The sequence below is a fragment of the Euleptes europaea genome, chromosome 6 (assembly GCF_029931775.1).
Source record: "Euleptes europaea isolate rEulEur1 chromosome 6, rEulEur1.hap1, whole genome shotgun sequence".
In the NCBI taxonomy this organism is placed as follows: Eukaryota; Metazoa; Chordata; class Lepidosauria; order Squamata; family Sphaerodactylidae; genus Euleptes; species Euleptes europaea.
Genome location: NC_079317.1, coordinates 99,842,617 through 100,120,055, shown reverse-complemented (window position 1 = coordinate 100,120,055; position 277,439 = coordinate 99,842,617). Strand labels below are relative to the sequence as shown.

The window sequence follows — 277,439 nt, the reverse complement described above, 5'->3', positions numbered from 1 at the left end:
TCCCAGCCACTGCAGAGGTAAAAAGGTATTCAAAAAGCAAAAAGGAAAAGACCAACGAGGCTATGACACCCAAAAAGATGTCGTAGCAATGCCGCTGTGCGAGGGGCATTCCCAGGGTGAGATGGGTTAGAAGGCTAACTAACATCAGCTCCACCCCTGGGAATGCCCCAGAAATGCCTCTCCCACACCAGCACGGGCATTCTCTTCTGGGATTTAGTTCCCGGAGTGGCTGCGCTGGCAGTGGGGGCCGGCGAAGCTCCACAGCTCCTGGATCTGGCGTGTTTGCCCCCACACTGGGGTAGGTGCCACTTTATTCCATGATAAAGTGGCACCTATGCTGGCGAGGGGTCAAGCCAGCTCCTAAAGAGCTCCACCCCTCCTTCAGGAATGGGCTCTTAGTTGCATTCATGTAAATTATTCTGCAAGATGCAGGGGATTAGTGAATTGGCACCTATAAATTTAAAATGCTGGTGTTTAATGCAAACAGCATAAGGGTAAATTCCTTCTTTCTACCTGGAAATTATCATGCACTGGAAATACAGAAGTTTTCATTTATAAAATAATACTGTTAATTTTTAAAATTATTTTTATTATTTGGGATTGATCTGTCTTAAGAGCTAAGGTCTTAAATGAGCCTTTTTCAGAATGGAAGAATAATTTCCAGCTTTTAAACCTCTTGTAAAAATGTATCTGTATTTTGCTGGAAAAGTAGTGCTTTTAAAATATATAGTCACAACAAGAATAGTTGTTTCTGGTTCCCTTTGGCACCCTGAGGCAGCTGTTAACCAGAGCTAAAGCTGACAAATTCTCCTCTTTTAATGAAAACAGTGGAGAAAGTGACCGTTTTAAGGCAAATGCAGAAAGATTTTATTTTGGGGGAAGCATGTACAAACTGTGAGGTTAATGGCAAAACTTGGGGAAGATAGGAAGGAGTCTTGCATAAGGTGCAAGTATTTGTAAGAAGGTTAGGCTCACCAAACTGAGCAGGCTGCACAACCCTTGCAGTCTGTACTCTTGCAAAGACTACCTTGAGAGTTGAGGTAGGACCCAGTGCTAATACTTAGCATTTACAGAGCGTTTTAAACCTTCAAAGCACTTTACAAATGAATGAATCTTCCCAGCTCTTGTGGGTCATGGGAATGTGTGTATGTTGAAGGGCATGTATTTATGTGTGTTCAGTGCAGCTACTGTGTTATGAGTCAGAGGGCCAAACTAGATGCTAGTCTAGTCCTTGTGACTGCCACAAAGATGCCACTGCCATTTTAAAGTCATTTAAAAATGCTACTAGGCTGTAGCAAAGAGTTCTTCCCCACCCCTGTCCCTTTTCAAGTGCCAAAACAGCTATGGGAGTGGGGGGGGGGGAATGCGGCCATTTCAGCACTTTCTAGGGTGCGGGGTGGGGGAGCTGCTCCGCCCACCATGCTACCCTTGTGGCATCCTTGTAGCATCCACAGTGACCCCATCACACCTAGTTTGGCCAAGAGGCAGTATTATCTCAGAGAATCTGCTGAGGCTATGCAAAGCTAATTCCTTAGGAGGTTACTTTGGCTCAGAGAGCCAGAGTCAGAGATCCTAGGCAGTTGATGTGGCTTTGCTTAGAGACGGTTTGCATTTATGATCCAGCGGTGATCAGATTGTGAATGATGGATCAAGCTATTGCACTACAATGATGTGCCTGACCCGAGCAAGATTTCATTGTCGTTTCATGGGATTTCCTTCGTAATTTTTTTTGTTAAAATTCTTCAATTGCATCCTATGAGTATATGTTGCTCTCCTCCTTGCCAGATTATTTCTGAGTCCTGTGACTTTCCAGGAAGAAGAAAAGAATACACAAATTCTGGCAACCCGTATACTTGCACTGACAAAGACTAAAGTAAAATGAGAGAAATGTTGTGGAATGTTTATTTGCTCAATCATAGGATCCTACGGCTCCTTATTCACAATTTGAAAAAATTGGTCCCCTAGCACTGAAGTACACCAGCACTTCTTAAAACTTCCCTCTTATGCATCCATTGCAATGTCTTAGTGTAGGGAATAACATTACTGATATAGGCAAGCTTGGCCAGTTGAGTTTCATGTGTAAACATTTTGCTATGTGGTGCTCTTCACTCTGTGTATTCTCACTGCTCTCTAACAAACTGGTTTTCATACCCTGCTGCCTAGCTTTTAAAGTTCCTTCACTGCTTTGCTTCTGTGTTCCATCCTCAAGGTGCTGTGTGCCTCCCCATGCTCACCCGGTGCCTTTTATGTTGGGACTGTCCATTGGAATATGTCTAGAGCTTCATTATGTGGTTGAGACAGTGCTAGGAGTGCATCCGAAACGACTAGGAGCCAAACATTTCATAGTTCTAGTAAATTCATTGCCACCCTTGTACTCTTCCAGCTTCACTGGAACAGTAAGTATTGAGTGGAATGGCACCAGTTTAATGAAGGTTTGGAGCCATTTAACGTGCTGAAAGGCTGGATTATGTGCACTTTAAAATAGAAACGTATAATCTCAAGTCCCATATGAATACTGATGCAACTGTGCCAAAGATGCCCCCACAAAGACACTTTATGGTTTAGTGTGCAATTCTATGCAGATGTACTCCAGGCAAAGCCCATTGACTTCAGTGCTTAGAAGGGTACCACTCTGCTTAGATGGCACATTTAATATCTTTGCACCTCTGTGGCACATATTTATTTAACAATAAATGTTCCAGCGACTATAATACAATGTGACCTAGGAACTTGCACAGAAAACACATGAGCTGTGCTTTAGCCATTCTTTCCACAGCTCAAACAGCTCCTGGTCCTCACTGTGATATCAGGGCACTGCCATTCTTCTCTGAAAAGAATAGTTTCGGAATTTCCCGAGTACACACAAAATGCCGTGCCAGTTCTGTGTGCTCTGGACTCAGGTTTAAAAGATACTGAAATCTGTAAAATGATATATGTTGATTTGGGGGAGGGTGGGGGGTGTAAAGTCAGAACCTCAGATAATGCTTTGTATGTGGCTTTAAATGTTCCCACTGGCCCTTTTCATACTTTTCTCTCTTCTTTAACTGCTTTCAGTTTAGTCTCTGATTCTGCCAGGGTGGTCACCCCTCTTGAAACAGCTGCATTCCAGTCATGGCTTTTTTCCACTTGGTTCTCCTGATCATAAAATACTCCAGCTTGTACATTTCAGCAATGATGGCAGGCCGTTGCCTCGGTTTTTTTGCCCTTTCCCCCACAGTTTAAAAGTAAAGACTTTGCGGACATTCTGGCTGTCTTTTTGCCCACTTGCAAAGAACAGTCTAAAGCTCTCATCCAGCCTTATTTACTAAAAAAACAAACAAGTAACAACAGATTGAGTATCCATTCATCTATTATGTAGGGGTGCTACTGGTATTGTGCTACTGGTATAGGAACACAGCTAGCATGCATATAGCACTAGATAAAATATATTATTACTAGTCATGTTTTAATCTTTGTTTCAGTACAAGTCAAATTGAGCCCTTTAAGCCTCTGGTAGTGCCATCCTAAGCAGTGTTATACTCTTCTGTTGAAGGCAGTTACTTAGAAGGGTTTAAGTCGGCTTAGAGAGCCAGCGTGGTGTAGTGGTTAAGAGCGGTGGAGTCTAATCTGGAGAACTGGTTTTATTCCCCGCTTATCCGCATGAGCAGCAGACTCTAATCTGGTGAACCAGGTTGATTTTTCCATTCCTCCACATGAAGCCTGCTGGATGACCTTGGGCTAGTCACAGTTCTCTCCAAACTCTCTCAGCCCCACCTACCTCACAAGTTGTCTGTTGTGGGGAGAGGAAGGGAAGGCAATTGTAAGCCGGTTTGAGTCTCCTTGAAAGGTAGAGAAAATCGGGATATAAAAACCAACTCTTCTTCTAGGCTGCTTACTGTTTTTCAGGGTGTAAATAATTTGTTTGCTTAATTTTCTTCTTCATTTGACCCAGTTTCTCACCATTTTTTCCTCAAAATACAGAGATTTTAGTCTTTATCCAGCTGTCACATGGACAAAAAGCCATGCAAATCAGGGGATGTAGTGAAAAGGCAGAATTTGTCAAAGCCTTAGTGAGAGTCTGTGTGAGAAGCTATAAATAAAATAAATGAAATTGCCCCTCTTTTTGCCCACAGAGTCTTAGAAGTTCTGTGTGTGAGAGAGAAGGGATAAAAGTTTTGCCTGATTCCCCTCATTATTGCAGCTCCTTGGCCCACTTGGCTCCTGCAACCTCCAGCATCAGCTTCTCAGGGGTTAAAGGTGTGCTTGGGAAAGGAAAATGCAGGGAAGATAAGCCAGTGTGTTGCAGTGGCAGTTGGTAGCATGTATGTAATTCTGACTAAATTTCATTGTATATTTTGGGGGCACTGTTAGATTTATTTGGTGCAGAATTTAGATTCAGTGTTACAGAGTATATCCAGCCCTTATCATACTGTGAGTATAAATACCTAGATGACTGATGTTATTACTTGATTTTATCAAATGTTGTTGAAATAAGCCCACTTCAGTAAGCAATCCCACTTGCTCTGTGCAAAGGCCCTGACCACCTCATACCACACCATCACTTCATCAGACCATCTCTGTCTCATCCAACATTTCTTGCAGAAATAATTGGATATTATTTTTCCCATCATGCAGCCAAGAAGGACCATACTGGGAACAATTCAACATAGTGCTTTAATTACAGGGGGTGTCTACCCCCTATTAGCTACTGTTTGTAAAAAGGCTATATGAATGGGTGGTCATGTTTTGCCCATTGTTAAGAAGCCTCCAAATTTAAACTTCTCCAGTGGATGACATATCATTTAGCCTTTCAACAAATGCCTTGTTTTGAAATAGAATATTTAACCAGTGTTCTTCATTTCTGGACTCCCAGTCTGCCATTACCTCTTTCTAGTGATTCACTTCCTTAAGGTACTGTTTGCTCTTTTTGGCTTCTATAGACACTTGTTGAAGGAATGGTGCAATAACTTAGAAAATCATCCCTGGGTAGCTGGGATCATTTTTAATTACTCTACAGATAATGGATAAATTAACAGTTCCCGTAAGTGTTCTGCTATATAGGTTTAATGAACAGTCATACAGTTTTTAGAGTCTTTCCAAAGTGGTGTCCTTAAATGCTTGCATACCTGTCACAGCAGTGGGCACCATTTTGTTTGATATTATGGCTCTATGAATGGATGCTATTAGCTTTACAGCATTGCCTAAATTTTCCACCAGGAATGCAAAATTAAATCCATATATTTGGTCACTACATAAGAAAAATAGTGGATTTTAAGCAGTTGAGAATTATGAATACCCTGGAAATTATTAACTTTATTCAATATTGGTTTATATTTTAAAGCACAATGGTTTCCTTTAGAGATTTTTTGTCTAAGTTCATCTATATTGTCATCCTAAAATTCTTGGCTTTGACAATATCTTAGATAAGAATTTATTTTTTGAAAATGCTTGTATAAAGTGGGAAATGTTTTGTATGAACATTTTTAATCTGCCTTCTCTGTGCAGTTTTCAGATCTGGGGTATACATCTGAAAATATTCTGGTCCTCTTACCATCACAATCTGAATCCCTTAAACAGGATAATTTTGAAGGTATGATTAGAACTGGGCCCAGTATGCTTGATCAGGATGCATCATTTTCTTAAGCTCATTTCACAACAGGCTTGGATCTACCAGAATATTTCCACAGATGGAATCAGCGGGGTGATATTCCGTGATTCCCCCCTCGCATTGCAGATCTTAGACATCTCCCTCTTGTTGTTCTGGGGAAGGGGACTCTGTCCCCCAAGAGCAGCATTGGGGAGTTATTTGGTGCTGCAGTATGAGAGGGAAGGCAAGAAAGTTCTCATCTGCTGATGGAAACCCCTCCATCTGTGGAAAGAACCAGCATATCCAAGCATTAAAAGATAAAACTGAGGCCATTTATGCTTGGTTACTTAGCCTTGTGATCCCTGCAGCTTTGTTTGGATTATTCATGATTTTTCCAGCCATCAGAAGTCACTTCCCAGCCCCTGCGCACTTGTCCCATGTTTTCAGGAACCTGCTTTATCACAAATTTAAATTTTGTCTCGATCCTAAAGCAAAGCTAATTGAGGCAATTTCTGTGAATAGTCTTAACTTTGTGTTTCTCTTCCCTGTCCATTCTTGCTTGTCCCTTCTTCTCCCAACCCCTCTCAGAGAAGCCATTTTGATTAGACCTCTGCCTGAGACCTTGGACAGCTGCTGCCTGTCTGAGTAGACAATACTGACTTTGATGGGCCAAGGGTCTGGTTCAGTATAAGGTGTGTTCATGAGCTTCAGGAGCATGTTCTAAGATCTCTGGGAACAGAGTCAGCTGGTTCCCTCCTCACCCCCCTTACCTGTTTTTTTTTTTGGGAGGGGAGTGCTATTTTAGTGATAAAACGCTCAAAATATAAATATAAAGAAAGAGAAGAGGAGCCGAGGGAAAGAATATCTGCAGTTCTCTCTGTAATATGGAGATACTGAATTTTCCTGACCCAATGATTGTGAAAAGGAAAAAAAAATAAAACAATGGAGGCTATAGTGTCATATCAAGCATATATTGAAACAAACAACAGGTGCCATCTCGATCACGTCTACAAATTTCAATTGAATTACTGTCAATTCAGTCTAAACCACTTGGTTTGGGGCATCCATTTTTGTTTGAGTGGATCGGCTTGTGTTTCAGAGCAGAAGTTCCAGGTTGTTTGTATGAACTATAGGCAAGGTTTCCAGTTGGAGCTCGCCCATGCCCTTTTAAGTCCTGTTTAGGCTTTGTCTATGCTTCTTCTTTGCTAGGCAGTTGCTAGAGTAGCAATATTGTAAAGAGAGGGAGCCATGATTACAAATCACCCAGCCAACCGTGACCCCCCCCCAACAGTTGTTATGATCAGTGGTTATTGTATTGCGACTGCTATTGTTATTACAGAGCTGTGGTAGCTGCTCTGCATTTGTTGGGTGGCCCGTTTTTTTAGCGTCATACTATGCTAAAGTACAAAAAGCTTCAATGACAGCCCTAAATAATATCTGTCTCTCATGTATGAAACTGAATCTCCTTGGACTTGAATGAGGAGCAAAGCAGGGAGGAATTACTAAGATCTTGCTTGTGCAGGCGAGAGAGGGCAAAAAGAGGGAAATGTAAACAAGTAGAACATCTCTTCCACCAGCTCTGTGTGAACTTCTAGGTCTGGAGGGAGAAGGAAGGAGTAGATCTTAAGAGCTGAGATCCCTTTCTAGTCTTTCCTATTCGAATTATTTTTTTGCAATTTATTTTGAGGGAGTGTTTTTATTTTAAAAAACTGGTATGTGTGTTTTAAAGTTTCTGGGGATTTTTTTCTCCTCTTCCCCCCCTCCCACGTCGTATACCCCTCTAAGGAGAACCCTGTCTTTATGCTAAGCTGCCCGGAGACATATATATACCGAATGTCTAGTGTGCATACAACTGCAAACAGCCAATTACAAATCAGTAGTTTCAGGGGGAAGGGATTCGTGGCTGCACCAACGTAAGGGGGGTGGCCAGTAAGCACTCCCCCACTAGTTCAGGAGCTTTGCATTTTCGTGGGGGATATATGCATCACACAGATAACCCACAGAATTTCCTTGAGGCAATAGCCCCCCCCCCCCAATTCATAGAGTTTTGAGAATCTGGATCAGAAAAGTGTGCTCCTGCAGAGCAGCAAACCCAACACAAACTTCCCCTGCATAAATGGCCTGAGTGTTTGCACATGAATCTGCAGCCAAACCTGTAAACTTGGTGCTTGTACCCCTTCTGTTCGCATCCATTATGTTTTAAGTATTCCTCTTGTGAACACACCTTTTGAAACACCCTTCTGTACTCGCATCATCTTGTAAATCCATTCCTGTCTCATTCATTGTCTCTTCAATTTCCTTTTTGCATGCATGTGCATGTTTATGTATATGCATGAAGTATTTCTATATGTATAGGTGCCTGCCTTTTACTATCCAGCTGCCTTTCTGCTGCTGTGACTCCTCTTAAATCATATCTTTAACTCCTCTTGAGGCTGGCACTGTAGGACATCTCTATCCCTTCGCAAGCTTGAGAGACATTTGTCTTCCTTTCTTCTAGGAAAGTATGAGGTAGGTGGATTATAAGTCAAAAAATGTAAAAAAAAAGATAGGCATTGCTTCATAGCCAATACGCCTCCAATATTTCCCCTCCAAGACGAGCTCCTCTAAGTTCGACTTTTCTCTTTTTCAGCTTTCTGTCAATAGTACTTAACATGCAACTGCAAGGGTGTGGACTGGGGGGGGGGTTATATGAGTAGATGCCCTGGCCTCTAAATCTTCAGCTGCAAAGCCCACAGTCCCTGCCACCAAGCCATGCTGAGCTCATCCAGTTCTTTTGCTCCTGGCAAATACATAGATATTTCTAGATTTCCATTTGTTCCTTGTGGCTGGTTACACTTCCATACAGTTCTTGGGTCTGTTGAAATAAGTAGAAATATGAATTGTCATACTGCCACTTTGGGAGGGCTCACCTAAGAAATCTAGGTGGCAGCCCCCGCCCGCTATATTTCCAACTGTCCTGCCTGATAGTCCCAGAAAAGTGCGCAACAAGCACAAATGATACATTATTCCATGGTCAATTTATTTTAGTTTGCAGTACTTTAACATTACGTGTGAAACAAGACCAACAATAAAAGGACCAAGAAAACAATACAGTGGATAACAAGTATGTGTATTACAGAAGCTATCACTATACAAAGCTTTTCAATATATAATAACATTGATTCACCTATTCAAGCCACATTAGTCAATAATAAAGTACCTTACATGTTCCCCAGGTTCAAAAACTGGTGTCATTACCTTCATCAGATTTGTTGGTATAATCATTGGATGTCCATCTTACTTGTTGACACGTTAATAAGCCTTTGTGCAATACTCTATACTCTAGAGTGAAAATACAGAAACAGCTTCAACTTTTTCATTCACCTCATAAATTCTGAAAGGGGTGAAAAACCATCCTGGCCACACCTTCATTCCCATTGTCTAACTCGTGATTCCAGCCTTTTTTGAAATATTTATTGACAGTTATGGTTTGTATATGTTATTATGTATCAAACCTTGTAAATGGTAGATTCTCCAGTACACATAGTTGTTATCCACTGCATTGGCTGATGGTCCATTTGTAGTTCATCTTGTTACACAGGCTCCCTTAAGGACCTGTTCCTTTTCTTTCTTGTTATCTTATGATCTTATTCATAGTTTCTTGGAATCAGGAATAGTCATAATCAGTGGCACTCTAAACAAAACTAAAAAATAAATACCCCTCCCCCAAAATAGTGTGCCTCTTGTTCTCTTCTGGATTCAGTTTCTTTACAGATGTTGGAAATACCCAGAACCATTCGATATCAGGCTACCTACCTGCTCTGAGTCCCAAGTTCTGCTCTTGAGTGACCACTCATACCTCATGTAAATCTTACTTACTACAGATAAGTAATCTAAGTGACTCTTATGAATATTTCCCCATAGCTATCTCAGTGATTTCTCAGTGCCAAAATCCACATAATCTTGGAGGTTTCACAAAACACCTGTGTGTCAAGGAGTTGCACTGTTGTGAATCTAAGTAAAACAGTGGCTGCCTGACTGTAGAGATTCTCTGTTTTTGCAGCAAAAAAGCTTTTAAATGGCTTGGCCATGGCTTGGCCAAAGAACCATCACATATTATAAAACTCTCATTAGCTGAACCCTAGGTTTCCTAGGGTTAATTCTAACATGTCATATATAGCATGGGGGAAAAGATAAATGTAGATACATAGGTTTTGGAAGTAGTGCAGTGAGCATATCCAACATACTTTTTCTGTATTTACGTGAGGGCAACATCTCCATCTCACACTGAACTGCCCATCCAGTTGCCTTGAATTAACCTACCATAGGAAATGCTATACAGCACTACTTGTGTACAGCTATGTGTGTGCTAGGGCTGGAAATAGCACTCACACATGCAGGGGAAAAATGGTTAGAATGTGTGCTTGCTCTTTCATATTCACCCTCACTTCGGATTTATATAATTCATTCCTCGGTGTGATGCAAAGATTTCAAAATTGAATTATTATTTTCCTACAGATCCAAGGAAATTAAAAGAGGCCCTAGCCATTTTGTATTTTACAACAACAAGGGTTTCTAGGAACTGTAATGAAGATCACTGTATATCTCCAATTCTGTAAACAATCAGTCTGTGGGATATATGCGGTAGGCATCTTGACATAGGTGCCTATAGTTCAATGGTAGAGCACATGGTCGTGAGTAATGTTGTTTAATGCTCATATCGTTGGGCTAGGATCTGAATTCAAGGCCCAGTTCAATTACTGTGCAGCCACTGTCTTAGGCTCAAAGTAGATATTGTGCCTTTTAATGTTTGGTCTGGGTTTCCCAGACCCAACTCACATTCCCCACAGTCACACACGTGCCCACCCCATGCCAATTTCCTGAGCAAAAATAGCTCTGGGAAGGGGGTGTTACTTGTCCCATTTTGCAGCTGCACGTGCACTGAACATCTAGTTTGAGCCTCAGCCTCAGAGATGCATCTTTAAAATTGGAAAGAGTTGTGGCAACTTCCTAGAATTATTATAAATGAATCAAGTATGTGTGTGTGTGTGTGGGGGGGGGGTGATAGGAAAGGATAGAAGTGTATTTAGGTGGCTGTTTCTGGCACCAGTATTTTCTTGCAGGGTGGATATCCTTGGAGTGTCTTCACTGTTGGTTCCTCTCTTTATTTTCTTCTCCGTATATTTAACATTGATACATTTTTCTTACATACTGTTTCTTGTGCAGGAGGCAAGAGAAGGAACATGCGATCACATTAATTGCAGCTATAAAATGTTATGGTCAGGGAAGTATCATCTTGTGGGGGAGCGATACAAATTTAAAAATACATAGATAACAACACAACAGCCCTAAATTAAACTTTCCTTGAGCACACTTCTGCCTCCTTTTAAATTGTTTTGTTGTTGGTTTGAGATGCAAGGAAAGGACACAACATCAAGCAAGTTCTTTTTCCTCCATGTGCTGTCACGTTGTTTCTCTTGAGATACCTTGAGAGAGATGGCTCTTGCAACTAGTCTTCATCCTTCATGCCATTAGTATTGGCCAAATTTCCTAAGTGTCTTCTCCTCCCTCAGGTCATTTTAAAAAGTGCCAATAGCAATGCCTCGTTTATCAAAAACAGGCTGTTCCCAATACCCACCGCATATGTAAAATGGAACCTCTTGGATATTATTGTTGATCCCCCTAGATTGGTGGGGTGACTAAAAGCAGCATGTGGAATTGACACAATCAGATACATTTACCTGTCCATTGCAAACTCTGTCTACAGTTTACTATTCAATCCCTGTAACTGATAGCTATTTTGTTTGGGGAAAATGATGCTAATTCTGTTCTATAAAACGTTGAGATAAAATAAACTGCCATCACACATGTGCCACAATGGTTTTGGATCAATTCTGTTCCAAAATCAGATTCTAGGTCTCCTCCTCCTTTCTCCCCCCCCCCCATTTCAGTTTTCCACAAAGCATAATCAGAGCCTTTGTACTAGAACTTTTTCCTTGCCACGAATTGGGAGGGGGGCATTTTTTATGCTTTGGAGTAAAACAAACAATTAGTGGCCAAAATAAGTGTGACAAAGTAAACACAGTGTAGTAGAGACAAAAAAAATTGTTAATATTGGTTAGGTCTCGGTCTAACTGATGTTTTTCACAGCTTTGTTGAGGCCCAGATGTTCAGTCTTATGGGTTCCTGATACATGGGAGCCTACTGGAGGGACACATCCCATTTCTGGGCACCACGATTACATTCAGACTGATTCACTGGAACTTGACTGCATAGTCTGTCATGTGTTTGACCATGTAGTGTGTACAGTGCTGTCACATAGGAGATGGAATTGGTAAGAGTACTACTGTACACATATCATGTCATAATGCTCATATCAGCATGCAGAGGCGCCTGCTGGCAGACATTACCTTGCAGAGAAGTGTCCTGAGATCACAACACGGTAGTCTGCGCTCACCCCCTCCCAAGCTGCTGCAATTATAGATAAGGTCCATTTAAGCGAGAAACTTGTATTCCAGTTCTGACCATTATCGAGTGATGTTCACAAGTTGCTTACTGGTGATGAGGTGCTCTTCAGCATCTCTGCCTTTAAAGTTATGGGCATGATAAGAGGAATATCCTTCACAATCCTTTCAGTTAGCTTTACCTTATGTTGGTACATCAGTAATGTTAACCACTTGCCAGGCACAGTGGGAGGAAAGCCCAGGTGGTGTTCTGTTTATATCATAATATGCTCACTTTTCTTATCTTGTGGGTGGAATATACTTATATCGAATCATTGTTGTAGAGCACTTAATTTTGTTTATGAAACTTTGAGTTCTTGCCTGTACAAGGGGCATTACCAAATATTTTTTTGCTATTCTGTAAGGTTCTCATACAGAAAACTTCTTCCCTTTCTCTCAACAGCAATCAAAAGGCTCTCTATATATGAAAGCCCCATGCTTGTAAATTTTATATTTATTTATCCTTATGCTGGGGCACATTGGAGCCAGGCATTAACCAGTGGACTCTTGCTCTTGATTGTTCAAAGTGAGTCAGACACTTTTTCCTTTTGGGAGAGAAAAGTGACAAGTCTTCACCTTATGCCTTTGATCCAGAAGTCCCCTCTCAAGGATTCTAGAAAGTCATTGTATGCAGTCACTGGAGAGTCAGCAAAGAGCTCATGCATTTGCTGCCTCTTGCAAAGTCATTCATTACTCTTTCCAGGAATGCCGTCTGTCAGATCTCTGCTCTGATTTGCTCCAGCATGAAGGCTGTGGAGAACTCTGAGCACACTACTACTTGTGCCACTCTCATGTGACTTTTTTACTGATGTATGAAAGATCTGAACTAATATTGCTGTAAAGAAAGATAGAAATTATTATAGCATATTATATAAATATATATGTATATAACAGTTTCTGCACATTGTATAACTCGGTGTATAAGAATGGTGTTTGAAGCACAATTGGTATGTGTAATGCTACCCCAAGTCCCTGCATTTCTCAGAGGTGAACATTGTTGAGCCCAGAAACATTTACCTATGGTTAGGGTGATCCAACAGGAGAAACATAAAAGCAGAAGCAATTGCCTATACTCTTATCAAACCAAGGATATGTCTAGCTAAGCACTGAGTCTCCAGCAACAGTGAATTTGGTTCTTTTGGATGAGGGTAGGAGTAGTATCCAGTAGTATCCAGGATTACCATTATAGAGGTCGAGGGGAAAAAGAACACTGTCTGTTTCACTGAGGCTTTAAAGGTATTAAAGGCCAGGAGTATGTCAAGCAAAACATGGTGCTGTGTGGCAGTGGAGACCACACCATGCCCCCCTCCTTCTCAGCTCACCATTGGGTCAAGCCCAGCATCCACCAGGCCCAGTGATTGATGCACCTTAAAAAGAGCCGCATACCAGCTAACTGATCAATGGCCTCCGGCCCTTTAAGAGTCAGGCACCCATTGACAGCTGGACCTTTTACAACCCGCTGCCTGACAATCAGCTGTTGGGAAGCTTCACCCAGGGGGTGGGGAAGGGGGGTACCAAGGCAGAAACAGCTGGGGAAGCACTATAGGCACTATAGGTCCCCCACAGGCTGGACCACACCCCCATAAAGTTTCTGGGTAGAGGGAGGTCACCAGGCATGTCCCAGACCTGGCTAAGGCCTTCAAAAGGCTTGAGGGAAGAGGCCAAACAGGACAGACCAGCTCTGGCTCCCACCTCAGAAGGGAATAGAGCCAGAGTAGGACCCTACCCCCCACTCTTCTCTCCGAGGCCAAGAGAAGCCACTTCAGCTGAATTAGGCCCTGGTGCGTGACAGCTGTGGCTGGGATTCCTACAGTGGAAAAACTGTACTGCATGCATTTATAAGAGGAAGTCTTATGTGATTTAGATGGAAACATTAAACAGGCCTCTTATACCACAAATGACTTCTCAAAACAGCTAATAGGTTAAGTAATTGATCAATTGCCTCTTTCCTGCTAGAAATACATCCAGGCAGTGGTGAAGCAAAATTGTGTCCTCATTCCTACTGGATATTTTAGACCCTTCTTATCCTCATGTGCAAACTGTCAAAAAAACTTGTTAATGGATTTGGCTGTGATCCTACACATGTGCATACATAGAAACGATGATACAGGAAGTCAGAGGTGTCTTCAAAATTTCTGATACAGCAACTCATGGCTGAACAAACAAACATTGTAAGAAGACAGTTGGGTTGACTATTCATGTAAGTGGCTGTGTAAGAAAAGTTAAAAACATCTGGTTTGTTCTTTAAAATGCTTACGGGATTGCAGCTTTTGTAAATGTCTAAAACCTCTGTGTCCCTGAGGAGTTAACAGCCTGACCCTGCGCAGAATTAGAAGCTCCAAAACGTACTGATTTTAGTGAGCTAGGTACATCTAACTCTGAATAGGAGTAGGCTATAAATAAGAATTGCAAAGTAGATTTTCAGTACAGGTAAAATAGCAATTCAGATAAATACCAATAAAATACAGGCCAAAAAACAAATCACCAGGCAGGTTAGTAATGGTGACTGACCACTAAACTAAAAGAGCAGTGGGTATAACAACATCAGAAAACAATTCACTGCAAAAAACTGGCTGCAGGTTGTTTCAGAGAAACCATAAAAATTCATCAGTGCTCAGTAGACCTAGAGAAGTCATTGCAGACCTCTTGCAGAGGATCTGTAAATAAGATCCAGTTGTCTAACCTGTCTTCACAGTACAAGTAGAATCAATCTATGAAAGCACCGTGATGCGTTAAATGGCGTAATACTTAAAATAACAGAGGCAGGACTCTTTCTTTAATGAGGAAATGAATTAGCTGGAAATGGAAAAGTACATAGGGACCATTAAATGTGAGCTTTGAAGGAGCCTCAAGGAGAAAACTACATGATCTCACACTTTAAGTCCAATAATTTTTTTGTGATTCTTCAGGTGGGAAAAAAAAATACAGAAACACTCTGGTGAGATGCAGTGCAACTCACCGGTGAAGATAACTATTGAAAAGGCTGCACAACTTAATAAGCGTGGTGTAGTAGTTGAGAGCAGCAGTCTCTAATCTGTAGAACAGGGTCGGTTTCCTCACTCCACATGAAGCCTGCTGGGTGACCTTGGGCCAGTCACAGTTCTCTCCGAACTCTGTCAGCCACAGCGTGATGCAGTGGTTAAGAGCAGTGATTTGGAGCAGTGGACTCTGATCTGCAGAACTGGGTTTGATTCCCCACTCCTATGCATGAAGCCAGCTGGGTGACCTTGGGCTAGTCACATTCCCTCAGCCCCACCTACCTCACATGGTGTCTGTTGTGGGGAGGGGAAGGGAAGGTGATTGTAAGCCAGTTTGATTCTTCCTTCAGTGGTAGCGAAAGTTGGCATATAAAAAACTCTTCTAAAAAGTGTCATTAAAAATAATACAGCTGGTTGTAGTTCTGAAAAATATGTCAAACAGGTCCCAGTACCATCCTGGGTAGCAGGCACTCCCTGACCTTACATCTTGTGTGAGCCAGACAATAGCATGTACAGTGTTGGGGGGGTGTCATACATATCAGGCAAATTCCACATACATTTGTTCACATATGGACAGGTTTCCTCAGCTCACATGAGATATCATTGGTGCTGCTTGGGCATGTAAGCTCCTGCAGCTCAAACCAGGCTCTCGACACACAAAGGTGGCTACCATAGGCCTGAATGTTAGAATGACCCATAGCTAAAGAAAATAGCTTTCAATAATTACAAGACAGTGAAAAGGACTATAATGAATCTCGAAATGCAACTGTCTAATCTTTCCTTTCAGATTAAAAACCTAAGCAACTGCTATTGATTTACAAATTTTAAAAACTGCAATAGTCTGGAGATAGAAATAGTTGTTACTGATCTAGCTTGTTGGGGAGCAACTGTAGCATTTTTAGATAGATAGTTTATTTGCTGCCCTTGGCCAGATAAAACAAAATACATGGATTAAAATGGTTTTACCGACAAAGGTTTACAGTCCGAGTCTTAAGTCGCTTAAAAATATATAAATAAATAACATCCAAGTTACATCTGCCATTCGGACTAAGAGACTACTCTGTGGCAACGAATTTTCATTGCAGCCGTACAAAAGTTTGCTAACTGAGAAGTGATTGAGGGATTATCTCCTTGTAGGAGCTTTTCTATCTTTTCTCTTTCCCTGTCGGGTCCCATTCTCAGTATGAGGGGCTCAATAAACTTAGTACGGGGTATAGTGTAAAACTTAGAGTTCAGGAGAACATGTTGAGTGGTTTCTAAATCCCTGGATTTGCAGTGGCATAGTCTCTCTATTCAGAAGAAATCTGTTTTATTTTTAAAACGTATAAACACATTCCTACAAGCGTATCTAAAGCAGTGTACATGATAAAACCATTAAACCTAAAGCAAGAACCACTTAGACTACAAACTACAGGACAGCAATGAAGAGAAGCACTGTAACTACTATCCACATTCCAAGATATTTCAGTGACTTGCACCAGGTCTATTATTTTGTTGTTGTTGTTATTTACAGCCCACCTTTCCATCCAAGCAGATCCCCAAGAAGGGTTGCAACATAATAAAAACAATGTAAAATGGAACAAACCAGTCAAAATGACCCCCGTTGTACAATCTTATAACAGAAGCACTACAGAATTGTTACGGCTAAGAGCATAATAATGTTACGGCTAAGAGATATCCATAACACAATGAATAAGGTCTTTTAGGAGTTCATCTGTACATAACAGACTAGAATATATTGAGTAAATGGATGATGCTAATGAAAAGTTCTTTTTAGTAATTTTCAATGTGCAAATCATTTAACAGTAACTATGATATTATGGCTCCCCCTTTACAAATGGGAAATGGAGGTATGGAGACTGTGAGAATGGACCCTTAAGGGACTACGGCTAAGCGGGATTTGAATGCTGGTCTCCTGGGTCCATATCACAAACAACCTAATTAGACTGGGTATCAAGAATATCCTAAAGGAATACTGGTAAATGTGGCTGTTATCTCTGAAAACGTTTCCTATAGATGTTGAATTCTTTAGGTCTCTACTTTGTTCTGCTGTAGTCAATTTGCCCAGAGATGAGAGTTTGCCACTAGGATAGCCATCTTGCTGTCTTTTGTCTTAGGAGTTTTTGCATTGGTATTGTTCCTGGCCGATACCCACACATCTCATGAGCTATGATTGGCCAGCATCTTAACAACTGTCCTTGATTAACTACTGCCACATGGCTCCTTATTTGAAAAGCATGCACACATTTCAGTAGCTCTTGATTCACAGTAGTACAGGGGTGGGGAACCTTTTTTCCGCCAAGGGCCATTTGGATATTTATAACATCATTCAGGGGCCATACAAAATTATCAACTTAAAAATTAGCCAACCAAGCCCTAAGCAGGCAGCTGCCCCAGATGACCCCCCCAGCGCAGGCAGGCAGGCATCCAACTGGCGGTGCACTCGCCCACCTGGTGGCACAGGATGGTCTGTTGCATCAGGCGGGGGTAGCTGTCCAGCCACATGCCAGAGTTGCTCCTGCTCCGCATGGTCGGGGTCAGATTCTACAGCCGGCTCCTGCTACCTCTGCCTGCAGGGATGAAATTAGGACATACTGGCTAAGAACTCACACACACCCCCACGCATTCTGGCCCTGCCCCCTTTAACCTCTCCATTGTTGCCACTTCCACCCCCAGCCCTCTTGTAGTACAGAGGGAATACGTTCCTCCACGTCCCAGGTGGAGTTTCTTGGGTGGTCCTAGCAGCTCCATAGCTAACGACTCTTCTGCAAGGGGAAAAATGGTTCCTTTTCTCGGTAAAAAAACCTCACATCCACCTTGAATAGAGGCTATTCTTGTCTGCAGGAGGGGGCCGATTGCCAGTCTTAGATCCTTCTGAGCTAGAGATCTGCCAGGAACCACGAAGGGCCAGACCAAATGATTTCGTGGGCCTTAAACGGCCCCCGGGCCTGACGTTCCCCACCCCTGCAGTAGTAGCTCCTTTGAACTGTGTTTGTAGGCAGCAGATACAAGACACAGAGACAAAATAAATCTTCTAGCTCCACCTCAGATCATCAGAAGAATCTGTATGCAAAGTAAAAAAGTTGTGTTCTCCTCACATCATCCCTGGGTCCACTACAAGGACTTTCGAGCAGAAATGCTTTTAAGTTCCATGCTCAGTACTCAATTTGCAGGTGCCTGGGACCCAATGCAGGTCAGAACTATGGTGCATGTGGAGAAAGGGCTTCAGCCTGACTGGAATGGCCTTGGAGAACTTCTGTTCACACTGCTGGGGAAACCAATGTGTGGCCCATTGGTTGCAGCCTAGGACATACAGCCACATTCTCACACTGCCACCTGCTGTTATACTCGTTCAGGGTGTGTTTGCACTAGTGTGCCTTGCCATGGTTCAGTTTCCCTTTGTCCAAGTATGCTCCTGTGTTGCTGTTTGCAGGTACAGTCCACATGTATAAATTGTAGCACAGGATTGACCTTCAAGGAGGTATCCCAGCCCACCATCTGAAACAGCAGACAGAAAACCTTCTCACAAATAGAGCCACTCATGGGTATTAGCCCAATTAACTTGTCCCTTGACACTGTAGAATAGGTGCAAGTAAATTAAATTTTTAGCAAACCTCTCCAGGGGCTCTCCATTCTTGTGTTTGGCTAGCCATATCCTGTAAGTACAAATGAGTAAGGGTTTGCACCATGCAAGTTAATTGCTAAACTAAAGGTAGAGGAAAGTATAAAAGTTGTGTTCAAAATGCATGTAGGACTTGGTACAATAGTTGGCTGGTGAAATGACACAGAGTGGTTCCATGTGAAAACTGATGATTGATCTTTGGAGCGTATTGAGTAGATTCCTCCAAAATATTCCACAAGAAGTCAAAGCTGCAACAGGAATCATATGGAACTAATTCAAAAAGGATGCTTTTAAGCCATCTTCCATTATGCAGCCTAAAAAGTGTATACATTATATTCATTATACTTTTTAACATGTAACAACCAAGAGGCAATTTACACTAAGCAGAAACCACACTAACCCTTTCCAAACTTCTCATAATTAATGCAATTACATTTGTCTTAAATGTGGACAGATTTTAGCCCTCATCTGGTTAGATTCTTCATACCAAGTGTCATTCTCCTGGGACAAACCTTGAGTTTATGATTAATAGAATTTTCAGGCTGTATAATGGCAGCAGACTGAAAAATATACTTCGTATGATTCCCTGCAACTCCAATTTCTTGTGGAGTTTTTTTAAAAGCCTTGTCAGTGAGCTCAATTTACTTGACAGAGACCACCTATTAATAGACATTTTCCACATGGTACCACCATCATTTGGTTGAGTATTGTGCTAATAACACAAGGAGCACTTCAGTTGCTTTTTTGGTATTTCCTGCACATTTAAAGGATAACTTACTTGGGTTAGAAGGTACATTCTATTTTTAATTACCTCTCTTCCATTCTCTATTCCACATCAATAGTTTTTAAAAGTAGCACAACCTAAACTCACATTTGTCCTCAACATCACAAGTGAAAACACACTGCTTTTCTCTTGAGCAAGCCCATAGGTCTGGAACCTCATCATAAGCAGAGAACGGAGCTCACAGTGGAGTTGCAAAGGCCCATGCAATAAAAAGACCAGAGTTACCCTCAAGCTTGTAGTTGCCTGCCCTTAAGTAAGATCCAGTTACCTCAATCTAGTGAGCCTTATGGCATAACTACACAATATGCCTGCCATATTTGGTCACAGGTGCCCAACTGGACTTGCAGGCAGATGTACATGGGGAGAAAGTCACCTTGAAAAGCACTTGTTCACTCAGTGCTGCAAAGGAGCTCTGTGAAGGGGAAGAAAGAGCTTCTGGTTTCCCTCCCACCCTGCTTTCGCCAGTGGAAAGGGTAGCGAGGGGGCTTTTTTTGCCCCTTTCCTCTGGATCCATGTGTCCTTCCTAGCAACATTCCTCAAGAACATTCAGTGATTAATGAGGAATCAAAATTGGATCACATATGATTACTTTTGTCCACAAAGTTCTTAAGAAGGAAGTATACTACCACAATATTAGCTACTGTATTTACTCAAATGCAAGGCAAGAGTATTTTCTAGATATGCCATTTTAAAAACAGTTTGTCCTAAATTTGCATAGTTACAGCTATGTCCAATAATAGAATGGGTACAATATTTTTAGGAGAGTTGTGTTAAATTCAGGGGTGCCTTCCTTTCAGGTAAATGTGGTATTTCCTCCTGGAGGACAAGACTTCTTGCCATAGAACTGCTTCACTGGATGGCACTGCACAGATGCAATGGTGGTGGGAAAGTAATGACTTTCTTCGCTTGTTGCTACAATGTAGGTGCAAAAGTGAACTCCTACCTGTTTGGCATGAGGCTTTCTCCGCTGTAGCACTAATGGTCATCCCCACTTCTTCACATTCTCTAGTTCCTTTGAGAAGCAGCAGACTAGATGTCCTCTAGCATGTGGAAGTGGGAAGATTAAGAGCACCTGCATCTATTGCATATGTGGACTACCAATTCCAGAGGCCTGTCAGTGTATCAGTGTGACTTCCAGGTATATCAACCTTTAGGAAACTATTTGGATCCATCTCTTGACAGGTTGTTTGTGTGATTCTGATTAATCTTATAAGACAAGCAACAATCAGCTTTCACAGAAGCACCCACACATTAAAATGTGCAGTACTATAAGCATCTTAAAAGTAAGTAAAGGTCCCCTGTGCAAGCACCGGGTCATTCCTGACCCATGGGGTGTCGTCACATCCCGACGTTTAAAAAAAAATCAAAACAGCAGGATCAAAAATTTAGACTCCTGTAACTCTCTTTGCATCCTGGCAATAGGTGAAATTAGGTTTTTCAAAAGCCTCATTATTTTTAGCAGCCATATGCACACAGGGTCAGATACGTTTTGAGCATTATACATACAAAGCCCCACTCCCGGCTCCAAATTAATCAGACACTATTAAATCTGACCAACGATTAGAAATAACCACCTGCCAAAGAGCTGAATATAAAGAGTAAAATAGCAGTGTCAGAATGATAAAACTCAGTGGCGTATGCCATCCTCAAGTTGTACAAATTCCTTTGCACTTTGCTACTTTATTAACAACAGAAATCAACAGCATATTAAGGACACAATAAGACCTCTGCTGAATCAGACCAAAATCCCAGTTTCCAGCATCCTTTTCCCAGCAGCAGCCAACCATACTCCGCCAGGAAACCCCGGGCAAGACATGAAGCAACAGTCTCCATCGATTGCTTGCCCCCAACATATGTGCTTCCTGGGACCAAGGCAGGCACAATCCAGGGCATGAAATTGAAACACTTTGTTGCACCCTTACGCCTACTTTGCCCATGGCAGTTTTCCCATTTGACGATCAACAATATCCATGTAGGGAAATGGCAATGTTGTGATGTGGCTTTCATTGTGCACTGGTCAATAGAACAGTGAATGACATATAGGCTGATCCTATCCTTTCTTGCAAGCAGGGGGTGCTCTTTCCTTCTATTGCTTTTCCTCCATGCATGGTGAGGCTTGAGCCACGAGACTGCCTGGCTCAGATCCCCAATGTACTTCTCTTAGCCACAAACATTGCTAATAGAAGTGAATGTTGAGGCAACATAGAGTGCAAGAGAAAGGTTTCTTTAAATCTACATTCTGATCAATATAACTCTCTTGATTTAAAGCACAGAAAATTTAAACACTGCTCTAAACATCACTTGTGAAAATATTATGCAGTCGCCATGAGCCAGATGCATGAGAAATCTTTATTGAATGTTTACATTAATTCCTAACTATTTTTTGGGATGAATCTCCAACACTGTCAGGGCATTTTTTTTCTTAGCATATTTAAATAGGCATAGATGTAATCTCAAGCATAAATTGTAGATCTCTATTGTGAGCCTGATTTCCATTTTGTTCTCATCCAAAAGCAACAGTATTTTAACACTTTTATTAAGATCTACTAAAACATCTCAAGATAGTGAAGAGCTTTTGAGTTCACTAGAACTCTTCTTCGGGTTGGATTTTGAAGCACAAAGTTGGGGTGGGTAAAAAGAGACAGAAAAGCATGACAGAAAGCCCAAGCCTGTGGACTGCAATAATCTTAAAATAAAATAGAGGAAGTGTTATGCAGGTTTAATTAGATTAGATAATTCTGAATAAAAAAAACAAAACCTCAGTTCATACCAAAAACTTTTGAACAAAATGCAGTGATGTCTGATGGACCAACATGGCTACCTAATTTTTTTCTTCAGTTTTGTTAGACACCAAAGAGCCTTTCTGCAAAGCATATTTGCACTGGTGGGACTGTGACCCAGAAGTGAACAGTAAGTATGTTTCTCCGCTTAAGAAAGGAAAAGAACCCTGGGGATAAACTGGTTTCCTGGGTGCCGACTGTCAGAAAGTGACCTGTCAATCAACACCAGTTTGTGGACTGATGTGTGAACAAGCAATCTTAGACAGAACATACCTACTCCTGGCACTGCCTTTGAGCCTCTTTCACATGTACAGGACAACCTTGCTAGAACATCACACCAGGCAATTTTGCATTCTGTCTAAAGTTTATTTAGCATGCTGGGAGAGCTTCTTTCAGTTAATGAATAGCTAATAACAGCCAGTGTAGTGTAGTGGTTAGAATGCTGGACTAGGATCTGTGAGACCTAGGTTCAAATCCTACACTGCAGTGGAAGCTTGCTGGGTGACCTTGGGCCAGTCACACCCTCTTCAGCCTAACCTACCTCTCAGGGTTGTTATGAGTTCTGTATAGGAAATTCTATTAGACTCAGAAACATGCAGTCACATGTGATGACTACATATATTTTACACAAGACATAGGAACACAGCATAGGAATAGATGCCTGCAATTGATACCACCATGTTCTCTCTTTTTGTATCCATCTGAATACTTAAATATAATGTGGGGTGGGAATCACGTGTAGATAGCTTTGATGGCAATTACCCCCTATGAAGCAGTCAAGCAAAAGGCCTGAACCTAAGTCCCAATTTATTTGGTCATTTAAAACTGATTAGTTATGCAGGCCCTCCCAGTATTCATAGCACTAAATAGTGAGAAGTGGGAGCCAGCGAGGTGTTGTGGTTAAAGTGTCGGACTAGGATCTGGGAAACTGATTGAAGATGACCACTGTTTGAAGATAACCACTGATTGAAAATGACCACTGATTGAAGATGACCACTGTTTGACCACTTTGCTTATCTGCATGCAATCCCTGGAACCCTTTCCATAGTCACTGTTCTGCTGAGACCCCCTTTGTCCATCATTGTGTCCTCCGTGCAGAAACTGAGTCATGCTGTGGTTGGTCTCTCTCTTTAAAACTGTGACCCCACTTTCCTTCTCCCTACCAACACTGCCTGCAGCTTTATTCCACTAGAGTGTGCTCATAAACAAAACTTTGAAAAGTCTATATTACATCTTTCATTTCCATAGAACAGAGAACAAAAGATTCTCAAATATGGATTTTCTGTTTGCACTGACTCTATCACAAGCCACCTGAATGTCTAGCAGCTGGGATGCTGCACATCTGGCTGGGGAGCTCCAATGATAACCATTTATTGAATAAAAGAAATGCAGCAATGGTTCTGTTGGAGAGGAGGTTCTGTAGAATACAGGGATAAAAAACCTGGAGGGCTAACCAGGGAGAGGAAGGAGTCAGGCAATGAACTCTGTTTAACACACCTACATACTATGTTGTGCATAAAGGTTTGGACTCATTTTAAGCAACCTGGTTTGAAACCTTGCTCGGCCAAGAAGCCCACTGAGTGATCTTGGACCCATGACTCAGATTGATAACTCTTAATAACTCTTAATAAACTCAAAGAGTTATTAAGAGAAATCCCCTCTCTTAGATTAAATTAATTGAGTCATATATAGGAGGGAATCACCCTGATGGGATTGTATAAATTGGGTGCCATTGTAAATTGGTTGGTTTTAAGCTGTCAGATTTATATTGATATTTATATATGTTTTATGTTTTAATATATTGATACATTGCAAATTTTATATTGTTGTTAGCTGCCGTAAGCCCCGGGAAAGGGTGGGATAAAAATCTAAATAAATAAATAATAATATACACCACCCATATATACCATTCTCAGCTCTTTGGAATGCATGAGATAAGAAAATGATTAAATAGATAATGAGGGTGACAGGTAACTTCATACCAAGATACCAAATAATTACATAAGTAAAGTTTGGAGACTTTAATAAAAACCATATTCTGCTTAATCAATTGACTCCTAAGCCCTGGTTTCTGAAGCATTCAAACTAATTGAAATTTGGCATGACGTGGAAAGATAGGAATTTGTCCTCCTCCCCTCCTCCCCTCCCCCACCCCAAACTGGTTTTCTAAAGCATCGCACTAACTTGCCAGGAAGAAACTCTAATTTTGTTCATCCACCTACAGGGGGATATCTCACTCCAATTTATGAGACTGAAAATTTCCAAAACTGGGAAGTCTTCAAATGTATTCCCTGCAGCAAGGGAGGGGAGGAGGATGGGACCACAAGAGCATGGCCATTAACCAGATTTCTGCTTGTTAAACAGAGGTTGTTTGTGACATCTAAATGAAGTTCCCTAAGACTGAGAATAACTAGATGTATTGGGTCATGGTACCTAGTTTCATATAATCAGAGTTGATAGTGAAAGCTGACTGGTAACATTTAGGATTCTCCTAAGCATTCTCCCCACCCCAACCCCGAAAAGACCTGCAGAGGCCTCCGTTTAACCCTTGGCAACAGTTCTATAAACAGAAGTGTTACATTTGGCACCAGCAGAGAATACAGTATGATAAGTGTGGGTCAATGAGTCCAGGAGAACAGTAAACCACCAATAGGGTTCAGTCATACCAGGTGAGCCTTGAGGAAGGGTGTATTTATTTACTCTCTCTGTTTTCAATCTCTCTCTTTCTCTCTCATCCACCCACCCACCTGAAAAACGGTTGGCACAGTCATTCAGGAAGAAGGCAATCTCGATTGTATCTTACATGATCCATGGTGCAATCACAACTATTCAAAGTCAATGACCTGGGAGTGAATGACATGAACATTCGAAGTACCAAGCTACCTGTTGCCTATGTCAAATTATCAGACGATGCATCTTCCTTCATACACATTATTTAAAGAACAGTTTTGTGAAGATAAAGAAGTTGGCATGGCCACATTACTTCATACAAAGACATCTTGAGTAGTTTACTGAATTGACAAACAAAGATTTTTTTGACATTTCTCACAACTAGGGGCTCTGTAAACCCCAACCCTCATATTCCTGGCTCAACAATCCAGTTCTTCTTCTACCATACTTCAGACAAATTGAAAACAATGTGGCTTGTTCAAATTCTACGAGATTGAGGAGAGAGTCTTTATTTTTCTTTCTTTCTAATTAGAGTATTAGATAAGAAGAGACTCATCCTTTATAAAAGGTAATCTATAAAAGATATTATTAACCAAGTGAAGGAAAGCTCTTAGTTTAATCTTTTACACACTCTTTGGTCTAGTCTGTAATATAATAAAATAATTGGGGGTCTGCAAAGACATGCAGGGACTTCTCCTTTTCCCCTTGCCCCTGTATTTCCTCTTTCCCTTACCTGAAAGCCCCTATAGCTTCTCCCCTTTTCCCGCTCCTTCTCTCCTTCCCAGCCACCAGCCAACTTAACTCTATCTGCCCCCATCTTCAGTCTTCCTTCTTTCCCTCCCCCTGAAACCCTCTCCCTGGGAAATCTGTGGCTGAGACGGCCAGTGCCAGTGGCTGGGCTGGGCTGGGCATGGCTATGCAGTGCCAGCCAAGTCAAGCTCAAACCTGTAAGGATCTGTGGGGGGGAGGGACTTCACTTCCCCCTGTATCCTCATCTACAATATTTCCTTCATCCTGGCAGCCCTCATATCCTCAATTTTCCATGCTTCCTTTTCTCCATCCCATGAACCTACTTTTTATCTGCCCCCTGTTTATTATTGATTTCACTTATACCTCACCTCTATCCACAATGGATACCCAAAGCAGCTTACATCGAATGAATAAATTTATTTACGGCAACAGCCAGAATAAAACGACCAAAAGCAGCTTACATCAATTCCCTCTCCTTGTTTTATACTCACAACAACCCTGTGAAATTGGTTAGGCTGAGTATATACCACTGGCCCAAAATCACCCATGTGAACCTGGGTCTCCCAGATCCTGCCCTGACACTCCAATCACTGCACCCCACTGGCTTCTGAGGGGTGGCTGCTGTTGAACAGCAGCAAGCAGCTAGCCTTGGGTATGTCGTGCCAGCCAGACTGTAACAAGTCACCCTTAGTTGCAGCTGCCCCTGTCCATGATGAGTCCTACCTTAAAGGCCAAAACATTCCTGGAAAGGGCCCTGGCCTTTCTCCCTGCCTTTCACGGACAGAAACCAAGGCATTAATGCTGCCAATACTATTGTTGCCTAGCAACAGCTACTGAAGGCATTCATTTTTTAAAGCTACAAGTGCTGCTTCTATTATTTTGACAGGTTTTAACCTTCAAATGTGTGTTGCTTTTTTAAAGATTTCAGATTTTGCTGCAAACCTGGGGCTGTCCTTGGGTTTGTAGATAGATTTGTCTTTTCTATTCATGGCTCCAGTCTGTGGATTTAAGTATCCACAGATTTGTCCATGTTGAGAATTAGATAGGCTGATGTTCAGAAGTTGCCAAGTAGCTACAATCTTCCCTCTAATCCTTTTCCAGCTTAAAATCAACAAGTTATTTTCCAGCTGTGTTGCGGAAAAAATACCCCTGTTGGTGAAAAGGAACTTTGGAGAGAGTGATTTTGAATGGAAAGGCAGCAAGAAGTAGCCTCAATCCACACACATTATTCTCCTACTTAGATATAACCTGCCCCAGGCTGCTTGGGTTAAAAAAATGCATGGGTAATATTATTATTTCCACTTAATATGTAGTAAGAACCTCCATTTACAATAAAGCACGTATGTTCTTTACACCGTTGTGGAGAAAAGCACTAAAAATTCTTGCATCCCTAAGCAGTACGTTTTCATTGCACTGACACAAAGGATAGGGAGAACTGGAAGAGACAACATCTCCCATCAGTTGGACCTCTTTGTTCTTAAGGCACACAGGATAGATGTCTTGTATGCAACAGATCGACCCCCCCTTCCCTACACAGATGCTTTGTACGAACGTTTCATACTCAGATTACAAATTAAAAACAACTTAAGAGGGCTGAATGGCAGATAGCTAAACGTCATTAAAATGGTGGAAATAATTAAGGTAAAAAAACTTATGAAAGAACAAATCTTATGGAGGAGGAATAAGCATTGTTTTTGGGAAAAGAAGTCATGCCGCATCAACCTTTTGGAATTCTTTGAGCAGAACTGGGAGAATAATCTAGCCTGACCTATTTGTTCTGGAGAAGAAGGGATACCCTACACATGAAACACTCTTGACAGAATTCCTCTCACCCCTCTAATATAAAGATGATCCAGTGAACCTTGTATGCATGGACTTCTAAAAACTTTTGACACAGCTCTACTAAATGGCTCCAAGAAAAAGATAACAGGTTTCCTTCTTATGAGATCTGTATGGTCCTGAACAGAAACGTATATGCTGCTCTTTCCGTATTCAGGGGTATTTTAGAATGAAAGACTTTGGTTCATGGCCCCATAAAGAGGCTCAAAACCAGCTGCTATATCCCCAAATACTCATTTAGGGAAATGTTTGGATATGGTGGTATTGAATTCATGTCTGTAGCTAGCATAAATGAACAAAAATGTTTTTGCTTCCTCCTGGACTGCCTGAAATGTGTCTTTATAAAGGATGAGGGGTGGGGAGAGGGAAGGAAAGGGTAAAAGATAACAATTGTATTAATAGAAGGGGGAGGAAGAGGTTGAAAAGGGCTGTTGAGCGTTTGCTTTCTAACCCTGAAAGAATAGTCCTATTACTCTCCCTAAACCTCAGCCCCCTCCCTTTCTCTCACCCCCTCCCTGGAGAAGAATTGGTCACTGCACAGCTGTGCGAGAGAGAAAAATATATTTATATATATAAGAGAATCTGCCCTTCTGAATTGGTTTGTGCAACTGGACAAAACCTCATTGTGTGCTTTATCTGCCCAGAAGAGAATGGGCCCACAGTCTTTGCCTGGCAGGGGCTCTGCCTTTGGTTAACTGTGGTCAGATAACTGTAACTTCATTTAGATACTGTACTATGTGTGTGTTTGTGGCATTATTATTGATTTTGAGCACATCTGGAGAAAAAAAACACACATTAATCCTCTCCTGACCCTGTGCAGAAGAAGAAGGGGTGAAAGTTGACAGATTTTAAGAATGCAAGTTCAATCTTAAGTCTCCAGTAATTCCGTATAGGCTTTTTGAAATATATATTTAAATATATCTTACTGATAAAGATGCTCAGTTAGGCAAATGGCTCTCCCATAAAGATGAGTCCAGAAAGATTTTTAACAGCCTGATTTTAAACCCTTTACTTGTAATCAACTTTGAATGAGTTCAATGGGACTTGCTTTCTGTTCAGCGTGATTACGTTTGCAGCCGTGCAACCCAAACGTAGCAGTGTTCACTTGGAAGTACGTCCCTCTGAGTTGAATGGAACATTCTGGAACTAAAAAAAGAAAACATTCATCAATAAACATAATTGTGCAGTCCTAAGCAAAATCACACTCTCTCAACGCCATTGAGTTCAACAGACCTAGAAGGATGTACCTCTGCTTAGGACTGCACTATTAGACACTTTGAAATCTCATCCATGTAATCCGTGTTTCCTGTTTTAAAAAGGTAAAGGTCCCCTGTGCAAGCACCGGGTCATTCCTGACCCATGGGGTGACGTCACATCCCGACGTTTACTAGGCAGACTTTGTTTACGGGGTGGTTTGCCAGTGCCTTCCCCAGTCATCTTCCCTTTACCCCCAGCAAGCTGGGTACTCATTTTACCGACCTCAGAAGGATGGAAGGCTGAGTCAACCTTGAGCCGGCTACCTGAAACCAACTTCCGTCAGGATTGAACTCAGGTCGTGAGCAGAGCTTGGACTGCAGTACCGCAGTTTACTACTCAGCGCCACGAGGCTGTTGTTTCCTCTTTTACCTGTACAATAATCTCTATGGCACACATGGAAATGTATGTGGGGGGGCCTGGGGGGGTGATGTATTTATTTAAAATATGTATATCCTGCTTTATTCCTGTTGAATGGGACTGAAACTATGGATAATTATATTTTACCTTTTGACAATCCCAAAATATATGATTTTCTTTTCCAGCTCTAGACAATTTTTTCCAACAACATGTTCTTGCTTTTGGATAACTCTTGGATAATCAATGATGCTTTCCAATATGTTCTCTATATAGTTTTTGTTGTTAATTAATTAAATCTGGGAAGATGCAGGTCCCTCCATCCCAGAATAATTAGTATTAGTATAAATTCAATGTATTTCCTATTCCTGCATCATATGCTTGCAAAATGACCAGGCCTATGGAAAGAAATTGAGTTCAACAGGTCTTTACCATATACTTTAGATACAATCATTTATTGCAGCGTATCATAACCTGTCCACTCTGTGCCACTGGCATCAGCAAAGAAGATACTCTCGTCTCCTTGGTGAATAGTTTGACTTACCACCATGAGCTTTTAGTTTCAGCACAACGTACAGAGTGTTTTTAAGTGACTAGTTTACATCTTTCACTTATAATTGGGGGGAAAGCAAGAAAAAGAAAAGGTGATGAAAACAGAAGAAGCAAAAAAAAAGCAAGTACAATCCTTTGCAAAGTTGCCACACATCCTTAGATTCAAAGAACCACCAGGGCAGAAAGGATGCCAGACAATAAATGTGGTCTACAGACTGTTTATTTTTTTTAAGTAATCCAGAAAAGGGAAAGGACAGGCTTGGAAAAGCAAAACTGGCACCATTCCTCACAGTGCCTACAGCAATAGCCTTACGATGGACAGAGATGGATGGAAGCAACCCCCTTGGTCTCCTTGCTGAGCCATTAAGCGCTGTTGCTTGTACAATGAGCCTGGCAAGAGAGGGAGCGAGGCAAGCCCATCTGCTTCAGGAACGGGTGCAGTGCATAAGTATGTTGTGGTGGTGAACGGGGTTGGGAAGAGGCTGGCATTATCCATCCCGCTCTCCATCCCCATCAAATGTAGCAGACAGGAAAAGTCCGTTCCTGGGTTCGGATTCTTTGCAACTCTGCAGCTTGACTAAGAAACAGAACTCAGGAGGGTGCTTGGTGAACAAGAACGATTTCATTTCCAAACTGTCATTGATGTTTGCAGAACAAAATGCAGGGGGAAAGAGGGGAGCTGTGTCTGCAGGATCAGTATGGATGGAATTAGCCCCCCATGCTTGCATTATGTGAAAGGCTGTCATTCACTCCCGTGGAAAAAAAGTACTGCCCTTGGGAACACCCCTATGGGGTGAGCAAAATCTACCCTTTCTCCTGACACCGGGTGGCCTGGCCTTCACTGAAAGGGACCCCATGGGAGGCACAACGTGTCTCTGTGCACAGAGATGCTCTGCACACTCCAAGGCTCTCTGCAATAAATGAGCCCTCTCTCTACTCTTCTGTCCGTCATACTGACAGGCATTTTACTGGTGGGGAACCCCGAACTTCAGGCTGTTCATGCTCAAACAGAACTTCCTGCCTTTCCTCCAAAGCTGCTCCCTTTTCCTTCATTAGGATCAGCAGCATCCCCGTCCGTCACCACGTTCCTTCCACAGTCCAGTTTTTCTTTGATTCCTCCTTTTCTTTTGCCCTTCAGTGTTACTCACTGGCCACATTACATACCAGTCTTTCCTATGCCTTCCCTCCTCCAGACTCTCTTTTATTCTGTGTAGTAATCTTTACAGACAGTCTTGTACTCTTGGACCCTCCTGTAGTATTTTTGTGTATTAATCATATTTGTATCCCAGCACCCCCAGGAAGACAAAAATGAGGTGAGCTCATTTTATCCTCACAACAGTCCAAGGAGGAGGCAAGGGTAAACAATTTCCCTTTTACTGAGCTTCATGGCTAAGAAGGAGTTTGGACCTAGGTTGCTCTGGTTTGAGTTGAACACTTATCATATTTTGGATCCCCTTAATTCTGTTCAAAGTTGCTAAGATTATTCCCCGCTACAACCACTTTGCTCAAATGATTCTCTTCAACCCTCTTCCATTGGTTTCCTTCTTCCCTGTATTGAATGGAAGGTCATTCTTTTACTTTTCAGGATTCTCAGGTTGCAATCCTGAAAGTACCTTCCTAGGAGTAAGACCCATCAAATACCATGAAACTTACTTCAGAGTAGATGTGCTTACAATTGCTTCCTAAGTTTTTTCTTTAAAACTGCATGTCTGTCAAATGCATTTCCAGCTCTGCATTTTTAATCTTCCAAGTTCAACTCTTCTCTGTTCTCTTCTTGGTGCATTTTCTCTTTGCAAGCTTCAAATTGAACAGCTTGTGCTTTACCTAATGAAGGACAAAGGAATAAGCATTACAAACTATTTAAGTGGACAATAGAGGGATTTTAAATATTTTAAATATTTCTAAATACTCTGCATTTAAGTATTGGGAAGTCTAAGGATGTTAAATAGATCATTACAAGCCAATATATGATGTATCTAAAGACTTTTAGATTATGTGACCCATTCTCCTAATCTGATCTGGCAGAGTCTTAGAAGAGGGTAGCTCATTGTAAGTGTGCACAGAACTGCACCCGCAGGTTTCAAATACACATAATTGGACAAATACTGTGATATAGTACATCAGATGTGGTGTTCTTCCTCATTGGACCTCATCTCTGGAGTCCCATAGTACCTAGTGGCATTATTTTTTAAAATCATACTTTCAGGAATCTTTTTGTAATTTCTGACAGCCACTTCACATGTTGCATTTTATGGTGTACCCATACATAAGTACCCATACATAACCAGCGCATGAATTCAACCTCATTTTAATTATTAATTTTTAATCAACAGTTCGCTGCCCCATTAACAAATTTATGTTTGCCAAATCATAAACTACAGGGAGCTGAAATGTGTTGTAGCTTCCTGCTCAGTAAGGCAAACACAGGCATGTTGTGTTCAAAGTGGTTCTAAACTGTCATTATTCTTCTACACTGCAGAGAACTGCATAGCTGGAATTAAAAGATGCAGAGATTATAAATATGTTTTTTTCTTAAATGCAGGGGTGGGTTCACTTCATTCCTGTGGTCTACTTTAAAAACCCAACACCACCTGATAGGATAAATAGATTAAATATATATCCCACTTCATATAACCTAAAATACAGAGACATACTTTATGTACATAATAAAGAAATTATCTTAAAAACTAGAGAAGATATAATCTGTTGCAGCAAAGATTGGTATTTATACAGACAATTTCAAGAATTATTCAAATCAGATTCAAAAAGGGGCATTAATCCTCAAAAATCATGGTTAGAAAAAGAAATAATTGAAAAAGAAGATAAATTTCTATTGGAATTCTATAAATTTCTTCTTATGTTAGCCACAGAGCAAGAAGTAGCAAAAGAAACCATGGTGAAATGGGCCCAAGCTATAGGGCAGAATATAAATATGTCTCAATGGGAAAAAAGCTGGAATCAAACACAAAAATTCACTCCTTGTATTAGTCTAAAAGAAAATTACTACAAAATGTTTTATAGGTGGCATTATTCGCCAAGAAGACTACACAGGTTTAATAACAGAACTCCACCACACTGCTGGAAATGTAGAAAGAAAGAAGCAAACTATACACATGTGGTGGGAGTGTAAAAAAGCTAAAAGGTTTTGGTCAATGATTAATCAAGAATTAAGTAAGATGCTAAACATTAATATTAAAAAAGTATTCCTTTATATCTTTTGAATATTATTGATAAAGAAGTATATGCTGACAATACGGTCTTTCTTATGTATGCTACAACAGCAGCAAGAATAACTTTTGCTCAGAAATGGAAGAACAGCAAGGTTCCTAAGAAGGAAGATTGGATCTTTAAACTTTTGGATTACAAAGAGTCCGCTAGATTGACTGCTCTTTACGAGGATAAAAACTTGGATAAATATGACTCAACATGGATGCCATTTCAAAATTATATCAACTTAAAATATGGTTTGAAAATATGATTGGACTACACAAATTTATGAGTCTTAAGACAAATTTTATTTAGGTATTGGTTTATTATGACAGTTTTTTCTATTCACAATTGTTTCAATATAGAGTAATTCATAAAATGCGTAATATAATCGAGACAGATGAATATCAACCAGAATAAGCTTGGGAAGTCAAAGTAAAATTGAGAAGATACGACTAATCTTTGTATAGTTTGAAAGTCTCAGTGAAGAAATTTTGACATTGTTTGATTTTAGATCTCAATTGTAACTTAAATTTTTTCTTTTGTGTTTCCGCTATTGTTGTTTCTTAATAAAGTTAAATCAATAATAAAAAAACCACCACCAGAATCCTTTGTGATCATGTCAGCAGCCAGACCCTCTCCTGCTAAAGGGTGCCATGTTGGCACAGGGACTAAGGACTGAAACCAAAACAAGACACTGATGTCCACAAAATGGAAGCCTCTCAGAAAGTTTTGGGAGCCATTTTGTGGGTATAACATGGGCAGAAAGGAGTTTGACAGCTGTGAATTTTCCCATGTCCCAAAGGTGTGCCAGCCTAAACAGCACCGCCCATCTCAGCCTGGCGCCTCTGGAACCCGGCTAGAAGGCCGGCCAATGAGGCCAGGCCAAGAAGTGGCAGCACCCCCCCCCCCGGAGGAGGGGCCTCGGAGGCGGAAACCTCCCTCATAATCACAAATACTGTTGAGCCGCACACATGCCGCCCAGGGGTCAGCTGCCCATCTCCCCTCAGACCCGTCTTTCTCATTGCAGGTCTCTCCGATGGCCGCCCTGCTGCCTTCACCCACCCACCCACCCACTGTCACAAGGAGAGAAGCAGTTCCGTGAGGGAGCATGACCATCGCCTCCAAGCGCAGTGGCGGATCTCCAACACCCTGGCCCCCACCAACACCCAATCTGACACCCAATCTGGAACTCCAGCCATGCCCTACCTTCCTACTCCAGCCATGCCCTACCTTCCTGCTCCACCCCTGCCCTTTCACCTGCTACTCTCCAACTCACACACACCAGGCTATCGTTTATGACTTCATGCACACCTCTCCACCCCTGTCGTCCCCTCACCCGGGGCCACCCTATGTTGGGCAGCCCTCCAGTGCTCGCCACCTGGACACCTCCTCCCAATATAAGGCAGTCGGCTGTGGCTCTTTTGCCACGGCCGCTCACATGATGTTTGCAGCCACCCTCCTCGGGCCTTACCCAGCCGCAGAAACACACATCTGTTCAGGTTGGGTTTGCCCTTGGCAGGGGGTCCCAGCCCATGGCCACTAATTTCCAAATGGAGGCATAGAGCCAACCCTGGAACCTGAACATTTGCTGTCGCAAACCCACCATTATTCCCAAGATGTCCACCACCCAAAATTCCACCCCCACTCACACCCCCACCCCCAGTGCTCCAATCAGCCCTCCTAATGGGGAGGGTGCCCCCTGCATGGTTAACAGACAAGCAGCTGTCCTCTGTCAAGGGGGGTGGGGCCATGCGTCCGCAACCTCCACAGCCTTTTTCCTGTCTCCATCAGGGCCACTTCCACTGAGGCTCTCCACCCGCGGCCTGCGCATACTCACCTGTGCATGCTCAGGAAAGGCTCTCAACCCAAGGCATTACTGTCTGCCAGTGTGTGAGTTGCTTGTCAATCACGCCCCCTCCCTCATGCTCCGTACCTGGCCTTTGCAGAACAAGAGCGCCAAGCGTCAAGGGGCCGGCTGCATGGTGGGGGATGGAGGGAGAGGCAGAGGGGGCCCCCTGAGGCATCACTAATGGCAGGGTGGTTGCTCCCTGCACAGGCACCCACCCGCCTGGGGGCCACAGCAGGCTGCTGCCCCTGTCCACATAGTGGCTGCCAGTTCTGGCCAGACCCTTGTCAGGCCATGTGGATGATTCCCCACCTTCCACATCCCCTCCCTGTATGGCCTCCAATCTCCCAAGGGGCCGCTCCCTCCCCATACAGGGGCTGCCCTGACAGACAGCGTGTCCCGAGTCATGCCTTCATGGCGGGGAAGCTGCTGCAGGGTGGGGGCCGCCCCACCACTGTCCAAGTGCTACTGTCCCCGCCTGCTGGCCCTGGTCGCGCAATGCCCTATTTTGCTGCCGTGCCAATACTGGCCAGTGCCTGGGGATGTTTCTCCTGGAAAAGGGCTCTTCAGCGGCTGGCCAGCTCCGAAGGTGGCCACATAGCACAAGGAAAGGTGGAGAGGGCATGGCCTGGCATCATGGTGCTGGCAGCTCCTGGTCATTCCTGCGGCAATTTGCATTGAGCCTCTGCCATCCTTTGGTGGGGCGTGGCTGGCATGCGCTGCCTCCTGGTGCAAGCAGCATCCTTGTGCAGGTGGCCTGCACCCCCCCCCACTCCCACATTCCTCGGCAGTGGGGCCTCCATTACCTGTTGGGCTGCCGTGTCCACACAGGCGCCTGCCTTGCTGATAAATCAGCCTCCTAGGGTCTGGCTGTCAAGTTAAGTTTATTAATACTGTCGACTGACCAATCATGTGCTTGGATGTCCCTCACCAAACCAGCTTGTGCTGCACAGGGCCTGCACAGCCATGGAAACAGCCATCTGTACAGATGCGTCGTTCCCGTGTCTCGCTCTGTTGGCGGAAGACTTTTACATGCCGACCCATGTACACAATGGGGCCGATGGAACCGTCTGTTGGCCCCTGCTCCACCCAGCAGAGGTGTGCTCGCTCTTGCGTGGCACCTCCAAGCTTGGACATCAGCAGACCCACCCCCTCTTCAGGGGGTCCACCTTTCCCTTGTGCAAAGACAGAGCTTTCAGCCACCCTCTCCCTGGATGTATCCCCCTTCCCCCCTCCATCCTGCGGCTCACAGACCCCGGCCACCCCCTGGCATCCCCCATCCCATCCCGGCCTTCTGACGGCCCTGCCTGGTGTCAGCTGAGAGGACAGCATGGAGGGGCTGTGCCAATCGGCACTGTACCACCCCACCCAGTACCATGGGCGGGTTCCCTTGGTTCTCCTCTGTCTTCACCATCCCCCTCCTGTGTGTTCTCAACCTCCCCAGGGCCAGGTGTCTCCCACAAAAGATGATGTCGCAGAAGCTGGCGCCTCCGGACTCATGATTTGGTGGCGGAGGAGGGGCCCCCAGATAGGGGCCCCCAAGGCATACATGGCACTCCCAGAACACAGGAAAGGATTTGGCAGCCCGTGGAAGGGGCCCTTCTTGTCCCATCTCCACGGCGAACAGCACTTGGTGGCTGTACTCTTGTGAGGCTGAGATTCAGTGGCTGGCCAGCTCCCACGGTGGCTGCAGAGCCAGAAGGGAGGCAGAGAGGGCATGGGTCAGCATCACTGCACTGTCAGCTCCCAGACATCTCCGCGGACATTTGCATGGAGGCGCTGCTGTCCTTTGCTGCTCGCTCATGGCCAGCTGTTCCCTCCCGGTGCTACTGCCGCCATTGGAGAGAGTCCTTGTTGCTTCCCCGCTGGGCCAAGGACCCCAAGTCCCCGAGGACTCAGTCCACCATGGCATGTCGGTGTGCCGTTCCCACGCAGGTGGCACCACCGCGCTCATCCAAGCCACTCTTTGGGTTTGGTTCTCTTCCGAGCCAGGTCGTCCCACACACTTGCTGCTGGGATCCCTGGGGCCCTCAGGGGCAAGGGAGTAGCTGTCTGTGAAGATGAGCCGCTCCAGGGACTCGCCCCAGTGGCTAGAAGGATTCAGCTAGTACAGCCAAGTTTCAGCCGCTCTTGCGTTTAGTCCCGACAGAGGGCCGCTGGCTGTGTTTTTTCCCTCCCACTCTTTCCCCCTCCCCCCTCTTCAGGGGGACAACCTTTTCCATGGTGTAAAGACAGAGCAGGCAGATGCCCATCAGGAGAGGGCCGACCCATTCCTGGTGAGCCCGCCGGACCCCGCCCTCTCACTGCCGTAGATGGGGGCAAGCCCCCGGATGGCACTCCCGACATTAGGCTTCCCAGCCCTTATTGGGATTGGGGTTTCTTCTCACTGCCAGCCCCCGCCCCACCCTGACTTTTGTCAAGGAAAAGAGTGGTGCTTGGGTGCAACTTGGAGGGTTGTGGCGACCCACGAAGGTGGCGATTCCGAAACAGGGCATCCTGTCTCTGAGCCCTCGGAGCCATCCTTTTGCCATTCTCCCAGGCCCTCTGGGAGATCTCCTGCCCTTCTTCTCCCGCCCTGCTCTCCCTGCCTCTCTCGCAGCCCCCGCCCTTCCCCCTGCACTCTTCTCCCTGTGGGAGCCCTCCCATCTCACGGCCTGCCCCTCCCATCCTCATTCTGTGGCCCGCCTCCCCCCCTGAAATCCCTCCCCTGGAAGTTGCCCTGCTGACTCTGCTGGCCCTGGCTGGCCTGAGGCTGCGCGGCGGCGGTCCTGCGCCGCCGCCCCCCTCCTTGGCCTCTCCCTTCTTTTTTAACGTTTCCTTTTTCTTGGTGCCGCATGCCACCACGAAGCCCCTTAGGAGGCCTCCTGGCTGCACCATTGCTGCGCCTTGCCGACGTGACCCGCCTGTGGCCTTAGGAATGTGCTGTGAATCACTCTCCGAGCCAACCATTAATAATGTTAGCTGCACCCATCCTGGGCAATTAATTAGTATTCAAGACAATAGCCCAGGCATTCTCCAGCATCCTGATGACTCATCACGCCTCTCCCGTCTTTTTGCTCAGACCCCTGTAAAGCAATCAATTCTTTGTCTCTGGCTTTCCTGCCAACTTACCTCATACTGCCTCAGGACTCATTTTGGGGTATAAATATTAGTCCTTTTGCCATTCATAGTGTGCGTGTATGTGTCTTGGATCCATGCATACACCCCCACTTGCATGTGGGTGCCTTCTCTTTTGCTCCCGGAAATGCTGACCGTTTCCCCTCTCAGTGCTGCCTTCACTGGACGTCTCTTCAGGAACAGTAAATATCACCTATCCTTGAACTATTCAAATTTTCCACCCTTCTCTTCCTTAGCTCTTGTATGATTCATGTGTGTTTGCTGACTACTTGAAAGTGAGTTCTTTATTTGTTATTTTCAACAAAAACCCTTTCTGATCCATACAACTGTCTGCTTATTTCAGACTTTCCCCCAGGATTAATCCTGGTATATATAGGTTACAGATCCCAGTTACCCGCCTCTGGCTCTGTAGCTAATTCCCCCAATTTAAAGTGGAGACTGCCTAATTTGGGTAACAGTCATTGCTGTGTTTCAAAGCAACAGTCCATACTCAGGATCTTTGACAAGCTAGTCATACGTAACCAATCTGTATGAATTGATCCAGAGTATGTGCTCATGCTTTAGATGAACATAAGAAAGGCACCCCTGGACAAAGGTCCATCTTGTCTACGCGCATCCCTGCATTCTTTGCCAGCATGTCAGCAATCTGTCAGCTAAGGACTGCAGTCTGACACAATCACTAGAATATTAGAATCTGTAGGTCTACTGGAAATCCACAGAGGATCTGCCCTCTTCCCACTTTGGGGAGCAATGCTAGTTGTCTGCATATTTGTTCAGAAGCAAGCATCAGAACCACTCATAGGCTTTTCAGCAAGGTATAGTTTGGAACCATGCTGCAGATTGCGCAGATTGCTTTTATGTACTTTGCATCTCTCTCGTTTGATGTCTTTTCATGCTCATGATGGTCAGTTTGACACAATTACTGTAATGAAGAAACATGCAGCACTGTGCAAGTAATCCAATCTACACAATGAAAATTTATACAAGATCCCTTAAGATTAGAACAAAAACAAAACTTTGGGCAGTTCCCCACCCACCCCGTGCCTTTAGCAGCTGCTGAACAGGCACAAAGTATTCCCTAGCTCGAAACTAGGGAAATCATCACCTGTTGAACTTCTGCTTACTGTAGGCACAGGAGCTTTGCCAGGGGAAAAGAAAGCATCAACATGAACCCTAAGGTTATGCCTTGGGGTGCTCTGCGATCATAAGTAACCTCCTCAATAGAGGGAGAAGAACACGAATCAGTATCCTTCAAAGTTACGCAATATGCAGAAACTCAACAGAGGCCGCTTTCACCAGCACAGGGATTCACCACCTGTTGAACATCTGTCTGCCCCTTGACACCCACAGAGCCTTGCTCATGGTGGGGGCGGGGCAGGGGGGGAAGAGCTGTGATCTTGGGCCATTTAGGCATGGGAGGCTTTGCCTTGGCTTTGCCTCTCTCTAGATGCACATTTACCCCATCCGAATTCTCCAAACTCTGCATGGGGGCTTATTCTTGAGTTGTGAGAATCTCCCATGCATACTTGGCCTGCCTCACTAACCATTTAGGCATGGGAGGTTTGGCCTTGGCTTTGCCTCTCTCTAGATCAGTGGTTCCCAACCTTTTTTTGACCAGGGACCACTAGGACTTTTTTGTTCAGTGCAGGGACTCCAAGGTTCAAAATAAAAATTCAGAGAATTTGAAAATAAACTTTAATCATAACTGTTAGTTAAACATTAAACTTAGAATAATATTTGAATATATATTTTTATAATAGAGAACTTTTAATTGAAAATGTTAATTTATTATGGGTTTATAACTTTGTTTCGCTGACCTTAATTTAGTCCTCGCGGACCCCTGGGCGTCCGTTGACCCCTGGTTGGGAACCAGTGCTCTAGATGCACATTTCCCCCATCCGAATTCTCCAAACTCTGCATGGGGGCTTATTCTCGAGTTGGGAGACTCTCCCATGCCTACTTGGCCTGTCTCACTGGCGATTTAGGCACGGGAGGTTTGGACTTGGCTTTGCCTATCTCTAGATGCACATTTACCACATCCGAATACTCCAAACTCTGCATGGGGGCTGATTCTCGAGTTGGGAGACTCTCCCATGCCTACTTGGCCTGTCTCACTGGCGATTTAGGCACGGGAGGTTTGGACTTGGCTTTGCCTATCTCTAGATGCACATTTACCACATCCGAATACTCCAAACTCTGCATGGGGGCTGATTCTCGAGTTGGGAGACTCTCCCATGCCTACTTGGCCTGACTCACTGGCCATTTAGGCACGGGAGGTTTGGCCTTGGCTTTGCCTCTCTCTAGATGCACATTTCCGCCATCCGAATTCTCCAAACTCTGCATGGGGGCTGATTCTCGAGTTGGGAGACTCTCCCATGCCTACTTGGCCTGACTCACTGGCCATTTAGGCACGGGAGGTTTGGCCTTGGCTTTGCCTCTCTCTAGATGCACATTTCCCCCATCCGAATTCTCCAAACTCTGCATGGGGGCTGATTCTCGAGTTGGGAGACTCTCCCATGCCTACTTGGCCTGACTCACTGGCCATTTAGGCACGGGAGGTTTGGCCTTGGCTTTGCCTCTCTCTAGATGCACATTTCCCCCATCCGAATTCTCCAAACTCTGCATGGGGGCTGATTCTCGAGTTGGGAGACTCTCCCATGCCTACTTGGCCTGACTCACTGGCCATTTAGGCACGGGAGGTTTGGCCTTGGCTTTGCCTCTCTCTAGATGCACATTTCCCCCATCCGAATTCTCCAAACTCTGCATGGGGGCTGATTCTCGAGTTGGGAGACTCTGCCATGCCTACTTGGCCTGACTCACTGGCCATTTAGGCACGGGAGGTTTGGCCTTGGCTTTGCCTCTCTCTAGATGCACATTTCCCCCATCCGAATTCTCCAAACTCTGCATGGGGGCTGATTCTCGAGTTGGGAGACTCTGCCATGCCTACTTGGCCTGTCTCACTGGCCATTTAGGCACGGGAGGTTTGGCCTTGGCTTTGCCTCTCTCTAGATGCACATTTCCCCCATCCGAATTCTCCAAACTCTGCATGGGGGCTGATTCTCGAGTTGGGAGAATCTGCCATGCCTACTTGGCCTGTCTCACTGGCCATTTAGGCACGGGAGGTTTGGCCTTGGCTTTGCCTCTCTCTAGATGCACATTTCCCCCATCCGAATTCTCCAAACTCTGCATGGGGGCTGATTCTCGAGTTGGGAGACTCTCCCATGCCTACTTGGCCTGTCTCACTGGCCATTTAGGCACGGGAGGTTTGGCCTTGGCTTTGCCTCTCTCTAGATGCACATTTACCCCATCCGAATTCTCCAAACTCTGCATGGGGGCTGATTCTCGAGTTGGGAGACTCTCCCATGCCTACTTGGCCTGACTCACTGGCCATTTAGGCACGGGAGGTTTGGCCTTGGCTTTGCCTCTCTCTAGATGCACATTTCCCCCATCCGAATTCTCCAAACTCTGCATGGGGGCTGATTCTCGAGTTGGGAGACTCTCCCATGCCTACTTGGCCTGTCTCACTGGCCATTTAGGCACGGGAGGTTTGGCCTTGGCTTTGCCTCTCTCTAGATGCACATTTACCCCATCCGAATTCTCCAAACTCTGCATGGGGGCTGATTCTCGAGTTGGGAGACTCTCCCATGCCTACTTGGCCTGACTCACTGGCCATTTAGGCACGGGAGGTTTGGCCTTGGCTTTGCCTCTCTCTAGATGCACATTTACCCCATCTGAATTCTCCAAACTCTGCATGGGGGCTGATTCTCGAGTTGGGACACTCTCCCATGCCTACTTGGCCTGACTCACTGGCCATTTAGGCAGGGGGTGTTGGCCTTGGCTTTGCCTCTCTCTAGATGCACATTTCCCCCATCCGAATTCTCCAAACTCTGCATGGGGGCTGATTCTCGAGTTGGGAGACTCTCCCATGCCTACTTGGCCTGACTCACTGGCCATTTAGGCACGGGAGGTTTGGCCTTGGCTTTGCCTCTCTCTAGATGCACATTTCCCCCATCCGAATTCTCCAAACTCTGCATGGGGGCTGATTCTCGAGTTGGGAGAATCTGCCATGCCTACTTGGCCTGTCTCACTGGCCATTTAGGCACGGGAGGTTTGGCCTTGGCTTTGCCTCTCTCTAGATGCACATTTCCCCCATCCGAATTCTCCAAACTCTGCATGGGGGCTGATTCTCGAGTTGGGAGACTCTCCCATGCCTACTTGGCCTGTCTCACTGGCCATTTAGGCACTGGAGGTTTGGCCTTGGCTTTGCCTCTCTCTAGATGCACATTTCCCCCATCCGAATTCTCCAAACTCTGCATGGGGGCTGATTCTCGAGTGGGGAGACTCTCCCATGCCTACTTGGCCTGACTCACTGGCCATTTAGGCACGGGAGGTTTTGCCTTGGCTTTGCCTCTCTCTAGATGCACATTTCCCCCATCCGAACTCTCCAAACTCTGCATGGGGGCTGATTCTCGAGTTGGGAGACTCTCCCATGCCTACTTGGCCTGACTCACTGGCCATTTAGGCACGGGAGGTTTGGCCTTGGCTTTGCCTCTCTCTAGATGCACATTTCCCCCATCCGAATTCTCCAAACTCTGCATGGGGGCTGATTCTCGAGTTGGGAGACTCTCCCATGTCTACTTGGCCTGACTCACTGGCCATTTAGGCACGGGAGGTTTGGCCTTGGCTTTGCCTCTCTCTAGATGCACATTTCCCCCATCCGAACTCTCCAAACTCTGCATGGGGGCTGATTCTCGAGTTGGGAGACTCTCCCATGCCTACTTGGCCTGTCTCACTGGCCATTTAGGCACGGGAGGTTTTGCCTTGGCTTTGCCTCTCTCTAGATGCACATTTACCCCATCCGAATTCTCCAAACTCTGCATGGGGGCTGATTCTCGAGTTGGGAGACTCTCCCATGCCTACTTGGCCTGACTCACTGGCCATTTAGGCACGGGAGGTTTGGCCTTGGCTTTGCCTCTCTCTAGATGCACATTTACCCCATCTGAATTCTCCAAACTCTGCATGGGGGCTGATTCTCGAGTTGGGACACTCTCCCATGCCTACTTGGCCTGACTCACTGGCCATTTAGGCAGGGGGTGTTGGCCTTGGCTTTGCCTCTCTCTAGATGCACATTTCCCCCATCCGAATTCTCCAAACTCTGCATGGGGGCTGATTCTCGAGTTGGGAGACTCTCCCATGCCTACTTGGCCTGACTCACTGGCCATTTAGGCACGGGAGGTTTGGCCTTGGCTTTGCCTCTCTCTAGATGCACATTTCCCCCATCCGAATTCTCCAAACTCTGCATGGGGGCTGATTCTCGAGTTGGGAGACTCTCCCATGCCTACTTGGCCTGTCTCACTGGCCATTTAGGCACGGGAGGTTTGGCCTTGGCTTTGCCTCTCTCTAGATGCACATTTCCCCCATCCGAATTCTCCAAACTCTGCATGGGGGCTGATTCTCGAGTTGGGAGACTCTCCCATGCCTACTTGGCCTGTCTCACTGGCCATTTAGGCACGGGAGGTTTGGCCTTGGCTTTGCCTCTCTCTAGATGCACATTTCCCCCATCCGAATTCTCCAAACTCTGCATGGGGGCTGATTCTCGAGTGGGGAGACTCTCCCATGCCTACTTGGCCTGACTCACTGGCCATTTAGGCACGGGAGGTTTTGCCTTGGCTTTGCCTCTCTCTAGATGCACATTTCCCCCATCCGAACTCTCCAAACTCTGCATGGGGGCTGATTCTCGAGTTGGGAGACTCTCCCATGCCTACTTGGCCTGACTCACTGGCCATTTAGGCACGGGAGGTTTGGCCTTGGCTTTGCCTCTCTCTAGATGCACATTTCCCCCATCCGAATTCTCCAAACTCTGCATGGGGGCTGATTCTCGAGTTGGGAGACTCTCCCATGTCTACTTGGCCTGACTCACTGGCCATTTAGGCACGGGAGGTTTGGCCTTGGCTTTGCCTCTCTCTAGATGCACATTTCCCCCATCCGAACTCTCCAAACTCTGCATGGGGGCTGATTCTCGAGTTGGGAGACTCTCCCATGTCTACTTGGCCTGACTCACTGGCCATTTAGGCACGGGAGGTTTGGCCTTGGCTTTGCCTCTCTCTAGATGCACATTTCCCCCATCCGAACTCTCCAAACTCTGCATGGGGGCTGATTCTCGAGTGGGGAGACTCTCTCATACCTACTTGGCCTGTCTCACTGGCCATTTAGGCACGGGAGGTTTTGCCTTGGCTTTGCCTCTCTCTAGATGCACATTTCCCCCATCCGAACTCTCCAAACTCTGCATGGGGGCTGATTCTCGAGTTGGGAGAATCTGCCATGCCTACTTGGCCTGACTCACTGGCCATTCAGGCACGGGAGGTTTGGCCTTGGCTTTGCCTCTCTCTAGATGCACATTTCCCCCATCCGAATTCTCCAAACTCTGCATGGGGGCTGATTCTCGAGTTGGGAGACTCTCCCATGCCTACTTGGCCTGACTCACTGGCCATTTAGGCACGGGAGGTTTGGCCTTGGCTTTGCCTCTCTCTAGATGCACATTTCCCCCATCCGAACTCTCCAAACTCTGCATGGGGGCTGATTCTCGAGTTGGGAGAATCTCCCATGCCTTCTTGGCCTGACTCACTGGCCATTTAGGCACAGGAGGTTTGGCCTTGGCTTTGCCTCTCTCTAGATGCACATTTCCCCCATCCGAACTCTCCAAACTCTGCATGGGGGCTGATTCTCGAGTTGGGAGAATCTGCCATGCCTACTTGGCCTGACTCACTGGCCATTTAGGCACGGGAGGTTTGGCCTTGGCTTTGCCTCTCTCTAGATGCACATTTACCCCATCCGAATTCTCCAAACTCTGCATGGGGGCTGATTCTCGAGTTGGGAGACTCTCCCATGCCTACTTCGCCTGACTCACTGGCCACTTAGGCACGGGAGGTTTGGCCTTGGAACCTCCGCGCTCTCGACACACATTCCCCCCACCTGAGTTCTCAAAACGAAGCCCTTTCACACATGCCCCACGATGCACTTTCAATCCCCTCGATCGATCGTTTGCGAGCGGGCCGTGCCGTTGCCCCCCTGGAAACCTAGAGTGCCTCGAAAGTGGGTTGCAAGGGCGTGGCTGGGCACGGGGCAAAGTGGCCAGTCCGGAGTGGGGTGGGCAGGGGCGCGTGTGCCACGCGGGCTGCGGCCAGCAGAGGGCAGGGGCCGCGGAGGCGGCCGCCAGAGGAGGAGCGCAGCCCCGGAGGGGAGGGCGGACAGCCAGCCAGCCGGACCCGCCGGAGCCGCGTCCCCAGCGGCGGGGAAGAAGCCGAGGCGCAGCGCCCGGCGGCGCGGTGCATGGCGCGGCCATGGAGGTGGTGGACGAGACGGAGGCGCTGCAGCGCTTCTTCGAAGGTAGGGCCGGCGCCGAGCTCCGCGGGGGTCGCTGGAGCCTCCTTTCTCCCCTGTTCCAGCCGGGAGGCAGCCAGGGTCCGACCCTGGCTGCCTCCTGGCTGGAACAGGGGAGAAAGGAGGCTCAAGCCACCGTGCAGTTTACGCCCCGGGTCCCCAACGCCGACGGGGACGCTGCAAACGTGCCAACAGGAGTTTGGACCTTCCCAAGCCATTTATTCACGGCAGGCTTTGCCTTGGATTTGCCCCTCTCTAGGTGCGCCTTTTCCCCATCTGAATTCTCCAAACTCTGCCTGGCGGCTTATTGTTGAGTTTTGAGAATATGGATGGGGGAAAAGTGCATCTAAAGAGGGGCAAATCCAATGCAAAACCTTATTCATGGAAGGTTTTGCATTGGATTTGTCTCTCTCTAGGTGCACCTTTTCCCCATCTGAATTCTCCAAACTCTTGCCTGGCGGCTTATTGTTGAGTTTTGAGAATATGGATGGGGGGGAAGTGCATCTAAAGAGGGGCAAATCCAATGCAAAACCTTATTCATGGAAGGTTTTGCCTTGGATTTGTCTCTCTCTAGATTCGCCTTTCCCCATCTGAATTCTCCAAACTCTGCCTGGCGGCTTATTGTTGAGTTTTGAGAATATGGATGGGGGGGAAAAGTGCATCTAAAGAGTGGCGAACCCAATGCAAAACCTTCCATGAATCAATGGAATTTATGTGAATTCTCAAAGCTCTGCCTGGCGGCTTATTGTTGAGTTTTGAGAATATGGATGGGGGGGGGGGGCGGAAGTGCATCTAAAGAGGGGCAAAACCAATGCAAAACCTTATTCATGGAAGGTTTTGCCTTGGATTTGTCTCTCTCTAGGTGCACCTTTTCCCCATCTGAATTCTCCAAACTCTTGCCTGGCGGCTTATTGTTGAGTTTTGAGAATATGGATGGGGGGGAAGTGCATCTAAAGAGGGGCAAATCCAGCGCAAAACCTTATTCATGGAAGGTTTTGCATTGGATTTGCCCCTCTCTAGGTGTGCCTTTTCCCCATCTGTATTCTCCAAACTCTTGCCTGGGGGCTTATTGTTGAGTTTTGAGAATATGGATGGGGGGGAAAAGTGCATCTAAAGAGCGGCGAACCCAATGCAAAACCTTCCATGAATCAATGGAATTTATGTGAATTCTCAAAGCTCTGCCTGGCGGCTTATTGTTGAGTTTTGAGAATATGGATGGGGGGGGGGCGGAAGTGCATCTAAAGAGGGGCAAAACCAATGCAAAACCTTATTCATGGAAGGTTTTGCCTTGGATTTGTCTCTCTCTAGGTGCACCTTTTCCCCATCTGAATTCTCCAAACTCTTGCCTGGCGGCTTATTGTTGAGTTTTGAGAATATGGATGGGGGGGAAGTGCATCTAAAGAGGGGCAAATCCAGCGCAAAACCTTATTCATGGAAGGTTTTGCATTGGATTTGCCCCTCTCTAGGTGTGCCTTTTCCCCATCTGTATTCTCCAAACTCTTGCCTGGGGGCTTATTGTTGAGTTTTGAGAATATGGATGGGGGGGAAAAGTGCATCTAAAGAGCGGCGAACCCAATGCAAAACCTTCCATGAATCAATGGAATTTATGTGAATTCTCAAAGCTCTGCCTGGCGGCTTATTGTTGAGTTTTGAGAATATGGATGGGGGGAAAGTGCATCTAAAGAGGGGCAAAACCAATGCACAACCTTCCATGAATAAATGGCCAAATAAAGTGTTTCCCAGAAAGAGGGATTTTTTTTGGAAGCAGGGCACAAAAGGCTGTGCTCAAGCCTCCCCCCCCCACTTTCCTGTGAGATCCCCAACTCTTCACGCTTCTCTTTCCTTCTTTCCCCTTTTGCCCAGAAAGCTCAACCCCCACCCCCCAAGCCGGTCTTCTTTAGAGGGCGATCGGGCACCCTCCTTCTCAATGGCTCTGAACCAGCTGGTATCAATGACTTTTGTTAGCATGCTGGAGCGATCTTGGGAGCAGGTCCCGGTGGCCGGTTGACTCTTAAAAGGTTTTAGGGAAAGGGGTTGGCTCGCCCCAAATCCACTCTGCGCGCCAGAAGCGTTGGGAAAGCTCCAGTGTGTGGAAGTGGAATAGAATGGGTGCAGTGAGTGTGATGTGTGTCCAAAGGAGTTGGGTGCCACCACCCATCATCTTCCTCTTTTCAACAAAGAGGCCTTCCTGTAGGACAGTGGTTCCCAACCTTTTTTTGACCAGGGACCACGAGGACTTTTTGGTTCGGTGCAGGGACCCCAAGGTTCAAAATAAAAATTCCGAGAATTTGAAAATAAACTTTAATCATAACTGTTAGTTAAACATTAAACTTAGAATAATATTTGAATATATATTTGTATAATAGAGAACTTTTAATTGAAAATATTAATTTATTATGGGTTTATAACTTTGTTTCGCGGACCTTAATTTAGTTCTCGTGGACCCCTGGGGGTCCACGGACCCCCGGTTGGGAACCAGTGCTCTAGGACATCAAACCTCCAGATCTTTTGTTCTCACTCCTCCTGCCCCATGTATCTCTATTATCTTATCCCATTATAACACCTTTCTTATGGATTTTAATTGTTGCCCACTGCTTTGGGAGCCAGACTTGGCTGGAAAGCAGTATGGGTGTAAATCAATATTTCGACAATGCAAAGTAGAGCTCCATTATGTTCTCCACAGCACGTATCCCATGACCGCAGCAGAAGAATCTCGTCACTAACCTCACGGTCACCCCTTTGCGAAGGTATTTCCAGGAATGCCGGGTCGGGGGCTGCAAACCATGCAGGACTGTTTTCTCCGGGACCACAAGGAGGTCCCTGATTGATGTTCTAAATCCTGTTTCCCAATGAATCAATACCAGTCATGGTTCCTTTCCTACCTGTCGCTGGGGGTGGCCTTGTTTACTGTGTGCTGTTCCACTGAAAATGGTCAACAGGGTGTGATTACAATGCTATTGGCATTTTGTAGTGGGGTAGATTATTTTTTATTAAAAAAATATAGACGTGGATTGTAGAATGAGAGACCACACAGAAGACACTAAATCTGATCCTCACTTAAGGCATTCCAGGCGTTACATAAGAGCAAACCTGGGTTTGTCACTGGGTGTGCGCTCAGCAGGAAACTGGGGGCAGTTTTTGTTTCCGTCACACTTTATGTATTCACTTTAAAAACGGGATTTACAGGGCAGCTCTTGCATTAGTGTACGTGTGTTGTGATATAGATCCATGTTTCTCTCTGTCTGCTGGAGTCCAGGGCAAAGGCAGAATTTGACATTTTGATTATTGTTAAGCTAGTAAAATACTTGGAATGGGTGGAATACATCTGAGGTTTTGCAGCTATGTTTGTTATCTTTTTAAACTAGTTTACTAGTTTGTCATCATCTTTCTTCTTTTTCATATTTCTTTTGCATGTCTTTAAAAAAAATCTAGTTGCCTTCTCTTTTCTGTATTTCTCTGTTGTTCATTCTCTGCCCCCAAATGTTTAACTTTTGTGTGAAATTGGTCTCTCTTTGTAACACCCCCCTGCCTCTTTCTGTTACTGTCAACTTTTTGTATAAATGTACCTGGTTAATAGATGTACACTTCATATATCTAATGAAGTGAGCTCTGACTCACAAAAGCATGTGGTAGAATAAATTTTGTTAGTCTTTTTGGTGCCACTTGTTTTACCTCTTTGACAGGACCCTGTTATTTCTGATTCCAGGGCAACTCCATGAAAACTTGTTTTACCTATCTTTCTCATTCTGTGACATCCCCAAGGGTTCTGAATTTCTCTTCTTCAGGTTAGGCTACCTGATCCTACTGCAAAAGGAGAAAAAAGTGGAGTAATAAATATCCTGCGCGATTAATTTTAAAGACACACCCTAGATACTTCTGTTGTTGACAGGCTGAATGGCAGTATAATCTTCCATTGGCTTGCAGGTCAGTTGAGCACATTGATCAAGCCTGGGGCTTGACATCCCTTTACCCTCTTCCTTGAAGCTTCCTTGCTTTAGGGTTATGTACCTTTGTGTTTTCATGACCTTGCCAGCCTCCTCATACATTGCTGATGCCGAACAGTATTTATGTGAAAATGCCAATGAGCCCAGTGTAAACAAAAAAGATTGGTAAAAGAGAACAAAACAGAGCATTGATCACCACACAAATCCTATTGGTCTAGAAATGTGACATTCTGGACATTTTGAATACATGGGAGCAAGTTTTTTTCTCCCAGATAAAAATGGAATTTTGGGGAAATTGAAATATATACCATACTTTCCTATCAAACCTAGATTTAGTATACTAAGTTAACAATATAACAAGCATCATTTATGATGGGTTAGTATTATAAAGGGATAATATGACATATTTATGAAATTTAAAATATAACTGTCTTATTTTTCTATAAGAGAAATTATGGGTATACCCAATACTTGAGAGATACCCATACTATTCACATTTTTAAAAAAATAAACATATTCCTGAAAATGTGCTGTATATTTCTGTAATATACATAGGAATTATCGTTATCTAATAGTGTAAATTGATTTATACAGGTTGAGTAAAACCTTGCCTTAAAAGCATCTCACTCATTCCAAAAGAGAAAACAGTGCACAGGAGTCTGTTTTCAGGGCTTCCTCAAATTTCTTAATTTTTCATTTGAAAAAATTGAAGGGAAAACAGGCCTCAGGAAAAAATGGAATAAAACTGTTTAGTAAAATGGTATTAGTGTAGTGGCTAAGAGTGAAAATTGAAAAGTCCATAGATGGAACTCCCACCTGGGACACAAGCTCACAGAATGACCTTAGCCAAGACAATATTCTCAGCCACAGTTTTCTAGTTGCAGTATGGGGGTAATAATACTGGACTGCAAGGATTGCTCAGATTAAATGTGATGGGAAGTGCTTTGAACCTTTCAGTTATGGTCTATAGCCAAGTCTGATTGTATAGTAAAAGTTTAGCCTACAGTAAAATAAATAAATAATAATAATTAAAAAAAACTCAAAATGAAATCCGGCTCTTACCTTTATGATCATTTTTTATAATCAGTCATCGTGGGCACCTCTCTTAGGCCGGACTATGGTGTATTAGTGAGCTTCTGTAGATTGGAAGATCACAATGTAGACAAAAAAGGAGGCCGATGAGTGGATGATGACTTTGTTCCAATAATTTAAACTGAGCCTAAATTTGAATTCTTTTCTAACTTCCCCTTGTTTTGGATCTGTGAAGCATGCTGTTTGTCTCAAATAAGTTAGCATACGTGGAAAGTTCTCTCTTGGATTGTTCAGGAAGATCTGTTGCGTCTATGTCTACTCAACTGCATCTTGTTTGGTGCATCCTGTGTGGTTGGGTTCTCATTTTCTCCAGCTCTCAGGGGCGCTTAACATGATCAGATCTCTCCCATTTGTTTTCTGCCCAAGTGTGGCAACGGTTGTTTTTTAAAGGGAATTCCGGGTCTAATAGTTGTGTAACTGGGGGAAATTGGGCAGATGTTGCTTTCCTTGAATAAAGGAAAATAATTGTTGCAGTGATATGAGAAACCCTCTGCTGAAATGCAGAAGGGCAGCAACACAAAAACCTTTCACAGCCCTATCAGCTCTCTTGGCTTGCTTACTATCAGAATCACTGTGAAGATGGGTTGCATTGCCTTGATTCTACCTCCGCGGAAGGAGTTTTGAGTTTCACAGACAGCCAAAAGCATTTGATTGATAGCTTGTCAATGTAAAAAAAAATCACACCTCCTTCAGTTGCGGTGCTGGTAGAGATTGAGGCAGGTAGGACACTTTTTCACCCCCACGGTTCACTGAACTGTGTAACTTCTATTTTGTTTTTGATTATTTGATTCTTAGGAATATCTTTGAGAATAGGGTTGCTTTGCATTGTGCCTGTTACTGAGGATGAGGGGATGAAACATTCAGCAGAAAAGAACCTACTCCAGTGAATGTAGGTAACTGCTAATTAATGGGGACTACTTGCTCTCTTTCTCATGTGCTTAAGTCTCTCTTGCTGCCGTCTCTCTTTGGGAGATGTTCCAATAACTGATTTCTCAGTTGGACTTCGAGGGAATAATCCTTCATGTCTTTGATACTGGATTTTAAATGAAGATAAATGTACAACCTAAGCGGGTTAGAAGGTACACTGGGTTTTCGAATTACCTCTCTTTTGCATTCTGTTTCATAAAAAAATATTCCCACGTGACCCGTTCCAAACTGAAACCTGTTCCTAATGTGATTGTGAAAACACTCCGCGTTGAAAACACCCACAGTAGCATACATGTTCCTTTTGTCCTTACAACAACCCTGTGAGATTGGTTAGGGTTTGAGAGAGTGACTGGCCCAAGATCAATGCATGGGAGGGTTTGCCTTGGATTTACTGCTCTCTAGATGCACATTTTCCCCACCTGAATTCTCAAAACTCTGCATGGGGGCTGATAGTTGAGTTTGGAGAATTTGGATGGGGAAAATGTGCAGCTGGAGAGCGGCAACTCCAAGGCATAACCTCCCGTGCATAAACGGCTGTACTGAGCTTTGTGGCTGAGTGGGGATTTGAACCCAGGTTCTGTACAGTACTCTTAACTGTAATAATGCACATTATTAATGCGTCAAATTCAGCTGCTTTCAAAATATTCTTGGCTGATGGGTCGGTTTCACTTAATCTTGAATAGCTGTGCAAAATTGCAAATCGATGTTCAATTTGGCATCAGAGTTCACTAGTCCTGATATTTAAGGAACAGTGTTCTCATGGAAAAATCAGTCCCCATAATCTAACTCTTTAGACATATTCAGATGTTATGTCGCTACCCCCCTTCATACCCCCCTGTTTCCCCCCTAGCTCTCCTCAGTGTGGGGAGGGATGAATGCCCAAACTAGAAAACCCGTGATTTATTGGGGAATTTCCACGGTTCCTTGTTTAACCCATTACATCAATTTACATGGGTAATCCCTATAGATCTCCTAATTTTGAGGAATAGTGAGTGAGTTTAAATGGCCAGTAGAATCCCTGCAAATGTGTGATTGAAATCTGGAATGAAAACTTGAAGTCATAGTTGCTGTTTCCTCAAGAATAGGAACATGCTCTCTTGCCCTCCCTACCCCAATTCTGAGTGAACAGACGACTAGCAAACAGTCCTGAGCTGCTCTGTCTCCTTTCCTTTGACACTATCACTTAGGGTGCAGGATTCAGGATTCATTGTGTGGAATACTATATATTTTTGTCTGTTTTGACCTGCTGCTGTTCAAACTTGGATTTTCGCCTCTGTGCTGTAAATAGTATCATTAAGCTTATTTTGACAGAAATAATGTTCAGTCCCCCTTGGAAGAAAAAGAATTTGTGTCAGGGCTCCGGGAACCAGCATTGCCCATTACTGACTCGGCAAGGTACGCGGGAGAAGTGATCAGGGAGTAGGGGGTGAATGCATAAGCCTGAAGACCCCCTTTCTGGTCTCTGTCCAGTGAGAATTTGGGGTTATCCCAAGCAGGCCTTCACTTTACAGTGTGAATTTTGGACATGCTTAACATTGATTTCTTGAGCTTCCAGTGCTACAGCTGTCAGTAGTACCGATTCTCAGGAATTTTTCTAGTTCTTTGTTTGAGTACTTTGGACGTTGCAACTTCTAGTAGCAGAGTTTCACAGGTAAACCAAATGCTATGTGAGGGGGACAAAACTATTTTGATTATTGTAAAATTGCTCAATCTTAAATAATTGTCATTCTCGAAAACTTCCTTGGTTATCAGAATTATTTTCCTCGTGGTGTAACATGCTGAAATAATTTTAGCTGTATATTCAGTACATGAACTTTTCACTAGATACAAGCAGTGCTATTCATATTTTGCTGTTTAGGAATTAATATATTTTTCAGTGTGCTGTATTACAGACTTAATTCAGGGTTATAGTTAAGAGTATTGGACTAGGATCTAGGTGTCCCGAGTTCAAATCCCCCATTCATCATGAAGCTTTCTGGGTGACCCAGGGCTGTCACACTTTCACCCTAACCTACCTCACAGAGTTATTGGGAGGATAAAATTGAGAAACAAAAACCTGGCTCCTTAGAGGAAGGGCAGAATACATTTAAAAATTTGTTGCAAATGTTGAACGTCCCCAGGAAAAGCTTGGTGTGCTTCCCCCCGCCCCCAGCTGCCGGAAAAGCCAGTAATATTTGCAAGTATCACGTGGGACTCACTTGTAAAGAGGCGGCATGGCTGATTATGGTACTTGGAGTAAGCATTTTTTCCTTTCCAAACATAAATGGTTTTGCAAAGGGGTATTACTGTCAAGCAGCAGATTTTCTATTCTCCTAAGCACTGCAGAAGACCAGAGATTGATCATTCTCACTGCAAATAACAACATGCTAGAAAAAGTTTACATTAATGATGTTTTAACAAGTGAGAAAAAGATGAAAAATGGGAAATAATTTCTAGTGTTAACTAGAGATTGGGAAAAAATAAGTCCCCCCCCCTTGAAAAAAACCTTGAAATTTTGTGAAAATGTTGAAGTATAGAATACTGATTTTCTTATCAAACTTAAATTTATTTTACTGCTTTAATGCATCGTTAGAAACATTGTTAGCAAATACAATTGTACGATTTGGCATATTTATGATATTTAAAGTATAAAAGCCTTATTTTGTTTAAACAAAATTACAAATATAAATACTAGAGAGCGAAAGAGAGACAGCCAAAGCTGCAAACTGCATCATCTTAGTTGCTTCCTGAGAATCATGAAAAACAAATAGTTTCAGATTAATAAAAGAAGGTTTGTTATTTGGTCTTAGTTTACAGTCTTTATTAATTCACAGTATTCCTAACTACTCACAGATATGAATATTGAATTAACGATGTTAAAAACATTGACCTCTGATAGTATGTTATATAAATTGTGGACAAAATTTGTCACATTCCCAGCAATGAATATAACCCTGAACACACACTGTAGATGTCTACGGTATATACAAGATTTATTTTTATCCAATGCTACAGATTGTCTTACATGCAAAGCGATTTCCAAAACAGTGGCACAAAAAGTATTTTACTTGTTCCGAAAGAGAAAAATGTTTTATAGGGTTTAAAAAAGGGCGGGGGAAGAACATTCACCAAGCATTCTTATTTTTCCATGGAAAAAAACATTTTTTTAGGGAAGACCTAGTGAGAGGTTTACAATTTTTTTCTGGATTATTTGTGGATCTGGGTCTTCACTAATGTTAACATACAAACAGTTAAAGTGAGTCATGGCATTAACAGGCAATGGTGCAAATGTATCTCTGTGGAATGTTTCCCCTATACTTTTCTCTTCTCAGAAGGTGTGGGTTAGGGAGAAATGAGTTGTGTTCTTTGAGATGCTCTTGCGATTCAGGAACTGTATTTTCTGCAGAAATGTGTTCTTAGCAGTGGGAGGGGAAGAGAAAATAGGGTGCTACCCACAACACTCAATTTGGTGATCCTAGGTCCACTAAACTTTGTGGAGTACTTTTTGAGCCGCTAAGCTTTCATGAGAAAAAAGCAGAACAAAAGGAATGTCTGGAGGGATGGTATATTTAAGGCTTTACAAAAAAGGTATACCAGTTCCTTTCGGTCTGTCCGTGGTGTTCAAGGAGCGTTTACATAGAGTGTTTGTATTTTATATCAAAGTGAAGGTGGGTAGTATTGAGGGAGGGGGAAGCAGCCTGACCCTTGGCTGGCATTCCATGGAAACCCTACCATCCTCTCTGCCTAACACTCACGTAAGGGAAACAGTTACAACAGAGCTTAGCTATTTGGGATCCCGCTTCCCTCTCTCGGGGCTAATTTATGAGATAAGAGGTTGTTAAAGAATGTATATGGGGAAAGATGTGCAGAGCTGCTTAAAAGGAAGAACAAATGGTGCATGCGGGGGGGGGGGGAGTTGGATGGGTGGCTTGGCAACTTGCTAAGAACTTTAATAGGGTAGAGAAGGGGGGCAGGGGAGGCAAACTTAAAAAAAAACACTATAGAGATGAGAGCCACAGAGAGAGGTTGAATAAGAAATTCCAGGTTTGTAAAACTCGAGGCTTTCGGATGAATTGTTGCAGGTGGGAGGGAGATAAACTGATTAAATACAAGTGTCTTGGTTCGACCGGTAGAAATGGAGCTAGAACCTCTGTGGCTTGCCGTTTCTGCTTTAGAGCAGCCGAGAATTTGGGCCACCCAAATCCTTTTGCAGGGTGTAAAGCAGATCTAGTGCTTGTACTCATGTGCCCACATTTTCTTGCCCAGGTGGTTTCCTGTAACTTTGGTGTTGACATTGCTAGTTTCTGTTCATTGGGGCCTGGGAGTCTCTGAGATGGGCGTGTGTAACAACATCAGTATGTTATCAGTGTGTGAAGGAGAGTGTTTGTATTAGCAAATGTTGAAGGCAAAGTATGTGTATATTTGTAGAGTTATGTGGGTACTTTAAGGATACCAATAATATGTCCTTACTTTAGGGATTTCACTATTTAGTAATCATAACACCCTTTTGCTGGCATTTAATTTCTGCATCGGCTTTCAGAACTAGGGCAGCGATATTAAGCCAATTTACACACTTGCAAGTCCATTTGAAGCCAAAAAGCTTTGGAACAGGGGTGGGCAACCCCCGGCACACGTGCCAGACAGCAGCGCACCAGACTGTTTTGCTCAGCAGCACACTGAGCCTGTGCTCTGCCCTAGAAACCAAGGCGAACCCTTTGAGATGCTGGCAGTGGCGCTGGGGCTTGGCTTGGCCCACAGCATGTCTGGCCAAGTACAGCCTTTGCTTGTCTCCCCTTTTGTTTTCTGGTGCACAAACAGCTTTAGAGGTAGGCATTGCATTTTTTTCGGCACTCGGGCCCAAACGTTTGCCTACCCTTAATGGAGAAGTATGTAATCATTCAGAACTTTTGACTTCCTGCCCTGCTTGGAAGCAAAGAGTGACTAGCCCAAGTTCCCATAAGGGCAGGACGATAGACACAAATCCAACATTTGAGAAAGCCAGCGTGGTGTAGTGGTTAAGAGCGGTGGTTTGGAGCGGTGGAGTCTGATCTGGAGAACCGGGTTTGATTCCCAACTCCTCCACATGAGCGGCGGAGGCTAATCTGGTGAACTGGATTTGTTTCCTCGATGGGTGACCTTGGGCAAGTTACAGCTCTGTTAATGCTCTCTCAGCCCCACTTATCTCACAGGGTGTCTGTGGTGGGGAGGGGAGGGGAAGGTGATTGTAAGCCGGTTTGTGTCTCCCTTAAGTGGTAGAGAAAGTCAGCATATAAAAACCAACTCTTCTTCTTCTATAAAACACCTGTATTTAATTGTAGGTTCTCTGAATGGTAGTCTTTTTCTTTCTTTCTTTTTGGCTTTGCATTGACCTTGGAATACATTTCAGCTTTTTAAATGAATTGCCTAGAATTCTCAGTACTGATACTTCTTATTTATCTCCAGGAGGCATGTATATTGGTCAAAATGCCAATGTGTATTTATGAGGGTTAGGTCCTGGTGACAGACGGCAGGAAGAGTTGGTACTAATGATTGTACATTAAAAAATTTAAGCAATCCTGTCTAATAAATAGCAGTATTGTGTCTGCTGTGTGTCTCTTCCTCACTCCGCCTGCTTCCAAGGTTCAGGGAGCATAGAAGACACTACTGGTGGATTGGTTGGAAAGGGTGATATGGTTAGACTAAGAACTTGGAGGGTGTTTTAGTGCTTTTATTGCATTGAAACAGCTTGTCCCTGTCAGGCATATCCAAAGTATCACCCAAACTCTGCTTTTGCTTTAGGAAGTGCATCATCTGCCCCCAGTGGCAGGCTTTTCTGGGATCTAATATGGGAGCAAGTGGTAGCTTTTTGAGTAATGGAGCAGAGGCATAGCATGTCCAGTAGGTACCTGTAAAGACATAAAGTGCATCTGAAGATACTTCATCAAGTGCTGTCCCACATGGCTTCTGGTTATAGAGAATCCTGGTAAGTGCTTGAAGGTAGTGTCATCCTGGCCACCAGAATATACTCTTTGTGGGTGGAACCAGATTATTTAAGGCATCCTCTCACCCTCCAGTTCTGAAATCAGGATTTCAAAAGTTAATCAGCTGCCTCAGCTGCTAAAGAGTGCACCATCATGAAATCTAATGGCCATATTTCACAAGAAACTCTCGGGTTTATTGAAGTATAGACTGCTGCCATGCCATTTGCTCATAAACAACCTTTCCACAGCTCCCACTAGGTTAAAAACCCTAATTTTATTAATGAAGTGCCAGATGAATTAATACCTGTAAATAGTTAAGGGCCTTTGCTTGATGTATTGTTCAAAAGACTGTATGTTTAACAACACGATGTTGGTTGCATTTAGTTCAATGCCTTTCTTAACCATCATTAAGGCCAGTAATTATTCTTCTACACAGGAATGATGTCTCCTTTGGAAACAGATACTTTAACAACTGCATTACGTTGTGTTCTGTGGTACATCAATGGTACACCCCTTTTTCTGTTTGATCCTGGAAGTTATTAGGAGAGAATCTTTGTTGCTGCTGAGCCTTTTCTGGGCCACAGACATTTAACTCTTATTCCTTGGTACTGAGGAGAGAGCTTCCAAGAGATTACCAAATATATCTACTGTGGTCAGTTGAACTAGCTGAAGTGCCCTCCGTGTGTGGAAGGGGAACGATACAACCAGAAAGTGTTTTGTCAAGTACAGCAAGATTTTGCTTGGTGGCAAGAAGAGCTGGTACTAAAGACTGCACAGTAAAAAAAAAAAAGATTTTGCTCAGGAAAGCATGTTCTGCTACAGAATCTCATTTGGGAGTCTCCATATTTACCTGCCGAGAGGCCGAGGAGTCCTGTAGGATGGCCTCTTGTTTCTAGGACTGGCTGGTGCTGCATCGAGACGTTAAGAGGCTTTCTGCGAAGCTCTTTGCTTAGCGGAGGAAGCCTGTGACAGAAGGGTCCCTGGGAAGCTGGTACAGTACAAGCACATGACTGGCCTCTCTCAGTAATCCCCTCGCAAACCCAAATCCCAGAGCGTGCCTGATCAGAGTGAGATGCTGCAGAGAGGTGGCAGCCTCCTTCCCAGATAGCCACCTCCTCACTCCCACCTCTCAAGAAAGGAACAGAGACCCAGCAGGTCAGCAGTGGCGGGATACAGACAAGACGAGCACAGCCACCTAATGTGATGCTGGAGCAGGATCTCAAGGAAGTGGCCGGAGTGACACCGTGAGCGTTGGCACATTCACAATGCGTTGGATACGAACAGGTACATGCGTTCCCAAGCTCGTCTTTTTGCAGTTGGTTTCCAGTGCTGATCATCTGGCTGTACTTTTTCTCGTTATTTCATCCTGTTTCTAAGCATCTCATCGGACTTGAGGAAATTAGAGAGAATACGTGGCACAGGGAGCCTAGCGAAAGGCCTTCCTGAAGGCAAGAGAAATGAGGTGCAGCCTTTCATGTAGTCTCTGACTCAGTTCTTCTAGGAGTAAGGAGACCACGGCTTCCATAAGGCTAACAAGAAAAAGCTGTTCAAGCTGATACCGCAGTGAGTTTATTAACTTGATCTTTAGCATGAGTATAGTTCAGAACTACCCTCTTTCCCTTCCCTCACTTTATTATTATGATTATTAACATTTAATCTTACAATAAAAGGAAAAGGAAAAAAACCATAGACAAAAAAACTAAAACAGTGCTACTAATATAACTAAAATACCCGTAGCACTTACTCAAGTAATACTCTATTTATCTAAAATCCACGTGATAATTATCTCACTACCTCTCTACAATTTACACATTGGAGTACTTTTCCATCCTTGAAATTGTTGAATTCCAGCAAGCGTCCAGTTCTTCCATATTTTTATCGTTGTTATAGTACATCAACTTAATTAAAGCATAGGTTTCTTTAACCTTGTCGAGCCAATTATTTAAGTCAGGGAACTTATTGCTTTCCCAATAGAACTACCTTCTTTCCCATACCGATTGTCAGAACCGAACTGCAGGTAACTCTCTTGTAACATGCCAATTGGGCTGTAACTTTGTGAGGATGAGGAAAGGGGAGCAGGCCTTGATAAGAATACTAATCAGAGTGAAAGTTGAGAAGGGCATTGTACTCTGTGCAGATTTACATGTGTGTATGACCAGGATGTTCTTCTATTAGAGTAACGACAAGAACCCAGTAGCTTTAAGATCATAAAGTGGCACCCAGCCTTCCACAACAGGACCTCTCTAGGAAAGACTTTGCTGATGGAACTGAACATTTCAGTGTTCTAGAGGTGTGTGTGTGTGTGAGAGAGAGAGAGAGAGAGGCAGAAAGAGAGAAAGGTTAATTCTAGAGGGATCATCCTGAGTAACTGGAGTAACAGCTGGATTGCCGTGGCTTTGAATTACCATGATTCTTGTACTTTGAGGGGTTTGTAGGATATAGAAAAGTTGCATCCATTTCCAGCATTCTTTGACTTCACTGCACAATGAATTGCAAGAACATGGATACTCTCTGTGTGCATTGGGAGAACTTGGCTAAATTATCTGTTCTGCTGGGTTCATGGTTGTGGTTCTCTAAAGAACTGAGATTTCCTTTTGCTTCTTCAGTATAACTCAAAGTGGAAAAATCCCAGAGGGAGTTCACCCAGTACCTGTACCTGTAAGGCAAGGGTCCCCGACCTTTAACCTTCTTCTGAAATGTTGAGAACAGGTAGTGGGCATTGCAACAGAATAGATATCATGGGGTGAGAACAGTGGCAGGACTGGGCATCTTCCAGGCACTGCAGGCCTATAGCCAGCTTAGTTAAGGGTCTAGAGTCCATTGGTCCTGTTCTTCCCCAAGCCCACGCCAGACTCTCTGGTCCATTCTATCAGTCATTTATTCACAGCTTCAGACATACAGTGTTGAGAAACAGCAACACCCTTCTTCCCTCATGGCTCACAAGTTCCCCTTGCTACTCCATCAGCCACACCCAGCAAGCATCTGGCTTCTTCTTGTAAGCCTTGCCTCAATGAGCAACCTGGCTAGGCTGACCTGTTATCCCACGTACTCCCAGCTGCTGCTAACTGCCACTGGCTTGGCCTATCTGAAGGGTGGTTAGCCATCACTGGCTCCACCTAGGGCTTGCCCTGCCTTTCCTGAGCTGGCTTCTCAGGGCTATTTGTGCACCCTTTTGCTTCCAGCTGTGCCTCAGGGCTTTCCTCAAGAGGTGCACCTGCTGGCCTTGAGTAAATGGGTTCCCTTTCTGACCTGTCCCTGTCACAGGAACCAATCACAAACTGACTGCCATGAGGGATAGGTCCACTAACATGATAGTGGTTGGTTCCACAAAATGCTAGCATGTTCTAAGCCATGTGTCCTGTGATAGAGGAAATTGGTTCCAACCGATGTTACCTGCAGACGTAATAGTGTAAGTAAGGGGGAGAGAGAGAGAAAAATGGTGGCAGGGCCAAAGTGTCCCCGAATAATGCCGAAAAATTTGGCATTATTCAGGATCTGCTTTTTCGGCTCTCTTCAATTGCTGCCATTTTTTTTTACCAGTAAACCCCCCCCCCCAAAAAAAAAATACAGAAAAGGTATTTTTCGGCTTTAGCTGAGTGCACCCCCTACCTGCTGGTAGTGTGTGTGTAGACAGCAGTGGATGCGGTTCATCCTGTACATACTCAGACTGACAGCACCAGCAAGATAATGAGGAGAGATCACTCAGTAGTGGACAGGATTCTTGTTTAGTGCACTAAGATTCAGAGGTGCCCCATTTCCCACAACTATTCTCCCTTGCTTGCTTTCTCTGCCTCCAGCCTAGCCTGCCTACCAGTGGGTCCTTTAATGCTTCATGCATGTTTGCAGTGGAGCACCCCCCCCCCACCATCAGTGAGGCCACACATCTGGCTCCTTCTCTTCCTGTCATAAGTCTGGTATCACATGACTTTCTTTAGTGTGCTTGCAAACCAGAGGGTCCTACATCTGTCACTGTTTGGGCATCAGAGGTGGGACCCAATTTCAGAAAGGTTGAAACCACTGTTCAGAGGCTGCGGTTTTATGCTTAACCCTAATGATAAAAAACTTGTCTGCTGGAACATTTTTAGAGAATCATGGAGATTATTCCAGGTCACTCAACTCAATTCATGCAGTCACAGTATTACACCATGTGGATTGTGAATGCACCCCATGTTGTAGGATGACTGGTGACGATGGGCAGCTGCCTATCAAGGAAGCTTCCATGCCAACATTTATTTTGTCATTGAAGACCTCTTGGTGAGCTGCTGCGGACCCCCAGAGTTCCCTATAACACAGGTTGACAACCAAGTGCTAAGGTCATCCAAAATCACCTCCAGATCACTAACAGAAATTTGCTCAAATAAGCTTTCTTTCATCAGAATAGTTGCTGGAATGAAACCATGGCCATAATCAGTCCTACATATAATATTTCGTTTCTGCTCTTCTAAGGGAAAATGTAATAGGTCTGGTTGATAAATGCAATCAGAAGCATAATAGCCCCCGGAAAGTCACAACGAAATGGAAGCTGTGTCACCTGGCAAATATGTACGGCAACTCCTTGTGTGGTTTGGATGATTTCAACTCCTCTCTTTTTCTGCAGGCAGTGATCCCATAGTGAAAAATATTGGAACTGCATGGGCAGCCACTTACATGAAGCAACCTTCAGACAGTTGCATTTTCAGTGTTTTGTTCTGATCATGTTCTGGCTTGTCCACTGAATAGATTGGTTGGCCAGGGAATCCAACCCCACTTTGGTGCCTGATATACCAAACTTTTTGTGCCACATGAAGTTTTAGTCTCTTATTCGCTGGTTCTTATTTTGCAAAATGGAAGCAATAAGAGGGCCGCTTCACAGAACTCATATGAGTGGAAATAAGTGGGAAAGTAATGTCCACCTTCAGCTTTGAAATAGATTGGCATTCTAATATTAGATGAAAATCATTTAAATTTGCTTGGGAGATAACAAAGCCTAGTTCTTTCGAAAAGCAAGTCTATTGGTGACAACTCTGAATGTTAGAAGTGGTAGTGCTCTGTGATATATGTATGTGGACACTCAGATGGCTCTTGTGTGTATATGTGAGATATATATTCAGGTCACTACTTCCTCCTGCAAGCTACCTGTGCTGGTTCCTTGTCAGCCAACTATGCAAGGCAAAGGGAGTACATACAGGCTAGACAATTCACCTGACATGCTCCCTGAGTCTTTGGAAATTCAAAAATGCATTTTTTGTTTAGAGCAGCGTAAAACAATGTTAGATCAAGAAATGATTTCAGCCTGTAGTTGATAAATATTGTGAGTACGAAAGACTTGGGCTGAGTTCGTTTTAGAGGGAAAGTGAATGGTGCTAATGTTCGTGTAGGGACTCCTTGGGAGGGTATGTGTTGTACTTCTGATCTGTTCCCAGAAATGTTTTGCCCTGAGGAGAGTCTTGTTCAACAGTACCTCGTAGAGATTCTTCAGAGGCCTCTTTTCATTTTCCGGAGATAGTCTGGTCACATTTTTTGTCATGGACGGTGGCACATTAGGAAGGGATCTCGTCTCAGTTAGTATTCACAGGCAGAAACAATTCAGAAAGTGGGGGCATGCGTTGGGCTGTATGAACTCTGCAGTGCAATTCTGCAATAAGATAATCCACATTCTATACCAAGAAAAGTTAGGTTTCTGCTGATATCCTTGAATTATGCAAAATGAGCATGTATCACCTGCATGTTTTATTCTATTTCGTTTAGTTGAGAAGTTTTGCTGGGCAATGGGCAGTGCAATCCAGGGGACTGTACAGCCACGGTGTAGCCGAGCCACCTCTTAAGTGGCTTGGTGCGCTGCAGCCAGCAAGCCAACAGGGATGCTTCCCCAGCCCCTATGGAACTGCTGAATGCAGCTCCATGAGGCTGCGCCAATGATTTTGCCGGCTTAAGTTCATGCCGGCAAATGTGCGTGCTCCCAGGGCGAAAGGCCTCAGGGAGTTGACTAATGCCAGCCCTGCCCCCAAGGATGCCCCCTTTGGTGCCAATGTGAGCCCCTGCACTGGAGGTGCATTGCCGCCACAGCTGTGCTAGCACCCATGCGTGGCACTGCCCCACCGCTCCCCAGTGCCAACATAAGTATCCTAGTGCAGGCGTAAGTGTCCCTTTCGACGGCACAAATGGCATTTACACCGGTGTTGGGGTCACGGCGCCTCCCCACCACTCCCCCCCCCTTAGGATTGCTCTCTAAGGCTGACTGTTGGAGGTTCAGTACCTCCTTAATGTTAGAGTTTCTGTGTTCTAAAATTTCAACAATTTCTTACATGCTTTCAAGCCTACTTTTGTTGTCATATGGTCTAAAAACTTTATAAAAATCAAAGCTGAATGTGATGCTTTTTGTGTCTAATGCAAAATGGTGCAAAATTGCAAAATACTCAATTCTGAATATGAACTTTTTACAAGTTAATATTCCTGCTTCTTACTGCTAGCATTCTCACTTATTGCATTCAGAAAAAGGGTTCCATATTTTGTTATAGTGACTTCACCTCCCAGGATATTCCATACACAGGTGCACTGATACATGTGGGGGGGGGGGGATCCAGAACCTCATCTTGTGTATAAACAATGCAAGAAATATTTTTTCTGAACTTGTACTCATTGGGAAGGTGCTGTTCAACCTAGAATGTGCTCAACACACTCCCATTGTAAGAGTGATTGGCAATGGCAGGCAAAAGGCAGTTTGTCCGTTATTACAGTCTTCTCGTTGCAATTTACTTTGGTAAATTTCTATGGAATATCATTTGACTATGATAGATTTATGGTAATAAAGAAGGGCTTAAACCTTTTATGTTCTTCTCCATAAGCTACCAGTGTGCATTTGATTCCAAAGCGAAACATACAACTGTCACATCCCTTGGTACCCTTTCCTCCTTTTTTAATGGGAGTGAATGCTACTGCAAATGCACGCTGCTCATTTGTGCATTTTGCATCCTGAGAAGACACCTCTGGGCCTGTGTACGTGGCAGGGTATTCTGGGTAATTCCTTGCTTCCCATCAAAGATGATGTTGATTGGCCAAGTCTTTGCCCTTGGACTTTGTGCTCTGGCTGATAAGAACCCCAATGAGCTAAATGAAGCTGAGGAATTATTAACTCGGCATGTGTGCTGCCAGAGAACAGGGGAGGAAAGGAGTGGCTCACCTGAGACATAAACAAGACCCTAATGCAGCACTGATAGATTATTGCTGATGATTTCATTCAGTGTCACTTCTTCCCTCTCCCTCCCCGGCCAAATCTGCGTTCCAATTCCCAGACGCTTCTAGGCAGCCTGTTTTCCTGTCCCTTGGCTAGAAAGAAAAAGTTGGAAGTGATAATAGTGCAACAAAATTAATAAGCTAGATAATGAGGTGAAGGCCGTTGGGGGATAACAGCAGGTGGTGGGGAGGAAATGGGCCCCATCCTCTTTTCATTGCCTCTGTCTGCTATGCTCTTTGCTGTTTGGGGCAAACCTTATGCCAATCTGTCCCACACACATTATACCTTGAAATTCCTACTTGCTTGAACAGTGGTGTTCCTAGTCACTTTGATTGGGTTGAGCCTTTTAATTTCCTACATCACTGCCGAGTGGCTGGGGTAGGTTGTCCTCTATATTTAATCCTCAGTTTCCTTCTTTTCCTCTTCCCCATCCCTCCATTGGCAAGGACACTTTGGCATCTGTCTTGAAATGAATCCTGTTCTTGCTAGAAGAAGAGTTGGTTTTTATATGCTGACTTTACCTATTTTAAGGTGAATCCTTCCATTCCTCTCCCCACACAACAGACACCTTGTGAGGTAGGTGGGGCTGAGAGAGTTCAGAGAGAACTGTGACTAGCCCAAGGGCACCCAGCTGGCTTCATGTGGAGGAGTGGGGAATCAACCCCAGTTCTCCAGATTAGATTCCACCACTCCTAACCCCGACACCACACTGGCTGTCCTGCTCATCTTGCTTGGACTTGGTCAGAACGGGCTCCTTTTGCTATATCCCTGTGACTCCTCCATATAACAGCTTGCCACAGCTCTAAACTGTGCTGCTTTGGTTCACAATGCTTCCATTACCTTTACAGCTGGCCACCTTCTGCTAATGTAGAAATGAAACCAGGTTTTCCCTCCCCACACATGCACACCTCTAAAAAGACACTGGCCATTCTCTGGTGAATTGGATTTTGCTTGTCTACCTCTGTTAGCTATCTGCAGAACTACATCTACCCATAGGTGTTCACAAAGCTGCTCTGATCATTAGACCAAAGACAGTTACCGGTTCCCCCACTTGCATCGGTGAAAACTGTCATTTCTCTGGCTCAGCCTTTCTCCATGGCTGCACCTGTTCTGTGGAAGGGGCTTCCTGAAGATGCAAGGATGGCCCCGACTTCACTAGTTTCAGAGCCTCTGAAAAGCAGAGCTTTTTTGTTGTACCTTTGGTAGCCTGTGAATGAAAGTTCTGGCTTGCCTCCTTTCATTTTTATGTCTGTGTCTTTCTGAAGTGCGATTTTATTTATTTGTAAATTTAAGGTAAGGCACTTTGAGTCCTGTTGAGCAAGAAAAAGGCAGGGTATAAATATTTAAAATAGAGATACATTAAAATGGTCAAAGGCAGCAACCGAAAGGGTAAGGAAAGGTAGTAGGTCTAAGGAGAGGCCACGTATAATGGATAAATGCAGTGTTGTTAACAAGTGATTTCTCTCTCCTTGTGTGGCATGCTAGCTTTGAATGTTAGCCTTTCTTTGTAGTAGCGCAGCCTGAATTGTAGAAGCAGAAGTTATAGTGACACATATGCAGATTCTCAACATGTGTATTGCTTGTTTTATAGTTGCTGGCTCTATTAGCTGCCACTGAACACTGACCTGTAGTAAAACCCTAGTTGTAGATAAGTCCTTGGGTTATTAGTAGTCATATGCTAATTGGTTCTTCTAAATTAGAAATCATGATGTTCCCCTAGTGGGGAGGTCCTGGCTTACTTGGAGCTGCTTCTGTTTTAAGCCCAGAAGAATGAGGAAGTGTGCATCTGTGAGGAAGGATACTCACTCCTAAGCAGAGTGTAATATGATTCCTGCTGTTGGCTGCTTATCTGGTTGAACTTTGTCTGAGACATTGCCATGGCTTAAAATGGCAAGAGTGTGGAACTTGGAGTCTGCGAGTCTGCAGCCGTAAAATAACAAGTGCTAAATGACTGTGTATTTTGCTTCCTTGTTCTCCTGAAGTGGCTGTATTTGACAAGTGTTAAACATCTGCATTGCCTGGGCTGCCTCATAAAGCAGAACGTACTACTGAAAATCCTTAAGTCCTACTAAGGACACAACCAAATGACAAGCTGTGCATATTGTCTCCCTGGGGTTCGTAGCATGGGGTAAGAGGTAAAGGGTGATGTGCTTTATTTCAGGGATTAGTGAAAGGGGCAATACTTATGAATAGCTCCAGGCAGGTAAACGAGGAGGCACGTGGAGATTTTTCTCCTTGACTGGTCCAGTTGAGTCAGTGCACTGCTAAACTGAGACCCAGCCCAGGGGTAGGTGTCAGTACTTTCTTTTGCCTGTCTTGAACCTAGAAATCAACAGCCAGAAATCAGTAGTCAGGGTATGACCACAAGATGTGGTCATGGCTTTATATGGAGAGCAAGACACATTCATGGAGGGACAAGGCTGTCAGTAGAGGAGAGCTGTTGCTTTCATGCCCTTGAAACAGGAACCTGGGGTGTATTTTTGATCTGATCCTACAGGGCCTATATTCTTATGCCCAAGAACAGGAACTGATTAACCAGTTTCCACAATATCAACTTGACAAAGCTGCAAGTAAAATAAACTGGAGACTGATGAATTTGCTACTTACAGAGCAAACTATTGAGTATTAGTTTCCTCAGTAGTTAGGTCTTGTAAAAACACTGGACTCCTTGAAGTAAAGTACTCAATTGTGTGGAATTCTTTTAAGGCCGGTTTAAGGAGCAGTTTTATCAATTTATTAATATAGTCTGCTTTCTTTAAAATAAAAATAAATAATAATAAAATAAAATAAAAAAGTTGGAAAGGCTTGGTTACTTGATTAGTGAAATTTAAGGTTTCCTTTATATAAGCAAAAGCAATTATATATTTAAATGTGGCCCTCAATCTGGATGAATGCTACCTAATCCATTTTTGTTAAATTCCCAGTAGCCCTTTATTATCAGTTAAAATGAAGCCTACACAAATAATCTGTGAATTATGAATTATTTTTAATTTTTAAAAAGTAGATCTAGTAATATATCAGCACTGAATCTACAGCAAAAAGTGCTAAATATGGTTATTTTTAACTGGGATTTACAAGCTACATTCACACCCTGAAAGCTCTCCATAGTTAGCATTGGGGTTGGTGTGAACATAGCTCTACCACATGATGAGAGAAATAAGGGGGGATTCTCAGAGAGGAGTGGGAGAGTCTGCAAATCTGAAGGCTGCTTTGGGATTTTTCACTGTGGTTAAAAGGTCATGGTCATTTTAAAATATATTTTTAAATTAGAGTAATTAAAAAAAACCTCCTCCTTAGGCATTCATTATGGGTGGTTTGTATCATCAAAATGCCTGAAATCGACTCCAGAGAAATTAATAAATCATGAAAGCTTGAATTGTTACATGCAAGTTGACTTTTACATTTTCATTTGGGCTCATTCTGCAGTTGGATAAAGATAATATGTAAATCGCTGGCGGCCAAAAATAGAGTAATTCCTATTCTATTTACTGATGAAATCACATCTGGACCCTTTACTTTAGACTCTGAGGTTCATCAAAGCTGGTTGACATGACATTTATATTATAATTTATGTATCCGACTGTCCTCAGTAATGCTTAGAAATGTTGGCTATTCCCTTAATTAACACCTGAAAATCACAATTTGAAGTGTTGTTCTTTGTGGGTGACACTGCCTTCAATTTCACCAAATTAGTACAATCAGTGAAATAGACAGAGTTTCTTTGGCCCTAATTGCAACAGTTGAGGCCGTGCACAGATAGCCTTGGCAGATTATTGACATTTGTGCCAAGCTGCTGTTTGGAAGGGCGGGGGAGGCAGAGCAGTGAGACAAAAACCAGATCTCTGTTTTTCCTTCCAACAGCTGATCAATTTATGTGTGTTTCTGACTAGGGCTGTACATAGACAGCCACACCAGTGGGATTGTAGAAGGAGGAAACATCAGCGCAGTCCCATTTGTGTGGGTGGGGAGGGAGTCCCACCTCAACTGTGGTTACAAGTGTGGAACAATACTATTGAACATATATCCTATCTTACTATGTTGCCAGAAGCTTTAAAAATGTTATTGCTGTGGCGAGATATATTGTAGGTATTCTACGCTGGTCATCAGAATTATATTTATGTATTTATTTTATTTGTTATTCTTGTATCCCACCCTCCCCAGCAAAGCCGGGCTTTTACACAGCATTAATTTCAACACCAACAGATAACTATAAAATTACAATAAAGTCATGTTTAAAATGCTTATAAATGGAAATATGCCCCAAACATAATCAGTAAAAACATACACAAAATGTATAGGATGGTGCTCCCAATAGCATATCACCATATGGTGATTCAGTGACCACACTGATGGACCCTTTATCTGGTAGCTAATTCTTCTTAAGAACTGGGAGAATGAGGAGCAGAGGAAATTAGCGGTTCTGTTGCCACTTGACTCTCCCTTGTCCTTTCCTCATTATTTGTTTGGCAACCCCTGTGACGCAGAGTGGTAAGCTGCAGTACTGCAGTCCAAGCTCTGTTCACGACCTGAGTTCGATCCAGATGGAAGTTGGTTTCAGTTAGCTGCCTCAAGGTTGACTCAGCCTCCCATCCTTCTGAGGTTGGTAAAATGAGTACCCAGCTTGCTGGGGGGAAAGGGAAGATGACTGGGGAAGGCACTGGCAAACCACCCTGTAAACAAAGTCTGCCTAGTAAACGTCAGGCTGTGATGTCACCCCATGGGTCAGGAATGACCCAGTGCTTGCACAGTCCTTTACCTTGTACTAACCCCTACCCCTAGTGCTTGTCAGTCTTTACATCAGTTATACCACATGTGGAGTCCAAAGCACAGAAAGAGAGTGTCATTGTAATGCTTACTACAGTAGATGAGCAGCCCCATTATACCTTGTGTTGGCTTTGTGTTTCGCTAATGAGCTATGGAGCAGGTGACTACATAGCGCCAAGGAGGTAGCAGGCCTGACTTTCCACCACGGCCAGGATTGTAGTCCCTGCTGCCCTTGCCCAGATGTGTTAACCCCCCCACACTCCCTGTGTACCCATGCCAGAATATTCCCCCAATTTTGCCTTTCTATACAGAACAGTTCATAGCACTAGATTGGAGCTAAATATCTGTGGGCTAAATATCTGTGGAGTGTTGATGATGCTTATAAATTGACATCCGGATATTACTGCCTTGCAATTTTTCAATAATCTGGCCTTTTGCCACTTACCAGCCCTCTCTCTGTATTTTCTTCTCTACCTACCCTTCTTCATGTCTTCCCATTGCTGTAATGTTTGCTAGTTAGAAAGGCTATTTCAGTACTACTGTCTCTGTGTGTAAAGTGCCGTCAAGTCGCAGCCGACTTATGGCAACCCCTTTTTGGGGTTTTCATGGCAAGAGACTAACAGAGGTGGTTTGCAGTGCCTTCCTCTGCACAGCAATCCTGGTAATACCTTGGTGGTCTCCCATCCAAATACTAACCAGGGCTGACCCTGCTTAGCTTCTGAGGTCTGACGAGTTCAGGCTAGCCTGGGCCATCCAGGTCAGGGCTTCAGTACTACTACTTCAGTCTTAACCCCACAGCACCTTTCAGACCTTAACAGGTGAGTAGTCAGTGTCCCCATTCATGTGAGTAGATAATGGTGATGATTAAGAGGATAATCAAAAAAGCTGAAGAAAGTCCCTTTCTATGTTAAGTGATGTTAGTGACAAGTCCAGTACCATGGACAGCGGTGTTGACATTCAAGAACTCCCCAAATGTAACTTCTTAGGGGAAGGAAGAATATAATAGATCTAGAAAATGTCATGGTACCATTTCTCATCTCTGCTGATTGTCTCATTGGTTTCTTCTGGGCAGCATAACCATTGGAGCATTACCCCATGAACTTTAGGCTTTTGAGTCTACAGCTTTAAGCCTATTAACTGTCTTATCATTTAGCTGTTGAGTGAGTCCCCAGTTTTCATTTTGCAGTGTCTGAAAAGTACATCACATCTAAGTGTGAATAAAGCACTAAAGTAAAATTGTTTCTTCAGTACTGATATATATTTGTCTCAGCCCAGTGGGCCTTCAGAAATGCTGTGAACTGAGAACAGATTAAAACACTGACCAACCATGTGTTTGAGAGGCTACTGTGAAGCAGCAAGACCAGGCTTTGAAAAAGTGTCACCTGGAAGATCCCCATGATGTAAAGAATCATCTGGTGAATATCTGCAAGGTGATTAGAACTGTAGACAAAAAGTTTAGGTACATTTACTGGTACAATAGAACAACCCCCAAAACAATAGTAGTGCAATATTGTATCTTTTATTAAGCTCTGCTATGAAGTCACAAATTAGTGAGCAACCTTATGATTCCCCCAGATCTTTTCATCAGCCTGGATGTTAAGGAAAATCTGTTTTGTTTTTTTATCATTAACTGAATATTTATCAGGAAAATATGATTTAGATCCTGTTACTGTTAGGTAGATATGTAATTGGTTGATAGATCGTACCCAAAGAGTGCTTGCTAATGGTTCCACATCCACTTGGAGGGGAGTGACTAGTGGAGTGCCTCAGGGATCTGTCCTGGGCTCTGTGTTGTTCAATATCTTTATAAATGATTTGGATGAAGGAATAGAGGGGATGCTTATTAAATTTGCAGATGATACTAAATTGGGAGGAGTAGCAAATATGGTAGAAGACAGAGCCAGGATACAAGATGATCTTGACAGGCTGGAGAATTGGGCAAAAACCAAGAAAATGCATTTCAACAGAGATAAATGTAAAGTTCTGCATTTAGGTAGGACAAATCCAATGCATAATTATAGGATGGGGAAGACTTGTCTTAGCAGTAGTATGTGCAAAAAGGATCTTGGGGTGTTAGTACTGAAATGAGTCAGCAGTATGATGTGGTAGCTAAAAAAGCAAATGCGATCTTGGGCTGCATCTACAGAAGTATAGCATCTAGATCACGTGAAGTGATGGTATCGCTTTACTCTGCTCTGGTTAGACCTCACCTAGAGTACTGTGTTCAGTTTTGGGCACCACAATTTAAGAAGTATGTAAACAACCTAGAACATGTCCAGAAGAGAGCAGCAAAGATGGTGAAGGGTCTGGAGACCAAGTCCTATGAGGAAAGGTTGAAGGAGCTGGGTATGTTTAGCCTGAAGAGGAGAAGACTGAGAGGGGATATGATAACCATCTTCAAGTACTTGAAGGCCTACCATATAGAGGATGGTGCCGAGTTGTTTTCTGTTGCCTCAGAAGGTCGGACCAGAACCAACAGGTTGAAATTAAATCAAAAGAGTTTCTGTCTAGACATTAGGAAGAATTTTCTAACAGTTAGAGCAGTTCCTCAGTGGAACAGGCTTCCTCGGGAGGTGGTAAGTGCTCCTTCCCTGATTCTATGACCTTAGGCAGTTCATGAGAGGGAGGGCATCTTGGCCATCTTCTGGGCATGGAGTAAGGGTCACTGGGTGTGTGTGGGGGAGGTAGTTGTGAATTTCCTGCATTTTGCAGGGGGTGGACTAGATTACCCTGGTGGTCCCTTCCATCTCTATGATTCTAAGAACACATTAGGTTCTCGTAAGCCATAAATGTAATTTTGTTAGCTCATAAGTGAATAGCTGGTGTGAGATTAGTATATATTGGTGGGGCTTTATGTCATGAAATAATACTGGTCTCTGTAGGACTTCCACTCTGTTGGCAGCACTATGGCAGCAATTTAGCATTCATTCTTTTAGCCTACTCTCAGCTTCAGTAGCTTTGATTTCTATGTACTGGGTGGAAAAAAAAAGTTTAAACATTCCTGTAATTTTTATGTAAACATACTCCTCCCCAACCCCTCAGTTGGATGGAGTTTTGAGCTATATCTCAAACCCTGTGGGCTTCTGAAGTGTACAGTCAGTATATAAATACCATTAATAATAGCAAGAGAGTTGAAACACAGGATTATAAATTCAGGGGCAATGGAGTATGAAAAAGATGAAAATGTCATATTTTCCCCAAACTAAATAAACACAAATCAAACCAGTCCTCCAATAGTTGTTTTGGATGAGGAGGAAACATTCATCTGCAAAACTGGAGAAGGGGGCTGTCCTTCCTGCCTATGCGTTGGATTCCGAAATGTTCTGATGGCTACAGAGCGTTTTCATTTTCCTCATATCAAGTCCTTCTTAAAAGGGGCCACTCAATCAAGACCACCCGTAATACATAGATCCCCCACTTTGCATCTTCACGTGGTCCTATCTGTTCTCGCCAAGGCCCCCTTTGAACCCGAGAGGGGCTCCTCTGAAGTTCCTGCAAATAAAGACCATCTTTTTAACAGCAGTTACTTCACAGTGTAGAGTATTGACGATCGGAGCCCTATCAGCTGGGAAGGGGCTCTGCGTCTTCTATAAAGACAAAGTAGTCCTCTGGCCTGACCCTACTTTTATGTCAAAGGTTAATTCTGTATTTCACCGGGAACAGGAACTATGTCTACTGTCCTTTTGTCCTCATCCTCGCTGTGACAAAGAAAGAGAGTGGCACACCTTGGACCTATGCAGGGCTCTGCATATTTACCCAAGATGCACTTGGGAATTCAGGAAATTGGATGCCCTGTTCATCTCCTTGTCACCTTCTAACAAAGGAAACAAGATGTCCAGGGCAGCCATAAGCTATGCCATCAGGCAGTGTATCACTCAAGCCTACAGATCCTGCAACATCCTTATGCCTGAGGATATCACAGCACACTCTGTCCCTAGTGCAGCCATTTCCACAGCCTTCAACAAGCAAGCCTCAGTGGAGGAAATCTGTCAAGCAGTTACATGGTCCTCCATCTCTACCTTGGTTAAGGACTACTGCATAAACACCTTCTTGTCTGCGGATGTGGCATTTAGATACAGAATTCTTCAAAATGTGGTGGAGGAAGAGTAAATCCCACCCTTTGAAGTTACAGCTCTTGGAGATTCCTCTTCTCAAGATGTCCTTCCCTCAGAGCAAGAATGGAACCTTGATTACTTACCATGAGAGTTCCTTCTGCTCTGAGGTAAGAAGGACATCTTGCCCACCTGGAGAAGAAGGGAATTTTTAAAAAAAGGATGAAATGAAAGCAGTAGTCAGCCTTCCAATCAAGCAGGAAATGTGTTATACCCAAAGGAGAAGAAATGGAGCGACACAAAGACAAGAGGAAGAAATGATCAAAGAGGAAGAAATAGAGCTCCTCTTTGCCTTATCCTTCCTCAATCATTTACTGTTTACTAACTGTTCTTTTAGTGGTTTCACAGTGTTTGACACTTGTTTTCTTCTAATTCCTTTTATCTGTTTTCTGTATGTTGACTCTTGTCTTATTTAGCTTGAAAAGTTTGAAACTGAGCTGAGGGTGCGATTCCTGCCCAGGAGACAGGAAGTCTGAAATTTGATCCTGCCTCCCTGACCCCGCAGTGGGAATCACCCACTTCTCAAGGTGCCCTTCTTACCTCAGATCAGAAGGAACCCTCATGGTAAGTAATCAAGGTTCTGTCCTCATCCTTTGTATTCTGAGGGTATATCTGCACAAGGTAATGATATGTAATCAAACATAGTTAGAGATGTGAAACCTTGGAAAAATTTGGAGTCAGAAAAATATATATGCATAATAAGTGTGTGTATAATTAACAAAAAAATTCAACTTACATTTCTATGCATTGTATTGTGATTTTCATATATATAATTTGTTTGGTTTTTCTCTTTTAATCAAGTTTGTCAGTTTAATCATAGTAAAAATTTCTCTAAAACTATCCAATAACTTCTCTTTTGAAGAAGCTAAGTTTCTTCTGATGGACAAGCAGCAGTTACTGCATTTAGTACAAACTCTTGAAATTTGTTTGGAATTTCTGCTACATAATTAATGCACCTCAGGAGCAACAGGTATTTTAAAACCAATACCATTTGAAATAGTTTCACGCACCATTTTCCAAAACAGAGCTACTCAAGGACATTTTCACCATCCATGGAAAATTTGCATTCTCCATTTTGAGGTGTCAAAATTTACCATCCATTGTGTGATACATGTCAGCTAATTTACTCAGGGCTAAATGCTACTGATTTGCCATTTTTATTGAATTTGCACAGATCATTAAACTGATAGAAAAAGTTGAGCCAAAAAGAATTGCCATACAGATATATCAATTTCATGTTCCACATCAGCCGACCATTTTTCCATGTATTTTGAGTTGATGTACTATATAAATCTACCCTGATCTGGATGGCCCAGGCTAGCCTGATCTCATCAGACCTCGGAAGCTAAGCAGGAGTGGATGGGAAACTGCCATTGCCAGCCTATGCATAGAGCCCCTTGGCGAACCTCCTCTGAACATCCCTTACCTTGAAAGCCCCAAGGGGCTGCCATAAGTTGGCTGCTCCTTGAAGGCAATTTTCATCACCACTCTGTAAATTTATTAATAAATAATATAAGTTGGATAACAATTTCTTACCCCTTCTGTTAACAATATGGTAAGTTTTCTTAATCTGCCTGTCTCATATAGGTAGTAAAAAAACATTTCATTGAAATATTGATGTACAGAGATTTTACTACCACGAACATTTCATAAAGTGTCATAAGGAGCCAACTCAGTTTTTCAATCCAATAACATTCCTGACATCAAGTTTGAAATGTTTCCATCTAGTTACAGAGGCTGATAGCGATAATGTAGTTGCCAGTTTGGAATTAAATTTGTACCAGTTCTTAACCATTACATCAGTAATAGAATTCCCTGCACTATAATATTTACACTTCTCCTTTCCTGACAACCAGAACCATGCTTCAAGAGGAACCATTACATAGCATTGCTCAATTAATACTGAGGAAACATCATCAAAATTAAGCCATTTAGAAATCCAATAGAGTTGAGCAGCATAATAACAAAAAGCAAAGGTTAGCTCCCCCCTAAGCCACCTTTATGCCATCAATCTTGCAAGATTGCCTGGCTGATTCTGGGCTTCTTCTTTCCCCACAAAAATTCATTGATCATTTCTTGAACATTCTTTCATGTTTTCTCAGGTACTGGTACTGGAAAATTACTGGCAATGTATTTATATTTTTGGGAGAATTAACATTTTCATGTCATTAATTTCAGGTTTTTCAGTATTTAAACTATATATTTTATAACCTGCCACTAGACCTAAATTCTATAATTATTTGTTCTGAGATTATAGTTGTTCTATTCAAATTAGTTAAATGCAAGACCACGTCATCTGCATATAAATTATTCTTATATTGATGATGTTTAACTTGGATACCCTAAATGGATCTGCTGAACTTTGACAGAAACAGGGTCTAAAGAAAAAAATAAAGACAAGATTTGAAAGAGGACAGTCTGGTATCACTCTTCTCTCTACTTTGATTTTTTTTCAGATAACAAACCATGAATACCAACCTTACAAACAGGGTCTTTATATATTGACCTAATTCATTATATATATTTTTGACCAAATTGGAATGTATGTAATGTTTGAATGAGGTAGCTTGTTTCTAATAAGGTCACCTATTCTATCAATTTTTCTCATCTGGAAATAAAAAAGCAGAGGGACTCATATCTTTTAAAACACATTCCAATAGATTCAATATCTTTCTCAAGTTCGTAGTTATATGCCTTTCTGGAATGAAAACAGATTGATCTGCATTGATGTACTTGCATGTAGCATTTTTCAATCTGATTGCAAGAATAGAGGCAAACAGGTCTATATGAGGTGGTCAAGTGTTTATTCTTATCTCATTTCACAAACAGTCAATTTGCTTTCTTTGTTTGAGGCAAATTTTTGTTTTGTTTTATCTCATTTATCACTTGTCATAAAATTGGGCTTAATAGATCCTGAAAATTTTGGTAATATTCTGCCTTGAAGACTGTATAAACCTGGAGATTTGTTCTTTTTCCAATTTTTAATGACAGAAGTTAACTTCTGATAAAGAGACTCGGGTATCCAAATTCGTTATACCTTCTGCAGAAGAAGTTTTATGGAAGTTAGAAATTGTTGGATCAGCTGAAGGTTTTTGAGATTTATATCTGCACCATGTACAGCTAAAGACCCCTCTTTTTTCTTTATAGTTGTTATAGTTTCTTTACCATTTCTACTGTTAATCTTAGCAGCTAAGATCTTGCCAAGTTTGTTCCCTCGTTCAAAGTAGTTTTGTCGAGTGTATAATTAAAAAAAAATCTTATCTGCATTTGTGTGTGTGCGCGCGCGCGCATGTCGTCAAGTCACAGCTTATTTATGGCAACCCCATAGGGTTTTCAAGAGATGTTCAGAGGTGGTTTACCATTGCCTGCCTCTGCAAGGGGTGAGAGAGTTCTGAGAGAACTGTGACTGGCCCAAGGTTACCCAGCAGGCTTCATGTGGAGGAGTGGGGAATCAAACCCAGTTCATCTGGATTAGAGTCCACTGCTCTTAACAACTACACCACACTGGCTCTCTTATCTGCCTGTAGTTCTAATATATATACATTTTACCACTCCATCCACATTGTTTCCATGGAAAAACCGATAAGGGAGAGCACTAAAAAAAACTCCAATTGAATGTTTTCTTTTTTTCGGATGACAAAATTTTATTCACTCAAACGTATGAAGATTTTATGTAAGGCAACCTACAATCTGATAATTCCTATATATACTGTAGGCATAAACAACATATTTCCAATGATATGTTTATTGTTTTGTCCAAGGGTGGCAGCTTCACCCCCACCCTCACCTGCCCCAGAGGAGACTCCAGCAGGAGGCAGCCTTTCTCAGGCACTGTTGAGGCAGGCAGCCCAATAAGAAGCGATGGGGAAAGGAGAAAAGGTGAGGCCATGCCTGGTAATGCACTGGCCGCAGCCTCAGATGCTGACAGGCTCACCACGCACCTCAGATGGGAGGTGGGGCTCAGGCAGCACCTGGGAACAGGCCAGAGGCCAGCAGCAGCTGGGACCTGTGCAGGCAGGCAAAACAGCCTCTTGAAATCTCAGGGGAGGGCGAGGCAGGAGAGAAGAAGTCCCAGCCAGGGAGGCCAGTGGCCCAGATCCCCTTTGAACACCATGCCCCCACAAAGAGAAGGCATTGAGGGAATCCAGGGTCAGCCTACCCCCCAACAGTCCTTTTTTAAGGCCAGCCCAGAGTAGGGCCAGACGTGTCCCACGTTGGCTAGGGAGAGGCTGCTGGCTGGAGAGAGAATATCCAAGGGTGTTGCCAGCCCCCTTCTCTGTGATTTGTGAGACCCTTTCTGAGGCATGGCTGACAGAGGTACTGGAGAGTACCTCAGGAGTATCTCAGGATTGTTCTCCAAGTCCCCTTCCTTCAATAAGTGAAATCGAAGAGGCTCTCAACACAGATTTCACAGCTTCTTCTATGTCATACCTAAAGGGTTGCAAATACAGGATAATGCCCAGTTCATCCCCTCAGGAGAAAAAATAACAGGAAAAGCTAGGTCAGTGGAGAAAAAGTAACGGGAAGAGCTAGTTAGCGTTAGGGTTGAGCCTGTTTTAACACTTGGTTAATAACTTAAACTTTACTTCTGAGTCCCACTTTTATCAGTTCTGCATCATATGCTAAGTTGAGAGTAGCTATGAGCAGCAAGGAAGATAAGGAAATAATCCTCAAAGACCTCTAAAGCTATAAGAAGCTTGTTTTTAAAAAATAAGATAAAGGATCAGCTGTTTTATTCATGCCTACTTGGTGGTTCCACCATTATGGAGCAAAAATATATACATGTTAACTAGTTTCAACCTCCAAGGCTCAAGCGTGGGTTGAACTTCTTGATCGGATTGCCTATCAGGGATCAAGGGTGGTGGTTGTTGGCTAATTAAATATGGGTTTAGACAATGTGGTGAATTTTGGGAGGGGAGAATCTGGGTCTTCATCTGTTACATCATAGTTCCATATTGCTTTTTGTGTCAGCTTCTGAAACATCATGGTCTCTTGTGACTATAAAATATCTTCCATATATAAACAGACTACAGAAGAAGGTATTAAACAGGAAGCGAATAACGTTTGGTGAATTGTAGCACAGATAGCGCTTTACATATACTGTGAATGTGGAATCCCTTTTTGTAATCTAGTTTTGGCCAGAAATTTAATTAATGTTTGCTGAAGTTCCTGTCACAAACTGATTTCCATACATTCCAAGTGAAAGTGAAGCCTTTATACCCTGAGATATATTTGTTGTGTTGGGCTGTATCGTTTCAGCCTGCTGGTAGGGGATATAATGTTTGACTGTCCCCCCCATATATAGCTCCTACATGTACAAAACTAGTAGGAAGAAAGCCTTTTCTCTGACATGCTAAATTTATATGGATAAGAACTGTTGTTCATCGAGTGGTCCTCCGTGGGTGAGTATTCACATCTCTGCCCCTGACCTGGATCTCGTCAGATCTCAGAAGCTAAGCAGGTTCAGCCCTGGTTAGTAATTGAATGGGAGACAAACAGTGAATGCCCGGGTTGTTGTGCAGATGAAGGCAATGGCAAACCACCTCTTTTCATCTCTTGCCTTGAAACCCCTATGAGGTTGCCCTAAGTTGGTGGTGACTTGACAGCACTTTAGAAGAAGAAGAAGACTTGGTTTTTATATACTGACTTTCTTCACCACTTCAGGAAGAATCAAACCAATTTACAATCCCTTTCCCTCCCCCTCCCCACAACAGACATCCTGTGAGGTAGGTGGGGCTGAGAGAGCTTTAAGAGAACTGTGACTAGGACAAGGTCACCCAGCTGGCTTCATGTGTAGGAGTGGGGAAACCAACCTGGTTCACCATATTAGAGTCTACCACTCATGTGGAGGAGTGGGTAATCAAACCCAGTTCTCCAGATTACTGTCCACCACTCCAAACCACTGCTCTTAACCACTACACTGTGCTGGCTTTACACACACACATTCACTTCTCTGCCCGCAGTTTGAATTGGTGCAGCTCAGCAGCTGATATATCACATGGGGCTTCCATTCATCTGCTGCAGTTCTTAGTTGGTCAGGCAACCTACATAAATAGCCACCCTGGAGCTAAACTAGAAGACTAAATGTGCTGTTGAATTGCAGCATAACTGAAAGTGCCTTGGAGTACTTTTGAGATGATGCAAGTGAACCTGTTTGAGGAGGGGCAGATGATCCCAGTACAGTTTCAACAGTGATACTATAACAGATCCAGATATTTAACTCCGGACTCCATTGTCGCAGTAATTTAGTATGAATAAGTGGAGTATAAACTTCTGGAAAGCCCTTGTAGGATCAGAACTCCACTAGGCAACTTGTGTCTGTAGACTAGAAAGTTATCAGGAGCAGTAGGAGGTATGGATGAGAACTTTAGTCACTGGAAAGCTATGGTAGGCTGCAAGGTGTGACTATAGCAGCAAGAGCCAGAGTGTTCTCTCTAGGGAAGAATGGATTAGGAGCGGAGAATAGCATGTGACTGTAAGGCTAGGTAGATCAATACAAGAGCTTGAAGGCAGGACTAGATGTTGCTGAGACAAAGGCTTCTCTTTGACCCAGAAGCTTTTATCCCCAGGAAGGTCACTAATCTACAATCAGTATTTAGAGGCAGGACTCACGAGAGAGGCCTGCAAGGCAGAATAAAGCTCTCTGCTAGTAAAGATCTGCCAGTGTGAGTGGTCCAGTCAGGCAACAGGCCAGCAACTATGGCCAAAGGATATTGGTTCAGATTGCCTCTTCTACTTTCTCTTCCCCCGCCCACTCCATGTGACAGACTGAGCCAGTTCAACTTTGTGCTTTCCCTGGGATTTCTGTTTCTGCCATTCTCCATGACGCAGACAGGCATCACTTACTCCAAATTAGACTGTTTATTCACCAGGTTCCCAGGGAGCATTTTTGGGTTTTTCCTTGTACATTTGCATGAATCCACTAAATATATTTTGATCAACTTTTCAGTAACAATAACTTGTTGACAGAAGAAGCAAACACTGCTCAGTTAACCCTTACTCTACATGTCTCTTTTAGTCTTGGGATTATTGCCTTATGTAAAACAAAGGCGTGCCCCTAGCTTGGGACTGATGAGGTGTGGATCAGATGAAAGAGTAATATTTTAGGTTCCTCAGCACTCATCCCAGGTGTATGATGTATACTGAGGACTGTCATTTTCAAAGAATAGTTACGTTTTCTTTGCTGCTTTCCCTATCTCTTATAAGATGGAATGAAAGATGCTGTGATATTAACAGCGAAGACCATAAAAATGAAGTGAGATTATAAATGAGCTGATGTGTTTCTCCAAGCAGGCACCTTCACAATCACCAAATGCTGTTGTTTGTATGTGCTTGTAATTTCCTCCATCTTAGTGCATGAATTGACAAGTAGACCATTGACTGCTGTGGCAGAGGGGGGGAGAACTGAAGAGCATACAAATGCTCTACTGTGTTGCTGCTCACACCTTCCCCTCCTCCTCTGTCCCAGTGTCCAGAAGACAATGGCTCCATCCAAGCCAATATTCACAGCTGGCCTGGACAGAGGAGAAGCCGGGAGCAAGGCAGAAAGGCAGGGGCCAAGGGGAGAGGCCAGGAGGAAGATGCTGATATAAGAGGTGCCTAGAGAAGGTGTTCATAAGTTGAATAAAGAAACTTATGCATGGTGTTTGTCCATTGTTAGCAGTACGTGTTTGAAACCTCCTGATATGTGTTACTTCATAACTCCATAATGGCATCTCTTGTTATTCCAAGACTGATAAATTGGAGAGATCAACACGTGCAGAGAAGCAGCATTTCCCCTAATTCAACAGTCATGTTAAGAATAATTGTTTGTTAAGCAGCAGATGCAAGAAACTCATGTTTACTTGTGAACAATTGGGAAACTTCCTGTTAAATAAAATCAGAAATGGGGACAGCTGTACTCACAGTTCCCAAACTTACAATGGAGAAGTCCCACATACAAGGCTTCAATTTTCAGGCCACTTGAGATCACTTTGGTTTTTTCCTATGATTTGCTTGCTAAAAACACCTTCACAGTAAATTGTTAATGGGAGGGCATGCTTTCATATTTCATTAATATTGTTTTCATATTTCATTAGTTACACTTGGAAAAATCTCTAGAAATCAGCCAAGGTGATAAGGAAGGATCACTTCACACATTATGTTAGGTTTATCAGTAGGTCTATGTTGAACAAAGAGTTGCAGCCAGTTGTGGCACCCTGACATGCATACCTGTGTGACACATGTGTTTGTAAACACACGTTTGATGAATCCATACTTTGCACTTCTAGGTGCACGCTTAAAATATCTTAGGTAGATACCTGAAAATGTAACATGAGAATTATGTACCGTGAGAATCGATTATCTTGCATGGTGATATTGATAAATTTTGTGATAAATCTTGGGTTTTGGGGCTCGTGTTTTGTATCACTTTGGAGTTACAGATATAACCATTATAGAAGAAATCAACAGATGACACCACTTTACATTTGTGACTTTGGAGACTTCACCTCAGTCCTGTTTGAAAATGACAAATGGGGGAAAATCTTTTTGAGGCCTTCTTGGGTTGTCAGGAGCACCAACCTGTAATAGATGTGTAATGGACCATGCAGAATCTGCTTGCCTCTTCTTTGGTCTTAGAGTGCCTCATGGCCTGCCTCTCATGATGTTGAGTGACATGGGATCTAATGTCAGACCAGAATGCTTTGTTGTCAGGATTAAAATATTGAACTCCTATAAGGTTTATCTAAAAGAAATTGGTGTGTATGTGTGTGTGAGAGAGAAGAATGGTGGTTAAGAGGTATCTTTAGGGGGGGGCATCCTGAAAGAGCTGAAAACTGATTTCCAGAGACATTTTTTTGCTTTATGTAGATCTAACTTTCTTGTCATCAATGAAACTAGGTTTAATTACACAATGGTGGATTTTGCTTTCAGGCCGAGGTTTTCAGACTTTGGCTTTCTAAAGTTAAATGCAAGGAGGAGCCCTATGCTTATTGTATTCCCACTTGATGCAGCATTGGGTTGAACATGTGAGCATAGTAAGGACAAGAGGAGAATCCAAGGGAAGTAAAAAACGAAGAAGAGTTGGTTTTTATATGCCAACTTTCTCTACCACTTAAGAAAGAATCAAACCAGCTTACAATCACCTTCCCTTCCCCACAACAGACACCCTGTGAGGTAGGTGGGGCTGAGAGTGTGTGACTAGCCCAAGGTCACCCAGCTGGCTTCATATGTAGGAGCAGGAAAACAAATCCAGTTCACCAGATTAGCATCCACCGCTCATGTGGAGGAGGAGTGGGGAATCAAACCCAGTTCTCCAGATCAGAGTCCACCGCTCCAAACCACTGCTCTTAACCAATACACAATGCTGGCTCTCTTAATTTGAGCATACATTTTATATATCAAAGTTGCTTTGGATCAGGACATCTTGGCTAGTTTCATCCAAATTGGAGATATCTGGTACTTCAGCCATTTGGTTGCTCAAGGATTCAGTTGTCTGGTGCTGCATGTCTGTTCCTCACGAGATCCATTGGGCTTATCTCCAGGCTGTAAAATAGCAAACGTATCATAAATCTGAGCACAAAGGCCACCAGAAAGGCCTTCATCACCCAGAAACATTTAGTTTGCCATGCAGGTGAGTGCACCGTTCTTCTTTCCATTATTGATCTAGAACAAAATTTGGCTTTCTAAAATTAGATGCAAGGAGGAGCCCTATGCTTATTATATTCCCACTTTATGTGGCATTGGGTTGAACATGTGAGGATAGTAAGGCCAAGAGAAGACTCATAGGGAAGTTAAAAAAACAACAACACCCTTACAATTGGCGAGTCTTGCAAAATTATTCTGATGGTGTGAAGTGGGTGCATATATGAGGAGGATTAGGAAGATAATGAAGTATTATATGTCAAAGGCCAGTTGAAACATACATTGTGTGTGTGTGTGTGTGAGAGAGAGAGAGAGAGAGAGATGATGATGGGGAGGTATTCATTCCTCCCCTAGCAATTGCCCAAGTGTCTGTTGTGGTGCAGGTGTCAGAATCCAGGGTTTAGGAAGCAATAATGTGCTGGACCTACACCTGCTGATTTTGGGTGGTTTCCTTAGAGCACAGTGGGCATTGTTGGTGCTGGGTTGTGGTGCTCCTCAGGACTGCGACTGATTGATGGTGGTTTTAGTAGGGAGAGTGTATGTTAATGCCAATTAAGTGGAGGATTCTTGATTAGCAAAACTGTTCTTATTCCCTTTGCCTTCAAATAGTTGGTGTGTGCTCAGTAGGAGAGTGGGCTGCAGGAGCTTTGCTCTGGGTGGTCTGTGAGGTATTTGAAGGGGGCTGGGAAGAGAGGTGCAATGGGGACTGTGCTGCCCTCTCAGGTTACGGGACTTGCCTCTCCTCCTGCGAGTGGCTGGTTAATTTTACAGTCAGGTAATAAAGAGTATAATTAATGAGGAATGTTGAGCCGCATAGCTGGGCTGGGGCTGGACGAAGGGTTTGGGGGCACTGCCCACAATCATGGGACTTGGATCTAGCAACACTTCAAGCCAATTAAGTTGCCAGTGAGTTTGCATCAGGATGAAGGGTCTATGCTGAAAGTGGGGTTGGGTTCTGCTTCTGTTCCTGAATTCCATTTTGCTCCCTCTGCTTTGAGCACCGTGGAGATACATTTGGGGAAAGAGGCTGTTGCTTGCAGTAAAATCTGGAAGGAGTGAATATTCCCCCAGCATCCGTGCATGCAGGAATAAAGGATTTTGACATGAATTCCAGGTGGCAAACAAGAAGATGGAGGATAATTGCCTGTTTCCCCTGGTTATCTTTGCACAGTGTTCCCTGGCAGTGTTTGGCTAGGAATCTCTTGTGTAGATTCTTCAAACTCATGACTGAAGAATGCGCCAATCGGCAGGCAGGAAAGTATAAACACGGCTGAAGGCCGAAGGGAAGAGAGGAGCACAGTGAGTCCCAGGGAATGTGCCGATGCTGCAGCCCAGAACACTGATTTCACAACCCATTGTGTATATTCATTGAAACCCACTGCAAAAGACAGTCTTTTGAATGACTAGCGCTCCATTCTAGTTCTAGCTTTGGTGATGCCACTGGGACCAAAGGAATGCCTGGAAGTTTGCACACTGGCTGAATAAGACACGCTAAATAATATGCTGGGCTAAATGGAGAACAGTCCATACTCAAGAAACTTGCAGTGCACAGCTTTGGGGGAATATCTTACAGAGAGTAGAAGGCTCTCTGCTCTGGTAGCTGGAAATAAATTATGGTGCTCGTTGTTACGTTCTGCTGCCAGTTGCAACCCACGGCACATAATTTCTAAGAACAATGAGTTTAGAGTTCTTGAATTACTATGATATTATGCCTCAGCACCAATTGCATGTGATACTAGTAAAGGTACTGGATTGTCTTAACTGTAATACAGGCTGACAGTACAATCCTAAACAGAGTTATACCCTTCTAAGTCCACTGAAGTCAGTGAGCTTAGAATGGTATGTCTGTTTAGGATTGCACTGTTTAGGATTCTCATAAGATATGCTGTGTGGGTTGATTATGCCACTGCTAGGTATTTAAACAGTGCTGAAATCTACCATGTCCCCCCAATTCAATGTCTTTTTACTCCATGTCATGCGAAAATTGTCTGAGTTGTTACTTGAAGCTTGCTTTGGGTGGTTTTTTTAAAGACCGCATCAAGAATGAAATCAAAGCATGTGTGTAAAATGGGAAGTAGGAATATAGAGACATTTGAGGTAGTCATTCCAGGTTTCCTGCTTCTGAGTTGAAAATGTAATCATGCTAGGTAAATGCATTGGGACGCTGACTCCAGTCTGAGGGCTCAGTTTGGACAGATACTTGAATATATATGATTCCATATAATTTCCCACACCCTGTATCCTTTTTTTAAAATATGTAATTCGCTTTAGTGGTCATATGTTTTAAAATACAGCAGCGCAATTTGATTTTAATGCAACTAGGAAGAGAACAGAATCCCTACCCGCCCTCATCTTTCAAGTTGACCCTTCCCTGTGGAAGACCACATGCTGCCAAAACACCATGCGTTCTTGTGTCTGGGTACTCTGCTTTCTCTGGTTCCCCCCCACCCCATCCTGTTAAAATTCACCAGCCCATTAAAATGGCTGACCTTGTCATTTTTCCCAGGTTCTCACATCTGGTTCTCATTAAGGTATCCAAGGATGCAGCTCTGTCTGTCAGTTGCTCTGCTCTCCCCCACCTTGTGACCCAGGAAGGATTATGGGCGATTAGGAGATGGGCAGTGAAGCAACTGTACAAGGGAGGGAGGTATTTTTATAAATAGAAATGCCATAAACCTATCAGCCTATCACTCAATGTAAATTCTGTTTCTAATCTCAAAACCTTGTAAATACGAAGGTCTGAAGCACCAAGATGCCTTTAACTTTTTTTTTTTTTAAAGCTGCTAAAACCAAAACAATCCTACTTCTACTTAAAAGGCCCCTAGAACAGTCTAGGATACTTGGGGTCAGGTTTGTGAATGAGGATACAAAATGAAATTGTGGTGGTAGAAAGTTTTTGTTTTTTTAAATTTCAGCTACCTAATTATAAATAAGCGTAGATGACTGGGGAAGGCAATGGCAAACCACCCCGTAAACATAGAAGAAGGTGGTTTTTATACCCCACTTTTCTCTACCTTTAAGGAGTCTCAAAGCAGCTTACAATTACCTTCCCTTCCCCACAACAGACACCTTGTGAGGTAGGTGGGGCTGAGAGAGTTCAGGGAGAACTGTGACTGGCCCAAGGTCACCCTGCAGGCTCCATGTGGAGGAGTGGGGAATCATGCTGGGTTCTCCAGATTAGAGTCCACCGCTCTTAACCACTACACCGTGCTGGCTAGTAAATGTCTGCCTAGTAAACCTTGGGTTGTGATGTCACCCCATGCGTCGGTAAGTGCTTGCCCAGGGGACCTTTATCTTTTAAATTATGAATACCTTTGCATGGGCTAACTAAATTTTCCCATCATTAAACCAGCCTGCGTTGGGTCGACCACTTTGCCATATGAAAAAGCAAATAATTATTTCTGTCCTTATAGCATTTACACTGTGTAAAGTGCAGCCCCCAGTCATGTTACTGACTGAATGGAAATGGTGATTCACCCAAATGTGCCCAGGGCCAAGGCAAGCATTGTCCATTGTACCCCCAGGTCTCTATCACCCTTAAATTGAAATAATTCTTAAAGGGCTTTTGAGTCCCTTCTGTCCTTTAATGCTAAATACAGAGATATGAGAACCAGGTAGTGTCTAGAATTGTGATAATCATTTTGGAGTAGAAGGAAGGCTGTGAGGGAAGGGAATTATTTGTTATTTTTACTGACAGGGGCCCCCAGGAAGTGGCGATAGGTGGTTTTCAGTGATTTTGAGGTGGGCAGATAAATTATAGAATTGTGAACACCCAAGAAAGTCGGAGGTAGTACTGGAAGCTTCCTTTGGACACTGGCCAAGTTTGGAAGTTTAGGTCTGGCAGAGAAAGCCAGTCCAAACAGTCAAATTCCTGACATTCCCACATGTACAAAGGACTTAACTCTCCCTGCTCTCTTTCCTTTTGTTTGATTGGTGCCTGAATTAATGTCCTTGTTTTCCTCCCCTCTCCAAATATTTACCTCCACCATTTCCCCCACACTCTCCTGCAATTTGGTATTGGAGTAAACTGAGGATACTCTAGTGGAATGGGTGGAATATTGGATTTGGATGAGTGGAATTCAGGTTCAAATCATCATTTGGCTATGAAGCTCCGTTGGTGGCCTTAGAGCACTGGTTCCCAACCAGGGGTCCGTGGACCCCCAGGGGTCCGCGAGAACTAAATTAAGGTCCGCGAAACAAAGTTATAAACCCATAATAATATTTTCAATTAAAAGTTCTCTATTATAAAATATATATATTCAAATATTATTCTAAGTTTAATGTTTAACTAACAGTTATGATAACAGTTTATTTTCAAATTCTCGGAATTTTTATTTTGAACCTTGGGGTCCCTGCACCGAACAAAAAAGTCCTAGTGGTCCCTGGTCAAAAAAAGGTTGGGAACCACTGCCTTAGAGGCAAGTTACGATATTTCATCATAGCCTGCCTCAAAGGGTTGTTGTGTGTTGTGAGGCTAAAACTCCACTTTGAGTTCCTTGAAAGGAGCACAGGTGGAACAAATAATAAATAAATATAAGTACCGGTATAAGAAAAGTTATTTGGGAGCAAGGAGTATGTGTGTGGAGAGTTATTTAAGGAAAGGGTTATGGCGATAAATAGGAAGACAGAGGGTGAGAAAGTGAAAGGTAGTTCTGAAAAGGTTTGTGCATGCTTAGGGCAAAATGTGCCTGTGCTAAAAAGTGAGAGGTTACGCAGGTTGTTGGAAATGGCTGTAAAAGAGAATGGCGACTCAGGGTTGTGGGAGCGCCCGGTGCAAACACTCCTGGATGTACTGATGAATCAAATACTGTGGCGCTGTACAGGCTGTTAGCCCGTGTTCCTGGTTTCTTGGTCGAAAAGGAAATCTAAAAGACCAATTTCTACAGCTACTACCATTCTTCCGCAGCAGTACACTACTGTTGAATGCGTTCCAGGGAATTTGCTCTGTTCATGCGGAGCAGTGGTGATGTTTTCAGCAGCCTGATATAAGTCCCGCACAAACCGAGAACACACTAGATACTCCCAGAATCCCCTGCAACTCTCAAGGCTTCTTCAGCGGACAAAGGTTTCCTTGGGGTAGGTGTTTGAAGACCACTGCTGGAGCGAATCCAGAGTAACTCTGAGCTGACTCCCGTGGAATTTAGTTTGGAGACTTAAAAAGAGAGAGAGCTAGATTCAAGCCTGGTAGGTCTTTAGAGACCAACAAAATTTTAAGGGTATAAACCTTTGAGAGTCAAAGTTCTCTTCGTCAGCTTTGATTCTTCAAAGTATATACCCCGAAAATCTTGTTTGTCTTGCAGGTCTTACTGGATTCAAATCTAACTCTTCTACTGTGGACCAATGGGGCTACCCGCTCAGATTAAAAAATAAATAAAAAATTCCCATGACTCCTGAGTGAACACATGAACACATGAAGCTGCCTTATACTGAATCAGACCCTCGGTCCATCAAGGTCAGTATTGTCTACTCAGACCAGCAGCGGCTCTCCAGGGTCTCAGGCTGAGGTCTTTCACATCACCTCCTTGCCTAGTCCCTTTAACTGGAGATGCCGGGGACTGAACCTGGGACCTTCTGCATACCAAGCAGATACTCTACCACTGAGCATTCAGTCCAGCTCCACCCTGGAAGCTTATTTTATTTTGGAAAATAATTGACCGAAGTGTGCTAAGGGGGATTAACCTAGAAGGGTATTAAAGATCAAAATAACAACAATGCACATGGACAACAAAACTCAGAGCTCCAACAAGAACTAATTCGGAAGTGAAATGGCCTAAAAATGCCAAAGTTGCTGAGCCAATTCAGAAAAAGCCCTGCCCAAGTCACACCCTTCCCCAGCATTCCAATGTTGAAGATGCTAATATGGGAGCAGGCGTGTAGTACGTCCATAGCAAACTCCCTCTGCCCAGCACCAACCATATAATGGATGATGATGTTCTGCACTAGCTGTAGCTTTGAAACAGTATTCAAAAGCAACCCTACATAAAGCTCATTATACTAATAATTTTATCAGATTACCAAAGCATTGGCTGATGATGGTGAATTCGCTAGGAAGAGATGCCGTTCGTGTATCAAAACAAAAGCAAAAGAAATATGGGATAGAATACTTTATTAAGAGGCGGACGGAGGTGATGGGGAAGTCAACAAATTTTCCTTTATTTTTTATTGTATTAAGTACTTAAATAGTTATAACAACATTACTTATGATTTAGTTTCTTATATTACTTTTATTGTTGTTTGTCAACATAAAAAATTTATATTATAAAAACCAATAAAAATTTTCAAAAAAAAAAAAAAAAGCAAAAGAAAGCACTACTGATTACAGCTTCTACTCGGGACTCCAAGACATTGTAGGCCTTGGAGGAACCCCACTAATGTTTGATTTGTTCTGAAAATTATGTACTTACTTTGTCCGTTCCGTTCTGAATATTTTATATCAAGGCGATGGGGAAGGTGGGCATGCACTGAACACATTTTCTGCACAGCGCCTGTTTTACTGGATCTAGGAAGAGAGCAGCTCTCTTCCTGGTGGACTTTTGTGGGTGTTCTTTTCTTCTGGGGCTTCCTGCTCCCTCCTAATCTCTAGTTAGAAAGGGAAGGGGGCAAAGGGGCATTGTTTAATGTTGTTAGGAGCTCGTGACTCCAAAGAGAGGCATTAGCTTTTAATTAATCACCTAAGCTGGCTTTTGGTAATAGGCCTTACTGAATAGAAGGTTCATGCAACGAGATGCTCTTAAGCGCTCGCGCTCAGCTGCAGACATTCCAGAGATTTTTTCTTTCTTTCGGAGAATAGATAAGACATACAAAAGGGTTTGAGAAAAGCAAATGAATAGGCTTGGAGAAGAAATCGCCAGCAAGGCTGGGGTGGTTCATGGGGTGTAACGCAAAATTGGGCCTGTTGTCTTACTCATCATAAAGGTCCGGAGAGATGAGTGTGCATCATGCAAGCCCTGGAGCAGTACAGATCATGTTGCTCCCTTAGAATTGGCATGTCACCAGCCCTACTGTAGTTAGCTCAAGTGCCTCTAGCCTGAAGCTGAGAAAAGCACTTTTTTTATTTTTAGCAATTAATGAGCAGTACCTTCCTCCCTTCACTGACCCACAAATTTACAGGACTTGGTATTCCCCTCCCTTTTTTAGACATGGTTATCTGTTCTGCTGTAATTCCCAAGCTGTCCAGCTGACTGGTTGCTTATCTCAATTTTGCTTGGAACTGTGTTTTCTTGAAGGTGACCTTCAAGATATGTTGGCCAGGTCACAGATGTCATGCCATCATAGCCAGAATGGTTGTACTATCACATGACCATGATGTCTCAGACACAAAAAACGTCCTGTTTGCACCCAGGCAGGGATAGCAAATGCTACCAGAGCTGTTGGTCCCACAACAGCCACAGTTGAACTGAGGCTATTTGTAGGACTGCAGCTATAGCAGTGGTCTGGAGTCTGCAGGTACTCGCAGCTGGACCTTGTCCAGCATCCTACAAAGCCTTATGGTGGATCTGGGTCCCCAGATGCCTCATGATCAGCAGAGAGGCCTTGGTCCCCTAGTATTGCACGCCACCTTTTGAGCTATGCTTCTTCCCGGGCTTTCTGTCTTCTCCGCTGATGGGTTCCTGGGGACAACTGTGGGGTCCTTGGCAATTGGCCACACTTCTTTATGGTTCCCTCAGCAATCCCAGGTTCTGGTGGTGGCTCCTGGGGTTCTGGTCTGGTAGCCACAGCTGGCTGCAATTTCGCTGACATGCCCTGGGGGTCAGAAAGCCAGGCACCTCAGGGTCTGTCATAGTTTTGTCCTCCGTGGGATCTGCTACCATGGTGTCTCCATCCTTTGTTGCCGAACTGTCTGGCCCAATCCTGGCAAAAACTTGAGGGAGCCAGGGTCCAACATCAGGATTATTTCTTTGGATGCATACAACTCCCAGGGAAAAGAAAGCAAAGTTCTTCAGAGTATGTGCAGCAAACTCAAATCAAAATAATTGTTTTTTTCTTACTTAGTCTTTAATAAGATTTGTACCCGTACTGGCACACACTGATTTTTTTATCTCAGATAAATCATTGATAGCAAATAATGGGTTTTCACATATTATCCCCCAAAGTATTGAAAACCAATTTTAAAATGATTCAGGCTTTCATACTTTGTTTTTTATAAATTGCAATTTTCCCTCCTTGTTTCTTGTATATGTGTATTCTGACTTAGATGATAGGCAGGAAAATGTTTTGTTGCTTCAAAATGTTATCGTTCAGACCCTAGTATAATTTTGAGGTTTTTCAGGGTAATGAATACTTTATTTATTATTTAACATTTATTAATTAAAATATCCCAGTAGGCAAGACTGCACCCAGGTGTTAGTCATGTTGCTTGTATTTCATTCGTGAAAGTTTTCCCTCTCCCTGGAAGCATCTCTTAGGGAAAAGTCAGTCTGAGTTGCAAAATCATGTGGTAGCAAGACACTAGGTGAGTAGTGAGGTGGTCACTGCCCGGCCTGGCCAAGTCATCCGGTAGCCACTGTGGGACCTGGGTAATTAGGGTTACCAGGTCACTTAGCTCCACTGGTGGGAGTTTTTTGGGGGTGTCACTGGGGCACGCAATGCGCGCCCTGCACACCAGACCTACCGCACTTCCGGGTTTACCCAGAAGCTACGTGGATGCTCTAACAATCTCCGCCGAAACTCTGTGGTTTTCATAGAGTTTCGTTGGAGGTTGCTAGAATGTCCGCGTCGCTTCTGGGTAAACCTGGAAGTGATGTGGCCATGGTGTTCGGGCGCGCGTGCACATGTTGCCTGCTGACCCTCAGCTGGTTGGCAAGCAGATAGATGGATTGGCGGGATTTTGCCTGCTACCACCAGGCACTAGGCAACCCGTATGGGTAATTCATGCAAATTGCACAGTACTGAGTTTCTCAGGCAAGTTGTGTGGTGGCTGCTGTTGTATAGTAGTGACTTACCATGTGGTCACTACCCGGTATGATGGCAATGTGTCCTCCCGCCAGGGCAGGGGGAGGGGATCAGGGGGTGGACTGAGAGGCCAGAACAGCCCTGGAAAGAGCCCTGAGTCTCCCCCCACCCCCCGCCTGGCACCGCTGCCTTTTGCTGACAGAAACCAAAGTTTGAAGGCTGGCAATATTATTGTGGTTGTCTACTGAAGTCTCAGAGGGCATTAATTTCTTAAAGCTACAGGCACAGCTTCTATTATTTTGTGGTTTATTAACCCCTTCATTAAACATCTTTATAGATTTCAGATTTTTCTGCAAACCCAGGGCTGTGGCTCCCAACACTGCCTTGGCAAATGCAGGGAAACTTGGGGGTGTGTGTGTCTGGGGAGTGCTCTAGGCTGCCTCCCATAGTCTCTGTGGTTGGAAATTCCTTGAGCATCACTGCGTGGAGACCATTCTTTCTCCCACTCATCAATTTCTCAGAGGTGGGGAATTTCCCATGTTGGGAAGATAAGTGGGAGGCCTACCTGGGGCTTTTCCAGGTTTGTAGAAAGACCTGTCTTATCCATTTTATGGCCCTAATCTGTGGCTTTAACGATCAAAATCTATGGCTGTGTTGAAAATTAGATATAGTGATAATGGGAATATGATTTTTGCCTACCATATGATGCAGTTTTTTAGCATGTATAGTGTAGTTCCATCTCTTACCCCATCACACAAAACAGGCAGATTGAAAAGGGAAATCAGGACAACATTTACCTGTTGAGAGAGGTGAGAGAGAAGTGGGAAAATGAAGCGGTAGATCCCAGGGGGATGACACCATGGGCCTTGAGAGTCCCAGTGCCATGTAAGGGCCTGTTCTGGTTGCCCACAACTCTCAGATATCTTATTAAGGATTGAGTGAGGGGAAAATCCTTTATTTGGTTATTATATTTGTAGAGCTGAAAAAACGGTGAAGAGCAATCAAAAAGATCAAAAGTAGGTGCTTAGCGCCTATCATGAAAGGCTAAAATGTTTGCAGGGTCCCATCCCACCCCCCACATACACACATTTTTGTTTAGAAAAAACTAAGAGGGATTCAGTAGAGGTTTATAAATGTGGAGAAAGTGGATGAAGTGTAATTTTTTCCCACTGTCACACAGGTCGTGGTCACTTAATGAAATTGACTGGCAGCTTGTTCAGGAGAGACGGAAGGAAGTACTTCTTTACACAGTACGCAAGTAATTTGTGGAACTTGCTGGCACAAGATGAGACCATGGCCATGAGCTTAGAGGGCTTTAATAGGGAAAGATCTAGTTACTAGTAGTTTATAATAGCTAAATGAAACCTACCATATTCGGAGACAGAGGGCCCATCAGCTGCCTGAGGTCAAAGAATGGGCTCTTGATTTCATGCCTTGCTTGTAGGTTTGCTGGAAGCATCCAGGTGGCCGTTGCTGAAACTAGGGTGTTGAACTAGATACACCCTTGTAATGATCCAATAAGGATCCTTTTATGCAGCTGAAGAACGTGGGAGGCACCTGCATGTTGAGGTTGCAAGGCAGGGGGAGAAACATGGTAAAGTTTGGGAAGGTGTGTGAAGTGGAGGTGAAGAAGGCAGTATATAGCCAGAATGGGGTCTGTGTGTGTCAGTATTTTCAGTAGTTTATGATCTGGAACTGCTGTAACTTTTCAAAGTGCCTAAATTCCTGTGACCAAGGACCAATGGGTGTTCACTCAGGAGTTCTGTAAGAATTAAAATTTGAATTTTAGTACTGCAAATAAGTCTGCGAATGTTATTAGCCCACCTGATCACACAGTTGTTCTGTGGTATACTGATGGCATAGCAATGCACTAAAAAAAAAAAAAAAAAAAAGGGAACAACTTCTTTCCAGCTAATGAAGATTTCCTCCCCTGGTCACTTGGAGGTGACCATTACTTGCAACACTTTCAGGCTAGTGGCTGTTTACAAGCCTGCTGAAATTATTAGTCTACTTAACGCTAGCATGTAATGTAGCACAGTAAGGAAGCAAATGCAGTGACTATTCTTAAAGATAAAATAGTTTAAGAATAAAGACTATTCTTAAAACCTAAAAGTTAATACCTAACTTAGAAACCGGATAAATCTACAGGATTAGATTCAAACTCCTGTGCACAAAATGAGTTCGCAGAAGTGGATCATTCCTTCCTTTTCCCAGCAGATCCTTTTGCCTGCTGCAAAAGCCACTGAACTGGATCAGGCCACTGAGCTCAGTGAAGTTTGCAGCATTCCTCCAACCTAAATGGATCTTCTACCAATGGAAGAGCCACTTAAGCTGGAGGGAGGGCTTCGGACTTTGCTGAGTAGAGTGGCTGGATCTACCTCACTGCTTAGAACTGGGAGGCAATACAGCAAGCTGTATTGGGGCTGTAGTAAGGAGGGGCAATCTAGTGAAATCCCTCCCCTTACCCTAGTGTAAGCAAGGAACAACGTACAGCAGATTGATTTGCTTCCTATGCTACAGAGGAATCAACAAGTTTCTTCTTGTATGGCAAAATCATCTCTCTGAAATCTACTGGTATCGCTAAGGATGGCAGAAGCATGTAGCAGAGGCCAATAAAGCCAATAAATTTTGCTTAGATTCCCCAAATGCCTTTTGATTAATTTATCTGTAAAATTACTTTGAAAATTAAATTTTCCTAGCATATTGGCTAAAGTACAAAAAAATATTTACTTTATTTATATCCCACCTTTCTTCCCAGTATGGACCCAAAGCGGCTTACATAGTTATCCTCTCATCGCCTCCATTTTATCCTCACAACAGCCCTGTGAGGTAGGTTAGGCTGAGAGTGTGGGCGAAAACGCACGGTCGCTTTAGCCTCCTTTATTCCCTGTTTCAGCCAAGATTCAGCCAGGATCGAACGCACGTTCGGCGAAAACGCATGTGTTCGATCCTGGCTGAATCCTGGCTGAAACAGGGAATAAAGGAGGCTAAAGCGACCGTGCGTTTTTGCCCTGTGTGACTAGCCCAAGGTCATCCAGCAAACTTCCGTGGCAAAGTGAGGATTCAAACCTGGGTCTCCCAGATCCTGGCCCAACACTCTGACCACTGCACCATGCTGTCAGTTCCAGTGGAGGGAGGTAATCTTCACCAGTGCTGTAAGAATCTGTGCTGAGCTATACACATATTTAGCGGTTTGTTGTAAATTTGAAAGAATACATTGCTGCCAAAAAAAAACTTGTGTGAAATGTTGCAGGATCATGTGATAAAACATGGAAAGAGAGGGTATTTGCATGGCTGAAATTCATGGCCAGCGCAAAATTATGGATGCTGGAAAAAACAGGGCCCCTCTTTTCTTTAAAGCAGTGGTTCCCAACCTTTTTTTGACCAGGGACCACTAGGACTTTTTTGTTCGGTGCAGGGACCCCAAGGTTCAAAATAAAAATTCTGGGAATTTGAAAATAAACTTTAATCATAACTGTTAGTTAAACATTAAACTAAGAATTATATTTGAATATATATATTTTATAATAGAGAACTTTTAATTGAAAATATTAATTTATTATGGGTTTATAACTTTGTTTTGCGGACCTTAATTTAGTTCTCGCGGACCCCTGGGGGTCCATGGACCCCTGGTTGGGAACCAGTGCTTTAAAGGGTACTGATTCTTTAGAAAGGAGACAAAGAAACTTTCAAGGACAGGGGGGTGCAAATGTAAGCAACGGAGAAGTTCTGATCCTTTCAACAAGAAACTGTATTGCCTGGAGCTTCATACTCAGTCTATGCAAAGATGAACATTTTCTTTAGTCACAATCATTGGGCAGCGAACTGTACAACTATAGCAAGTGATTTCACTCTGGCAACCAAAGGTTGTAAGCATTATAGTGAGGTTGCGACCTTGACCTGTCTTTTCCCCATTTATGTTATGAGGGGGGGGGGGGAAATCTCTCCCTTTTAAATTTTCTTTCCCGCCCCACCATTTGACAAAATTCTTTGCTGGATTTATTTCTGCCAGTTTGCTTGTCTTGGTATGAAAGGGATTTTTACAGGATAATGTTCGGATAGGTTGGAATGCCCCTGCCCCCCCCCCTGTTTTTATGGGGGGGGTTGATTAACCTTTACCCAGAATGCTGTGGGGGATGGGAAACTCCTTTGATTTTGTGTGTGGGCTGATCTGGCTAGCAAGTGACCTATCATTTTAATTTAATGTGATTGAGCCATTCAGGAAAAGGTTGTGTCTTTATTATCTGAGCTCTGTAAAGGATTCCCTTCCCATTTCTGGATAATGTTTTTGGCGCTTAGGACTGGCACACCAACCCTAGACGTCTTTCAGCCTCTCGAGCAAACACTTCGTATCAACAAACCAAATGTCTTTTCCAGTTAAGGGGAGAAGAAAGATGAACTTTAAGGGAAAATGGAAAGCAAGTCCAGACATCCCCTAAGCCCGTGTTGGCGAACCTATGGCACGCGTGTCGGACTTGGCACGTTGAGCCCCCTCTGTGGGCACGCGTGGGGGCTTTGAAGGGCTCAGCGCAGAGCCCTTGAGAGTCCCCCCTTCCCTGGACTCTTCCGCCGGGCTTTGAAGGGCTTGGAGCCGTTCAAAGCCCCCCCCCCTTCCCTGGACTCCCCTCCGCCCAGCTGGGAGGAAACCTCAGTATTCAGGTTAAATTGCCGTGTTGGCACTTTGCGATAAATAAGTGGGTTTTGGGTTGCAGTTTGGGCACTCGGTCTCTAAAAGGTTCGCCATCACTGCCCTAAGCAGAAGGAGGCATGAAGTAGATGTGAGGTAGTGGAAAAGAGCTGATTGATGTCTTTCTAAAGACTCATGACAAGAAAAATTGGTGAAAATAAAGTGTGGTCTAAAAACCAAGACCTAAGAGATTAAAAGGTGGTGTCCAAGCCTTTTATGACAGAACTTTTAGCTTGGGTGCAATTACCTACCTGTGCATCACCACCCATAAGCAATCCATATTCAGGGTCCCAGAGTGGGTCAACAAATCCTTTGTTGCAGTAAACGCAATGAATCTTGATAAGGCTAGGAAGATAACGGGGTTATCCAACCTGCCACAGACTTTGCAGGGCTTTACCTCTTCCGCCTTCTCCTATAGCCTGTGATGAGCAGGGAAAGAAATGTCAGTTTTTTTCCACTATTAAATAATAAAGTTGACTCTAGGGTAGCATGGGGTGGATTTTATTTTATTTGTTTTCCTTCCTTTTTTTTTTGTTTTGGACTACCACTACTTTTCTAGCCTATCTCAGATTAATTTAAATAACATGAAGTGATCAGAGATGTGGTTGTGCTGGACTGCAAACCTCTGAATGGCTGATGGCTGCCACCGATTAGGAGTTTACTGCTTTTTCTATTTTTCCAGAGTACAAGTGGGGGACCCGCAAGACTGGCAGTGGAAGATCCTATCCTCCCCCCATTTGCTTGCTTGCCTTTACCTCCTCGGCCTCCCACTCCCCCACCCCCCGGCAGGGACTGACAAAACTTTCAGGGAAGGGGGACTATTGGCCATCCTCTCGCGCTCTTCTCTGGTCTGCCCCCCCACATGTCTACCTCCTCACCTCTCTGACCACATGCATGCCCCCCTCACTGCTGCTCATCGGGGTCCAGTGGTAAGAAATATGGCAGTTTCCAACCTCGCTCCTTCCACCTACCTGCAGTGCTGGACACCTCTGCCAATCTAGTTCATATTGTGGCAGTGGCTCCCCCACTCCTGTAGTGGGCCTGTGGAGGCACATTGTGCAAGTGCAAGCAGTTCATATCTGTTTGGGGGGATTTAACCCCTGGTTGTTGTATTTAACTTTGGGCATTTTTTTATTTTATTTTTTGCAAGCCTGAGATCTCCCCTAAGCCTGCAGAAAAATGTCTGGAGTGTGGACTTGGCCTAGTTCTCTAGGTCTATCAATCCACACTGGGGTCAGGTCCACTATTAGATAAATGATTATTTGTGTAGAGCTTGTTCTTTTCACTTCTGTGACAAGCCTTTTTTCCCTACTGAGGAGATGCACTCAGCCTCCTATAATTTTTGGGATTTATGTTCGTTTTGAACTATAAACCTTCCCCTCAGTTTCCTGGTGTTCTGCAGGTAGTGAGTGTACAGGCTTTGGGTTCGCTGCTGTGAGGTACGTTTTGTGGTGTACAAGGAGATTGCAGAGATCACTGAGGCAGGATTAAGATATAAACAACTAAGAAGATTTATCTAAATACAGGTTGGGTTAACAGAACAAAGCAGCAGCGCAGGTCTTCAGCTGGACAAAGGAGAAATCTGGCGGAGGCACATAAATTTGAACTTGTTATGGCTTCCGAGATGATGCTTACAGACGCAACAGGCTATTACTGATCAGCCACTAGATTGGATCCTCTCACACATACTCAGGACTCTACCCACACCGGCCTGCCCTTTCCCAAGAGTCAGACTAAAAGGTACAAGGTCTAGAAAAGGGCAAGAGTCCAGTAGCACCTTAAAGACTAACAAAAATATTTTCTGGTAGGGTATGAGCTTTCGTGAGCCGCGGCTCACGAAAGCTCCTACCCTACCAGAAAATATTTTTGTTAGTCTTTAAGGTGCTACTGGACTCTTGCCCTTTTCTACTACTGCAGACAGACTAACACGGCTACCCACTGTGAATTAGGTACAAGGTCTGTTCATCCCCAGAGACAGGCCTAATAAAGGGGGTACTCTATTCTGTCCCAGGGGCCATTTATTCATGGAAGGTTTTGCATTGGATTTGTCTCTCTATAGATGCACATTTTCCCCATCTGAATTCTCAAAACTCTGCATGGCAACTTATTGTTGAGTTTTGAGAATATGAATGGGGAAAAAGTGCATCTAAAGAGTGGCAAGTCCAATGCAAAACCTTCCATGAATCAATGGCCCCAGAGAAAGAGCTGAACCGCTCTGCCAGGCCGCCAGGCAGAGCTACCCTTTATTCCGTCTGCTCTTTTTCCTGAGCCAGACCTGAGCTGTCCCAGGCCTTCTCTGTCCCAGGCCGAACTCCCCTCTGCTGTGCTTCAGTCAGGAGGTATGAATAAAGAACAACTTTTATTTACTTCCCTGGAAGGGGGTAGAGCAATAAGGCTGTAAACTATTTACAAGTCTAACATGAGCCCCCATGGACACAGGAGATAGGAAACAGTGACTAACAAAACACTGTATTCTGAGAACAGTGAGCCAGTCTGCACTTTGAAAGAAAACCATGAATAGCTGGATCTGGGGTTACTGAGTCCCGGGTTAGGACTACAAGTACACTTTAAAACCCAACTAAAGCGTGTGTCTTTAGTTTCCCTCCACCCTGGAAGACTAACAAATGACAGGCACTAAGGCCATTTATTCATGGAAGGTTTTGCATTGGATTTGTCCCTCTCTAGATGCGCATTGTCCCCATCTGAATTCTCAAAACTCTGCATGGCGGCTCATTGTTGAGTTTTGAGAATATGGATGGGGGAAAAGTGCAACGAAAGAGTGGCAAATCCAATGCAAAACCTTCCATGAATAAATGGCCTAAGTGTCTCTCTCTCTCTCTCCTGGTCACCACACTGTATCATCCTTCTTCTACACTGCCTTCTGAGACCCTAACCTGATTCCCTAGCCTGCCTCTCTGGTGGCTAAATTCTGTCTGAAGGAAGCTCTGCCCCCATCTGCTCTGTCCAGATTCCATGGACCTTGGTTGGCTACTACCGGCTCAGCCAGGTTTAAAGGTTTTTGGTAGTTTTCAGGAAAGGGCAGGACTTAGACCTGTCCATCGCATAGCTTCCTGCCCCCTATATTGTTTCTGAGGGTCAGCAGACATTCAGGAAGAACATAGGGTACAAAGTGAGCTCTATGGTGGGAGGGGGGATCAGTGAAAATTGCCACCCCCTCTTCTGCAAATGGAAATGCTACTCTGTCAGAGGAACCACAGGTTTATTTCAGTATACTTCAGTATCTGGACCAGGACTGTATCCTTAGTAATGGCAATTAAATCATCCTAATGGTTTGCAACTCTTTTCAGGGGTAAGCGAGTTGCAATTCAGGATGACAAGCCAGAACGTTTTAATATTGCTAGGCATGTTTTTGGGATTGAGTAGTAGATGTACCTAAGTGGTTCATTTTGTTTACTCTGCATATATTTTCATTATTGTTGCAATATGAGCTGATATGGGTCCAAAGGGAAAAAAATAATTCTTAAAATATTATTTAATACATTGATTACTGTGATTATGCCTGTTCTAGATCATTATTCCTGTCACTACACTCAAATCCATTAGCCACTGCTGAGCCATTGAGAGTATATTGATTCCTCATCCAGTTTCCCTGGTTCCCATTCTTCCGGTGTCCATCCACTGGTCTCCAGCTGATGGTTCCAGAACAATACTTCATTCTTCAGATCTGAATCTCACTTCCCCTTCAGATATTCAGTTTTAAAGCCAATTCAATAACATTTTTTGTTTTGGGGAATTTCCATCATCAGAGCTCCATCTGGGCCTGAGGGAACAGCAGCATCTTGTTTGGACTTTCTTTCTTTCTTTCTTTCTTTCTTTCTTTCTTTCTTTCTTTCTTTCTTTCTTTCTTTCTTTCTTTCTTTCTTTCTCTTTCTCTCTTTCTCTCTTTCTCTCTCTCTTTCTCTCTCTCTTTCTCTCTCTCTTTCTCTCTGTCTTTCTCTCTTTCTCTCTTTCTCTCTTTCTCTCTTTCTCTCTCTCTCTCTCTCTCTCTCTCTCTCTTTCTCTCTCTCTCTTTCTCTCTCTCTCTTTCTTTCTTTCTTTCTTTCTTTCTTTCCTAATTTCTTTCTTTCTTTCTTTCTTTCCTAATTTCTTTCTTTCTTTCTTTCTTTCTTTCTTTCTTTCTTTCTTTCTTTCTTTCTTTCTTTCTTTCTTTCTTTCTTTCTTTCTTTCTTTCTTTCTTTCTTTCTTTCTTTCTTCCTAATTTCCTAATTTCTTTCCTAATTTCTTTCCTTGTGCACCCTATTTTTACTTCAGGTCATGATATTAATGGCGCGCTAGAACCATCAAACATTGACACCAGCATCCTGGAAGAATACATTGGCAAGGAGGATTCACCAGATATGTAAGTAGCTTGATTTCTCTGTAATTTTAATAATCACCAGAGATAGCATCATTCCCCTCTGTTATCCTTCATTGCCAATGTATGCAGATAAGTCAGTCCCAAAAGGCCCAACCAACAGCTCCACCAATGAACCCCCAAACAAAGGAACAGCTCTCCTTTTCAGACCCCTCCCGCACAGACTCCCAGGGCCTTAGCCAATCTGGGTGCCAGTTCCTGGGGCTCAAGCCCGCCAGAGCATGGGCCCTCCAATCAAGAGGTGCCCTTCCATTACCGTAACTGTCACAGCATCTCTTGCCCCCCTGCCTCTTATCCACAACAGATACATATTACTATGCAAGAGAGAATCCCTAAGGAGTTTTCATATCAAGACAACTGTGCGCTGATTGTAAGTCTTTCTTTGCTACATTTGGCAGAACTTAGTGATGTAAGACCTCTTACAGCCACTTGATTACATCTTGTAAACCAGGGATAAGTTAGATGAGTCTTTGGAGTGAGGTTCCCAGAATATCCAACAGTTGCAAAGTATTTTTCTTTGACCTCAACATAGTATGTACATTACAGCAATTTCTTCCTTGATGTCATGAAAGTATTTCTGAGATACTCACTACCCTCCCATCTTTTACGTTCTTTGTTGCAATAATGATTTTTATCCAATTGATTGTAAGTCAAATATACTTTACAGTTTCAAACTTCTCTCTTTCATTTGAGTCTAGATGGAAACTGTCCCTTTTTTCTGATCCCTTTAGTAAGGTAGAGAGCCCCATGGCGCAGAGTGGTAAGCTGCAGTACTGCAGTCCAAGCTCTGCTCACAACCTGAGTTCGATCCCGACGGAAGTTGGTTTCAGGTAGCCAGCTCAAGGTTGACTCAGCCTTCCATCCTTCCAAGGTCGGTAAAATGAGTTCCCAGCTTGCTGTGGGTAAAGTGAAGATGACTGAGGAAGGTAGTTGCAAATCACCCCATAAACATAGTCTGCCTAGAAAATGATGTGATGTGATGTTACCCCATGGGACAGTAGCGACCTGGTGCTTGCACAGGGGACTGCCTTTACCTTTTTTTTCTTTTTTGTAAAGTGTTCTGTTGTGCTGTGTGGGTCAGGAGCATTTATAGATATAATCTGTATGGTGCATCAAATATGTAGATGGAAAAAATGCAATATATATAATTCAGGAGGTTCAACTTCTACCCCACAGCTCTGACTTGGACTCCCTTCCTGAAATCCCTTCCTCAGCTGGCTACCCTCATGTCCAGGCTTCCAACTCTGCCATTGCATCTGTCTCCAGTGCTGGCCATGTGACCAACGTTGTGTCCAGTGGTGTCTTCCATCATGGCCCCCCGAATACCCAACTCCTGATCCGGCATGGTTTCCATCATGGCACCTCAAGCAGCCAAGTTCCAATCCAACATGGTCCCCCTTTGTCCAACCTGTGTGGACCCAGCTACAGTGCTCACCTCAACTGCAATAACAACAATGGCATGGTGGTACCCAAGGGATACCTTGGAGGCCACTGCCTGACTAGTATTGGCCCTCCAGTCAAATCAGAGCTCAAAGCCTCCTATGCACCCGGGTAAGTGATACTGAACAAACAAAAAGGGGAGGTGCAAGGGAGGTACAATTCCAAAATCAGAAGGGCTGTATCTTAATGGTTCTCCGGAATCTCATAATGTTATGCCCATTATAGAGTCCAGATTGAAGAAGGCTGGTGTTCTATGATAGGAGCTGGACTTCTGAAGGAGAGATGGCAACCTTTAAGCACAAGAGAAATGGCTACTAAAAGAGCCCAAAGCTGAGTCTTAGAGGATAAAATGTGACCTGAAATGTCCAAGCATGAATGCTAACTTTAGGAATATCTGTCCATCTTTAACAACTCCAGATTATACAGATAATTTCATAGACTGGTATCTGATAATATTTAGTGTCTGTGGGGTTGGTATGAGATTGTTCAGAAGGTATAGGGTTGGTCATAGTCATCACTACTGGGCCTGAATTGCACTCATTGTGGATATTTGTTAATGCTACAAGTCTCTGTAGCCTGCAGATGAAAATGACAAAGGAGAGAAGATACTGGATATAAACGTGGAAATACTGTTCATTTCTTTCTCTGGGAGAAAGATTTCCATGTAAGGAAACCACTCCTGGTAGACAAATACCCAATGTCTGTCATTGGCTGACTCATATGGAAACAAATAAGGTGATGAGAACAGAGTACTAAACCTTTTGAAAAATGAAGAATATGGAATTTCTAATAGCGTACAATAGAATTTGACTATATCCCCTCAGATGAAAATAGAATCTTTATGGGAAGAGTTAGTTTAGGGAGACAATATGATTCCTCATTATGCAAAGGTAAATTGTGATTGAATATGAGACGAAGAAGAATTCCTAATAGAATGCAGCAGCCAAGGCACTGTGCTGTGGTACTGAAAGGCAATGTTTTGCAGTTCATGTCCCCACTCAGCTATTAAACCAATTATTTATTTTATTTTTCATATTTATTTTTCATATTTAGTTGAGTTTGGGCCACTCTTTAATTTTTAGTCCAACCTAACTCATAGGGCTGTTGTGAGGATAAAATGGAGGAGTTTGTGTATGCCATCCTTGGAGTAAGGGTGGGATAAAAATCTGAGAGGAAATGATAAGCAGATGGCTGTTGGTAGGAGTTGACGATAATAGTTGCCATGGTAACCAGGAAAGGACGTATTATGGTAGACAGGATATAAATATGGTGGTGAAATATGAGGAATTTGCCCCTGAAGAGGAGATTGTAAGGCAGAAACCAATAACGAACAGTAATCCAACTTTCTCGTTCAAACCTTCTGACAAATACATTCACAAACTATCTTCCTGTTGTCTGTAAGCCTCCCAGCCATTGACTGGACTACTGCATTATGAATTTTTTTGTGATCGTTCCAACCTATGCAGGGAGAAGGGTCAGTTATAGAATATTGATAGTCAATTAAAGTGATAAGAAGGGAGCAGAAGGTCAATTGAGAAGGGGTGACAACCTCACACAAGGACCAAAGACAGATAGGGCTGTTAGTTGTGAGTGGGAAAATGGGCTAGGGAGGACGATGGGTCAGAATTTCACATGCTGACTTGAAGTAAGTTTCTATCTATTTGGTGCATGCCTTAGAGGCATCTTATGCATAGTGCACCGTGACACCTCATGCCTTCTGTTGTCAAACTGAGAAACTCAATAATATAGGTTAAAATAGTGGGTATGAAGGTTCCTGTTTTAGGAGTGGCTGAGATAGAAGAGAAACACAACTCTAGTTACCTGCACAACTAGAAGAGAATGTTCCACAAGTTTGATATTTAATACTTGCTACAGACTTTGTACTGAATGGAAAACACACTTAAGAACATGTTTTTCACAACCAGGATCTACTCACTGATTGCAGGTATATACATATGCTGTTGCATCACTGGCAAAGAATACGTTCCATGCATTAATGTGTCTGACGTTAGTGTGCTTCAGAATAAACTAGTTAGTGCTTTATGCGTTGTGATGTGACCCCAGAGATTGACTCATTGCCTTACGCTCTCACTCTAAAAGCTTGCAAGACCTCGAGTATTGTAATTCTGTGATGTCACCGAAGAAATAAATGATTGCCCTGAATGCCGACTTTCACTCATTATAATGACAGTGGCTATGAATGTATTAGGATTAAAAAAAAAACATTTTCCCCTTTTACTGCCTGTGGGTTGGTTCAAGAAAAGAATTGCAATTTTGGAATCTTAGGTCCCAATCAGCAAACTAACATATAAATCACTACTGATTGGAATCCTTGTTAGCATTCCTAAAGTTTCTGAGAACATTAGAAAAAGACCTTGCATGATGTGAACAATGGAATGCATCTAGGAATTTTAAAATGATTAGGAACAGAACTCAGTTTTTTTTCAGTCTAGTAATTGGAACAGTGTTTTTTCTCAGTTTTTCAGCACACTTCTTTAGAAATGCTTCATTTGCACATAATATTTATAGAACGATTTGAGCAATTTGGGAGCACCCTTGCTGTGTGCAGTCCAAACATTTTTATTTTATTTTTTGCTCCTGAGATGAGCTCTGGAGAAACTAGTTCTGTCACTTTTTGGTGTAGATCAGTCTGAATGGGGAGAAGCCAGCCATGGACAGCACTCATTGGTTAGTGCCGGTAATGTTACTAATATTTTTCCTCTGAGCAGTTTTGTAGCTGCTCTTTATATATCTGTGTGGAGAGATACAGTTTTGCAAATTTTTTGTAAGCCAAAAAGTGGACATATATATAATACATGTACATGCATTGTTTTAAATTTTTTAGCCAACATCTGCATGAAGCATGAATGGAGTGAGGGGGAAAGAACACTGGGTAAACCAGCATGTGAGTTGTTGGTCTGTACATGTGTGCGGAAGGTTGCGAAGCAGGAATCACAGTGAGAGTTAATAACTTCTAGTGATCAGTATTTTATGTGTTACTTGTGTCTTCATTTTCTGAATGTAAAAAGGCAAAGGGAACATGCATAGGGTGAACATTAAGAGCAACATCTCTTCATCCTTATTTTGGACATCCTGCACGATGGTACCACACCATAGAATGGCCTCCACAATTCAGTGCCTGATTCATTTATTCCTCCTTTTATCAAAGCAATTTGATGATTTTTGTCCTAAATGGTATTTGAAAGAGAATGTTTTGTCTGGTGCCTTTGCTACTGCCAGGCTCCCTGGTCACTCCTGAGTGTTTGCAAAACAAGTCTTGTCTGTGTCATGCACCCTGCCAGGAAAGGCTCACTTAATGGATTGGCCCAGCCTGACTTTTGTGTAGGGGGATATACACAAACCCTTTTGTAAATATTTGGCCAGGAAACTGAAAGGATAAAGGGCAGAACAGAGACGAGAAGAAAAAGTTCTTTAAAGCAAGGCTTGAGGTGACTTGAAAAAAGCTGAATTCTGTTGGACCTGCAGAAAATCCAAATCTAAGATTGGGGCCACCACAATGAGCTGTCCACTTCCAGTAGAGACCTTCCCATAGACCCCCATATGGCTGGTAGTGCAGGGACTGGAAACTGAAGTTAAGGGAGAACACAGATGCAGAATCAGGAGATAGAGTGGTTATAGTCATGGAAGGTATACAGCTGAGGAATAGAGGAATGACGTTCCATCTCTTCAGTAGGAGCCTGAAAGTAATTATGCTTAAAAGCGCAAGGGAAAGATAAGTGATCTATTTCCTTAACTTCCGAAATTCTGATTGGTCTGGCCACTGATCAGCAAGCTAGGCTAGGCTGGAGCTTCTTTTGGTGCTCTGAAGTTGATTTGGAGAAATCTGGGTAGAGCCATGTAGCAAGAATTCATGAAAGATACTGATGTGGTAGGGGAATTCTCATGAGTTTCTAGCAGGAGATAATATCTCCAGTTCTTGCCTTTAGTTGGGGGCTTGTCAGGGGAATACCATGTTCTTGCTAGCTGTCTGGTGACAGGACATGTCCCTATCGCACCTCTCTCCTTCGCTTTGTCACTAAACACTTTGGTTGTTTGTTCTGTGCCTAAGGCTTTTATTTCTTGTCCTCTGTCCCTCATTTGTATACACTCCCAATTGGCTGTAACCTGCTCGGGTCCACTGAAACTCCTTACCAAGATTTCAGATTTGCTTTACAGCTGAAGTCAAGGGACTTATTCGGTCTTCCTGGGTACTCTGCTCTTGTGTGTCCCCCTTCCCCACTAGCATTGTTGTCATTTGGCTTTACGTGTTTCTGTCTCTTAATGTTCTTCATCTCGACCGCTCTGTGTATGGGTTTCACAGACTTCCACTGGCCTTCTACTCCTCTGATGCTACACTCTTATCTGAGGAGTCATTTACGGCCATGCTTTCATTTTTCATGTTAATGGTGATGGCTCCAAAATCTGTTTCTCAGGGCTGATGTAAAAATCCACAAGTAAAATATTGTCTCAAAGTTTGACTTCCCACATTTGTGGAAAATATGCTGAATGACACTGGCTTTGTTTAGTCACACTTCTGAATGTCTTGTTCTTTTCTGCCCAAACACACACATGGCCCAGTTCATTAAGGCTGCAAGATCAGCGGAACCCTGAAACTAATATTAGAAAAGACAGAATTCTTAATCTTTTGATCTGCAACCTCCTTCTCTCTTACTCTCATCTCCCCTTTTATCCTGGGCATATAAACTTGGAGTCATATTCTTCCTTTCCTCTCACATCCAAACTGTTGCCAAATCCTGTTTCTCTTCCCCCCATCCCCGCAACTTCAAAAACTACCTTCTTTTACTGCTTAAAACCCTTGTCCATGCCCTTGTTCTCTTTTCTCTTGACTACTGCAAGTTTCTCCTTGTTGGCTGTCTTCAATAGGGTCCCTTTCCTCTGCAGTCAACTTGAATTATTTTAGCAAAGGCATTCTTTCTCGACTGCAAGTTGGAGTGTGGGAGAGGGGATGTAGTACAAAGGGAAATCTGTAGAAACTGACTCCTCCTCATTTGTATAAACCCTTCCACGAACAGAGCAAAAGCCTGTGCAAGAGTTGGGGTAGGGGCTTCCTCCCCCCCCCCCGCATTCCCCACTGTTCCTGAGAGTCTGAAACAGCAGAGGGGGAACTGCAGGGAGAAGGAGAAAAGAGTTATCCAGTGAACTCCATCATTCATAGGATCCAGTTCCCTGTCATTATAATCACCACCTCTTTTTAAGATGTCTGCTGATTTCCATATGAATGCCAGACTCTTCTTCCTTACCTTTAAAAGTGATCACCGTGTAGTTTAGTATTGTGTGAATTAGAACTAGATTTCATCTTTTTCATGTTCTTGCTGTAGTCTGTCAGGCTGACATTCTGTATGTGGTTCCATGTTTGTGCTCTCAGCTTGATACCTTCTGCTATGCTTTTTCCCCAAGACTCGAACAATCTCCCCCATTCTTCTTCTTCAAGCCAATTCCTGTTCTTCCTTTAAATCCTTCCCCAAACCTATTCCTGGCCTCCAGTACACCTGTTCTGTGCTTTACATGCTTTTTATTTCTTCATCAAACCTATCCTTGTTCTTTCAGTGTAACTTTTTAAGCCCTGAAGGTGGATACCACGTAACTGCTGTACAAATAGCTTAATATATCAGTAGCTTTAAATGAGTTTTAAATGAATTGTCATTGTTGTGAGTATCCAGAAAGCTTGTCCCCTTGACATGTTATATTCACAGGCACCACAATAATCTATCCAATTCTCTAATGGTCACATTTCACTGCTTCTATGGTTAATACTCCCATAGGGGAGGTGGCCTACAAATGCTCAGTTGTGTATCTTTAATGTGGGTATAATTAAGGGTCTGAGGGTGTTCGGTTCATCGGTGAATTCCAACACCATGTCCTCTGTCATGACCCCCTGACCTGTTCGGCAACTCAGATTTGGAGTCCTCAGGGGAACAGCCCGAGGAGCCCAGACCACTGGCTGAGGAGGAACAGTGGGTCCAGGGAGCGCCTAACATGGCAGATGTGCCAGTGGTGCTAGAGGACACCCAGACAGTGCCTGCAAGCAAATCCTTGAAGCTAGCCCCTGATATAGCTACCAGGCTTCCACTGGGCAGGTCTTGAACCCGGGCCCATAGTCTACCAGGACCCATTTCCAGTCTGCAGGAATGGCAGCGGCAGAGGTCCCAAACTGAGGCAATCCAAAGGAAGTGAAGTGCCAGACTAGTGGTGCACAATCCCACCCCAAAGCCATGCGGCGAAAGCAGTGCTTCTTCATGGGATCTTGGCCAAAGCACAGCACAGATGCCAGAGCTTCAACACCTGCCAGCAGTGCATCTGAGCCTGATTATCTCCTAGCCTATCTAGGCTGAGACTTGGGAAGGCTCCCTACTGCTGGATCAGGTACAAGCCCTGTTCTCCGGGTCCTTGCCTCTTGTCTCCGGCTCCAGTTCCTTGCCTCTTGCTCCAGCTCCCTGGTTCCAGCTCCAGTTCCTTGCCTCCAGCTTCAGTCTACGCTCTCAAGTTGCATGAGCCAGGCCTAAGAGCCTTACTCCAGAGGAGACCTAACTAGGCCTGTCTGCAGAGCGCAGGACACCCTCAGTCTAGGGAAGTATTCACAGAGAGGTATTTTACAATGTCAGTATGTGGTTTGCAACAATAAGGAATGTGGAGAAATGTGTTTTATTTGGAGGTTTGTGCTCAATAAAACCTCCACGCTGAGTTTTAAAAGTTTTTCTCTCTATTACCTGGAGAGAGGGAGGAAGGGAGAAGTTAATTGCACCTCGCCAAGTACCAACCATCAAAGCTTTGTAAATGTTAATGTCCTTACTGGTCAGCATCAATGAAACGGTGAACCCAAACCTTAAATGGGGATCTGACACCTAGAAGGGACACAGACACTTGGGGTTGCAAGGGGCTAGAGTGGAGGTTTCAGGAAAGGATTCTTTGACCTGCAAGGAGGTGGGCAAATGGAGATAATGAAATCCCTTGTCACAAGTTAATGAAGTCTACCTTAGAATAAGATCAGCTAGGGTGTGAGTAGAGTTGGGGCTGAGGAAATGTGTTTTTATACCTTTCTTTTGTATTCCTTGCTCAGTTTGTTGCTATACTGAGAGTATGTTTCTGGACATTTCACTTTTAATAAATTCTTTACTCTTGAATGCTGATAATTCAGACTACATCAGTCCCCACCCCTCAAACCTGCTATGCAAAATGGGCACAAGGGGAAGGGTGGCAGTCAGTTGATAAATCACTGTTTTCCAGGGAGTGTGCAAGTGTGGTAAATCATACCTGTGGTAACCAGTTGCTGCATAGCAGGAGATGCAGGCATGAGGCGTGGCCTTAGAACAGCAACATGAGAAGGGGGGTAGAAACACTGGTCCTCTTGGCGGGTAATTCCTAAAATGGCTTATTGATGGCAGCAGTACTGAAAGAAGGAGAGAAATCCTCTCTGAGGGTTGGGCAGACCAGGGGAGTGTTGTGTTGTCAGGCAGTGACTCAGAGGGTTGAACAGATCAGTGCTTGTGGGTCAGTGGTGCCATTCTGCCACAAGGACTATTCCAGACTACTGCTAAAATAAATACGTAATGGCCCCTCCTGTTAATGACAGTGAGCTGATGGCTTCCAAATTTCCTGGTATGTCTAAATTGTGGCTGACTATTCCCTAATTATAACAGCTTAGGTGTGTAGCCATTTTCTATCTGCTCTAGGGGTGCCAGCTCCCTCTTTGCCACCGGCGGTAGGTTTTTAGGGCGGAGCCTGAGGAGGACTGGGTTTGGGGAGGGGCTTCAGTGCCATAGAGTCCAATGGCCGAAGTGGGCGTTTTCTCCAGGGGAACTGATCTCTGTCGGCTGGAGATCAGTTGTAATAGCAGGAGATCTCCAGCTAGTACCTGGAGATTGCAACTAAAGAACTCACTATCACTGTTAATTAGCAAATGGCAAAAAAGTAACAGTGCAGGCTGACTATGTCAAATACATATATTCAAAAACTGGAAAAGTGCAAAACAATAAACAAAAGTGCTGACAATGACATTACAACAATCTATCCAAATTTTATACACACTATTTACAACAGCTGTTCACAATGTGGCAGCAACAATGTATAAAGCACAATGGCTATCTCCAACGAGACATAAGAAAGTCCAATGTAGGTAGAAACGTATTAAGCCAGCGTCTGAAGATTCAAATTTGCTGCTCCAATAAATTTGTAGGAAAGTGAAAGACAACAGAGGAAACGCTATTCCGGATATTCGTAGCGCTTTCACCATACGCTTGGCTTCATCAGCCTCAATGGTAGAGGTTAAAGCCCATAGTTTTACAATCCGTCAGGGAGGTTCTTGTTAAATCCAAAGTTTTCCAATATATATTTTTATTATTTTTTATTTATTTGATTTTTGCTCCCATAGAGAGTGGGCTGCTAATGCTTTTGAGTCAAAGACTCGGCGTTAAACTAATGTGAAATTAGTAATGTGAAATCAAATTTCTGGAAATTTGGAAACTGTGGAGGGAAAACTTTTTTTCCTGAAAAAAAAAATTGGGGGAAAATTTAGACAGAAACAGTCTCACACAGAGACAACAGGTAGATGGGATATAAAATAAAACTATAACATTGAAAACACTGAACTCTTTGATAATTTATTATAATTAAACACATTGTAGACTATTCAGTGTTGCCAGAATTGTTCACATTTAAACAATAAATATATTCTTGGATACGTTATATATGTCTGCAATATAGATAGGAATTACTATTATCTAATGCTGATAGGACGTTTTGAAGGACATTGATTCATAGGGTCTTCAGGAGTCAGAAGCGACTCGACAGCACTTAACGCACACACACACACACACAATGCTGTAGATTGTTGTGCATAAAACTTTTCATGCTGCCTTTTGGGTGAGTAAAACTTTGTCTTAAAAAGTGTTTCACTCATTCTAGAAGAAAAAAACCATACCCCCCCCCCAGTGCATTCCAAAATTTCCCATGTTTTTCACTGGAAGGAACTCTTTTTCCCATTTTCTCAGTTTTTTTCCCGAGGCCCTCACATTGCTAAGAGCATGTGGAAAGTACAGGGATGTCCTGAGGTGACTTCCCATGAACTCATTTGTACCTGGATTGACTGCACATCAGCTTCATTTCCTCCTATAGCCCTTCTTGCTCATTTCTGTTTACCTGACTCTGCCATTCTGCATGATAGGTATGTTTGGAGTCAAGCTCTTAGATTTGAACTGAACTAATTGACCAGAAAGGAGCTTTGGAAGGCTTTCTTATGGTGGTGATACTGAATGTTTTTAGTGGAAGGAATAGAGATGTGGCTCCTAATCTTGAGGGAACTCAAGAGTAGAAGTTAGTTGTCTTAAAGTAGGCTCACCTTAGGTTTCAGATATATCAAACAGTCCTCATTACAAATTATGTTTTCTCTACGCCCATGTGTATTGCACGTTTTGTGCTGGGAACTTAATCATAGGCTCATAGCAGCCCAATTTGGGTTAGGACTTCATTGCTCAAGAAGAGGGGACCTAAGCCTTCCATTCTACACTTTTTCCCAAACTGAAATGGCCCCAGGGTGTTGTTGTTTTCCCAGTGTGCATACGGAACCCCAACAGGGCAAGTGGCTGCCCCTTGGGGCTGTTTTAGGTCAGGAAAATGGTGTGGGCAGGAGTCTGAAGACCTCTCTTTCTGTGTACTACAGTCCCAATCTGAATCAGGATGGTGCAATATAAACAAATAAAAATAAGATATAGGAAGTCCACTTAACAGCTTAGTCTGACAGATGAACACTTTTCTGTGCAACCCACAGCGGCTCACTTGAGAAGGAGCATGGCCAAGACCAGGCAGCCGCGCCTATTAAGGCGGCAGTCTTATGGGGAGGGGCCGTGGCTCAGTGGTAGAACATCTGCTTGGCATGCAGAAGGTCCCAGGTTCAATCCCCAGCATCTCCAGTTAAAGGGACTAGGCAAGAAGGTGATGTGAAAGACCTCTACCTGAGACCCTCGAGAGTCGCTGCCAGTCTGAGTAGACAGTACTGACTTTGATGGATCAAGGGTCTGATTCAGTATAAGGCAGCTTCATGTGTTTTATGAAGTTCAACAGCAGTTTTAGAATCAGTCTTTCTTTGTAAAATGTTGATAAAAATTGGTATGAAATACCTGGTTTTCTTTTGCTGGATTGTGGCCAGGTTCTTCTTTCTTTTACATCTGGAATAGCTTTGTTACTTTTAGCACTGTTGCTTCCCATAAAATCACAGGCGATGATGATGATGGTGGCACAGTCTTACTCTTAAGCTGACAATTTTTTGCTTTTCGGAACCAAGCCAGGCTCCCCAAAAGCCTCCTCTGTATTTGTAGTGACACTAATTATCTTTTCTGGGGAACAGATACGTTTCTGTGTGGGCTGTTTTTAGCTGAGCATAAGCTGCAGGCCAAAGAGAGAAGTCTTATTAGGATTGACAAAATGGCCATGAAATAAGATGCCTATGAATAAAATCAAAGGGCTCACTGTGGAAGTGATATAGGCCAGGAACTGGGGGTGAGAAATCCAGTTGAAGCAATCCCAGATTCTCTCTGCAGGAGTTGCCATACTGTGTGCTTTCATGGCATCAGGTGTGGGGGGCTCCCAAATTCTCAGTTCTCATTTACTGTCTTACAAACAAGAGAGGTTTGGTGCTTCGAGACCTATCTGAAGGGTTATCAGACTGCTTTCAGTTTTAGGAAGAACTGTTTGGAAGAACAGTCCAAGAAAAAATGCACGAGGATTCCATTGATGGGCTCTGCCAGCTGGGGGCGCTACCATCAATGGGGTTATCCATACTAATGTGCTTACCCCCCCCCCACATACACAGATTTGAAAAATATTTTGCATTCTTTTACCTTATCAATTTTGCTAGATGCTTGTTTGACCTTTTCTTCTATTTTTCTCAATTGCTCTTCAGCACTTTACCTGACTCTCCCCCGGACTCTGGATCAGAAGCATACTCCCCCCAGCAGGTGAATGGTAAGTCCTAAGATTAAAACCGATGCTCAGCCGACTCCCTCCCCCTTTTTGGTTGGCAAAAGTGGTTGGCTCTGAAACCTTTATCGGCCGGGGGAAAACAGACTGCTTGCAATACGTGAAGAGATTATCAGTTAGTAAATATTCTTAGACTTTCGCCTATTGTTTTCTTGCTACTCTTTGGAAAAAGGAGGGTGGGTGGGAGAGAGAACGCAGGAGGCGTGTGGGATGGCAGAGGTGTAAACCTGTCTTCAGAGACATGAAAAGAGGTGACTTCTGCCAAGGAACAACATGAAAAGGGAGTGCGCGAGCCTCGTTTCTTGCTGGGGGACCTTGAGAATTACGTAAAAACAAGCGTATTCGGGAAATGAAGACCGAAACGAGGAGATTGCCATGAGCTTGCTGTTAGGTGGTAAGTACTCGCTGAGCATTCTGCCATCTTTCCGAGGACTCTCCTCCGTTTTCCTTGACCGTCTGAGAAATCTGGTATGCTTAACCAGGAGCTGCGGTTCCCCTCCCCTCCTCCTTCGTTGGGTGAGGTTGGCCTTGTTCTGTCACACTCCTAGCCTTACTTACTTGGAGGGAAGCAGGAGGGAAGTTGGTGGGTGCGATCGTGCCCCACCGGCTATATTTGCCATCCCCCCCCCATGAAATTCTCATCAGGAGACTTAGAAGTTTAACATGCTAGTGAAGAAGTGGTGGGGGGTGGGGGCAGGACCGAATGTGTGTGAGACAGGAATCGTCAGACGTTTCCCCACTGGCCCCTTCCTCTAAAACCTCAGCCCTGATCGTAGTGGAAGCAGCTACTTCTCCTTTCTCCGTGGAAGAGGTCAAGAGTTCTGTTTATCTCACTACAAAAATCCCTGGAATTCCTCCTGGCCCTTCTTTAAATACACCAAGGAGGCTAGATTATGCGCCGCAGAGGGAACTGCTTTCCCTCACCGCCAAGGCAACAGCACATTTCTTCAAACCTGTGGCACAGGAGTGTACAGGGTCGCATTGTGGTGGAGGAAGGACATGGCCTCGGACCGTACAGTGAATGGGATCTGAATCATTGGTTCTTGTAGGTTATCCGGGCTGTGTAACCGTGGTCTTGGAATTTTCTTTCCTGACGTTTCGCCAGCAACTGTGGCAGGCATCTTCAGAGTAGTAACACTGAAGGACAGTGTCTCTCAGTGTCAAGGGTGTAGGAAGAGTAATATATAGTCAGAAAGGGGTTGGGTTTGAGCTGAGTCGGTCGGAGGTGCATATGCAGAGTCTTTCTCTGCGTCTCTGCCTCTAGAGTCTCATGGGGTGAAAACGCATGGTCGCTTTATCCTCCTTTAGCCCCTGTTTTAGCCAGGATCGAACTCACATTAGGTGAAACGCATGAGTTCGATCCAGGCTGAATCCTGGCTGAAACAGGGATTAAAGGAGGATAAAGCGACCATGCGTTTTCGCCCATGGTTTTATAGGGCTGTTCCCTAGTTTTCAGGAAGGTATTCAAATGCCAGGCATCCTTTAGACCACTGGTTCCCAACTGGGGGTCCATGGACCCCCAGGGGTCCGCAAGAACTAAATTAATGTCCCCTAAACAAAGTTATAAACCCATAATAAATTAATATTTTCAATTAAAAGTTTTCTATTATAAAAATATATATTCAAATATTATTCTAAGTTTAATGTTTAACTAACAGTTATGATTAAAGTTTATTTTCAAATTCTCTAATTTTTATTTTGAACCTTGGGGTCCCTGCACCAAACAAAAAAGTCCTAGTGGTCCCTGGTCAAAAAAAGGTTGGGAACCACTGCTTTAGACGCAGAAGGAGAGCTGTGGCTTCCGTGAATTCATTTACCATGACAGCATGACGGTTTGTTCTTCCACAGCACAGTTATCCGATTGGCTTTCTAGACTATGACTGTGAGGTCGGTTAGAGCATGTGACTGGCCCAGGGCCACCTAGCAAGCTTCCATGGCAGAGTGGGTTTTCCAGCCTGGATGCCCCAGATTCTACTCTGATATTCTAACCACTACCCAACACTGTCTTTTTATTAGTTTCATTGGAAATTGATTCTAGTAGCATGTGGGTGATTTTTTGTAATAGGCCCCTTGGGATTTCACAATGCTGAATAATCTGACATATGTAGACTTGGCTGCCTTGCTCTCCATCCTGACTTCAGCTCATAAGTGAACAAATTAAAATACCACCAGTTCCAGTATGTGTCCTGGTGGCAAAAGGGGGGGGGGTTGTATTCTTCTTTTGTTATGATGGTAGAATTCTCCCTCATGCTTCAAAAGTTCTGCTTCAAACATTATTTCCCATTCCATTTTTTCTGTTGCCCTCCTTATGTATCACCTCATTATCAGATTTTTGCTTCTTCCAAATGTAGCAAAAGAACCAGACATCCTATAGATGCAAGTGACTGGGACCTTTTTTTTTTTTTTTTTTGGCTGTGATTTGTGTAAATTCATTTTGCATATGAGGCAGTGAATCTTTCTAGGCAGGGTTACCAACCATGGGTGGGGCCTGGAGTTATCTCAGAATTACAGCTGATCTCCAGACTACACAGGTCAGTTCATCTGGAGTAAGTGGCAGCTTCAGAGGACAGACTGTGTTATAACATCATAGAGTCTAGGAGAAACGTAAGTCCTAGAGTGCCTTCATGTGCCCCCTGAGCTTTCTCCCCTTCTCAAATTCTTTCCTTTCTAGGCACCCCCCCCCCAAAAATCTCCAGGAATTTCCCAAGGCAGCCGTACTTCTGAGATTGCCAAAACTGAGTTTGGTAGGTTGAAGAACTGGGGAGCAAAGGAACCAGGCAACGAGATAACTGAGTTTGGACAATGGTTGAATTTCATGCTTTGCTTTAATCCAACGGTGCAATTTGTTATTTGCCAACTCCTCTAGCTGATTAATAATTGCCTCAAGTGATCAAATGGTAAATGTCCCCTCCCCCTTACTTCCCCATTGCTGCCTTGACTTTTAAAAGTTGAGACTAGACCAGTTGTAATAGCCCCTGACATCTATTTCTGATTAGAAAATGAAGTACTGTAGGCTCACAGGCAGGATGAGTGCCTCCTGGAGGTAGCTATAAGCAGCCCCCCTTTTCACTCAGGCCTTTAGTTTGTGTATTATACAAGGCAGACTAAAAAGTAGTAAGGGGGTGGCTCTCTACCCTCTCTCTGTTCAGTAACAAAGTGTTTCATTTGTCTTTTAAAACTTAAGCAGCCTGTTTCACTTAATACTGGATTGGGGGCAGGCTTTGGAGCTACAGCTTCTAGGATTATTAATTGCCCCTTATCCCCCAGGAGCTAACAACTTAAGGCTGCCATTCCCTATACCCAGAGCTCCTACAATTGAGTATTTTCCCAGTCTCTGATGGTGATACCATTAATGTGGCTGAGCAGGAGAAGTCTGCTTATACTACAAATGCCTTAATGCATCTCTTCATCACCAGGGAAAATGAGGCTGCAGGGTGGAAGCTATGTGGTTTTTGTTTTGTGTGTGTGCCGTCAAGTCACAGCTGATTTATAGTGGTAGAAGGGTTTGCAAGGCAAGAGACTAACAGAGGTGATTTGCCATTGTTTGCCTCCATATCACAACCCTGGTAATTCCTTGGAGGTCTCCAGGGACTAGCCAGGACTGACCCTCCTTAGCTTCTGAGATCTGATGAGATCAGGCTCGCCTAGGGCTATCCAGGTCATGGAAGGAAAAGTGAAAAAGAGTTTTCTAAAGCAAGAGAGGGGAACAGATCATAGACTGTAACATCTTCGATATAATATATATGAATACTTCGTTTGCCGTCAAGTTACAGCCAATTTATGGCAACCCTGAAGGGTTTTCAAGGAAAGAAATGTTCCAAGGTGGTTTGCCATGGCCTGCCTCTGCGTAGCAACCCTGGTACTCCTTGGTGGTCTCCCATCCAAATACTGACCAGGGCCAAGCCTGCTTAGCTTCTGAGATGTGACAAGATTGGGTTAGCATGGGCTATCTAGTTCAGGGCAAATAAATACATGGTCCAAAGTAAATCATTGAGTACCTTCTGTTTGCACCTAGCCAACCTCCATCTTCTTGGTGCTGAGCAGAAAGACAGCCCTTGGAAAAGAAAGTACTGCCTTAAAGTTGCCCTTCGAAGGAGGAGAGGGTTGAGCTGCTCTTGCTTGGTAGATGGAACAGGAGCTCTCTGCACTGCTGATCTTCTATTCCGCATGAAATAGCAGAGATGGGAATGGGGACTTCCCTCCTCCCCCATCTGAGCATAGGGCTGTTGAATTAAAAAAAATTCAGTATAGTTCGGATTCGGCTGAATTCGGCCCATTTAGATTCGGGATATGCCGAAGTCCGAACTCCCCCGCTTCGGGTCCGTGCAATTCGGTGGGAATTCAAAGTTCGGGAAAAAAATTCGGCCGAATAAAGCCATTAAAAACACAACCGCGCCTTTCCACGGCTCTGGGGGGGCATTTTTGGGGGTAAAGGTCCCAAACTTTCAGAGGAGCTTCAAAGGACGCTTCTTGAAAGACCCCCCAATTTTTGTAAAGATTGGGTTGGGGGGGCTGAGATATGGGCCCCGAAAGGGGTCCCCCCACCCTTAATGTGTATCTCCGAGCAGAGCTTGCCGCCCATGCACAAAGCTCCCAGCCCCGACAAACAGCTGAGAGCAAGGGCGGGGCAGGTGTGAAAAAATTTGCAAAGCAATACAACTGCAAAGCAACACAAGCACGCAATGCAACACTTTTGCAACAGTGCAAAGCAACACCTGACACCTGGGAGTTTGCAAACCATGGAAAGGGACAGAGGCAGCTAGCTATGCATAATGAGCAGGAAGGGGTGGAATTTCTCCTTTTGCATTGGACTTGGGACCAGGCAGATGCATTCTTTAAGTCACCATTTGAAAACCAGTTTTGAGCAAGCATCAAAATAACCTAACTGATCTTATGAATGAGGGAAAACCTGAAGACACAAAACTGAAGCCCCTCCTCAAACCAGGGAGAGAGAGACTGGAGGGGGAACACACACCCCAGGCAGAACCGGCAAAAGCCCCCTTTGGTTCCCCCCCACCCAAAGAAACTGCTTCCTCCACACACACACACACACACAGACTCTGCTTCCCCCCCACACACACACAGAAAGGAAAAATTATAGATTAAAGCCCCCAAAGGGGTCTTACTGTGGCTGTCTTCTGTTCCATCAGGAGGGGCTGGGAGGCTGGGTAATCCAATATGATTCCATTTGTATCCAATATGAGATCCATATGTATGCACCTCTCGAGGGTGATCCATTCATCCCAATAGGGAAAAGGGGAAAGCCCATATCTCGGGGGCCCCTGACCCAATGTTTACAAAACTTGGGTGGTCTCTTAAGAAGCCTTGTCTGAAGCTCCACTGAAAGTTTGGGGTCGGCACACCCAAAAATGCGCCCCCTGCAGCCACAGAAAGAGAAAAGGGGGGAGCCGATATTTCTGCCCCCACTGAACCCATCTTTACAAAACTTGGGTGGTCTCTTAAGAAGGATTGTCTGAAGCTATGCTGAAAGTTTGGGGGCTGCACCCCCCAAAAAGCGCCCTCTGCAGCCACGGAAATGGAAAAGGGGGGAGAGGAAAAAGGGGTGGAGCCCATATCTCGGGGGGCCCTGACCCAATGTTTACAAAACTTGGGGGGGTCTCTTAAGAAGGCTCATCTGAAGCTCTGTTGAAAGTTTGGGGTCTGTACCACCAAAAATGCGCCCCCTGCAGCCATGGAAAGAAAAAGGGGGGAGCCCATATCTCGGGACCCCCTGACCCAATGTTTACAAAACTTGGGTGGTCTCTTAAGAAGGCTTGTCTGAATCTCCACTGAAAGTTTGGGGTCTGTACCCTCAAAAATGCACCCCCTGCAGCCACGGAAAGGAGCAAATGTGCACAAGCACCCCCCCCCCCACACACACACACAGGAGGATTTCCCTCTCTCTCTCTCTCCCTGGCCGGGCCGCACATCAGCTGATTCCTCCAGTATTCAATCCTGACTGATTGGCCAGAAGGAGACCCAGCTTGGCCACCGATTGGCCGGTGGAGGAGAATGCTGCTTACTGACGGTTATGCTGCTTACTGACGCCCCGAATTTGCCGGATTTATTCGTGAACTCCCGAACTCGCTGAATTCGGCTCCCCCGGTTGCCTGCCATTTTTGAGTTCGGTTCGTCCCGAACTAAAAACCGCCGAAACAAGGGAAATTCAGCTGATTTTCAGTTTGGGCCGAACCGAATCAACAGCCCTACCTGAGCATGTGGATGAAGGGCCGTTGGCCGTCTGAATATGCATGCTGGCCGCCTGTCACAGAATCTGGAAAACAGTGGATGTTTGGAAGCAGCTTTGTCTCATTTTGCATGTTCAGAGCATCTACTTACTATACCTTGTATAGGTTCAGTTTGTGTTTAGGAGTGCTACAAAGCGGAGCTAATGAAAGAGCTCCTCCCCCCTCCCACACACACACTGACAGAGCAGAGCCCTCTGTATCCATTATTAACTTGAAATCAAACTTCAAAGTTAAGTAAAGGTCAGTTTTGTTGTGCTAAGGAGGCTTGTGAACTTGAGTCAAGGGCTTTCATGAATGCCCTGCAGCCTGTTCCCTGAAATGTAAAATCTTTGTGTGTCCTGTAGACTTATATGCTTCATGCCATCTCTTCTGCAGGAAAACCTAAGACGGTTTGCCGGGGTCTCGCTTTTAGTCCCCAAATGTGATGTAATTAGTTTTTGTGGTTGAAATCAAAAGCAACTCTCTCAAGTCCTTGAAATGTCTTACACACAAGAAGACTATGAAACGAAGCACAGATTTGGCTCTGCATATCTCATATTGCAAACATGTTTATATTTCAGACACACCAAGGCAGGGAGATTGGCTGCAAATGGGTCTCTGTTCCACTCAGTCTTTGTGTAAATTGCAATTTTTTTTTGCCTATTCAGAGTTCAGCAAAAAAAGGTGCAATTAAAAATTTAATGAAATTCTCTTTCTCCCCCAGTCTAAAATGTGTTGTAAATCTCTAACACATTTCAAAAGTCTTTCTCAGAGGAATTTTAAAGATCAGATTCGTGTAACTCCTCTTTCCAGCACAACAGAGAACTGTGTCCCCGTGCAAGAGTACCTAAACCTATACTTTCTGGGCTTTGCCTTTGTTAACGTCTTCGACCACAGAGCTTTCGAAAATGTGTTATTTCACAATCCATTTCTGAGTACCTTTTGCAATTATACTTCAGTATCATTCTATCATTTGTTAGGAAAGAAGGTGAAAAATTTGTCCATGTGTGGCTTAGCCAGAAGTCTTTTTTGTTAGTTGAATGAAGCCAGATTTGCTCTCACTGTAACAACCGCATGGCTATTGTGATCTATTTATTTCTAACCCCATGGATCCTAAATGACCTTTGTGTGTTTTGAGGTCACGTTCATGCTGTCTATACAATGTGGGATGCCCTTTGACATTTGCGTGAGGACAGAGAGCTGCTCTTGCAGTGTGGGGGTGGGATCAACAAGCTGTCTGCTGATAAGGCAAGACCCATCTTCTCCCCACTGATACATAAAAAAAGAAGAGAAGCCTCTCAGTGCTTCAGACCAGAAGATGGATCTGCCAGGGCAGGCTTAAGAGACTTTAGGAGCCTTTCTGCTTTATACACTCATCTATACAAATGCCTACTAATATCCTTGGCAGTCTCTTCAACCAGAATCTTGGGGTTGCCTTTGTTTTTCAAATTCATATTACAGAGATGCTACATGAGATAAGTCTAAAGAATGGAAAAGTTTTTGACTCCATAAAGGAAAAAGATCTGGAGGAGCTCAGCTTGGACTCTGGCAAACTCCATCCTATCCCAACAGGGCCTGTCAGGCATTTCATTGTGAGCCTGGAATGGAAGGAGATACTTACATATTTATTTATCTACCAGCGTGGTGTGGTGGTTTGGAGCGGTGGACTCTGATCTAGAGAACCGGGTTTGATTCCCCACTTCTCCACATGAGCGGCGGAGGCTAATCTGGTGAACTGGATTTGTTTCCCCACTCCTACACACGAAGCCAGCTGGGTGACCTTGGGCAAGTCACTCTCTCTCTCTCAGCCTCACCTACCTCACAGGGTGTCTGTTGTGGGGAGGGGAAGGGAAGGTGATTGTGAGCCGGTTTGATTCTCCCTTAAGTGGCACAGAAAGTCAGCATATAAAAACCAACTCTTCTTCTTCTACCTGCTACCCGGTAGTCTGAATGTTCTACAGGAATAATAAACAAATGAAAACTATACAAAGGAACTGAAAATCCAGTTAAATATTAATCTGAATCAAACAAAAGATGGTGGACTGGCGATGCAAATATGTTGGGAGACAGGCAGCAGTTGAAGGTTCATTGGATAGGAGCACATGACAGGTGGACACACCATTCCCCCTGGACTTTCGGAAAGGCTGCTAATGTATTGTTACAATTGTAACGAAAGCTCATACCCTGCCAGAAACTTTGTTAGTCTTTAAGGTGCTACTGGACTCTTTTCTACTATTGTTGATTAAGAGGGTCCTTGGAGACTACAGCTCCATTCTTAGGGCTTTTCAGCTGAACACACCAAGTCCCTAAGGGAGAAAAGAAACGTATCTGATCCCTGGCTGCATTAAACCAGAGTTCACTGGGGAGAGCCTTCAACTGTGTCCTTAGGTCACTGACTCCATGTTGCTTGAAGGACCAAAGATGTTGATCTCACACTGGGATTCCTTGTTTCTGGACTCTGTGTGTGCCTCCAAATCTCATCTTCTCAATGGGGGAAATGGAACACCTGATACCTCTTAGTTGCCACTCCTGAAGCTCCTTTAGCTAATTGCTGTCTGCTTGAGATCCTGTTGTCTTACTGACTGCCCTGTCAACACTTCTTTTGGTCTTCATATCCTCTTGGGATGCAGGGAAGTCCTCTCCCCTCTCCTACTCATTATGTTGGTATACTACTTCCTATATATGACTGGTTCCACTTCTGGTTAATCTGGCTGCAAAGGCCCAGTGGTGGCAGTGGTTGAACTGGTAGAGGAAGACAAAAGCCTCTCCAGATTTTGGGAAAACCAGGTCAGTGGCACATGCCAGGGGAAGATCTTGGGCAGCCACTGGGGCCCAGATAGGGCTGTGCAAAATAATAATAATAATAATAAAATAATAAAAAAAATCGGGTTCGAGTTTATTGGTCCCAATTTTTTTGGTAAACCCGAAATAAGCCGAATTCCCAAACTGGCAAATGTGGCTTTTTTCCAGGTTTCTCGAAAAAATTGGGTCCAATATAGCCTATGGGGCTTTCTGCGGATCCTGGGGGGCATTTTTGCAGGTAGAGCCCCCAAATTTTCAGTGTGGCTCCAAGGGACTCTCCTTGCAAGAACCCTGTTTTTAATTAAAAAAAAAAAAAGGAATCTGGCTGCATCAGTTTGAAACTCTCAAGCTGCTCTGGGGCAACTAGTTTAAAGTTAGTTTTACTAACTTTATTAGTAGTTAGTTTTACTAACTAGCAAACTAGTAATTAGTTAACTAATAACTAGTTAACTAGTACTAATTAGTAGTTAGTTTTACTAACTTTAAAAAATGGGAATATTAATAAAGATGGGGATGATTTGTGTGTGTGTGCTCCAAACTGATCCACTCTTTTGTCTTTTAGATCCGCACCTCCTTCGAACCATGACTCCTGAGAATATGTGCCACATGACTCCTCCTTCCCGGCTGGAGCATCCTCCACCTCCACCCCCACCACCTCCACCATCCCTCCTCCAGGGGCCACCACCTCACCCACACCAGCAGCAACACAGCCACCACTATCCCAGCATGCAGCGGGACATGTACATGAAGGCGGAGCCATTGATGCCACAGTTCACTATTGGACAGGGCATGTCACCAGGGGATCTGCACCATGCCCAGCAATCACAGATGCTTCACCAGCTTCTGCAGCAGCATGGAACAGAGTGAGTCCCTGGGCCAAGGAGAGACGGAATAGAAAGAGGGTGGAAGCACTACCTGTTTGAACCCCAGTGTTCCTGATGGTTGCTTTCCTCCTTTGGTGCTTCTGATAATGGACATGGTCCTGAGTGGTAGTAAAATGCTGATGTCTTGCTTCAGTTTGAAGGGTTTGCTTCATGTTACAGTAAGAAGGTAAAGGGTGAGCGTGCTGCCTGATAAAAATAGGACAGGAGGTTATGGTCATGTGCTAGAACCAATTTTGGTACAGGGGTGAGCACAGTGACAATTGGACAAATAAGTGTTGCGGTTCTGAAGATGAGAATGCAAAACCACAGTGCAGAATTGTATATGTTTCACTGTTGTGTTTTCACGCAAAGATTCTATCTGTCTAAGTAGACTTTGTCCTCCTTTTTTTCTCTAGGAGGCTGGTTTTTTTTTCTTTTCTTCATCTAAATATCTAACCTTTCTGAAAGAGTATCCTGATTGCAGAAGCAATTTTCTCATAATAGACAGCTACAATCGGTGCTTCAGAGAAGCACGCAAGATCAAATTGTGTCTTCATCCCTGCTTTCTTATTTCTGCTACCCTCCCCTTTGGTTCATGCAATAAATTGCCTTAAGTGCCCTGGGGTATGTAAGAAGTTTTGTTGGATTAATTCATTCAGTGGAGTAATGGTATCCAGAGTTAACACAATTGAAAGTACTTCATGTTCAATTTTATGGTAAAAGCTGCCAGTAAGGAAGGTAACAAATCCTGACCTTGATAGCCCAGGCTATCAGACCTCAGAAGCTAAGTAGGCTCAGCCCTGGTTAGTACTTGATGGGAGACTACCAAGGAAGTCCAGGGTTGCTATGCAGAGGAAGGCACTGGCAAACCACCTCCATCTCTTGCCTTGAAAACACACAGCCCTTTCCACCAACAAGGGGGGTAAAAATATGGAGCAGCAAATGACAATACCAGGAAAATGAAACCATCAATTGCTTTATATTTTTTAATAACACATATCTACATGGGTACTTCTTTGCCTTCAAGTCATAGCTGACTTATGGTGACTCCGTAGGGTTCTCGATGCAAGAGACATTCAGAGGTCATTTGCCACTGCCGGCCTCCGTGTAGCAATTCCGGATTTCCTTGATACTCTCCCATCCCAATCCTAATCGGGACTGGCCCAGCTTAGCTTCTGAAATCTGACAAGATCAGACCAGCCCATGCTATCCAGATCAGGGTACTCATTTTTGAACATACAAAGACTCAAGCTGAAGACTCACTTCACACACACACATACACACCATCCATTGCACTGTCCATTTGTGTTGAACCAAGATAGCTCAGTTCTTCTCCCTTCCCCTGGAATTCCTCCTCCCAGTGGTATCCCATGTGACTCCTTTTATTCTCTGCCAGAGTCAAGAAATTTGACCTCAGCTGATGCTTTCTGTGGCAGGGCAGAATTTCTCTTGCTAGGGTGATCAGGGGAGGGCACATCCAGTCTGCTGTGGTAAACTACGATGTTCCAGACTCCCTATATTCCCCCCTCCCCACATCATTTTATACAGTGGTCACCAGAGTGCCACTGTTGGGTGGCATGGTAAGGCCAGGACAAATAGCTACCAGTTCAGACTTCGTTGTGGAGATGGAGCCAGGGGAAAGGCAATGTTTTCAGAAAGACTTAAAGCTTGCTGTTAGGGTATATTCAAGATTGAATTACCAAAAAAAAAAAATGTGTATTTTAAGAGCACCCTTGTGTTTGCTTTTTAAATATCTCGTAAGTGTAATAATCTTACCCACACATCAAATACTGCTTTTCCCCTTTTCTAAAGCAAAGAGATTTGTGCTGTTGGCTTGCATGCTGATTTCATAGACCCATTTAATTGTTTTTGATATTAATTATTCAGAGCTGAACTAGATGTTGTTTACACATACATGTAACAAACTTCTGATAGCCCCCCCCCCAAATACACAACTTTGAGATGGAGTAGTGTGAAACAAGAGCTCTGATCATGAATGTTTAACTTATTCCCCATTTACCACTTCTGTGCTTCAAATATGTATTTGGAAACTAATGTAGGGAAAAGTAGTTTGTTCGTTTTGTGTGTGGGGTTTTTTTCCCTCCATATTGCCATTGCCAGAAGCTGCTTTTCCTGTAAAGGACTATGCAAGTAAAAATCTCTCATTTGGGTTCACATGATTACATGTTCCTCTGTACAAAATGTCCCCACTGATAGAAAACCAGATGTCTGAGAATAGTGTCCCACAGTGCAAGCAGAGTGACACCATTCTAAGCCCATTGACCTCTGTAGATTTAGAAGAGTGTAAGTCTTCCTAGGATTATACGGATAGTGTAGCCTACTCCCTGATGTGCTTACTTTCTGTGTGCAGAGAAGTTTTTGTATGGAGGGATATTCAAATATGTAAGCATCCATCTCAATAAGAATCTTCTGAACAGTAAAAGCTGTTCAATTGTCTGGGTGTGGGCTGTCTTCTCCCTCCCTCTTAAAACAGAGGCTGGACAGCCATCTGTCAGGAATGTGCTAGTTTTAGATTCCCTGCATACATCCAAGGGGTTAGAACAGACGGCTTATCAGGCTGCTTCCAACTTAAGGACTCTATGACACTATGATATTCCTTGTAGAGATGGTGAGGCTGGAGAGTGAATGAGATTGTCTGTGGTTGGTTGGAACCAGCATCCCTTCTTGGCCCAAACTTAAACAAACGGCAGCTCATCAGTGTCTTGCTATGTGCCCACAGAAATACGGATATCCTGTTGATGCTCTCCTTGTGTTCCCATTACAATCCTTTGGCCCTTTCCCTCACATTTATGAAGAAATGTGGTCCTGGATTGTTCTCCTGCCAGCCTCCTTCTGTCTCAGTGTATCCTTTTGGTCCCCACAGCCTTCAAGTACACCCTGCCAAGAAGAGGAAGCATTCAGGGTCTCCCCCAAGTACTCTTAATGCCCAGATGCTCAATGGGATGATAAAGCAGGAGCCGGGTACGGGGTCTGTGCCACTCAACCCTGACAGAGTCCAAACACCTCCCTGGCATCAGCAGGGGGCACTCTCACCAGGTATGTGGTCTTTGCCCCTGCTTCCTCATAGTATTATCATTATCCAGATATTGTTCACATTCCAAAAAGGGAGAAGTTCCCCAGCATGGGCAGGGAAATGCTAGGATGGAATTAGCAGAATGGCAGTGTGTCCTGGGGGAGAATTTTCTGTTGTACCAAACTGACAGTGAGAAGAAGCAATCACAAACACAGAGAAAAAAGAAAAAGTCCCTGTTCCTAAGTTAGAAATGTTTCAAAATGATTAGAGTTTATGGGAATATCCCATGGCAAGGGAACTCTGCTAAGGCAGGAGGAATAAATAACTTTCTTACAACAGCAGGACAAGCATGTGTTGGTTTTGGGGCACACTTAAACATATCCTTTTCCCATTGTCACAGGTCTGATTCAGGACAACGACAGTTTGAACGGCTCTTACCTAGATCCCAACTACCAGTCTATAAAATGGCAGCCACATCAGCAGAACAAGTGGTCTATTCTGTACGACTCTAACTACAAGGAGCTGTGAGTATAGATGACATCCTTGTGGCTACAGGCAACCTCCTATCCACTCCAGCTGAGAGGATGGTGCTTTGCCAGGTTTCCCTTCACTTAGGAGAGGCACTGCTCTCAGATCCGTGTTTTCCCCTGAAGAAATTAGAGGTTAGTTTAGGTGAAAGGCAGGAACAGCCTCACAAGTTTGGGATTAAACCACCTCATCACATGCAATCATACATTCAATAATATTTACTACTACAACAACTACAGACTAATAATATCTAGAAGTGCTGACCGGTGACATGCGTGGGGGGATCCCTTCCTTTCCCTCCCTCACTTTCCCACCAGGCCAGCCACTCACCCACCAGCCAACTGTCTGCATCACTGCTGCTCCTCCCTCCCCCAGCTGCCAAACTGGCTCACAAGGGGGGCAGCAGTAGTGACTCCTGCTCTTCTGTTTGTAGAGGAGAGATAGTGGTGGTGGGAGGAGGGTGCGGGCTCCCAGTTTCTCCCTGTCCACCTGCAGCACCACTGCCTCCTCTGCCTATGTTGCTCGGGTAGCAATGCTGGCTTCCCTCCACCTACTCTGTCTCATACATACCACAGCTGATGGGCACATGGTCGTGCAAACTCAGAGAATGCTGTTCTGTTTGGTGGAAATTTACCCCCCCCCCCGTGTGTTTTTTTAATTGCAGATTTTTCTGCAAACCTGGGCATTCCCCCAAGTTTGTAAAAATATATGTTTTCTCTCTACATGGCCCTAATTCATAGATTTTGGTATCTGCAGTTGGGCCATGTTTAGAATTAGATATGTTGCTTACTTACAGGCACCTGAAATTAATGTTTGTCATACATACATGTATACCCTGCCTTTCTACCACAATCATGAAGGCAATATACAACAAATCAACAAATTCTAATGGGAAAAGGGTGGTTAAGCAAAGGCACCTCTCCTCCAAGAAGCTGGCAAGTAATTTGATTTCTGGTAGTTAAATGGATGTGAGTCCCCAGCATTGCTACTCTCTCTTAAAAAGAAATCTATTATGTCAGGATTCTTTAATCAGCGCTGAATCAGGTTAGCAACAAAGATGAGGAAAATTAGGCTTAGGAAGAAGAATATCCAAGGAATGTAACAATCAGGGAGAAATGTGAGTGCATGCATGTATCATTTTCATCCTCAGAGTCACTTGGCAGTTTTAGGCTGCAAGTTTAGAAGTCACTGCAGGAAGAGAGAGGGTGACCTGGCTCTTTGGGCACCCCCACAGACTCTTCTCTGAGTCTGAGAACAGCAATTGTTACCATAAAAGTGCTAGAAATGAGGTTCATAGGGGAAATGAATGGAGGCTCTAGAAAAGGGCATGTCAGGTAGAAAAGGAGGGGGAAAGACACTGAGAAGAAGAACGGTGAGGAAAAGGCAAGGAGACAAGGCATATGAAACAAAGGTTAGCTGTGGGGGTATAGTGGGCGTGAGCAAAACAAGGATGGGTAAGTCTTTGGAATCAACAACAATAGAGAAAAGTAAAGAGGAATTTACACATAAAGAGAGCCTAGGCAAAGATACATAAGAAAAGCAAAAGGCCCAGATGCTGTTGAGGGGGAAGTGGGCAACTGGGCATATAAGTGGATAGGGATTGAGGGAGAATCAAGGAGCGGAGAGGCAGTTGGTCAAGGGGCAGCTGGGACTAGACAAAGGAGGGCCACAGGAGGTGAGAGCAAAAGGCAGGGAGAAGTGAGTGAACGCAGCTCATGGGGTGAGAGAGACGAATGTTCGAGATGAAACCACTGTAGATCCTCCCCACATTCCAGAAAGGTGATAGAGAACTGGCAAGCAGCCGGACAGATTCCAGGAACAGCCTCCTCTCAAGAATGCTCCCCACCCCTTGATTTCTATACAGCGTACATCTTCTATTTGGCCCTGCTTTGAGAGATGGGGAAGGGCCCTTGTTGCCTGTGATAGCAAATAAAATGAGATTATTATCTGGCTTCATGAGACCGATGTGGAAGAAAAGAGCCAGTGATGCACTAAGGCCAGCTGTGGCATGAGAGGGAGGCTGCCTTTGCACGGCCCAGGATTCCCAGTGTCCACAGCCGCTTTCTCAAGGTCTTGCCGAAAAAAGTTTATCTGAGGTCCTTCAGGATCTGTAATGGGAGTAGAATATTTATTTAGTGCACTAGCCAAAGGCCAGAGCAGTCTGAAATTTTCAAATGTGTAAAGTTTTAGTAACAGTTTCCTCTGTGTAAGAAAAAGGTCCGTGGAAGTTTAATCACGGTATGCAATGTTGTCATCTGGTCACTGAGTAGTGTCTAGTAGTAAACATGAATTTAATGTTATTTAAATGTATTTAAATAGTTATTTAAAATTATTTACGTTAATCTTTAATAATGCAAAGATGATAGATTTAAAAGTCATTTACCCTGTACAGTTTTTATTTGTTTTAGCCTGACATTGGAGGCAACTATGGCAAAAATCACCACTATTGTTATTTTTGGATCTTTATCCACTAAGTAATTTTATGACGAACTCTAGCATCAAAATATAATGGTTGCAGGTTAGAAGTAAATCTTTCTATTAGATCTTCTAGACATTATTTTATTATTTAATTCCACCAGCTTGGAATCATTACTGTTTACCCAGCTGACCATGGACCCTTTCTGTGACTTTCTGCATAACTCCACTGATTATTTCAAAACATCTTATACTGGCCTTTTGAGACTTGTTGGCCTCAGATTAGGCAACCCCCCACCAACATTTTATAGCTCCAAACTTTTAAGATGCCTGCTTTAAATTTGTGCATTTGACAGTAACAATACAGCTGCAGGAAATTTTGCAGAGAACTCTTATTTTGAGATCAGTGGTGCTCTTAGCTGTACAAAACCACAGAGGCAAAAATATTTCTTAGAAGGTGAAATTAAAATAGCTTTGACAATATTTTTCTGTCTGCCCAATGGCTCTTTCAATTCAAGCATGAAACTTTTGATTTAAAAAAAAGGTTCATCCAGTAAAAATGAATAAAGGGAAATTAAAGCCGCATTAGCTCAGGAAAACTTGGCTGTGAGTATAAACAAAATTTGGCATAGCATTAGCTCATTGAGGAATCCAGTCAACTTGAGTTTTAAATGGTGTTCCAAGGTATGTTAAGATTGAAGCTTCAAATGTAAAAGTTGGTTGTATTAAAAAAAGGGTCCATAGCTCAGCAGTAAGCATATGTTTTGCATTCATAAGGTCCCAGTTGCAATCCCACCCCTCTCCAGTTACACAGATTTCAGTAGCAAGAAAACTTAAGAGTCCAGTTGCTAGAGTCAGTAATATTGGGCTAGGTGGACCAAAGGCCTAATCTAATATTCTAATTAATTAAATACTTTAAGCCCACTTTCCTTGTCTGAATATGCCTCTGGCTTCCTTTTTTGTCGTTTGAAGACTCACAAACTCCTTTGAGCAATTGCAAATCGAGATGGGTAAATCAAAATGAGAATCAGGATTCTCAGGAGATAATCTGTTTACATTCTATCAAATAGCCAATAGCAAGACTGTAGCTAACAAATCTCGAGTCCTGCTTATAGTGAGAAAACCTGTACTGTCACTCCATTTGGCTTCCAAAATGTTCATAATGAGCCCATCTGCTCATCCATAAGGCTTCTATCCCAAGCAGGTTTGTGGAAGTAACTTCACTTGAAAATAATGGGACTTGGGCATCAACCCTAACTGCAGTACTTGGCAAGAAGGTTTGTAAGTCTTCCATCTTTACTATTGGTTCACTTCGTGTTGGGAAGGCAGGGTAGATTTGGAAGGCGTTTCCCTGGCAAATAGAGTACATTTTGATGCTTCAGGTTTGTACCATAGCTCATTTGTATTGGTCAGGTATCATCAAGACGCTCCGGGAAAGTCAACAAAACGCAGCAGGCCATCAAGATTTTCGTCATAAAAATCTTGAAGGGCTTTATCACTTTTGCATTTTTAAACTTGAGTACAGAAAAAAATTGCCCCTAAGTTTAAATTGCAAATTACTTGTGTGGCGCTGACAATTAGGAATGAAAGTTGCATGATTAAATTGTCTGGTTTCCATGCAGTAAGCTTAGGTACAGAGTCTTTGTTCCTTCCTGGTTGCTGCTTTTGAATTTAGGCTGATAACAGAAGTATCTTGAAGGCTTGATGTCCTTTTTCCTCCTCCCCCCACCTCACTACCTGTGGAACAAATGTTCCAATCAGCAAAGGCAATATGGATTCAGTGTTCTTTCCTTACTCTCTGCTTTAAGCAGGCATTCTTGAAAGGGGGGAAACCCTTTAAAAGCACAGCATGAACACTCCATCACTTGAATGTTTATTCAGCACCTTATTTGTAACTGTTTTTTTAAATGCTCCATGCATGGGGGAACATAAGAACATAAAAAAGGCCCTGCTGGATCAGACCAAGGCCCATCAAGTCCAGCAATTTGTTCACACAGTGGCCAACCAGGTGTCTCTAGGAAGCCACAAACAAGCGACTGCAGCAGCACCATCCTTACAGGGCCATCCTAAGCAGAGTTATACCCATTTAAGCCCACTGACTTTATTGATCATGTGTGTGTGTAAAGTGACTTCAAGTCGCAGCCGACTTATGGCGACCCCTTTTGGGGTTTTCATGGCAAGAGACTAACAGAGGTGGTTTGCCAGTGCCTTCCTCTGCACAGCAACCCTGGTATTCTTTGGTGGTCTCCCATCCAAATACTAACCAGGGCTGACCCTGCTTAGCTTCTGAGATCTGATGAGATCAGGCTAGCCTGGGCCATCCATTGATCATAGAAGGGTGTAATTCTGTTTAGGATTTGCCCAGTGATATTGCAGGCATCAGCCAATCAGCACTCTCCATGGCTAGCAGAAACCTTAAGAGCTGGCTTCCTCCTGAAGGTGTCAGTCCTGTAGGGAAATGTGAACATATGCACAAAGACTAGTAAATACATTTTCCCACCCAGCAGGTTCGTCACTCAAGGAACATACATCTGTGCACAGCCTTATTGTGATGAGAGCTGTCTATTTTTGAGCCTGCTTAAAATACTTTTAAGTATAGCCCAAGGTGGCCAAACTTTAAAAAAATAAAATAAAACATGTGTGTGGAAGGAGCTTGGGATGACTTCTCTTTCAGCACCTCCCACTCCACTTGGGCGGTTTAAACCATTCTGAGTACTTCCTCTCTTATTGGAATTCTCCCTTGTTCTTACAGGCAAGAATAAAACTCTGCCCCTTGCCTGAGCAACATGCCATCTTTACAAGAGCAGCCTCTGGTGGTCACATACAGTCAGAACAGCTATTTGAGAAAAGTATTTAGAGCAAGTGTGTTCAGCGCTTCTTCCGAACATTTCTCCGCTGTCAAGGAAGTTAGGAAATAGAGCAAGATCAGAATGAAGCATGAATTTCTTAGGATGGGAGTTTTGAAAAACCTACCTTAGATGCTGCTTGCTTTGCACTCAGCTCTTCTTTTTCTTTTAAATAAATAGTGGAGATGGATGAGATTCATTTTTCCCACCCTGGGGGATAACGAGGATGGAGGCGTCGGACTGCTTCAACAACGATAATGCTGAGGTGCAGAGAGTCAGAGAGCATGTTGGGAGTATTGAGAAAAATGGCCCAACAACTGCCTCTTCCACATTTATAAGCAAAAAGAATCAGGTTTTGCACCTCGCTGGGGTCATGACATGTTACTTCTTGTTACACGAGAGTGGGATTTTATACGCAGCCTCTGCTCCCCAACTCCACGTGTTGATTTGAAGGTCTGAATGGAAACTGTTCACAAAACTTTTTTTAGGGTTATTGATTGTGTGGAGAGCTCCCTACAAATGCTCTGAATTATTAATCAACACTTGGAGGTCAGGAACAGAACAGTCTGCGTGATTCCCCTCCCACCTCCCTTACACACATTGAAATAATGTTTGATAAGGGCAGTTGTTTCCATTATCACACATGGAACTGGCCTAGTAATAGCACCTTTGTAGTGGAGTCACTTTAGAGTATTTCAGGGGCTCGCCAGCCTGACTTTGGAGCATTTTTCACGGTAGATTTTGCTTCTGTCTTGCCATGGACTAAAAAAAAACACACGATTTAAATGTTTTTTCATGGCCGCGATTTATCCCTGTCAATCTTGATGTAGTTTTGGTTTTTCATGGGAACAAAGCACGCTGTATTTGACAACGGTTTGGTCTGTCCCTTTTGCAGGAGGTGCTTCAGATCTATGCAAACTGACTTTATTTCAGTTATTTCTGCTGGCTGCAGAAGGGGATGGGGGAAGTTTGAGTCACCCTCCCTAGACTAGATCCAGTGATCTTTTGGACCAGCTACTGAAACAATAAATAAATCCCTTATCTAAGGTGATCTTTCATCTTGTTCTGCTGAAATACTCTGGCCAGAGTTTATTTTAGAGCAAAAGGAGAGTGGGCTGTTATCTTTTCATGACCTGTCTGCAGAGAGATAAATAAAGCTGGTGGACTATATTCAGATTCAGACCAGCTGGCATAATGAACAATAAAATACACATCACCACATTCTTCCTCCCCTTTATCTCCCCCTTTCCAGGGCCAACACAGCAGCAAATCCTAAACCGCAGTGCCCTGTCATGGAGATGTTGGCTCACTGCAGCACCCTTGGTCTATCTAGCAAGTAGCATAAGAGGGATACTAAGAGGAAACCTAAAAATGAAATATTCCTTGGCAGTCACCCTAAACTGTGTGGTTAGACATGTTTTGCTTGACCATTTTGCTATCTGGTCTGTGACCTATAATCATACATACTGCACTGGATGCACCAAGATGAAAACAGATTAATAGTGTCTATCAAAAATTATAAAACGTAGCTGTTCACAGACTTGTCATTTATTTGTTTGCTTACTTGTTTAAAACATTAATGTCCTGCTATTCCAGCCATAGTTCTTGAGGTGACTTTCAATATAACACCAATAAATGGTGCAAACCACCCCATAAAATTCTGGCATCCAAGTACATAAGTAATTAACAACCCTGCTAGCCATAAATAATAGAAGCAGTAAACTCTGGATCAGTAAAAACATTTATGAGCCATAAATGAGCTGCATTAACAAAACTTGGGGCATTAAAACACCTAAATTAAGTGTCAACAGCATCCTGGGAAAATGCAGTTTCGACTGATGCTTAACCATCAAAAGGACAGGTGCCAGGCAAAGGGAGGGAAAGATGAGATGACAAAACAAAAAGGCACTGTCTCCAGTAGCCATCCACTGTACCTCTGAAGTCAAGGGCATGGAGTGCAGGGCCTCTGAAGATGATTTCAGTAATTGAGCAGGTTCATGTGGGGTCAGGGATGCCCAAGGAATTTCCCTTTTCCAATCAGAAGCATACTGCTCAGGGTCTGACTAATCCAGGATACATGGACCTGCCACTGCTTCTTCCTTGTAATGTCTAGCTGAGCATGGAACATGTAATATTGTACTATGTACTGCCTCTGCTGACAACCAGTGATATGATTTAAATGTCTGGCAATGCACAACAAGGTGTCCTACTGTGCATTTTGTTCAGCTATATGAGAGGAAGAGGGGAAGAGAGAAGGAACGAGTCAGCCCCTTCTCTCAAAATAACTTGTTAAACCCTTGCTGTAGATAATTACAATACCTGCTGGTTATTTTCAGCCAGTGACCTGTTTCATTGCGAAGCAGAGTTCTAAGGGTGGGCTCTCTTTGTTGAGAGGATCAGCTATAAATTTTGTTTAGAATCATTCTGGTTCAGCAGTGGATGACTAACATATGTCTTGATTAATTTTCAACACAGCTATCGGCCTGGAATGTTACATGGGGTTGTTCCAGCTGTAGGTGGAGTTCATTTAGCAACATCCTCTGTTCACAGTAAAATGAAATCCTGCAAAATCATCATCAACATCTGTTGGGTGATTAACTTGATTTTAAAAAAAGCCTTGCTCCAATAAGAATCATGCTGTGTGTTCACAAGCAACAGGTTACAATGCTGGAAGCATCTCCATTACGGCTGAAATGAATACAAAATAAAGCATTCAGAATTGCCATGGGAATGGCCCTAATTTCATAAGAATTAAATGGTACACCAAACTACACATTTTGCTGAGAACTGAGGCATTAGTGACCTACGTTGTAGCATTGCAAATTGCTACAATGCTACGTTGTAGCATTGAAAAATGCAGACTGGAGATGCCTAAACCACAGAATTTGCATACATACACAATAAGATTGTACCCACTAACCAAGTTTTTTGTTTGTTTGTAGAATTTGTATTCAGGTTTGGGCAAAATTTGTCACATTTTAAATTTATGAGACCTTTCACTTTTGCACAAATCCTGGGGTATGCTTTGTATAGTACCACAGAGATGTAAAATATAGGCGCATCATCTTACCTTTCAAAGAACTGTATATCTGCCTGGGACCACAACATTTTCTATAGGACAAAACATAGAGTATGATATGTGAGAGGTGTCATGTATCTGGAAATGTTGGTGGTGTCTGTTGTCCTGAGCCTAGTTCCTCTGTCTTCCAAAGAGTCATTGGTTCATAGGATTACCCTTGAGAGAAAGGACCATGGATTACATGTTCCTAGAAGCCACTAACAGAGGTGGTTTGTCATTGCCTGTGTCTGCATAGTGACACTGGTGTTCCTTAATGGTCTTCCATCCAAATACTGACCAGGGCTGACCCTGCTTAGCTTCCAAGATCTGATGAGATTGGGCTATCCTTGCCTAGCCGGGTCAAGGAATAGTGTGCTGACCTGAAAGGATTAAATTGTGAGACAGTTTGATGGGCTTTTTTGGTTCTGAAGACCAATGTTTTATATTCTGAAGGGTTAGAAGATGGTTTCCAACAACCTTTTTCTTTGGAAACTGAATGTCAGCAAATCCCACACAAACCTGGGAGCCGGATAGCACAGGTATGGAGAGACCACTAATGTCCCCCTGTTTCTGGCCAGACTTTGTAATTCTGGTACACAGGACAGGAGAGGGTTGTACCAGTTTGGCACAAGGCTCTTGTAGTTTGTGCCTGTTGCGTGTTAGGTAAATATTCACGGTTCCTGTTTAGGCTTCTGGTTTTCACCAGATGGTGCCAAAGTCTGATATCTTTTGGCTTGTAGATATTTTCTGTGAGAGTTCTCATTAGTGGGATGCTTTTGGGTCAATTTATAGAGTATTGGTTATTTTTCTTGATGAGGTGCAGTGTCGTGATTTCTGTCTTCTTATTAGGTATACATTTTAGGTAGTGTTACTGATGGCATCCTAGTCAAAGGATGGGATCAAGACAGTCCCTTCAGGAAGACCTGACTTGTTTATACATTAAAATCAGTCTCAAGAGACTGTGATTGAGATTGGGGAACGGGTGCATAACTCTTTCCTCTCCATCATTTTTTTTCTTCAGCTTGCCACCTTTGCTTTTCTTTCTGTGAGGTTCAACTTGTATGTGGTTATGCATCTGGAACATCACAGTTGCAGGAAGCAGAACAGAAAAACTGTTTTGAACAGAAAAACAGCCAACAGGGAAAGGGTTAGACAAGCTCCCCACCCCACATTGCTCTTCTGCTCAAAATTGCAGATTCCTAAGACTTGCTTTTCATTTTAAAATTTTAGAGCTTTGTTGCATGTTTACTGTTAACTAGTTTACTGTTATCAGCAGATCAGATTTTAATTGCAGCAAAGAGACCTGTTGAGTGTTGCAAGCAGAGTATATAAATGGGCCTAGGAACTGGTAGATTGTTTCAACAAATATCCCAGACCAGAACCATCTGGGGAACATACTCAGAGGTCTTAGACTGAGATGGTTGTTTCCATGTTTAAGTAGAATTTTGATGTGTGTTGGAAACAGATTGCACAGATAGGAAAAGACTTTACAGGCCAGTCAAAAAATCTCTATGTTTAGCTGTGATGAATTTGGCAACAAATGGGTGCGAGATTTTTTTTTCTGTTTTAAGATATGTGTTTGTCAACTATCAGCCTGAGCAGACATTAACCAGAACATCTTTGAGGGGCTCCCATTTGTTTGAGGATGCTTTCCCTCTCCTGTAATTTCTTTCTCTCCTTTAATTTCTATTCTTGAGTGGCAGATCTGATATAATCACAGTGGAATACAGAAGCCACGCACCACATAGTCAGGCCTGAAGAGAAATGATGAGGAAGGAAGTGTGTCTGCCTGCTCTTTCAGTGGTAGAGGGGAATAGTTTGCTGTTTGAGTAGCATAGGCTGGAGAGAAAGAAATGAATAGCAAAATGACAGACCAAAAATGTGAGGAAAAGGGGTGCGAGGGGGAGAGAAATTCCTCTCATACTTTTCGGAGAAGGTAGCTTGTTATGTGACCACCATCTGGTTTTTGTTCAGGGCACATCTCTGGCAGCTCAGGGTTCCCCTTTTGCTATGAGGAAGAACTAAGTGGCTCCTTACAGAGCCTGCCACGGATGTACTGACGACACACATCCACTCTGGCGTGTCTTAGGAGGACTCTTAGGAAGATAATCAACATGCCCACGGCCAGCCTTCAGTTTGTTCTGCCTGAAGTAAAGTATTTAAAGTCTATTCTAGTCATCTCTCTGGACAAACACATACAAACCAGCACTGGATCTTGCAAGTGCTGGACTCTTCCTGCCTGCCCCTCTTGTTGCCAGTGACTTGTCTTCTTCCACCATCCCTCCCTCCACCCCTTCACTCCCACCCTCCTATTGCTTGATGAAGCCCTTGGATTGATCCTTCCTCTCAACAACCTTTCCCAAGCATATGGGTGTAAAGTAGGATTGCAGTACTTCATCAAGTAAACCCATTGAATTTAGAAACCACATCGTAATCAACTCCTATAATTAACTGGGCAGCAGCTTCATTAATTTTTAATAAAATATTTCATTAATTTTTAATAAAATATTTTAAATAAAGCCCCTGGTAATAATGGCAGAAGATGCTGTCATGAAAGATGAGAGGTGGGGGAGTGAAAGAGGATGCCTGTTGCAACAAAGGCAGATATCCTCTAATAACAAAAAAGGAGTATTGTTTCTGTTTTCCCCTCATGTGTGGATTTAATCAATTAATCGAACATCTGACATTACCATTGCTCCCCCTAGCTCAGTACTGTGTACTTAAATTGGCAGTAGCTCGCCAGGGTCTCGGAGAAAGAGATATTTTTAGACATATTTTAAGCTAGAAATTCTAGGGATTGTGTTGGGGATCTGCTGAATGTCCATACAATTAGTTGATTAAATGGGAATGTCAATACAATCAGTTGATTAAATATTCTTTCATAAAGTTACAGCCCTCATTTAATTATCAACAAACAATGTGCCTGCTGAATGTTAGTTTAAGACTGGAATTGATCCAGACTATCAAAAACCTATTGCCAATGAAGCTGGAAAAAAAAAACTGTATTGGCTTCTAAAACTCTGCATACTGGTGAATTTCCATGAAAGTGTGTGGTCCTTTGGGAGCTCCTTCAGCTGTTTGTTTGATTATCGTTAACTTTTTGTTTTATTGAAGGCATTTTAAAACCTGCCTTTCTCCAAGGAAGCACTCGGCTCTTTGATCAAGAGGCACCTTGAGTCAGGGAACAAGGAGCGAAGAATGAAAGAGATGGGCCTTTTCAACAGAAGCAGTTTTATTTAGTATATTTCCTATTTTTAATTTACTCCAGCACATGCTTGACTGTGCAGGGCTATGGACTTTGGCAAAAATTCATCTTGCACCCCGTCCTTCATTGTCCTGTTGCAATTTATATGCGGACACGTCAGTCTGAGAGGCAGCATCCCTCGGAGGGGCCCAACCCGCAGAGCAGGGCAGACTTCTCTGGAGGTGGGAGAAAGGGAGACATGTTGGGAAGGCCACATATTTTCACTGTTCCCATGGCAATGAGTCCATTAAGGAGATAGATTAAACCTCCACAGCTGCTGCATATGTTGCTTTTGTGTGTACGTCCTGAGCCGCTGCTTTGTATTTTGGAGTTCATATTCTCTGGACAAAGTAATAGTGGGGTGGGGGGAGTGCTGGAAGCTCCCGAGGAGCAATTGATGGTGGCTCTGATTAAAATCAGGGTTGTGGCAAAGGATCCAGTATTGGGCTGAAACTGGGATGAGATAGGGTAAATTGGACACTCTAGATCAGGGGTGTCAAACATAAGACCCCGGGGGCCGAATCCAGCTCTCAAGCCAGCTGAGGCAGCTTATGGGGGGGGGGAATGGAAATTAACCCAATCCCTTATGTGGGGCAATATCCAAGCACTCATTTGGTGCAGGATATTCCACCTGTATAAATCAGGGGAGGATGGAAATTAATCCAATCCCTTATGTGGGGCAATATCCAAGCACTCATTTGGTGCAGGATATTCCACCTGTATAAAGCAGGGGAGGATGGAAATTAATCCAATCCCTTATGTGGGGCAATATCCAAGCACTCATTTGGTGCAGGATATTCCATCTGTATAAAGCAGCAGAGTTCAAAACAGCCAAAAGCTATGCCGGAGGAATATGAACAGCACACGTATTAAAATGGAAGAAAACTGTATTGAATAGAAGTTTATAAAGTCCTTTAAATAAACAACATTTTCTTAAGAAGTTCCTACTACTTTTCTCATATTAACTGAAACATTCGCAGTGGGTAGCTGTGTTAGTCTGTCTGCAGTAGTATGGCCAGAAAATATTTTTGTTAGTCTTTAAGGTGCTACTGGACTCTTGCTCTTTTCTAACTGAAACATTGGGCGAAAACGCACGGACGCTTTAGCCTCCTTTCTTCCCTGTTCCAGCCAGGATTCAGCCAGGATCGAACGCACGTGCGTTCGATCCTGGCTGAATCCTGGCTGGAACAGGGAAGAAAGGAGGCTAAAGCGTCCGTGTGTTTTCGCCCATTGTCACTTCTTCATAGAGTGTGAGGCAGAGAGCTAACACAGAGTGATACTCAGAGTGGTACTTTTTTTTATTGCATATTTTTTATTATTTCATTAATAAGTAGATATACAAAGGGAAAAAATAGGGAAAATAATATTATTTACATATCATTTTGTTGGTAACTAACAATCTCTACCCTTCTTTATAATACCGTCTTCCATATTTTCTTAACATAGTAGTAATTCGATTTGACTAGCTCTTTTGTCTGGTGCTTTTAATATATTCATAAAAGGATTTCCATCTCTCATGATTCTCTCGTGTATTATCTTTCATGTATTCTGTTTATTGTGCCATTGTAATATATTCTAGGGACTTGTCTAACCATATTTGAAGTGTTGGGATCTTATTAGTTTTCCAAAGTGATGCCAGAACTACTCTCGCCGCTGTTACAACCCAACCCCTTTCTGACTATATATTACTCTTCCTACACACTTGACACTGAGAGACACTGTCCTTCAGTGTTACTCCTCTGAAGATGCCTGCCACAGCTGCGGGCGAAACGTCAGGAAAGAAAATACCAAGACCACGGTCACACAGCCCGGATAACCTACAAGAACCGATGAACTCTGACCGTGAAAGCCTTCGACAATATGTTTAAAGCATATTTGTCTTTTAAGTAAAAAATAATATCATTAATTGGCTTTGCCTGTGTCATCTATAAAGTTTGTATCTCCAACACCTGGTGTTAAATTTTATGGTACACATTGCCCAGTCCGATCAAGTGCCATTTATGTCATATCTGGCCCTCATAACAAATGATTTTGACACCCCTGCTAGTTCTGGTGATTACATATGGAACATTTTCCTCCCTGTTCTGGAACAAGTGTTGCCATCTGATTTCATTGATAAATGCTGGGACAAACTATTTACTTTATTTATACTCTGCCTTTCCCCTCGAAGGGGACCCAAAGCAGCTTACATCGGTGTCCTCTCCTCCATGTATGCCACCCTGAGCTCTGTGAGGGAAGGGCAGAATGCAAATATGGAATAGTAATAATAAAGTCCTACTTGCTTATTCAATTTTTGTGTGTGTAAAGTGCCATAAGATCCTTTTCCATTTTTGTGTGTGTAAAGTGCCATAAGATGGATTGACTCAATAAAGGAAGCCACGGCCTTCAATTTGCAGGATCTGAGCAAGGCTGTCAAAGATAGGACATTTTGGAGGACTTTCATTCATAGGGTCACCATGAGTCGGAAGCGACTTGACGGCACTTAACACACACACAAAGTGCCAAGTCACAGCCAACTTGTAGCGACCTGTGGTAGGGTTTTCAAGGCCAGTGATTAAGCAGAGGTGGTTTGCCATTACCTTCCTCTGCAGAGTCTTCTGTGGAGGTCTCCCTTCCAAGTACTGACCCAGCTTAGTTTCTGAGATATGACGAGATCGGGCTATACCATGCCATTCCACATCCCTCCATTTAACCATCCACTTGCATCATTCTGTGCAATTCAGCTGCTTCTAAGCTGGGTGCAAAGGCATCAAGGGACAAAAATGCCTTCCTGGAGTGACAGGATGCTTGGACCCAGAAGTAGTGCTGCAATGTTTCCAGAATCAGGCATCAAAGACTGAGGGGGGGGGGGGGGGGAAGAATAGTAGTTCTCACAGTGCTTGCTGGAAATGCTTCTTTCATATCTCCAGCTGGCCAGTTGTGCAAGGGGGGGGGGAAATACACTGAGTTTTCATAAGACCGTTGTATTTACTGATGACAGGAGATGTTGCCTGTGCATCTTCTGATTCTGGAAGGGGAGTATCCATAAGCAAATTGCTGTGTTGACACCAGGTTCATATCATGAATTAGATTTCTGGCTCACTCTTCCTTTTGCCCAATGTCTTCTTTCTTGTCTTAATCCTTCCTTGGTTCCACAGACCAATGCCCACGTATCGGGTGGATGCAGATAAAGGCTTTAACTTCTCCGTGGGTGACGATGCTTTTGTGTGCCAAAAGAAGAATCACTTCCAGGTTACGGTCTACATTGGCATGATTGGTGATGCCAAGTATGTCAAAACTCCGGAGGGCTTGAAACCACTCGAGTGCTTCTACCTGAAACTACATGGTGTGAAGGCAAGTTTGGGCCAGGACACCTGTGGAAATTGAAGAGGCCGATGGCAGACTGGTGGGAGGATTCATAGATGCTGGTGATTGCGTCTGCTGATGTTGTCATGTATACACCATCGTGAACCTATAGGGTTTATGGTGAACTATTGGGGAGTATGTACATCTGTGTAAGCATGTGGTTTTGTTGTTTGAACCAGAATGAATAGAACAATATACAGATGACTGCTGGCACACTCCTGATCAGAGTCACACCCTTTGAAGCCCATTTGTTCAGTTGATTTAGAAGGGTGTAACTCTCCATGTCTAGACTGAGCTTTAGTTTTCTGGCACTTAGCCATCTTATTATCTTCTTACATACACATGCTTCTTTCTGGGAAAGACTACTGGGAGATCTATGCTGTATCCCTTGGCATTTTTTAAGACTTCATAGTCACTGTGGGGAGGCCATACTTGGCAATGCTCTAGGAAGGGGGCAGTTAAATCTTCTGCCTTGTGCTGCCTCAGTGGAAATAACTCCCTTTCCCCCACCCCCATCCACCCACCCACTGACATTAGCCACAATGGAGAAGTAAAACAGGTACTTAGCTCCTTTTTTTTGTACCCAGTGTGTGGCTAATAGCAGCCTCAAGGGGTGTATGATTTCATGGGAGGAATAGTGGGAGGGTTTAAATCCCTCAATTTAATTCAATCACCACACTTCTGATCCAATCCTCTTGGTGGCTGCTTTGATGTCTTAAAATAGTTGAGATATCTTCCTCATAATGAGACTTTGGGCAATGTGTAAAATTCCTGCTTCCCCGACTCATCTCCTCCCAGATTTACAGCTGAAGAAGAGAGGAGGGTGTGTGCCCTGTGCCAGTCACCAAGGTATCTAATCATCTAACTGCAGTACTGCTTGGAGATGGATCTTGAGGAGGTACCTGTTAACTGAGCTCGGATCTTTTATTTTTTTAACAGCTGGAGGCCCTGAACCAGTCCATCAACATAGAACAGTCACAATCCGACCGCAGCAAGAGGCCCTTTAATCCTGTCATGTGAGTATTGCTTGGTCTTCGTTGTGAAGGAGAGAGTATCAAGGGTTAATGATGGGGAGGCAGAAGATGCCTTCCAAGGACTACTTATGGGGAAAGGAGCAGAATATTTGTAGTAACGCACACTTGCAGGCTTTTCTTCCCTACCCCCATCTTTGTGTGTGATCTGGAGAACGGTAGGTACAAGCAAAGGTAGTTTGGACATGACAACTCCTGTCCATCAGGCTGAATGTGGGATCACTTCACATGCACGTCACATCTGGAGAGGACAGTTTTCAGTATGTTCACTGCAGAAACCTTACCTTCCTGCACTAACTGCTGAAAACAGAAATGACTGCACATTTAAGCACGCTACATGGGGATATAACATCTGAAGCTTCTCTCTGGCTTCGTGAAACGGGGATAAGTCCTGTTGGTTTCACTGGGACCTTAGAAATAGTTAACATTCGCTGGCATTGGACCCCTTTTCTGGAGTGGTGGTTCCCTCTCCATCATGAAGCGCTCAGGGTCCCTGGATCGGTAGGCATCTTGGTTACTGTCAGAATGACAGTCTCTCTTTGACAGACGGGGATCCTCAGTGCCTTCTGTTTTCCCCTCCTCTTCAGGGTCAATTTGCCTCCAGAGCAGGTTACAAAGGTCACCGTAGGGCGACTGCATTTCAGTGAGACCACAGCCAATAACATGCGGAAGAAAGGCAAGCCCAATCCTGATCAGAGGTAAGGACCAATGAGCTTGTCACCCTCTCTCCAGTCTGTGATTGAAGTGAATTTATACTTGCTTGTTGCTGATAGTGAACTTTTTTGTGCAGAAATCTGCATATTCTTTCACAGTGCTGTTGCCTGTGTGAGGTTTCTCTGTCTTCACAAGAGGTACTTTTAAATGCTTATGACATTCTGCATTGGCTAGAATATACACTTTGTTTAAAAATAGCACTTTGTATCTTGCATTGCCCTGACCTGGATGACCCAGGCTAGCCTGATCTCGTCAGATCTCAGAAGCTAAGCAGGGTCAGCCCTGGTTAGTATTTGGATGGGAGACCACCAAGGAATACCAGGGTTGCTGTGCAGAAGAAAGGCACTGGCAAACCACCTCTGTTAGTCTCTTGCCATGAAAACCCCAAAAAGGGGTCACCATAAGTCGGCTGCGACTTGAAGGCACTTTACACACACACATCTTGCATTATTGCTTTTGTTACAGAGACAGTAGAAGGGAAAGGGAAGGGAAACTTGAGGGCTGGGCTGAGAAAAATACAAGCCACCTGTACTGATGGAGCAACTTGAGCCTGACTGACCACTGTTCACCAAGATCAGCAGTAATCTTATGATAAATGTCCAGGACTTAATTTTTAGTCACCAGATTTGACCTGATTATTCACATATGATGTATGCAGTATGGTACCTGTACGTTTTCTCACACTGGGCAAATAGCAGCTTGAGTGAGTGTGTGTGTTTAAACCAGGAAAACAACGTAGTGGTGAGGGGAAAAAATCCCTCCATTCCCCAGTGCTATGATGCAGATCCCCCATTTTAACATTTTAAAAATCTGGGAAATACTGATCACAGGATCATAGTTGCGCCTTAGATGCTGCTTCCACTGAATTAGTGTACATCCTTATAGGCCGCTCTTTCTCAGCCACCAAATCTCTCTGCTTTGTCATTAAGACAGAGACCATACATGTACCATATAGTGTTTAAAGTATAATGTTTTGCTTGTAATCTTGTAATATAGATTGGAAATTAAACAGTACGCTGGTTTATAAAAAATTCATTTTTAATTCCCCAACATGTTAGTATATATCAAAATAAGATTCCATGATGCTTTCAGATTTTCAGTCCCATTAGTCAAAAAGTATGAAAAACTTTAATATAGAAGACTAGCAGTGGCATCCTGAGCAGAGTTACATCCTTCTGAGTCCACTGACCGTAAAACTCCTGCTTAATCCCCACATCTTGTGTGCTCTCTCAGCCCAGCTGATCACTTTTGCTCTAAGATTGCAGGGGGGGGGGGGGCTGGATTTCCAGCAGTGCTGGGGGCCAGCTCAAAGGAACGCTTTCTGTGCCAGTTGGTCCAGTGTGAAAATCTGACAAAGATGGTGATCTAACTAAAGAGTGACTGAGAGGTGTGAACATAAGTTATCCGTTTTAGTTGTGCTTTGTGCTTTTTAGTTCTACTGCATACTAGTATTTTTTTATAAGTTCATTTTTAATGGTTGTTCTTTAGTATCACTAAAACATTTTGATGGGAAGGAAGGCAATATGGTATAGCCCAATCTCGTCATATCTCTTAAGCAGGGTCGGCCCTGGTTAGCGTTTGGATGGGAGACCACCAAGGAATACCAGGGTTGCTATGCAGAGGAAGGCACTGGCAAACCACCTCTGTTAGTCTCTTGCCTTGAAAACCCCATAAAGGGTCGCCATAAGTCAGCTGTGACATGACGGCACTTCACACACACACAAAACATTTTGAGATGGTGGTTTGGCACTCAGGAAAGGACTTCAAACGTGAAATTTAGTCCTCAACAGAATCCAAATAACTGAGACATTTTATTTTTTTATTTATCTGCTTTTATTTACTTACTTCATTTATGCCCCACTTTTCTCCCTAGTAGGGATCCAAAGCAGCTTCCATCATTCTCCTGACCTCCCATTTTATCCTCACAACAACCCTGTGAGATAGGTTAGGCTGAGACTGTGTGAGTGGCTCAAGGTCATAAGAACATAAGAAAAGCCATGCTGGATCGGACCAAGGCCCATCAAGTCCAGCAGTCTGTATACACAGTGCCCAACCAGGTGCCCCTAGGAAGCCCCCAAACAAGATGGCTGCAGCAGCACCATCCTGCCCATGCTCCACAGCACCTAATATAATGGGCATGCTCCTCTGGTCCTGGAGAGAATAGGTATGCATCATGACTAGTATCCATTTTAACTAGTAGCCATGAAGACCCCTCTCCTCCATGAACATGTCCATTCCCCTCTTAAAGGCTTCCAAGTTGTCAGCCATCACCACATCCTGGGGCAGGGAGTTCCGTAATTTAACTATGTGTTGTGTGAAGAAATACTTCCTTTTATCAGTTTTGAATCTCTCACCCTCCAGCTTCAGCAGATGACCCTGCATTCTAGTATTATGAGAGAGGGAGAAAAGCTTCTCCCTGTCCACTCTCGCCAAACCATGCATGATTTTCTAGACCTCTATCAGGTCACCCAGCAAGCATCCATGGCAGGGTAGGGATTCGAACCTGGGTCTCCTGGAACCTAGTCTGACACTCAGACCACTTCACCATGCTGGCTCTCTGTATTTAGCATGCACCCTGTGCTTTCATCAGAGCATAGATGGTTTTGGTTATATGTGTGGTACGTTATGTGATGATTTAAATTGGTTTTTTTTTAAAAAAAAACTGGGTTTTTTTTAGTTGTTTTTCTTATGTTAAGTTGGGTAACCAATGGAAAACTTGAGTCATCTGCTCTCCATCTTGTTTTGTGATGTTTTCAGATACTTCATGTTGGTTGTCGCCTTGCAAGCTCATGCCCAGAACCAGAACTACACTCTGGCTGCTCACATCTCTGAGCGCATCATTGTTAGAGTAAGTGCCTCTCTTCATCCTTTCACTTTTTTCCTGACCTTGAGTACCCACTACATTTTTCTGGCCTGTCTTGGGGGTTCCTTGGCACCTGCTCACTGTTGCCAAATTGCCCCTATTCCTGAGCACTTTCTGCTGTCCTTTTTCCCCCCTGCCCACATTCCCTCCTACCTTACTCTCAGAGTCCATTCTTCCTGCCCAGCTTTCCAGATCCCTATCCTTTCTTCTATACAAAGAAGCACTTTTTTTGCAAACACCAACAAGGAAGTTTAAATTTTTGAAGGTTTACAGGTTCCCACCACACAGACGTGGGCAGGGATGAAAACTTATCCTGGGGCGGGGGTGGGTGGGGAAGGGGCGGGGAAGCACACTCAGAGCTATGGAACGCACTGTAGTGCCTACGCCTTTGATGCACAGAAAAAGGGTTGCCAGCTGGAATGGTGCAGCATGGCAGTGACACTGGGCAGATGTTGTTCATATAAAGGATGGTACCATTCTGCTGTCCAGATGCTCTTGTTTAGAAGCACATCGACAGGCTGCCATGCCCCATCAGCTTGGGTCACAGGGCAAGCTGCTTGGGTCAGATGCTCATCAGTGCCCTGTTGATGTCAAACCACAGGATTGCACTTGTGCAGACACACCTTACGGTTCGTGGGAAGGGACTGTTGGAAGCAGAAGACAGGACTGATGACAACACTGTTACTGATTGACGTAGTAAATGATAGAGTGGATTATCAGCCGCTACTTCCCCAAATGTGTATTGCTAAGAAATCTAGCCCATCAATTCTGAAACTGCCTAAAATTGACTCGAGCTAGTTCAGTTTCATAGTAAGCAACCAAATGACTTGGTTTCTTGGACTTTGAGGGACATAACTTTGGGGGACAGCGTGTAAAGAGGCCATTGGTGATCCCTGCATTGGCAGGGATTCTTAGCAAATAGGGACGATACTAGGCTGTGACTTTGTGGTTGGCTGTCTCCGCCCTGCTGCCTTTTTAAGTGCTGTGTCCGTTTCCTCTAGCAACGGGCCGGTTCGGGGTTAAAACACAAACAGAGGGCAGACGGGGACCCCGGAGTCTGCAGACAAGTAAGTAGCATGTGGAACTATGCAGTCTCCGGGGTGGAGGTGGTGGGGGCTCTGTTGCAAAGCCATTGGGAATGGTGGACAGGATGGAGAAGGGATATTTCTACTCTGAACAGGCTTAGGTGGGCCTTGCCAGTGAGCCTAAAGATGTGTCTGCACTAGCTCAAATTCATGGTTTGGTTGCATATAAGATACACAGCTGATGTACATAATCCATAGTGAAGATGGTGTAAACACCAGAGACATCATGGACTGAATCTGCACTGTGTCATCAGCAGTGCCACATAGATGTTCCATGATGCTTTGCTGCTTCTGCTGCTGCTGTTGTTATTGGTTGTAATATTTATGTAGCTCCATGTACAGAGTTTCCTTAGCAAAAGAGACACATCCCTGTCCCAAGGAGCATAGCGTCTACATGTTAACAGTGGGAACTCAACATGGGATAAGGATGGACAGAAGAAGCTACAGAGCCAAATGGTGAATGGGACATGTAGTGCATTTCATATGAAAATACGGTTGCACCTAAAGCTTTAGGAAGCTGATGGGTTTTAAAGAATGATTTTGAAAGGAAGATGATATATAAAGAAATGAGAGTACCAACAGCATTCATATAGCACTTTAGAGTGTTCAAAGCATTTCATGTGTTATGATCCTCACAACAGCCCTATAAGGAAGGCAGTATGATTATCTCCATCTTGAGGAGGGGATGGGGGGCAGGTTGCCGAAGGGCACTTACAGTGCCATCCTCAGCAAAGTTCTATGCTCATTGATTTAAGTGGGCTTAAAAGGATTAAGTGGATTTAAAAGGATTGCTGAGGACGGCACCATCAGTGAGTTTGTGGTAAAGGTGGCCCTGATCTGTAGGAGCAGTCTATTAGTAGCTAGGTTGTCCCATCTCTCCGCCCATTGGTGGTAGCCTGTAAGGGGTTCAGAGTTCCAGGCATCCAGAACAAAAAAGGAAGAATGGGTGGGATTATTTAAGAGAGCAGGAGACTTGGAGGCAGAGTTTATGGGGCAACCAGTGCCAGCACCAGTGGGGCTAGACTCAATAGTATTTCCAGCCGGGACCAAGAGGGGAGAAAGCTTCATGTTTTGGACACTGGGGGTGGCCAGTTCTCTCTCTCCCCCACTTGCATTCATGCAGTCCTGACAATTTGCGTATTGTTATCTGAATGCCCTGACCTGAGTGGCCCAGGCTAGCCTGATCTCATCAGATCTCAGAAGCTAAGCAGGGTCAGCCCTGGTTAGCATTTGGATGGGAGACCACCAAGGAAGTCCAGGGTTGCTGTGCAGAGGAAGGCACTGGCAAACCACCTCTGTTAGTCTCTTGCCATGAAAACCCCAAAAGGGGTCGCCATAAGTCAGCTGCGACTTGATGGCACTTTACACAGCCACCTCCAGATGGCACCATTCTTACCCTTTAATGCAAGCTCGCCCAGGTGAGCTCCACTGAATAGAATTGGGAACCTGGCTACAGTCCTGAAAAATTAGTTCTAGAGCAAGCCTATACCACTTGTGACACACACACCCTGCCCACACTGCCTTATTTCAGTTCACCAACCATACGTTCTGGGCTACCAGTTGTTTGAGACCTCTTTGCTTTGCAGCCCCAACCAGGAAGCAAAAACAGGAGCTTTGAGGCCAACATAGACTGCTGTGCAGGGTAGGAGGGCTGCAGATCGTGCATGCCTGCCTGTGCTCCACTTTTTGAGAACATACAGACTGTGGTGTTCCCAAGTCGTACCCTGTGAGCAAAGCAGACTGGAAAGGGGGAAAGTGTGAGTTGCAGCCCCCTTCTTTCCCAGGCTTCAGGGATCCAACTGAAGTGGCAATGCTGTTCAGCTTGTCCCATCTGTATGTGTCCTGTGCTGTGAGTTTTCTGCATGGGAATCTCATATAAGCAGTTCTGAGGGCAGATAGTACGAGGCTCGGGATAGTTTTGATCTTAACAGAGGAATGACAGGTTGAAGGTTCTGTTTAGCTTAGCAGACTTCTAATCAGAGTGAGTATAACTGAGACTGAACGGAAAAATCTGGGAATGGTTATTGTGCACAGTTCTGCTTCTGCTAGCCTTGGAGTGGGGCAGAGAGCTCTGCAGGACATTGAAGCTCTGTTCATCAAACATTGTCCACATTCTCCTTTTATCCCTTAGAAGCTCCTTGATCCATTGATCTTGAGCAGCATATATCTAGTGTTTGAGGGATATAAGGACTGAAACAAATCTTGCCACTGACAATGTAGCCTTGGGGTCCCTATCGCTTAGTAAAAAAGGCATTATGTCAGTCACAGAGGCATTGGATTTGTATATTAAAAGGGGGGAGATATAATGTGATCAAAGTTCCTCTTAAAAACGGCATTCCAAACGGGCATGAGCTAGTGAATCGATAGAGCCAGAAGAGCAAGGACAGGTCCTACCTGAATATGGCATATTCAGAATTCTGCCCTGCATAACCATAGAGGGGTTAGCATTCAGTCTAGCTAAACAAAAGGCTCTAGAAAGACGAGGAGTTGTCAAATAATATGTATAAGCAGGCAAACCACATGGTGGTGGTATTCGGAAGAACTGGGATGAACAAACGCAGCGAGCACGAAAAGTAGTGCTTTTATAATCAAGCTCTTTAATGCGCTTTTTAATTTTGGTGAATGCTTCAGTTTTCCTAAGATCTAATAACATATCCTGCGAGAAGCCCAACAATGACAGTTTCCCATCTAAGATTTTTTTCCATGCGGATTTAAAAGGGTAGTGCTTCAGAGAAGCTAGGAACCCCTCAGTGCTAAAGCACAGTTTAAGGTGTAGTTTAAAGGCGGCCAACCATGCCCTAGCTTCGAATGACATTTGGCCAAACTCAGAACAAAGAATAACACCAGCAACACATCGAGGGGCGTTTAGGAGTTTTCGTAAGAACTGAAGCAATGGACAATCTATAGATTCATTGACAACTGTTATCCAGATGGCAACACCAAAAAGAATAATTGGAGTAATTTTTAGATTAAAAACCTGAATAGCCCCTGGAATATATTTGCCACCTTTGGTGTGGAAAAAGTTGACAATAGCACCAACCCCAGGTTTAATTTTGTTGGACACTGCTTTTTGATGGGCATTCCAATTTAGGTTATGGGAAAACAGAATGCCAAGGTAAACAAACTCCTTGACTTGGTTTGTCCACATTCTTTTAAAAAACTTTTTTTTAAAAAAAAACTGAAAATAAAGAGAATAGAGATTCCCAGGGGGCTGAATTCAGCTTCCAGTGTTAAATCCTCTGCATTCAAATCTTGATCAGAGCAGAAAAGCCAAGGTATAAATTTTGTCAATAAAAAAATAATAAATTGTTGTGGAATCACAGAATATATGTGGCCCTTCTTTTTACCTGCAGTACTCACAAAGGCTTCACTTTAGGAACACTCAAGTGTTGGTTTTCTGTGTGGCTTCATGCAGAGATGAGCATTAAATAGCAAACATCTAGTAAGCTATATATAGGGTGCCATTCTCGTGGGTGCTGGGAAGAAAATGAATAATCTGTAAACAGCTGGATAGAACTTCTCTGTCTCCCCCCCACCTTCCCACTCTTCTTCTTCTTCTGATGATGATGATGATGATAATGAATTATTTTGATTTGTATCCAATCCCCTTTCGCAGCAGGAGACAAATTGAAATAAATAATAATACAATTTGTGCAAAGCAGAGTGGGGAGGTGGGGAGGGGAGAGACAGAAAGGTTCTATCCAGCTGGTTCTAGAATATTCATTTTCTTCCCAGCACCCACGAGAATGGTACCCTGTACATAACTTACTAGATGTTTGCTATTTAATGCTTATTTCTACATGAAAGCCCACAGAAAATCAACCCTTGAGTATTCCTAAGGTGAAACCTTTGTGAGTACTGCAAGCAAAAAAAAGGGGGGGCACTTTCTAAAGTTTCAGTGACTATCTCCTCTCAGCTGTCCTCTGTTCATGGCCACATTGCCATGAATTCTGAGTGGGCATGCAGCTGATTTTAGGGATTAATTTAATCCCTTGGCCCACCCTTGAAACTCATTTTCAGTGTCAGGGCTCATCTCTGAAATAGTAATAAAAGAAGAATGGGGGAAGGGCAGCAGCACAGGTAAAAGAAATTTGAAAGCAGATGGCCCTCACGCTAGACGTGTATGGAATTAAACTGAGTCACTACATATAGGATGCTGGCTCTTTTTGCTGTCTTTTGGACTGAACCATTGCAAAAATACTATCTTTACCACTGAGGAATCACAGCCTGCTCCCACATGTCTGGAGTTAGAGTCCAGAGGCTGCCTGACCAAAGTGCATGACTGCAAGGTGATCTTGAGCTCAGGAACATCTCTTTTTAGAAACAAACCTCTAATGTTGGTGCTTGTTTCTTCCTTTCCTTCCTGCCAGTCTTGAGTTACCCATTATGTTTCATCACCATTCCCTGCAGACTACACACATTGCTTGCCTAGTGATACTTTAGGGGCTTGTTTTGTAATTGGGGTGCTTTAGCTCACAGAGGGAATTTTCCCCACTGAAAGAGAAGGCTTTGTGCTACATAAGGTTTCTGTTTTGGGCTACAAAGAAATGCTTATCTCATTTGGGTCTGTAAACATGGGGTGACTCAAAGCCATGGCTCCTTGTACTTTGTTGGCAAAATGGATCCAATGATAAACAATGTACCTTTTCACTAAAAGTAGAGCTATGTGAAAAAGTAAGGTTTGAAGGAGGTTGTCTTCTAACATGGACAAAGCAGTATGTTCTCCATGATGAGAACCATAACCTTTGCAAAAAAAGGAATCCTTGTAATACTCTATAAGGTGGTGAGGGGTCTGGAGACCAAGTCCTATGAGGAAAGGTTGAAGGAGCTGGGTATGTTTAGCCTGAAGAGGAGAAGACTGAGAGGGGATATGATAACAATGTTCAAGTACTTGAAGGGCTGTCATATAGAGGAGGGTGCCAAGTTGTTTTCTGTTGCTCAAGAAGGTCGGACCAGAACCAACGGGTTGAAATTAAAAGGATTTCTGTCTAGACATTAGGAAGAATTTTCTAACAGTTAGAGAGGTTCCTCAGTGGAACAGGCTTCCTCGGGAGGTGGTAAGCTCTCCTTCCCTGGAGGTTTTTAAGAAGAGGTTAGATGGCCATCTGTCAGCAATGCTGATTCTGTGAACTTAGGCAGATTATGAGAGGGAGGGCATCTTGGCCATCTTCTGGTCACTAGGGGTGTGGAGGGGCGAGGTAGTTGTGAATTTCCTGCATTGTGTGTGTGTGTGGGGGGGTTGGACTTGATGGCCCTGGTGGTCCCTTCCAACTCTATGATTCTAAGGCAGTGGTATAATCTCACCTTGCTGCATGAATGCATGCTGAGTGTAACTTCCTCCAACCATGAATACCTGTACAATATAGTCTATAGTATATCTGCAAAGGATTTAGTTTGTAAATACACTGGAGGGAGCCTGTAATAAGGTAGCGATGTGAAATGATTTTAATTGCCTTGATAGACTGAGGCCTGTGTATGTCTCCACTGGCTCCCCACCCCCCACCCCTGTTCATCCCCAGCAACTTTGGATGTCTTTTTTTTTGGGCAGGCCTCCAACCCAGGTCAGTTTGAGAGTGACAGCGATGTACTCTGGCAGCGTGCTCAGCTTCCCGACACTGTGTTTCACCATGGTCGAGTCGGTATCAATACAGATCGCCCCGATGAAGCCTTGGTTGTTCATGGTAATGTGAAAGTCATGGGGTCCCTTATGCATCCGTCGGACATCCGAGTAAAAGATGACATCCAGGAGGTAAGAGTTCATCAGCCTTGGAAGTTCTCAGAGTCTCATCAGCATTGTGTGGAAATGCATATGAGAACAGGATAGCCCCCTTCAATATGGGTGCTTCTTACTACTAGGCAGATTGAGAACATCATGGAAACAGGCAGGTCCAGCATGCGGGCAGGCAGAGCTTCTGTTGAGAACAGTTCAGGAACTTTAAAATATAGGAGCCCATAATGCAGAAGTTTAGAACAGTTGCTATCAAACCTTGTATTAACTTGCATATTGTTTGAGAGCTCTTAAGCTAAGCACTGTGTAAAGGTTAAAATGGATGAACCCTGCCCACAGCCTCACAGTGTAGTACACAAAGAAAGGGGAATAGTACCACAAAAGGAAAGACAAGAAGATCAGCAGGGCAGCACACCAAGGAGTTTCCACATTTTCGCCACCTGACTTGTTTGGGTTTTAATCATGTTTCCACATGATGTCATCCTTTATTCATGCATAGACAGTTCATCTGTTAGGGGTGTGCATTCGGTAAAGCTGAACCAAATAAATAAATAAATAAAATGGCTGTTTAAGCTGTAGCTGGAAATCTTGATGCCGAAAAAAATTGGCTTTTTTCAGGATCATTTTGGGATCTCCAGCTACAGCAGTAGAAAGGGAAGAAATCCCTTTTAAAAGAAAAAATGCTTCAATCGGCGCATTCATGTTGAATTGTAGGGCTTTAAAGTTTAAATTCCCCCCCTTCGGCCCCATTGTAGCCTATGGGAAATCTTTCTGGGGCTCGAAGGGGGACTAATTTTTAAGGCAAAGGCACCAACTTTCCAGCATAGCTTCTGGTGGCTCTCCTTAGAAGACCGCACGCCCAACTTTGGTAAAGATTGGGTTAGGGCAGGGGTGGGGAACCTCCGGCCCGCGGTCCGGAAACGGCCTGCGACATCATTGGATGCGGCCCGTGGACTCTCTCACAGAAGCCGCCACCATTGCTGCCGCAGGGCTGCCCGCATGTGTGTGTGTGTGTGTGTGTCGGGGGAAGCCAGGAAGGCTTCACCCCGATCGCACCCGGCCGCTTGTGAAGCCGGGTGCGTGCATACCTGAGTACTTCTGTGGGGCGGGGGAGAAGCCGGGGAGACTTTTCCCCAGATCGTCCCCAGCCGCCACAGTGGCCGGGTGACCGCATGTGTGTGTATGGGGGTGGGGGAGAAGCCAGGGAGAAGCCGGAAGAGTTCTCCCCAGCAGCACCGACTGCTGTGGCGGCCAGGTGCTTGTGTGTGCGTGCACGTGTGCGTGTGCGTGTGTGTGGGAGAAGCCGGGGAGACTTCTCCCCGGATTGCTCCCGGCCACCCCAGCAGCCGGGTGCTTGCGTGTGTGTGTAGGGGGGGGAGAAGCCATGGAGACTTCTCCCCAGATTGCGCCCGGCCGCCCCAGCAGCCGGGTGCTTGCGTGTTTGTGTAGGGGGAAGGGGAGAAGTCATGGAGACTTCTCCTCGGATTGCGCCCGGCCGCCCCAGCAGCCGGGTACTTGCGTGTGTGTGTGTGGGGGGGGAAGAAGCCATGGAGACTTCTCCCCGGATTGCGCCTGGCCGCCCCAGCAGCCGGGTGCTTGCGTGTGTGTGTATGGGGGCGGGGAGAAGCCGTGGAGACTTCTCCTCGGATCGTGCCCGGCCACGCCATCAGCCGGGTGCTTGCGTTTTTTTGTATGGTGGGGGAGAAGCCATGGAGACTTCTCCCCAGATCGTGCCTGGCCGCCCCAGCGGTCGAGTGCTTGCATGTATGTGTATATGGGGAGAGAAGCCTGCCCCTGTGTGTGTGTGTGTGTGTGTGTGTGAGAGAGAGAGAGAGGGGGGGTGGGGAGCTGGGAACCTCTCTCTTTTTTTCTCTTTCTTTCTCTCCCTCTCTTTCCTTCCTTCCTTTCCTTCTTTCCCTCCCTCCTCTGTGCCTCTCCAAGGGTTGCCAACCTCCAGGTGGTGGCTGGAGACCTGGCAACCCTAGCCTCTCCCCAAGATCTAGGCCTGGTATGGCCCCTGAGTGATGTTATAAATATGTAAATGGCCCTTGGCAGGAACAAGGTTCCCCACCCCTGGGTTAGGGGATCCACTGTTATAGGCCCCTAAATGGAAGAAAAATGGGCCCCCATAAAATTGGATCCCCTGACCCAATCTTTACCAAACCTGGGGGGTCTTCTGAGGAGAGAGTCGCCAGCAGCTGTGCTGAAAATATGGTGCTTAACTTTAAATACAGCCCGCCCCCCCGAGTCCCAGAAAGATTTCCGATAGGCTATAATGGAGCTGAATTTTGTTTCAGATTCCCTAAAAGAACCTGAAAAAAACCCATACTGGTATGGGAATTCGGGAATCCCAAAAATATTCAGCTCCGGTATACCCAGATCCAAATGTTCCTGATTGTTGTTGTTGTTTTTTGCACGCCCCTAATCAGCACGAGCAGTTTCTTGTGTCTGAAAGGGAAACAGTGCAATTGCAGGTCTTCAGTGAAATAATGGAGCCCAGCTAGGTACCTCCCTGAGTTTATCACCATTTGAATCTCAAGGCCTCTAATATCCACACTCACCTAAACCAGTCAGCAGGCCATGTGCATGATTCAGACAAAGATGTAATTATAAGCAAGGCTTTATTCTGTGTGTGTGAGCCAAGGTGGTGTAGTGATTAGAGCATCAGACTAGGAGCTGGGAGATCCTGGTTGGAATCCCCACTCTGCCATGGAAGTCTGCTGGGTGACCTTGGGCCAGTCATACACTTTGAGCCCAACCTACTTTGCAGAGCTTTTGCGAGAGTAAAGTGGAAAAGATGAGAATGGTTGAAGCTGCTTTGGGCCCTCACTGGGGAGAAAGGCAGGGTAGAGTTGGAGTAAATAAAGGCATGCATTTTTAACTAAAGAAATCAAGACTCCATTATGCAAAGCTGTATTTAAGCGGAGTCTGGTCTGCTGGAAAACCAGTTTCTTACTGTAGCTCAAGGGCTGAGCACTCCATCACTCCCCTGGCCAGGACTGCAGATTAGTCTATAGTGCAGATTATGACAATGCAGAGCTGAATGCTAGCTATGGTTCCCTGGCTAGTGTATCTGGGATTGTAATCCCAAATTCCTCGTTTCCTATTACTACAGGATTAGGGCTAGACATTTGGGCACTATAGACTCACCTATAAAGATTTTTCACTGATTGCTCTTTATTTATGATTCAGGTGGATACTACAGAACAGCTGAAGAGGATCTCCCAGATGCGACTGGTGCACTACAATTACAAGCCAGAGTTTGCTGCCACTGCGGGCCTTGAGAACACATCTGAGACAGGTACAGTCCCTGCACTGACCTCAGGTTTCATCCTTACAATTCTGGTACTGTTGAAGTCCTCACACTGCATTCCTAAGCAGAGTTAGCACCCTTCTAAGTTCATCGACTTTGGTGGTCTTAGAAAGATGCAACTCTATTTAGGATTGCACAGTAATCTTGACTTAACCAGATCCATAACCCCGCCTACCTCTGCAGTTCCATTCATACGTTCCTCGTAATACTGTTTCCTGCCCTTCAAAACAATAACAATTTCATGGATGGCCCATACAGTCTGGAGGCTGCTCATGTTATGAATGAAAAACATCCTCATTATCTTGTGTAAGGAAGCAAGGTATCATAGCAAGGATGGGTATCATAGCAAGATCAGTTAAAATCTCAAATTCTGCAAGACTTTTGAGGAATACTTTGGTCATTCTCAAGCTTGTGCATTAAATCATGATAAACCCTGGTAATCAACCTTCACTCACCCTTAGTTGCCAAATGGGATTGCAGAGGGTACACTGGCGTTCTCCAATTGAGTACATTCTCCCACAGTATTCAAAGACACAGGTATGGTTTCTACACACTGGTGTAATAACCAGTGATTTCTTCATTGAGTTGCTTTGACACAAGATGAAGAAGAAGAGTTGGTTTTTATATGCAGACTTTTTCTACCACTTAAGGAAGAATCAAACCAGCTTACAATCACCTTCCCTTCCCCTCCCCACAACAGACACCCTGTGAGGTAGGTGGGGCTGAGAAAGCTCTAAGAGAGCTGTGGCTAGCCCAAGGTCACCCAGCTGGCTTTATGTGTAGGGGTAGGGAAACCAACCCGGTTCACCAGATTAGTGTCTGCAGCTCATGTGTAGGAGTGGGGAATCAAACCCGGTTCTCCAGATCAGAGTCCACCGCTCCAAACCACCTCTCTTAACCACTACACCACACTGGCATTACTACTGACAGTGCTGCCTCTGGTACATAACGTACTGGTTTTGTAGTCAGTTGTCCTACTGGCCACTATGCTCGGTTCTTTATTTGGGACAGATGCATCTCCTTGTGCCCAGGATCGGATTGGGGGAGCCATGTTTTTCAGCTCTGAGAAGCTGGATCTGCACAGTGCTGATTGACTGGTCTTGTGTCAGTCATAAAGCTGTTCTCCTGCACCTTGTCAGAAGACATTTCAAAGTTTGAGCATTAAAAAAAAAACCCAAGTATGGTAACATTGAAACTAAAACTAGAAATAAAGCAAACTGCTCACTTGAAACATGTGTGAAGGGCCAACTGTCAGTTTTGGGACTGGAGCAAGAACTGAACAATGGTACAGGAGTGAGGGTGCAGAAAAACAAGGGTTACCCCCAGGAAAACACTGACACCCACTCCTACCTCTGTGCACATCTATACTCAGCCTTCATCCCTAATCACCCTAAAGACTACCTTGTGAATACCTGCTGAGGTTCTAAGGTGGCACTGAGATTTTGTGGTCTTACCATTTCTATGCAGGTGTCATTGCTCAAGAGGTCAAGGAAATTCTCCCAGAAGCAGTGAAAGATACAGGGGACATAGTCTTTGCTAGTGGGAAGACTATTGAGAACTTCCTAGTGGTAAATAAGGTAAGTAAGAAGAACCCTCTGAACGAGTAATCAGAAAGAGATATGAAAAGGAATGATGGGGATATCAGAGACCTTGGTTATGCTTTTCTGAGTTGTAAATGGATGTTTGTAACCTAACATAAAAATCCCATACCTGAAACTTGGAAACTGTTGTTCTCAATGTTTCGTCAGGCACTGTTTTGTAGATTTTCATTTAATCCCATTGCTTGAGATTATTGCAGTGGTTGTGGGCACAGGCTTGATAACGGAAGAGCTCTGATATTAGTTACTTGCATGTTATATAGAAGGGGTTAAACTAAGCTGTAACTCAAAAACAGATTCAGAATGGGTTGTTTGTTTTTATAGCAAGATAGAACTTAAGCTGAACTTAAAATTTCTCCATCTTTTTGCGCTTGCACTGGAACCAACTCCCTAGACAAAACATAGTAACTGGTTCAAAATAAGTGGTTCAATAATCAGGTCCTCAAGTGATTCTGCTGAAGGTAGTAAGAAGGAGCCTCCATTTCATCCTGGAAAAGGCAGATAAGGAAGTCTGTATTTCCCAAGAAGCCACTTGAGAAACAGCAGAGAAGGAACAAGAGAAAGAATGGTAGTGCATCCTGAATTAACGCTACTGAAGTTGAATGATAAACAGGTCTCTGGAGTGTCATGTTTTAAAAATATGAACATGGGGGAGAATCACTTGAGGTTGAGCTCCCTTCTCTGAGTATGTGCTTGTGCCTTGTCCCTTTTATATTTGGTCTTGAGACCAATTCCTAGGTTGTTTTTGTGGTGTGGTAGTCAAAGGATTTGCACCATGATGTTGCTGTATCACATTTACTTGATAAGTAGTTTTGAAGAAATGTGCCTGTGTGGGGAAATCAATTTGCTGCACTGAAGAAATGTAAGCAGTTTCTGTGAATGGTAACTTTTCTTCATGGCCTGTTATCCAAAAACCACACCAACATCAAATGAAAATGAAAAAGGTGAGGTACACTGTATGAGTACTTGAACATGCCAAAAGAGAACAGAGAGAGAACGTTTATTTTGTCCCTGACAGGAGCGCATTTTCATGGAAAACGTAGGAGCTGTGAAGGAGCTTTGCAAACTGACCGACAACCTGGAGACGCGAATTGATGAGCTGGAGAGGTGGAGTCATAAACTCGCCAAGCTTAAACGACTGGACAGCATGAAATCAACTGTGAGCTCTGGTGCATTCAGGTACAGAGAGTTTTCAGACAAGCAGCTTCATTTTACTCTTGTCCCTCCCAAGAGTCAAGCGATTATGGGCTGCTGGGATAATTAAACCTCAGTCATGACTAGAAAAGCAAGCAGAGCCTTGGACAGATGTTTATCTGGGATGGAGATCTTGGCCATTTATGCATGGCTGTTTCCTTGCGGTCACCCCACCGACTACTTCGCCTTTAGCAGAAGCTAAAGTTTGGCTATTGCACGATCCTGTCTCCGTGTGGTGATGAGGAAAGAGTGTCAGACTAGGATCTGGGAGGCCAAGGTTCAAATGCCACAGAGGTTCCCTGGGTGGTTTTGGGCCAGTCACACACTCTTAGCCTGAGCCTACTTGTGACAGGCAACCTCGAAGCACTGGAGCCCTTAGCAAGCTGGGCAAAGGCCTCGGCTCCATTGCTCTCATTGCCCCCAAGGACAGGCCAGACTTACCAGTCAGTTCTGCAACAGCCGTTTATTCTGGTCTTTGTACAAGTAGGACAAGGAAGTGGTTGACAGCACTCTTTCAGCCTCCTAGCTTGCACATTCCTCTTTCTACTCCATCTTCTCTCCCCCCCCCCATCTTTCCTGCTGCTTTTAAGGTTTCCCTTAACAAACACCTAGGTTTGGGTAACCTGCTGCCCCCACCTGCTCCCAGCCGGTGCTAGTAGTTGCTGGCTCAGCAGGGTTGTTAGCCCACACAGTCTCCACCGGAGCATGCCCTGCTTTCCAAGAGCAGGCTTCGCAGAGCTGCTTGCCCACCCTTTCGCTTCCAGCAGCAACTCTGGGCTTGGCTTGGCTTGTGCACCTTCCAGCCCCAGGTCAGTGGGTTCCCTCCTCAGTCTGCCCCGTAACACTGCCTCTCAAGATAGTTGTTGTGAAAGAATGCAGGAGTGCAGAATTGTGTTGCACCCACTGGGGAGAAAAGCAGGGGGTCAATAAATAAATACATCAAAGCCACCTCTGTCTGCTTTTTGAAGACCTAATACAAATATATTATCCTGGGATAACCCAGGCTAGCCAGATTTTGGAAGCTAAGCAGAGTCAGCTCTGGTTAGTACTTTAATGGGAGACCACCAAGGAATACAACGGTCAGTACACAGAGGCAGGCAATGGCAAACCACCTCTGTTAGTCTCTTGCCTTGAAAGCCCTACAGGTTTGCCGTAAGTCGGCTGTGACTTGACGGCAATACACACAACACACATTTGTGGTAGAATTATATACATTTTTGTAAGCAAACCCCCTTTTCCCAAACATTAAAGCCTGAGTCCACTAATCTGGTAGGAGGCAGTGGTAATGTACCGGGCATAGGTGTTAGCAGAGTAAGTAACGCAGGAAAGGTGCACAACCAGATTAAAGGGTAGAAAAAGCTTTATTAAGGAACTAACGTACTTGGCGGTAAAGAGGAGAGACAGGGTCCCAGCTGCATCACTAGCTGAGAGAGGGAGAGACTAAGGGCGAAAACGCATGGTTGCTTTATCCTGCTTTAATCCTTGTTTTAGCCAGGATCGATTGCACATTAGGCAAAATGCATGCATTCGATCCTGGCTGAATCCTGGCTGAAACAGGGATTAAAGGAGGATAAAGCGACCATGCGTTTTCGCGTTTTCGATCCTGGCTGAATCCTGGCTGAAACAGGGATTAAAGGAGGATAAAGCGACCATGCGTTTTCGCCCTTTATCCTCCTTTAATCCCTGTTTCAGCCAGGATTCAGCCAGGATCGAACGCATGCGTTTTGCCTAATGTGCGTTCGATCCTGGCTAAAACAAGGATTAAAGCAGGATAAAGCAACCATGCGTTTTCGCCCTTAAGTGTGGAACTGCTGAGAAGAAGTGGGATATTGCCCTAAGAGTAGAAATCTGGAGACAGACAAGGGATGACACTTAATAGGAGAGAAGGTGCTGGCCTCACTATCCTATATAATTGTCTTCTTGCTGTCCCCTGCAGGGTCTTCTTCTCTGTACACCAAACATTGCCTATTCCAACAATATGAAGGTTAGGGATGGGACAGTGAGAGGCAGAACTGAAGCAAAATTAAATATGAGAAATCCTTTGTTTGGGATTGTTCCTGGCCGGGGGCTAGTTGTTAAGACCCTTCGCAGGAAAAGTGTTCAACCAGAAGCTACAGGGTTTCAATCATTCTTTATTTTGAGATCTGCATACACCCAAAACAGTTCAGGGTTACTCACAACCTGAATAGAAGATATCTGCAGTCCTTTTCTAGATGAGAGTCCAGTTTGTAGCTATCCGTGAAAAGATAATAGATCCACACATCTTTCTTTTCCTCTGGTCTCACTAACAATGAAATATATCAAGCGACTAATTCAGAGACATGTGACTAGTGGGGTTTCTTAAACTACAGTAACTAGCGTGCACTCTTCTTAAAGGGAAAATACTATTTTCCTTGCACATTATTAATACAAAACGTGAACTGCAAACCTACACATACTAGAAAGCTGCTAATTCTGCCTGGGGGCAGCACAGGGATGCACCTTAACTTTTCCTTTTGTTGCAGTCAAGCAGGGAGCCAGTTCAGCCGTGCAGGAAGCATGCCTCATAAAAAGAGGCCCCCCAAAATGGCCAGCAAGGTAAGAGGTCTTTGTAAGGTGGAAACCAGTTGCCACGCTTGCTCGTGTGCATAAGGCACAGGAAGTGACTGGAGTTGCAGCTGCTGATTCTGAATGTTGGGTTTTAGATTGTGGTGGTAATGATGATGATGAGTGCTGACAAAAGAGAGATTTTTATCTGGTATTCCTCAGGTGAAAATCTGTTGTTGGAGTTGGGTGGGTGTTGGCATCATGCTAGCGGTATATTTGAGGCTCATGGTCTACAGAGAAACATTTTTCATACCTGACGTTTTCCTTGATCTGCAGTACTTCCCAGAGACTGACTCTTGCGCTCCTGTTCCATCCAACAGTTTTCTCTTCCAGTCATTAGTTTTCTGCTGCTTCTTTCTGATGTCCCAATTCTGTACCCTTCTCCTAGGCCAGCTCCTACAATCCCTTAACCAACTCAGAGCCAAATATAGACACGATACAGGAGATCCATGATCAGACCTCCCAATGTCTGTGTCCCCTGCCCTCTTCTGTTTTACTTCACAGCCTCTGCTAATTAGATAGGGAAATTATGCTTGGCAGGAAATAATGCTGCTTCCCTGATCTAAATTCCTACCCACCCCAAAGCTGCTGTTAGTTCTGTTGAGGGGGGAAATACATGTACTGATCACTTATTTCCATTGTCGTGTCTGTTTTGGCCTTCACTGTCCTTTTAATAGCCCTTCAATGACCATTAGTAGCCCTATTAATTGTGATAGCAATGCTTTTCTAGTGAAGCTGCTGTTTTTTTCCTATAGAGAGCAGGCTAAAATTACCATTGTCTGGGAAGACAGAGGTCACTGCAGCTTGCTATACTTAAGGATAAATAGTTAAGGATAAATCAAATAAATGTGTCTGATGTTGTTCTTCTCTCCCTCCCCTACAGTCCCCTTCTGTTGTCACAGACCAGGCTTGTATCAGCCAGCGTTTCCTACAAGGCACCATCATTGCCCTAGTGATCATCATGGCATTCAGGTGAGAGTCTGTATGTTTGGTGTATTCTATTCTCACACTCGAGAGGACCAGCATGGCGTAGTGGTTAAGAGTGGCGGACTCTAATCTGGAGAACCAAGTTCGATTCCCCACTTCTCCACATGAAGCTTGCTGGGTGACCTTGGGCCAGTCACAGTTACCTCAGAACTCTCTCAGCCCATGCAGAGGCAGGCAATGGCAAACCACCTTTGAACATCTCTTGTCTTGAAAACCCTACAGGATTGCCATAAGTCATCTGAGACTTGATGGCCCTTTCCTCCACCACCATTCTCACACTCAGGAGATGAGTGCTGACCTTGTGGATCACAGAACAGAGAAGGGGCAAACAGTCCTATCCATTTAGAGCAGAGTATGCATTCTAAAATCAAGTTGAAACTAGTGCTGCCTGCTAACAACCCCATGTTCTTGCTCCCTGGCAGTGCTCCTAGATCAAGAGGAAGAGACAGTGGACAGCATGGCCTCTTACATTTAAGTGACATGTATTAAAATGTACATACAGGGGCTAAGATAGATGAGATGCTTGGAGATCTGTGATCAGATTTTCTGTTTGGTTCTATTAAAAAAAAATTTCAGCTTAAGGCCACCACAATTATGTGTCGCAGTTGGACTGAAGGTCTGACTTCAAAAGATGTGTGAAGTGAGTTGGGTCAGGGATACCCTGACCTGACTCACGCCACATCTCATGAAGTTGGGCCTGAGAATCTTGTGATATTTGAGCATTGTCTAATCCTTTCCCATACACTGTATCTCGTTCTAAACCATTCTTTGCAGGATAAAACATACAGACACCCCACAACTACCTGTATCTTTTCCCCAGGAAGGCAGGGAAAGGAGGATTTAAATATCTCTATTCCCTAGTGCTGCTTTCCTGATTTAGGTCATCCACCCCACCTCCATGGCCTCTTTGAACTTTAAAAAGAAAAAAAAAGTTGGAGATCCATTCAGAACTTTTGCAGCATCTTATCTACTTTGACCCTCATTTCCATGAAGATGTCAGGTCAAATTCAAATACCTTTATTGACATAATACAATTCACAAAATATAGAAGGATAAAAATTTAAATAGAATTTATATCAGGTCATGCCAGGCTGTTTCTGATTGGTGCAGTTGCATTGACTGCAATATTCTTTCTCTGCAGCTGTTATCCCTAAATTGATAATGGCAATTTTCAGGGGCCTGATTGGGCCTACCTCATTCATAGTGTCTTTAATTGTACTGTTTGTAGAGAACTTCCTTTCTTTCTGAAATGCTGAAGATGTACACTTCTGGATGCTTAATTCCCCCCCCCCTCTTTCCCAGTGTGGTATCCATGTCTACTCTCTATGTGCTAAGCTACCGCAATGAGGAAGACCTGGTGGACATTGACGGGTAAGTAGCCTCTTCTCCTTTGGTCACATACTAACGGCAGTGATGTGGCTTCCTTTGGTTCCTTGGTAGGAAATCTGCAATCTTAAGAGACCCTCCTACAGATGTGTCCACATATGTAACGTGTTCAAATCATCATTCACTGATTTCCAAAAAGCTGGATTCATTCACAGTTGCTGATGGCTGGAATCTCTAAGAATAATGTTCTAAGCATCCTTATTTTATGTACGGCCATGCTTACAAGTTTGAGACATTTTGCACCAATATTGGAATATTCATTACTAAATAACTGATAAAACTCTGTCTTCCCCTTTCTCTTCCTTTGTTTTCCTTCTGTTACATCTGTTTCTTTTTCTCAATCTTCTCACTGTTCTTCCTGTCTTCTTTACTCATCCCAATTTTCCTCTTTATGGTTTCTCTTGTCTCTGTTTTCCATTCACCCCTCCCTCCCTCTTCCTTCTGTCTTGTAGTTCTTTTGCTGTGCCTGCCACTTGTTTCCTGGCTTTTTTCCGGCAAAGGGGTCCTGGCATCCCAGTTGCTCTCTGTCCACGGTATGATGCTTCTTTTTCTGTACTGTTTGGTATATTGCATCCTTTCTGACATGTTTTTTAGTGTCCTCATGCCATCTTCTCCTGTCTATATTTTAATATCTCTTCTCCTAAGCAAAGAGGAAAAGCAAAGTATGAAGATTTAAAATAAAGGCTTAAATGGACATCCTGGAACCAAACCAGGGCATATAATCTGATCTGAGAGGAGACAATTGGATGGCATACTACCTACAGTGGAGATTAGGAGACTTTACAGCCCAATTATAGCTATGCTTCATCAGAAATAAAACGCAATAATTTCAGTGGAATTTGCTTCCCAGTAAATAGGCTTAGGATTTGCTATCTGTCTGAAAACAGGATGTTTTCATGGCTTTCAGCAACATTCACCATGTGAACCCTTCATCAGTAGTAGCCAGTGCTCCAGGAAACCAAGCCTCCTCAGGTTTTTGGAGCTCCTTCCTTTCTGCACTACAACAACAGTCTGTGGATTGGGGAAGAGTGATTTGCAGTGGTAGCCATGGGTATAACAGCTGTGGGAATTCTCTCTTCCAACAGTGTAGCAGTCCTTAGGTTGCAGGAACAGGATTTCTAGTAGCCTCCGGGTATGTATCTGCTTGCACAACGCAGTCTCAGGAGTCAACATTTTGAAATGTCATGCCCAGATTTTTCTTGCATTTTTAGATCCAATCAGAATATTGATAAGAATCAGCTTCTGTATTCTACTGCACCCTCATCAGATGCACCTGGTGATAGTCCCCCTCCACAACCTGGTAGGTATGATTTGCTGCTGTCATTGAGAAGTTGTATCTAAGTGCACAGCCCCTATGTCAGCCATCCTAATCCAATGAGTTCTTCTGCTGGTGTATGGGAGGGAGAGGGTGTCATTGCTTGTGAGGAGGGTATGTAATTTTGTCCTTTGCCTCTTCACACTAGAACAAGCATTCCTCATCATGGGCAACTTCTGCTCACTATGAGCAGGCAAAAAGCTAATTTCACACATACCTTCTTCCATAGGCAGATGCTGCTTTGGTTCTCAGCTTGTCAATTTACCTAACCCCAATGCTTTTTATCTTACAGCCACAACGCATGGTCCAGAGTCTCTCAATGACTTGTCTGCCCATAGCATAGCAGTGTGTTTCAACCCTCCTTGCTTCTCCATGTGCTGTTCTGTTCCCAACAATGTGTCTTCTGCTGCAGCTTCAGAGACTACTACTGCTACCACCACCAATCGAACTGGTAAAGGACCATTGGGTTCTGTCACTCTTTGTGTATCTCACAACATCTTCCAGAACCAACATGTGTCTGCTACTTTTGTTTTCTCTTGTGACCTCCAGAATTGTGAAATGTGTAGCTCAGGAGTGTCATTTGTTGCGATGGCCAGATATGACATAAATATCACTTTGTTAGGCCAGGCCTCGCCAGCCCAGATTTAGAGTGGGTGTGGCTGCCTTGGCTAGTGAGCCCACCACGGGGTTGCCAGCCCAGATTGGGAGGGGGTGGCTGCCTTGTGAGCCAGATAAGAGCTCTCAAAGGGCCAGATTCTGCCCGTGGGCCGTATGTTTGACATCCCTGGTCTAGCTAGCCAGATTTTTTTAGAGCTTCTCACATTTCTCCCCAGAGGGACCCTGGTTAGGCAAAGCATGGAAGCAGAACAGCACAGTCTTTTCCAATACTTTTAAAAAGTATTGGAAAGTATTTCAAATTTTAACATTAGAAATTTGCTGTGTGTGTGCGCGGATGTGAGACAGTCTCAGAGCAAGCCATCTAAACTTACAAAACAAGCACTTTACCCAAGTGTATATACTTTTTTGATGCAAGAATAGTAGCCACATTAGTCTGGCATAACAAAAAGACAGAGAAACCCATGGCCTCTTAAAGGCTGATAACTTGATTTTAGCATAAGCTCACATACGGTAGACAAAAGTCTACTGCATCATATACGTGAAGTGTACAGAAAGGCCCATGAAGATCAACTATCTAGCTAGTATATTTTACTCCACACACACACACCAACAACTTTATAGTTAGCCTTTCTTGCTGAGACCCAAAAGGGATGTGCATGCTTGTGGTTTTCTCATCTTCTCAGTTTCTTGTTTGTTTTCCCCCTTACAGACCATAGCCTTGTGTCACTGCTGCCGGTGACCAACATCAAAGCCAAATCTAGAGTCACAGGCAAGGCAACTTCCCACACAAAGTGGCCAAAGATGTCTGAGAGATCACGGGGCTTTGGTGGCCCCAATGCCAGCCCATCGTCCCCCTTCACCCATGTTCAGAGCAAGTCCAAATACATCTCCAACCTCCCTCTCACACACAACAGCTTCCCACCAGGGCAGGCACGGCAGCAACGTAGCATCAGCCAACAAGGCCCTGAGGAGTCCAGAATGGGAAGCCCCAACCAGGATGGTAAGTGTTCCCTCTTTCCCTGCCCTTTCATATTTAGATCTTTATCCAACAATGTATTTGCTAATGGGCTTGCTGACGCTCTTCCTCCCCAATGTTGCAACTATGGTACTTCTTCTTGAAACCAAACCTCTAAACCTCAGCAGAACTCCCTAAATCACGCCCATTATTCCTCCATGTGATGGTGTTCACAGAAATCTGAAGTGAGATCTTGTTCGGGAACAAAAATAATACTGCACAAGCATGCCCTTGGACTCATTTAAAGCCCTGGGGACGATGCCACGCACACACTCCCAAATAAGGAGCTGTTGAAAAACAATCAGATTGAGGTCGTCTCCTGTAGCCTTAAATTGTCTGATCGCCTTCCGGTTGTGTGGGAAAAAGCATAGGTTACATCATCCATGCTCATTCATGTTAAAAAAAAATTGTTGATGCCCATTCATTCTTCTCTTGGCTAAAGGACAACCTCACAAGAATATGTATAAGTGATCCCAGTGTAAGCAACAAAGCTTGGTAGGAAGGAACTGACTTAAAATACATTGCAGCCTTTCCTGCTGTACTCAGAATGCCTGGGGTTTTTGCTGTATCTCCTGAGAGTGTTTTTTCCCCCCATCCATAGGAGTGGCTCTTGTATTGCAGTCCATTTCACTGCTGGGGAGTAATGTGGCCGTCACACCCCAGACCTGTGTTGCTGGTGATGAATGCAGGTGAGCATGAGAAGTAGTGTGGTGCCCTTCCATCGGCTTTGTTTACTGTTTCTTGAAGACTGGAATCCTTTAGAAATACATATAGTAATCTTGGTAGTGTAAAGATACCTGCTGGGGAATTTTTCCAGGAGGGCCGTCATCAGTCATATCATGACAACTTTGTATACATCATTTTTATGACAGGTGACAAAATCTTCATTGGGTGCAGGTGCAAGTGACCCATGGCCAGAGTTCAGACTGGAACAAATGGCCTGCGAGGTAGAGACTGGAGGGGGGGGATTGCAGCTCAGTGTTGGACTGCCTGCTTTGCATGCAGGAGATCCCCAGTTCAGTCCCTAGCATTTCCAGTTAATCATTTGCTGGGAAATTCCTCTCTTTGCTGAGATCTTGCTTCCAAACTAGGTAGCATGAGGCTGAATGGAGTTTCTACTTTAAAGCAACTTGATGTGTTCTCCCAGCTCCAGTTGTTCTTAAAGAAAAACATCTTAGGATCTCACTGGATTGAGCCGAAATTATTTCTGCTGATGGCTAGGATCCACTGGAAATTCCCATGGTCAGAAAGGATTTCCATCTGTGCGGCATGACTTTCCCCCCTTCCATGGCAGCCCAAAATGCCACTTCTGGGGGACAGGGTCTCTAGAAGCAGCACAAGGGAGGAGTCAGGTGTCTGCCCTGTGAGGGAGGAATCTGCAGATATCGACCCTCACAACACACACATCTGTGGAAATCCTCAATAGGATTCAAGCCATTATCTTTGATTCCCTACGTTACCTGGGGTGGTGCTATAATTAGGCTTTAAACTCTGCCATAGGCTATTAATTATAGGAGTCAGAATTTCTTCTGCAAACTCTGGACAGTGTCCAAGTCTTCGTTTTTTTCCCCTCAGCATGTGGCTCTTAGATACTGTGTTCTGTTTCTGTATATATAGGATGGGAAACATTACCTACCGCATCCCCATCAGCAAGTTTACTGCCGTGAACACAAACCTTACTTTGGAGATGAAGTGAGTAAGAATTCTTGGGAAAGCGGAGACTGTGGGGGAAATAACAAAGTGCCATTGTTCCATGTCAGAACTGCTCCCCTTGTTGCCATAAGCTGGGAGTTCTCTGTTCCCTTTTCTCTCTCCAGTGCTTCCTCCACTGTGTCTGGCTATCTTTGTGGACTCACCTCCAGCAACCCATGTCAGCACACCACAGAGAACACAGGCAGCTTCACTGAGACAACAGACACCCAGGTAGGGTCACCAACAGCATGGTCCGTGTGTTTAATTCTGTGACTTTGGAGAAATACATGTGTAGCCGTGTGTTTTATTTCATAAGCCTCCTCAGGCAGGCTTCTGGAGGGGCGGCATACACATTTTCTAAATAAATAAAAGGTGGTCAGGAAGGGGACAAGATCAGCAAAAGCTCTGGATAAAAATGCCAAGGTTGGATCCAACCAGCCTTTCTGCTAGTGAAAACAGAACTACTAAAAAAAAAGTGTGCTGGGGTTCATGGAATTTGCGCATACAAAAGCCATGTGGGACAGGGGCTGTAATAAGGAGCAGAGTTGCATCATTAAGCTGGCTAGATCCAACCTACACTCAAAAAGGTAGAGTCTTACATCTAGGCAAGAGAAGAGACTGTGATATGTCACCCACTAAGGATGTTTGTTATGATAGACAAACAACAACTCAGTCTGTCAGTGAACTGATTAGTCTCATATTCAGCAAGATTTTAATTCCTCTGTATCTCCATAATCTCTGTCCTTATATTTGTCTCCCTTTTATTTTTTTCTTTCTTGCCATGGAGGACATCCCTACTGGGAACAGAAGCTGGAATAATGTACTTTGTTGTCTTCTTTCCTCTTAATTCCCTACAAGGGAAAAGGTCAGAAAGTGGATGTATTCATTCAATCTGGTACCAACCAAGGAAACCAGTAGGTGTTAACTGCAGTGGCTTCTGTTTCAGTGCAGGTGTGGTTTCTTCTTCCTCCTTAGGGAACAACATACCGTTGGCCTGTGATGATGATGCCATTCCAGGAATTTACTTACCACTTTCGATTAGCCCGGCCCGTGAGTATAACCATGCATGTTTTTGTCATGCATGTTGGACTCATTTCTCTTCATCTTTCAGAGGATATGGAAGTCATCAGAGCAATTACTGCTTAATTTCTAAGTCAACAGAGCAATTACTACTTAAATCACCCTGCAGTGCCAAGCTTGAATTCTGATTGCTAGCCAGTTGAACTGAGAACTCAGGAGCCAAGTAGTAGTGTATGAGCGTGCAGATAAAAGCATTGAGATGCTGTGATCTTTTAGGACTTTTACTCCATCCTACCTATTGGTGGGTGAATAAAAGAGGATGCATTAATGATAATGTGAGAGATCCCCTCTCTCTGAGTTTACTTCTCCAAATCAAATGTTCAGACGTTGATAAAGAAACAAAAGATTTATTGAAGACATCAGGAGATGAGACAGGCACAGGTAGCGAGTTGCAAGTGAGGGGCTAATCGGGTTTACAGAATATATTGACTCCAGGGCCCTGGGGTTCACACTTATTGTTATGGGAAGTTACAAGCTTGGCATAATACAAAACATCAGACGAGTCCCAGGAAGTCTGGTGAGGCTATCATACTTCCAAGGCCGCAGCGGCCTGAGGGAGTACTGACAGGAAGGACAGCGGGGGGGAAGATACATGGGGCGATCAGGCCTGGCGCCTGAGACCAGAAGGTGTGAACTGCTTTTACGAGTCCACTGATAAGCAAATGATGGAATGCAGAGACATATAGACAGAGACCCTCACATTCTGCCCCCCTTAAGGCCCCCCTCCGGGGTCCTCGAGAGGGCGAGGCTTATCGGGATAAGCGAGGTGGAATTCCCGGACTAAGCGAGGGGCCGCCATGTGGGGCGCGGCCACCCACTCGTCGTGAGCGGGTCCAAGGTTTTTCCAGCGAACAAAGTAAAACAGTTTCCCCTTCTTCCATTTAGAATCTAAAACCTTGGATATTTCCAGATGGGTATCCCCTCCTACCACAGTAGGAATCTCCTGTTCGGGAGGGGGGTGGAACTGGGGAGCAGCCACATACGGTTTGAGGAGACTTATATGAAAGACGGGATGGACTCCCTTGAGAGTCTTAGGGAGTTCCAGTTCCACGGTGACCTCGTTGATCACTCTGGTAATGGGGAAAGGTCCCACATAACGGTCGCTCAGTTTTTTGCAAGGCCGGAGTGAGCGGAGGTTTTTGGTGGACAGATAAACTTGCTCCCCCACCTTTAATTCCCATCCCGGAGACCGGTGTTTGTCCGCCTGTTCCTTGTACTTGCTTTTTGCCTTCTCAAGATTTTTGAGCAGCCACGGCCAGGTAGATTTAACCACCTGAATCCACTCCTGAAGATCAGGGGTGGCTTGGAGCTCTGGCGAGATGGGGGCGGAACCGAAAGGGCCGAATTCCGTCCCGTATATTACTTGGAAGGGACTAAAGCCGGTAGAGGAATGAGGCGCATTGTTGTACGCATATTCGGCGAATGGCAGCAGGTCGACCCAGTCGTCCTGGTGGAAATTCACATAGCAACGCAAATAACATTCTACCACTGCGTTTACTCGTTCCGTTTGACCATCCGTCTGGGGGTGATAGGCGGAGGACAGGCCCTGTTCCTCCACCCCCATGAGTTTTAGAAAGGCTCGCCAGAATTTGGCAACGAACTGGACCCCCCGGTCGGAGAGTACCTTCCTCGGGACCGAACGTAGCCTGAGGACATGGGTGACGAATAATTTAGCCAAGCCCTGGGCTGAAGGAAGACCTGCACATGGAACGAAATGGACCTGCTTGGAAAAAAGGTCCGTGATTACCCAGAGAACCGTTTTCCCTCGGCTAGGAGGTAGGTCGGTGATAAAATCCATGGCTATAACTTCCCAGGGTCGGGAGGGGTTCTCAAGCGGTTTGAGAAGCCCTGGGGGTTTTCCCATCCGTTTCTTGGCTGTGGCGCAAGTGGGGCAGCTGCGCACATACAATTCCACATCAGCTCTCATACCGGGCCACCAGAACTGCCTCCGTACCAGGTGAAGTGTTTTTATGAAACCAAAATGACCTGCCAACCTGGCACCGTGTACAAGTCCCAAGACCTCTTTGCGAAGGGAGGATGGAACATATAGTTTCCCCCCTTGCACCCACCAAGTGTTGGTTCGTTCCAAGCCAGTGGGGAGGAGATGGTGCTCCTCCTCCTGTAAGGAGGCGTCCCGGAGCCGCTGCTGGAAGGCTTCCGGGATGCCTTTGAGCCAAGGGGGGGTTTCAGGTCGTTGGGCTTGGGACCGGGTAGTGACGGCTAGGCTTGGGACCTCCCCCCGCTGCTCGGGAGTGAACAGGGAGTCTACAGGGCGATCGAAATCGTTGCGATACTGGGGAAGCCGTGACAGGGCGTCGGCTAGGGCATTTTCCTTGCCAGGGACGTGTTTGAGAGTGAATCGGAATTTGGCGAAGAATTGGGCCCATCGAATCTGTTTGGCGTTGAGCTTTCTAGCTCCCTTGAGAGCCTCAAGATTCTTGTGATCGGTACACACTTCAAACGGCAGTTCGGCCCCTTCCAGGAAGTGTCTCCATATGGTGAGGGCATGTTTGACCGCTGCCGCCTCCTTCTCCCAAATCGCCCAGTTGATTTCGGACTGGGAAAACTTTTTGGAGAAGTAGGCGCATGGCCTCAATCGCCCCCCTTCATCCCTCTGCAATAGGGCCCCGCCCATGGCCACATCCGAGGCGTCAACCTGCACCACGAAAGGCTTGGTGCAATCTGGATGAGCCAAAACGGGTTCGGATGAAAAAAGCTGTTTTAAACGTTCAAAAGCTTGTTGGCACTGGGGGCCCCACTGCAAACGGGCTGAGGGTAGCGCGGCGCTAACCCCCTTGTCCTTGGTACGTAATAGGGCGGTTAGGGGCAGTGCAACCTGGGCAAAGTTAGGAATGAAGTTCCGGTAAAAGTTGGCAAACCCTAAAAACTGCTGAAGTTGGCGGCGAGTAGTGGGAGGTTCCCATTCTAGTACCGCCTGGACCTTCGCGGGGTCCATTTCTAAACCTTGGTGGGAAATCACGTACCCAAGGAATGTAATGGAAGGTTGGTGGAACTCACATTTGGATACCTTAGCATACAGTTTGTGCTCCCGCAGCCGCTGGAGCACTTCTCGCACTAGGCGCACATGTTCCTCCATAGATTCAGAGTAAATGAGGATGTCATCGAGAAATACCACCACCCCCCGAAACAGCAAATCATGCAAAACCTCATTAATCAATTGCATAAACACACTGGGAGCCCCCGAAAGTCCGAACGGCATGACCAGGTACTCAAACATTCCAAAACAGCTGGAAAAGGCTGTTTTGAACTCGTCCCCCTCTTTAATGCGAATGCGGTGGTATGCTTCCACTAAGTCCAGTTTGGTGAAGATTCGGCCCTCCTTTAATTGTGCTAGAAGGTCGGGAATAAGAGGGAGAGGGTAAGCGTTAGACTGGGTAACGGCATTTAGCCTACGGAAGTCAATACACAGTCTTAAATCTCCTGTCTTTTTCTTCACAAAGAAGGCCGGGGCCGAATAGGGAGCCTTGGAAGGGCGTATGAAACCTCTCGCCAGGTTGGCATCCAGATAGTCCCGTAACACTGCCTTTTCACTAGGGCTCATGGGGTAGACCTTCCCCTTAGACAGTTTGCCTTCCCCCACTATTTCTATGGCACAGTCCGTTTCTCTGTGGGGGGGTAATTCGTCACATTCCCTAACGTCAAAGACATCCGCAAACTGCGAGTATTCGGAGGGCAGTTGAGGTGGAGCGGCGGTTGGGGGGGAAGGTCCTACTACCGCGGCGGCCGAAGTCCGGACAACCCGTTCCTTATCATGTAACCCACAGGGGTTTTCTGGAAACGAGAGCACCCGTTTAACCCAGTCGATGGAAGGGTTGTGTCCCCGCAGCCAGTTCATCCCTAATACCACAGGGGTTACAATAGGGGCAATGGTAAAATACAAGCGTTCCCAATGCTCTCCCACGGACATAATCACGGCTGCAGTTCGGTGGGTCACCGGGCCCCGTTTAAAATCACTCCCGTCCATCTGGGAAAAGCGGAGAGGTCCCGGGAGTCGCTTGCGCCGGACCCCCAGTTTCTTGGCCGTTTCCTCGCTAATCATGGTGCGGGCACACCCCGAGTCAACCAAGGCTGGGAATTCTAAACTGGGACCCCCTTTGGGTAGGGATAGGTGAACACGCACATACACATTGTCCTCTTGGGCGCTTACCATCGGTGGAGCTCCTTGCACAACGACAGGTGCGGTCTGCTGCGGAGCCCCCTCTACAGCAGACCGACGGCGTTTTTTGCCGGCTGTTCCCACTCCTCCTCCTCGCTGGAAGAGGGGGAAGGAGTGGTGGCGGTCGGGGACCCGTCCGAATCAAAAGTGGTATTTGTAATCCGGGACCCCGTTGGGCCGGTAGAAGTGGAGGCCCCATCCTGGGGCCGCGCATGGAGAGCGGAGGGTGCGCCGGCGCGTCGGCCCGGTGGTCCGCTCCTGCGGCGGGGCTGGTCCTCGGCAGTCGCCTTCTGCGGTTCGGTCGGGACTTGGCGTGGGGGGTTGGGACGACCCGCTCGAGAGGGGCATTGCGATGCAAAGTGTCCCTTACCTCCGCAGGTCAGGCAGACCCCAGTCTCAAAGCGCTTGCGGCGTTCCGCGGCTGAGGGAACCCCGCTGCCCCCCGGGCGGAAGTCTCGGCCCCGGTCGCTTCGGGGCCTTGGGTCTCGTCCGATACGTTGTTTGGACAAGGTCAGGAGTTGTTTGCGGTTCTCTATGTCGGCTGCGTGACGAACCCAACCTTCCACGTCTGGGGGGTTCCCTTGCATGAAGGCCCAATGTTGGAGGTCTGGGTTGAGGCCCTCCCTGAAACACTGTACCAAGGTGGCTTCACTCCAGTCCAGAATTCGGCTGGCTAGGGACTGGAACTCACTTGCATACTGCGCCACCGACTTAGTCCCTTGGCGCAGTTGCATCAGGGAGGCCTTGGCCCGCTCACCCAGAGTCGGGTCCTCAAAGCGGTTGCGGAGCGCTACCATAAACTCATCCAGCGTTCGCAGCACTGGCGAGCGAAGTTCATACTGCAACACCATCCAGGCGGCCGCCTCCCCTTGCAGTAAGGAAGCCACGTACTGCACTCGGGACTCCTCGGAAGTGAAGGTGCGGCCCTGTTCTCGCATAAAAATGTCCACTTGGACCATGAAAAAGGTCAATTGGTCCCCTGAACCGTCATACGTGACTTTCAGGTCCCGGCGGGACGGGAGACTAGGAGGCGCGGGAGGGGCTGCCGGTGCTCCGTCCGGAGGATTGCCGGCAGGCGGTTGCACTTTCAGCGCGTCCAGAGCCGCTGCCATCTCACCCATCACCCGCTGCATGGTCTCCATCTGCTCCTGCATGGCCTGGCGATCCTCCTGCCACTGCCTGCGTTCCTCCTCCATCAGGGCCTCCTTGCGCGCTGGGTCCCCTTCAAGTCCCGTGCTGGGAAAGGCCAAACGGCGATCCTTCGCCGCGGTTCTGGAGAGAGACCAACCCTTGGGGGAGTCCAGCCAATTGTTAAAAAGCCCTCGGGGACGTCCGTCCTGGCCTTGGTCAGGGATGGGATCCGTAGGCTTCTTTGGCTTGGCACCCTCCTCTTTGGGTTCCGGTTTCTTCGGTACCACCGGTTCGTCCGGTGCGTCAGGGGTAGTTGGGGTATTTTCCTCATCGCCTGGCATTCTGTCCCAAAAGGTACAGCAGCAGTTCGAGAGGCAAGGACTTGCAACTCAATGTGAGAGATCCCCTCTCTCTGAGTTTACTTCTCCAAATCAAATGTTCAGACGTTGATAAAGAAACAAAAGATTTATTGAAGACATCAGGAGATGAGACAGGCACAGGTAGCGAGTTGCAAGTGAGGGGCTAATCGGGTTTACAGAATATATTGACTCCAGGGCCCTGGGGCACTGGGGTTCACACTTATTGTTATGGGAAGTTACAAGCTTGGCATAATACAAAACATCAGACGAGTCCCAGGAAGTCTGGTGAGGCTATCATACTTCCAAGGCCGCAGCGGCCTGAGGGAGTACTGACAGGAAGGACAGCGGGGGGGAAGATACATGGGGCGATCAGGCCTGGCGCCTGAGACCAGAAGGTGTGAACTGCTTTTACGAGTCCACTGATAAGCAAATGATGGAATGCAGAGACATATAGACAGAGACCCTCACAGATACTTCTAGCCATATTTCAGTGAACATTTGCTTTAGTTCTAATGTGCAGTAGGTAAAAAAGGTAAAGGTCCTCTGTGCAAGCACTGGGTCATTCCTGACCCATGGGGTGACATCACATCCTGACATTTACTAGGCAGACTTTGTTTACGGGGTGGTTTGCCAGTGCCTTCCCCAGTCATCTTCCCTTTACCGCCAGCAAGATGGGTACTCATTTTACCGACCTTGGAAGGATGGAAGGCAGAGTCAACATTGAGCCGGCTACCTGAAACCAACTTCTGCCGGGATCGAACTCAGGTCGTGAGCAGAGCTTGGACTGCAGTACTGCAGCTTACCACTCTGCACCATGGGGCTTCTAAATGTGCAGTAGAGCAAATGCCAAATTAAAATGGATTAATTAAAATTTTGATTCCAGGGAACCAATTGATCCCCAGTACATCTGGTGAATTGAATGTTTTCATCAGATATAGATCATATCTACACCCTCATGAGCATACGTACAGGGCAATTTAACCTCAACAGAACAATGATGTCACCCATGCACACATGTCCTTTGCTTGAAGATAAATCTGAAATTCAGTGAGGAGCCAAACCTGGACATGGTGAATCCCAGAAGGCTTTCTTGCTGAATTTGGGGCCGCTGCCGCAGGTTTCAAATTGGACTACCTCAACCCACCAACTGGGACAGATGTATTCAGCTGTTAGTCATAAAGCCCACTCCAGATATCTAGGGCATATTTTAGTTTAGATAACAGTTTCTGCTTGCTTCTGAATTCTGTCTCCATTTCTGTCTATTTCTCCCACAGAAGCCTTTTAACTGTATACCTCTCAAAACTCTCCAAGTACTTGTTCTAATCTTCCTCTCCTCCTGGGACAGCGTGGCTTAGGTTCTACTTGCAGTGATAGCATATTATTGACTGTAAAGATGAGTCATCCTTCCATGAAAGCTTCGTTTGAATGTTGACTTTTGTTCTCTCGCCACAGGGCCAAGCTAACTGCAGTACTGCTGTGGAGCAGATGGGCTCGCTCTTCACTGACTATTACTTCCAGTTCTACTGGCTCTGTGAGTGAGTCTTGGTTGCACCACTTCCCTTTCCATAGGAGCTGAAAGACCCTTTGGACCAAATGTTCTCTTCTAACGAACCTCAAGCCCTACCCTGGTGCCTCTGAACTGCAGGTCCTTTGGGCTCTGAGATGATTTGGTTCTTTCTAGGGATGGCATAGACATCAGAATGCCATGCAACCTTTGAGGAACACAAAATGTTGCCACTAGCAAAATATGGAAATATCGAGGCATATTTTTTTCCCTTGACATGCCACTTGCATGACTTACAAAGGCCTTTAATGGGACACTGGCATTCCTTCTTTTTTCTCCTTATTACACTGGACTGGTCTGTTCTTGAATCTCCTGGCACACTTCAGAACTCCAAAATGCAGCTTACCTGGGAACTGATTTCAATACCCAGAGAACCAGTGAAGCAGGTATGGATATTTCTAATTGATGCTGGGAGCCCGGTTCTAAAGCCAAAAACACTGGAATTCCTACTGTAAAGGATCTGATGCTAGTCATACACTGGAGTTTCTGGCTTATAGCTAGCTGCTTCTAAATTTATGCTCTGCAGAATTCCTGATTACACTGGAAAACGTGACTGCCCAGTAATTTCAAACAGCAGCAACAACTGGGAAGCGACAGGATTTCTCCCTGGCTCTCTGCTTTGCCATATCTATTACATCCTAGGGAGAACAGACCTGAAGAACCTCACAAAAGCAATTCTGCAAATCTCAAGCAGGCAGCTTGTTTCTACTGTGCCTTCTTCTTCAGGGTTAGAGGAACAGGATTTCCCTCTGGCTTTCTGCTTTGCCATATATATTCCATGCCAGGGAGAATAGACCTGAAGAACCTCACAAAAGCAATTCTGCAAATCTCAAGCAGGCAACTTGCTTCTACTGTGCCTTCTTTTTCAGGGTTAGAGGAAGATACTTCTAAAGAAGCTAGTCCAAATCTACCTGAGGAAAGCAGCCTCTGGGCTTGCCATGGAACTCCATTCTCTCTGATGTCATAAAACACACTGGGTGATCATCCCATACATTGGAAGCATCAAATATGCATTCATTCCAAGGGTCTGTGACAAAGAGCACATGGCAAAGCCGGAGCGTGGCATGTACAGTAACTCCTTGCACCAGAGGCTGAAGAGGAAGTCTCCCAGAAGAGTTTTACTCTGTGCTAAATAGAAACAGACTGAAAATCTTTTTGATCCCCACGGGGTCTCTGCCAGGCAGCAAACAGAATGCTGTTTTCACCTTGGGTTGCCTTGGAATTCCAAGTGGATTTTGAGTAACTTACTGTTACAAGGTCTTAACTTGCTAAACCACTGATATACTTTTAAAAAAATCAGCTCTCTTAATTATTGAAGTACTTCTGTCTCATAGGAAACCAAAGTGGGCTGGTGCTGAGCACTAGCCTGCACCTGGACTCTGTGTCGGGTGCTAGGAGCTAAGACACGTCCGATGTACAAGCACAACCACCCTGTGTGTCAGACTTCTGGCCTCCACGCAGAGAGAGGCCTCTGAAGTCAGGCTCTGGCTCTTTGTAAAATGGGTTATTTAGACTTTCAGTTGAGATCAGCTGTTGGGGGAAGAAAGGTGGGGGGATGGAGAAGGAAAGCGCAGGAAGCAAGTTAGCAAGCCGCTACTACTGCTCCCCGATCCTAAATCAAATTATAAAACAGAATCCACAGATGCAAATATTCCCGCCTTTGGTTATAGTCTAAACCCCAGCTTTAAACCAGATCACAGTAGTGCAAGAGGAAAATGTAACATCGGGGCTGGGGAAATGGCCTTTGTTTAAAATAAAAAAACACACACAGTGGTGCCTGGATGGAGCTGTCACTTTATTAATTCCCAAAGCCATTACCAGTCCAAGCTATTTCTGCTTCTAGTGGTACATCTATATTACAAAATTAGACTGGGTTTTCTCTCTTTCCCAATGAGCCTGGGAGCCATAGTTCCGTGATGGAAGTTAGGGATCCTTAATAAAGAATTCTCAACACCTTCAGCCGTCTAAAATTCTCAGTATTCTTGGCGAGGGGGGGGGGCATGATACTTTAAGTGGTATAAAACAGATGTAGTTTTGTAATGTATAGGTTACATTAGTGTCTGTTGGTGCCCTGGTTGTGACAGCTGTAATGCTGTGTAGGCATACACATAAGAAAACTGGCAGCTGACATTGGGGCATAAGCCGGGGTTAAGACATGGAGCTAAGAGCCGCATTGGCCGGGAGCACTGGGAAGATGTGAAGGCTCAGCAGGCTAGTGAGACGGCCTTGCTAAACACCCACTGGGTCCAGGGAACAAGGCTCCAAGGCAGGTAAAGGTGCAATTACTAGAACTCACCACTAGCTGGTACTGTTGGGTCAGAGAAGATGAGCAATCGGATCAGAGTTTATTATGTAAAGGTTCAAGACAGGTTTTGAACACCATTTAAACTGGAATGGATCATTCATGAATATCACTTCATGCAGGATAGAAAGAAGAAAATTTGGAAATGGAATACATGCTTTAGCCAAGGTAGCTTTATTTTCATTTGCATGATAAGTGCAGGAATCATGAAAGCCAATTTAAATGTCACTTATGAAAATGGCCTTGCAGACAAATGACAAATCAGAAATGCAAAAATGGGTTGGGGTCACTTGAGAAAACAGCCCATCACCAACCATGGTTTTAAACAGCTGAGAGCCTCTTGCCACCCTCACTTTTCCCAGCCACCTGCTGCAGCCTCTGCTTTTCCCTGCATCCAGTCTGTTCTCTTCTTTTTTTTTATTTTATCCATGATCTCTAGAAACCTCTGTTTGGGGGTGGAAACACATATAATTTCCTGTTATGTTCTTTGTCCTACTCCTAAATTGTCCTGGTATTTCCTATGGATGGTAAACTCATCTTAGAAGAAGGAAGAAAAACTTTCTCTTGAATATTCATTCCTGTGTAAAGTGCTTTGGAACCTTTGTCTTCTCCCCCACTCCAGTTAACCATTCCTATTTTAATCTCAGAATAAGAGAGATTAAAATATGTAGCAGGAGATGTCTCTTTCTTTTCAGCACTCACTGGAACAGACTAAAAATTTATCCAATCTGGCATGCTTTTTTAGCAGTATCCAGGATCAGCTCAATTAAATAAAATATTTGAGGAACCACAGTTGTTTTGGACAGTCTACCTACCACTGAGGGGGTGGTTTTTTTTGTCAGGGTGAATTCCTTTAGCCTTAATTTCTTTTAAGGTGAACTTACCAAGCAAGTACAGATAGACCAAGGTTATTTATGTATGGCGTGTCTGGGTTCTATACCATAGGGTTATGTAGCTACTTTATGAAGACAGCAGTGCTGCACAACTAATTCCACCATCCTCATCTGGTATTGCTATTGGTGGTCTATGGCCGCTGGCTTGGCAGATCTTCCTGCCTATTTTGTATTGACCCATCACTGGAGGATATTCTCCTGTACTTCACCAGCACACATGCCTCGTAACAGACAACTCTGCTTCAAACTATAGTTTTTTCCTTCTAGGTTTTTGATCATCCAGTACCAAGATATCTATTCACTGGACATGCATCCAACAACTCTCTAACTTGAGCTCACCATTCTCAACTGGCCAAGTAGGAAACACCTTTGCTTCCACCTCTGGAGACTTCTATGCCAATCACCTTTTTTCACACAAGCTGCATCCAGCAGCACTACTGCCCCTTCCCATGTCTCTCGATAACGCAAGAGGTTTGGGAAGCAGTAAGAGGAACTCGCGGTGCAGATCTTCCCCATCCCAGCATTAACTCAGTTTCCTGAGTGTTTTGACTGATGTGGAAGGACCAGCTGCCTAGGCTTCTTTCCCATGGCTTGGGGCTTCTTGCTTGGCCCAGTAACATGACAAGTAAAGCTGCTGTAGTTTCCGTGCTGTTAAGAGTTATGTGACCACAGGATCATCATGAACATCAGAATTATGTTCATCCTCTCAGCAAGGCATTATTTACCGGTAGAGGGAAGAATAAAGCTCTCCGTCCAAGCAGGAGGAGACTAAGATGACTCCCTAGCTGTGGACTGGCAGAAAGTAACCCATAGACCAGTGGTTAAGAACCACTGGATTTTAAAAAAGCAAACAATCTGGTGAGGACATTCACATTTTGACCTGACTATCCCATTGCCTGCTCCCCAGTTCATAGAAAAATCTAACCAACCAACCAATGTGCTACCTTTCTAGATTGGAGTGAGGATAGCAGGAACATTGCGACATCGGCAGTAAATGTTCCAATCACTTTTCTTCTCCCAGTTTGTTAGGTGGAATCACAGAGAAGGGCTATACATACATCAAACATACATCAAACATTTTCACTGGTAAATTGACATGTTTTTGTGTCTGAGAATCTGACATACATAATCCGTGATAACAGTAGTGCTCTTTACATCACAGTTTTAATGGATTTATTTTTAAATTGTATAACTACTTAATGTACCTATATAGCACCTTTTTACCCCAAAGTGCTTCATAGTGTGTGTGTGGGGGGGGGGGGGGGAAGCAGGACAAGTGGAGTTCATAGTAAACTATTAACTGACTGTGTCTTAATGGGTCTCAAGAGGATATCAGCTGGACTGACCAGTTGTAGTATGTTCATCTATCTGCATGTCTCAGGATGAGTTCTCATTAGTGCCATTTACATATTCTCCCAAAAGATAAGAGTGAAAGGTTAACAACTGGATCTTCTGTCTGACAGAGGGAGCTCTTGAGTTAGTGCTTCTAGCTTAGCAGGAAGTTTTCTTTCCTTGGAACTGGAACATGACGCTCTCTCTCTCTAGACATTTCAGTGGACAAGAAGGAAAACAAGGGTGGATATAAAGCCGGCTTTTAAAGCATGGCCATTCCGAGGGGCTGGGAATATTCTTGAAGGAACGTTCATAAGCCTTTTTTTGTCTTTGTTATTAAAGCTTAAAGCCTGTAAATAAAAATTTGTGCTGCCACTGTGAGCCTTAAGGAAGATAAAGCACTAATTTGTTGTTTAAATGTTGCTGTCACAGCTTTAATCACTGTATATTGCCTACAATTTCAGAGTCCTGTCCTTGGCAAGTATTATTTTAAATGATGTTTTACAGTTTTGCTTTGGTGGAGGATACTTAGCTAGCTCTTTTCCCATACCATTTTTCTCATTTGTATTTATATTTTATTTTACAGTGCTGGGTTTCAGTGCTCCTGTACCCTTTTTGCTTATCTATACCTTTATTCTAAGAAATGTACCTATATAAATAAATATATAAGTATACTACTTTGTATCCAAGATTGGCTCATGACTTCTTCCTCCATCTTGCAGGACTGAATTATTAGTTTCCCGTTTTTCCTTGAGTCAGATTGAACTCCAAGGACATTAAAACACAAGACCAACTAAAGCCTTACACATTTCAACAGGACATACAACCCAAGCCCATGCTTTACTTGAAAGTAGAACTCACTGAGTTTGGGGGGCGGGGGTTCTGGTTAAAAATACATAGGATTGCAGCATTCAGTACAACTAGCTTTGTTTGAAACAAGCCCATAATGTTCAGCTCTCTGTAAAGTAATTTCTTTAAAGGAAAAGTATTTTCAGCTACCAAAGGCCTTATCCAAGTCTAAACAAGACTTTATCCTTCTTCCTTCTGTGCCTTTCACTACAGCAAATGCTTCATATGCTGGCCAGCTCCTCAAATACCATCACACATGTATCAGAAAGGCACTAAAAATATTTATCATCAAAATTGGTTTACTGCTTCACCCCTCCCCACATTAATTTGGCTACTTTGGAACTTAATGCAAAGTAGCTTTAGTTATAATCTCTACCACCACCGGAATGTTCTGACTCTAGCTGGAACGTGCTTCATGCCCCCCATACCACTGAACAGCTGTTCAGAAGGGTGGTGATTTAAAAGACTGGGATGCATCCCAGCCCTTTAAATCCCTGCCTGTTGCAGTCAAACTGGGGGCAGGGAACAAGGGATCTTGGCTATGGGTGCTTCTTATGAGTCAGTGCTTCCTATGGCTGGGATTCAGAGCCCACTCGGTCACTACCTCCTTTCCCTTGAGAACAGATAGCAGCAGCCAGCATGCTAGTTAACCAAGTGCCAGATAACACAGCTTTTATGGTATTAAGCTGCTGCTAAATGGTTTGCTGCCTACTAAAACAGCAAAGACTACAATGCATTGAAAAACAGAAACTTATGCACAATAGTTCATATGCTATTTATGCATACGTTCAACAATATGGTGCATATGTTCAACAGAGCGGCCGTAACCAAACTTTACCTGGAACAAAATACATTGCTGTCTTTGATATGACTTAAGTATCCATTCATGAAGTATTTCACTCTTAGGCTGCTGCTAATAAGGGACTAGTAGAAGCCTAATTGAATTCTAAACATACTGTAGACATACTCACATAAAGTTGACTTCATTTTTGACCATCACAGTAATAGAGATCCCAAAGAAAAAAAGCAAGCGCAAACGTCAGCACATCACAGAGCCAACTTTATTACAGCCTGGTGTTAGGGCACTTTGGATTACAAGCATGTCTCATGGTTACACAGTCCCCACCTGTGATGAGCCACATTAAGTACAAAAATAGAAAAAGGAGCTTCAGTAAGGCTTCTACCTGGAACCTGAAAAGAAAAAAAATATATTAAACTCTCCAACCATACTATTACAGTTCAGCTTACTAAAAGCCTGCTGTTGTAGCCAAAAAATGGGGCAACACCCATCTCAGAAGCCAGACAAGGCTGTCATCAATAAGGAGATTCTGTGCTCTATTTAGTTGCTAGCTGTTGTTTTCATGAACCATGCTTCCCCTTCTTCCTTTATCTAGATTATACAGATAAAAGGTAAAGGTAGTCCCCTGAGTAAGCACCGAGTCATTCCTGACCCATGGGATGATGTCACATCCTGATGTTTACTAGGCAGACTTTGTTTCTGGGGTGGTTTGCCAGTGCCTTCCCCAGTCATCTTCCCTTTACCCCGAGCAAGCTGGGTACTCATTTTACCGACCTCGGAAGGATGGAAGGCTGAGTCAACCTTGAGCCAGCTACCTGAAACCGACTTCCGTCGGGATCGAACTCAGGTTGTGAGCAGAGCTTTTTACTGCAGCCTTGTGACTGATGGCCAAGCACATGTGTCTGTAGCAGTAATATTTTGGAAGGTATGACATTCCATTTGACAAATATAGGTAAGAATCCTGTTAAGGAAAGGACAAGACACAGAAATGTTCTTGTACTGGTAGTAGCTCATTTCAACAGAATGACTTGTAAAAGGCTGTTGATGAAATCTGGCACAGCAGCAAAAGCCTCAATATGTTCTGCACATACCATCTGTGACAAGTCATCCAGTTCAGTAAGCAGAAAAAAGTTATCATCAAGGAAGTCAGCAGATACGTTTATGTGCTATCTAATGAAGCTCATGAAGACAGCTGTGATTAGGCATTGAATGGTTTAGTGGGTGTGTACCTGAAGCACTGTCTCCTATAAGCGAGGCACTAAAATTCCATATAAAGAGAGTTCATTTTCAGTCAGCAGTATGGAGGTCAGCAACTTCTAGCATTCCAAATCTACTTGCACTATGGGAAAATGGGTTGCGCATGGTGCAATTTTGGGAAATTTCCACTATCTTCAGAACTGAAGGTTGTAATAAACTCATCACATATGGATACTCTACTAGAGAAAGATCAAACAATTTGTTGCTTTAACGAAAAATTAGAGTTTGGTAACCAGTATTCTTGAACTCAGCACATTCAAATTGGGGGGGGGGGGGTGTTTACCAATGTTTCTACCAAAAATGTCTCCTATACAGTTCTAGCAAATTTGTCCCAAATTCATTGGCTATTATATGGGAAATGAACCCAAAAGCAACCCCCTCGCCCCCCGCCCCAGACTAAGCCAGGAGTATTTTACCTGGAATCTGCATCATGACAATAGCTTTACCCTTTTCCCCTCTCACTGGAACAGCTACCCATGACTGGAGCTATTTTTTTCCCTAGCAAACCAGCACACATCTTCTGGCATGATCTCACACTGTGTTATGGGCAGAGCCTGCTTCTGTAAACAAGGGGAGCTATAGCTGGTATTTATTTATACTTTTGGTTTGATAGAGGAATGGATACTCCTATTGCAAAGTAATGACAATGTGAGCTGTATATTAGTTTAGAGCACAGGACTGAACTCAGCAAACTCCAACAGCTTGCTAGATTTGAAGCTTCTCCTTACACTTCAAGCAAGCAAAGAATTGCCCCTGTAAACACCAGACGAAGAATAATATCCATTTGGAATGCACTTTTTCCATGGGGCATCTCTTCTCAAAAGAGAAAAAAGGCTGATGCTGCTCTGCAATGCCCAGTCTTCTGTTACTGAAGATATGTAGGTCTTGCATATTTCCATATAGAAATGCCATGCAATATGTGGATGTCTAGAGATATTCAGGAAACTTTCCAGTCATGATCTTTCAAATTAAATCATGTTTATACATAATATGATTTCAGCATGCTACAAAAAGCTTTTCTGTCCTTACTCACATGCCTGATTGGCAAGTGCACATGCACAGGGAAGCAAGACTTTATGCATATAAAATAAAGGTGTATTTAATGAATATAAAATAGCTTAACAGTAACTATGACATCTGAATTTTACTTCTACATCCTAGTTTTCTTACCTCAAACAGCTCCTGCTTTATGGTCACACATAGATACCAACCCACAGTAGTAGGAAGAGTACGCCAAACCCCATGAACAGGGAAGCCACCAGAGAAATGAGAAGTTCCTTGTAGATGTCCCGAGTGTACTTGGTGGAGGTCACTTCATAGCTGAAATATTCATTAAAGCCATAACCAAACAAATAAGATCACAGAAAGTCCAGGAAAAGCACACTGGACAAAAAAATGGATGTTTTTAGAGATACCATGCCATGGTCTAATGGAACTGCCATCTTTTTATCATCCCTGCCTCTTGTCCTTTCACAGCAGCCTAACAGATGATTAAGCAAATGGGACTCTTCCTGATGTGCACAATGAAAATTCAACAACCTGCTTAATTTCTGGGCATCACTCTTAAGGAGCAAATGTAGGAATAAAAAATAATTAAAGAGTGGCAACTTTATCCCTCGACAATAAAAACTGTCAGTTCATATACTGTTGGTAGAATTTTAGGCCAGCCTTTGAAGCTGAAAATTCACCCACCTATCCTCCAAAATCAAAGTATCCAGCAAACTCTTTGCTCATGCATATTTCTCTACTTCAAGGAACTGCTAGCCAAACCCTGAACGCTAGCCATGTTTTCATCATCAATAGCTTCTGACTACACTCCCAAACATAAAGAACAAAATCTGAATTGAGGTTTAAATTGTCCTTAAATATATAATTTCACTGCCACCAAGACAGCTGTCTAAGGAAGAATTATACGGCAGGAGAAGCCCTGAGTGTTATCTATTTCAATCTGGGATTAAACTGGAGGCAGAAGCTTCCAGGAAGAGCTTGTTCTTTGCACCACCAAGATCCAGACCAGTAGAACTGCTCAGGACAATAGTTAGGAAGGAGGGCAACTCCATCAACATTGTTTTAGTAACTTACTTTTTAATATTTTATAATCATCTTAATTACTGCACACCAATTTGAGAGCATGTACTGTTGTCATCAACATATATGACCACAAGGTTTCTCTATATTCTTGACACAAAGTGGATAAGCAAAGGGCATAAACCCTCTCCTTCCTGGTTCCCAGTGAAAAAAATGGGGTGACTATAATCACCACTCTTTATACTGGAAAAAATGCGAAGGAATAGAGCCAGATGGCTCCAACATGCAAACACACCACTTCTTTCTGCAGTGAATGCCATGGTCCCTAGTACACATGAGCTATGAAGATAGGGCAACTCACCTAGGGCAGAGGTCTTCAACCCATGTGTCGCATGAGCATTAAAAGTTGCAGCCCAGGTCTAGAAAGGCTGAAGACCATTGACCAAAGGTCTCCAGAATGAACAACTCAGAAAAGAGGAAAAGGCAATGGCTCCTTATTTGGTATCCCTCAAATTCTTACGACACCATGAGGTTTCCTCTATACTGGGTAGACCTTGTTTCCATGACCAAACATATAAACACCTCATAATTGTCAACTAGCTTAGAAAAAAATGTCCTGAGCCTTGAACGAAGCCTTAACAGAATGTTATTTACCTCCATGCCACACAAAAAACCCTTCAACTGCTAATTTCCACACATGAAACCTTTATTAAAGGGGCAGGACATTTCAAAACCACCTAGCAACCCTACTCATAACTGGAAAAAATCTCAATATTTTATTTTACCAAGCCTATTTATAACCATTGATGCTCAAAACTACCTGCCACAAAGAGTTTTAAATTACTAAGAAAAAAACTGGCAAGAAAGTACTCTTGAGCAATTCAGAGGTTATTAGCGGTTTTTGATTGCAATGCTACACACATTTACTTCCAGGGTTGCCAACTCTGGGTTGGGAAATTCCTGGAGATTTTAGGGATGGCGCTTCGGGAGGGCAGGGTTTTTAGAGTGGAGGGTACAATGCCATAGAGTTCACACTCCAAAGCTCCAAAGCAGCCAACTTGCCCAGGGGAACTAATCTTATCTTGCCTGGAGATCAGTTTGAAATTCCAGGAGATCTCCACGCCCCTCCTGGAGGTTGGCAGCTCTATTTACTTAAGAATGAGCACCAGTGAATTCAATGGGACTTACTTTCAAGTAAACGTGCACAGGATTGCTCTGTTAGGATCAACTATTCCCTGTTATGTTCACATTTTAAGTCTGTTTAACGTCGTCATAGAGTATTTGAAGTGTACCCTTCTTTTACTGTCTGAAACAAAGGTATGCAAAGCTGAGACCCTGAGAAGCCTTTTTTTAGACTGCAACTCAAAGCACGTTTACGAGGGAATCAGACACAGCGAAATTAATGAATGAACACGTTTTTGGACTGCAGAAGACAGCCTTTTAACAAATCGTTCCCCATCGTTATGCAGCACTTATATGGGAAATTTACAATAAATCGTATCGTTTAGGAGTCCTCTCAGGATCTGGCACCCCTAAAGGCCCACCCCCAACAACACAGCGAGTGCCTGTCTTCACTCAGCAATGCGGCCGAAGGATACACGAAGAACCAAGCGGTAAAGAACATGCCGATGGCCAAGAGCACCACAGTGAGGTGGGGGAACACGGCTGGATTCACCGGACTGGTGTATCTGCTCATCGTCTCAAGCTCCTAAAGGGAGTTGAAACCAGGAGGAAGTTAAGAACAATTACAGTCATTTATGCATGGTCGCTGTGACCTCCTTTTCCCTGTTTCAGCCAGGATCTAACTTTTCAGTGTGCACGATATCCCATTCCTTGGTAACTCGATGCTGTTCCAACACAAAACCAACCCAGGTCTTCCCGTTCCTCTGTTGATCCAACTTTTCCGTCTCCCCTGAGCTCAGCCCGGCTCAAATTTCCGTGCAGATGGCAAGCGGGGGGGGGGGGGGAGAGATGGGGACACAGAAGATTGGCTTCTCTCACAGCCAATCACGAAGCAGTGTGTAAAAAGGCAGGGATTCAAGTGCTTCCTGCTACCTCGGAGCTCTTCCTGAGCAAAAGAAATACTTTTTTAAAAAGAGGCTTGGGTTGTCTCCCCCCCCTTTTTTTCAGATTGCTCCAGGGTTTTTTTGTTTTTTGTTTAAGAACAAAAAAACCCAAGTGCTTTTTTATGCAGCAGTTGGGTTTGGGGGGGGGGAAGAAATCTTCTCTCATGGCGAGCACTGAGAAGTAAGCCAATTACAACGCAGCATTTAAAGAGGCAGGACTTGATTCACACATGAAGCTGCCTGATCCTGAATCAGACCCTTGGTCCATCAAGGTCAGTATTGTCTACTCTGAACAGCAGCAGCTCTCCAGGGTCTCAGGCAAGGGTCTTTCACGTCACCTACCTGCCCAGTCCCTTTAATTGGAGATGCCGGGGATTGAACCTGGGACCCTTCTGCATGCCAAGCAGAGGCTCTACCTCTGAGCCACAGCCCCTCTCCAGGGTCTCAGGCAGAGGTCTTTCACATCACCTACCTGCCCAGTCCCTTTAACTCACTGGTTCCCAACCAGGGGTCCATGGACCCCCAGGGGTCCGCGAGAACTAAATTAAGGCCCGCGAAACAAAGTTATAAACCCATAATAAATTAATATTTTCAATTAAAAGTTCTCTATTATAAAAAATATTTTCAAATATTATTCTAAGTTTAATGTTTAACTAACAGTTATGATTAAAGTTTATTTTCAAATTCTCGGAATTTTTATTTTGAACCTTGGGGTCCCTGCACCGAACAAGAAAGTCCTAGTGGTCCCTGGTCAAAAAAAGGTTGGGAACCACTGGTTTAATCCCTTATATAATTTTGAATTATGGTTATATCAAGGTATTGAATTAACAATTAGACGAGATCAGTATATATTAATCAAACAGGATAGGGATTAGTTTTGTTAGCAAAAGTATATACAATTGAAAATAAGATGGAAATAGGTTGGGAACCACTGCTTTAACTGGAGATGCCGGGGATTGAACCGGGGAGCTCCTGCATGCCAGGCAGAGGCTCTACCACTGAGCCACTGGTGCGAGCGTGGGAGACCGTTGGAGATTCCCCAACAGGAAAGCGTGAGTCCAGCCAGCAACGAACCTCAGGGGAAACGCCCATGCATAAATGACCTACGACCTTTGGAAGCCCCCTCCCCACACCCGGGGCGACCCTCCGCAGGCTTCTCAGGGCCCTGCGATACGGGGACAGGCCAAACACCGACGGCGGGGAAGAGCGGCCTCTCCTCACCATGGCTCCGCGGACAGCTCCCACACCTCGGTCACGGAGAACGGAAGGACACGTCTCTTCTTCCGGCGCCGGAACTGCTTCCGGCGTTTTCCTTCCCCCTCGTCAAGCGCTCGCGCTCAAAGCATCCTGGGAAGTGTAGTCCGCTTAGCCCACCGCGGCCGCCAAACAGGCGCGCCCGCGAACTACATCTCCCAAAAAGCGTCGCTTCCTACGCCCCGTCGTTCTCGCGGCCTTTGGCGCGGGATTTCGGAAGGCGCCAAAGCCCAGCGGGAGGAAGGGAAGGAGGCTGAGGCGCGCCGGCAAAGCGTGTGGTGAGGGGAGTTGGCGGGCAAAGGAGGTGGGAGGTGGGGGGTGGAGTGGGAGGCGAGGTGGGGGGTGGAGTGGGGGGCGAGGTGGGGGGCGAGTGTCGGGCCCAGTCAAGATTGGGGTTGGACGGGAAAGTTAGGCCTCGTTGGCATCCTGCAGAGCAGTTTTTTAAAAAAAAAAATAAGTTCTCTATTGTTTCCTTCATTTCATTAACATATATATATATATAAAAAAACATCAATTACTTGAAATTTGATAAGGTAATAAAAAGGAAATAATTATAGTAACGGAAACATAAAATGACTTCCCCCTCACTCTCTTCCATCTTATTTTCAATTGTATATACTTTTGCTAACAAAACTAATCCCTATCCTGTTCGATTAATATATACTGATCTCGTCTAATTGTTAATTCAATACCTTGGTATAACCATAATTCAAAATTATATAAGGGATTAAACCAGTGGTTCCCAACCTTTTTTTGACCAGGGACCACTAGGACTTTTTGGTTCGGTGCAGGGACCCCAAGGTTCAAAATAAAAATTCAGAGAATTTGAAAATAAACTTTAATCATAACTGTTAGTTAAACATTAAACTCAGAATAATATTTGAATATATACTTTTATAATAGAGAACTTTTAATTAAAATATTAATTTATTATGGGTTTATAACTTTGTTTTGCAGACCTTAATTTAGTTCTCGTGGACCCCTGGGGGTCCACGGACCCCTGGTTGGGAACCAGTGGATTAAACCAAAGAGTATCCTTTGAATGATCCCATTAAAAATTGCTTTCCATAATAAATTATCCACGCCTCCCATTCCCCCCCAAAATTGTACACTGTCAGTCTGATTTATCAAAGCCGTAAGTTTTGCCATTTCTGTCAATTCCAGCATCTTATTAATCTAGTCTTTTTTAGTTGGTATCTCGTCAGTCTTCCATTTAGCTGCATATATCAAACGTACAGCAGTGGTAGCATATATCAAAAAAGTTCGATGAATGAAAACTGTATCCGGTATCATACTTAATAGCATCATTTCAGATGTTTTAGAAATATTTTGTTGTAAAATCCCTCTTATTGCAGCCTACAGAGCAGTTGAACACAAAAACGCACGGGAGGTTTTGCCTGGGATTTGCCGCTCTCTCGATGCACGTTTTCCCCCAGCCAAATTCTCAGAAATAAGCCCCCCCCCCAATGCAGAGTTTTGAGAATCCAGTTGGGGAAAATGTGCACCTGTAAAGGGGCAAATCCAAGGCAAAACCTCCCGTGCATAAATGGCCGAAGCTGCCTTATGCCGAGTCGCACTGTTTGGCCTATGAAGTCTGCAGTAGTAGAAAAGGGCAAGAGTCCAGTAGCTCACGAAAGCTCATACCCTACCAGAAAATATTTTTGTTAGTCTTTAAGGTGCTACTGGACTCTTGCCTTTTTCTACTTCTGGCCTATGAAGGTCAGTGTTCTTTGCTCTCAGTGGTGGCGGCTTTTTAGGGCTGTTTGCGGGCAAAATAGCTCTTTTACTGCCGAGACACGGCTGCTTCCCTGCCTTTGAATCACCGGTTCAAGGTGGCGCCGCTTTTCTTGTCCCGCTTACTTTGGGGCTGAGATGGCTTCTTCTTTTAGCTCCAAGGCTCCTCCATAAGCTGCCCAGCAATGTTATACGAGAATCCTTAAGTTTAGAATGAATGTTTTAGCAACTGTGTTTATATTATGCAAGAATTGTCCAAACCCACTTTAGAAATTGTGACTCCCACGTTTTACCAGTAATTTGGAACACTAATATTGGCATGGTTAGGCCAAGTATCAGTCTCCTGTATTAAATTCTTATTAAAACTATGTAGTGGGGAGGCCAGGTTGTAGTTACCTTTCAAGTTTACCAGAAAAATAAAGACAGCAGTTGTTTATCTAGACAATTCTATCCCTTCCTTTTGGAATAAATCTTTTTATAAGTGCAGATCCTAACAATAGTTGCCCAACTATCTGGTGATCTCTAGTTCTGCCAAATATGCTTATTAAACTAAATGTGCTTTCCAGTGAAATGCTAAGGACACTTTCCTGGGGGTAGTAATATTAATAATGTTAATGGTGATGAAAGAATGTATCACATCCTACAACAGAACAGTTTGTTTTCTAGAACCTTGTTACTTTAAATTTTATGTGGTTTTGCTTTCCAGGTTCCTCCAGTGCTGTGCAATCGCCAATTAAGTTTCAGTCTTCAACTTCAGTTTTGTTACCAGCATGGGAATCCACGGTTTAGCCAAGCTGATTGCAGATGTGGCTCCTGCTGCCATTCGAGAACATGACATCAAAAGTTATTTTGGCCGGAAAGTGGCTATTGATGCTTCTATGAGTATTTACCAATTCCTAATTGCTGTGCGGCAGGGAGCTGACATGCTGCAGAATGAGGAAGGCGAGACCACTAGCCACTTAATGGGCATGTTCTACCGTACCATCCGCATGGTGGAAAATGGCATCAAGCCTGTGTATGTTTTTGATGGCAAACCTCCACAGCTGAAATCGGGTGAACTGGCCAAGCGCACTGAGCGCCGAGCTGAGGCAGAGAAGCAGCTGGAAGAGGCCAAAGAGGCAGGCGAAGATGAAAATGTAGAAAAGTTTAGCAAGCGGCTAGTTAAGGTGACCAAGCAACATAACGATGAGTGCAAGAAGCTGCTGAAGCTGATGGGCATCCCATATGTAGAAGCACCCGGTGAGGCTGAAGCTAGCTGTGCTGCCCTGGTAAAAGCTAGTAAGGTCTATGCAGCTGCTACTGAGGATATGGATTGTTTGACCTTTGGTAGCCCTGTGCTGATGAGACATCTTACTGCCAGTGAGGCGAAGAAACTTCCCATTCAGGAATTCCACCTGAACCATATCCTTCAAGACATGGGTCTGACTCAGCAGGAGTTTGTTGACCTCTGCATATTGCTAGGTTGTGACTACTGTGAAAGCATCCGTGGCATTGGGCCCAAGCGTGCCGTGGAGCTCATCAAACAGTACAAGAGCATAGAAAAAATTGTACAGCAAATAGATACCAAGAAGTACTCCCTGCCAGAGAACTGGCTTCACAGGGAGGCCCAGCAGCTTTTCTTGGCCCCTGAGGTTGTAGACCCAGAAGCTGTGGAGCTGAAGTGGAGTGAGCCCGATGAGGAGGGGCTTGTCCACTTCTTGTGTGGGGAAAAGCAGTTCAATGAAGAAAGGATCCGTAATGGGGTCAAGAGACTGAGCAAGAGTCGCCAGGGTAGCACTCAAGGGCGACTAGATGACTTCTTTAAGGTTACTGGCTCAATAACTTCAGCTAAGCGCAAAGAGCCAGAGCCCAAGGGATCCTCCAAGAAAAAGGCAAAGGGCAGTGGTGCAGCAGCAAAGTTCAAAAGAGGAAAATAACCTTATTTTCATTGCATCATTTCCTTTTCACTCCAAATCCTGTTGGGAAGAAAGTATACTAAACTGCAAACAAAGGACCATTCGACAACCTGCTGTAGCTCTTTGGTACTCAAAAAATAGACATCACTCTTGCCAGACCTCCAGCCTAACATACATGGAGGGTGCTGCTCTCCATGGTAAGATCTTGATGCGGCTAATCACTAGCTACAGATGCAGCTTCCCTGATGGCTGGGACTACTGCAAACTGACCCAGAGAATGAGGCTACCACATGCTCAATTGCCATGACTCAGCCATCCTTACTCTATCCATATTAGTTGTACCATGCCTGGGGATGGCTTTAGTTTTGGTTGTAGCTTTTAATACATACTAATGAGTACACTTTATCTTCTATGTATGTGTATGCCTAGTTTTCAAAATGAATTTTCTGAAACGGATATGGAAGTATCAGCAATCAGCAAACTGGAAGTATCAGCAATCACAATTTCAATACTGAATAAATAAGATGGGCAAACAAGAGGGCTTCCAATTGAACAAATCTAAAAGAGCTGCATTTCCATTTTGGTCATTCTATACTCAGGTATGGTTGATGCAGAGGTCATGCTGGGTTGGATCCAGCTATCCATCAGTGGAAGGTATTAAAGTCATGAATCAGTGTTTCCTTTCCCCCCCAGCGGTTCTTTCTGACCCCAGGAAGATTTAGTCTTGAGGTCACAGGATTCACACAGTTCAGGAGGCCACAGCGAGGAGGGGAAAGGGGATGAAATTGATCTCTTCCATTGGCATCGCTCCAGGAACAATTTTTCCCTCTTCCCAGTGCAGCCTCTCAACCCACATGGATCACGCAACTCCAGGACTAATTTTCCCAGTGTCAGAAAAAAATAGTTTGGTGGAGGAAAATACGGGAAAGATCCACAATTCTTGCATCCACAGATTGCAGGATCCAGCTCCCTGTCTTCATTACATAGCTTGGCTTGCTCGTGTCAGCTTAAAGAATGGAGATGTCAGTTACAGGGATCAACCTAACTCGAATCCTCCCGGATTTGCTTCAAAACCAGCTAGTAGAACAGCAGCATTGTGAACATGCTAGTGGTTGGAGATGGTCAGAAGATATTTTTCTCATTTAATGAATGTTGTGTGGTCTTTGTTTTGTTTTTAAGCTGGAATAATTTTTTCTCTTTTGTCCATTTAGTTCACCCAAGTTTGTAAATATTTATAACTGAAATAGGAAAATATGTACATCTTTGGACTTTGAAAGAAATAAGGAACCAAATTCTACATTGTCTTATTTTATGAATAGCTTTGTTTTGCTTTTAGTTTGAAAACCTTTAAAGTTAAACTGACAGAATAGAAATGCCATCCTGGGCTAGTTTTTTTCTGCTTTAACTCTTGTATTAAATGTACAATAAACCTTTCTTCATTGTCACTGTGTGACTTGTGGAAAATGTTCTAAACAAGGGAATTTACTAGTGTTCTTTGAGAGTTACAGTTATGGGCTGTAATTTTGCTTAAAATACTCTATTCTTGGGACTATGCTTTTCCACCGCACAGTAACTATCTGGAAAAGAAAATATTGTTTCCAGCAATGCTCTCTGGTGGGAGCTGTAGCTGTTGTGAGGCACTGCATATAAAGTTCAGAGATTTCTGTCTGTTGGCATGCTTTGGTGCTCTCACAAAAAAAAAAAAACTGCTGGGTTAGGACTCCCACTGAGCCACTGCCTGATTGTTGTGGTTAAATGGCTGAAAGTCAACACACTGGAGCTTAATCAAGACAAAGGTCTATAACATTGTGTTGCCCACTTTCGATGGGGTTCAGCTGACCCTTACTGACTCAGTTAAGAGCTTGTTATAATGGACCCAGCAGAACTGCTGGAGAAGCAAGTTAATTTAGCAACTGGTGGGGGAAAAGCTCCCCCCCCAACTTTAGCGCAGAAGACATGGCCCCTCGAAATCACTTCAGAGGTACCAGTTGGTGCAGAATGCTACAAGTTGATTTTCAGATAGCTGAAAATGTGGGTATACGCAGCGTATGTAGATAGTCCTGAATGTGGATATACACACCATAGAGCTACAATTCACTCTGACCTTGCTTACTGAGATATTTGGACCACTATCTGAAAAATGATTCTGGAAGTTCCTCATCTATTACAATAATCAAGGGATTATCTAGTTAATGAACTGCCCCTACTTGTGTGTGTTTTTGGAGCTTGGTCAGAAATGCTGTATTTTAAATAATTTCACTTTATGGTGTGTCTTAACAATTTGTACCACTGAGGAAGGCCTTTTGGCTGAAATGTTTGGTTTTAAAAACTATTTCTAATGTACTAACGGTTTGTTAATTTATTGCAAGCAAACCTTAAGTATTCATTTTGTTATTAGGCTTTTTGTCAACCTTTTTGGTTACCCAATGTAAAGAACTAACAAAATGATGATTATTCTTCTATTTAATGCAGTACAGAGATAGGCATATTTACAACACTGGTTTCAAGAGATTTAAGCATATCATACTCAGCCTTCATGCAAATACCACCTAACAACTCAAAATATCCAGAAAACTTAATCATTGCACAAACATTTTCTTGTCTTTCCTGGGTTTTGTTTTCACCCTAGTTTGTTCTATAATGGTCACTTTCATCCATTTCATTGATTAATTACTTTCATGCTGTTTAAGAAAAAAATCTGTTGTTTACTGTTCATATACAGCATTGGGAGAGTTTGTATGTCTTACTCCAAGCCTCCACCTTTCTTAGTAGCCAAGGGGAAATTCAAAGGAAATTCTTCTGAACAGCAATGTAGTCTTTGAAAATCTGTCGGGCAGCAGCAGCAACAATTTCATGAGAGCAGAGACTTCCACAAAGCCATTACTTATTTATGAAGATAGGCATCCAACCAGAGTTCTCCAGCATCCTTTAAGGAACTGTAGTGCCCCAGAAATGGGAAAAATTGTAGGGAAACGGAAAGATAAAATGAGTCAAAACAGAAGTAACAGACTGCTTTGAGTCTGAAAAGCACGGACTTAAGTGATGTAAAATGCTTGGTTCCCCCAGCCATGCTTATTGTATTAATCCCCTGCCTTTTTTCCCCATTCTATAACTCAGAGGTGTATATAAATTTCCCAGGAGGGCTTCCATTTGGTTAATGGGCAGAATTAGGCCTAGTTACATTCAGCAGAGTTGTCTTTATTATGTTTTCCACCCATACCCTCTAAACGTCCATCTTTTATCATTAGACGAAATTGCTTTGACTGATACGTACTGTAAAATATCTGCAAAGGCTGTCTGTAAGGGCTTACACTGGTACTCAATGCCATGTTTAGAACACAAAGACTTCACCAGAGGGGCCACTTTCCAGAAGTTGTGTCGAGGCATTGACGGAAAAAGGCTGTGAAAAGAGAAGTATTGCATGTTGTCCCATAGGATTGCTACTCATTTAGCACCAAAAGTCTAGAAATCATGATACACAGAAAAGACACCCTTGCCCAAAGAACTGATAATTTAACAGCTGTTTCACACACCTGACAATTTTTCCCTAAAGACAGATCACCTAATTGGAAAAAAATGTGTGATTTGATATGAAGGCTTGCATTTAGAATCCACGCTGCACTGTGGCTTCCATACAGCTTTGGCAGGGGAGGGCGGGTTATAAATCACAAAATAAATAAAACAGGCAACTTTTATGCAAGACATTATCTTCTATGCTTCAAGTCACATGACCAAAAACAGCTGCCACTGGTCAAGCTATGTTCTCTAAAAGTTCCTTGTTGAATGTCATCTTGCTGAATTTTGATGTCTATCTCCTTCCAGCTACAGGAGTTTAATAAGACCTGAGGAACGAAGTGACTTGCTCTACAATGTAACAGCCATCATAACAGTTCCTACAGGAACAACCACCATGCTTCTCCCTCAAGAAGAACAGCAGAACCTCCTCAGAAAAGAAAAACACCTTTTTTTCCATAGAACCTCTTGGCTTTCCCCCACAGGCTTTTCCTTTGCCACCCTCTCCTCTGAAGAGGGAACCAGCCAGGGCTTTTCGCCCTCACAACAACTCCAGAATTTTTTGTTGGCTGTCTGGATGGCTTACCTGGGTATGGGTACGCCCTCAAATAAAAGACATACTTTTCCATTTTATCCAGCACTTAATTCCCACCATCACAGTTGCCACGGTTTTTCTGCCCTTCCCACTTTAATGTACCACACCACTTGTGGATAGTTTCTTTTCGAACACTCAGGTACATTGCATCAGAACATTTTTCTTCGCTTTTACAGTAGTCACTGGTGGCTGATAACATCAAAATTAGAGCTACACAGATAAAATCTAGGAGAGATTAGAGTGAAAATGCTTCCTTAAAATTTATACTCACTGGTGTTCAATCTGGAAATTCAAGTGCCCAGTAAACCAGTCATTGAACAAGGACTGGTGTACATTGCATGTTGCCTGGAGCTGAAAGGGAAAAATTGGTGGATTTCTAAATACAGATTTCTTTGGGTGCCTGCGTGACAGCATGGTAATGCCTAAAATCTTTCTACAGTTGGCATAATCAACAGGATGACTGCATCAGCCTCTAATTCACATGTTTCCCCGGGGCCTCAACAGGTCCCATGTCACTCATACAGCTCTTACCTCCCCGCTGCCATATGTCTACATGGGGTCTGTTCTGCTGAAAGAAAGAACTATTGCCTATATGCTTAATTAGTTCTGGAATACTGAGAAACATTGAAGAGGCAGTTACGTGAGTGGGGGGGAGTAGTATGAAACGGCGAAAACGCATGGGAGGTTTTGCCTTGGATTTGCCGCTCTCTAGATGCACATTTTCCCCATCTGAAGTCTCAAAACTCTGCAGGGGGCTTATTTTTGAGTTTTGAGAATCTGGCTGGGGAAAATGTGCATTCAGAGAGTGGCAGATCCACGGCAAAACCTCCCATGCGTTTTCGCCCTGAGAATTTTGTGGTGCTTTCCTTCCGAACTATGTAGGAATTATAAAACAGCCTCTTAAGGGTCAAAGAATTGCTTTTGATCATCTCCCCTTTCCATCTTTGTCGGTAGTTTTTACTTTTGTTCAGGCCCTGCTCTGCTGAGGACTTTTAAGAAACTTCCTCTGTATTACTTGTGAAAATATTGCACAGCTGAGAATAAATCTTGCTGGCCGTATGGTAACTATCCACAAGATGGCACCATTAACAGATTTACAGAATATAGTTGCATCCCCATATGGTTGCATTCTGAGCTATAGCAACCATTTACCTCCTAATTTACCCTGTCCACAAAGAAAAATTCAATTAAGAATTATTACTGTACTGCAACAATAGTGCAATATTCAACAATATGTTAAAGCAGCCTTATACTAGAACTATTAAAAGGAAATAGAATGGGGAAAATATCACATTACTAACATAGTTAACACTCATCCATAATAGCAAAAATAATTAATGAATCACATTCTCCCTTACACAGGTCACTTAGAGAACCATAAAAATTGCAAACAGGCAGAAAATGTTCAATGTCAAAGAGAATAAAACTAGTTCAGGCAAAGAAATACTGATTTGCTTATATGGAATCAAGAAAACCTTTTCCAAGCCAGCAAAGACTTGTGGAAAACACTGTGGAAAGAAAGACCTATTAGTAAAAATCTCTTATGTTGCATGAGATCTTTCACTCTGCTGATTGGAACTATTCCCTGTCAGTTCTAGTCTCTGCTGCTTCTATCCCACTCCTAAGCTCATTGAACTCTGCAAACGACACCAGAATAGCAAATAATAATGTCTGTTAATTTCCTATTCCCTATTCATTTGAATTATTTTAATGATAAAGGAACATTTTCATCTTTTATTCATTCATTCAAATTTATAACCCGCCCTCATCCCCAGCGAGCCAGGCTTAGGGCGGATAACAACAATTTTCATTAATTGTAAACAAATACACATACCAGGGACAATCTCCAGAATGAAAAACAGGAAGAAGTGTCAGTGATAGCAAGTTGCAATATAACTTGCTCTCCTTGAGCCCACCTGCTGCCATTTTTCTCTAGCTGAGCCTTATACTCTTCACGTACATTTTCTGTCTCTCTTGTTACTTGCTGCCATTCACAATCCCTCTGTCTTGTTTTTTTGTAATGACTCTGACCCTTCTGCTTTCTGCCTACTTCACTGAAGTGTCTTGCCCCTACTGACTCCTTCCTCTTTCTCAACTCCATTTAAATAACAGCCTTGCTGCACCTGGACTATTAAAGCCTTATTGCCTGGCTCCATTTCTGCTTCTTTTCTTCTGGGCTAAATACTGCTGGTAACATCTTCATATAGTTGCCAGCAAAGATCTTACCTGACTGGAGACCCAGTCCAAGTTTTTATCATAATCTATATCCATGGGTAAGTGGTTCATTTGTGATACCCATACAAACCATGAGCTTTCCAGCATCCTGCAACAGATAAGTAAAAACCATCACCATACATTTGTGAGCATAAGTCAATAATCCAGCTACACTGGAAAACACTACACAGGACTTTTTGTCTTTCACACAGAAGGACTTTGGTGGGCACTTGGTACCTTGTGCAGAATCTGGATCTCTTAAAAACTTCATTCCATTGTCACTCCTTCATGCAGACATGTAAGCATTTATCAGGTTTGAAAACGCCTGCTCTTCAAATAAGAAGTTTGTCTACCCATTTGCATTAATTTAACTTCATATGTTGAAAACAGTACAAACATTTTCTTATTTGTTCATTCATACACACACACCCTGTTGGGTTAGGCTCCTTTGCTGTTAATAAGAGTCAAATTAGTGGTTTTTAGATCAGCAACCCCAAATTCATTAAATTCTTACCACACAAGATAGAATGCATCAAGATTTTCGCTTGTTAAGTCAAAACACATCCTCTGTTGGATCAGGGCCAATGTGTAGTGTAGTGCTGTGATAGAATGTAGCATTAAATCATGTATGTTGTGCTGTACCTTTATGAAATTTACAGATATATTAAACATGCAAGGCTTGACCACATCTTTCTTATAGATATCTCTGGTTTCCTGTAAAAGTTATAATCTCACAGTACCTTTTTCAGTCTTGACAAGCAGGCTGAAATAAAGAGATATACTGTTCATTGTTAGAATGAGTTATAAAAGGCTAGCCAGACTAGCTCTCAACACTAAGAACAATGCCCGAGAGTTGACATCACACCCAGAAAAATCCCACTGTGAAAACAGTGTTTATTGGAGTATGCTCAGAGAAGCATCATATCACCTTTAGAAGGCATGAATAAGAAGGTTCTGTAAAGTCATGGGTTGCTGTATGTAATTGCATCAATATAAGCACACCCTATAACTTGTGAATCTCTATTTTGAAATTCAGTGAAAGCTGCTCTTATCCCTTTCTATAAACCTCTGGGTAAGACTCTTTAAAATTCCAACTCATTTGCAAATTCAGTTTAGATAGATTAAGAATGTCATGTATGCTAATCTGTTCTTACTAGTTTTGATCTATGTGACTGTATTTTGTATACTGGTAATTAGTTCAAGAATAAATAGATAGATTTTAAATAAAGATTTTAACTAAACCACTGTCTAATTACTGCTTGAGGAGTAAATTGCTTTCACTCTAAACAATTTCCAACCTCCTAATGTAGGTTAATCAGAAATTTTGTTTATTTCAAGGGTGATCATTTGAGGGAACAATTATATCCTATACAGCCTTCTGATTTATAGTGGTTAGTGTGTTGAAATAGTTGACGAAACTCTTAAAATTGCTAACGATAGTCAAGAAGCAAAAATAAAAAGTGACAGAAACAGAATAAAAAAATCGAAATGTAGCATTTCCAGTGACTTGCATATAGAGACAAAGAGAACTATTATAATAACCAGTGCAAAGAAGAGAACACAAAAAGGGAAGAACAAGTGATCTTTGGTTCTTGTAGGTTATCCGGGCTGTGTAACCGTGGTCTTGGTATTTTCTTTACTGACCTTTCGCCAGCAGCTGTGGCAGGCATCTTCAGAGGAGTAACACTGAAGGACACTTCAGTGTTATTTCTCTGAAGATGCCTGCCACGGCTGCTGGCGAAACGTCAGGAAAGAAAATACCAAGACCACGGTTACACAGCCCAGATAACCTACAAGAACCAATGAACTCTGACCGTGAAAGCCTTCGACAATATTTTGAGTCTATCATACTTTGGTCACATTCTGGGAAGACAAGAATGACTGGAAAAGACAATGATTGTTGTGGGTCTGCCTGCCAACATCTCCTCGGATGAGGAATAGACAGAGGAAGCCGGCCCCAGTTCTTGGACTCCACAGGAAGACCCAATAGACAAGGGAGAGAGATTGTCAGGTGCAGAGGAAGAGTCTCAGGTTAAAGTCGACACACCAGGCCCTCATTCTCACAGCCTGGGAGCCAAAGCTGAAGTAGAAGCGCTGCAGCTACCAGCCTCACCCTCAGGGCTGCCAGAGCGCTTGGAAAGTTGGAGAAGGAGGGCCCGGAGGGAGGTGCAGGAGCAGTGCAGTAGCAAGCGGTTGGCAGCCCGGCACTGGTCAACCTCTGCATGTGAGCGTGACTCACCACAGGATCATGGCTGACAGCCATATTGGCTGCTCAGCCTTCAATTAGTTGCACCTGGGTGACTCAGCAGGCAGAGGAATTTCACCTGTTCCTGATCAGGGTGGTCCTGATAAAAGCCGCCAGAAAAGGGTGAACCAGCTTGTCCACAACCCTTGTGTATCTGCTGTTGCGGTGTGCCTTAGATCTCATTGTGTTTGACCTTGGATTGGACCGGGACTTTGCTTAATGGATTCACCCCTGACTTTGGCTTGTGCTCTTTGGATTTGCCCTTCTGGTTTGACACTTGGAACTTCTGAATATCTTTTTGTTTTTACCTAGGACTGTGTTTGGACTATGCTTGTTGCCTCTTGCCCCAGGTGCCTGCCCGGACCCAGACAATAATGCTAGGAAAAGTGGAAGGCAGCAAGAGAAGAGAAAGACCCAACATGAGATGGATTGCTTCTATAAAGGAAGCCATGGCCCTCAGTTTGCAAGACTTGAGCAAGGCTGTTAATGATAGGATATTTTGGAGGACATCAATTCATAGGGCTGCCATAAGTCAGAAGAAACTTGCTGGCACTTAACACACTCATACACCATGCATTGTTTTGATTTCCATGTGACCATTTAAAGTAATGCCCCCTCAAACGTTGGTCTCACGGCTGTAACAGTACCTGAGTAGCAGGTAGAATGCCAGACTATTTAATCCAAGTAGGCTGCCACAGATGAAGAAAAATCGGATGTAGAAGCTCAACATGCATGCCAGCTCCTGTGAAAAGGGAGATAGAGATAAGAAAAATGTGAAAAGGGAGATAGATAAGAAAGATGTACAAAGTCCTTCTCCCTAATGCCAGTGAGGCTAAAAAAACTTCCTGATACTCTCCAGTTTCAAGATCTGCCGAAGGTAATAACCAGTCCCATAATTGTCACATGATTCTGTGATCATAAAGTGCAAGAACAGAAACAGGTATTGAGCTCAGAAATGCATCATCTTGAGAATTTCAGCTTTCCTGTGTTAAAATGTCTTTAAAGGTGGTGAAAAGCATGTCGAAAAGACTGGAAATCATGGAAGCCAGAAAGGCAGCTGAAAAGGATTTCCAGTGGACTAGGAGTGGAGCTTTGGTGCCCTGTTTCCAGTGGCCTAGGTGTTGAGAAAAGATATTTTAGTCTCATTAATAATACATACATCCGTTAATAGTGGAGCTTTATCATTGGGGAGCAAAGGTAAACAATGATTTGAGCAGACAGTGGGAGAACTAATATCTAGGAAACCATCCATTCTGCTTTGTTTTCTTTGGGGTGCTGCAAATTCCTCGAAAGGGCGATTTCTTTTCCTCCCAATAATAATGACCAATTCTTTTCAATCACCTTAGTGCTTGAGTTAATGAAAGGTAATGGTCTTATCAAATTCACATTTCATGCTGAATTCATAACAAAAATCCCTGTCTCCCTACGAGAAATATAGAGAGACAAAAGGGAACAAATCCAGAAGAGGTAACAGCTCAGAGAATGCCTTTCTCAGTCAGCCGAGCCAGCTAAGCTCCACTTTTAAAAAATAGCCATTAAATAAAATAAGTAAATAAATAAATAGATAAATAAAAAACAATATACAGCCTGCAGCTATAGAACAGAGAGGAAGGGCGAAAACGCATGGTCACTTTAGCCTCCTTTATTCCCTGTTTCATCCAGGATTCAGCCAGGATCTAACACACATTCGGCGAAACGCATGCGTTCAATCCTGGCTGAAACAGGGAATAAAGGAGGCTAAAGCGACCATGCGTTTTCGCCTGAAGTCTCCGTCTGTTCCCTCCCCAAAACCAGAACTAATTAAGGCACACTCCCCGTCTTATTAAACGATCAGCTGGTCAAAAAGAAGAAACAAAAGAAAATAATAATAAAAGAAGACACAGCTCTTCGGAAGCACAGCAAACCACTGTTGCCCAGATAACCAGAAAACCAGGGCTGTAACCAGAAAACCAGAACCGTATTCAAAGAGAAAACCAAACAACAATGGAGCGGAGAGCTCAATGACGCCCTTCTCAGCCAAGCAGGCCAACTAAACTCCATTCAAAAGTAGCAGCAATTAAATAAAAGGAATAATTAATTAAACACAATATTCAGCCTGCAAATATAGAACAAAGGAGAAGGCTCTGTCTCAACCGAGCCTTCAGCTGTTCCCTCCCCGACACCAAAGCTAATGAAAGCACACTCGGCATCTTAGCAAAGTAAATGCTGAGAAACACTAAGGAAAGCATCTTCACACGCACGCACACACACAAAAGCTCAAGCCAGCCAAGGCAGCTATCTTGAGACAGGACAAAAGAGACCCAAATCAGCTGGACTGAAAAAAATAAAGACAATAAAATAATAATAAACAGGCACAACTCTTCAGAGAGCACAGCAAAACACCGCCAACCAGATAACTGGAAAATGGAAGTCACCATATCAGACCCAAAAACATCAGTGTACCAGCCCTAGCCTCACCTGGTAAGAGAGAGACATTTGGACCACTGCTAGTTTTTTTGTATTTTCAATGGGAAGACTCCATTTTTACTTCTTCCTCTCAGAATGCCAGGGGTGCAAACTGACACCACCACCGTTTTAAATCGGCATACCTGTTCAGCATTTTAAATTGGAAGGTGACAAGCCAAGATTATGACTTGAGAAATCCCACCCTTATTTTTGTAACATCTAGCCTAATGAAGAGTTAGAACATAAGAAAAGCCATGCTGGATCAGACCAAGGCCTATTAAGTCCAGCAGTCTCTTTACACAGTGGCCAACCAGGTGCCTCTAGGAAACAAGACAACTGCAGCAGCATTGTCCTGCCTGTGTACCAAAGCACCCAATATAATAGGCCCACTCCTCTGATCCTGGAAAGAACAGGTATGCATCATGACTAGTATCCATTTTTCCTAGTAGCCATGAATAGCCCTCTCCTCCATGAACACGTCCACTCCCCTCTTAAAGCTTTTCAAGTTGGCAGCCATCACCCCATCCTGGGGCAGGGAGTTCCACAATTTAACTATGCGTTGTGTGAAGAAATACTTCCTTTTATCAGTTTTGAATCTGTCACCCTCCAGCTTCAGCAGATGACCCTGCATTCTAGTATTATGAGAGAGGGAGAAAAGCTGTTTCGGTTGATCGTGTGTGTGTGTGTGCGTGTGTGTGTAAAGTGCTGTCAAGTTGCAGCTGATTTACGGCAACCCCACAGGATTTTCAAGACAAGAGACTAACAGAGGTGGTTGGCCATTGCCTTCCTCTGCATGGTGACCCTACAATTCCTAGTTGGTCTCCCATCCAAATACTAACCAGGGCTGACCCTGCTTAGCAGCCAAGATCTAACATGATTGGGCTAATCTGGGTCATCCAAGTTGTGCGCCTTCTGTTCTTTTGGGATTTTCCTTTAGACCAACTTTGCTACCTACAACCTCTTTTTAAATCTCTAGATCCAATATTAAACATGGTCTCATGCTAACCATAACTGCAGCCCAACGGGGCTGCCCACAGACAAGCTAAGGCTCTCTACCTCATCAGGGGACTCCCCAGGAATGCAGAAAAATAATATGGATTAGTAAATTGATCTAAAAAGAAAGAGTAGCCTAATGAGGACAAAATATGCTCCAGAAGGGGCAAAACACTGTAAGGAAGTGGAAAGACTGCTTGATGGTATGCCAATAAAGGGTTTGAAATTTGTAAGGAAGTGGTCACCTTAGCACCAGGCCCTTGGAGGCAAAGAATCGAGTAATAGGGAGAATGTGTAAATTCTTACAGAATAAGTGGCCTGGTCTGAAAAATGCCCTTACTTGACTCAGAAGGCCAATTTGGCCTTGGGAGTTGCGCACGGGGCAGTCCTGGTTTCACTCTGTAGAGTTTCACAGCTGAAATGCTTTAGCTAACAGCTGGATTTGATGGATCGTTTTATGTTGCCAGGGTCTGTCCCGTGAGTAGGGTTGCCAGGTCCCTCTTTGCTATCGGCGGGAGATTTTTGGGGCGGAGCCTGAGGAGGGCAGGGTTTGGGGAGGGGAGGGACTTCAATGCCATAGAGTCCAATTGCCAAAGCGGCCATTTTCTCCATCTCCATTTCTCTATCGACTGGAGATCAGTTGTAATAGCAGGAGATCTTCTGCTATTACCTGGAGGTTGGATAGGATAAAAATAAGGCACCACTGTACTAGTATCAAGTAGATTAGAAAATCAGTACAGGAGTGAGATGTATTATCAAAAGTGCAAAAGGTTTATCAATGAGCTACTACTATTAACACACCAATATATACAACAAATACATACGCAACAACATAACCCACAATACAATAAACACAGGTGAAAATGTACAATAGTATCAAGATCAAGAGAAAAGTCTCAAACAAAGTCTAAATGGTAGAGTACATATGTCGTGATGGAGTAAGTTAATGCCATGTGTAGCAATCCATATTGTAACACTCTATTACTGCAGGTTACAAATCCCAGGAAGGGATCTTTCTTTACCCTTCGTGGGATTTGTAACCTGCAATAATAGAGTGTTACAATATGGATTGCTACACATTTTACCCTTCGTGGGATTTGTAACCTGCAACCAGATCAGATCAGTTTATTTGCGGCCCTTGGCCAGATAAAACAAGATACATGGACTAAAATGGTCTTACCGACAAAGGTTTACAGTCCGAGTCTTAAGTCACTTAAAAAAATAAAAAAAATAACATCCAAGTTACATCTGCCATTTGGACTAATGAAGTGGATCGACTGTGGCAATGAATTTTCATTGCAGCCATACAAAAGTTTGCTACCTGAGAGGTGATTGAAGGATTATCTCCTTGTAGGAGCTTTTCTATGTTTTCTCTTTCCCTGTCGGATCCCATTCTCAGTATGAGGGGCTCAATAAACTTAAAATGTATAGTGTAAAAGTTACAGTTCAGGAGAACATGCTCAGTGGTTTCTAAATCCCAGGATTTGCAGGGGCATAGTCTCTCTGCCCTGGGTATCTTCTTGAATTTCCCCTCTAACATAGCAGAGGGTAAGACTGCACACCTAGCCAAGGTAAAAGCCCTCCTATATTTGTTTATCTCTAAGTAACGGAGATAGGCTGCTGGTGCAAGGATAAATTTGGAGTGGGGGGGGAGGAGCCATAAATAGGGGCACTCTTGCTAGATCAACTTGTCGCTCGATATCTTTAACCCTTTGGTTTATAGTTGACTTAGATGATCCCACCCTAACTGAAGTAGTGCTGGGGGGGGGGGTAAAACCCAGGTTATTTAGTTTGTCTTCAATGGCTATTATCCACTTTGACCTTAAAGGTATCACAAAGAATCAGTGGAAGAAGACTCTTGGGGTTGAAATTAATTTTCAGCCAGAGATAAAGTGAGGACAAGACAACCCTTGCCTCCACCTTCATCATGCCAGTTTCTAAACGGATCATAGCATTTGATACATATCTTGGCAATTGCAGGGCAGCTCTAAGAAACTTGGATTGCACTCGTTCCATGGGAATAAGACATGAGGGTGGAGAGTCAAGTTGTGATCCATATAACATTTGTGCTAGCGTTTTCGCCTGAAAAAGTTTGAGGGCAGCTGGAATATAGTGTGCCCCTTTGGTCCAGAGAAAATTTATTATTGAACGGGCTGATCTTTCCCCTAAATCGGCAACATAGGTATTATGGGCCAGCTTGGAGCCAGATGCCTGGATTGTCGTTCCAAGATATTTGAATTGGGTTACCTGTTCCAACCTATGGCCATTTATGCTCCACCTCCTATATTTAGGGCGATTACCAAAAGCCATTACTTTTGTTTTGTCATAATTAATATTCAGGCGTTCCTTCTCACAGAACGTTCCCACTCTCACTAGTGCTCTCCTTAGGCCAACTGGGGTTCTTGAAAGAAGTACTGCATCATTGGCATAGAGCAAAATATGAATATGCCTGTAGGCTAGTTTAGGTGGATGTAAATCCGGTGCATTCAAGGAACTATGTTATTTATATAATAGGCAAATAGCAGGGGGGCGAATAAACAGCCCTGCCTAACTCCTCTATAGGTGTTTATGGGGACGGAAAGATATCATCTTCTATTGCATCTGACTCTCAGTGCTGTCAGTTCATGTAGGGCTTGCAGCAGTAACAGGAGCCTTTTATCTACATTTGAGGCTTCGAGCTTGTCCCAGAGTAAAGGTCTGGAAATCGAATCAAATGCTGCCCTAAAATCAATGAATGCCGCATATAAAGAGGGTTGTCCCTTATTAGAATATTTCTCTGCTAGATGTTGCAGGACAAGGCAGTGCTCTATCGTTGCTCTCCCTTCCCTAAAGCCTGCCTGCTCTATTGCCAAAATACCCTCTTGATTGAGCCAAAGGGTTAATTCATCTAGCAGGTGCCTTGCATATAATTTGCTGATGACACTTATGAGACTAATTGGCCTATAGTTGGAAGGGTCCTTTCTACTTCCTTTTTTATAAAAGGGGACGACTAATGCCAGCCCCCAGTCTTTAGGGATTCTTCCAGTGGAGTCTATATAGGTAAACAGTGCGGATAGAAAGGAAGCCCACCAATCTATGTTCTCCTTGATAAACTCTGGGGGGATACCGTCATATCCAGGAGCTTTACCCCATCTTAGTTGGCTAGTATGGGATTTGACCTCATTTAATGAGACAGGTGGCCAGGAGGGAATATTTGATGGGTCAGGACTATAGGGAGCCAAAGAATGCACGTCATCATAAAGGCTCTGAAAAAATATGACCCACCTATCCGCGGCCACATGTGAGTCTAAAGGTGAGTTCTCCTTGCAATTGCTACCAGTAACTAGCCTCCAGAATATGGATGAATTGTTAGCCTTGGCAGCTTTAATCAATAATCTCCAAGACTCCTTAAGGTGCTCCTTTTTCTTTTGAGAGATTAAGAGTTTGTACATCTTTTTGTGCAGGAGAAGGGATTGCTGGGCTGCCTTATTTGGCTACCCTGAGCTTTGATGAACTTACTATAGGCTTGTTTAAGGGCTGTTTTTGTTTCAAGGCAGTCCTTGTCAAACCAGGGCTTGGATTTAATTATCGGCCTCTTTCGTTGCTGACATGAGCTAAAGAGCAAGGGTCTTAATCTCTGAATAAAATCCCTATAGAGTATTAATGGGTTTTGATCTGGGGCTGGATTTAAAAAGGCTGTACAGTATGAATATACCTCCTCCGCTGACAGGTGATCTTTCAATTTAGATTGCAGCTCATTCCACCATCTTATACGTTTGCCCATTGGGTTAGATTCTGATGTGGCCGTTGTATAAAGAACGCTAAGGTGGGCGTCCCCTAAAGGTAAAGTGGCCTGTAAGCATAAAGGAAAATGATCTCCCTCTAAATAAGGAAGATTTGGAAGGACTTTACCATTAACAATAGTTGACAGCACACCAGCATATAGTCAAGGGTACTGGCTCGAGAGCCCGCCATGTAAGTATATTCCCCAGGGTGATCCCCTTCTGAGGAGCCATTTAGAATATAAAAGTGTGATTTGAAATCGAATTTTGCCAGGCACATACTGGCGAAATTTGACCTGCAACCTTTTGATGGTGAATATGTAGAATTATAAGATTACCGGTTGAAGGACTGATGAAGAATTTATAATTAAGAATTTGAAACGGCCGTATCCTCACCATGACCTGGGCTTCTTCTAAAAAACTACATGGCATTAACTTACTCCATCATGACGTATGTACTCTACCATTGAGACTTTGTTTGAGACTTTTATCTTGATACTATTGTACATTTTTCACCTGTGTTTATTGTATTGTGAGTTATGTTGTTGCGTATGTATTTGTTGTATATATTGGTGTGTTAATAGTAGTAGCTCATTGATAAACTTTTTGCACTTTTGATAATAAATCTCGCTCCTGTATTGATTACCTGGAGGTTGGCAACCCTACCCGTGAGGTTAAAAAAGGGGCAGAGTTTAAGCGGAGACCCGTGAGGACAAGGCAAGGAGAACTGTGAAAGTTTTGATGTATTGCTGACGGCTTGATTTTATTGTAACGCCTTGTTGAAGTACAGTGAGAATTGGCTCTGGGCATGGCTGCTTAGCGAATTGGTGTGCAGTTGAATTAGTCAGGATAGTTATCTAGCAGCTAGTTTATTTTTATATGCCTGTTGTTTTTTAGAAGGCCTATCTTTGCTCTCTCTAACTGATAAACTTGTTATATTAAGCAGAAGTGTGGAGCTCGGGTTTGTACATGGTCTCACCGCAGAAATGAACCTTAAAGTTTGGGTAGTGTGGCTTGTTAGTCCCGGAGCCTTAAACAAACAAGCCAAAGCCCCTCTGGCTTATCTGTTTCTGTGGTCGATGTGATCAGTGCTCAGAACAGAGGGGCAAGATGAGGCTTACCAACATGGCCAGCAAGTGAGAGTCAATTAAAAGGGAAAAGGCAGAGAGAAGAAATCTGTCAGATCCCAGAGAGCTTAGAGAATCCTGTAGAGGGAGCTTTTTGGGAAGTGGGATGGGATTTCCAAATTATTCCCACCCAGCTTATTTTATCTGTATAGAAATCAGTTATCAAAATTCCACCCCATGCTCCCACCATTCATAATACCACAAAGAAACAAGAAGAGGGAGGCTTGACCCTTAGTGGCTGAGATCACCAGGCATCAGGAGCAGGGTCAGCTCCCATCACAGTGTGTGTGTGTAAAGTGCCGTCAAGTCGCAGCCGACTTAGGGCGACCTCTTTTGGGGTTTTCATGGCAAGAGACTAACAGAGGTGGTCTGCCAGTGCCTTCCTCTGCAAAGCAACCCTGGTATTCCTTGGTGGTCTCCCATTCAAATACTAACCAGGGCTGACCCTGCTTAGCTTCTGAGATCTGACGAGATCAGGCTAGCCTGGGCCATCCAGGTCAGGGCCCCATCACAGTGGGTTGCTTGAAATGCTTTCACCCATATACTGTAAGCGAATAGCTGTAATTTGTTCTTATTGGGGGTAGGGGGCAAATAAAGCTCTGCACTTGGGGACAACATGGTTGTGAGGGCAAAATCTGCCCTTCATTCCCAACCCAAGATCCTCACTGATAGGGATCTTACAGAAGGTTGTGCACGGGCAACCTTTCTTTTTCTTGTGATACCAGTTCTTCTGTTCTCCATGTGATTTTGTAAATTAACCAAAAGCAGGGTTGGGGTGGAAAGAACGTATTGAGAATAGGTGAGCGTCAATTAAAGGACGGGAAGTAGGGTGGGGTGGGGAATCAGCCTGTTCAAGCTCCTGACAGCTTAAGAGAATCCTGGAGGGGGGTATTGTGGTAGTGGGTGGGATGGGATTTCCTAATTGCCCCCCACCTGAAATAGGCAATAGTTTTGTCACAGTAGGACAGCCAAGGCATCCTGAGGTGGAAATGAGAGCTCCTTTTGCTTCCTCTGCAGCCCTGACAATGCCATACTTACCACCCAGAACCTTTTCTTGATAACGAGATAGAAGTTGTGGTACTGGAAGTAGGTAGGAAACAACAGTGGAGGCACAGCTGGAAGAAAGAGCAAAAGAAAACCAACATAAAGAAATGAGATGTTCAGTGGACGTCAGTGAGACTGATGGACCCCACTGGCAGTGAATACACTGGACAAGTTAAAAGTAACAAAGCACAGGAATTCTACAGATTTAGTTGTGGATGTTTCTTGGCCTTTCAAACTTTGATTCAGGCTTTTGGGGCTGAGGTTAGGGTTGCCAGGTCCCTCTTTGCCACCGGCAGGAGGATTTTGGGGTAGAGCCTGAGAAGGGCGGGGTTTGGGGAGGGGAGGGACTTCAATGCTATCGAGTCCCATTGCCAAAGCGGCCATTTTCTCCAGGTGAACTGATCTGTCACCTGGAGATCAGCTGTAATAGCGGGAGAGCTCCAGCCACCTGGAGGTTGGCGGTAGGGTTGCCAACCTCCAGGTATTAGCTGGAGATCTCCCGCTATTACAACTGATCTCCAGCTGATAGAGGTCAGTACGCCAAGAAATGGGCTTCATTTTTCTCTCCAAAACCTTAATGACTAAATATAGAATTTGATTTATCATGTTGTTTATAAGAATCTTGTGACTAACAGATTCTGAAAAGTTTACTTTCCCATTCTAAACATGTCCCCCCCCCCCCCGGGTATGATGATACAGCACATTCCTTTTACTTTCCAACACAGCTGCAAGCAATCGGCAACAGTAGCTACTTAGCAATCCTCTCAGTAGGATAGTTAGTTACTATACATCAAATTAGGAAACAAGCAGATCCTTTTTCCATACACAGGTAACGTGGGATTACATTTGTAAAAAATTGTTTTTTGTAAAAATTGTTTCTATTATATATTTAGAGAAATTATTTGGAACAGTCGATGTAACACTATTTAATAGTACCTGGATGTGTGATACCAAATGTTTGTTTTACAGAGGCTTTTCGCCCTATTCAAATAAATGGGCAAATTGGCCCTTAAATATTATAAAACATAAAAGGAAGACCAACTCGCTGACGAAGCATCGAAACGCCGACCAACCTGGAGGCGGCATCAGTTGGACTTCACGTGTTTTCCGTTTCTCTTCCGTCATTCCGACGGTGACATCTGTTCCTGCAGGATTTCCTTCCCTGCCTCCAGGAGACTCCCGTTTTTGGCACACATCTCCAGCCAGAAAATCCACATTGAGGACTCACGATCCTCCTGGGCGTTCCAGCTCTTGTGCAGCTCCGCTGCTTTTTTCCATCTCGGTGCGGCTTTGCCGCTTCGTGAGTACTTCAGCCCTTGGGGCTTTGTGTCTCTCCGTCCTTCTGGACTTTGTGCCCTCCTGGCCACGGGACATTTTTTTCTTTCCCTTTTGGACTTATACTTTTGTGCCTGATGGTATTTTGGGATTGTGTTTAGGTTTATGTAACATATATGTGTGTGAAATTAACACTCTTCTAGATTATTTGCGTGTGACAATAACACCAATTTTTTGTTATCCAAAGAGTCTTTGTTCATTATTATAGAGTGTAGTGATATAGCGGTATAGCAATTTATTTACCACTTACTTTCAATATTGAGCCCACATGCTGGTTGTTACAACTAACTTTGTTGTTTCAGCATAGACCATTGTTTTTTTGCTAAACCTCCAGGTACTAGCTGGAGATATCCTGTTATTACCACTGATCTCCAGCCAATAGAGATAAGTTCCCCTGGAGAAAATGGCCACTTTGGCAATTGGACTCTATGGCATTGAAGTCCCTCCCCTCCCCAAACCCTGCTCTCCTCAGGCTCCGCCCCCAAAATCTCCCACTGGTGGCAAAGGGGGACCTGGCAACCCTACTGAAGGTTCTGCTCTCTGGGAAATTAATGTCACGCTGACTTGCAGTTTCCAGAGAGATAAGGGCCGAGATGAAGTCAGACACAGGTGCAGGTGAGATCAAGGGCCTGAGAGCTTCAAAGCCAGAGATCCAGAGGCAGATTCGCACTCACATTCCATCTCATTAGTACAAAGGCATCGGTAAGTTGCTTGACTGTGAATACATGCTAGCTGCAGAAATATGTGGTTGTGTGTCTTAGCAACTCACCTGATTGGCCAAACAGGATCAGGCCAGCTAAGGCAACTCCGGCATAAAGCAAAACCATTCATTCCAGTTTGTTCCATCCTTTTTGTTTGGTCTTTCCTTTGGGCCATCCTTTTGACTGTCAGTCGGGCCTTGTGTGGCCAGAATACCTGGTTCTGGGATTTTGGATTATGGAGTTCTATCTGGACTTGGTATCTCCAGTCTGACCAGGTAATATCTGGGTCAGAAGACTAAAACCTGTATTCTAGGTTTATTATTTAGTTTTATTATTTTACTTCCTGTTTTGCACTGCTCTTATATTGGTATACTTGTGCACATTTATTTAATCAACCTTATTAACTCTACTCATGTGGTATTATTTGGGTTCCAGGTAGGGTTGCCAGGTCCCTCTTTGCCAACAGTGGGAGGTTTTGGGGGCAGAGCCTGAAGAGGGCAGGGTTTGGGAAAGGAGGGACTTCAATGCCATAGAGTCCAGTTGCCAAAGCGGCCATTTTCTCCAGATGATCTGATCTCTATCGGCTGGAGGTCAGTTATAATAGCAGGAGATCTCCAGCCACTACCTGGAGGTTGGCAACCCTAGTTCCGGAGTTTCAATCTAAACCCAATACCTTCACCTGTTTTGGCTACAGCTACCAAAGTAATTGTTTTTGAAACTCAACTTGCAAGTGTCCTACCTCGCAGGGCTGACTTATTGATTAATACCCAGTGGGGCTGGAGACCCAGTCACTAAGTCTCTCACCTGACGGTTAGCTTAGAGGAGCTGGTGGTGGGTCATTACCCTGGGCGATAAGGATTCACTCCCCAGTTTTGTGTGTTTTGCTCTTGACCTTCACCCCAAAGCCTTCTTGTGGGACAAGAAGCCACTTGCCTAGCATAGAATCTCACAGGAGACTGACTTATAGCCCACTGAAGTGGCACCATACAAATTCATTGCACGTGAACCCAAAAACTGTCATAATATTTCAAGAACTTGAAGATAACTCACTGATGAAGAAATACTTGTGTTGATGGTTGTAAGGCATATATTTTGTCTTCTTTATCCCAAGCTGTGAAAAGAAAGCAGAAGACAGGCTACACTGGCTGTAGAGGTATCTTCCCACATGATCACATCACCTGTTGCATCAACTCTGTGCACACTAAATTAGAGATCCACCCATAGCAATACATGAGCAACTAGAATGACCTCTCAAGGTATATTAGGAGTGAAGCTCCAATAAATATGCTATAGGCCACAGATAGACATTGATGAAACATAAGTTACTAAACAAAAAAGCTGGTCCTGAACTTTTAAAGGTTACAGATCAAAAAATGAAGAAAAATGTTGCATGTCAAGGAATGTGGATATGCTTTTCTGCGGGCTCCTTTGGACTCTGCCTTGTGCATTACTTCTTTGTGATGCATCTAGTTGATGTACCAGGCCTTGTATTTCCTTGTCCGAGAAAACCAGGAGATTCTGAATATGGGGGCTGCTAGTTTTTCAAAATCCCATAAGGGGATTGACTGTCTGTAAGGCCTACCCTCTCCAAGCTGCATGTCATCTCATGGAATATTGCTGGCTGGCATAATACACTTAATGATCCGGACTTTATTAACTTTTTGGGAGCTTTTGATTGTATCCATCTTCAGGAAACATGGTCTCAAGACGAAGTCGCTCTAAAGGGCTTTAAGTCCTATAATTTACCAGCTTATAAAATTAATCATAAGGGTTGTTATAAGGCGGGTCTCACAGTTTTGCTAAAGACTGAATTTGCAATGAGATCCTCCTTACTTGGATGCTGTCAGAACATCACATTGGCCTTGTTATGTATGGACAGAACCTCACTAATATTGGTCAATGTTTATCTTTCGCCATTTGAGAGTCAATCTGTACTACTTAGTAACTGGGCCAGTCTTTCGGATTTCTTTTTTCCCCTGTCAAGGAAATTCCCTGATTCTCAAGTCATTATTTGTGGAGATTTTAATGCTCGAGTGGGTGACAGTAATCTATCCAAAACGGCTAAATTGAGCCTCGATGACGAGGATATACTGCTCTCCTCCCTTTGGCTCCTTCGGAACTCGAAAGATCATGTCATAAACGGGGTAGGGATTAAGTTTATTGAATTTTGCATTGAGCATAATCTTTTATTGTTGAACGGTTTAGATAAATTTCCTTATTCTAGAGATTTCACGTTTATCTCCTCCCATGGAAGGAGTGTGGTTGATTATTGTCTCTGAATGTCCAATTCTAGCTCTAGCATTACTTCTCTTTGTGTTGGCACTCGCACATAGAGCAATCATATGCCCCTGACCTTAATTTGGGAATATATTAAAGAACCTAATCATAATGTTAATCCTGAGCCTCTATCAGCAAGAAATGATCCCTGCTTGAAAAGAATTAGTTGGACCACAAAGACTATTGTGTCTTTTTGAGTCAAGCCCAATGCTACAACTAAGAGAGGCTCTTATAACATTTACTTCACATAGTGAAGCAATTAATATATACTCCCAAATAATAGAATTATGCGGGACGCAAGCCCATCCCGCTCCTAATAAAAGGGCCGGCTCCTCTTCATGGTTTGACCAGGAGTGTAGCAATCGAAAGAGCTCAGGGAAACATTCAGATTGGCCCGTCTCTCCGAGGACTAAAATAATCTTACTACATATTTTGAATGTAAAAAGAATTATCAAACTTTAATTCAAAAGGAAAAAACAACTTTTTTTCGGGACAAGTGGGATCACTTGTTTAATGCTATTAAATCTAAGAACAGTAGAGCCTTTTGGGCAGCTGTATCGGGCTCTCTGAAAAATAAACCCTCCACATCTGAACCTAACATCTGTCCTCAATTATGGGTAGACCATTTTTCTGCACTATTTAATATAACGGCTGTTCAGTTGCCCAACTCTGATGATATAATTCCGGCTAATGTCCCTCGGTGGTTACCTGTGAAGCCTGATGAAACCGAAGGCCAAGATTTCTAAGCAGGCTTGAGATCAGATCTATTGTGTTTTACAAATTCGGAAGTGATAAATCATTTTCCCTCTTGGAGCACATAACGCTCTGTTTGGGAACTTCTGTGGGTGTTAAGTCCTGGCAAGCTGTTGAAGTTCCCTCTGAAGATAACAACACACCCTCTGCTTCAGATGAGCTATGAGCCAACTCCTCTGTAGCAACTATTGAGAAAGCATTCCCTGTTTCACATACTTTCTGGATGAGAAATCTGTTGCCAGTCAAGGGCTCCGACTTCCCTGCAAATACAGAGTACCATGATCCCCTGAGAGCAAAACATATTGCTGCTTTAAAAAAAAAAGGTCTGAAAAAGCTCTCTGGTGATGGTGGGAATGTAGCAGCCATGGGGAGGAGGGGGGAAATGATGACAATGTGGACAGGATCTTCAGAAACACACACCTTCCTATCTACATATCACACAAACAACTGCAAGCAAGGGAAGGACTCTCATAGGGCATATAAAACACCACCATTTGATTGAATGATGCCGTTTGACGCAGTAGCTGTCCAGTGTTTGTTAGATAAAACAAATATTAAAATGTATTTTTGTATTTAACTACAGCTGTGTTATCCGCTCTCACATTGCCAGCTTTAGACATTTACACTCCTGAGGCAACGACGGCAACAGCAGCAACAAAATATTAAAATAATATAACACCCCACCCCTGTTCTCGAGTGGAATTAAACAGAGATGGAGACTGTAGACAGAATAGTGGCATTCTGTTGTGTCTTACTACATTTTCCAACTATATGCTTCATGGCACCAGTTGTACAGCACTGTGATTTAGTAATAAACAGTTATTTTCAGTCAGTAGCCAGTTGCTGTTTCATTCTAAAAAGTCACTGAGGAGGCAGGCCCAAAAATGAAATACTGGAATCAGAGGTGTTCTGCAATTTGTTTGCATGATCCAATTTTTCCACTGGATCTTCAGGATATCTTTTGTAAATGAACTGTTCATGTTGAAGTCGTGAAGTGTTCCATTTTTGTTTGCCTGCCTGTCCTCAGAAATGCAGAATCTGCTATCTGAAGCCACTGTTTCATGTTGCTTCAGGCTGTCCCCACACATCAACAAATATCCAGTTTACAATTAAGATGTGGCACAATGTAGATTATAAATATTTATTAAGTAGCAGCATACATTTAATGTAAAACTGATCCACAGAGCTCAAACTTTGCAAAACACATAAATAAATAAAGAACCCCAGGGACAAATGTGAAGTACACGTGGTAATCAGAGGCATGTAAGCAATGTGGCACTCACTTCCACCGAAAGTTTCTTTCCCAAAGCAAACACAAACGGGTGAAGGTTAATGTCTGGGTCCTTGGAATAGCAGTTGGGCTTTGCATGGTGTTGACTGTGCCACAGATTCCACCATTTTGCTGATGCTCCCTGTTCAAAGAAGTCAAGCAAACAGTGAACACTGAGGACAAATATCTGCTTCAGGCTTAAACTGGATTAATATCAATTCAATTGTCAATTTCAATTTATTACGGTCATTGACCAGCAAAGCAAACGTTCAAGAAATTAACATTGATTTAAAAAGTAAAATCTAGCAATATCTGCTCATAAGATATTCAAAAGAGTTAAGATTTGATTAAAAGGTTTAAAAATACAACAATATCTGTACGTAAAAACATCAGTTAGAATAAAATGTTGACAATAAAATTAAATATTTACATTAATAGTCCAATTCAGTTACACATCCCATTTCCCTAATCAGATTAGGCCAAGTACTTCTGAGCTTAATACTTAGCCTTGCATACTTGGCAGCTTTATGGGTTGTCTCACTATTCCTATCTGAAAGTATAATCTTTATTTGTGTGGATCTTTGGCAAGTTGGGTGACCCTGTGAGTTACACTTAACCCTAAAGATCGTATTTTCATACAAGGCACGGATTAAGAAAAGGAGTCGTTTATCCATGGATGTCATCCCTAGTTTTTTCCAAAGTATAGGTCTTGAGATTGAGTCAAAGGCAGATTTGAAATCTATAAAGGCAGTATACAAGGATACAGTGGAGTTAGAAGAATATTTAGCTATTAGATGGTCTAATATTGCGCACTGATCTATGGTCGATCTTCCCTCTCTAAACCCTCCTTGCTCTTCTGCTAAATATTTATTTTGTTCCAACCATTCCTTAAGCTTCCACTGCAGGTGTTTTGCATACAGCTTACTCACTGTGCTTAATAAACTTACCAGCCTATAGTTAGCTGGATCGTTTTTATTACCCTTCTTATATATGGGAGCTACAATTGCTACCTCCACCCTTTCGGGATCCTTCCAGTTTTATCTATGGTTGTAAATAAGGTAGTCAAAACTGGGGCCCACCAATCAATGTTTCTCTTGATTAAATCTGGAGGTATTAAATCTATTCCTGGTGCCTTCCCTAACCTCAAGGATCCTATGGATTAATAGTCATTCCCTTTCCCCAGAGAATCCTGGGAAATTGATTCCTATGAAGCAGAGCTATGGATCTCTTCCTTACCAAACTGTCAGAGAATTTTCAGCACCCTCATCAAACTATAGTTACCTAGATTCTTTAGGGGAAACACTGACAGAGATAAGGCCAGTATGTTTGCAGTAACATATACCCTTCAAATTCCCCTCCCCACACATACTGATATATAAAGAACTGTAGCATCATTCTTTTTGGGTAGTATGACAATCGGTGTTATGTAGTGTAAGACTAGGACTGAAGACTTGGATGCATATCTCTACTCAGCCATGAAGCTCACTGACTGACCTTGGGCAAATCACACTATCAGTCTAGCCTACCATACAGGGCTGTTAGGACAAACCAGAGGAGGGTCGAACCATGTACATCAACCTGAGCTCCTTGGAGGAAAAGTGGGATAAAAATATGTTAGATTATCCAGACAGAATGGCTGAGTTTCTTTACAACACCGCCCCCATCAGAACCAAGCACTTACTATCAGATGGCACATCACAAATTTGTGAAGCAGGCGGTTCCACTTATTCTTCTGGAAAACAGAAAGGTGCCCCAGGTCATGCTGGAGCCAGGAGGCCTGGACCTGGAGGACAAAGGAGATTATCAAGACCAGTAGCTGAGTTCAACCTTTCCCCCATTATCTGACCTACCCCTTCCTCCCTGAAGTAGCTACAATTTCAACAAGCTGAGACATAAATTTGTGGGAAACACCCACATTGTTTGTTCATCTGTTACCTGAAATGCACTAATAATACTGACCTGGATGGCAACTAGCCCAATCTTATCAGATCTCGGAAGTTAAGTAGGATTGGTCCAAGTTAGTACTTGGATGGATGCTACACAGAGGCAGGCAATGCCAAACCAACTGTCCTTGTGCCAGCAGATACAAGGGTCAGAGGCAGGCAGTGTAGTCAGGGAACCAGTCCAAGGTCAAACACCATCTTGTTCAGGTCCAAGTACATGTCCAGGGTGTCAGTACAGAGGGTCAATCCAAGGTCAGAGTCCAGTTCAGTTCTGAGGTCCAAGTAGCCAGAATCCAGAGAGTAATAAAAGTGCACAGTCGATACACAGTGGGTGCAACGAGACTGCTCCCACAGCGTGCCTGCTTAGCACAGACCTCCTGTGGCTCATTGGGCCATTCTGGCATTTTCAGCCCAGTGGAGTGTATCAGCCTCATTATTATTGTCGGCTACCGGTCTACGCTGAGCCTGTAACCTTGCACTTTGCCGTCTGCTTTGTATCTCCACTCCGATTCTTCTGCGCCTCTGTACCAGAGGCCTTGGGGAACCTTCTGGTGCCGCTGGCTACGGCTGGGCCTCCTGCACAGCCAGATCCCCTGGGCTGGAAGGCTGCAGCCCCGGTGAGGCTTCTTCTGCCCTGTGACTGCTTGTCTTTGTCTTCTGTCCGTCGCTACTGCTGCTCTGTTCTCACCCTGCCTTCTTCCTCTATTTCCTCTTCATCTGAGGAAGTTTCAGCAGGCTGACCCATGACACCAACTCTATTCAACTTGGCCATTTATTCATAGAAGGTTTTGCATTGGATTTGCCACTCTTTAGGTGCACTTTTTCCCCATCCATATTCTCAAAACTCAACAATAAGCCGCCATGCAGAGTTTTGAGAATTCAGATGGGGAAAATGTGCATCTATAGAGTGACAAATCCAATGCAAAACCTTCCATGAATAAATGGCCCTTGAGTTGAAAACCCTTCAGGATCACCATAAGTTGGCTGTGACTTCATGGCACTTTCCACCGCCAATGCACTAATAAGCAAAAGTCTCACAGGAAAGGTTTGAATTTTTTTAGTACGTCTGTTAACACTGGGAGCAAAAGGGGGAAAAAGTCCCAGCTGTAAAGGCAACCAAGGATAAGAACTGATTTCATCAAGGTGGTCCAAATTTAAGGAACTAAACTGATTAAGTGCCTGGGACAGCAAGGGAGTTCTTTGGCTCTATTTCATGGTCATGGCAACTTGCTTACCTGTGATACTGTCAGCAATATTAAAGAGGCAGTGAAGGGCAGTAAAGATGTTCCAAAGTACCAGATGGTGAACCAGGCTGCAGTTTCCAGCAACAGGATATGAAGGAGGAGGGACAAGAAGAAGAAAGTGTTGGGTTTCAGGAGTCCCATTTTCTTTACGGTGGCTCGCAACTCACGGAAGTCCTCAGTAAGCTGTTTCTATAAAGAAATCCAAAACCTAAGCTCATGGAGTTGGTACAAATGTGCACTTGAGGACCATGGTAGGAGCCTGGTCTTATGTGCTTGACTTTTTGTTGTTCTCTACCTTAAGGGGGGGGGGGCTGTGGTTCAGTGGAAGAGCCTCTGATGTGCATGCAAAAGGTCCCAGGTTCAACCCCCAGCATCTATAGTTAAAAGGACAAAGCAGTAGGTGCTGAGAAAAACCTCTACCTGAAACCCTAGACAGTTGCTTTCAGAGTAGACACCTTCATGTGTGACCTTCCATTGTTGGCACATCTCAAAGCTTGGGTTGAATGACATGTTACTTGGGAGAATCAGGATGGGATCTACAATATATTCCCCTCTTTGCTAAGTCAGCCTGCAATAGCAGCAGGTTGTTGCCACCAAACATCACCTCAATGGCCACTGCTGGAGCTGCCTTACGCTGAGCAGAGCACTGGCCCTGTCTTGTAACATAAGGAGATCCTCCGGGGACTCAAGTAGGGGCCTTTCCCAGTCCTGCTCTCTAAGATCCTTTTATCCAAAGAACCTTAGACTTCCAACATGCAAATATTGCCCTCTATCACTGTGCTGTGGCTTAATTATCTTAATTATGCCCCTGATGGCTGTATCAGTAAAAACATGAAGCAATGTTAGGGAGAAGCAGGTTCTATTCAGACAACAACAAAATGTTCTCATAACTAACAGGTGATGTGTTGGTTATTGTTTTTATAATGTCCACAGTGTACAGTCATTCAGTTGGGTCACATGAGCTGTGGGTAGAAGGAGTTTAAAGATGGAAACTCTCTCCCTTCTCCACGCCCCTTCTTGTGGGTATCCAGCTACTCCAGAAGGTCAGGGGACCCTTGGGAACAATGAGATGAGGTGGCAGGGGTACTCCAACATGAAGAGGGAATCAGCAGAAATTTCCTTTTGTGTGATGCTTTGCTCCACACACCTAAAAGCTCATGAAAGAACGAAGGTTGACTTTTGTCAGTTTCCTCTCAGGCAACATCCCATTCTGGTCCAGAAGGATGCCAGAGCCCCAGAAGCCGATTTTCAAGGGGTGCAGGGAGAAAGAAATCCGTTCTGTGAATTCCTTGTGGTTCATGGTCCATAGGATCGAACCCATTGTGATATCAGCTGTGCAGACCAAAAAGTTCCTAATGCTTCATCCAAATAACTATAAAATGGGTCAGAAAAATGTGTTGCTTTTATGTGTTTGATTTATTTATATCCTGATTTTCAGCCAGATGGGCTCCCAAAGTGGCCCACAGTTTAAATCTATCACACTCTAAATTTAAAGACAGCGGCCAAAATGCACCGTTTGTTTGGTTTCCCCCTCCATGAAATGAAATAAGCATCACTGAACTCAGCAGCATCTGTTGGGACAGAGCAGGACACGGAGACTGTCAGCTGGTAGAGAAGACAATGGCTGGGAAGAAGCATCTAGGACATTCTCAGGGCAGACTTACATTTTTGGAGGGTTCAGAACTTGGCTCATCTGATGCCAGCTCCCCAATCATCAGCGAGTTCAAAAACTTCTTCACTAATGTGCAGTCCACATGGAATGCATGAAAGGCATCCTGTAAGATCACATGAGGAGGAAAGGGACAACATTATATGCCAGAGAATAGCTGAAGGGGTACAGGAGAAAAAAGGGGAGAGGGGTAAGCATTGTAAATATAAAAACAATAAATATAGATATTATATAGATATAAAAAAGTAAGCTCAGTGATATATTGTAAATTGTATATTATAAAACGTTTTCTATGCCAAAAAATAGTAATAATAATAAGGAAAAGAAAATTGAAGGAAAATTGTCTTATAGGAAGTTATGGGAATATTGAAACAAGACAAACACATAACATATGTTTTAGGGGTAGAGGAGGTCAGACAGGGATTTAGTGGGGAAGTAGTATGAGGGAACATAGAAAAGACCAATTTCTTCCACTTGGTGGAACTACAAAGAATACTGTTAGCAACACAAGGACTTTTTTTTTGGTCTAGCACCCCACTGAAGTGTTAATTCAAGCCAAACTTCTATTTATGTAGGGCATGGCAGTTGCACCGGAATTCCATAGGCAAGTTTTTTAAAGAAAAACAAAGGAATGTCAATGAGGTACATGTTGCAGTAAAAGGTCCCACTGCAGGGCCACCTCTCCTGCAACAGCTAAACCTTTTTAATCTGCCACTTGGCAGAAATCCAGGCCTTTGGCAGGTGGCTCTCCTCAATGTATGGGACCTACATCCACCCCCATCACGCGGGTTCTTTTCAGTTTCAATTTCTTTTCAGCCTTTAGGGACAAGACGGTCTGGATGGCAGGGCATTGCTTCAGCTGTGAGGCCAGTGCCTACACCGGGCATTTTCTCCAGTTCACCTGGACAGGCTGCCTCAGGACTGCTGCACACAGTTGTTCTCATCTCTGGACCCTGAGGCTGCAAGCCAGCTCATCCTTTTCCGGGGTGGCTTTGGATATGATGCCTGCACATTTTCCTCTGACTCCCTGCACCACACATTGCATGCCTGGACATTGGGGGCGCTAATTTACTCTAAGTGTATAGGTCCTATCTCTTAAATGGGATGCACCATTTTGTCTGAACATGGGAACTGACCTCTGACCTCTCCTTCTCTCTTCGTAGCCATTGTCTCTTCTCTTCCCACATGGACCTGCATGGAGGCAGACATTTCTACAGGTCTCTCCTGTAGAAACAATATATCATACTTGCACTCACATGAATCTGGATTAGCTAGCCACTTGTATAGGGAAATGTATTCTTTAGATTGTGCTTTCTATTTTTTCTGTCAACTGCAACAAGAATGTGAACAGAATCAACTTGAATAAATATAAGTTTTACTTTTTTGCAATTTACTTCTTGGGAGGATTGATTTTACTGCACTCAGTATCACGCTTCCCCAACTGGGCAAACTCTGCTATATATTTTTTAAATAAATTTTTTATTAAAATTTTTAACAAACATAAAAAATAAACAAATACATTAAGGTAAAAGCACAAATCATAAAAAATACAAAAAGAAGAAAGAAAAATACAGAAGGGTATCTATATACCTTAATCATTACATTCGTAATTATAATATTACAAAGATAAAGAGGATACCCCTTTCCTCTCCACCCACCTAAAAGAGTGACCCTTTACCCGACTTCCGAAGAAGTGTCTAAACAGTTTCTATAACACTTGATAACTAAAAACTTATACAATTATTAATGCTAATTTCTATAACTCGTTAATTAATACTGTAAACTCCATTTTTGCCAAATTATCCCAATATGAGGCGGCCTTAAACCATGTTTTTTTAAAATCTTCCATATCTTTTCCATGTAGGAATTCCGTTAATTTGGCCATCCTCACATACATCCATAATTTCTCTCTCCAGTCGATGATTGAAGGTTTATTCACTTGTTTCCAAACTTTAGCTATCACAATTCTTGCAGCAGCAAAACTATATTGGCAAATAACCCTGTCCTGGTTGTTCAAATTTTTTGGTGGAATACCTAATAAACAAAATGCAGGTTTCCTTTTTATTCTACCAGTAATCAAATTATTCATTTCCATCATTATTTTTTTCCAAAATCTTTTGATTTTTTTTACATAACCACCATATGTGCATATATGTTCCTCTTTCCTTTCCGCATTTCCAGCATATTCCCATATCTCCCTTATTCATCTTAGATATCATCACTGGGGTAATATGCCATCTATAGAACATTTTATATAGGTTTTCCCTAATTTCATTGGTTACTGTAAATTTAAATTCTCTCTTCCATAAATTTTCCCATATTTCCAGATCAATATTAAATCCTAGTTCCTTCATCCATTTAATCATAACTGGCTTAATTCTTTCTTGTTCGAAATTAGTTGCAATTAATAATTTATACATTCTACCAATCAATCCTTTATTTCCTTTTATTAATATTTTCTCTAGTTCAGATTTATTTTTGTTAAATCCAAGCTGATTATCTTTATTAAATATATCTCTTAACCTGAAATACATAAACCAATCCTTTATATCTAATTCTTTTCTACTTTTTAAAACCCATTTTCCCTCTTTCCAATCAGTAATGTTTCTATATATATCCATATCTAAATTCAACTGTAATCCCCTCCTTATATGAGCTTCCACTGGGTTAACCCATCCCGGGGTCTTATTTTCTAAAATCCTCCTATACTTTTTCCAAACTTGAAATAATCCAGCTCTGATAATATGAATATTAAAGTCTTTATTTACCTTTTCTTTCTCATACCGCAAATATGCATGCCAACCAAACCGTAAATTATAACCCTCTAGTTCTAATATTTTAGTATTCTCTAACATGATCCAGGTCTTTAATCATACAAAACAAGATGCCTCATAATACATTTTCAAATCTGGTAACCCTAAACCTCCTACTTCTCTTAATTGAATGAAATTATTATATGCTATTCTATGTTTTCCTTTACTCCATAAAAAATTCAAAATATCTTTTTTCCAAATTTTAAATATTTTAGTTCTTTTAATAATTGGTAGATTTTGGAATTAAAAACACATCTTAGGTAATACCATTATTTTAATTACCGAAATTCTACCCCATAATGATAGAGGTATTTTCTCCCAATTTTTCAGATCTATATTAATTTGCTGCCAAATTTTAATGTAATTATTTTTAAATAAGTTAAAGTTGTTTGGAGTTAGCCAAATACCCAAATATTTTACTTTATGTTCAATAACAAAACCAGTACTTTTTGTTAATTCTTGCTGCTGCAGAAGTGAGATATTCTTAACCAATATTTTCGTTTTATTTTTATTTATTTTAAAACCTGCAAGCTTTCCATAAACCTCAACCATGTTATTCCATTCTACAATCTGAGTAACGGGATTAGTTAAAAAACAAACTAAGTCATCTGCATAAGCTTTAACCTTATAATGATTTCCCCCTATTTTATAACCTACGATATTTACATTATTTCTAATCTTTCTCAATAGAACTTCTAATGTTATAATAAACAATAAAGGTGAAAGAGGGCAGCCTTGTCTAGTACCCTTTTGAATTTCAAATTGTGATGTTAAATCACCATTAATCATCAACCTGGCAGTTTGATAAGTATAGATATTCCCAATAGCTAATTGAAATTTTTTTCCAAAATCCATATATTCTAATATTTTTCTCATAAATTTCCAATTTACATTATCAAACGCTTTTTCTGCATCCAAAAATATCATTGCAAAAGGTGTAGTATTAAATTCCGCATATTCTAAGAGGTCCAACACTACTCTGACATTCTGACTAATCAATCTTCCTGGGAGGAATCCTGCTTGATTGTCGTGTATAATCTTATTTAATACAATCTTCAATCTATTTGATAAAATCGTTACAAATAATTTGTAATCGTTATTCAATAATGATATTGGTCTATAATTTTTAACTTCCAATAAATCAGAATTTGGTTTAGGAATTAAAACTATGTTTGCTTGTTTCCAGGTATTTGGAATAGATCCGTACGGCAAGCAACTATTCATTACTTTTAATAAATGTGATGAAATTTGTTCTATAAAAACTTTATATTAGCATCTAATAAATCTTTATGTTCTTGTAGAATTCCTTCCCGTTCAAATTGATTTAAATATACTTCTATTTCTTTCTCTGAAACCACTCCTTGCTTATAAAGGTTTGAGTAGTAATCTAGAAAAGTTTCCATAATTTTTTGCTTATTTAATGTAACTTTACCATCTCTCTTTATTTTTAGTATGGGTAATTTCTTCTCTTTATGTTTAAGTTGCTAAGCTAACAACTTGCCTGGTTTATTTACATGCTCAAAAATCTTTTGTCTATTATACATAATTCGTTTTTCTATTTCTGATGTTATCAAAATCTCCATAAATCAAACATTTCCCATTGATCTATTATATGATTAAAAATACCAGGTAGTTTACCTTCACAATTACCCATTTTTTTCTTTGTTGACCTATCCAGTTTTGGTTCCATTACACCATTAAAATCCCCCATCCATATCATTTTTTCATTAGCATATTCAGCTAGTATTGATGCTAAATTAGTATAAAACTTTTTCTGATTAGTATCAGAATACCAACTAATATTATTTTTGAAGACCACTCAAAATTTCTACCGTCAAAATCCTCCCTTCTATATCTTTATATAAAAGTTTAGGTTCAAATATTAAAGGGATGTACATAGCTATTCCATTAACCATTTTCTTTTCATTACATGATGTAAGTAATTTGCCCAATTTTTGTTGTTCCAACCTTGTAACCTCTTTTAATATCATATGTGTCTCCTGTAAACAAAAAATGTTAGCTTTAGATTTTTGCAAATGGTGAAATATTTTCCTCCTATTTGGAGAATTTAAACCATTGACATTCCATGACAAAATTTGCAGCATATTGATATTTACTAAAAACCCATATTTAATTAGTTTCCCCCCCTAAATTATCTTACTTCTCCCCCTCCCCCTAACCCTTTTCCATTCTTTTATATATAGTTCAGCCAACTACTTCTTCATCCGACGATGCTTTTGCCCCCCCCCCACTTGCTTCTGCTGCCTTTTCTTCTTCAGTAAGATCTTGTTCAGTCAGTTCTTTAGAAGGTTGTTGTGGTGGTTTACGTAGGTCTATTCATATCTCCTCAAAAACTGTTCAGCTTTGACGATGTCTGTAATCTTTAATCTTTTCGCTTTGAATATAAAAGAAACTCCTTGAGGATATTCCCTTCTGTGTTGTATTCCATTGTGTCTCAACCTTGCCACGAATTCTGCATAATCTTTTCTTTTCCTCAGTAATCTTCCTGGGATCTCCTTCATTAACCTCACTGGGGTACCTTCAATTGTCAGAGGATCATTATAATGTTTGTTCAGAATCAGGTCCCGATGAGTTTTGGAAAAGAGCTGCACCAAACAGTCCCTTGGAACTTTGTTTTTGGTTGCATATGCAGAATTAACTCTGTAGGCTGTTACAATCATACCTTCCACAATCGTTTCTTCTTCCCAGAGAAAGTCAGCCATCAGTATTTTCAGGTAGTTTTTCAAATCTGAGCCCTCCGTCCGTTCTTTGAGACCCCATATACGAATCCAACTTTCCTTTATCTTCAGGTCCAACATCGCTGATTGGTCGTCACGTCTTGCTTCCATTGACAGTTCTAGGACATCAACCCTTTTTTTAGTCTCTTTGTTGCTTTTGATTGTTTTTGAACTTTTACTTCCAACTTGTCCTGTTTTACTGTCAGGGATGAGATAGTCTTACAATGCAGAAATGGCAGCTGTATTTTGACTCATACCTTGCTTGACAGATTCCATGTCTTGCTTAACTGATGCCACATCTTGTTTAACATCTGCCACCTCCTTTTTAATTGATGTCACCTCCTGAAGTGACTTAGTTAAAAGTTCTTGTAGTGAGTTCAGGGTAACTTCAGGTTTTCTAGTCATTTTTGCAGCAAGAGTTGTCCCTGTGCTTGGTGAAGTAGATGTTGAAACTGCAGGACTAGTGACAGATGTTCATCTTTTAACCTGTATAGATTGCTGAGTCTGAGGCTGTTTAAGTTCTTTAATAAGCAGTTTGGGGTGCTTTTCTGTGTCTTTCTTAGTTTTGTCTTCTTTATCTCCCATCAAAAAAACTTGGAGTGACTGAATTTATAATCCAAAAAAGAAGGGGAGGGGTGAGACTTGTTATTTAAACCATCAGTTCAAACTTTTCTCCACTGAAACTTTCAGTAATAACCAATGTCAAACCTGGAGAGGCATTAGCACAGCTATATTTTCATTCAGCTTTCTATTGCCTGCTCATTCCCCTTCAAGCCTGCGCAGTCAGCCTTCACAGTTAGCTTGGCAGAGTAAAATCCAAGTGCGCCACAGCTTGGCAAAAAGCCAAGTTTTGTCCTGAAAATGTTAGCGAGTTTAGAAAGTTTTCCAGAATGTTTCTAGCTGTTACTTTCACTGTCTGACACGCCCGTGAGTTGATTGTTTATTAATATTGAAAAGAAATAGACCTTATTTGTGAAATCCGTGCTTCAACACCGTCTTCCCGGGCTCCCGCGATTTTAATGGCGCCGGCTCCTCCGCTCAACCGTCCGGGCGCTAGCCACCGCTTCTGAGGCAGCAAGCGCGCCTAGGACGGGACGCGAGCCGGCACCCCAATCAGCATCCCCTCTACTTCAAGGGGAGCCGCGTTGCGATGTCGGGGGGGGGGCAGATTGCTTGCCCCCAAGCCGCTTAAGCCCGGGCGCGATGCTCGCGCTGCCGTGGCGATCGGCACCGGATCCGGAAGTCGCAAACTCTGCTATATTAACCATATATAAACCCAATACAATTAACCCAAACATGTCAGTTAAACAATGTTTTCAATGAAAAAAATCCGCCAAACTTGAACAATATTTCTGGGCTGATCCCTACTGCTGGGTGAATCTGTCTGAAATTGGAAAAGACGAAAGAGAGCAAGGTGCCAGGTCGAGAGTTTATTTAGCTCTTCTAGATCCCTACGTGTTTCACAGTTTCATCAGGGAATTTTCTATAGAAATTTCTCAGATCCTACAAAAGTGAAGATCCCCTGACAAAGCAAATTGTGAAATGCATAGGGATCGAGCACAGCTAAATAAACTCTCAACCTTGGACCTTGACCTCTCCCTTGTCTTTTCCTGCCCACTAGTACAGCCTCATTTTCTGGGCTGAAACTGATCAGCATATTTCAAGGAAGGAAAGAAGATAGTAGTCTCCCTCAGCTTTCTTCTAACAAACCTGAGAAGGCTTTATTCAGTGGTACAGGATATCTTTTGCATGCAGGAGGTCTCAGGTTCAACTTCTGGTATCACTAGTCATGGATCTAAAAGATGTTGGAAGAAGTCTCTCTCTGCCCAAGAGAACCAATGCTGCTAGAGTTGGCGGTACCAAGTGAGATGGGCCAATGCTCTCATGGAAGGCAGCTTCATATGGTATTGCTTTACTCCACTCTGGTTAGACCTCAACTAGAGTACTGTGTTCAGTTTTGGGCACCACATGTCCAGAGGAGGGCAACAAAGATGGTGAGAGGTCTGGAGACCAAGTCCTATGAGGAAAGGTTGAAGGAGCTGCGTATGTTTAGCCTGAAGAGGAGAAGACTGAGAGGGTATATGATAACCATGTTCAAGTACTTGAAGGGCTGTCATATAGAGGAGGGTGCCGAGTTGTTTTCTGTTGCCCAAGAAGGTCGGACCAGAACCAACGGGTTGAAATTAAATCAAAAGAGTTTCCGTCTAGACATTAGGAAGAATTTTCTAACAGTTAGAGCGGCTCCACAGTGGAACAGACTTCTTTGGGAGGTGGTAAGCTCTTCTTCCCTGGAGGTTTTTAAGAAGAGGTTAGATGGCCATCTGTCAACAATGCTGATTCTGTGACCTTAGGCAGATGATGAGAGGGAGGGCATCTTGGCCATCTTCTGGTCACTAGGGGTGTGGAGGGGGAGGTAGTTGTGAATTTCCTGCATTGTGCAGGGGGTTAGACTTGATGGCCCTGGTGGTCCCTTCCAACTCTATGATTCTATTCTATATGAGGGATCAGCAACAGGCCTTTTCCACACAAATGGTTTAAAACATTTCATGTTGTCAAAAGCTATGTTTTATTGTTTCATTTCCACACGTTTTCCTGTGTTTGATTCTTGAATCGTTTTCCATCTGTTTCTGTATTGTTTTCCTGAGCACTGTTACCACAATGTTTTTAAAATTCGTTTATGAGCCAGCTTTCCTAGAGCATGCAAACTTCTTCAAACCACATTTATTTCTCTGTCCCACCAAACACCCTCCCCTTGTTCATGCCCACTGTTTTGCTTGTCTCCCCACCCTTTCCCTCCCCTCATCCATTTCCCCTCCTAATTTTTTTACACCAAGATTAGTGATCGAATGGACGCATGAATGATAGAATAACCCTCCCTGTTTCTGCATTCTCCTAAGCTATAATTCTGCTACTCTGAGCTTCTTGTTACACACTGGGAGTGTCAGTGTATGTCTAAATTCTGGAAAGTTCATAAAGTTGCTTGGTAAAACCCTCCAAGCAGGAAAAAAAATTAATTAGAGTGCATTGTAAAGTGTGCGATAGTTCAACGGTGCTTGAGTGCAAAGGAAAGTGGGTGAACACACTGGGCCTCTAGCTGTTTGGAGGAGGACATACAGATGTGCCTAATGGTGGGTTGTAGTTTGGTTTGGGGCATCCATTTTGAGTGCAAACCTTTCCAAATGCATAATGGCAGATGAGACACGTGTGCACGAATGCACAGGTGAAATAGTGTTTCCCTGTTCAATCGTAGTGTGCATCAGCACTAGAGCACATGCGCAAAACCACAAAATAATAGGGGGAAGTGGGGGGAGCATCCAGCGCAATCATCCACAACATCATGAATGATGTGATCCCCCCCCCAGAAAACATCACTGTTTGGAAAAACCAGTGCAAACATAACTGATTTTAAAGCGAACAGGAAAACAGAAAACAACGTTGGAAATCGGAGGCGTATGGGGGGGGGGAATCATGAAATATGATTCTAAGCCTTGCAGATCGACCACATGGAAAATCTGGGGCAAGTGATGCATGTGGAAAAAGTCATACTTTGGGATTTACTGAAATAATTGTAATGGCAAAGCTATATTAAGCATAATGTGCTATACTGTTCCATGTAGAACCATAGCTAAAGTTCTTCATTCGCCTGATAATAGAAGAGTAATACAACAGCAATGCTGAATGTTTAGGCAGTGAGCAGATTTATGCTCGCCCACGGAGACTCATAGATCCAACTCGTTTCCAAAATGCTCTGCGGGAGACAACACCTCCGGCCGTTCTTTAGATGAACTGACAAAAGATTGGCATGTCCATTTTTCAGAAACCATCAACAGAATTCCTCCCTGATGTCCTCTTTGCCCCGTTAAAAATTAGCCTCATGGCATAGCTTAGACAACTAGAGTGGATCTGGAGGTGAGCTCACAATGAAGCAGCAAGAACATCTTATAGGACATTTATGAAAACCTATGAGATGGAAGTGAAGACCACTAAAAAAGATTACTATGCCTCCATTGTGTCCGCGAGTTCTTGCCCACCACCATTATTTAGGGTAATTCAGTCACTCACATCTCTATCAGGAGGCTCCCAAACTGGTAGTAAATTGGATATTGGCTGTGAGGAATTTGCAAGCTTTTTTGCAGATAAAGTCTTCTTCCTCCGCCACGATCTCCCACCTACTTGTGTTACAGTAAGTGCACTAGAGGCTTGTTGGCCATCTTCGGGCCCAATATTAGACCATTTCAGGCACCTCTCCCAGTCCAATGTGGACAGGATACTGCTAGCTGCAAAGCCAACCACTTGTTTCCTTGATCCATGCTCATCCTGGCTGGTCAAGGCCAGCATGGGGGGGGGGTATAAGCTGCCCCGGATGACATTATAAACCTGTCCCTGACTTCAGGGGACTTCCTGGGAATGTTGAAGGAAGTAGTGGTGAAACCACTCTTTAAAAAGCCATCATTGGATCCTCTTGATCTATCAAACTACCACCCAGTATCGAACTTATCATTCCTGAGTAAGGCAGTTGAGAGAGCGGTGGCAAAACACTTGCAGGAATTCCAGGAGGAAACATCAGCACTGGATTTACCATCTAAATGCGCCCTTTGGCCCAGTTGCTCTGGTACTTTGGGCTTGGTGTCAGCAGTACGCTGATGACACCCAGCTATATCTGTTGATGGGCAGCCAGCTGGACACCACCTCAGAAAATCTTTCCAGTTGCCTGGAAAAAACAGGCGAAAACACAGTTGCCTGAAACTGAACGCTTTAAAGATGAAAGTCCTATGGCTGGGTCAGGGAGCCATGGATGGGAGATTCCAGCTTCCCATTCTTGATAGGGCCCAGCTAAAACCAGCTGCCTCTGTCAAGAGTTTGGTGGTGATCTTGGATGCCTCTTTATCTATGCAGGCCCAAGTTACGCAGACTGCTAGGAAGGTGTTCTCCCACCTTTGCCAGGTCCAGCAGTTGGTCCTCTACCTGTCTCATTGCAACCTAGCTACAGTGATCCATGCGATAGTAACCTCTAGACTAGACTACTGTAATTCACTCTATATAGGGCTACCCTTGAGATTGCTGTGGAAACTGCAACTGGTCCAGAATCCAGCAGTGAGGGTCCTAATAGGAGCACCATGGACTCCACTTATTGAACCTGTGCTCTGCCAGCTGCACTGGCTCCAGATTGAATTCTGGATCAAGTTCAAGGTTCTGGTTCTAACTTTTAAAGCCCTATTCTGTCTGGGACCACTGTATCTTCAGGACCACCTCTCCCTATATACACCTCCTCGAGAGCCTTACGATCAGCTGATAACAACTTATTGGAGATCCCTGGCCCTAAGAGTGTCTGGCTGTCCTTGACCAGGCCAGGGCCTTTTCGGCCTCTGCCCCAACCTGGTGGAACTTTCTGTCCAATGAGACCCGCGCCAGACCTAGCTGAGTTCTGCAGAGCCTGTAAGACAGAGATATTCTGCCAGTCTTATGCTTGAGGGCAGCAACGGTATCATATGATGTTAGCTGCCCTGAGCCCGATGTCTCATGGTGGGATATAAATAAAAGTTTTTTTATTATTATGTTTATTATAAATATCATAGTGAGAAAAGCACCTCTAAAGAATACTAGAATAACCATTCCATTGGCTGCATTTTTTCCTTCACTTTAGGGATAACAGTGATGATGGAGAAATCCAGGAGCTTAGCTGAGACTAGGCAGCAGCGTGCGCCCACCCACAATGGTAGAAACAAAGAGAGGCGATGAAGCTCTTTTGAACTCAGGTTTATTTCAGGTAATTTCTTTTAAGGTTTTTGTTAGCTAGGTTTTTTTTTTTTAAAAAAAGTTTTTATTACAGCCCTGCCACATACTGGATTATTATCCCCATACTGTTGGTTGGGGCTGAGAGTGTCTTACTCATAGCACCCAAATGTCCATTGTTCTGTATTTATTTCCAAACATAATTTATACACTGCATTAAAAAGAAAATGAAATAGAATAACATTACCAAGAAAACGGTCCATTAAATATCAAAAAGATTTTTTAAAAGGCCAATAAAAGAAGCAGCAACTGGGAAAAAAATACCCACAAGGAAGACAGGAGACAAATGTTTTACTAAATTAAACAAGCAAGCATACAAAGTCATTTTAACCCAGCACCTGAAACTTAAAAAAAGAAGGCACCAACCCAACCTCCCATGGGATGGTATTACATGACCAGGAAGCTAGAAAAGGGCCCATCTCTAGTATTTGGAATCACAACTCTGAAGGTAAGCCAGACAAGAGCCTTCTGAAACTGATCTTCCAGACCGGCAACTAACTAAGTAACTTACTTACTTACTCTTTCTTTCGTCTTTCTTTCTTTCTCTCTCTCTTTCTTTCTCTCTTTCTCTCTTTCTTTCTCTCTTTCTTCCTCTGCTAAGTCACAGGCCATTTACGGCAACCCCCTAGGGCTTTCATGACAATAGATTTCAGAAGTGGTTTGCCATTGCCTGCCTCTGAGTACAGACCTTGGTATTCCTTGGTGGTCTCCCATCCAAATACTAACCAGGGCTGACCCTGTTTAGCAGCCGAGATCTGAGACGGTCCAGCTCACTCGGACAAACCACATTAGAGCAGTTTCATATGACAACATTAGCCTCGTGTTGCAAACTGAATGGGAGGGTGGGTACACTGACAGAGTGAAAACCAGTAGGTTATGACCATCCTCAATGAATCCAGGAGCGAGGTGGGTCTGAGGCAGACAGAGTATGTGGTTTGTAAAAATTCTACAGTATGATCAAGTCTGACTCTATAAAGGAAGCCATGGCTCTCAATTTGCAAGACCTGAGCAAGGCTGTTAAAGATAGGATGTTTTGGAGGACATTGATTCATAGGGTCGCCATGAGTTGGAAGTGACTTGACGGCACTTAACACACACACACATCATCATCAAGTATTATTGGCATATTCGAGGGAATCCAAGAATGGGAGAAAATTGTTCATGACAGCCCTGCCATGTAGTCCAAAATTAGTCTCAAAGTAGTTAGTCCCAAAGTAGTCCTAGTGTTAGAAGAAGAAGAGTTGATTTTTATATGCTGACTTTCTCTACCACTTAAGGGAGAATCAAACCAGCTTACAATCCCCTTCCCCTCCCCACAACAGACACCCTGTGAGGTAGGTGGGGCTGAGAGAGCTCTAAGAGAGTTGTGACTAGCACAAGGTCACCCAGCTGACTTCATGTGTAGGAGTGGGGCAACAAGTCCAGTTCACCAGATTAGCCGCTCATGTGGAGGAGTGGGGAATCAAACCCGGTTCTCCAGATCAGACTCCGCCGCTCCAAACCACTGCACTTAACCACTACACCACACTGGCTCTCAAGTTATTGTGTACTTAGGAATTGCACAGCTACACTAGATGTTTGGATTTAAAACAAACAAACAAACAGAGTGGTTAAATAGTGCTTAGAGATACGTCAGTGGAAACTATAGCACCCACACACACAGTCACTATCTGTTGATGACTGTTTTGAATTACCAGCAAAACCAAAAATGCGCATGTGTGTAAAGTGCCATAAAGTCCCAGCGGATTATGGCGACCCCTTATGGGCTTTTCAAGGCAAGAGACTAACAGAGGAGGCTTGCCAGTGCCTTCCTCTGCATAGAGACCCTGGAATTCCAAAAATATCCCATACGAAATCCACCTCAGGTCATGGCGAGTTCCAATTAAATTGCCTTGGACAGGAAAATAAGCGACCCTTGCCCATCTCGATGGGGAGGGGCCGTGGCTCAGTGGCAGAGCATCTGCTTGGCATGCAGAAGCTCCCAGGTTCAATCCCCCGCATCTCCAGTTAAAGGGACCAGGCAAGTAGGTGATGCGAAAGACCCCTGCCTGAGACCCTGGAGAGGGGCTGTGGCTCAGTGGTAGAACATCTGCTCGACATGCAGAAGCTCCGAGGTTCGATCCCCAGCATCTCCAGTTAGGGACCAGGCAAGTAGGTGATGCGAAAGACCCCTGCCTGAGACCCTGGAGAGGAGCCGTGGCTCAGTGGTAGAGCATCTGCTTGGCATGCAGAAGGTCTTAGGTTCAATCCCTGACATCTCTAGTTAAAGGGACCAGGCAAGTAGGTGATGTGAAAGACCCCTGCCTGAGGACCTGGAAAGCCGCTACTGGTCAGAGTAGACAATACTGACTTTGATGGACCGAGGGTCTGGTTCAGCATAAGGCAGCTTCATGTGTTCATGCAGAAGCTCCCAGGTTCAATCCCTGTCATCTCCAGTTAAAGGGACCAGGCAAGTAGGTGATGGAAAAGACCCCTGGCTGAGACCCTGGAGAGCCATGAAGAGGGGCCGTGGCTCAGTGGTAGAGCCTCTGCTTGGCATGCAGGAGCTCTCAGGTTCAATCCCCGGCATCTCCAGTTAAAGGGACCAGGCAAGTAGGTGATGCAGAAGACCTCTGCCTGAGACCCTGGAGAGGGGCTGTGGCTCAGTGGTAGAGCATCTGCTTGGCATACAGAAGAGCATCTGCCTGAGACCCTGGAGAGGGGCTGTGGCTCAGTGGTAGAGCATCTGCTTGGCATACAATCCCTGGCATCTCCAGTTAAAGGGACCAGGCAAGCAGGTGATGGGAAAGACCCCTGGCTGAGACCCTGGAGAGCCATGAAGAGGGGCCGTGGCTCAGTGGCAGAGCCTCTGCTCGACATGCAGAAGCTCCCAGGTTCGATCCCTGGCATCTCCAGTTCAAGGGACCCGGCAAGTAGGTGATGAGAAAGACCTCGAGGCCCCCGCCCAAAACCTTACCGTCGCATCCTCCCCGATGTGGCCCTGCAAGATGCGGGCGCCCCCCGGGTGCCGCCGGTAGAAGCGCCCGACGTCGTAGACCCTCCTGTCGACCACCAGCCACATCTGCCGCTGGGGGTCCCCCGGCTTGGTGCGCAGGCCGATCTCCTGCCAGGTGAAGCGCCGCGCGGCGGGAGGCCCGGCCTCGCGCCCCTCCTGCGGCCCCATCGCGATGCAGCGGCCCCGGCCCGAGCGGCAGGCAGGCAGGCGCCGCGCCCGTTCATACCTGCCGGCTCCGGCTCGGCCCCGCCTCTCCGCCTCTCCGATTGGCTGCGGCGCTGGCCCGCTCGGCGCGCCAGGTGTGCCGGGGCTTCGCCGCGCGTTGGCTGCGCGTTTCCCCCACCCGAAGCCTCCAAGGCCAAATGATTTCTTTTGTTCGTGGAAGGTTTGGCATGGGATTTGTCCCTTTTATAGATGCGCGTTTCCCCCATCTGAATTCTCAAAACTCTGCATGGGGGCTTATTGGGGAGTTTGGAGAAGATGGGTGGGGGGAAAGTGCATCTAAAGAGTGGCAAATCCAATGCAAAACCGAAGGTTATTGTAGACTTTTGAGAATATGGATGGGGGAAAAGTGCATCTAAAGAGTGGCAAATCCAATGCAAAAGCGAAGGTTATTGTGGGGTTTTGAGAATATGGGTGGGGAAAAAGTGCATATAAAGAGTGGCAAATCCAATGCAAAAGCGAAGGTTATTGTGGGGTTTTGAGAATATGGATGGGGGAAAAGTGCATCTAAAGAGTGGTGGCAAATCCAATGCAAAAACCGAAGGTTATTGTGGGGTTTTGAGAATATGGATGGGGGGAAAGTGCATCTAAAGAGTGGCAAATTCAATGCAAAACCGAAGGTTATTGTGGGGTTTTGAGAATATGGATGGGGGGAAAGTGCATCTAAAGAGTGGCAAATCCAATGCAAAACCGAAGGTTATTGTGGGGTTTTGAGAATATGGATGGGGGGAAAGTGCAGCTAAAGAGTGGCAAATCCAATGCAAAACCGAAGGTTATTGTGGGGTTTTGAGAATATGGATGGGGGAAAAGTGCATCTAAAGAGTGGCAAATCCAATGCAAAAGCGAAGGTTATTGTGGGGTTTTGAGAATATGGATGGGGGGAAAGTGCAGCTAAAGAGTGGCAACTCCAATGCAAAAACCGAAGGTTATTGTGGGGTTTTGAGAATATGGATGGGGGAAAAGTGCATCTAAAGAGTGGCAAATCCAATGCAAAAGCGAAGGTTATTGTGGGGTTTTGAGAATATGGATGGGGGAAAAGTGCATCTAAAGAGTGGTGGCAAATCCAATGCAAAAACCGAAGGTTATTGTGGGGTTTTGAGAATATGGATGGGGGAAAAGTGCATCTAAAGAGTGGCAAATCCAATGCAAAACCGAAGGTTATTGTGGGGTTTTGAGAATATGGATGGGGGGAAAGTGCATCTAAAGAGTGGCAAATCCAATGCAAAACCGAAGGTTATTGTGGGGTTTTGAGAATATGGATGGGGGGAAAGTGCAGCTAAAGAGTGGCAAATCCAATGCAAAACCGAAGGTTATTGTGGGGTTTTGAGAATATGGATGGGGGAAAAGTGCATCTAAAGAGTGGCAAATCCAATGCAAAAGCGAAGGTTATTGTGGGGTTTTGAGAATATGGATGGGGGGAAAGTGCAGCTAAAGAGTGGTGGCAAATCCAATGCAAAAACCGAAGGTTATTGTGGGGTTTTGAGAATATGGATGGGGGAAAAGTGCATCTAAAGAGTGGCAAATCCAATGCAAAACCGAAGGTTATTGTGGGGTTTTGAGAATATGGGTGGGGGAAAAGTGCATCTAAAGAGTGGCAAATCCAATGCAAAACCGAAGGTTATTGTGGGGTTTTGAGAATATGGGTGGGGGAAAAGTGCATCTAAAGAGTGGCAAATCTAATGCAAAACCGAAGGTTATTGCGGAGTTTTGAGAATATGGATGGGGGGAAAGTGCATCTAAAGAGTGGCAAATCCAATGCAAAACCGGAGGTTATTGTGGAGTTTTGAGAATATGGATGGGGGGAAAGTGCATCTAAAGAGTGGCAAATCCAATGCAAAACCAGAGGTTATTGTGGAGTTTTGAGAATATGGATGGGGGGAAAATGCATCTTAAAGAGTGGCAAATCCAATGCAAAACCGAAGGTTATTGTGGGGTTTTGAGTATATGGATGGGGGAAAAGTGCATCTAAAGAGTGGCAAATTGGTTTTGCATTGGATTTGCCACTCTTTAGATGCACTTTTTCCCCATCCGTATTCTCAAAACTCAACAATAAGCCCCCATGCAGAGTTTTGAGAATTCAGCTTGGGAAAATGTGCATCTATAGAGTGACAAATCCAATGCAAAACCTTCCAGGAATAAAACAAAGCTGCCCGAGACTGACGTGGGACAGGACTTTTGCTACTATCCACGTTTATTCCGTTAAGCGAGGCTCGGCTTTACGGCCCTATGAGCAGGGGCCATTTCTGCATGGGGGGATTTTCTTTGCATTTGTCGCTCTCCAGATGCACATTTTCCCCATCCGAATTCTCAAAACTCAAAAGCAAGCCCCCAGGCAGAGTTCTGAGAATTTGGATGGGGAAAATGTGCATCTGGAGCAGGGCCGGATTTAGGTTTGATGAGGCCCTAAGCTATTGAAGGTAATGGGGCCCTTTATATGTCCAGCTGTCCTTTGTCAACAACAAATTGTCGCTGTTTTTTGTGTTGACTATATGCTATATGGTAATTGATGGACCTAGTAGGTATCTAAAGCCATTTGAACATAACAAAATATGTATTTTATCAAAGTAATTGTTGAACTGAAATACAATTTGTTTTTATCTTATATTTTGGAAATGTACATCTAGGGTTTTTTCCTTTAAACTTTTTTTTGGGGGGGGCAAGAGAGTGGGCCCCTAAGCTATAGCTTGTTTAGCTTATACGTAAATCCGGCACTGATCTGGAGAGCAGCAAATCCAAGGGGAAACCTCCCGTGCATAAATGGCCAGGGTCTGAACTTTCTCACCCAAGCAGACATCTTTTTCCCTGCCTCTAATCCCCACAGCAGCCATTTTCTCTCTTGGATTTTTTTGTTCTATTGTAATACTGTTTATTATAATATACGCAGGACCCACAGCACATTGATGTCTCTGTGTGTGTGTGTTAAGTGCCATCAAGTCACTTCCGACTCTTGGCGACCCTATGAATGAAAGTCCTCCAAAATGTCCTATCTTTGACAGCCTTGCTCAGATCTTGCAAATTGAAGGCTGTGGCTTCCTTTATTGAGTCAATCCATCTCTTGTTGGGTCTTCCTCTTTTCCTGCTGCCCTCAACTTTTCCTAGCATGACGGTCTTTTCCAGTGACTCTTGTCGTCTCATGACGTGACCAAAACACGATAGCCACAGTTTAGTCATTTTAGCTTCTAGGGTCAGTTCAGGCTTGATTTGATCTATAACCCACTGATTTTTTTTTTGGCAGTCCACGGATTCCGTAACACTCTCCTCCAACACCACATTTCAAAGGAATCTATTTTCTTCCTGATGTCTCTGTAGGTATTTCTATTAACAAGCTGGTTATCCCATCCTTAACCTACAATTATTGATCTTACTGCACTTTTCTCAGAGGATTCTGTTACTTGCTTGGCCAGACCCAGAGAGATTCCTATTGATTATTAATGGTTGCAAGTTTATCTTCTCATAATTCTGACAGAGATTTGCCCTGAGTCCAGCCTTTTCTATACTTTCCTTCAAATTCATGGTCTTTTATTCATTTTTAGTAAGATCCCAAAGTAGTGGGATTGGTCCTATGGCCTGAGGTCTGGTTCTACAGTATGTCTGCCCTAGTTTCTTAACTATTAACTTCTTAACTATTATTTACTTACCATCTTTCTGACACTACCGCCCGCATTCACACCTTCATATCAGTTCAAAGCACACTGATTTACATGGAACACTGCACAAATAAACAGTACGTCTTGACCTTATAGAATGTATACACTCTTATCAGGGCTTAACACAGCAGTCAGCAGATGTTATTTCTCCAAGGCATAATCAAAATCTAAATGCAACACCATGCCTGTGATTCAAGTATTTTTCACCCCTATTATTCTGAGGGCCTTCCTGCTAGACTTTCAAGTTTTATATTTAAATTAATTCCCCCTCCCCTTAGTCTTTCTGTGATATGTGACTGTTGTTGTGCTCCCCTGTTCTCATAGAGTCCAATGAGAGCAATGAAGGCAGGAGGTTGGTTGATTACAGCTTGCTTTATTGGCCCAGAAGTCATAACTGGGTGAGCCACGATACAGACAAACAGCTCTGTGATCCTGTCACCCGAGGCAGGGCAAATGCCAGAGGTTTTATAGACATTTAGACATTCCAATACAATAATGATACATTTTCTTAACATCCGATTTTAGCTTGTCAATGCAACGTCATGCGTGCGTGAGCCTCGCTACGTTAATGAATGGAGCCTGTTTCCTTGAGAAAGCTCACAGTGTCCTTTTGCAGAGCGAAGCAAAAGTTACTGGGGGAATGCCGGAGCGTTCCTTGACATTGGAATGTGTGTGCGTGCGTGCTTGGTGCTGACTTGAAGTGTATGCAAGAGAAAGGAAAGGGGGGCCACTGGGAAGCGGCTTCTGTGGTTTTGCTTGTAAGCAGCTTACGCATGTAGCTTGCGTGTATGTCTGAATGTGATGCAGGTATGATTACTCAGGCACAACGCCGTTAAGTCCGTTTGTCCTTGGCTTGCCGTTTAAAACGCTGGTTATCACCTTTAAGGTTCTTCATGACTTAGGTCCCTCATACTTATCAAACCACTTCTGCTGGCCTCCCACATTCTAGCTACATTCCTCTGACAGCCTTCTGCTTGAGGTACTCTCTCTTAGGACTATAACAGGATTCAACACAGCAGACAACATATTTCACTGAAGCATAATTAAAAGCCTAAATAGCACACCTTTCCCTATGATTCAAGGATTTTCCACACAACGCTGAGGATGCTCCTTCAAGGCTTTCCAATGTTATATTTCAATTTATTCTCTACACCACCCTCCCATTTATTATCTTCCCATGGTGTTTGTTCAGTCAGTCTGCAAGAGCCATCTTAGCCACGGGACAACTGGAACGGCAGTCCTGGGCCTCATTCTGGTGGCGGCCTGCACCAGAGGGCCCGCCACCTCTCATCTCCTGCACCACCACCACTGCTGGTCTTTCTGCTATATCTGGAGTGGTGACTTCAAGGCAGCTGCCAGGGAAATCATCTTTAGGGTGGTGAAGGCCCCCTCCAACAGCTGATTGCTGCCCCACACCCAGTTATCAGGGGTGGACTGGGAGGCAGAAACAGCCCTGGAAAGGTGCCTTCACATGGCCTCATTCCCCTGACAGAAGGGGAAAGGAGAAGGAGACAGATTCCCTGGGGCTGGAGCTGCAAGCTTGTGGCGGTGATAGCTGTTTGCACCTGCCCACCTGCTTGTGGCAGTGGCAGCTTTTCATGCCTGCCCTATCCAGTGTGCAGGCAGTTGGCTCCCACCTGTATCACACAGGGCAAGGGCCACCCCTTGCTTGGGGCCAGAGGGGCACTGGTGGGATGAGCAGTGATTCTGGGGCCCAATCTTGGACTTCTTCATGTTCTTATGACTGACCATTTTCAGTCATAAGAACATGAGAAAAGCCATGCTCGATCAGACTAAGGCCCATCAAGTCCAGCAGTCTGTACACACAATGGCCAACCAGGTGCCTCTAGGAAGCCCACAAAGAAGATGACTGCAGCAGCATTATCCTGCCTGTGTTCCAAAGCACCTAATATAATAGGCATGCTCCTCTGATCCTGGAGAAAATAGGTAATGCCTCATGACTAGTATCCACTTTGACTAGTAGTCATGGATAGCCCTCTTGTCCATGAACATGTCCACTCCCCTCTTAAAGCCTTCCAAGTTGGCAGCCATCACCACATCCTGGGGCAGGGAGTTCCACAATTTAACTATGTGTTGTGTGAAGAAATACTTCCTTTTGTCTGTTTTGAATCTCTCACACTTCAGCTTCAGCAGATGACCTCGCTTTCTAGTATTAAGAGAGAGGGAGAAAAGCTTCTCCCTGTCTACTCTCTCCACACCATGCAGAACTTTATAGACCTCTATTATGTCTCCCCTTTCCCACCTTTTTTCTAAGCTAAACAGCCCTAACCACTCCTCTAGGGCAGTTGCTCTAGTCCCCAGATAATTTTGGTTGCTCTCTTCTGTACCTTCTCAAGCTCTGCAATATCCTTTTTTAGGTGCGGTATCCAGAACTGTACACAGTATTCCAAGTGTGGTCTCACCATATATTTGTACAAGGGCAGTATGATAGCAGCAGTTTTATTCTCTATTCCTTGTCTAATAATAGCCAGCATGAAATTTGCCTTTTTCACTGTAGCTGCACACTTGGTTGACATTTTCATCAAGCTATCTACTACCGCCTCAAGATCGCTTTCTTGGGCTGTCAGTGCCAGAAAAGATCCCATACTTTTGTTTGTGAAGTTGGGATTTTTTGCCAACTCCAAGCCTCTTCCTCCTCCGAGGTAGACGAGCTGTCCTGGCTCGGCACCGGTACATTTGTACTCCGCGACCCCGTTGGATCGAGTTGTGATGTATGCTGTTCCTCTCAGCTAGTCAGTGCGAGGTTGAGAGAGGAGGGGAGTCGCCAGCCAAAAAATGTCCCAGGTCTGCTGTAACTGGGGCTCTGCAGCAGACCTCGTCCGACCGAGAGCAGGGAGCTCCAGTAATGGTGAGAGATATGGGAGAGACTTTGTTTTTAGATGTTATCCTCCAAAGTTACAAGGGGGGGGCACAGGTTTCAGTGGAGGCTTTAGTTGACTCGGGGTGCGCACGAACTTTGGCATGGGATATTGTCAGGATCAGGCGTCTGTCCCTAGCATCCCATAAGCAAACTCATCCAGGCAGGTATTCCTGAAGCAGTAATGCTTTATTAGGAGCAAAAAGACAGATTAAAAGACTGACTGCCCAGAGGCAGGTGAGGCTAGTAATGAGGAAACATAGGCAGGTTACATGTTTAAAAGCAATACAGGCTGTGAAAGTAAACATGGCCAAGCAGCCCTGCGATAAGTGGTTTCCAGGAAGGGAGACTAAACATCAGCACAGCTGTGGAAAACAGGATGAGCAAAACTGTACACAGACGCTTACAGGCATGAGAACCAAGACTTGACATGTAGCCAGAAACTGGCCTAGCTCATGTCATGAGCCTTTACTCCTGCAGGAGGGAGCAAGGCCTGACACTTTACACTTGCTCACATTGAATCTCATTTGCCATTTTAATACCCATTCCTCTAGTTTGGAGAGATCCTTTTGGAGTTCTTCACAGTGAAATGCCATATTAACTTCATTTATGGGAAAAACATATACTCTCTCATATATGTATGCACATTCACAAGTTAATATAAGATGCCATGCTCAAATATAAGAGCCTAAGCATCAGACACATATATTCTACACACATATGTATATTCAGATAGCATAAGACACACACATATATATATATTGTCATACACAAGTCTAGAATCACTTTGCATTATGGGTAACATGTATACTTTGGTCAAGAGACATTCAGTGCTGAGGAGCCTGGGTCAGCTTGACCTGCAATTGTATTTAGTCAGCTGAAAGTGAGATCATTCTCGCTTGGTGCAAGCAGGCTTCCTAATTGGGGCTAAAGCTTTGATTTAAGAGCAAGAAATGTCATGATGGAATGTTAACTTTCTTTTCTTCATCATTAGCTACAGTGAACGCCTTCAGAAGATTCCTATAGGATATGTAAATATCTGTTTATACGTTCCATGTAATCAGTGGCTAAAGTCTTCTACGTAATTATCATTAGTGCTGTCTGTCAATGACCTATAAAACATGTTGTCTCCCTTTGTTCTGGGAAGAGCTCTGACTTTTGAAAAGAGTTTCTTCCACGTGCACTCTGCTCTCTTATTGATCAATAAAAGACCTGCTTAATTGTTAACCTCTGTCTTGAATTACTTGATTGACTGCTATAAGTAATCAGGACATTACAACAGTCCGATTTTGTTTAAACCACCCTAAATAATTTGGTGTCATCTGCAAACTTGGCCATCTAGCTGTTCACCCCCAAATCCAGGTCATTGGTGAACAAGTTGAAATGCACTGGTCCCAACACAGATCCCTGAGGGACCCCACTGCTCACTTCCCTCCATTGTGAGAATTGATCATTTATTCCTATTCTCTGCTTCCTATTTTTTAGCCAGCTCTCAATCCATAAGATGACGTGTCCTCTTATCCCATGTTTGTCCATATAGAAAGGCAGTCTTTATGTCCAGATGCTCCACATCCATCTTCCTTGCTGTTGCTATGCTCAAGAACATTTTTATTGATGTATGTCTCACCATTGGCCCAAAGGTTTCATTGTAGTCTTCTCCATCCTTCTGACAGTATTCTTTAGCAACTAATCTGGCTTTGTATCTTTGTATTTCTCCTGCATCATGCTTGGTTTTAAAGATCCGCTTGCATCCTGCTGCCTTCTTCCCTGTAGTTTTGTAAGTGTCCATGTTTGGCTCTTAATCCTTCCTTTCCCTAGATTAAAGAGCCACTGGCTATCCATCAACCACTTCACACTTTAAAAAGGGGAGATGAAATTAAATTTTTCCTAGACACTATAAAGAGAGAAGTTGCCACATCTCTCATGCAATTAACTGATCTATTGCCAGCAGATAACGCAGTATCCGCTTCTTAGACAGTGTCTTTAGCTGTTTTATCTGGAGAGTGATATATTCATTTCGTGCAATATTATTTTGTGGACATGCTAAAACAATGTAGGCTAAGGAGTCTATTTGATATTTGGCTCTTAATCAAAGATTCAACCTCTTCTTCTGGAGCTTTTCTCAATTTTTCTGCTCCTTTTACAGGCATTCTTGCTATGTCTTCCCATGTAGAAGGCTAAGGTATAGCTTCTGCCTTGGCTAGATAAGAGAGTCTCCTTGGTGGTACTCCCTTGCACAACTGGAGCTGGAGTGACTGGCAGCTGCTCCCCTGTGCTCTGTGGTACTGCTGGCCATGCACTCATAGCACTTATTGCCTTGCAGGATTCAAGTCCTTTGCTGCTGCAGCAACAGCAGTAGTAGATGAAGCAGACACAGTTGAAATGCCACGAGTGTCAGATGGCATGGACCTGGCAAAAGGAGCTCCCATGGTGAAGCAGGGGAACTGCAGACCCAGCTGGGGCCCCACAGGCATGGCTCTAGCGGTCATGGTCACGCATATCATCATTGCATATCATTACATCTCGGCATGCAGTGATTCAATAGGAGGTGGCCCAGGAAAACATTCCCAGAGCAGTATATGCTGGCAACTGTGACCAGTGTGCATCCTGCCTTTCTGCTATAGGACTGCCATATAACCAGTTCCAGTCCAGCCCCTGCAGCATCCCAACCAGGCAGCAATCTATCTTCCACATCCACCTGGCTCACAGGCATGCTGTGATAGTAGTGTTGCCAGCCTCCAGGTAGCACCTGGAGATCTCCAGCTATTATAACTGATCTCCAGGCAACAGAGATCAGTTCACCTGGAGAAAATGGCTGCTTTGGATGGTGGATATCAAGGAATATGTATATCAAGGAAGGCATAGTATCTAATAAACTAGAAACAATAAAAAGGGCAGACTCGTCCACAGAATCCTTGTGGGTGACAATTCCGGGCCCCAAAGGTAATTTAGTACTGGGGACATTCTATTGGCCCCCTGTCCAAAAGGCTCAGGGTGATCTAGAGATGGAGAATAAAATCAGGGAAGCATGCAAATGTGATGAAGTGGTAATAATGGGAGACTTTAACTACCCTCATATTGACTGGATAAATGCATGCTCCAGTCAGGTCAAAGAGATAAAATTTTTAGACATCCTCAATGACTGTGCCCTCAAACAGTTGGTCACAGACCCAACCAGAGGGGAGGTGATCCTGGACTTAATACTGTGGTGCTGCCAGAGACTTAGTGCGGGATGTGGATGTAGTTGAGCCAGTTGGCAATAGTGACCACAATGACATCAAATTTAATTTATATGTATGTGGGAAAGTGCCTCACACAATTACCTTTGACTTTAAAAGAGGGAACTTCTCAAAAAGAGAAACTTGGTAAAGAGGAAGTTGAAAAGAATGGTTAGGAGGGTTAAATCTCTGGAAAAGGCTTAGGGGTTACTCAAGTCCTCATTACTAGAGGCTCAGCTAGATTGTATACCACAGGTCAGGAAAGGTGGTAATAAATCCAAGAGGTCACCATCATGGCTAACAGGTAAGACGAAGGAAGCTGTTAGAAAAAAAAAAGGCTTCCTTCAGAAACTGGAAGGATTGCCCAAATGAGGTAAACAAAAGCAAACACAAACCGGCACAAAAGAAATTCAAAAATTTTTTAGAGAAGCAAAAATAAATAAATAAATAAAAATTGAGGGGCATATCACTAAACACATCAAAACAAACAATAATAAATTCTTTAAGTACACTAGGAATAGGAAACCAGCTAGGGAAGCGGTTGGACCACTGGATGACAATTGGAGTAAAGGAACACTAAGGGAGGATAAAGCTATTGCTGATAAACTAAATGATTGTTTCTCATCTGTCTTCACTGTTGAAGATATAGCGCAGATATCTTCTCCTGAACAGAGGTTTTGGGGAGGGGAGAAAGAGGAACTGGGGCAAATAGTGGTAACTGTTAGCCAAATTGCTCGGTTATGATATTTATTTTGGGGAATAGAGAATCAATAACCGCATAACCTGCAGGATCTAACCTGTGTCTATGGGAGTCCAAACCGTGATACAAAGAATAAAGAGGAGTCAATGGATTTAGTTTCAAAGATTTACTAATTATTTGTATGTACACAAGCACTCCAATTACATATGCACCACAATACACAGAGTCTAGGAATTAAAGAAAAGAGTATAGAGACAGTTGCCAATGTGGCAGGCCCTTTGAAGATGGGGTAATATTGCACCTGTCCTGAAGCGGAGTTGTCCTGGGTTCCGTGAGCTAAAATACTAGGAAAGAGGGGAGAGGAAGAGGGGTTCCCGGGGACTCGACCAGCGAGGTGGGAGGGGAGCGTGGTTAGGCTGCGCAAAACCCAAACCCACAGAGCGACAGCAAGTGTGCCAAGGGAAGACCTAAGGTAACGTATGGATATTGGAGACCCCAGTTATACCTTTTTCCTGGGGGCGGGGTGATTGGATTACCCTTTGTGGTTCCCGTGTGAGACAAAAGGTGACAAAAGGATTAATGGTCCGCTGCTGGAGTGAGGCAAGAGGGCAATTGACACAAACTATTCCAATGGGGAGGGACTGTGGCTCAGTAGTAGAGCCTCTGCTTGGAATGCAGAAGGTCCCAGGTTCAATCCCCGGCATCTCCCATTAAAGGGACTAGGCAAGTAGGTGATGTGAAAGACCTCTACCTGAGGCCCTTGGGAGCCGCGGCCGGTGTGAGTAGACAATAATGAGTTTGATGGACCAAGGGTCTGATTCAGTATAAGGCAGCTTCATGTGTTTTAAGGTTAACAGTAACCCTTGCAGCTTTGCTAATGTGCTCCTTATTATGGGGTTGTCAACCTCCAGGTAGCACCCGGAGATCTCCCACTATTACAATTGCTCTCCAAGCAACCATGATCAGTACCCCTGGAGAAAATGGCTGGTTTGGAGGGTGGACTCTATGGAATTATACCCCACTGTAGTCCATCCCTTCCCAAAACCCTGCTCTTCCCAGGCTCCACCCTGCTAAATCTCCAAGTATTTCCCAACCCAGAGCTGGCAACCCTACCTTATTACCTCTACCTGCTTTCACCCAGGTTCTATGTCTGCTTTCCCTGGTGAAGGACTTTGTCAGGTCTTGGTAACTCCTAGCTCTCTTGACCACTTCTTTCATCAGGACAGTGGCGGACCTACATTTTGGGGGCCCTGAAGCTTGAACCGTTATGGGGGCCCCTTCGCAACCAGCAACAATAGGGCAACGTCCAACAAGGTCCAAAGGGCCTTGCTGCCCTTGCAAGGACCTCGAGGCTCAAATGGTGAAGAACAGGGTGGTGGCATGGAGTCCTTGAAAATGGGCCATACAGTGATGAAATAAAACTACAGAACCATTAAGCCATGCACCAACAAATTTTGAAATTTGACCAATTACAGGGACATTTTGAGGCCATGTGAAATGGGTATTAGAGCATATTCTAATGTCAATATTAAGTACTTCAACCCATCGGCTCATGATTCTATCACTTAAAAAAGCTCCATCTATTTTGTTGAGAAATTCACCCTTTTTACCCTCTATCTTCTGGACCCACCCAGTCGCTGCTTCCCAGTGCCTACACCTGAGTAGGTTTTTTCTCCCAAGGAGACCTTTGCCTTTGAGTAAGTCTTTTCTTCTTCAGGAGCTAGTCCTGGTTGTCCTTCCATCTGTCTTAGGGTTGCCAACCCACAGGTACTACCCAAACAAAACCAGAAGGAAGACATCATTACCATATTACACAGGCAGGAAATGAAGATGATATTTTTTATTTAAAACCCTGGCTCCTGCTGGCTTAAATAATGAATTCGATTTGGGATGTTTTCTGTAAGTTGTTTCCAACAAATTCCCCTGCATCATCATTACCAGCTTTCCCATAATGACTCACAGCTGTGAGTGATTGAAACCTCAACATAAGTAATCACTAGTGTCTTAGGACATTCATAACCTCTTTGAAACATAGGAGAACCCGGCGGGTCGGATTCTTTTGCATTAGGGTAAGCCGTTTGACCTAGTTTCTCTGCTCATATGCTTTTTGTTGAATGAAAATAATTTACGATTAAATTTTCCATGATATTTTTATTACAGAGGCAATTTTGCCCTGCGGATTGTAGAATCTCAATTGAATTGAACTTAAATTATTTTGAATCATGAAGTTGGTAAGACTTTAAATAATATTTGATACTCTAATTGTTCTTTAATTCTAAGAATTTTTGCATTAAATGTTTGTTACATATTATTTACAGAGGCATGTATGCCCTTAGCACACAACTGAAGAAGCTATTATTTAACGAAACGATCACCGATCTAGAGGTGTCGTCTTGTTGTTGCTGTGGAAGAATACTTGCTGTGGAAGAATACGTTGTTATTTATTGGTGAATTAACCTGTACAATTATGTTTATGGTGAAGTAACCTGTACATTTATGTTTTTGACGTTCAGCCATTCATGATCTCACTTGTTATGTTGTATGTTTAGAAATATACCATTCTTGGACGTTTGGTCAATATTTTTCTATGATATTCTTTCTACAATACTCTATCACAGTAAATTGATATATGTATAAGGAGCCTTCGTGCTGTTGTTACTATTATAACCTACAGGTACTAGCTGGAGGTCTCCCGCTATTACAACGGATCTCGAGCCGATAGAGATTAGTTCACCTGGAGAAAATGGCCGCTTTGGCAATTGGACTCTATGGCATAGAAGTCCATCCCCTCCCCAAAGCCTGCCCTCCTGAGCCCCCACCCCAAAGCCTCCTGCCAGTGGTGAAGAGGGACCTGGCAACTCTAGTCTGTCTGCTCCATCCATGCCCTTGCAGAATCCCAGGGCACCTCCTTCTGCCTTATTACCATGCTGCTGGCATACTTAAGGGGCCTGTGCCACCCCTTCTCCCTTAGGGCTGGGGTGCCCAGGGATGTACCAGGGGGTCTTAGGTGGGTAGGATGCAGGGAAGCAGATAGCAGTGACAGGGGGACCTCTGGGTGCATCATGGAGGGGTGTGTGGGCCAAAATGATGGGTGTCTGTGCTGGGGCAGCCCATCAACTGGGCCATTCCACACACACACACACACACACCCTTTTGTGGTCGGGTGAAAAACAGCAGTTGTGCAAAGCTGGCCTGCCTGTTGCCTACCGCTATATAGAGATCAAAACAGGAGCCCTAGTCATTCCATCCCAGTGCCTTTCTGCTGGATCAAACCTATCTCTGCAATGATCTTTGCCTGACCCTGTATGACTAGTGATGAAGTCAGTGCTTCTGTGCAATGCCCAATGCCCTGACGCAGTCCTCATTTGCATACGGCTGCTTCGCCCAGTGGTCAGGGTGTGGGAGCTGTGGGTTTCAGGCCAGCCTCTGCCTTGTGTTTTGTAACCAGGAGAATGGGTACACTTTATCTTTTGGCTGCCATCCTTGGCCCCACACAGCTCAGGCCTATGCACCCTATCTAGCCAGCGGGCTATGGGTATGTGTGAAAGACTTTGCTGGGGGTGCTGTCGTGTGTTCCCCCCCCTTGGTACTCCAATGCTTGCTGTCCCCTGCCTGGCAAATGGCAAGTTGGCTAAAGGTGTCAAGGCTTGCCCCAGCCCCACCTGAACTTGGGGCAAAGACTTCTCAGAGTTCCCCTCAGAAGAGGAACTTCCCATGGTTTCTGCTGTGCCCAAGGCCGTGTGTACTCCAGAAGCTCCCGGGGAAGACTCCACATCTGTTTTCCAACAGCAAGCTCCTATTTAGGACCAGTGGATGACAAATCCCAAGTGGATCGGTCTACCTTCTGCGCCTCCAGAGTCTCCCCTGAGACCCTGGGAATGCAGAAAGTAGAGGTCCAGGGCCAAAGCCTGGACCAGGCAAAGGGGTGCGTGCTTGACAGCTTGGGGCTTTCCACACTCCAGCCTCTTTCAGAAGGATGATCAACTGTATTGATCTTTGCAGAACCAGGGATCCACCTAGCCCTGGCTACAGGAAAGGGCTGGACTCTCATTTCCCTATGTAATCCTACAGTTTGCTGGTTCAACATCTTCTTTTAACCAACTTGTGCTTTTGTCTAGAGATTAGTTGTCTGCTAAGCTCTAGCTTTCTGGGGCCTGTCTGCCTGTCATTTGCTGAGGTCTTTGTTCTCCAGCTTCAGCTCCTGCCTTGATCCTTGGATCCTGCCCTGCTTGTTTCTTGCCTACGTGCTTGCCTGAAATCCTTGGATCTTGCTGCCAGCAACAGAATAATGGGCTGGGACTCGGGAGTTTGTGTTTGTGGGATGCCCTGGCTGCTCCCATTTTGTGCCTCTGTTGTGGTTGTGCCGTTGCTGGCTCTTTCTTCCCTGTTCTCTGGTGTTCTGCTAGGGGGTGGGGGAACGTGTGGCATTGAAGGTCTGTGGCTGTATCGGGGTGGTGACTGGCTGTGCCTGTGCCTGCCACTCAGAGGGACAGTATTGGGTGGCCTTGGGTGATGGAGTGTTGCTGGGTTTGCTAGGGACTCCAGTGAGTTCACTATGCGGACTGGGCCTCATGGAGAAGTCTGTTTTTCCTCCTGTGGAACGCGCTGGTGACTCCACACCTCTGCTGTGATGGCCCTTCTGAGAATCCAAAAGGGAGAGCCCACACCAGTGAGCAAAATGAGAAAAGGTAACAAAAAAGATTGGCACATTGGTGGAAAATATTTTATTAGACGTGACGACTCCTATGCTTTTTCAGGGTATCTGTAAAAATATGTAAACATAAACAAGTCTCAAGAGTGGCAGACATAACATATAATTTAAAACAGTGGTTAAGAACGGCGGCCTGTAATCTGGAGAACTGAGTTCAATTCCCCACTCCTCCACATGAAGCCAGCTGGGTGACCTTGGGCCAGTCGCAGTTCTCTCAGAACTCTCTCAGCCCATGCAGAGGCAGGCAATGGCAAACCACCTCTACATGTCTCTTGCCTTGAAAACCCTACGGGGTCGCCATGAATCAGCTGTGACTTGACAGCACGCACACACACGCAAGACCTATTGGATTCTGGCAGGCTGACATGTATTACTTTGTATTAATTGATGTCTCACATTCAGTGGCGGACCTACATTTTGGGGGCCCTGAAGCTTGAACCGTTATGGGGGCCCCTTCGCAACCAGCAACAATAGGGCAACGTCCAACAAGGTCCAAAGGGCCTTGCTGCCCTTGCAAGGACCTCGAGGCTCAAATGGTGAAGAACAGGGTGGTGGAGTGGAGTCCTTGAAAATGGGCCATACAGTGATGAAATAAAACTACAGAACCATTAAGCCATGCACCAACAAATTTTGAAATTTGACCAATTACAGGGACATTTTGAGGCCATGTGAAATGGGTATTAGAGCATATTCTAATGTCAATGGTTCATGATTCTATCACTTAAAAAAGCTCCATCTATTTTGTTGAGAAATTCACTGATTTAAAAAAAGTTGCTTCAGGGGGCCCCTCTGGGATTAGGGGCCCTGAAGCTTCAGCTTGGTTAGTTTCACAGTAGATCCGCCTCTGCTCACATTAAAGGTTCTCATGAATGAGATAATGGGTATTTTGTCGCATACAGGGGCCATTAACTCAAGGGTGCTTTCTCCCTCTTTTCTCCCGGGAATGTAGCGAATTGGTGAGGTCCCCACGCACGTGCTTTGCACAAGCATGCGTTGACCCCTCTGTCTTTCGCTACATTCCCGGGAGAACTAATTCCTCTGTTATTGCGACTTAAATGAAAGTCGCGCAACAGAGGAAGGTGCTCACCCATGTGTGCCGGGCGCCCGGATCGACTCCCCAACGGGAGTCTTCTGGGCCCCGGCAGCAGCAGCAGCGGCGGCTCCTTTCCCTTCCGGGAGGAAGGCACTGCCCGGCCCCAGCGGGGAGAGCAGTAGTGGTGGCACCTTTTCCTCTCCCACCCCACCCCGCCCCTCTCTCCCCCTCTCCCCGTGCGCCCCCATCAGGATCAGGCGTCTGTCCCTAGAATCCCATAAGCAAACTCATCCAGGCAGGTAGCTTTGAAGCAGTAATACTTTATTAGGAGCAAAAAGACAGATTAAAGGACTAGCTGCCTACAGGCAGGTGAGGCTGGTAATGGCGAAACATAGGCAGGTTACATGTTTAAAAGCACTACAGGCTGTGAAGGTAAACATGGCTACGCAATCCCGAGATAAGCGATTCCCAGGAAGGAAGACTAAACACTAGAGTGCAGCTGTGGAAAACAAGACGAGCAAAACGGTACACAGGGTTTACAGGCATGAGAACCAAGGACTTGACGTGTAGCCAGAAACTGGCCTACTCATGTCAAGAGCCTTTACTCCTGCTAACAGCAAAGGCCTGACCCCCCCGCGCCCCCCCCCACGATGTTTGAAGCTCATCTCCGAGCAGCCTGCCCGGTGGAGGTTTGTGGCAGCGGGAAGTGCACAGACCTGGTGCACCAGAAGGGGCTGCCTCCGCTTCCCCCCTGACAGTGGGGATCCAGGCAGCAGGCTGCTTGGAGGTGAGCTTCAAACGCTGGCAGGGGGGGTGGGGAGAGGGGGAGAGAGAGGCAGGGGTGGGGTGGGGTGGGGGAGGAAAAGGTGCCGCCGCTGCTTTCCTGGCCAGGGCCGGGCAGTGACTTTTACCTGGCGGGGAAAGCAGCCAAATTTGTTTGTCCCTGTTTTATGTCCCTGTGCGTTCAATTTTTTGAATGCGGGAACACATAAAATGTGAGATACACCAGGGACAAACAAATTCGATTATGGCCATGCGTTAGGGATTCCCTCTAATATGTTCCAATTTTTATGTCTGCTCTTTCTGACTCCAACACTTAAAAGATTAAAAGCCAGGCGACATGAAAAGTCTCCCAAAGGCTGTCCCCCGCCCTTACTTTGTAATAGATCCCTCCTGCTCTGGGCAGTGGCCTTAGAATTGTTGTGCCTAGAAAAATGTTACCCCAGGTAGATCTGATCAAGGATAACGCACTGGAGATCAGGAATTACTTTTACAGCTTATACTATTTAATGGTACCAGTTTAAAAGTACAAACTGGGATCAAATTTCTCCAGCCGAGACCAAGAGAGTCACACTGCAGAAAGAATCACCTTGTCATTTTGCATTGATCAAGCTTTTATGCACTTCTACAGATTGTCATCAATAGCGATACTTTTTCTACTTTTCCCATGGTGTCATTCTCAATAAACAGTCTCTGTAAAGCAAGCTCTTTTGCTGCGACGTGAAGGTCCTTGTAATGAAATAAAGAGCTAGCAAAGCAATATTTGGGATGCTGCAACGTTGAGGAATGTATGTGAGTGCTTCTATGCAGACTTAGTGACTAGGAAAGGAAGAGAAAGGAGGGGGGCGGTTCTTGACACGCATTTATCTACACGGTTGTCCCGTCTAAAAGGTGGATTCCTGCACCTGTTTATGTACACAGGGGCAGTTTATAGTGCCACAGGTAAAAGACATTTATTTGGGGCACTGCAGAATAAGCCTATTGCAAAACTTGGAATGTGTACCCTCTAGCTGCCAAGCTCTGTTTTAGAACAGTAGCTTCTTCTTGAAATTCCTGTATATAAGCATAATTCCCCCAATCCTTAACTGGTAGATTGTTGTTGGTGATGGCTATCATAATTGAGGAAAGAATTATCTGTGATTTTTTAAAAAAATACATAAACTCAGATTTCTTTTATCATTCTTGCTTGCCACAACATCCAATAATAGATGTGCTGATCAATCACAAACCAGATGTTCTCATCCTGTATGTCTAGTCGGGTTGCCAACCTCCAGGTACTAGCTGGAGATCTCCTGCTATTGCAACTGATCTCCAGCCGATAGAGATCAGTCCACCTGGAGAAAATGGCCACTTTGGCAATTGGACTCTATGGCATTGAAGTCCCTCCCCTCCCAAAACCCACCCTCCTCAGGCTCCGCCCCAAAAACCTCCCGCCGCTTGCGAAGAGGGACCTGGCAACCCTAATGTCTACCCAGTCATGGAAATTTACCAATTTGTTCTGACTACCTTTCCACTGTTGACAAGAGTGTGTATGCAGCTGATTAAGGAGTAACAAAAGCTTTATTTATGGAACTAACAAACTGGATAGATAGAAAAAAAGAAAAGCTAAACCTAGCTGCTTTACTAGCTGGGAGAGAGTTCTAGACTGTTCTAGAAGAAAAACCCAGTAGTATTCTGCAGACAGACATCGAAAAGCCCCTTTAGAAAGAAGGTACTCCTCCTGTAGCCTTGTCTAGCTAGAACTTGCTGCCCTCTGCAGGATCTTCCCTTTCTTCTTCATACACAAAACACCACCTTATTCCAACATCCACAACAATAAAATGTCACCTGTACATCATTGGCTTCCAATGCATGCACAACAACATGTAGTTATTAGAATACGACACACACACACACACCATTACAGAAATGCTGGCATTTTAATTCTTATTCTTAGAAGCAATGTATTATGAATACAGCCTTTGAAATATCCTAAGATTTGCAGGTGAGCATGGATTCAGGGACTGGAAGCAGTTACTTAAAAGGTACAATTTAGTCTGCCGTGAGGCCAATTTATTGGACTTGCAAAGGGGGGAATTTCAAGACAGTTTAGGGAATCAAGGTCCCAAGTCCACATGCCTGCAACCAGCTAGCAAGTTGTATAAGAGGCACTTCCGTTTCAGTGGAAAGAACATATTGTTCTGCAAGAGCTTATTTACTATTCTGTTCCTGCTTTTCATGTGAGAGCGGGAGGTCGATCCTTTTTCGGAAGCTGGATGGAGAAGGATTTGCTCCCCCTTCCCGTTGTTCTTTGGCTCATGCCCATACCAGATTTTGTCACCTGCTTCTTTCTCTGATATCCAGTAGATGATGCAAGTACATCACCAGCTCCCATTATTGTTGGAGGGAACAGTTCCCTCAGAGATATGCTAAAGAGACTTTACCTTATTCGTTTGATAAACAGCACAGTCAATTTTATATATAAAAAAAGAACACCTTAGAGCTCCTTATCTGGCTGATATAACAGCTCACAGCAGCTTTTACTTCACTGCGATTTCAAACCACTCCCGCCGAGCTTCTTCCTGGTCGCTTCTCAAAGAAACACTGGTTCAATGTATTTGTATATGCGACAGCTCAGTGGAAGAGACACCTCATTATGTCCTGGCCTGGCCTCTATATATTGAGCCTAGGAATAAGTTTCCGGCCAATATATTAACTACTGTGCACTCCTTATCTGATGCTGATAAATTAAATTTTTGATCTCAGACGTGGATTCTCTTGTTTCTCAAAAAAATGGTGCTTTTTGCTTTGGCGGCCAGGAAAATTAGGGCAAATAAAGTCATTTAATGAATAGAACCGCCTTTTGAAGAAAAAACAGTTAGAGCCAAATTGTGTCTTCTGTAATAGCAGACTTTAGGAGTTAGATTTTCAAACACAAAGACTCAAAGCCATCTCTGAAAGAATCAGATTTATTATTTCAAATAGCTATTTGAGTCTCCAGACTCTGCCCTTCAGAGGCTTTTCAAGACGGAGCTGGAGCACTGGACAAAACTGTGTTTAGCCTTAATGAGCTAATACTTTAATTAGCTCATTATAATGTTTTAACTACACACATTATATCATAGCTTTTCATTGGGCTCAGAGGTCTAGGGGATGATTTATGGAAATCAGAATAACTTTTATTGGTTGATTAATATGTAATCCATTTGTTAATTGGCTTACCCATACAGACATTTCATAAAGCAGCAATAATCATGATTGGTTAAATAAACTTGTGCAAAGAGTCCATTGTTAATGCACCTGGTATTTTATCTGGTAACAATTAATCTTCTACTCCCTTGACATCCCCGCCAGAATGGCGCCCTCCTTGTTCATTCTAGCCCTAGTCAACCTTGAGCTCAACAAGCAACACTGTCTGGCTTCAACTGTAATCTCTTTTTGGCTTCTTCTACTGTCTGTTTCTAACTTCTAAATATATTTCTCCAGAGGCCCTCTGATTTTGGAGTTCAGTAAGGCTTTCTTATTTATTTATTTTTATTGTTAGAGGCCTGTTGGTTTTCTAAAAGCCTGCTGCTTCACTTTCTTCTGTATATATATTGTTGTCATGAGAAATGGAATGTTAGGTGCAATTTGAGAATCTTACCCTTTTCTGGATCTTATTAGGTTATAATTTTTATCTTGTTGTAATAATGTTTTAGAGGAAGGCACTGGCAAACCACCTCTGTTAGTCTCTTGCCATGACAACCCCAAAAGGGGTCGCCATAAATCGGCTGCGACTTGAAGGCACTTTACACACACACACACACAATAATGTTTTAGATTGTAAAGGCCTATGGCCTTGTTCAATAAACCTATTACCTTACCTTACTCAGGCAGCCCATTGTACAAGGTGGAGCCACTATGTATCCCAATATTTCTCCAATGTTTTTGGGCCACCCCCACCCTGGTTCCATAAACTCATCCCCAGTGTCCCCAACCCTACTCTATAAAAAGCATTATTTTTATTTTTTATTTATTTCATTTGATCTTTATCGTGCCCCTTCCCAGCAGTCAGGGCTCAGGGTAGTTAACAACATAGATACAAAACAATAATAAAATAAAGAGTCTGCAGAAAAACCTGCTGGAGGGAAGTGTGCCCTTATCTGCAGATTTAAGTATCCGCAGGCAGGGTGCAGACTTCAGAATTTGATATATAGATAATGGTTTCGATTTTCTCCTTTTTTTAAGCCTCTGATTTTAGCATTTGTTCCCACATATTATTAGTCAGTCTGGCTGAGCTAGGGGCAGGGTAGTTTGAAATGCAAGGAAATAAAAATTATTCTTATTGAGAGCTCATCTACTTGTCTGTCTCCCTAAAAATGCTGTCAGATAAATTCAATAGCCCCTTTCCCTTAAAAACTGAGTTTTGAAGTGCCCCCTCATTAACGTCGAGCCCAATGGAGCAATGAGGGCGAGGAGGCTGGTGTGAGCTCACAGCTTGCTTTATTGGCCAAGAGGTCATCACCGGGTGAGCCAGGATCCAGACAAATAGCTCCGCGATCCTGTCACACAGAGGGAGGGGCAATGCAAGAGGTTTTATAGACATTTGACATTCCAATACAACAATGATACATTTACTTAACATACGATGTTCGCTTGTCAGTGCAACGTCATTAGTTTCTACAGCGCCTGCGTGAGTCTTGCTACATTAATGAATGGAGGGTTCAGAGTGGTCCTTTGCAGAGTGAAGCAAAAGTTACTGAAAGGGGAATGGGGGGAAACGCTGGAGCGTTCCTTATCAGACATTTGAATGTGTGTGCGTGCGTGCTAGAGGAAAGGGGGGCCCCACTGAGAAGCGGCTTCTGCCAGCTAATGGCTTTTTCGAGTCAGTGGCTTATGCGGGTACGTCTGAATGTCATTACTCCGGCACAACAGTTTGGAATCGAGTGCATTTGTATCTTTACATTTAACTCCCTTTTTGTTGGCGTTGCTTTAACGTTTAATCACATAATACATTTGATCCACTGTATTTTATTGCAACTTTACTGTTACCTAGGGAGCTCTGGGCCGTGCACCTTGTTCTTCCTCCCTTCGATCTCCACTACAATTAAGGCAGGCCAAGAGTGAATGGCCTCTCTCACCACTGGGAAAAGGGGGGGGCAAAACCCCCACCTCAAACCACCTCAGCAATCCCCTCGAATAAAGAGCGGTGAAGTAATAGCAAAGCAGTTTCTTCACCCCCAGAAGCACACCCGATCTGGGCTGAAATCCAGACGTGAACAACATGATGTGATTGTCAGGTTTATCTACGGACGAATTTATACACTCTTCTCCCCTTGTGGTGTGGTGCAGATAAGCCCTGGCTGAGCGCTGGGGAGGCAACCGTCCCCTCGGTGTGATTGCCTCATTGGCGAATGCATGTGCTGGTAATCGATGGCACATGCCCACTGAGACTCAGTGCTGCCACCTTCCACTTGGTGGGAGGTGGAAGGAGCTCAGACTCCACACTGTAACAGTGGCTTACAATGTCTGGAGATAAGCAGATTGCATACAGGTTGCTAAATTAATGTTTATGTAGAATAGCTGGTTAGTCTATTGCCGCAAAACTAAACCAGTGTCTTGTGCTAACTTAAAGACTGACCAGTAGTTTTGGGAAATTCCTGGAGATTTAGGGCAGAGCCTGGGAGGTGGGGAGGAGAGAGACCTCGGCCCGGTATAATGCAATAGATTCCACCCTTGGGCTAGTCACTGTCTTTCAGCCTAAGCTACCTCACAGAGTTGTTGCTGATAAAATGGAGGAAGGGAGGATGACTTTGTAAGCTGCTGGGTTCCCATTGGCAAGAAAAGCAGAGTATACATTTCTGTAAAAATAAATGAACAAATAAATATTGAGAAACATGATTGCTAACAGACTTGCCCGTGCAGTGACCTGGCTCACTCCCACCTAGGGAAAACACCAAGACTGGAGGAGATGAGCAGCCCTTGAATCAGCAGAATAGAGGTGGAAGCAGCTGAACCCATCCTGTTTCTCTCCTTCCAAACCAATCTGCCTTAGCAACTGAATTGACACCAAGCTCTGATCCAGTTTTCAGACTCACATTCTGCTTTCTGATCCAGAGAATGGTGCTGTGCATCTAGACCTAAATCACTTTCCAATTAATTTCCTCCAGTTTACACCTGGAAAGATTACTCTTGGGGATGAAGACATTTCCGTTTCCTGAAGGCTGGACCCGGACTCCAAAAACAGACCAAAAGCCCAAGATCCCACTACATCAGAACAAAATAATCGAGAAAAACAGATTTATCTAAATTTTAAAAAGTTAGGGAAAATGTCACTAATTAGAATAAACACATTGCTAATCAGAGAGACACCTGTGCGTCATTGGGGATGCGAAATGGCATGGTATAGCCTGATCTTGTCAGATCACGGAAGCTAAGCAGAGGAAGGCAATGGCAAACCACCTCTGCTTAATCGCTTGCCTTGAAAACCTTATGCAGTTACCGTAAGTCATCTGCAGCTTGATGGGACTTTACACACACACCATTACTCTTTAGCTATACTAGTAAGAGTCAACGCCCAAGAGTCCTGTTTATGTCCATGGGGAAGAGACATTTTGACAATTAATTCTCATCACACCAGTGAACCTTTTTTGGCAGCATAAATGTCCACATCCACTACTACAACAGTCGTTGCTTCAACTTCTTCAGATATGCCTACTCAGCGTTCCCAACAGGAAGTAAATAACAATAGTGGCATATTTGCAATTCCAAAGTTAAATCAGAACAATTTTCAAATGTGGAATGCCAGACTAAGAGTTTCTCTTGAAGTACAGGACTGTTTAAATGTAATAGATCAAGAGATGTCAGAAAGTCAACTTGAGCAGCATGAATATAAAAGGAAAGAGGCAAGAGTTTTAATGACAATGTATTCCTGCATAGAAGACCATGAGAGTCCTTAAGTAACCAAGCATATAACAGCTAAAGGTTTATATGATGCTCTTAAAAGGAAATATTCTACCAAATCAAATAAGAATATGATATTCTTAAAGGAAAAGCTATACAGTATGAGAATGAAAGAAGGAACCAGCATTGATATGCATTTAGATGAAATGTTAAGAATTGTTTCAGAACTCCAGTCTGCAGGAGCAGAAATATCTGACTCTGAATTTCATACATGTATATTGCTTAGCTTACCACAGTCTTTCGCAAATCAGAAAGCTGTGCTTGAGTGTACTGCAAAAGTGGATTTGGATTATACCATTGCCTATTTAAGAGACTCTGGACTTAGAAGGACAGTGGATGATGGGCCTGGAAAAATATCTGTATTAAGAATGAGGCCTGATCCTAAAGAGAGGAGATGTTTTGTATTTTCAAAGGTTGGACACAATGCTAAGCACTGTAGATTTAAAGGTGCAGATGGCCAGAGGTTTAGAGGTGTGACTGTGCCAACTGAAAGAATGCCCTCTAATGGTCAAGGACTTTTTAGCAGTCATGGAAATTTTAAGTCATCACATGGTAGATCAAATACAAGATATAAGCAGAGAGCTGATGATGGCATAAATGCTAATGATAATAACCAAGTGTTCCAAATATCTGACTATCAAGGTGTGAATGATAAAAGGCATTTTCTTCTTGACAGTGGCAGCGTCATCCATATTTGCAGATTTAAAGAAAGTTCCAGTGAACTTGACACAGAGAATAGACCAAAGATATTACAAGCAAACAAGCAAAGTTTAAATGTGCTTGGAACTGGAACAGTACCTTTGAAAGTTTTTACTTCTAAGGGTGAAATTGTAAACCTTACACTAACCAATGTTGCTTTTGTCCCTGAGGCTTCAAATAATCTTCTTGGTACTAAAAGAATTGTAAAAAATGGTTACACTGTTATACTTAAGAGTGATACTGGCAAAGTTATTACTGAAAAAAACTGGTCTTGTACTTTAGGTTGATGAAAAGGATGGATTTCACTATATTGTGGATGTTAATGATGATTTAAATGCTGTAGTAAAAAATTGGAAAGAAATTAGTAAATTTCCTCTCTTAGAAAGAGAAAAGTGGATGGAGGCTATGGAAGAAGAATATCAATCTTTACAAGAAAAACAAGTATGGACTCTTACTGAATTACCAACTGATAGAAAAGCTATAGGAAGTAAATGGGTTTATAAAGTTAAGTACAATCCAGACGGAGGTGTGGATAAGTATAAGGCACGTTTGGTAGCAAAAGGTTTTTCTCAGAAATACGGAGTTAACTACCTTGAAACTTTTGCTCCAGTTATCAATCATACTACACTCAGGACACTTCTCAGTGTTACAAGCTCAAGAAATATGTCTGTGGAACATCTAGATGTTAAGACAGCTTTTCTCAATGGAGATCTACATGAAGAAATTTATATGCAGCAACCTGAAGGATTGCAAATTGTGCAAATTGAACAAGAGCGTATATGGGCTTAAACAATCAGCTAAGAGTTGGCATGATAAGTTGACAAACCTTTTAAACAAACAAGGGTTTAAACAAGGAAAGGCTGAACCTTGTCTATATGTGAGATCTAAACATGATCAATATCAATATATCTCGACTTAGATTTGCTAATATGCTGTCAACATAAAGAGCATATTCAAGAAATAGCTGATAAACTGAAAGAGGTCATCGAGATTAAACAACTTGGAGAAGTAAGATATTACCTTGGAATGGAGATTGAAAGACTCAATGATGGAAGTTTTCTTCTAAGTCAGAAACTTAAAATTATGAACTTTATTGAATCAGTCGGTATGACAAATTGTAAATCAGTAAATACTCCATTAGAACCAGCTTATTTGAAATTGAAGGATGGACAACCACTTAGAAATGTTCATAAATATCAGGAAGCTATAGGCAAGCTCCTATATTTAAGCAAAACTACAAGGCCTGATATTACAGCTGCTGTTAACATCTTAAGTAGAAAAGTGAGTTCACCAGATCACCATGATTGGATCGCCATTAAAAGAGTGGCAAGATATTTGCAAGGAACTAAAAACTTAATGTTAAAAATTTCGCCTTGTGAAAAATTAAGATTAATTGGCTATATGAATGCTAGTTGGGGTGAAGCATCAGCAGATTATAAATCAACTAGTGGATATTTGTTTTATTATGGAGATGGTCTTATTGATTGGACTAGCAGAAAACAGAATGTTGTAGCTTTATCTTCAGCAGAAGCAGAATGTATATCTGCAGCTAATGCAAGTACTGAATTGGAGTGGATTTTTCATCTGTTAAAGGACTTTGAAATTAATGAACCAACACCAGCAGTACTGTATGAAGACAATCAAGCCTGTATTATAATATGTAAAGGAGAAAGTACTAAGGCTAGAAGTAGATCAATTGGATTAAAATGTCAATTTGTACAGGATTTATATCAAAAGGGACTAATTGACATTCAATATTGCCCTACTAATGAAATGGTGGCAGATATTTTGACTAAGCCATTGACAACAGAGAAATTTGTACACTTTCGTGAACTGTTGAATATGATAGTTTCTAATGTGACAAATTTTGATGATTAATGATGTCATTGTTTATGTGAACTGAAATGATTAGATCTTGAAGAAGGGGTGTTGTAATAGTCAAGATCTAAATTTAGTCATTATGGGGTTAATGTATTTGTTTAGCAAAATCATAGGCCTGACCTTGAAGTATAATCTGGCTTTTAGCCAATCCTATGTATTATTTGGTGTGCTTGAGAAACTGATTTGCCAATTTGAATTACGTCACTGTTTGAGTTGGTTAACGAGCTCAATTGGTTTCCTGTAGAGTTTTTAGTAAAATGGCCAATTTGTAACTCAGTCATATAGCCACTTGCCGTCCATGCCTATTTGCTTGTTGGTATGTAACCTAATGTTTTAGTAAACCAACTATGTAGAGCTTAGGAGTTTATTATTTTATCAGGGATTTTCTGTTCTACCTTTTCCCTATAGACTAGATAAAGTTTGTTACTTTGATTAATAACTACCATCTCAGCGTTATTATTTTCAACACCTCTGACTCCTCCCCTCCTTCCTGAGAAACATCTCCCTTCATCTAGAAACCTATAGCAGAACTCAATCAAGAAGATTCCCATCTCCTGTCTATTCTCACTAGAACTCCCAAGCTCATCAAAGAACAATCAAACCTTTGTCCACTGGTAATGTTTGGTTGCCCTGACCTGGATGGCCCAGGCTAGCCTGATCTCGTTAGATCTCAGAAGCTAAGCAGGGTCAGCCCTGGTTAGTATTTGGATGGGAGACCACCAAGGAATACCAGGGTTGCTGTGCAGAAGAAAGGCACTGGCAAACCACCTCTGTTAGTCTCTTGCCATGAAAACCCCAAAAAGGGGTCACCATAAGTCGGCTGCGACTTGAAGGCACTTTACACACACACAATGTTTGGTTACTGGTGACTTCATACTGCCCCAGGATAACCTTCAGGTGTAAATATCTCCCCTATCGCCATGGCAAAGTGTGACCGTTTTCTTGGATCCCAAATGTGTGCACTCTGTACTTGTGTGTACAGTTCCTATCGCTTTCCTTGTGAGAGGCGTTGCTCGTTCCTCACTCCACGCAGCTGCCTCTCTGGATATCGCCCCTCTGATTGGTAACTATAATTTCCCCTGGGAACCTCTTATCGTTGTGTCCATCCCCCGCCTACCTTTTTTTTCCTAGTTCTGGAATGCATCGGGATTTGTGTATTTTGCTGTGAATGTGTATACAAATTTTGTCCCTTTAATAAAACTCTTAAATGTATATAATGCTTCATTATTGAGAGGATTTACACTGATGTGCTCATCCCAGTAAAAATAGGTCAGAAGGATTCCCGACATCAACCTTCTTACAAAGCTCTACCAGTCTCCTAGCTAATTTCCACCACGAAAAGGAGACCCCTCTATTTGGCATAATCATGGGGTCATCACATTCATCTCCATATACTGAGTTCCGTACACTTGATGTTATCTGTAGACGGCTATAGTGTCTCCTCTCTGGCAGCCATTTTGCTTTGTTTGGGAGGGAAGAATGAGTGAGAAGGATGAAGGGGAACCTCTTAGCAAGTGCATATTTTCATGCCATGATGTTTCAGGTGCTTGAAAAGCATAATTGCCATAATTTCCTTATCTACACAATTTTAATTGTAAGGATTATAAGTGTAAAAATGTGGTGAATCTGATTTGCCTGATTTGTTCTGCAAGAACTTATTTACAATTCCGTTCTTGTGATAATGGGAAGCGGGGAGGAGTCAGGAAAGAGTGGCCGTGGTGCTGCACCTGGCTCTGCTGCAGGCACCCACTGCAGACAAATTATCCTTGTGAAAGTGTTCCAAGGTGAAGGTGGTTCCTTCATCACCTTCTTCCTGACTGAAGCAGCCCAAGCAGTTCCAGTGGCCAAAGAGTTCCTGCTCTTAATCCGAAAGTGGGAAGTTGATCCTCTCTTGAAGGGTGCTGGGAGGAGGAATTGCTCCCCCTTCCCATTGTTTTTTTTTGGCTCATGCCCATATCAGATTTTGTCACCTGCTGCTTTCTCTGATATCTGTTAGATCAGGGTTCCCTAACCTTTTTGAGTCTGCAGGCACCTTTGGAATTCTGACACAGGGTAGTGGGTGCCATCACAAAACAGCTGCAAGCAGGAGGCGGGGCCAACCACAAAATGTCAGGGAATGAGGTTATACATGACTCTAATTGAAATTCTTCAATATTTCAGGCAACCGTGTTGCTTAACGGGATGATTTTTAAGAGAACATATTGTTATATTTTCTTGCTTACTTCCAGTCACTCAGTGAAGTTCCTTGTGCTGTGGTGGCAGCTGCTGCCAAAACTTTTTTTTCCTTTTTGTATCTGCACAGCCGATCAGCTCTCCAACAGTCAATTAGAAGCCTTGATGGGCAAAAGCCCCACATGGCATTGCTCGGTTTCTACAAACACTTGATGGGTACCAGGAAAGTTGTCGGTACCAGGTTTCTGCGCTATGGCTCCCATAGGCACCTTGTTGGGGATTCCTGCAGTAGATGATGCTAGCATAACACAAGCACCTATTATTGTTGGAGAGAAGAACTCTCTCAGAGATTTATGCTAAATAAACTTCACTTTAGTATTCATGTGATAGCTAAGGTTGCCAACCTCCAGGTACTAGCTAGAGATCTCCTGCTATTGCAACTGATTTCCAGCCGATAGAGATCAGTTCACCTGGAGAAAATAGCTGCTTTGGCAATTGGACTCTATGGCATTGAAGTCCCTCCCCTCCTCAACCTGCCCTCCTTGGGCTCTGCCCCAAAAATCTCCTGCTGGTGGTGAAGAGGGACATGGAAACCCTAGTGATAACTCTGTTAAGCAGCTACCTACTGTAAGAGGAAGTAGAGGCAGGCTAGAACTCCTTAACAGAGTAACACCCTTCTAAGCCCATTGACTTTGATGGACTTAGAATGGTGTAACTCTGCTTAGGGAGCCAACATGGGGCAGTGGTTAAGAGCGGTAGACTCTAATTGGGAGAACCAGGTTAAATTCCCCACTCCTCCACATGGAACCTGCTGGGTGACCTTGGGCCAGTCACAGTTCTCTCAGAACTCTCTCAGCCCTTGCAGAGGCAGGCAATGGCAAACCACCTCCTAACATCTCTTGCCTTGAAAACCCTACGTGGTCTCCATAAGTCAGCCGTGACTTGACGGCACTTTCCATCACCAACAATTCTGTTTAGGATTGCACTGTAAGTTCCAACTTACATGCTTGGCTGCCCTCCTTTGATAAGCTTCAGAAGTATTACACTAAAGCCTTCTTTAAAATGTATAATTTATGTTCCTTTACCACTGACTATAACACTTTCTAAATCAGGCCATCTGTCACCATATAGATATTATCAAGGCTCTTAAGAGCAATAAAGCTCCTGCAATAGATGGTCTTCCCACAGAATTTTGTAATAACTCCTAGTAAGTGGGATCTCTTGTGAAACTCTAACTTAATTATGGTTATAGGTGAGAATTAATCTTATCTTAAAGGACAGTAAGAATCTCCTTTAACCTTTGGCTAAAAGATTAAATAAAAGTATTGGCAACTATATAAAACATAGGTAATCTGAATTTACACAGTCCTGCCAAGTTTCATATGAAGAAAAGTGAGAAAACATTGGTGATTCTGTCTCTGGATGCTGAGAAAATGTTTAATTGCCTAGATGGAAACTTTCTTCTTAAAAATTTAAGAGGATTTGGCAATGTTTCCTTTGTACAGTCCAGGCGAGGATGGCCAGGTCTGGCAGTTCAGCATGGTGGCAGAACTTAAAAATAAAATTTAAAGAACAGACATCAGCCAACAGCATGACATCACTTCCTGGAAAACCTGGAAGTGACATCATACCTCTCTAGGGTTTGTCAAAACTAAATGGTAAAACCACAGAGTTTTCAGCAATTCCTAGAGAGGAATGACACCATTTCCAGGTTTTCCCAGACATGATGTTACGCTGATGGCATCAGCTGGGGAGTGTGTGGCTCCCCCACCTCTACTGGGAGGCTAGCATCCCTAGCCCGGGCAAGATATGGCAACCCCCATAAGGGGGATTGAGGGTGCTAAAACAGCGGCACATAACACTGAGATGCTACTTCTGGCTGTGTAACTGGAAGTGATGTCACTGAGTCACTCCATGATTTTTAACATGGAGTTTCAGACAAATCCTAGAACGTCCTGCAACACAGTGACATCACTTCTGGTTATGTAGCCAGAAGTGACATTGCAGAATGTTGTTTGGGTAAGTTTCCATGACCACCCCAGTCTCCCGGGGTGCCAGGCAGGCAATCCTAAGAGAGAAGTTGCTCCAACGCCACTAATTATCCCTTATGGGCTTGGCCACACCCCCAAAGGGCTTCTGTTCAGAAGGAGGCCTATGGGCCTGCCCCTAGACTTGGCCAGGGCCTTTAAAAGGCTTCAAGGAGAAGGCCAAGGAGGATGGACCAGCTCTGACTCCCAGCTCAAAATGGAGTAGTGCTGGGGAAGAAGATGTGTGTGTGGGGGTACAGAACCCCTATCCTGTCTGTCTGAGGCCAAGGGAAAGTGTTTCAGCCACATTGGCATGTGATGGCTGTGGCCCATGACCCAACCATGTGAAAAACAGAAAGGCAGCTTTAAGTGTGCATGAGATTTCTGAGGTGCAAAAAGCAAATGTATATGTTCATTTATGTGAGCTTGTACAGGGTTTTTTGCATTGATTGATTGATATCCATGAAGCAGTCATATTTCTGTTTCTTGTACTTTAAAATACATAGGTGATTTTTGGCTTTACAGAATTATTCCACAAAGGTGATGGGTTGGATCCAAAGGTAATATTCCAGCAGCATAACAATAGTCACAATAGTAGAATGGCAGAGGAGGGCTGTTTCTGCCAATTCCTCCCTCCTACAACAGAACTCCTGATCTCCCCCTCATGCTTACGGTGTGTCCCCTGAGCAAAAGTTAAGAGGCAAACTTTTCGGGTTTTGTGGGGCTACAGTAGGAGGGGGCATGGCAGGGAAGTCCTACTCTGCTAGCCTCCTCCCTCCACTAGTTGTGTTTAACATTTATTTGCTTTTATTCATATTTATTTACTGCCTTCTGTGTCATAAAAGGAAGGTACTTTACAGTGTACAAGATGCAGAGACAACAATATTTTTTTAAAAAGTTAAAACAGTCCATTTAGAAACTGCGCAGAATAAAAATACATCCACTTTGGTGGGGGGTAAACTGTGATGATGAAGAAAGATCCCAGGTATCATTAAATTTAGCTTCCTCACTGTCCTCCCCCACACACCTTCTTCCCTTCCTACCTTCTAAATTTTTTTGTTGCAAGCGCATCCTTGTATAACATCTTTAAAACCTATCCTTGAAGAGATCAGTCAGCGGCCTTCGAAATACAGCAGCTCTTTTTTAATGTTTGCTTCAGGGAGATTTCAAGAGAGACAGGTGTTGTCACGTTCACACCCAATTACCTCACCATTGTATCGGCAGAAGCTTGGCTCATGCACCTCACATTCCCACTGGTGCCAGTTACCTCTCTCATGACCTCCATAACAATGGACACCTCAGGAATGGCCATGAGGGGATCCTGCCCCAAAGGCTGCTTTCCCCCTCTTCTCCTTGAGGCAGGGTGCCCATCTTGGCCTGCAAATCCCACACTCACCAAATCCCACACTCATCTCTCCAGTAAATGAGAAACGGCCAGCCAGATGGGCAAGGCTGCCTTTGGTGCATGGGTCACACATAGTCATCATCATATAGGCCAGTGATGGCGAACCTTTTAGAGACCGAGTGCCCAAACTGCAACTCAAAATCCACTTATTTATCGCAAAGTGCCAACACGGCAATTTAACCTGAATACTGAGGTTTTAGTTTAGAAAAAACAACTCATACATTAACATCTTTTGTCTTAAAAGAAAAACACAATAACAGAGATTTCAATGATACAAACAACTTTTTATTGTTGTTTTTCAAGGCAAGAGACGTTCAAAGGTGTTTTTGCCATTGCCTTCCTCCATATCAGGACCCTTGTATTCTTTGGTGGTCTCCCATCCAATTACTTGCCAGGGTAGAGGCTGAAAGTGCGTGACTGGCCCAAGGTCAATGAGTAAGCTTCCATGGCATGAGTAGGGATTTGAACCTGGGTTTCCCAGGTCCTTATCTGATACCTTAACCACTACACCAAGCTACTCTAGCTTGGAGTAATTTTGCAAAAGGGTTGTCCTGCCCGTCTGTTTCATTATAAGGAAGTCTCTTGAATCCCATATTCTTTATAATTTAGATTCTTCTGAAAGAATTGCAGGGGGTGATCTGTCAGAGACCAGTGGGTAGATGCTCTTGATTTTGAAGAGCGGGGTGGACTAGATGGCCTTTGGGTAATAGATTCTGCCATATGAAACTTAGACACAATCTTAGGTAGAAATTCTAAACTGGGGTGAAGGACAACCCTCTCCTGGAAGATCTTTAGGAAAGGTGGGTCCGACCGCAAAGCAGCCAGTTCACTCACCCGTCTGGTTGAAGTAATGGCCACCAAGAAGGCCACCTTTCTGGACAAAAGGCAAACAGGGCACCCACTCATAGGCTCAAAGGGGGGCCTCGTCAGTCTAAGGAGGACCAGTTGGAGGGACCACTGGGGTACCAGAACGGGAACCGGGGGAAACACATGCAAAAGCCCTTTCATAAACCTCTTTGAGAGGGGATGAGAAAAAAACGTAGACCCTTCAACTGGGTCATGGTAAGCGGAAATTGCGGCCAGAAAGACCTTTACTGAGGACACTGCTAGGCCCTTGCGAGCCAACGTGAGTAAAAACTCAAGAACTAAGGCCAAAGGACAGTCAAAGGGAGATATACCCTTTTCCGAGACCCAGTTTTGAAATTGTGCCCATTTCCTAGAATAGGAGTCCCTGGTAGAGGGTTTCATAGCCTGTAACAGGATCTCTTGAACCTCACTGCTCAAGGTATTCCCTGTGAACTGACCAGCCACGCTGTTAGGTGAAGTCTGGGTATGTCTTGATGCCATGCCCCCGCCCACACCAGTAGTTCCGGGACATGAGGGAGGGGAATGACATTGGGACCGGCCAGTCTGACCAACTCCGGGTACCAGATTTGCCTGGGCCAACTGGGAGCAATGAGAATGCAAAGGGCGCTGTCCGCCACAATCTTGCCCAATAACCTGGGTAGCAGCAGGAAGGGGGGGAAGGCATAACAGAACCAGTGGGACCAGCTGATCTGGAAGGCATTTTCCAGGGAAAGGCTGTCGTTCCCTGCTAGGGAGCAAAAATGAGTTGCCTTTGTGGATTCCCGGATTGCAAATAAGTCCACGTCTGGGTAACCCCACATTGCAAAAATAGGCACGAGGTATCTGTCTTGTATGGACCACTCGTGGTTGGTACCATAATCCCTGCTGAGACTGTCTTCCCATGTATTTGACACCCCTGCGATGTTTATCGCTCTGATGGAGATGCCGTTGGCAATGGTCACTTCCCAAACCCTGATGGCCTCCTTGCAAAGGGATATGGAACTAGTGCCCCCTTGCTTGTTGATGTAAAAGACAGTACTCATGTTATCTGACTGGAGGAGCACCTTGTGACTACGAACCACATCTGTAAGAGAGGTAAGGGTCAGACGCACAGGAACCAATTCTAACATGTTGATATGAAGGGTGGATTGTTCTGCCGTCCACAAACCTTGAACTGCATGACCCTCACAATGGGCCCCCCACCCGTGTAGGGAAGCATCTGTAGTAAGGATCACTTCGTGGGACCAGTACCTGAAAGGGATACCCCTGAACAGGTGTTCATCCACCAACCACCAATCTAGGGACTTGAGGATAATCTGAGGGATCGAAAAATGGTGGAAGGGGGTATGTAACATAGGCTTAAAACCGCTTAGGCACTGTTATGGGAAATGGTGAAAATAGGGAGAGATTTGCCCATTGGAATCCCATACAGGCCTCAGAAGTAAAAACAAAGAAGTAGGTAATGCTGATGCAATACTTGTTCTCAGGAAGACGGGTTCCTGTACTCCTCTAAGATAGGCATGGTGTGCAGCTCTATACTAAAACAAGGTCACTAGATAAGAGCTGTATAGGGTGGTGTAGTTGCCTGTCCTGTGAAAGTGCTGATTGTATTATGATGTAATGGGAAGGTTACCAACCTCTTCTCTTAGGGAGGTAAACCAGCAACCTTAACTATATTCTTAACAAGGAAACGATGCTGGAAAGTGTTCTGTGTCAGCAAAATTAACAGAGCCTTGGGCTGGTTGTTCGACACAAATGGCCAGGGTAAGCTGCCCCATCTGAGATTAGATACCCACACTGATCCAAAACATATATAAGGAAGCATTAGTGAGCCATAAGGGAGAGTTATTGAAAGGCTAACACCCGCAGACCTGACATGATTCTCTCCATCTCTTGCGTGAGATATAAAAACTTGAAGCTCTGATTCTTGCCGTGGACTGAAGTTCTCAAGTCAAAAGAGGTTTCTTTAAATGTTTAGTTCTTGTATGTTCTGGATAATTACAGATACCTCTAACATTTTACAAACATTCCTGTGAGTATGGAGGGGAAGACTCCTTTGAGGGAGATTCTTTTCAGGATAGCCAGTACTTACTAAGGCTGGATGTCTGAAATGAATGCTTGCAGACTTCTCCATCCTATGGGATGGAGGCTCTTAGAATTCCTACCAAACTTAGAGTGGGGTCTAGGAGTTTGGATCATTCTATATTTGGAACACTTTATTTATTCTAACAAGGATTGATGGAATCTCACAAAGATCTATATAAGTCTTGCTTGGCTTCCCAGTCCTTGCAAACATGAAGATTGTAAAACCAATAGTCTCCTTTATACAGGACTAAAAGCTAATTCTCTGAGCTTGTGTCAGAAATATTCTCTAGAGAGTATTCTGAACATTCTCTGAGCAGAAGCCAGAGGTCTTCCTGACAGGAGTGCCTCTGTACTCTGTGATAATGCACAATGCTTACACAGATTACATGGAGTGATATTCATGGAGCTATTAGGCTCTTACATTGAACTAAAAGTTCACACACAGATCTCTCTGATATTTGCACTATCAGAGAGACTTCATAACAGCTTTAAGCTTACACATAACACATTAAATGGCTTTTTCATAAGCTTTGCATTGCTTATTCTGATTCTGACACAACTATGGATAGCATGCGCATACCATAGATAACCCTGATCCTAACATAGATCAGAGGCCTTTTCATAGGCTAGGAACACTGGGAGATTTCTCTATGATTTCATGGACTTGGTCCTGGCATGGACCGAAAATATGCTTTAAAATACAATTTCTACATGAACTCATGGAACCTGAGATTTCTCTAACCTTTGCTAAGACGCAGCAAAGACATGCATTGCAAAGACATTGCAATACTAAAAGACCAAAAAGGTTAACATATCCTGAACATGGATCAGGAACTTTTCAGATCTCTCTAAAGCCTGACATATAGGCTGAGGAGGTTTGCGGATGACATAATGGGGTATAGTATGTCTTCTACATTACTATGATGTTTTATGTGATTTGAGTTAAGATGCTCTTAACCATATCAAATCTTTTACATTATACTAACCATATTTTACAAGATTTCTGTAACTTCTGTAACTCCATTCTAGGAGTTTAGGCACTGAAAAGCATTGACCCGCTTCAGAACCACAGTTGCAAGGGTCTCATGTGAAGTCTAGCATTAGGGACCACTGCTGTGGTAGAGGCCATGAGCCCCAGCAACCTTTGGATAGATCTGACAGTCTGCCACCGCATCCTTTGAAAAGAGCGAGCTAGCTTCTTAATAGACACAGCTCTCTCTACAGGGAGCAGGCCAAGGTTTTGGCGGGAGTCCAAGAGTGCTCCAATGAAGGAGACCCTCTGAGCCAGAATCAGATGGGACTTCTTCCAATTTATGGCCATTCCTAATTGTATGCAGGTGGACAGGACCAGGTTGACATGACCTTCCAGGATGTCAGGAGACATCCACAATCAGCCAATCGTCTAAATACTATACTGTAGATTGGGGCTTTGTTCCTCTACAAGCTGAACCATGCCTCTCTGAAATGGGAAATGCCAGTGTGGGATGAATTTATTAAAGGCATTCTGGCAAAAGACATAATCTCACTTTAATTGCGCAAAAAGAATACACTTAAAAGCTTTAGGCAGCCTGAACGCTAAGCTTGACACATAAGAAGCTCATAATGGTTAAATGAGTCATGCTGGATTTCTCAAGTCAAAAAAGCAGGCACTTTTTTGAGATGATGACTGCATTCCCATTATTACACTTGAAAATTATTGGGGGAGAATCTACCCCCCCCACACACATAAAATCCCCACACACATAAATGTTTTCTGAAGTTGGTATAGTTCCAAAAGTATAGTCACACTGACCAAATGTGATCTTACAGCCTTGTTCATTTCCCCAGAGTGTTACTGGGAAAACAATCCAATTTTAAGTCTTTGTTAAGGTAAATCTGTTGCAACACTGGTATACGGTAATGGTAATGCACTGCAATATCACATAACGTAATACTATGCTGTTGTCAGTTCCACGGAACAAGCTCAGATCTTTGCATTTATGACATTTAAAGCAATGTATCAGTGAAACAAGCAGGTGAGTCGGGATTGCTTGGGAAGGGAATCCAAATGAGCAAAAAAACTAGCATATTTGCAAAGAATGGTCTTGAAAACCACACTTGCTCTCATCCCAATACCCATTTTCTCTTGAGACAAGTACCCCTTGTGGCCATATGGATGATTTGCTTACAATTTAAAATAAGCAGTATTTTCAGTGTATGTGTATCTGCGCAATTAGTGCATTTCATCATCACATGGGCAACCAGTAGCCACTGTCGGTGCACACTCAAAACTTACTGGACCGAATGAGGTTGGTGGGAACTGTAAATTTCTCATCTTTCCAGTTCAATTAAGAAGGCTGCTAAGACTCCCACTCCTGTCATAAGGTCATGCTGGGGAAGACTGGGAAAAGAAATGTCCAAGACAGCCCTTGGTTGGAGTGACCCTCTGCTTGCTGAGCCATCCTTTACAGCCCATTGCTCCTCACTCCCACCTGTTCGGAAGGGTAAAGTTTGAATCTCAGGGAGAGCTTGGGGAATGGGAAACAGGCATCCGTGTCTGTGTCCATTGCACGTTTTCTAGCAGCCTACCAGACAAATGCTTGGGAACATCTTTGAGTGTTCAGCACAGTGCTCACAAATTATGTGTTGTTTGAGTTTGGGGATGCTCTCCTATCACTAGCACGCACCTACCAGTGTTGTATAGTTCTGCCTCTTTAAGCAATGAGGTTTCGGTTAATGGTTCATAGTCATAGTTCTCCATAGCTGGAGGAGAGCCAGCATGGTGTAGTGGTTAAGAGTGATGGAGTCTGATCTGGAGAACCGGGTTTGATTCCCCTCTCATCCACATGCACAGCGGAGGCTAATCTGGTGAACTGGATTTGTTTCCCCACTCCTCCACATGAAGCCATCTGGGTGACCTTGGGCTAGTTGCACACTCTAAGCCCCACCTATCTCACAGGGTGTCTGTGGTGGGGAGGGGAAGGTGATTGTAAGCCGGTTTGATTATCCCTTAAGTGGTAGAGAAAGTCGGCATATAAAAACCAACTCTTCCTCTTCTTCATGCAATTAATGAAATATATTCCGCCATTCTTGGGGATGGAATAACAAAAACACCAAGAACACAACTTAATTCATGTTTATTTACTTGTTAGTTTCACTCTAGTCCATGGGTCGCAAAAGTGCGGCTCCCGAGCCGCATGCGGCTCTTTGAGCCCTTGAGTGCGGCTCTTTCCACGTGCGGGCACGCAGGCACACGCGGGGTGGGTCGGTCAGTCGACGGGAGAAGTGGCGCAGGCGGGCCGCAGTTGCCAGGGCGACCCAAGGGAGGCATCTCCTCTTTCCACCGTCCCCAAAACACTCAACCCCCCCTCCCCGCCCCATAGCTTGTCCTTAGTTGAAGGTTACTCGGCAATGAGCATGCTTGCCCTGGAGCCGCCGCCGCCCTCCTGAACTGGCCCGTCCAGCACGCTGATGCAGGCCGGCAGGGGGACGAAGGCCTGGCCTCCCTCCTGTTGCGCATTGTTCCGCGTTGCCAGTTGCCGGGTGAGACGCCGAGGTTACAACCCCCAGCCTGGCGGCGGCCTCCTCCGCCTGCTCTCTCCACGTGCCCTTCGGTGGCTTTTGCAGGTAGGCTGGCCGGGGAGAGGCGAGGGAGGTCCGGCGCGCCTTGCAAGCTCCCTCCCTGAGCGGCGACGAGGGCGACGCGCCCCTCTCCCCCTCCGAAGGCAGCCCTTGGCCTGCTCGCCCTCTCGCCCATGAGGAGGGAAGCCCCGGCAGGCTCCGACTTGGTCCCGCGTGAGGCTGCTGGCAAGCCACGGAGGGGAACAGGGGGAAGGCCCGGGGCCCAGCGGGAAAGTGTTTCGTCCCCGACCAACCGCCTCTTTCAGCTTGCAGACCCGGGTTTGAATGCGCCCCACCAAACCCCACCGGAGCCTTCTGCCTGGCATGCAGGGCGCTCGTGGAGGGCCAGGCAGCCCTCCACAGTCGCGCATCTGCCAGAGAAAGGCCTGCCATCCCCCGCCGTCCTCCCCCTCCCCCTTTCTCCCCCTCTTCCTTCCTTCCTTTCTTCCCCAGTTCCTTCCTTCCTCTTTCTTTCTGTCCCTCCCCCACTCTTCCTTCCTTCCTTCCATCCTTCCTCCCTTTCATCCTTTCTTCCCGTTGCTTCCTTCTCTTTCCTTCCCAGTTCCTTCCTTCCTTTCTTTCTGTCCCTCCCCCTCTTCCTTCCTTCCTTCTTCCCTTTCATCCTTTCTTCCCCAGTTCCTTCCTTCTTTCCTTTCCCAGTTCTTTCTTTCTTCTCCGCCCCTCCCCCTTCCTTCCCCAGTTCCTTCCTTCTTTCCTTTCCCAGTTCTTTCTTTCTTCTCCGCCCCTCCCCCTTCCTTCCTTCTTCCTTCCCCAGTTCCTTCATTCTCTTTCCTTTCCCAGTTCCTTACTTTCTCCATCCCTCCCACCTCCCTTCCTCTACTAGGGTTGCCAACCTACAGGTGGTGGCTGGAGACCTGGCAACCCTAGCATCTCCCCCCAGTGTACCTACAGTTTAATTAAGACTTAAAACTTTAATTAAAGTTTATTAAGTTAATAAACAGTGTACCTACCTATATAGTTTAAGAAATTTGGCTCTCAAAAGAAATCTCAATCGTTGTACTGTTGATATTTGGCTCTTTTGACTAATGAGTTTGCCGACCCCTGCTCTAGTCTGAAGCCAAGCATTTCCAATAAAACATAAGGCAGTTTTAATGCAACAGTTTAGAAATGAGGCTACAGTTCACGAGATTCATTGTCTACAGTCTCCAGGTTTACAAAATATGTCAGATTTATGAGCTATCTGGAAACTGAAGCTGCCCCAACCTTACTGATCATCTGGAGGAGAGCTAAGCAGGCAGCACTGCAAGGCATTTCTGGTGGAGCCACCCTTCCTTGTCTCTGAGACATGGCACACAGTGAAGAGTGATCCAGGCAGGTGCCTGGTCCACCCAGCATCAGGGGCAGGACCTTCTGAGATGCTGCTGGCAGTGATTGATGGAAGGGTGGCGCGACAGAGTGGGAAGGTGGGGCGCTCTGGAAGACAGATGTGCCTCTCTCCCATCTGTTGCAGGGGTTTCTCCCTTCACAGGAAGGTGGAGTCACCCTTTGGGAAAGTGTGACCTGTTACACTCCCCTAATAAGGGGCCAGAAAAGTGGCCAAGGAAACTGTCCAGTGCTTTTCCAGAGAATTGTGGAGTCTGGGAGAGGAAGAGGACTGTGGGTGAGCTTTAATCCTCCCTCCCCTCTCAGCACTGAGGCCTATGGAGGTAAGCACTGGAGAGCACTCCTTCCCAGGAACCCAGGGCATACATGCAATATTAAACTGGTTGCCTATGGCACTCTGAAGAATT

At 43.9% G+C, this 277,439-nt stretch overlaps 4 protein-coding genes across 4 annotated transcripts; 2 read left to right on the top strand and 2 right to left on the bottom strand.

The window, feature by feature from the left end:
* The first annotated feature begins 45,125 nt into the window (after positions 1 to 45,125).
* Positions 45,126 to 177,046, top strand: MYRF (myelin regulatory factor). The gene is made up of 27 exons (XM_056851053.1): positions 45,126 to 45,193; positions 100,654 to 100,741; positions 101,933 to 102,307; positions 113,112 to 113,173; positions 122,780 to 123,080; positions 125,965 to 126,137; positions 126,515 to 126,638; positions 141,343 to 141,538; positions 142,490 to 142,566; positions 143,169 to 143,279; positions 146,053 to 146,143; positions 147,160 to 147,225; positions 152,792 to 152,992; positions 156,164 to 156,272; positions 157,752 to 157,861; positions 158,901 to 159,061; positions 161,581 to 161,653; positions 162,546 to 162,634; positions 163,952 to 164,020; positions 165,247 to 165,335; positions 165,643 to 165,801; positions 166,678 to 166,968; positions 167,588 to 167,672; positions 168,601 to 168,675; positions 168,801 to 168,906; positions 169,651 to 169,725; positions 176,875 to 177,046. The coding sequence occupies exons 1-27, from the start codon at positions 45,148 to 45,150 to the stop codon at positions 176,959 to 176,961; spliced, it is 3,489 nt and encodes a 1,162-aa protein (XP_056707031.1). The 5' UTR covers positions 45,126 to 45,147; the 3' UTR covers positions 176,962 to 177,046.
* A 6,361-nt stretch (positions 177,047 to 183,407) lies between these two features.
* Positions 183,408 to 188,149, bottom strand: TMEM258 (transmembrane protein 258). Its single transcript, XM_056851738.1, has 3 exons — positions 188,045 to 188,149; positions 185,589 to 185,738; positions 183,408 to 183,553 (listed from the first exon to the last, which is right to left on the bottom strand). The coding sequence occupies exons 1-2, from the start codon at positions 188,140 to 188,142 to the stop codon at positions 185,612 to 185,614; spliced, it is 225 nt and encodes a 74-aa protein (XP_056707716.1). The 5' UTR covers positions 188,143 to 188,149; the 3' UTR covers positions 183,408 to 183,553; positions 185,589 to 185,611.
* Positions 188,150 to 192,235: 4,086 nt separating this feature from the next.
* Positions 192,236 to 193,467, top strand: FEN1 (flap structure-specific endonuclease 1). Its single transcript, XM_056851083.1, has one exon. It carries the CDS (start codon positions 192,271 to 192,273, stop codon positions 193,414 to 193,416), a length of 1,146 nt encoding a protein of 381 aa, XP_056707061.1. The 5' UTR covers positions 192,236 to 192,270; the 3' UTR covers positions 193,417 to 193,467.
* A 2,812-nt stretch (positions 193,468 to 196,279) lies between these two features.
* Positions 196,280 to 237,031, bottom strand: LOC130479592 (acyl-CoA (8-3)-desaturase-like). The gene is made up of 12 exons (XM_056851987.1): positions 236,825 to 237,031; positions 222,520 to 222,630; positions 220,847 to 221,044; positions 219,350 to 219,451; positions 217,682 to 217,810; positions 214,419 to 214,479; positions 211,327 to 211,403; positions 202,610 to 202,704; positions 199,730 to 199,826; positions 197,775 to 197,854; positions 196,670 to 196,795; positions 196,280 to 196,331 (listed from the first exon to the last, which is right to left on the bottom strand). Exons 1-12 carry the CDS (start codon positions 237,029 to 237,031, stop codon positions 196,280 to 196,282), a joined length of 1,335 nt encoding a protein of 444 aa, XP_056707965.1.
* Between the last annotated feature and the right edge of the window lie 40,408 nt (positions 237,032 to 277,439).

What these genes read in the sequence shown, in the direction of transcription:
- MYRF (XM_056851053.1), top strand. Translation starts at nt 45,148, where the DNA reads ATGGAGGTGGTGGACGAGACGGAGGCGCTGCAGCGCTTCTTCGAAG. An exon ending in AAAGCCTCCTATGCACCCGG is followed by an intron (nt 102,308 to 113,111) that starts GTAAGTGATACT and finishes ATTGCTCTTCAG; the next exon opens with CACTTTACCTGACTCTCCCC. An exon ending in TGAGAACACATCTGAGACAG is followed by an intron (nt 156,273 to 157,751) that starts GTACAGTCCCTG and finishes ATTTCTATGCAG; the next exon opens with GTGTCATTGCTCAAGAGGTC.
- LOC130479592 (XM_056851987.1), bottom strand. Translation starts at nt 237,031, where the DNA reads ATGGGGCCGCAGGAGGGGCGCGAGGCCGGGCCTCCCGCCGCGCGGCGC. An exon ending in TCAAGAAAAGGTTCTGGGTG is followed by an intron (nt 202,705 to 211,326) that starts GTAAGTATGGCA and finishes CCCTTTTCACAG; the next exon opens with GAGCTGGCATGCATGTTGAG. An exon ending in GCCTTTGCAGATATTTTACA is followed by an intron (nt 196,332 to 196,669) that starts GTACGTATCAGT and finishes GGGGCACTACAG; the next exon opens with TTCCTTAAAGGATGCTGGAG.
- FEN1 (XM_056851083.1), top strand. Translation starts at nt 192,271, where the DNA reads ATGGGAATCCACGGTTTAGCCAAGCTGATTGCAGATGTGGCTCCTGCT.
- TMEM258 (XM_056851738.1), bottom strand. Translation starts at nt 188,142, where the DNA reads ATGAGCAGATACACCAGTCCGGTGAATCCAGCCGTGTTCCCCCACCTC. An exon ending in TTTACCGCTTGGTTCTTCGT is followed by an intron (nt 185,739 to 188,044) that starts GTATCCTTCGGC and finishes TGAATATTTCAG; the next exon opens with CTATGAAGTGACCTCCACCA.